Source organism: Haemorhous mexicanus, chromosome 3 (genome assembly GCF_027477595.1).
Source record: "Haemorhous mexicanus isolate bHaeMex1 chromosome 3, bHaeMex1.pri, whole genome shotgun sequence".
NCBI classification, from domain to species: domain Eukaryota; kingdom Metazoa; phylum Chordata; class Aves; order Passeriformes; family Fringillidae; genus Haemorhous; species Haemorhous mexicanus.
Window position 1 is genome coordinate 25,242,569 of NC_082343.1, and position 288,358 is coordinate 25,530,926.

The 288,358-nt window shown below is 40.0% G+C and overlaps 1 protein-coding gene and 2 long non-coding RNA genes across 7 annotated transcripts; all 3 read left to right on the top strand.

Moving 5' to 3' along the window:
- The first annotated feature begins 26,536 nt into the window (after positions 1 to 26,536).
- On the top strand, positions 26,537 to 34,316 carry LOC132325773 (uncharacterized). Its single transcript, XR_009486009.1, has 3 exons — positions 26,537 to 26,829; positions 29,290 to 29,443; positions 34,180 to 34,316. It is a non-coding gene; the product is annotated as an uncharacterized LOC132325773 (long non-coding RNA).
- Positions 34,317 to 87,313: 52,997 nt separating this feature from the next.
- On the top strand, positions 87,314 to 234,126 carry EML4 (EMAP like 4). 5 transcript variants are annotated; one of them, XM_059841149.1, is made up of 24 exons: positions 87,314 to 87,443; positions 166,214 to 166,396; positions 176,928 to 177,057; positions 181,436 to 181,609; positions 183,729 to 183,857; positions 186,933 to 186,958; positions 187,399 to 187,431; positions 198,204 to 198,327; positions 203,097 to 203,246; positions 204,632 to 204,701; positions 205,811 to 205,921; positions 208,302 to 208,397; positions 210,599 to 210,733; positions 210,955 to 211,090; positions 212,916 to 213,067; positions 214,566 to 214,691; positions 214,811 to 214,942; positions 215,551 to 215,618; positions 219,533 to 219,621; positions 220,803 to 220,900; positions 224,843 to 224,930; positions 226,209 to 226,307; positions 230,661 to 230,791; positions 231,259 to 234,126. In XM_059841149.1, exons 1-24 carry the CDS (start codon positions 87,329 to 87,331, stop codon positions 231,721 to 231,723), a joined length of 3,060 nt encoding a protein of 1,019 aa, XP_059697132.1. In that variant the 5' UTR covers positions 87,314 to 87,328; the 3' UTR covers positions 231,724 to 234,126. The 5 variants fall into 5 exon arrangements, with proteins under 5 accessions (XP_059697132.1, XP_059697133.1, XP_059697135.1 ...); XM_059841152.1 differs by lacking the exon at positions 87,314 to 87,443 and adding an exon at positions 87,721 to 88,054; XM_059841153.1 differs by lacking the exon at positions 87,314 to 87,443 and adding an exon at positions 121,491 to 121,663.
- A 33,393-nt stretch (positions 234,127 to 267,519) lies between these two features.
- LOC132324717 (uncharacterized) lies at positions 267,520 to 277,766 on the top strand. Its single transcript, XR_009485711.1, has 3 exons — positions 267,520 to 268,564; positions 270,637 to 270,831; positions 274,157 to 277,766. It is a non-coding gene; the product is annotated as an uncharacterized LOC132324717 (long non-coding RNA).
- The last annotated feature ends 10,592 nt before the right edge of the window (positions 277,767 to 288,358 follow it).

Here is a 288,358-nt window from a genome sequence, read left to right on the forward strand (position 1 = left end):
CAAAGCTCCGTGGTTATTTAATCCAGTGGCATTCTGAAATCATGCTGGCAAAGCAGGGCAGTTATGGATTAGTCACCACATGGTGATCAAATCCTTACTGAGCATGAAGGAACACACACCAGAACCACATTTTCTATTTGGGGTATTCTGTTTCTGAAATCCAACTGTGTCATGGTGCTCAGTCTCCTATCATCAGCACCTAATCTTTAAGAAGACTGAAATGGTCTGGACAGCTCTGAGCAGCAGAGTTGGGTTCACACCATGCTATGCAGCCGGCACCTGGGGACAAGGGCAGCCAGGGCGAGGGCAACTGCACCTCTGGGGCTGAAGTTCTTCAGCAAGCTGTAGGTCTTTGCTGCTGAAAAGAGACCATAATTTGGATCCTCTGGAAATTAGGACTCTTCAGGTATTGTAGCTGAGATATCATTCTGTGTTCACTTTGTAGTTAATAGAGAAAAAGATTTGCTTTATACTACTACTTCATGGGGGTATTAACCATGCCCTCAGAGTGCCTCTTCTTCTTTATTGTCTATAAAGTCTATGATTAGTTCATGTGCTGGCAAGAAAAACATTTTCTTTCAAAAATAGTATTTTTCTAAAATAATTTTTTTTAGAATAGACTGGAAAAATAAATAGGAAGTATTAATCTTGAAAAGAAACAGGAAGTAGTAAAGTTTAGTTATGAGTGAAGAATATGCCCTTTCTGAGTGATCTCTTGAGAATGCCCCATTGAGGAGGCTGGAGTGACCAGCTCAGATGTTGACACCTATAGTGAAGGTGTTCAATTCAGCTAGATTAGTCTGTTCCATTTTGGCTACATTCATCACTTTTCCTCATCAACTACCATCCTCACAGCTCCTCCTTCCAGTTTTTCTTTCCCCAGCTCAAAACTCATCCTCCTGCTTAGGAAGCCCAGATTACATATGCATCTTATACACCTGCTGTTGTTGTCAAAACCCCTTCCTCTCCTCCTCTGTCAGGTTTATATCTCTGGTGATCTCTGAACTTCACAAAAGCTCTCCAAGACTTCATCTCTTGTCAGTCTCTTACCCATGGAGTGCCATTTCATATAACACTTTGGACCAATTTGGACTGTTATTAGTGAGCATTTTCAGCTATTCAAAATCTTTCACACTCATTGGGACAATTCAATTCAATTCAATTTTTATTGTTTGTTATCAGCTTTTTAAGCTTTGAACCACAGTTCTACCCATACTGATGCTTTTGCAAGGCTGCCACCAAGAATTGCACCATTTAAGTTTTGGTGCCTATGGAAGGCTATTCAGATAGGGAAAAAATCTAGTTTCTAGGCTTATGACTAAAGGCAGTTTTGTTGTTAGCTGTGGTGCCTGGAGCTAGAAGAGATCTATTTGAGCCTTTGAGTTCTCCTAAATTGAATGTTCTATGCATAAATATACAATAGGACAGGAAAAAAATTAGCTCTAACAGGAAAAATAAAAGTAAAATAAATGAATTCTCCTTCTTGGAAATAAGAGGTTGGGACACCTTCAATTCGAATATCAAGCTGAAGAATTTTAGAGAGCTGAGACATTTTAGAAAGCTTGGATAAAACAATTACACTTACTTATTTGCCTTATTTGCATTTTAAAATTCTGGGGTATGCAGGAAGTGACAAAATACCACAAAAGTGCTTATGTCTTAATTCTTCTGGCTGACTGTGACTGGGGAAATACCAGAAATATCAAAGGACCTTTTTCACACATTTGCAAGTAAAAAAAGTAAAACGTAAAAGAAAACCCAAACAAAAAACCACAGCTCAACTTCTGCAATTAGTGCTGAGTTAATACCTGTGACCTAAGGTTTCTTAGAGTTGAGTAGACAATTTCCTGATATTAATAATAAATCATATCAGGATGAGAAACTGAAAATCTAAAATAAAAAGCTGTAAAACAGAAAGTCTGGGCTACTCTTCTTTTCCATCACTGTCTCTCTCTGTGACTTTGTGAAAGGATAAGTTCCCTCTTCTGTTGGCTTTCCCCTTGTGAAACAGAGAAAATAACATTCTCCCATTCCTCAGAGTGAGAATTATTGTGTGTAATGTGCATTTTTTTCATCAAATATAGGATATCTGCAAATATTTTGATGAGTCAAAAATAATTAATCTTGACACAGCCCTTGGGTCATCTTATTTGATTTGATGGCATTTTTTATGTAAGAAATACTTTTTTTCAACTTGAACAGTTTTAGTTACCTTATACATTTATGGCTTCTGTAGCTGCCCATCCCTGAATTTAATTATTGATGTTGTCTAAAATACAAAATTTTAACAATGTCTGATAAAAAGTATAAAACAAGGACTGATTTTAATCTAAATTATGTAATCTATGTATTTTTTAATACAAGAATCTCTTTGGTAGGACTCCTCAATGTATGAAATGTATGTTCAGAGAACCTGGAGTCCCTGAGCTGTAATATCCATGGTGTGAGATGTGGCAGCCTGAGCTTGTCACTCAGATGAACAACCACGAGGTGGAGATGTTACAAGCTCTTACTGGCAAATATGAAGCATAGTGCCTAATAGTGATTTTCTAGTTTTTCTAGTTTTCTGAGGAAATAGGATTGTATTTTAAATTAAAATTGTCTCCAGTTAACAATTACAGTGCAATAAAAGTAAAGGAAGTCTGTAATAGCAAAATAATTAAAAGCAAGGCCATTTGTATCTTGACCTTGAAATTAGCTCCTTATATTTTGTAAAATTTAATGAAACTAACTTGATTATTTCTCTCCATAAAGGAACATGATTTATATTCTTGAAATAAATTGTGTACTTGATAATTATATCTCTAGACTGCAATTCAGCTTTGCACAGTCATTCACATATCCCTTAAAGCCTTTGCACAGCCATGCAGAAACTCTGAATCTGTAGGAGGGAGAGTAGCAGAGAGAGTGAGTACAAGCTGGGGTGAGTTGTATTTTAGCTCTGATGTACACAACTGTAGAGGGAGTGCCACAGCTCTTGCCATATCCTCACCAGAGGAACTTTACTTCAAAGAAGTAAAAGACAAATTTCACAATTGATGACATTTGCAAGGATAAGGAAGAGAAATAAATAATCCTGGGTTTTTATATTCTGTATCCAGTAGTCAGAATGCTGTGCAGGCAAGGAAAATGTGCATTCAGCTCCTTTCCTGAAATCTTAAAAGTAGAAGTTTGACTACAGCATCCTGACCATCTGACTCTTAGGAAATATCCTTTTAAAATGGAATCTACGGATTCCAAGTCCTGCTTTGAATAAAAAAGGCAAGACCGTCTAATTATTCTACTGCAAAAGGTGTAACCTTCCACTGACCTACATGATTTTTAATTGCTCTTGTGCATCTATATCCCAACTTTTATATGATTCAGAGACTCATTTTCAAAACCACTGATCTTTCATTGCCCACATTTTTGGCAAGACAAATACCAGAAGAGGGTTTTAAGATTGCTCTAATGCACTAGAGCTTACAGAAATTACCAATTTCTTTCCCCTTTTGGTCCATTTTCTAAATCCCTGTTTTTTGCATAGGCTATGGAGATATGACCTGCAGGATTTGCCAAAATGCAACTGTTGCCAACAATCTCAAGGTTTGTGAATGCAATAAATGCTTTCTGTAGAGGTGGAACATAATTTGACTTGGAAAAAGTACAACCTATCATCCTGAACAGTTTTTACATCACTATCTTGAGACAATTAAGTCATTCAAGGTATTTTGAGACATGAGAAATATCTTTGGGGAGCAGTAGTGGTGTTATCTACATCTGTTAAATTTATAACTTCAGAATCATTTAAACTTAGGCATAAGTCATCTGTTCTTTTCCTGGAGATACAATCTGATATGGAAGCAACTATAAAGTTCAATAATCATAACAGCTTTATGTCTCCATAAAATATGTTACAATGCTATATAACTGTTGGCTGAAAGCTATGTATATGTTACATATTCATTTAAATTTATGTGTAGCTGTAACTTCTGGAACCAACTTCTATTGAGCACATCCTTCAAACCAGCAAAAATTACCCCTGTGGAGTTCTCATATTACAGAAATATTATAGCTATGTTATGGGAAGTAAAAAAAGGGGATTAAGAGAAATTTGCTCCTGTGTTTCACATATACTATTTGTGTACCTCCAAGTCCTGTAGTAATTATGTTCTTCAGAATTAGGAAAACATGGATGTGTAGTTTATACTTTATGTATATCATTATCTATATGGAGAGTTATTTCCCTGATTCATTTTTTAAAACATCTTTATCGTTCCTAGGATGTAAGACTCTTATATTGCAAATATGTTGTACAGCTTGCTGTTATCCTGGCAGAAGTAGAATGTTACTATTGCTAGTATTAAATCTTAGAAATCCCCCACACTCACTGATGTCTGGTTTAAAATGCTGGAGTCTTACTAGTCTTTATGATTACATTGGTCTGGCTTTAAAAACTGGATAATGAAGATAGAAGTACTGCATAATACCAAAACCAGACTCTAAACTATTAGCTTCAGGTGAAACATGCTCCCTTGCAAAATCCAGAAGGTGACTGTTGCAGCTGGCACTCCACATAAATTCTGCATCAAGCCCCAGAATGACGTACTTAAGGCTGATCCAGACAAGTAAAGGGTGGAAATAAGAAGAGCCTTACTGTGGGAGGAAGAAGCATATTTGGTTTATTTTCTTTGTTTTTTCAGTTGGTCTCCATACCCAGAGCATTTGCAAACACAAAGGCCCTAGTGGTGTCAATTTTTTCTTATTATCAGTACATAAACCCACAATTACACATTCATTATGAGTCACTACACACTTCTGCATGAACAAATGTAGTTAGACATTGTTCTCTGAAAAGGGAAAAATGCACCCACAGCTATTTCTAGCCCACTTAAGGAGGCCCACTGAATAAATGTCTATGTGTGTTTAGATCAGCAAAGAGCCATACAAGGCAGCAAATCCTTAAAGTCAACAGAAGTGTGAGCTGGTAGCTACTGTAATTGAGAGCAGTGAGTCATGTTAACTGAGAAATGGTGAAATATGGCCTGTTTTATTATTATTATGAGGGGCTATAGCTAGATTCAACTGAAGAATATAGGACTCATGGGAAGGCTCATAAACACTGACATAATCAAGTATTGGTTTTAATACAAATTCATAAATTTTTATAGGTATCAAGTTGTAAGGCAGATAATATATGACCAAAATCTGAATAAAATATATAGAAAAAAAGCATTCCAGAAGGACTGCAAATATAACATGATACAGTGCAACGCCACTGAGGACTGCAGCTTTCTTGGGACCAGAGCTGTGAGGAAAGGGGCACACAAAGCATTCCAAGCACTGCCTTTGAGGGGCTGGCCTACCCCTGAAGGCCTTCTGTCTTCAGAAAAAGCTTCCTTGAAATGGTTAACTAAAGCTAGCAAAGAAACATGAGCCATAAACATACTGAGTGTATTTTTCACAAGATTTCTTCTTTCCCCTACAAAGAAATAAGGATTATTAGGTTGGAATAGATTTGCTGAAGGAAGAGGTGGAGCCTTGCTCCAGTGAGCTGGAAGGCTGGGCTTTGTCCAGAGCAGCAGTTTTGTGTGCATCTATTAGCTGGGTTTCCCCAGTCACCAGCAAAGCAACACACAGTGTGCATGGAACACCGCTGTAAAAGATGGCAGCAGAAGGAGCACAGATCATCTCACTCTCAGCTTTAGGATTGGCTTCCTAGTTCCACAGTCAACACATGCAATGAGTGGGCTGGAGAAAGATTCAAACAGTGGCAGCCTGCACTGGAGGAAAAAATAGCCTGAATGACCCCTGTAGCAGCCAGTTTTACATTGCAGATTATATAAAGGAAGCATCTAGGAGTACAGATGGCTGCAGCTTCTTCCTGGCTCTCACACAGAAGAACGCAAGGCAGGGGCCCCTTTCCTTCTCTGCTCCATGGCTGCTCTGCTTGCCTTGAAACCCCTCCTCAGTGCTGCAGTGTGCTGGCCCTGAGCCACTCACTGCCTCCCCACAGGCAACTACAACTGCAGTTGCAGGATGGAGAGTGTCTTGCCAATTCTGAAATATTATATTCTGATTTTATGCAACCTCTCCATGTAAAACAAAAATGCTTGCAATCAGCAAGCAGAATGGCTAATAAAATGAAAATAAGTGAAGGGAGTCTAAAGAGACAGAAATTCTAACCTTGTTGAGATCAATGGCAGAATTCCCACTTTTTTCAGTGAGCCAAAATTTCACCCTAGATATTCATAACCCATTTAAGATACGTTTTAGATAGTTTGGTAAATTCTACAGCACTTCATGCCATGTGTATAACTTCGAGATTTTTATTCAACTGATTATGTTTGAGCCCTTTTACTTTGGTTACGTATCAATTCCCGTCTAAAAATTATTAGTGCATGGCACAAATTACAGCTTTACCTAAGAAGTACTATTTTCTTGATGCTTGGAAGAGGTAACATAGGTTTTCAGTTGGTTGCAAAGGATCTAAGAAGTTGATATCCCAGAGTCATCATTACACTGCCAAGGGCTTCTGTCTGGTCTCATGGAGACAACTGCCCTTTGCCTGTCCCAGAGTAACCACTACTGTCCCCCTGCAGCGCGTCCCTGACATGCCGAGATCCCGCTAGTTACATGGCAGCTCCACTGCAGTCTTCAGCCTTTGCTGGTTCCTTCTGAAGGCACTGTAAAGACCCATTAAAGCCCAGAAGTGATGCTGCAAGTTCCCTCTGACAGAAAATGTTTCTATTTTGATCAATGTCAAGGATAGACCTGACACAGTGACCTGTCTGTGCACAAACCTTGTCATGCCCCATGACAATTTGGTGTATCTGCTGTTTTGAGCTCTGCTGGTGCTCAAGAACATCAAAAGCTAAGTTTCAGGACAGAAGAGAGAAAGAGACAGGGATTTCTGGAAGTTATCTGCACCTACCCAAATCCCACAGTATATTAAGTAAAAAGGAACCCAACTTTTACAGAAAACTATACTTCCCAGCCTCAGAAAGCTTGGCTGGAAACAGCATCTAGGAGAAAAACTGAGTCAAGTTACCTGATCCATTTTGCAATCCATCATGTGCCATGGTGCTTGTCTTCGGTACAAAATTATCCTTCATCTCAGACTGGGAATGGTTAGCAACCTTTGTTCAAACTGAGCAGGAGCAAATAATTCAAACACAAGTTTGTGTTCTTTTAATAACTGGGTCTGTTTGATGAATTTGTCTACTTTGGACAGTTTTTGATCATTTTTCACTTCAAACTCTCTCTGAAACAACCTTATATGTTATACTCTTAAGGAGAGACAACCTTATAATTTATACCAGTTAAATATATATTACATACCTTTTAGCTAACATAAGCCTTTTGTTTTCCCTCAGAACACTACAGCAAGCCATATTATGAGTCAATAAAATCTGCTGCCTTTTCCCCTTGTTCAGCTGCATACACTTGGGGCCTGGGGCAGTGCCAAAAAAAATCAACACATACCAATGGAGGTCATAAAGAAAAAAGTCTTGACATCTTCTCCTGCCACTCATTTTAGCATAGTTAGACTGGCTGGACACATAATTTACTTTTTCAGATAATGTGCTAGTTGATTACTGTTGCTTACCTCTTAGCAGATATTTTGGTCAAATTTCTGAATTCTCTGAGCTGATGCTTCTATTGTATGAGTACTTGTTGGGCTACAAAATATAATAAAAAAGGGCTTTTTTTTTTCCCTTTCTTAATTTGTCTGGAAGTGAGAATTAGGTGCTCTAAAGCTCATTCTTGAGGGAAAATTGAGGGGGGAAAAGACAGCAAACAGTAGAAAATTTTAACCCTGCGGGGATTTCTTATTGAAAGTCCACAAGAAATAGCATCGTTTAATTTAGGACTAAAGGAAAATCTCCCACACAAAACATATGTTCCTTGCCTAAACCACAGCATTTATTAAATGTTGCCAACCACAGTTCATAGTGTATGTGCTTACTCTTATGGAACACCACTTCGTCACACAAGACTGTGCTTTTGTAAGCAGACTGTCAACACAAAAAGAATATTCACTTCTGAATTTCATTTTCCAGGCTGTTCATACTACAACTACTCTGTTAATTAACCAACTCTGTTCATGCTGGAGATGGTAGCAAACCTTGTATGTTCAACAGAAGCTGTTCAAAGGCTTAGCCAAGGATGAAAAGTGGTCAAGAGAACTGGATCTGATCTGGGACTGATTCCTGCATTTCAACACTTCACAAGAAAACACTGAAATTTCAGTGTTTGGCCAAAGCAACTCATTTAACATCCCCTGAAGTCAAACTCAAAAGCCCATATACCCTAATTCGTATCTGCATCTCTAATTAGCAAAAAAAGCCCATTGAAAACTAAGTCTAAATAACACTCTGAAAATGCAGGCACTAAAGTACATCTTCTAAATGCTCCTCTGATTCATGGCTACGATAAGAAACCATAAGACAACCACAGGAAACATGACAATACCTCTAAATAAATATGATAAAAACTCTAAAATAATATAATTTACAATTTTACAGTTTGGGGAAGTAACGCACAACCATTTAAAGAGTTATATAGCATCAAATCTAGAAAACCCTCTTCTCCCAGCAGTGGCCTAACAGTACACTATATTTATAATGTCTGGTTTATAGATCTGATTCTGCAACAGAGCTACTGCACAGCTGCCCACATCACAGAGTGGTTACAAATGACCTTGCTAAGCACAGCTCCCCTGTCAACTTGCCAGCACTTGCTGGATTTTTCTCTGGGCCCAGACCCATCCTGTCACTGTGAGACTCCTCCCATTTACTTTAACTATGTTGGAACACATCCATGCTCACGAAAAGTTCAAGCAGAAGCAGGCCTTAAGTTTGCAATACATTTCATTAATATTTCCTTTAAAAAACAAACCCGCATGAAAATGCAGAAAAATTTGTTTTGACATGGTCTGAATGTCAATAGAATAACTTCATTGCTTCCTTTTGAAAATTTGGCTTGGTGAGATTTTTAGGCTGTGCTTACACAAACAGTCCAGGTAGAGGGGAGTGAGCATTTTGTTATACTATTTTCCTGGGTTTACTTTTCGTCCCACTTTCCTTTTATTAATATTCCCAGTTGTACCCACTACTCTGAAGCAGTTAAAAGTGAGTGCATCCCTCTGCTTCTTTTGGAAGTGAACTCAAGCCCTTGAAGCACAAACCAGCACAGACACCAGAAGCCCAGAGCACACAAAAAACGCCGTTTCCTGATTGAATCATGGAATCACAGAAACACAGAATTTCTAGGTTGGAAGAGGGATAGTTGCTCACTTTGACAATTGTTGAGGTTATTTTGGACACTTTTTATTTTCTCTTTGCATTTTGTATCACTTGTACAGAAGAACATATGAGGAGCCACAGATGTGGTGCAGCTCTTTTCCAGCCAAGCAACAGGGACCACTCAAAGGGATGCCTTCACCCTACCAGACATAAGGGGTGACATCCCCAAGGAGATAAACACAGGTCCCACTGCAGCCTCTATGAGATTGAAAACCTGTTCCAAGAAGGCTCTTCCATAATTAAAGTTTGCAAAAACAATACCATTGAGAGAGGGGGTCAATAACTCTTTTGTCCAGAAGAGTTGAGTGTAAAACAAAACAGGTTTTTAGCAGCTAAAGCAACTGCTGCTGGTGTGTATAAACACATGAAGGGCATCACACTGATCTGCAAGACCATCTTGAATTAATTTGTACATCAGGGCATTCATTGCTCATAGCACTGTGATTACTTTGGAGGGGGCAACACACTATTCAGCTCACACACACATATCTTGGAGCATTCATTGACTGCTCCTCAGATGATTAAACTCCCTCAAGGATATTGCTGCTTCCACAAAAGACATCTGCTAGGAGGGCAATGGGAGGTGTGAAGCCGGCCAGGGTTCTTCTCTGCCAAGAGCACCAGATGCCAAAATCATCTTGGGTTGTCTGAATAAACCTGGACCCTAATGATTGCACAAGATAATTTTCTCTAAATAAATCATGATTTTCCCATTAACTTGTCAATGTACGCTTTTGAATAAAAAGTCTCCACATGCGTTTGCTGTTCTAAATTTGCTGCACTTCATTAAAAATGTTGAGGAAGCATAGTCCTCTTTTTCCTCTCCCAGTTTCCTCTCCAGTTGCTGTCAATCCTTACAGATTCTAGGCAGCTGGCTCCTATCCATACAAGTACCAAGTACAGCTAAGCTAACTGAAGCATTGCCTTCAAATGAGAGAACAGAGGAAATAGTAGAAAAACCTATTTAGACTTTTCTGTGTTTCAAAGAGCTTTGGCTTAGTTTGAAAGAGATGTAAATTCTGGGTTTATTTTAAAAGTAACAATGTTTTAATCTGTTTTTCTTCCAAGCATGTGGCCAAACAAATACCATTAGTCCTATCAGGATCCCCATGGCTGCTCCACGAACTGAGGCATATTTGGTACACTCCTTCAGGAGTGGGATCTCATGACTTTTATACCCCAAGATCTTCCTACAACTTTACTGCTATAGGTAGCAAAGTGAAAGTTAACCTGATCCAAGGATGGGTTTTGTGCAGTGTCCTTCTGAAAGCTGCCATTGCTGAAGGAAGCCGAGGACAGTCCTGGGGAAGAGAGGATCACTATGGGCTCGAGTCAGCATCTCCAGACCTGCACTGACCCACTATTCCCTCATTTCCCCTCTGCCTCCAAGTGCTCAGGAGTGCTCCTGCTTCCCATTCTTGCTCTCAGCCTGGTGTGCTGTTTCCTGATGTGTTTCTGCAACTGCAGCATTTTGGGGTTGCTGCAAAAGTCCAGAGGGGCTTAAAGCCTGATATCAGTAAAACTTTGCTGCCTGTTTGATGGGCAGCTTGCCACATATCTTCAAAACATTTCCATCTGTCAGATATCCAAATGTCATTGGTTCTAGGAAAGTTTTGGTGTGTCTGTCCTCAGGCAGGCATGTGAAAAGTGTCTAATCAATGTTAGCCTGCTTCCTTGCTGGTCTAGCAGCAGCCAGAAAAGACTCTGCAGAAATTACTCATCGGATGATCCTGTGCAACTTGAAGCAAATCTGGGCATTGTCTTTTGCTATGTGGAAAAACTGGAACATTCAACCTAATTAATCATTCAGTAAAAAAAAGTTCTAGTGTCTTCTGGTAGAGAGCAAAGAATTCATACTGAATAAAATTTAGATGTTTCTAAGAAGAATGAAAGCACAGTTTCAAACAGGACAGGAAAGGTTTGGACAGGATGAGACCAGCTTGATATTTTTTTACTCACCCTAGCAAATAATTCAGTGAAAACCACTGAGAGAACTCTTTAGATGTACCTGCATCTTTTATTCCACTGTAATCAATTGCCACATCAGGAAACAGATTTTCTTGGTCCAGAATATCATTGTGATAGAAAATAAGCTCTGTTTTTCACTACTAATCAGTATAGGATTTTTAGGGCCAGGTTTCAGTTATTCATTCTCCCTGAACAGTACCATTTTGGTTAACCTTTTCACCCAATTTATCTTTTTTCCTGTGTTCTTGAATTCTCCTGTGTTGTAGAATAAGAGTTATCGACCAGATTTGAAGACTGGTTGTTTATAGGATTGGGTTAATTGTGGAAGAACAAATTCTTTAGTTAAAATGCCAACACTTGACGAAGGCTTTGAAGATACATGAGCTGCTGCTATTCCTCTGGAGCAGTATGGACCTGTCCCTTCCCAGTCATTTTCTTGCTGTTTTCAGTAAGGGTGCAACTTGGGCATTGCTTGGCACACCTTATGGCAGCCGACTCCTGAGGAAGAGGATTGTTATGGCATGTACCTGCAAGGATATGCTTGCTGGATCCTGGTGGACACAGGTTTGGACATCTGCAGGTTGGAAAATGCCTTGGTCTTCAGCAAGTTGCTCTGATGTTACCTGGAACTGCAAAAGGAGAGATCCTGCCTTGCTCTCTTCTGTTAGAAAACGTTCATACGCAAGCAGAGATGGGAATTTGACTGTAACATTCAGAAGTCCTTAAGAGTGGTTGATCCTTCATTTTCTCATCTAGTGCAATAATTATTCTTGAACATATAGACCAGTCCTACTGCAAATGTTAACTCTTAAAAAATTACCATCTTACTTCAGCAAATTCTTTGTATAGACAGCTTATTGTAATAATACTGGTGCTATTCTTTTAAATTGACTGTGGCCACACACCCTGAACATAACATTGTGGTGCTGTTTTCATAAGCTCTCTTTTTCACAGCCAAAAACATTAGCCCTGGCCTGCACTCATAGATACGTAGGGCAGAGTGAAGGAAAACCCTGCCAGGAATCTGCCCATATTAGCTCCAAATTTATTTTTATGCCTTGTAAAGCTAAGGATCATTTGAAGACTATCTCCAAACTCTCAAGAGAGAGGAAAGTGCCTGGTGGCCTGTAAATATAGCCTCAGTAAAATGATAGGAATTTTTTTAATACACTTTGTAAACACATGTACATTGTGCTCAGTTTGCATACATGCAACTCCACACTCTGTTTTTTTTTTTTGAACTGTGGTATTGTTTTATACTGGAATAAATCTAAGCAAAATTTTCTATGTGGGCTAAAGGTTCTCACAGAATCTGCTTTAAACCACACAATACAATTCCAGCATTTCTGGCAAAATGATAGGAGCCTTATTGGCTGCAACACTGTGAGAATAGGAAAAAATTAATTCAGCACCATCCTGATGATAGCAAGGATAAAGCTTTATAACCTTAACTGTAAGAGCCACTGGATAAAGTGTAACTGGCTGTAACCTCAGCCAGAAGAATGTCACATTACTACAGCCAGAAAATAAAGATCATTTTGTTCCCAGCTCTTCTGCGTGTCACAACATTATTAAAGACACATTGCTTACTTTGAAAGCACAGGATCCTTAAAAACTGAGAAAAAGTCAAGTCTTTCACAGCAGGGTATTTACCACTCACATCAGAATTGTTTCTGCCTTCCAGTGGAAAGCTCAGGGGCAGAGATGTCCTTGCCAGGCAATCACAAAACAATTGCTTCAGGGACTAAATACTTTCATTAAAAGCATTTCTTGTCCTACAGCAATCTTGTTGCTCAAAAACACCATGTACTGCCAACATAATTGGAACTAACATAAAAGGCACCTCTGTGTCTCAGGAGAGTTTTTTGGACAAAATTCTGCACGTGTCCTGTGCCCAGTTTGGTCAATGAAGAATGGAAAAGCCTCATGGCTTGAAAATCTCAATGCTGAAGACCCTTTCTCTGGACAAACTGCTTTTTCCAGTAGATTTTCACTACCCTGCCCTTCTACTGTCATGGCAGTTCCTATATCAGGAGCAGTAATGTCACCAGGAACAAGCTGTCCTGGATAACACCTGGAGGGATTTATTTCCTTCCCACTCTCTGCAGGGTTATATCACATTAACTGTATGAGAAAACTAAGCTTCTTTAAAAACCTGCACCAACTGCATACAGAATGGCCTTCCTCAGCTGCTTCATGTTTCTCCTGTAGGAATCCATATTGCTATAGATGGAAGTCTCCAAATTCTGCATCTGCCATTTTGCTATAAGTAGGATACACTGATACCCTCAGTTAAAACAATTTCCTCTAATCTTAATTAGAGGAATTAGAGCCTGGATTTGTGAGTGCCAACATTCCTACTTCATTCATGTCCTCTTATTAGTTCATGTCATTGTATTTTGCTTGGCCTTTAAGAAGCTCTAAAGAGCAGATTCAAAGTTTACTCTTTTAACCTTGTACACCTTCTTCCTCTCTCTGAACTGCCCAAACGGAGATCTGGAAAGTGAATTGGTTTTTCTATGCATTTAAAAACAAAGCACACATAGGAAACCATTTCTGGGGAATTAGTAATAGACAAAAAGTATCTGAAAGAATGCATGGGAACCTCTCCTGTCTTAAATTTTTCCACTTGCCAGGTGTCCTGACCTACATATCACTTGGTGGAATAAAGCTTGATCCTGCATACTACATAACAAATCACTTGCAGATATAATTTATTTCATGCAGTGCTTCAACATCCACCTGGACATTCCTCCCAGGAATATATCTGAGTACTGTTCACTTCAAGTCCACAGCAGGTTCTCACCCTTTTATCTTTGTCTTTCATCACTTTGTCTTCTCTTAAAAAAACTTAATGAATATTGTGAAGGATTTTCCAAATGTGTGTTTTCATTTCTCTCTCCCTTCCTCCAGAAGTTATGCCTTTTGTCTTCAGAGAAGATTCAAATTGAAAGAAATGGGAGGAAAAAATTCTGCCAACACCTTCAGAAGGGGGATTGGCCTCACTGAAATGGCATGAGGATAAAGCAGAGCAGAACAGAGCAATGCTGTACAGAAGTCAAGGCTTCCTTGCTCTTCTGCTTTTTGCCATCATGGTCAGCACCTACACTGGGAGCACTGCAGCTCCAGGAAGAGAAATGGGGCATTTGCAGGGAGAGTTTCAACACCCCACAGTGGTCCCTGCCTTATAGCTTGTTTCCTTATTTGTTCAAATCTCTGCAAAAGCAGATGACTGCAAATAGGCATCAAACCAACTTCACCAGCGCTCACCCATCACCACCAGGTCACTGCTTATCTTTGTCTCTTGTCTTGAATTTGGCTGCTTGCTGCTGCCACTGCTCCACCTGGTTGAGTCTGTATTGCTGAAACCTCCTTAATGTCTGTTTGATTTCATATCTCTCACACTATCAAAAACTGTTGCCTTGCTTATTTTATCTCCAGGTTTGAATTAGCCGATGCACAATTTGCTGTTCAGTAACTTCCGCAAGTGTCCTGTAGCAGAATGCATGTAGCTGGAACAAAATTGGAGGACAAAAAGATCAAAAATCTTTCATGGCTGCAATTTCACCTTTTGCTAAAACTTGGGTGGTGAGCTGTGAAATGGGGCTTTTCTTCCTAAGAAGAGAGTCCAGATGCAGATAGCCTAGAAAGGAACTACTTTCAATGAATTCAGGCTAATTGAGGGAAAGTGGAACATAATTTTCCTTAGCTGATGAACAGCTAAGGACAAAACCAGAGAAGAATTAATTTAAAGAGCATTTTTAAAATAACTTTATCATAAAGAGAAAATACCATGAAAAATCTGGAATTTGCTGGTTTTCACAGATAGGCCACATACCTATGAAACACATAAATTTCTGTTTTGGTCATCATTATGAAACTGTCAGGCTTTTCAGATGGGTTCATTCACCTGTAGAATCATTTCCAGGTCATTACAGGGTAAGGTGTGGGTGCTCTACAATGTGTTCTAAGAAACACATGACAATTCCTTTGGCTTCGTTTGCAAGACAAAAAAGGGTGCAAAAATCTTTGTGCACTGAAGTTAAAATCCAGAAAGCTACAGATTTCTTCATGCACAAAGAACCATTATGTGCTTTTACTCAAAACTACTTATTTCAGATAAAATGGAAGCATGTGAGAAAGAACAAAGCTCAGAGGCCCCAAGAGAGTTCGTTTCACACATTTCTTTTGGAACAGGCTGTCTCAGCTCTTTGCACAGCACACCAAACAAGCAGACTCCATGTTTCATCAAAAGGCTCAAGGCAGACAAAGCGAAAGATGAACAATGATGAACAAAGACCCACTGTGTAGGGTACATCTTACATACTAAAGGAGATAAGAGACATTGCCCCAAAGAGGTCACAGTCACAAAAGATGTATAGGTACAGAAGTCTCCTTGTAGCATAAGGTATCGGATGTTTTTCCAACAAAAATAAGATTTTTTTTCTCAAAAAACATCCTGTCTACCCAGATGTGGTGTTAAAAAAAAAAAAAAGAAAAAAGAAAAAAGGAATCCAGATCTTATGGAAGAAAATTCTGTACAGTGTTCATCAGGCAAAAAAAAACAACCTCCATTACAGCAGAGTTTTGGTATCTGTACATCATATCTGGCCCGTTCTCCTCCTCATTCCTTATGTTGATTCTGCAGTAATGCCCTTATTCTGTCATTTTGTGTGATATGTTTTTCTTTTTACAGCTTTGAACAATATGTTCTCATCCAAAATGTTCTTATGGCTGTACTGAATAGGCTATGAAATATCTAAGTATTCTCTTTTCAGATCAAGTGTTTGCATACTTGATTTACCAATCATGATAGATAAATAGATAGATAGATAGATAGATAGATAGATAGATAGATAGATAGATAGATAGGTGTAGAAACATGATCTTTAATAGATATCACTAAAAAAGCAATTTTAAAACACTAACTTCAAAGCAGAGAAATGAAAAGCTACGGCTTGGAGAGCAATATATTTTAATCTGTGTTTTTCATTATTATTTTATTCTCTTATGGTCTGGGACTGTAGGGACATATTTCAAGGGACTCCTCAATACAGAAGCACTAATTCAAAATGTCACCATAGAAGAATACTGCAAAAGTCAAAGACATTTTATTCTCTGAATTAGAATTCAAAGGAAATACCTTATATTTGTAGATTGCAGAAGCATTGGCTAAGGCTTGAGATCTCTCAGGTAAAACAGCTTGCTTGAAAAAAAGTAATTGGCATGAATCCAGACTTTATAAAAATATCCATCCAGAGTGTTATGCAAGAATTCCACATGAATTTACCTTCAGATAATGGAAAATTTTCTAAAAAGTCCAAGGTACCTGAAAATCAGTTCTATGTACAACATGGACTCAGAAGTTCCAAAGTGGCCTATATTTCCATGGAGTTTTACATCCTGGAAGAGTCCAGAAAAATTTTAGAAATTATGAGACATTCTTGACTCTGTGTCCCAAGAGTACACGGAGTACACAATAACACATTGCCAGGGCATTGTCCTGGCAATGTTATTGAGCATTTCATTTAGTCTGTCTTAAGGAACCCCAGTGAAGCCTGCCCATTTGTATGGTGACACACATAGGAAAACTCCTCAAGACAATGCAAAAATATCTCATCTTGTTGAATAACTAGGAAGAATACAATACTCATAATACAGCAGCCCATATGAAAATTTGAATATCACAATAAATAAACTAATGCTGCAATGCAATTTCTTCATTAAATTAAATTAAATTAAATTAAAATGAATTTTTCTAAATGGATAAAACCTGGAGGTGTTGGTACTCCAATTGCTGAGTGTGTAGGCTGGAAGCCTGATTTGATACTGTTGAGGTGGCTTTTAGGTCCCTCTCCGCCTTTTTAAAGCCTCGGTAGAGTAGTTTATTCAAGTCAGCTAAAAACCAACACCAAAAGAAGCTGCCAATCCGTACAAACAGTTCAAGCTGTGGTACACCCAGCTGCAAATGCTGGGTGCAGAGATTCCATGTTGGACCATTAACTAAGAAGTTTCATTAAGACAGAAAAAAATATTAACTTTGATTTTATGAAAATGTTTCTTGGAGAAGTTGTTTTGAGTGTAGTTTTGAGGTGACTGGACCATGGAAGTTACTTTGAATGACAGCAGTACTACACCCACCAATATCATGATTCAAAAGCAGTCAACAATTGCATTGGTCACAAGACACTTCACTCTGGAAATAAACCAAATCACCACCTGAACCTTATTCAGTTTTAAAATGTAGAACATCAGTTAGAAATTTCTGCACAACAGCAGATGTGATCAACCTTAGATGACTTCTGTTGACTGCAGAACCTGATGGAAAGCCTGTTCTGTGCTCTCAAACAGGAATACTTGAAAAAAAGGTCAAATCATGTTCTCAGCTGGAGGTTTGGTTTTCCAATTTAAGAATTTTCAGGAGCAGTATTCCCAAGGCTAGTGCCAGCCATTCTGAATCACAGCCTCAAGCCTAAGGCTCTGGCTACAAAATGCCTTGGAAACTTCTTCTCTTCAACATGGAGTAGACACAGTGCTGTGAAGGCCAGACCACCTTCCCCTTCATAACCCCCTTTTCTGTCTCTTTCAAACTCTGTTCATTAGAGACTTCATGTGTTTAACCATCTGATGAATCATAGCTTTTATCCAGTATCAGATCCAGACCTTACTGGGATCCTGCCTGCAACTAATGACTAAAAGGGTATTTTGTAAAACTGAAGAGGGCCTCATGTGGCAGAGTCACAGAGTCTGGAGCAATAGCAGGTACTGAGCACAGGGGCTATCTTTCACTCTATAAAAGGTTCTGGCTCATGCATATGTACACCAGTACTACAGATACTATTTTGTTTCTTCTCCTTTTTTTTTTTTTTTTTTTGGGAAACTCCTTTCACTTTACAGCCATGCAAGCTGCAACAAAGCTCTGCTCACATAACAATCCAGCTGCATCCCACTATGACAGTAATCCAAAAATCTAAGACCTCAAAACTTCAAGAGTCCTTGCCAGATTTTCCCTCACCCTTCCTGGGTTAGCACTGCAGCCAGTTAAAACCACATTGAAATTACCTTTTAAACATGCCTTTAGGCAAAGAGCTAAAGCAAAGGTTTGGCAAAGCTCATCCTGTTCTTAATGCTCTAATGCCATATTATTACTACTCACTGAAAAGCTTAATGCATTAAAACTCAGCCCTCATGCCAAAATACACTGACGCTATTTAAGAGTTTGCCTATAATTTGAACTGATTGTGTATTTATTGTTGGAGCAGTCTCAGACCATAAAGCGTCCTGGTTTCCTCAGAAGCACTTACCCCTCTCAAGATCTGATAGTCTCTTCCTACACAATTGTTATTCACAGCAGACTTCAGGGAATTCTTTATTTAATAGAGAATATTTATATTTCTTCTGCCTTCTATCACTAAAATTTTAAATCTAGGGTTCAGAGATTTTCTGCTAAAAAAGTAACAACAATCTGCTGCAGCAAAAGATCTCAGATTCTCCTGTATCAATACACTTCACCCTGGCATACCCTGAGGAGCAAAAGTGCATGAACAACTGCTTTTTGGATGTGTCTATACATGCACTGGGAAAAGATGTTCCCCTTTCCTTGTGGAAGCTGTTAGAACCAGTGTGAGCTACAACAAATACGTTCTAGGGATACTTCTGTAATTCCTGATGCCATTTTAAATTTGAAGGGTAGATACTGAGAAACTGGGAAACTGTCAATGGCTAGCCATTCTTTCAAAAAGAAACTCACAACCCATGCATCTGAAATAGGAAGGTGCATACCCAAGATAAGAACATACAACAAAAGTCTTGGTATCTGTGTGAATAATTTTTTTTACCCTATCACTTAAATTCCTCCTTGCCCTCATTTTGGTACATTTTCACTTCTTTTACTTCTTTTTACTTCTGAGGCAAATTCACAATAGGTAGCAGAGTGCATTTACAGAAAGATGCACTTCTTGCAGCAATTGTAATACATTAAATGCCAAAACATACCAGCTATACCCTCAAATTCCACTTGGCTAATTTGTCCAGTGACAGTAGCTCCTGCCAATCCATTCAGCTGACCCAGCTTCTCACAAAAGTGTTCCTCTCTTCTTCCTTAGTTTTCCCTTTTACTTTCTGATACCCCTGCATATTCTCCATAACACCCAAGAATTACTAACTACTGGATGTCTTTTCCCCATCTGCTTCCAGGAAATGCTTCCTTTTACTAAATTATGAGCTCATCTACTTGAAATATCCAAAAGTAATCTGACTTGAAATGACATGGAAACACACCAGTGCCTTTATCATGGCGATGAAGATAACTCTGCTATGGTACAGATAGAGCTGCTCAATACTGGATCTTCTCTGCCTGCTCGGAAGAGCCCCCTTTGGCAGTGTGTTGAGGGAGAGAAGCATGGGCTGGACTGCAGCCAGCGAGAGCAGAGCAGGTCTCAAGTGCCCCCAGTGAGTTCCTGCAGAGGTAACTGGCAGCAGGAAGAAGTGTGCTCTGTTACACTACAGCTCTCCAGCTGGCCTCCGTGCAGGAAGGCCAAAACAAGCATTTGACCCTCTGTGTATTTAACAGGATCTGTGCCAGGAAAAGAAGAAAAAGAGCCCACACACAGTCTGCAAATTTATCAAGTATCTTTCCAGAAGTTAGAAACAGTGAATCTTTCTTGGGTGACAACTGTGCCTATGTTGTAAATCATCTCTTCCACAACTGAAGATGGTACAGAATTCACATTTCTTTTTATTTTTCCTTTCAGGCTTTTAGCTCTGTACCCTGCAAATAGCCAGATCCCAAGCTGCTGCAGAGTCACCAAGTCAGGCCTTACTAACTGAGATGATTTTTCCATAATATTTTCTATCAAGCATCTTGTCCCTTATGCAAAAGTGAGACTTTAAAAGAGTTAAACACTGAAGTCATTAATTTCTCTGGATATCCCACTGATGTCAAAGTAAAATACATCTGCAGGCTAAATGGGAGGTACTTATGTATTTGAAGAGGATAGTGCTACTGAGGATATGGGAGGCACGAAAAGAAACAAGACAGAAACCAAAACATACTGAATCATCCTGGTCAATTAAAGACTACAGCACTGTCACCCAAACAGAGGGCAGCAGGAATCCATGAAACTCTCAGCTTTCACCACATCCAAACAGGGGTATTTCACAATGAAGGCTTCTGTGGGGATCTGCAGTGAATCTGGAGCCACCCACATATCAAGTATTTTGTTTGTTTTAAACTGACATGCTACTTTCCTGGACTGATAAATGAACAGGAGATGGAAGTGAAAGGGAATAAATAAATCTCACATGTAGAAATAAATACATTTTCATCTTCATAACATCAGGAAAAGAGTTCTTGCAAAAGGCAGCTGTGTGTCATTTTATCATCTGAAGCTCATGGAGATGACTTTCATTGGAAAAATAAATTTGTCACAGAGTCTCTTTCTTGATTCTTGGCCCTGTACCAGCTAATACAAATTCACTTATGATATCAATGCTCAAAAGTCAGAGGCCAAGAGCTACAAGAACAGCAAAGAGATAGTATTTCTTTAACATCTGAAGTAAAGAACTACACATTTTCTTAAATGGCTTTTATCAAACAGAACTGTGAAGAGGGACTTGTGTCCCTCTTTGCATCCAGACACCCCACTCTGTTGAATGCCTCTAGTATTGTATAGCTTTGTAATCTGTAGGCTGGGAGTCTCAGCACCTCCACTGCCTGGAAGAGATTTTTACTAACTCCTTAGTAAGGCAGCTTTGAGTGGCCGTGCAAAGTTGTCATCCAAAGAACAACAGCACTCTGTGGATGAATCCTTACATTTTTCTCTGGATCTTACAGCAGAAGCTGCTGCTGCCTGGCCTGGATAAGGCAGCCTTGGGAAATTTTTTTCTGTGACCTCAAAAAATTTGGTATGTTCTTTAAAAGAGAAAGAAAACTACATTGAACAAGTCTGTTAATACATCTTCTTTTAAATAGGCAAGAAAGAAAAGACCTAGACCATTTTCATGAGACTGTGATGATAACCTTATCACACAATTTTTACTAGCCCATTCTCTGCATTCAATGTGATTAATAAATCCATCCCTTAGTGATTACCAATTCAGATCCTATTTTTTAATTTTCTTTTTCCTTTGACAGATTTTTCATGAAAAACAAGTCATACCAGCCTTTCCCTGAGGAGATTTTCATTCCTATTTCTTTACCTCCAGACTCCAGTGTTTTGAGTTTCAGTGAATCATAAGAAAAGGAAGAATGGGATCTGCCATCTGGAAATGATTATGAAAACCTATTGTACTGCATAAATATGCTTCTTTTTTCCTTGCTAATTCTAACACAAAGCAGTGATACTGAAACAGATGCCAGACTAAACAGTGGAGAAAACAATGCAAACATGAACTTTGCCACTAGCAACTTCACTATTCAGCTTGGTTGCAAAGGAAAGCACAAGCTGGAGTGCATGAATATTCTGAGGTGGGTGAAATGGTCTGTTAGGGAAAGTAAAAAAGAAGTTTAGGTAGGGTATTTTTGGGTTTTTTTTTTTTTTTTTGTTAATGTCAGCAAAATATGATATCATTAGAGAACTAGCTGGACTTAAGCTGCTGAAGTGTGAAATCACAGCAGAAAGGTTTAGTTTCTCAAAAAGCTCTAGGAAAACGTGCATCTCTAGCACAGAGGAAGTCAGAAGGAAATCAACTACAAAGAATGTCTGCTCTATTTCCTCTGAGACAAAGGTATTTCTATCTTCAGAAAAGGCAAAACAATCACAGCTTGCCTTGGGCCCCAGCTCTCTCAGCCAGCTCTTTTTTGGATTTTGTAATATATTTGTTGTTGTTGTTGGGATTTGAGTGATCTGGCATTATGATCAGTCTCTTTTTAAAAGGATTTATTTTTTGGCCAAAAAATCACTGATTCTACATTTAGCTGGGAATACAGCATTGGATTGCTTGACCTTATTGAATAATTATTTTGTGTCCTACAAATTCAAGTAACATTTTGCATATATTGTTTGGCTCATTTATTCTTGATTCAATCAAAACCAAGTCACCAAGATTATCAACAGCCTTCTAAGGCTTATGACACAGCAGTCCAAAGCACAGACCAGAGCTCACTGTGTTCAGTACAAAGAGGTACCCACCTGGAAGACTTTATAGTCATTGCATGCAAGTGGGCGTGCATGGAGAGGGTGGGGAGAGAAAAGCTAAAGATCTGTTCTGGGTACAATCAGCTCATCAGTTAGGCAGGTAAAAGCACAAGGCTTTTAGGTACTCCTTCCATTTGACATCTAATGTTTGTTCATACTAATAACCTTCACCTTGCTGTTTCTCTTACAGGTGCAAAGGTGATCTTACTGGTACAGAGGTGTAGGCACAGCTGGCAGACAGAAGGCTGGATTCACTTCTAATTTTCCCTTCATCCTTTTTTCCTCAGCCTCCCTCTCCATTTCCAGACTCCTGCCACTGTCCTTACTCTTCTCAGCCCTGTAACCCCATGGGACCTGATGATGCCCTAAAAGTGTGAGCCCTAGTAAAATAAGGTTACCATTATTTATTAACTGTGTCTGTGCTTCTAGCTGTGGCACACCTCATTTGTTATGATGGCAATACTTCCATCACAACACCTTTGTCACTTTAGTGACAAAACAGGGCAAATAGAGGAATACCAAGCAACAGGCTCCTATCCTGTCCCATATCCAATCCCCAGTGGAGGATGCACTGTAAGCAGCAAACACAAGACCCTCTCCTACCCATGTGTGTGCGTCTGCTGCACAGGAGCCCTCTAGAATCTCTTCTGCCCCTGCCCCATGGAAGAGCCCTTATACACAAGATCTTTAGATTTTGTGCATGCTTTCCACATAATCAGAAGCTGGACTTGCAATTCTATTAGTTACATTTACTTTTATGGAGAGATTGAGGAGATATTAATGACTGGTAGGCACAGAATACTGCAAGTCAGCTGACATAAGAGCAATCTACAGATTATATATTAGGGTATAGCCTATCAGGATATTCAAATATTGATGTTAATCACATACACATTACAAATACCAGGTGGCTGCTGACCTTGTAAATCAGAAAAATTATGCCTCATCTTATTTATCACTCCAAATCACTAGGATGTGATGTTATTCAATTCACTGAAACGTCAGAATGAGAGAACTCTCTGAAACAGTACAAAAAGTAGCAGTTATGAAAGCATTAAAAGGCTATGAAAGTACAACTTTCCTGTCTTGCTCCACTGCCTTTTATCAGTGCAGAAGGGAGCATTTAAAGTTTGGAAATTCATGTGAACAGAGATAACTCTGGTAAGCAGACAAAACAGCTCAGGAAATTGGTTAGCTGGGAGTGGCCACACATTGAAATTGCACAAGCTGTATCCCAGAGTGTCTTTGTTAGCCATGGCCAAATGTGGCCTCAAGTCACTGGCCCAAACTGCCTGGAGGTCTGAGTGTTTGGCAGGGCGCAGTTCATGGTCAAGCTGGTCCCCATGTGGTGTTTGAATTTTCCTGCCTGAGAAAACACAGTTGATTTGCCTGAGGCCAAGCTGAAACACGAGCCAATAACAGGAAGTGAGGATGGTGGGAGAGCCGGGACTCAGGCCACGAACCAACATGCAATTAGGCACAAATAGCATCCTGTCAGAAAGCTCTGCTGAAGCCAACAAGTCAGCTCCGGCTGGAACCACCAGCCAGTTGGGTGTTATCAGGCAGTTATCTGGGCAGGTATTTAACGGGAATCACATTATCATCTAATTTCTATGCCACAGAAGGGAGGGGGTTGATTGCCCTTCTTTTACAAATCTTCAGATATGACTAAGACCCAGAAAATGAGCAGATCCTTGAACATCTCACCCTTAACATACAGACCCAAACCAGCAGGAACAGCTTGGAGACAAATCACTTCATCTAGTCCATCAAATACACCCATGTGCTGCTTTCATTGATCTGACCACAGAGGGGAGTTCAAGTGGGAATTTTCAACAGCAGAGTGCTCAAAATATATGTTTTAAAATTGTACTCATCCTCTTAGGATTTTCAGCAAAGTCCTGCAACAGGTCAACTGCCCAAACTTTTGCAGAAATGCCTTTCTATTCCTGATGGCTTGTTGTTATCAATTCTGCTATTGGCATCCAGGTGCCTGAACCTCTGTCTGGTTAATGTCTTGGAGCTAGGAAATTTCTGGAGCTCCTGCCTCAAAGGAATGAGCAAACTTTCAAACAAGAGCAAGCTAAGTAGAGGACCTTGAATAAGAAGGATGAATGGGGTTGAACAGACATCTCAGGCTCAGCCAAGTGCCACAGCTGAATGGGAAAGACGTTGATGAGGAGAAAGAACAACATAAACTGGACAATATGTGAAACAAGAGGAACACATGTAGGTGAGTAAGGAGGGCAAAACAGAAAGCACAACATACAGAAGGAAAATAAATCTGGACAAGAGGTGGTCAATATATGCCCAGAACACCACTGGCAAGACAGAACCTAATCCCAAAAAGAGCAGGGAAAATCTGCAGGAAAAGGTTGTTCAGCAGGAGTAGGGTAAAACAAGCAAATTAAAACTTTAAGGCTTATAAAACAAATTATGGTCTTGTACTCCTATGAACTGTAAGACAAACCTTGTACCTGAATGCTTCTGGCACTTGAACACCATCCCACAAAACCAAACAGAGTAGCTCCCCTAGATCGGACAGCAATGGAAATCTCCTGACTCTGAGACCACAGATTGTTGGTTCTGTTTAGTCCTAAAAAGCCCTTGCTGAGCATTATCAAACATCTGCATTGAGCTATTTCAGGCACTGAAGTGTAGTCCAAAGTCTCTGGTCCCTTAGGAACAACTCTTTGTCTGTAAGCCTCTCAATCAGACACCTGCAGGGCTCTCTGACGTAGCAGTCCAAGCCTAGGCAGGAAGCCTTTATCCTACATATTGGCTTTTAAATGTGCAAGATTTATAATTCAAGGCCAAAACTACTAGCCCAGTTGTAGCTAATTCTACTACAAAGTGCAGCATCTGGTAAACAAATTCCAGCTTTTTAATGGTATTTGATAATGCTAGTGGCACCACGCATTCCTCTCTGTATACTCACTGCTTAGCAGAGTCATTTCAAAAGCATGTTGATAAATTGGAGAGGCTGCAAATGTTATTTGAGTGCTGGAGAAAGCACAATACAGTGGGACTTGGCAAATTCAATCTGTGCATGTTATCAAAAAAGTGGAGGACGAGTTGACCGTCACATAAAAACTTTCAGAAAAGACAAAAACAGGGATTCAAGGGCTCTTCACTTTAAGGACAGAATGACTGAGATCTGTGTGCAGCCACAGGAGCCAGACAAAAAGTCAAATCATATTATTGCAGGAGCCCATTTTAATTGTGACAGTGATAAACTACTGTGGTGAAACTTCAAAGGATGTGGTGAGTTCCCAAACTCTTGCTACTTGTCATATCAAAGGTAGGTGCTTTTCTGGGGAAGATGATTTCAGTAAGCAAATTAGAAACGCAGTGCAGATCTGAGCCAAACTCTGCAGCCTTTGCTTAGCAAAAAATGAGGCAAGATTGTCTGATGGTGCCTTTTGGCCTCAAAAATCCATGTGCAGATTTATGAACCCCTTTGCTCAGTTCTCTGCACGGACAGGAGGAGAACTCCAGCGCTGCTGCCAAGAACCTCAGCCCCGAAACCCCACGGCTCTCACTCTGCGCCCGGGGCAGTGTCGGCCACCTGCCTGCAGCCCTTCCCACGGACACGGCTCGGTGAGGGCACACGGCTCCGGGGGGACACACGGCTCCGTGAGGACACACGGTTCCGTGGGGACACACGGCTCCGGGGGGACACACGGCTCCGTGGGGACACACGGCTCCGTGGGGACACACGGCTCTGCAGGGACATGTGGCTCTGTGGGAGCACACGGCTCCTTGAGGACACACGGCTCCGTGGGGTCACACGGCTCTGCAGGGACATGTGGTTCCGTGGGGACACACGGCTCCTTGAGGACACACGGCTCCGTGAGGGCACACGGCTCCGTGGGGACTCACGGCTCTGTGAGGAGACACGGCTGCCCAGAAGATCTCCAGCCGCTATCCTCGCCCCCGAGGTGGCTCACCGGGTGAAATATGTGGCACATACACACGTAAACGCCCCCAAGCTGACCTCCAATACTCGGGACTCAACACCCGCGGGGAGGCGGCGGCGAGCGCAGGTCTCCGGCCCGGTCCGGCTCCGTCGGAGGCGGCTTCGCCCCTCAGGGCAGCGGCCGCCAGGGGGCAGCGCCGCGCCGCCAGCGCAGGGCCCGCGCCGCCTGAGGGCCGGGGCAGCGGAGGCGCCGAAAGCCGGGACTTTTCACCCAAAACAGAAGCAGCGCGGGGCAGCAGAGCGCTGCTAGGTGGCTCCGGTCACACCCCAGCCGTGGCATTCGGAAGGGATGCCACGGAGCTCAGGGAGCATTTGCCGTTGCCTTGTCCTTGCCCCGGAGGCGAGGGAAGTCTCGCCCCAGGGGAGCAGCTGTGACGCACGCCCGGATTTATGTTCGCAGGGAATATCCGTGGGGAAACGCAAGCTGTAAATGTCTAATTCTTCGGCTTAGTAACTGGTATGTTTTCAGAATTTACTATCCTTGTAAACTTGGAGGATTTAGAGCTTTCGTAAAACAACTGTGCGGTGAGCCAGACCTGCTGTCTGTGTCACGCCGAATTCATGTGCTAAGCGTCATTTCTGATCCCAAAAATGCCAAAGTGCCTGCAGAACTTGCTACACGACAGCGGTTTTGCTCCATTCACTCCGAACCCAGAAAATGTGCAATTTTACCATAACCTGAAACTTGGCCTTTATGTTTAGCTCACGCTGATAATTGCGGCAGAAATACAGTGGCAATGGAAGTTTGCAGCAGAAATATCCATCAACTTCCAAAGTACTCAGCAGATTTCCAAAATTTGTACTTGATACATGGCAACACTTTAAGACACAGTGGTGGGACACAGTAGGGGTGGAAACATCCTAGTTGCTCAGGAGATGAAGTTTGGCCTCTCTTTCTTTCCCCCCCATGCTGTGACTTTTATGTTTATTAAGAACAAACTATCAGGAAATTAATTTTAAATTTAAAATTACTATGCACTCAATGCCTATTACACAAAAGCCCAGTCATTAGGACTTCTCACTGTTCCCAGTTAGCCAAAGAGATCTGTCTTTGCCATTGCTGCTTTTCCTAAGCAGTCCATATCCACACCTTCCTCCCTAAATCCTGCCTGGCTCTTCTTCCTTCATTGATAAAAAGCAGCAGGAGAATTGACTCAAATCTTTTATCTTCAGATTCCTTATTTTTTTCAGATACATCTTTTTCACAAAATTCGGACCCAGATCTTGAGGGGATAAGGAACAAGAAGAGTTTTTTGCTTCTCACTTCATTTTTTTGTATTATATCACTAAAGTTTATTATCTTTTCTTGCAAGTTTATAATTGCCAAAATAGTTCCTTTTAATGAATAGATGAATAGTTTCTGATAGGTGACAAGTTGCATTCCCTGTCCTTGAAAGGGAAATGACAACAAATAATTACTTTTAGAAGATAAATCAACAGGAAAGAGCTATACTTCATGCGTAATTTTTCTTTTCTTTTTTTTTTTTTATTGGTTATTGTTTCCTGTGACTACAGTTTATCTGGAATGAAGGGCTACATGCAATCTTTTCTAAATGAGAGTCTTCATTAGCTTTTCTTGTATTGTTTGTAGATCTAATGTCACAAATGAGCAAATCAAAAATCTCACTCATTTGAAACAATCTGAAGGTTCCTTCAGCCATTGCTGCTACGTACTCACTGCCCCTTTGATACTGAAACAGTTAAAAATGTCTGCAATTTCTTGACTGGGCCAAATTGCTCCCTGGTGCAATTCCACAGAGTATATCAGGGATGGATTTAGCACCATTTCGTCAGCATTATAAAAGCTGTATTCAGTCATTAGCTGGCTGATAAATTATTCAGGAGATTTTCTTCCATGTGGCTCATTAAGGATAAAGAAAATCCTTTTGCAATCAGTCACTGTCTCGTCTTTATTTTCGGTACAAGTTTAAGCACACGCACCACATTAGCAAGTGATTAATGTCGCTGGCAGGCAGTGGCCAATGGACCACTGCTCCTTGTGTCCATGAGGAGGTGCAGCTGCAGTCCGTCCCACATCCCACTCCTAACGCAAGCAGCTTGGGGCTGGCAGTGGCAGCCTGGTGTGCTTTCCTGCTCCCAGGAAAGTTCCATCCCCCATCAGCCGTGGGATGGATAGCCCCACGGTGCCCAGCTGCAAGTGCCTCTGGCTGCTCGCTCCTCGCTGGCGTGCTCCGCAGAGCTGCCAAAGCGCTGACTAATGCTCTCTTGATGGGGAGCTCTGGTGAGCACACAGGTCTGCAGCAGCAAAACCTCACATGCCAGAAGAGATAACTTTCTGTTACTACCGACAGAGGCCAAGGCTAAAGCTGTGCAGTGAAAACAAAAGTGAAGCTTTCTTTCCTATTACAGAATTTGGGAGGTGGACACTGAGCACAGCACACACAGTTTGGTTAATGGTGAGGAGTATGTGTGTCATTGCCACAGACAGCTGGATTTGAGCTCAGGTGCCAAAGCCCTACAGTGCTGATTCTCCTGCTTCCCAAACCCTACAAATACCCATATTCTCTCAGCATCAGCTTCTGCCTGCCGTGTCCAACACAAGCACACATGACCTGAGCCCACAGCTCTTCGAAACATCCAAATGCTTTGCAGCTTTCACAGCTGCTGGATGATTATGCCCATTTCCTTGCTATTCATGTTCTAATAATAGTCAGTGTACAGGGAGAAAAGTAGAGGCTGTTTTCTCCATTCCTCCCTCTCCAACCATCAGTTCTTGAATGACTGCTACAACCAGCTAAACAGTGGGAAATCTCAGCTAAAAATCTCTCTCCCACCAGCTCTTTAAGAGCAGGACATCAAACTTCAGTCTTGCCTCTCCTTGTCATCAACTCTGTGGTGAACCAGTGCTGGATTCTTTGCTGAATAGTTTTCATTTGTTTGTTTTCTTTGTTTGTAGAAGTTTTTAAGACACATACCAGAAAATGGGGAGGGATTGAGGTCTCCCAGCTGAATGTCCTGGATATGGAGCTATGTGCTCATTGACCTTCAAAGCAAATCGTTAATTGTACTGAGGAACTACCATCAGGCACTGCCATGAGTATCTGAGATAGGTAAGCAGCCAAGAGGGAGTGAATTTTTCATAATAGCCCAAGAACAATGCAATTAAGGTGGTTAAAGGCATTTTTCAATTTAATATTTAAAATAAAACCCTGACAAACAGAACTACACTTAACTGTATAGACAGAGTTTTATTTGGATCATTTAAAGCAGGCCTGCCACATAAATTAATGTTGAATTTGTGAAATAGAATAATACAATTTATCTTTTTCTGAGTTCTCTTGCTTCATGGTGTCTAAAAAGGAATGGAAAGTTTTCCATCTGCCTAACAGGGATGTCGAGAAACTGATCTGCAGAAAATGGAAAAAAATTAAAACTATTTCTGAGTTCAGAAGTGCAGCAACTTGTAGGTGAAACATGCACATCCACCTGATATTTCAGAATTGTTATACAATGTGGGGAGGAATTACAGAAGTTTCTAGCAGGCATAGAGGGAACTATGAACTGTACTAAAATTGTCTCCATAGAATGTCACTAGTTTTATCCCCATTTGAGTTGTGTAATTCTTTTCATATATTCACACCACAACATGAATAGCTGGCCCGTTCTCTCTTCTTGGGAAAGAACAAGCAAACCCAAGAGTCAGGATGTCTGTCATACCAGTTTGGGCTCATTGCACCAGGGCCCAAAAGATAATGCCCAGCTCTGCAGCACAGTACTCACGGCTCTGTCATGAGAGTGGAATTGATTCACATTAGGAGATAGAGTTGCACACTCATAAAGCCAATAACTGTGCCAAAGCTTTGATGCATTATATAAAAACTCCGTATCAGTTTTCATTCCCCTTCACTTCTGCCTCACTTTAAAAATTCCCCACTCAGATCTGTTATTTCCAATCCAATCCAACACAAATTCTTTGCAATATAAGCACAGAGCTCCGTCCTCTCGAAAACCAGATGAAATTTAAATTAGCTTCATCTATTTGCTTATTTAAAGCAGCATGACAGCAGGGATAGCTGAGCTCCACCTTGATGGTATAATAAACTTGAACTCAGTGTTATGTGCAAGGGGATTGATTTATGCTGTTGACAGATTCTAGGCTTCAACAATGAGTGTGTTAGAGGGGATGTAAATGCAAATGGCCACATGGTTTCCTGAAGACATGAGGGCTCCTCATGGTCTTATACTAATCACTTCCACATTTAGCTCTTATTTTTCTGTCTATAAGCTCCCTGTTTTTCCCAGAAAGGTTATGACCATCCACACAATGCATTTATTCACCAAATCAAAGATTTTGGAATAATGGGCATTAATTCAAAAAAACCAAACACACAAACTGAACCCCCCTCCCCCCAAAAAAGAAAAAAAAAAAAATTCTCTTTCAGAAGTATACCTTGAAGGTACCTTCTAATATGTGTTAGACCACGACCCTGACTAAATGAAAACTGACATAGGGTAAAAATCAGTATAAGAAATGTCAACCTGCATTTCCTACGTTGATACAGACAAATTTATACTCTTTTTTTTCACCTCTAAAAACTTCAATCAGAAACACACATCTGTGATGACAACCTCAATTTTTGCCAAAAGGTAGTGTTGGTTTTCCCTGGTTTTAGCAGCCTTTGTCACTCTCCCATTCTTGAGAATCATGGAACAGTCTTCAGTGCCTCCTCTCAGACTGACTTTCAGTGTGTGTCTTGCAATAGACAAAAAATTCCCAAGATGTTGTTACCGTTCCCTAGAATTTCTGCCTTCCTCAAATTAAAATGTAAACTTTGAGCTATAGAAAACCTGCTAAAAGTAGGAAAAGGAGAAATCTTGACATCTTAGCACTCTAACTGCCCATTGAAAAATGACTCAGCTCTTATCAAGATAATGCAGCTTTGGCCATGCTGCAAGCGTGGTAGGAAACACTCTTCACCTCGAGCTCCTGAGCAGAGCCTCCACAGCCCTGTCCCAGAGCACTGCCCACCACAGCACCCAGCTCCTTTCCAAAGCCCGTCTGCTGCCTGCAGGCATTGGCCTGCTTCACCTTTTGAGGAAGGAAATGACCTTGCCTTGGAGGGAGCACAGTCGCAGCCAAAACCACAGCTGCAGTTCTGCAGAGGAACCACCGAGACCTCAGCTGATGTTGCCTTTTTTTCTTCCTGATTCTTGCACTGCAGGAAACAGAATACACAAATTCAGAGGAATATATTGACTGGCAAGAAGTAATTGAATTTTCAAGCCTCTGACACAGTTCCCAATGACCTAAAGAAAATTATAAAGACAAAGTGCTTGACCTTGTATGAAACCAGTATATTGCTTTGTGAGGGAAAAGAAGTAATGGAAGGACAGAGCTGTCTATCCAACTCCAGCCTGGCAGGCAGCAAGTACACACACCTGGTAGCTGATACCAGCCAGCAAGAAGTGCCCACAATTTCCAGCATAAAGTTATTTCCTTGGTTGTTTGTATACTATCAACCAAATAGTTCAACCCAAGCTCTTCCCCTGTATTCTGAAGGTAGCAAATGCAAGTGAAAGATTCTCAGTTTCTCTGTGGAATCAATGGTCAAATCAGTCTTACAAACTCGTGGTTTGTCCAGGCTCTGCTCAGTAGCCTTTTGTCAAAACATAAACATCCTGGGCTCTGTTTGCCCTTGATCTTGAAACTGTTGGTCTTATTTTCATTTTTAAAGACATTTACTGCCAGAATTCCAGAAAATGGAGCCTTAGGCTAAAACCAAAAAGGTCACAATGTTCACAATACCCTTGATAACACTGAGAGCACTGCATATCTTGCAATGGCCTCGCAGTCTCTGCTGGGCTATCGTGTAAAGACTTACAGAAGAAGAAGATCTGGTTTAGCAACACCCAGACTACAAAAAGCCAATCTTTCAGAGCAAAACAGGAAGCCAGATCTCTGTGCCAGCTACCTGACTCATGGCAATGGAACCATTGGTAAAGTGCTGTTCAACACCCAGCCGGTGAAGGCCTTCTCACAAAAAAAAAAACAAAACAAAAAAATAAATAAAAAAAAAAACCAAAAAACCCCCAAGACCTGAAAGGGGACTGCTACGTTTTTTATTCTTTTTGCATTATATCTTGTTTTTATTTTTGGGGACAGATTTATTTTAAAAGACATTTATATGCTATGGGGAAATCTATTAAATCATTACTCTGCACTTCCTTATTCTTACATTTAACCTTTCACAAACTTGAAATCTCATGGTGTTCTCAAAGCAGGCTTCATCTCTGTTTTGGAGAAAAGGAAAGAAAGCAGGTCACTGCAGTCAAGGCCAGGAGTTGATGTCAGAGTCATGATTATGACTATGGACCTCAGTCTGTCATTCAACTGTAGTCAGGGATTGTCTGTGGTGGACAGGGGTCTGTTATGGCAGGGCAGCATTTTGAGCTTCAGCCTGAGGTTGCAGGGAAGGTGCAGTTCTCTACACAATTTGCAGAAGGGTTTTAGCAAACCAACAGTTAAAGTAAAGTCAAAGTTATAGCCAAAACAGAGAGGAAAACTGCCCTTTCATTACTCTCAGCTGTTTCTAAAAAAAATCCCATCAACCTGGTGCTGGTGTATAACACGAGTTTAATCACCTTAATAATGCCCAAAGAATTCATATCTTGGCCAGGTTTAGAATTTAAGGGACTGTTGTTTGTGCAAACTCTGCTGTCAAAAATTGGAAAACATCCCACAGACCAAAACCTCAGACACTGTGTTCATTTGCCCAGAGCACAGTCTTGGATACTCTTTGTGTGACCCACCTTTCTGAAGCAGCATATGCATCATTCTTCCTGGAAAGCAGAGCAGAGTCACAGAGGGCTCAGAGCTGACAGTATCAGATGAGCAAGAAGTCAGCATCTGAACAATTGAATCCCATTCACTGTACTGGGGTAATTAGGTTGAAATAGCCAGTGGTGCTGCAGTCTTACTGGGAGTTCTTTATAACAGACAAGAGAAATGAATAAAATAGTTTACTCTAGATTTATTTTAGCTCTAGCACTGCCTATTGCAACAACCTGATCAACACTCAAAATGGCCTTCAGCTACTGTCAGTACTGCAGAGTATCTCAAAGTAGTGAATGCTTTGTATGGAGACATTTTTCTTAGTCTAATGACTCTTTGGCTAGAAAAAAAAGATAAACCTACATTCCTAGCATAGTGCATTCACCTTAAATCACAATCCTCTGAACTCTCTCTGAATTTTAGTATAATGGTGAAAAAGGCTGTAAAGCACCTCTTGCTATTTCAACTTCTCACTATCCTTGCTGTAAATCTCCACACAGACAGCCTGGATACCAGCACACTGACTACTGTGTTTTAAAAAACATCATATAGGCTCATGGAAGAAGTTGCATGTGCTCTTGAAGAAAGAAATTAGTTGAATGCCCATGCCTACAGGATAATCACTTTCTAAAGTTTTTAGTTTTGTTTATAGCAGTATCACTCAGCTTCATCAGTTAATTACCTGCTTGGTATTGCTGTAATTTATTAAATGTTCTTTTGTGTTTTGATCACAGTGTAGAAACACAAAACAGGTACTCTGGGAGAGACCAAGATTCCTGTCCTTAACTGTAGGTGGCATTCTTCATCTGTTCTTCTAAGTTATTGCTGAAGGAATTTCAATATTGCTAGACAAATGAGTTATTTTCATGTTCCCTTGATTAATGTTATCACTCTTCTCCTATGTTTAATTAAATAGTACTTTTAATTGGAAGGAATGGAGGTTCATAAAATCTGGAGTTGCATAACTATGTTACTTGGAAGGATTAAAACAACTTTCTGCTGTTCTTGCCCTAGAAACTGAGGAAATGACATGTCTTTGAGTGATCTGGACTGTTTCCAGATAAATTCTTCCACCGTGTGCTATGAAGAAGAAAATGCTGTAAGGCCTAAAGGCCTAGAGACCATTTTCAATTACCTTGCAGCAACAGTGAGTAAATCCAACCACATTTTGAATTTTGAATGCTATCTCTAGAGAAATCTCAAATAATTTCCTCTAGTAGGTGGATTTTGGCTTGCCCAAAATTTCTCATGCATACTTGGTTATCTGAGACAACTCTGCACTCTTCTAACAGCTTTAGAAAGGTTACAAGGAGGAGGAAAAAAAAAAAAAAAAGAGAATTTTATTTTTCTTAAATTTAGTAAAAAATGTAGTGAGCTTAAAAAAGAGAACTAGTCATGTTTAGCTAGAACTAGACTGAACTACAAGGAAACAAATTATCTATGAGTATCCCATGCAGCTCTGAGTACATTTTGCTCTCTAAGCTTTTCCAGCCCTGATCCTTCTTCTGATGTAATTGCATCAGTGGTATCAGATTATGTACATCCTTCATGATGCAGGCAAACATCCACAGAGGAGTAGACTTAAGGACACAGGGTTCATATGCTCTAGTGACCTGGGAGAGGAGACAGCTTCTAATCCTGAGAATAAATCTTCCAAAGAGAAATGCAATTCAATTAAATTATTCATTTCCCTTCTCAGCTTAATCAAAGATTAAGCTACAAGAAATATGTACTTGTGCCAGATAACTGAAAACAGATGGCTGAAATTTGTTTAGCTCACCAGAGAAATTGGTAGGTCAAAGACATCAAGTCCCTTATATAGTAGGCTTTCTTTTATATAAAAGAGCTTAGTTTAGGGGTGACTTATTTGACATTTACATTTTTATTTCTGTTGTGACAGCAAGGTGCAGTCAAAATTGTTAAATGATCTGTTATCTGCCTGGATGAGGGGATTACAGGAAACATTTCACAGGGATGTATTAATTTTTTCACCTTTTTTTTTTTTTCTGTGTGAATAGTGTTACCAAAATATTAATTTCAGCCTTCTTAATGACTGAGTCAAACCCAAGTATTTCGATCTTGTTGAAAGGGAAACATTCAGATGAACCTAAGTAAAATATTCTGGAAAGTTTATTTTTTTTGATGGCAGTTTGGGGCCCAATTCAAATAAAATAGAACAAAACACTGAATTCAGCTACAGAGCTAATATTAGTTTTGATCAGTTCTAAATTTTATCACTTTCTGTTTCTAGAAAGAAAGTGCTGCAGCAGTCATCAACAAACTTGAAGGAATATGAATTCTTTGGCTCTTATGAAAGTTCAGCTGGATGATAGTGCTGTTAAATTTCTTTTGTAGAAAAATTAATGATTGAAAGATAAAAATTACTTAGCAAATCCCTCTGCAGGAGCTCTGGCTGGATTTTACTTTATTTTGTATGGATTTTCTTAACACAGTGAAGGGAGACTAAGTAAACTGTACTCAATCTCTTTCCTCTGTCTCCCATTTCTACAGCTTGGGTCATTGTGCCTTCACTGATAAGGAACAACAAAGAAACTGGGATGAGTCTTGTCTCTCCCATTTATAGAGTTGCTGGGTTCAGCCTTTAGCTTATAGGAGCAGAAATACAGATCAGTCACCATAAGAAAACTGGGAAAATCCTTTATTATTCCTGAACACAACACTTAGATACTCATTTTACATCATAACTAGAAAGGTAACACTGGTTTTTTTTATGGTTTATTATTATTAGACATGCACAGAATGCTGTATTAGAATTGAGGAAAAAGGCAGTACTTTACTGGTTTTTGTGTTGGTTTGTCTGTTAAGTCATTTTATAAAAACTTAAGATATCTGCCCATCGGGAACCAGCCTCAGTGGATGTCACACAAAGAACTGCATCCCCAGGCACCAGGTGAAGGCTGGACTACAGCCTGTGGGAAGTACTATGGGAGTGCAGTGTATGTGTAATGATAAAGAAGGCAGATTTAGATTTGCTGCTGATGGTCACAAAATGGCAAAATATTTCACAGAGTTCACTAATATCAATAGGATTTTAGAATATTTAGCTCTGATTGGTGGATAGAAAATGCATTACTAAAGCTGGTTCTGTGAATCCATCTGTGAATCCTGGTGAATCCATTACAGTGCCAAATCCTGACCATGTTCAAAGCTCCAAACCGCAACATGGTCCCTAAAGAAGTCAAATAAAGAATAGAATTGTGCAGCCCAATCTGTCTAAGCTCATGGATGATTCAAATCTCATTCTTTCTTGCCTGAGTTTTATGAAGGGTCATCAGAACAAATTCTCCAGTTAGGGGCTTTTCTTTTTCAAATTGGACCAATGTAAATGAGGTCTTTAGCAACATGGCTGATAAAGATGAACAGCCATATTCTGTGAGGAAACACACCACAGTTATATATAGTCATCCTCCCTGTATGTTCTCAGATCTGGAAAATATGCTTCACAGTGACAGTTAAACTAGAGTACTGTGAGCTGAAGCATGCAACAGGTTTCTAGGTATCATTTCAGGCAGATAAAAACCCCCAGGGTTTTTTTTTTTTTTGTAAAAATGAACGATTTTGGTACTAGCTCAGTCTTGCAGCTCAAGTCTGTTTCAGATACCTGTGGCTTTGTACAGCTCTTTAGAGTAAAGCAGCATGTCAATGACTCCCTCAGCAGCACACCACCATGCAGAGACATCATATTTATAATATGCATTCATAAAGTCACATTCTAGAGTGCAATGCTTTTATCACTTCAGTGAGTCTACACCTGATGTGGTGCTCCAGATGAAGTCATCTACATTACAATTCTACAGCAAATCTGAGGATAGCAGCATTGCAGCTACCTTGGCTGCCTGGGATCATAAGCATAAGTATCTTTAATTAATAAGCAACTTTGCAGCTATTTGGAGTCTACTTTAAAACAGTGCCAGTGTCTTTCCCCTGAACTGTTACAAGGGCAAACATGAACAAGTCCAAGGCAAAATCCATCCTTACTGGGTACAGTTAAATCCCACCTCAGTCATACCCCTTGGCTGTGGTGATAGATTCCCCAGGCTGCTCACATGGTTGTAATATCTCTCCATTTTGCACTCAGTGGAATGGAGAAGAGGTGGTCATGTACCCTCTGCAACAGCCTGGGAACTGAGCCAACACATCAGGGCAGCACAGAACCTAGTGCTCTGTGCCATGACATGTGATCCTTACAGGTGACTGCGGGAATTAGTTCACAAATCCCTTTTTTAAGTCTAGTAAATGTATTTGGCTAAAGTAAAAATCACCATATAATCTGGAGACAAACATTCAGAGGAGTAATAGTCACCACATTGTGGACTTAATAATGTAAAGATTCAGGTGACCCACCTGGATCATATCTTTGCAAATCTTGCAGTGATTTTTCAACATCAAATCCATTCAGTGTTTTGAAACAGTGCCTTGGGAAAGGAAGTTAATGATTCTTCTTGTATCATGTGAACTCTGTGTAGGCATATTTTCTAATACCATTAGAACAGATAGTGCACTTTCCCACTCCCCTAGAAACTGAGTTAATGCAGAATGACTAATGTATCTGTTTGGACTGTCAAAATACTCATTGTAAACTTGATGCATAATTTAGCCTAAGTACATCACAGCAAAGGATACAGTCCAAGGAATACAGTTTCTTTTCCCTTGATTAATAAAGGCTGAAATCAGACTTAAGAGCATACTGTGCTCCCTCAAGGTCAAGAAAAAGATGCAATACTTAGAAATATTTAATTCTGAGGCATTAATCAGTACTTTAGCTCACCCCACATTGCTCAATAATTTGCTTTAAAAACTTCCATGTGGCTTCATCTATCCTTCCCCTCTCTCTGCCCAAAGTTTGTTTCCCTGTCAGGGTGGACAGTGCAGACCCCAGGACTGCCCAAGCAGTCTTTGTGCCACAGGCAGTGGTAGTTGGACAGAGCTCTTGGAACAAATCATTCACTTCAGTCTTCTATAAAGTGTCTGCTTCATGGGAAATATTGTGCAGACCTCTGACAGAGACTAGAGCAAACCCCCAAATTTATTTGCCTTTTATGTATGATTTCTTGAGTTTGGAATTTGCCACCAGATAATGCAAGCTGGCTTTTTAAGGTTGATATAGAACATAGGGAAAGGTCAGGTTTTGCAGGAACTACAAGGTCAGGTTCTTGAGGAGCTATGTGCAGCATCAGCAAACGTTTTCCTTACAGCTTTCTTCCCAGCAATTTATTTCCAAAATAAACTGCAGTGATTGTGCCAGTACTAAAACAATCATTCCCTTGACTCACCAGTGCTAATAAACTTTCTGAAACACAAAGAACAGGGGATGTTCAGACAACAGCAGGTCTTCTTCTGTCATAACACTGGTGATTAACAGTAAAGAGAAAGAAAATATTTGTGAAGAAAGATTACCAAACCAATGAGCATCACTTGGGACTAACCCAGCTGATGTGGGAGAAGAAACTGGATCAAGAAACAGTCCCCATGAATGGCTCATGGGGACACAGTGCTGTACTCAACAGCCCTGGTGAGAAGGTGAAAGCCCACTTGGCACCTCTGAAAACTTACCTCTGTGAAGCAGCTCACTGGTGAACAGCACACCTGCAGAATTCAGAATTTTATACCTTCCTAATGCTGTTTTGGGTTTTTAGCCATTTTACAGAAAGAAAGTGATAACATGGTTCAGCAAGGTCTCCTGTATGTTCGTTTTCCATAGCATCTTATATAAAATTTATTAGTAAGTCTGAAGAACTTGTCTATAAATAATTTAAAATTGTTTGTTCAAATGACAACACACTGAAAGTATATTTTCTCTCCTGTGGGGGAAAAAAAGTCTTTGAGTGGCTTCTATAATATGCAGCACTGAATGTCTTGATTAATGAAACCCCAAGGGACATAGAATAGAGCCCATATCACAGGAAAAATTGGAAGGCCCAGAAGCCTATTATTTTGTAATAATTACTATGAAATTACAAGCATTCATTGCAGCATGGTCATTAGCAGCATTTCTATTTTATCATCACTGAAATACTCTAATATATGCTGGTGAGCTCAGAAATGTGAGCTTGATACAGAAGGTAAACTATTTTTAAAGGGTGGAAAGTGCTCATAGATCTATCTCAGAGCCAGTCTGAACACATCAGGCTAACATTGCTGTTTAGAAAGGAAGAAGCTTGGACCCCAATGAGAAACATGAATGTCAGCTTCAGGTTTGTCAACACGGCATCATAAAATCAAGTATTTTAAGTACTCCAAGTAGCCTGTGTATTTCAGGGCCTTCTGTTCATCAATAAAAGGATAAAAAAGTTAAAAATGGAGGAATTGTTTTCATTGCATTTATGAATTTGAAATGCCAACTGACAACAGCTGCAGTATCTTTTTACTGCTCCTTCAGGATTTATCAATCAGCTTAAAAAGAAATGATAACCACAGTTTTGTGGTTAGAATAACAAATAGCTGTAAATAAGAAATACTAAGAAAAAGAAATGTGCATAAGACCCCATTAATTTCACATTGTAACACTTCACTCTTATTTCCAATATCCCTCTATTCAATTCCATAATTATTTAATCATATACAATTAAATAAAAAATAAACTTGCAGCTAGTCATTATGTGAACAAAAGATATAACTTATTTGGTTATATTATTTGGAAAAAATTCTAAGGATTGACAACAGCAAAATACTATGATCAAGGTAAGAAGAGCAAACTAAAATGCTCCTCAAAAGTAAATGAAGCTTTAGTGAAAGTATGCAGTGGATAAGAATATGGGAAAGAAAAGTTCAGGAAAAATGCAGTAAAGAGATATGGATAAAACAAATGGGAAAGAAAAAATAAACAAGGAAAATGCTGTTTAAGAAAAACAGAGCTTGAAATATCATATTCCCTCTTCATTGAAAACAAATCTAGTGTCTATTTCTTTTATATGCAGAAGGGTAAACACTGGCTGAAACACGCTGGCTTCCAAAAGCATTGCCAACATAAATACTGCCAGGAAACACAATCTGTCCCTTGCATTTGCCCTGCAGTTAATTCTGTTGTTCTGACTTCCACAGGCACAAAACTCTGTGCAGGTTGTTGGTTAATGCTACACCTGAACAACAGGCATTAACCCATATGCTGCTGGGGCAGGCTCGGGGTGTGTGCAGGGCTGCTCAGCAAAGAGAGGGGTACGTGAGCTGTCAGGTCTCTGTGGTGCCCTGTGGGGCAGCAGCCACAAACCCACAGGCTCCCTCTTGTCTGCTCGTTAAGCTGTGCAAACAGGATATCTTTCAAACTTGGCATTTCACCTCAGAAATGCAGAAACCTACAACTGCATCATATTTCACACCAGTGTCCCCACAGCTAAGGAGAGTCTCATAGTTGCACACTCAAGAACTGGAAACTTCTCTCAAATATTCATTAGCAGCCTTGTTTCTCCAGAATCCATCCATCCACACATGGCTAAAACAAATTATCTGTGATCAAGCTTCCCTACTGATAAGTGTGTGATAAAATACTAGAGTGTGAGAACCACTGAAAAATTTGAGGATTTTAAACAGATCTTTCTCAGGTCAGTTAGAAGTTGACAGGGTTGCCAGATGTGATAGACTACATGGAAAACCTGCCCACTGGGGCACAGCTGCCAGCATCTACTGAGGGTTGGACATAGAATTATTAAGGTTGGGAAAGATCTTTAAGACAACATCAAGTCTGACCCTTAACCCAGCACTAAACCATGACCCTAGGTGCAACATGTCATTTTAAATAAGCCCAGGGATGGTTACTCATCTTCTCCCCTGAGTAGCCTTTCCCAATGCCTCACTACTCTTTTGGTGAAGAATTTTTTCCCAATATCCAATCTAAACTTGCTATAGTTCAACTTGAGAGTGTTTCCTCTTGTCCTGTTTCTTGTCACTTGGGAGTAGAAACCATGTCAACTTTTCTGAAGGCTTTTCTGGCTCTGTCGATATCCTTTTGCTTGGTGACTTCAGTTCCTTGCTAAGGGAGCAGGCAGGGTGGTGAGCAAGCACTTCTCATGGTTCAGAGATTCTCCATAGGGTCCACAACATATGCCTGGCATCCTACATACCTGTTCTTCCTGGGGCTGGAATTATTTGTTGCTGACATCAGTTTAATTGCCCTCACCTTGATATATGAGTGAGATCATGGCTTTGTAGCCAAAGAAGATCCAGACTGAGATCAGGTCCTCAAGCACACCTTCCTGAGGCTGGGGTGTGCTCAGTGCCAACAGTCTGTCCAGCAGCACCCATGAACCAGTCCATGCTTACCAGTACTATTGGGACAAAATTAGGCAAATACAAGGTTGTTTTAAGTTTAAACTATTACTGAGCCTGGATAAAAGACACATTCCTTTTCCTTTTTTGAAGAATTGCTATGGGTCCCTTATACCCTTAAGGCAATCGGTTGTTTGGGGAGGAAAATATGAAATTATTTATATCATGTTTCCACTCATTAAAAGAAAACTTTACATGTCATGGCTTTGCCTTGAATATTCTTTCTTTGATATAGGAAACAAAGGTAACATCATACTTGAAATCTTTTCATGGATGAATGTAATATATACCGAATCTGTGTCAGGAGCAAACATTCCTATCCTTCTTTCTTGTTTCACCAATTAATTTCTCATGAAATGACAACATTTGCCTTATTAAAATATCGGTGCTTGTGGAACAAGTAAAAGTGTGAGTGACTTTTACAACTGAAAGTGTGAGCTAAAAATAAACAAATCTTGACTTGGTTGCTGTCTCCTATATATTTGAAAAGGTAATGTATGAAGGTAGTCACTGAACCAAAAATATGCAATGATCCATGGAGCACTCAAAACTCTTTCTCCCATAGTCTAGAATCTGGAAATTAGTCCAAACTAGGAAACACATAGATACAGCACGTAGACAGGTAGTAAGCAGAGTTCTGTAATGACCTGTTAAGGTTCACATACTGCTCAGTATTTTCTTACTCAGGAAGAGCAAGAAAATACTGAGCAGTATGTGAACCTTAACAGGTCATTACAACTCTTGAAATGAGGTAGCAATTTTCTGTTGACAATTGTGAATGCACTTGCAACACAGATTTCCCTGAATCCAGGTCTTGACTCCACAAGACTGATTTCTTATGTCACCAGTAAGTAAAGTCATTATTTGATGTTAAATGTATAAAGGCAAAATGCAAAAAATGCAGTTAAGTAGCATAAACGTACCAGTAAAAAAAGAAAAACCTATCTTGAGAGAGGACTGGCCAGCCTGTTACCAAGCAAAAATATTGACAATGTTTCCCAGAGTGGGAGAATCACTTTGTTTTTTTCCCATATCCTAGCCTGAGAATGAAAAAAAGACAAAAAGGATGACATTTTTTAAAACTATCCTATGCTAATGTTTTGAACATACCAAACTTCTGAATATTCAGAATTGAAATTGCATTAAAAATTAAATTAAAATACATGCATGCATTGCAAACATATATGTTTTAAGTGTAAAAAAAGAGTGCAAAATTGATGCATGACACACTGTGCAACCTCTTGGCAATTTTAAAAGGGAAATCAAGACGTTCAATGTTTTTCTATTTGTTCCAACATGAACAAGATTTCAAGAAATTTTGTTCTGTTTACTTATTTAATATTGTTTTATTTTATAACCTTTGTTTTCTTTCACTACATTCACATGTAATTTGTTCATAGGTAAGCATTCTACATTTATTTCATTTTTTTTTACAGCCAGGCAAGATCATCAAAAAAATAAGATTAGTGGAAAAGAAATACAGGCTGTTTTAAGTCAGAAATTTAAGAAAGTTAGAGTAATTGTTCCCAGGTAGCAAATTCCAGATCTTTCTGCCTGCCCTCTGTGCTAGTTGCTGCTTTTTTCTCCTTTCCAAGCAGTCTGAACTTACAACAGTGAAAATGCAGAGTAAATACTACTGAGTGCTTGACAAAAAAAAAACAACCCAAGCTGTGTCTCAAATGGAAAGCTTAAAAAGATATTTTTTAATGGCAAAGATTTTACAAAAAAAAGTTAGATCTTATAAGCCAATGATTCAGTAGTATTTTTGCGATCAGGAAATCCTTTCTCTACAATGGATACTTTGTCATGCCAAAAGACAGATCTAAAATTGCATTGTGACTCATTCATAAGGCATTCAAACATTTTTATTTTCTTCAAATGTCTGGAGTTTGAATCATCCAAATCTCCATTAAAAAAAAAAAAAAAAAAAAGGCAGCAAGCAAGCACTCTCTCCTTTCAGATGGGATGTTTTGAGGAGAGGTTATGCCTTTCTCCAGCCACTGTGGCCACATGTGGCACCCAAAGTGTGCTAACAGCACTCAGTTACTGGTGTTTGCAGTATCCTGGGGGCTCAGGGGCTGCTCACCAACTTGTCTCTACAGATTTTAACCTCTAATAGAGCTTTTCAAAGAACAAAAGTACTTTGGCTGGGGTAAGGTATGTGTACATCATTATGACTTTGTACAAGCTATGTACTGTTGAAATTAATCTGTTTAGACAAGTTCCTCATCTGATTCACAGCTTAAGTAACATACCCTGAAAAGGTTTTCATGAGGTTTTATTAATTTCCTGTTTTGGTTCTATTCAAGTATTGCTGATGTAAAATTTTTTAGATTAACACAGGAACAGCAAAGATCTTAATCACTAACATTTATGAAACTCCACAAATTGCCTTCAAAAGAGATTTTATTCTCTGGTATGCTATGTATTCATGAAGCACAAACAGTGAGTTCAAAGGGGGCTGAAAGAGTAAGTGCACAGATATTTTAAGTCAATGTTCACTTGTGAAATCTTAGCAGTAATCTGTGAGAACTTTGTTTTTATTCCTGAGAAAACCTACCATGGTTGTTTTGTTCCTCCTTTTGTTCCTCTGCTACTCTGTTCACTGCTGAGCACCTTTCACTTGCACAAAATAGAAAATGGAGCCATACATGGAGAAAGTTCATTTTGGTATCTTCTACTTTTTTCTTCTACTTGGGAGTGGTCAGGTTTTGATAATAAATTTAAGAATTACCAGATACAATAATTTAAACTTTATATGACAAGTACTACACAGTGTAAAGGATCAAAAACCTTGCTTTTTTAATCAAGTGCAAACAATACCATGCCATTTGTTGACCAAGAACAAGTGCATCACATCACATGAAACAACTTCTCAGCTCACACAGTTAAACCAAATCAGTATTGAAATGGTTGGTAGAGTGACTAATGGCCAGGGTTAACCCATGATCACAGATTCAGGATCAATATTCTGTTAATACAACAGATACACTCCAGTATCAGGAATTTAGGAAATGTTAACAAACACCTGAATATTTCTAAACACATTTCTAGCACAGTTGTAGCTACTGCTGTTTCCATCCCAAGGTCCCACCACCAGATGTGAATCTTTATGCTTCTTAGACCATCCACCTCTCCCAAAACTTATTATAACTACTAGTAATAAAGAACAGTGAAATATCTAGGTTTTTGCTTACCAGCCAAGCAAATTAACAAAGTTCGTACAATTTATGGACTTAGCTGCACTGAAATGAAACAAAACACCTCCAATTTAAGACACTGATCTTACAGATTCCTACAAGCCCCTATAGGATTGCCTAACTTTATCCACAAGATGCAGTTCTATTTTGGCATGGACACACAGAGAACAATGAGAATAAAGCAAACTTATGCATGTTTGCTAGATGGTACTCCATGGCTTAAAAGTTGGTATATGAAAGGTATTCAACATTTAACATGTTGATTACCTTGTTTTTATTTTAATGACAATTCCATTTTTAGTCTTTTCATTGCAACAGAGATGCTACAGACAAGCAGCAGCTGCTTGCTACAAGCCTTAAAAAGTATTTTAAAATATCTAGAATTACACCATGAGGTTTTTTTTTTATTTTTCAAAAATAGCATGAATATTTGATTAGTCAGTTTGCAAATTTTAATTAATATACACACAAAGTTCCCTCATTCATAATGAGGGAATCTAAGAAAAACCCAGCTGCTTGCACAGCTTGGGAGCTGGTATTTTCAAACTCTTCAGAGGCACAAAAAGGCATACCTGAGATTTCAAGCCTTGGCTTTACAAGATTTCCAAGCCCTCAACCTTAGAAAGCCTTATGAATAGAAAGTACAGGCTCTCCACACCCTCAATACCTGCTACTGGCTCTTGCAAAGCAGACACTTGAATGCTGTGAAGATTGGCATGCACAATTGTTGGTTAATCAAAGAGAAATGCCATGGCCCCTATACCATGCACCTGTCTGCATTTCCACAAATGTATCTGTCTGCAGCACAGTTTTGGAGGTGTTAAATATCTAATTCCATATTTTGCAATCTAAAATTAGAAGGTTTTTTCCCCAATTTGTCTCAATTCTAATGGGCCTTAAAAAAAAATTAATTTCTACAGAGCAGTTCTACTGTATTCACCATCACCTAGAACACTACAGAAAAACATTGCACCTTTTTCTACATCAGGCTATTTGTCCAGCAGAATTACCTTTTCAGGTTTAGAGATACATGTGCAATATACTCTTTCCAGCCTTAGTTCACCTCTGTTTGGAGCTGGAACAAATCTATATAAGAATTGCCAACTGGAAAAGTACTGGTGGGGCAACAGATTTGCCGAGGGCTGGATTACACCATGCAACCATAAAAACCCCAGGAGAATGTTTCAGCCACTCTTTCTGGAATAATTTGTCCTTGCTTACTGTAGCAAGTCAAATTAAATATAGAGCTAGTTCAGTGGCAGCCTTTACTGACTGTGACCAGCAGCAGCAAGTGACATTTAAAGGTAGATCATTGTAGGTAGATCTTTTAATGTAGATGATTGTGGGCAAAATCCTAATCTTAGTCTCTCTCTCTCTAGAGTGCCATTGACTCCAGTGGACAGGGGTTGAAAGATGCTTAGATATGAACTGTCTTTTTTGGGGAAAATAATTACATTTCAGAATACTTAATGGCAACATAAGTTGACACTTTCGACAGGCAGCATTTTAACTTTCAAAGGAAAGTTACAGCCAGTGAAAATCACTTCTGCTTGCCACTAATTTGCAGAAAAACTGGCCATTTCCACAGTGTTGTGTATTCAGCTGCCGTTAGATTAAGTGGATGTTTTCCTTGTGAGGCTTTTGCAGTCCATACTGTTATGAAAACTTGTGCAGTATTGGATTGAAGCTTGACTCATTGAATTGAACTGTAAAACACAAACTTCCCTGGAACGGAATATCCATGTGTATACCAATCCATCTTAGAAAGCTTATGAATGGTTGCCACAGCACAATAAAATTGCTTTGGACAAAAACCAATTAACTTCCAAACACTCCAGCTGAAACTAACCATGAGGTCTACACAATAGTAGAGCCAACAAACAGAACCTACTGGGAAAGAGCTTAGGCTATCACAGCAAGCCATGCCATACAAGCCTCGTGGATCCATGAAAAAGAATCACAATGTGATTAATTCCCCTCTGCAGTCTACCAGTCTCCAGGTACCACATTGTCTGTGCCTGTTGGTTGCTAGCACAGGCTGGGACAGAAATCCAGATTATCTCAGCTGTAACAACACAAAAAGAATAATCCCACTTGAGGAAGGAAAGCAACAGTCTCTGCTATCTCTGCTAATCCTCCCCTGGCTCTGCCAGCTTAGTCAAGAAAAGTTCAGTCCTAGAATATTATGCAACGCAGAGGAATAATTTTGCATTGAAAGCAAAATATGGGATGAATATACCCACAAATAGCTCAAGACTAACAAAGAGCCCAGGAGCATTACCGCTAAAATGCTCCTCCAAAGGGGGACACGTGGCATTCTGCTGTTCTGAAATGAGTTATACAAGCTTCCCTTGGTATTGATCAGGAAGCTAAGTAAGAAAATCACCCTTTGTGCTGTAGGAAATATTTAGTACAGCACATTTACTTTTACTGTTCTGCTCCTAACAAGAGTGATCTCGCTCCTGGAAGAAGGCACTATCAGTTTCTTTGGCCAAAAGACAGATGGCAGGAATTTCCTTCAAGTACTGCAGATGGCACAGTGACCCCCGTGGACCTACCAATCCTCCCAGTTAAAGGGTTACCCAAAATAGGATTCTCTAGGGATCATGGGGTGAGTGTCTTTCCAGATGCATTACAAAGCAGGCCTTCTGATCTCTGATACCAGCATATGAAACTGGCAAGAGGAGTCTTGGTCTAGAGAAAGTAAGAAGAAAAGCAGAGAACAATTAAAAATTACGAGCAATTACTCATAAATCTGTATTTAGTCATTTATGGAATGAGAGGATCATGGAAAAGTTACCTTTTGCTGTACTCTGGTGATGCTTTTTGCCCAGACTCTTATGTTAGAAGACCTGTCTTCCATTCAGAAGACCTGCCTTCCATTTCAGAAGTAGACATGGCATGAAGAGCGGCTCTGGCCCTTACCATTCCCCACGACCTCTGCCTGTGTAATTCAGTGGTGTTAGAAAGATCCAGAGGCTGATGATGTCTTTGTACCCACGCACACACAACAGCCAGGCGTGTTTTCTTTTAAGGAAAGCAAAAAATACCCAGGTGAACATGCTCAAGCCAGGATAGAGAAAGTAAAACATGTCAAGCCTCAATTATTTTCCAGTTGACCATTGCTTGCTCCTGGGAACTTTGGGTCATCCCATACCAACAAAGTTTCAAATGGAGTCATCTCATTTTCAGATGGAGGGCAACAGGTTAACAAGGCACATATGAAGAGCAGCTATGGCAATTCTTCAGTAACAGCCTTACTTAGAAAAAAACCCCATGTTTTTACACTCATTTTTTCTTTGCACTTCATTGTGTGTGCTAAAAACATGTATACTGTGGGCATCGGTAATTGCAAAGCAAACATGTCCTGCAATCTTATTCTACAGCTCTGTTTCCTCCATGAATCTCAAAGCACTGTAGGAAAGGAAGGGACATATTGCTATTCCTATTTAAAGTGGATGGTTCCTATTTCACAGATGTAGTTACCACACCACAGGTTCCCCTCAGAGAGCAGAAATGCTTCCTCAGTGCAGCTCTAAGCATAAAGAGAATCATCCCAGTGATGCATTTGGACCAAGACACACAAGAGAGATGAATACCCCAAAGAAATGCCTCAATGGCTTGAGGCATTGTATTTCAAAGTCTATAGCTCTCGAGGACACATGAAAAGATCTTTCTCACAGACACACAAGTGCAAACACCTGTATGTTCTTTGGGCTTTATTGTATATAATGACTTTTTATTCCATTCTGTTTAACCAGCACATCTTCCCTACAACTGGAAATTCTTAGAAAACAGCAGGAAAGTGGGGTTGGGAGGGAAGCGGGGGAAAAAGAGAATGTTTGCATGCTGCTTTAAATATTTTCCAGATTTGTGCTTTCAAGGTGGAGGAAGAAAGAGGAGGGGCCTGTTTTTCTAAAAAACATGTGAATTCAAAAGTCAAAATCTTTATATTTTAAATGCCAAAATTCAGTGGCATTAAGTCAAAGCAGATGTTTTATTTCAGTTTTGTATTTTTTAAATGAACATAAGTTTGGATATTGTCACGTCATAACAAGAATTTCTGTTTAAAAAGGGCTATAAATAACTTAATTTTCCTTTTTCTGAAGTTTTTTTGGAGGGGGTGTCCCAAGGGAGGTCTTAGCAGGAAGAAAACAAAGGGCATTCTGATCTCCTCTACTTCCCAAACTGACTTTAATCTGCAATGAAAACAGCTCATCTCATAATTTTTATTATGCTCTGCTCGGAAAAAAAATGACCAAAGAAGGTGTTAGAATATTCCCTCTTAGCTGTTAGAATATTCCCTCTTGTAAAATAGATGATGATATAATATATTATGGGCAATGCAGACAGTATCTTTTATCACTTATAAATTATAGAGAAAGTATAGGATATAGTATAAAGTAGGATATAAATCTGAAGAAGAGGAGAATACTTTTTTTATTTTGCAAAGCAAAAATGTGTATTTCTGACAAATTTATAGTCTGAGTTGATTTTATTTTTATTATTTTTCCTGATAGAGTTGTCATAATGTTTAACAAAGTTTTTATGTTCAATGCTTGACATTTTACATCTTAGTTGCAATTTTTTTGATAGATGGTATTATACTCACTTGAAAGAACATTATAGCAGACCATGCAACCATACATATGCAAAGGCCCATGCCTCTGTATTTTCATTTTTAATCAATTTAATACAGCATGCTGTAACACAAAGGGTGGAAAAGAATTATAAAGGCACATTTTCTTAACTATGTGCTGTATTGAAAATGATGCTTTGTGAATTATATAGTTGCCATATTTGCATGGCAATGCAAAATCCTTTTTAAATTTTGAAACTAAGCACCTGGCTCCTGGAATCCAATTCCTTTGAAAGGATTCCTGCACCACCACAGTGATATTTATGCAAATATGCCCTCTGAGATGAGCCTGAAAGACTGGGGAGCAGTTAAAGGGATTTTTTTGTACAATGGATAAGAATAATCTGAGAGGAAGAAAAATGCAGTTTCAAAATGCAGAGCTAATGGTGTGGATCCTGTGCAGAGAGAGGGAGCAGGGAGGGAGAGAAGGAAATGTGTCTCAGGATTCAAGCTAAAAAATACTAGAATTGCTTTGTGAAAGGCAGAAATAGCTCTTGTGTCTATTTTTGTCTTTTCCAAAGTAAGTCTAAATAGCACAGTAGAGTCTGGGGTCAGATTTTTAAAAACACAAATGATGTAGATAAGACAATTTGGGTCAATTCTGTTATCCAACTCCCTATGAGAATCATGAGGCGAGCAACCCATTTTAACTTTAAAAATCAACCCTCACCTCCATGTGCAGAATAATATGAGAGAGTAGCATTTTCTCATTAACATGCTCTTCCATAACCCTTCAAGTCATGATTGTGTCCAAGAGCCATTAGGCAGAGAGCAGAGTGCAGTAAGGGCACCACAGTACAGCAGGACATCACTTCACTATTAAATCTGCACCCTCAGCTGTCCCTTTTATTATACAGTGCAAGAAAATACCTCCATTATGTCGGGTTCCTGCATAGCGGGGCTGAGCCTGTGATTTCACAGCAAGAAGAAAGCCTGCAGTTTTCTGAAAGAGTGACTTTTGCTCCCTGTGTCTGGACCTCAGTCCCATGCTGTCTGCAGGGCTGGGGCAACCTCATGAATTACCAAGAATCAAATTTCAGCTTCTGGTGGGGTTCATTTACCCATGACAGCATTTCCTGGGGGTGATGAGGTGGCTCTGGAAGTGGCTGAGTTGCAAAACCCAACTCCTCCAAGGAGCCAGCACTGACTCTTTGGTCCCAGATAAGCCAGGATGTGTCACCCACAGCAGGAAGGGAGACACAGGATATGTGGCTCCTGACTCCAGGTCAGCTCCAACCCAGGCTGTCAGTGTGGAGATCCACTACAGAACAATGTTATGTTTACAATTAAATGTTTTAGCATCACTGCTCCTGTGGTGACTCTTGATTCAGCTTGCTGCTTATGAGGCAAATAAATCCCATTTTACATTGGCAGCATGCATTAATGTGGGCAAGGTGGCTTTTGGTCTGAGACAAAGCAAAGCACTTCTGTGCTTGGAAAAAGGTCAAAGCACAGCAGCAGCTCTGGCCCAAAAACCTCTCTCTTGTTTCTATTGGGATATATTCTGTTTTCATGCAATTTTCAGAGTAATCAAAACCAAATGATTCCAAGCAGCAGCTAAATGAAGTTAAGGAAGAGGTTAACATAAACGACATGGAAAGATACATTCTTGAAAGAGTTTTCAGTGTAAGCAGATGACAGGGGTGAGCCAGACGAAGGAGAGCACATACCTCATTCAGCAGGGAGCTGGGGGGAGGGGTACAGCTTTCTGAAGCAGAACTGGAATGTCACTCATTTCCCTAACCCCATGTGTCACAGTCCCCTATGGCACTCTTCACTGGCTCAGGAGTGAGTCTTCAATTCACATTTCAGTTTGCCATTTTTCAACTTAGCTTTTATTGTTTGGGTCAAACTTCCTCCTCCTTAAGTGTGTGTTAAGATAGGTATTTCTGATTCATTAAACACAGTGTGTTCATATGTGCACTGTGTGCTTCAGGACTGAAGCCTTATTTCAGTGTTTACTAATATTTACAGAACACTATTTACACGTCTTGACAATCACAAAATTGTTGTTACTCAGAATGTTCCCTTTTCCCTCAGAGTTATCATTCTGAGTTCTTTTGTTTCTTTCTCCCTGGCTTGTTTGCATTCCCTTTACTTTCCAAACCCATCCTATTTCCTCTCAGGTGATTTACAAAGAAAGTCAGTGACCTTCCACTGTTCAGCTGTTGTATAAACTGTCTTGACAGAATTGTGGGCCTTAAGAAGGGGGTAGGTGGAGGAGTCTGGCTCCTAGGCCGAGGGTGCAGCTTCCCCAGAAATTCGGTTTGGGCCCTACATTGTTTGCAGAGCTAAATGACATCCGTACCCACCATTAGCTGCCCAAAAATTAAGCTGGCTGTACCACTACATTCTTATCAATCCCTTTGTTTTGATATCAGCTCTATTTTACTGTAACAGGGTGATTGAAACATTTCTTTTATCATTTCATCGTTACTCAGAGCTGAACAAGTGCGGCCAATGACTAATGGCACATTCGTTGTGGGTGATGGATACCTGGTGATCTGCATGGCTGCTCTGATTTCCCAACGTTTACATTTCCCACTACATTCAGAAAACATTGTGCAGAATGGGACCTTTGTAATACAGATAAAAAAACCCCTTCTCTGAGGTTTCTAAGCGTGTTTGCTTGCAGTGTGTTTGCAAGTAATCATGGCGATTATTCCTGTGCTTGTTCTGAGCTGTGTCTTGGCATCTGCATGCAGACATTGCATATATATATATATATATATATATATATATATATATATATATATATATATATATATACACACATATATATATACGTATGTACAGATCAGATTTATCAGATTTAAAGCTGCTCAGGACTGGACTAACTGTTGCTTCCTGGAGTTAACTTATCAAGGAAATTTATTGGCACAAATAGTCATTAATTAAAACAAGTCAGAAGTGGCTCTAATAGAAATCTATATTAAATTGGTGTAAAGCAAAATCTCAGTAGAAGCCCAGTTCCCTGAGGTACAGACATCTGATCAAGGAATGTGCTGGAACACTTGCATCAAGTAAACATAAACTCAGCTTCACATGTTTGTATGACATTAAATAATTGCAGAGAATTGATATTTTGTAGCACCACTCCCCATCCTAAAATTCCTTATGCTCCTGCTACAACACTTTCCCTAGCGGGCTTTCCATCAGCCAACAGAAGAAAACCTCTCCCCCAAAACATCCCACAAGGACAAGGGATGCTTCTGTGTCTGTTGCTGGGGTTGTCCAGAGAGGAGCTGATGGATTGTAGCCCCAACTAAGAAGCTTCTCCCCATCCTGCTGGGTGAGCAGACTCAGACACTGTCTACTCCACATCTGGCTGTCTGCTCCAGCTGTTGGCACTGAGTCTGCATGGATATTTGCAGTCTGTTGAGGGTGTGATGAACATGTCAATATGATGGTCACACATGTCAGTTTTCATTTCAAGTAGCATTGCCAATGTATGTTTTTATTTAAAGTAAGGCTATTTTGAAACTCCCTTTCATTCTTCTGTGATGTCTCACAGATTATTGAAACTCATTTTGAGAAGGCTGAAGTGGCCTTGAGAGCTTAACCTCTATTATTCACAGGCTGCTCAGGGAATTTGCCACTCTTCCCCATGCTGAATGCAACAATAGGCAGATAGAATGGCTTTCAATGTTAAGCTTTGCACATGCAAAAAAAAAACCCAAACAAATTCCAGCAATGTTCACCTTTTGCAATGTTTATATGTAAGTGCAGAACATACTTTCTCACAACAAGGAAGGGAAAAATGTACAAATGAGGACACCCAGGAAAGTGAATTCCTATTTTTCTTTAAAATTGATTGGTTAAGCTAAATTAAAATCTCACATAGATGCTTTTTCTCTTCCAAAGGGATTAAGTAGTGGCAGCTACAAAGGTGTGTTTAACAGTATTCACTGAACTGTTCACAGTTTAATTAATTTTAATTAATAAATTTCAGAATTCACTCTTTAATTAAATTCAAGCTCACTTTTTAAATACATGATCTGTTGACAAGCCCTAAATGAATATCCCTCCTAACACTTTTTTTTTTTTTTTTTGATAACTTGAAAATGGGAAAAATAATTCTAGAACACTGGTGTTGCTTAAGGGGAAGGAACATTACAAGGCACTAGTACAAGACAGTGCTTGGCTTTGCTTCAAATTACAAGTCTTTCTATGACTTTTCCTTTAATTTTACAATTCCTGCCTCAGGTTTTTAAGTAAGGAAGAATTCAAGATGTAGTTAAATGATGAGAATGTCTTGGTTTGGTGAGGAATCATTCAGTTTCGGTATATCTGTAATGACTTGAAACTTATCAAAAACAAGACCAAGCACATTCCCTTAGAGAAATGGAGCCTGCTCTTCCCAAGGTTCCATCTCAGGTACCAAGAATGGGCAGAAAGTATTACATTCATTTTTGCACAAAGAAATGCCAGTACTTTTGGTTCAGTGAGCTGAAAACTCAGTGAGATCCAAGGTCTGTTGGACAACTGAATGACTACAGCTTCTAGGAAAAAAGATAAACTGAGTAACTAATGACTAGTTCATTTATGGTACAGTATGGTATTTATGTTTATGGTTTGTACCCCCAACCTGTGGTATTTGCAGGATGCACAAACACATTTGTGCATAGCAATCTTCTAAATTTGTTAAAAGGCAGATGTTGAATTGAAATCTTCACTTTCTTGAATTGCTATTTATTGTCTAAGAAACTTTGGGCAGCTAAAACATGATTCCACAAGGGGTTATTAGACATTATCTTGACCCAGTGCAGCACTTCAGCACCAAGCTTAAGAGCTCTGCTGCACATTTAAGCCAGAGGGCTCTCCAGCACCTTGGTTATGACATCCCATGTGAAATCTGCTGGGTGAGGAACAGTAAAGTAAAGAGATTCCAGTCCTCTAAGAGTTAAAAGCACAGCTGCAGCATTCCAGTAACAACATCCTGGAAACATCAGCTCCCATAAGAACACATTGACCACAAAAGTCTGTCAAACTTAAACACAGCAAATTGATTACTGCTACTTTTTTAAAAAACCCTGTCTAGTGACAACACATTTATGATGCAGATTTGTAGCTGCAGTTATGGCAAGTATCAAGTGAATTTCCTCTCTGCAAGGAAAGAAGGATAGCAGCAGACAATGTCCTCCAAAGGTCTTGGTCAGCCTTTTCTTTCAAGTCAGAAGGAGGGAAGGTGGGCATCAGCAGCCATCACCTTCCACAGTTATCCCAACTTTGGTTCACAATCACCCCTAACACCATCCAGCCAGTTTTCCAGCTGATTTACCAACCTAGCAGCACTGTAATTGTGTCACATTCAACACCCAAGCATGAGCTAAGACACTGAATGAAGTGGAATGGTCCATTCAGCCAAACTTTACTAGATACCTGATCCAGGCTAATAACGAAACATAAATGGGTAGATCAGAGCCCAATTTACTTTTAAGCATCAGGCCACCAACCCCAACATCTCAGACAATGCTGTAGCACTTGTAGACTAATGAGAAACCCTTTTTATACTCCAGGACTATTAATTGGGTTGGTTGTCCTCAGCAGGAGGTGACTTGTGTGCCAGTGCAGAGATGTGCAGGACAGAACTTGACCTGCCTCAGTAGGAATCTGTGAGATGGGAAACTGCCTCTTTCTGGGTGGTGCTGGTTTCAGCATCTCACCCTACTGATTCTTCCATGGCACCTTCACAAAAAATCTGATTTATCCAGATTCTGTCTAGCTTTAAGTACTTCAAAAACTCATTCATAGGCCAAGACCAGCCTGAGAAAAACTGTGTGTGATCTGAAGAATACATGTATTTTTCCTACTTTTGAAATAGCTTATCTCAATGCTTATCTCTTATTTTTAATGATTACAGCATGGAAAAGCCACGATGTTAACAGAGCACAGAAGCATTTAGAGAGCAGAATTATGCAGCAGTTGAGACAAGGTCTGTAAGCAGAAGAAATAAATTGTATTAGTCTCGCTGCTCCTACAGGAAGAAACAAATAAACTCTGGCCTTGTGTGCACTGAACATCTTCTAAACATCTTTTGTTTATCTTTCCTTCTCTACAAACCATGCCCTTCTTATATCTTATGTAATAGAGGTAGAATAAACAAACAATAGGCAAAAATGAGAGGAAGAAGTTGGTTCCCTCAAAAACAAAACATACATATGTTTTATATATACATATATTTATATGTTTATGTATACATATAGTTATAGATACACAGATACAGATATAGATGATAGATATAGATATACCATTTTTCAAGTGTTAAGATGTTAAGTAAGAGCCTGGATTCAAGCACCGTCTGTTTACTCTACCTTAGGTCTTAACATCTGAAATATGGCCCAGTCCATATTTTTGACTTATCACTTTGATTTTTGTGAAAACAAAGTAGCCCAAAAGCTGCTTGCTAGCCCTTTTATTTGTGCCAGGCATGGAGAAAATACATCCTTTTCTGCTAGTTCTATTTTTCCCCAACACATCTTATACTACCCTTTAAATCTTGGTAAAGATCTATGCTTCAAAGCATTATAACTGCAGAAAATCAGAATTGCAATCACAAAAGTGAAATATTTAGATTCTTGATTTGGAGCAATCTATAAGCAAGAATGATTTCTCAATTTCTGTTTCTGGAATACATGCAAGTGGAGATGTAAAAGGAAAGAAACAATTTCAAGATTCCAAAACTCACTGGTGATGGAATCTCACATAATTTCTTTCAACTTTGGCCAAACCTTTGCTTCTGCTAATACTAAGGAAATTTATAGGATGCAGGAAAACAATAGCAAGGAAATCCTTGCCTTGCAATTGTTTCTCTAAAACCCAGTTCAGACACAACCTATGGTGGGTTGAAGAAGGCACAAGAGCTGCCCTTTCAAGAGTAAGGCACTAAATTCAAATACAATGATCACTGAATTGTAATTTACAGCTTGATCTGAAACTTTCCACAAGCAAAACCACAGAGGGTGAATCAGAGTTTCCGCCAAGGTACCAGCATTGCCACCCTGTTCTGGCAGGGAAATGTCTAAACCTGGCAGGGGGCCAGAGCCTCACCCCTTGCTGGCACTGGGGACACTGACATGGCAAAGGTGCCCACCAGCATGGCTGGTGACCCAGATCCTGATCTCTCTGCTCACAGGTTGTCAGGCTTTGGGACACCACTGAATGAAAGATGGGGCCATGAGAAATGCCTCCAGACTTTCTGGAGATAAGATTGAGGGCTGACTCAGGGGGAAACAGGCGCCTACTTATTCTTGCAGCACCTGGGATTTTCCCTGAAAACTCCTATTCAAAAATTCACGTGGAGCTCCACCAATTTACAGGTGAGGAATCAAGAAAGACAAGTGTCATCACACAGAGCGAGAAACGAGACCTGCTTACTGGGCTTTCTGTCTTAGATTTACACTTCAGTTTTTACTCAATTAAGCTACTGAAGATGTCAAAGAAAATTTTGCTTGTGAATCATCTGGTGCTGCTCTGAAGTACTCTGCAAACCAAACTGCAATTTTTCACTGAAATAATCTTAGTCTTAGGGGGTTATGGGGTCATCCTGCTAATGGCCATTGCCACAAATAGAGCCTCTGTGATATGTATCCTTTCACCTCAGTAGACTTCTTCCCCAGATTTGTAATTGTCTAGAGTCAGCTTCCTTCCATACGTACTATAAAAGCTTTACATCACTAAATAGCCATTCGTGAAAAAAACTGAAAGTGTTCTAAAAACTTTTTACTAATGATGTTGTTCTTTTACATCTTTGTCTGCAGAGGCAAGTTACTAGATCTCTTTTTTGGTGCCTGATTCTGCTCTTGTTTACATTAGTGTTAATTTTTTAACAGCCTTATTTACTTTGTTTATCTGTATTAGTATTTTATTGCTCACAGCAGAAATTGGAAACCTTTTTTTGACAGCTGGTGAGCCAAGTTGTACTTTGTTACATGACTATGCACCCAAAACCAAACCCTTGCACTAATTCGTTGCATTTTGCAGATTCTCTTTCAGAATTCTCTTTCTCAATTTTCAGTAGTGATTCCAAAGTCTTATTTCCCTTTGCATGAGATAACAAATCTCATTTTGATCAGCTTGAAAGAGCCTTTCCTTGAGGAGATAAAGTGTCAGAGCCCTGTACACGTTTGCAAGCTAATAAACACAACACTACTGCACTGCAACACTACGCTTGATGCTTCTGAAGCTGACTGAAAGAGCTGCGTGTGGCCCCAAATATTTTCTGGATACTTTTGAGGCTGTTTCATTACAAATTCAAATTTTGTATTGTGGAGGATTGACACAAATTGATATCTGGGTAAAAGGTTTTGCATGTTTTGTCTGGCCTGGCTTTTTGACAAGGTACCGATTATTTTTTCCACAAACAGACAGAAACACTCAGAGTAGAACTCTGTGCAAGCCCCTGCTGTGAAGAAGGTGAGTGCTCTGGATTTAGATTTAATCACATTCTGGTCCATGCTCACTCATGTAGCAATTTGTCTTTTTGCATTAGGAGTAAAATATACAGCTTGTCAGTTTAAAGCATGCATTTTCCCTTCTGCCTCTGTTACTCTTTCACTGGCAGGCTGAGAAGTCCATATTCTGAAATGAATTCTAAGAGTTGGGGTATGTTTTCTTTTGGCAGATGAGATTTCAAAGCTTTTCTCCTAAACATGTGAGATCTGAGGTTAGCTAAGCCTCATTCTCTCGAAAATGGGGCTACAAAGGGGGCATAAGAAAAACAGAAATAGTCTTCCAGAAGAAAGGGGTCATGTACCCAGAGAGGGCATGGTATCTATTGAAAAGAGTTTTCATCCTATCACATATTCTGAGCCTATCCTTAGTTGCAAAAATGATTGGCAATGAGATGGGTTTTGTTGTCAGAAGCAAAATGTCTTTCACCTTCCTGTTACTTTGAGGTATTTCTGACTGTATTCTGCCAAACCCAAGAGAAGTCAAGTGGTCAGAAAGATGCTGCTGATGTAGGGCTTGGCAGTGCCAAGATCCTTGGTATTCACAGCAAGTTTGATGGCTACCCCTCTTATGGAAGGGATGAGAGGACCAAATGACAGGATCGGATGGGGAAAACATTCCAGCTTGTCTTTCCCCAACTTCTGATGTGCTCCATCCTCAGCCTACTCACTGACGCTTCATTAGGTACCAAAAGGTGGAAAGTTTGTGAAGCTGAGTTTGGAGAAACATCACAGACACACAAGAGATGAGGTGGAGAAGACCACCCTCTGAGTAATTAATTGACTCAGTCTCCTGATAACACCCAGCAACTCCATTACGCAATGCAATCTCTCACCCTGTAATTCTTCACTCCTGTTCTTTTGAGCTGTGTCCCATCAGTGCTATGTGCTCCTACTCCAGCAATTTGGAATTGCCTTCCCCCACAGCCTATTGAACAGCTCCAGCCTGTTGAGCAACTTAGAAAAACTAACATCACTTCTAGCTGCACTGAAAGCTGTTAAATTAATTTTTCAAACATCTGCCAGAGCATGGGGTTATTTCCCATTTTTGTCAGCATTCAGCCTTCTGGTCATATTCTCAGCTGCTCAGTCTTCATCCTTCTCCCCTCAAGCCTGCTTTTCATTTCCTGCCACTCACATCCAGTCTCTCCAGCCCCATTTCTGAGAAGGAAAAAGAGAAAATAAAACTATCAGACTATCCTTTCACAAATTTACAAAGAGTAAACTTATCTACCAATGTCAGGCACCAAAACTACCCACATCTAAGACATGCTTTTTCTCGCACACTCAGCAGCAATGTATAATATCTCAGAAAAATTCAGAAAGAAAGGAGTTTTTTGCAAAATCTGCATTTCCAGCTGTATACTCATGCTTTCCTTTTTAACCCGGCATGGAAATTACTAAATAAAATTATTTTTATATATTTTTATTAAAACAAAATATAAAGATCTCTAAGTTTACCTATATCAAGTAACATGAGTCTTCTTTGATCTACAACCACATCCATGCTTAAACAGACAAAAAAAGGAGAAAATTTCCTAACAGCCACTGGAAATGAAAAAAAGGATTGCCTATTAAACAGCAGCAGCATTGATGAAAACCAGTGACCTGATGTTCCCCTGGCTGCACTTGACCAAACATACTTGCTTAGGGCTGAAGTACAGCCTGCTCGGCATGGGGCAGCTTTTACAGAGCAAATGGCAATGGAAAAGGTAGCAAGGCATTAGTCAGTGCTGAGTTTCCCTCACAAACCCATGGGCCCAAGTCAACTACTACTAAAAGCAAGAGAGAAGTCTCCTGTGGCAACAAGGTGATCTTAGTAACAGACAACCAAATAATGCCGCAATAGTCATTGCAAGAGTGTTTCTCAATAGCAGATGGGTATCACTGTGGCTATGAGGAAGGCAAGGCTTTTACTGGAAAACAAATAATTTTGCTAGGCTACTTGGTGTCCTTGGAAGAAGTGAACAAGCTTTGAGGAACACTCTTCTTCAAGGCACAGTCTGAAGCCACTTTCAGCCCTTCTTATCCCAGCCACTCCTCACTCCTCAGGCTCCCAGCTGGGCTATTGCCACACCTGTGTCCCCAGCCTTTGGGCTGCTGGAGCTGTGGCCTTGCTGTAGCAGTGAGCAACCTGGAGGATGGAGCAGGAGGGGAGAACCCATGGACACGAGAGAGGGGCAATGCTGGAATGACAAGGGGGTTCCCTTGCTCAGGAGCCAACAGCAAAGCCAGGTCTTGTGGCTCTCCCCTGCTGTTACCTTCAGGACTTTCTCTAGGGCTCCTGCAGGACAGCTGTGCACAGTAGTCCAGCACAGTGGGGAGTTTCCTGTGTGCCTCCTTCAAAGCAGAGGCAGGGAGAGCTCCACCCTCTTCCTGGCTCCCAGGGAAACCCACACCTGACACTGGCCTAGCCCTAAGGGGCTGTCCCCTCCTCAGCACGCCCTAACTTTCACCAGGTTCAACTCCTCCAGGGCTCTGCAGGCAGCACTTCAAGTCCCTGTCACACATATGAAGTGGGGAATTTTTCTGTATGGCTGCAGGGGAATCCCGCATCGCAGGAAGGCCAGGTGGGCTGTGCTGGCTTGATCAGGGCCAGAATGCCAGAACTGTGGTGAAGAAAAGTGCTTCCTTAAGAATAAAACTCCCTCCCTTTACAGCAGTAAAGGAAGAGTTCCTGTCACTGCGGCAATGCACACGCCTGGTTTTCCAGGAGAGGAGAGGAGTGGAGGACGTATTTGAGGATGGCTGTGGGTGAGACAGCCCAAGGCAGGTGCCACAGTGCCAGAAGGACAAAGCCTCACTCCCAGCCTGGCTCCCAGGGAGGGGCACAGCTTCCAGGGAACAGCCCTGCTGCTTTCCCAGTGTGCTGGGGAGGAGGCCGTTCTGGTGAGATTTCACACCACTGTCTGTAGGAGATTTTCTCACTGGGGAGCTGGCAGCTGTTTCCAGCAGCCCATGCACTGCTCTGCCTATGCCTTTGCCCTTACCTTCTCTTAAATACCTCCTTGGCTGAAATGCCAGGCTTGAGCTGCCTGTACCTCCCAAAGCCTTTTCCTGCGTGCTGAATCTGTGAAGTGAAGCCTGTTCGAGCTTGCACACATCCCTGTGCTTCCCATCCTGAGGTCTGACCTTACAGATAAGTTACATAATGCATAATGAAATCAGAAACTCATGCAGCTTGTCATTTTCCCAAGATCCCAGTTCTCGGCACACAGCAAAGTTATGGCTTTCTGTTTTATCAAACATAGTTCTAGCCCATATGGAAGTAGAATTATTGAAAAAGAAGTGCTGTCAATCCAGAAAATAAAGGGCAACCAAAACCAGAATCCATGGGTATTATTGTAATAAATACACAGTGTCAGATGGTCTCAAGATTTCTAAAGGCTTGGGGTTGTCAATAAAAAAAAAAACAACCTGCCTCTCATTCCTTGAGTCTGGAGAGAGATGTATCTGCACTGCCAAAGCACAGCAAATAGAGATTTCATTCTCATCCTGTTATCATCCATCATCACTCTGCCAGGCACAGACACACGCAATTTCAAGCAGTCTGGGCCACATCCTTATTTAGAAAATAGTCTCAGCTTCTTTGTACTTTTGCTTGGTGCCTGTTCATGCCATGCAGCACATTAACATAACAGCTGACAGAATTAATCAGCAGTAATAAAAGCATTTGCATGACTTGACCTGTATAATCTATTTGAGGACATCTCTCTTTTGCCTGTTCTTTCACTCACCCTCTGTTTATGTCTAGTTCACTTATTCCTACCCATCATCTGCAGATCAATTTAAACATGCTGCAGCACTTGGGTGATTACTGAGCTGCACAGCAGAAGTTACTTTTGGCAGTGGCTACACAAAGCAGGTCAAAGATAGCTGCAAAGCTGGTTTTAGGCAGCCTCTTTTTGTTTTTCTTTCTCTTAATGAAGACCTGTATTGGAAAAATGTCACCAAAAAATGTCCTCCCCTCCCCCCAAAAATCCAATTAAGTTAAAAAAAATAAATTAAGAGGTGAAGCAAAAAAAAAAAAAAACCAAAAAAAAACTCCACCCAAACTTCAAAAGAAAACAAACAATAAAAAAACTAAAGAAGGGAAGGAAAAACTACTTCTTGGAAATGAGCACAAGATTTATTATGCATGATGGGAGCTATCTCTCTTGTATCCTGGTATGTTATTGTTGTTAATGAAGTATATTTAATACAATCAAAGAACACAAAAGGGAAATGTTCTGACTAGGGCAATGAAATTTTTTACAGATCTGTGGGCCTTCCTTACAAGAAGAAATGAAAATGCCTGACTTTATTATATTTGCAATGAAGTAAATGATAAGGACACAAGTAATTCTGTAAAGGACCATTCAGGAAGAAGTAAGGCAACAATTACTCTTTCAGCTATAATGCAGGTAGAAAGATGGCTTTCTGACTGGATTGGTTGGACTGAGGCTAGTCAAGCAACAGTAAATTGCTTCTTATGAAGCTACACATATGCATATTTTACCCTGGGAATACTGGTTCATGTTACTTGCTGAGGGCTTACCCCCAGAGAGTTGTATTGGTGGGATCCTCTGAGGGGAGGTACTGCATGGCATCTCAGCTGGCAAGATCCTCCAGCACTGCTCTGCTCTTCCTGCTCCCCTGGGTGCAGGTGACATCCAGGATATGCCAGGAGAATCTGATATTGTGAATGACATGAAAAAGGATTCCTTTCTGCCCCTACCTTCTCATGCACATGGTGTGACTGTCTAACCTTTCTCAGGAAAGTTAAAGTACAGGCAGATACAATTCCCTGTGCTACTTTTAATCTTGGAAGCATGCAAGTAAGGCATGGCCCAGGAGATCTAGGCTGCTGCCAGGGTAATGCTGCATATTTGGGGGTGTTCCTTGATTAGTCAATTACATAACTGCTCCCCTGAAACAGCCTAATGATTATAAAATACATTCTTCACCTGAGTCAGAAATGTATTTGCTTTCCTTCTCTCTACGTTGTTGTGTTGATAGACCACACTAGCAAAATTTTTGCCTATAAAAGTATTGCAGATGAAGATGAATAAATTAAACCCTACTTTATTGAATACACATCCTGTTTGTTTTGCCTGAATACTGTCCATTTCCAGATGCCAGTTTTTCCAACTGTGTTTTATTGATAAATTTGCCTAGTACATCTCCTATTTTATACTTGGTGTCATGCCTGTGGAGCTGCTCAGATAGAGTTGTCTGGGGCAGTGCAGAGTTGCTGTTTTCTGGCTCTAGGAGATAATTAAGCTTCTAAAGAAGGTTCTAGGAACAAGCTCAGTCCTTTGAAAAGTGCACATCTTAACACTAAAAAAAAATAAATTTCACTGCTAGTGTGTTGCAAAGAGCAAATCTCTAAAGAGAATTTCTTGGGATTTTTCTTTTCTGAGTGCAAACAAAAGGAAGGATTTTTGGTACAGAGAAACAAATTTGGAATGGACCGGAAATCATAGGGTTTACTTTTGATTTTTCCTGTGTTCCATCTCCTGACAGTCCTTAATGGCGACTCTCCTGTGAAACTAAAGCTATTGATCCTAATTAGATTTGTTAGAAATATCAACTTTTTGGATAGGCCCTCTGGTGTCTCATTTAATGGTTGAACCAAACCATTCACCAATTGAAGAGTTTCTGCAGGTATTTTAATTCACTTTTCATTTCCCACGTTCCTTCTAGAGGCAGTCACACAGTGGCCAGTAACAATGCTTTTGGCCTGTCATATTTTCTTTCCTGCCTCCAGTTCTGTTGGTTCTTCTGAGGCTGCTGAGCCACTTCCAGGTCCACTGAAAGCTCCAGCTATCTGAGACTAACAGAGAAACTGAAGGGGTCCAGAACAAACATATTTAGGAAGCATCACTTGCTTCAGTTCAATGTGAAAAGTGCTGGGAGCCTCAACAATTTGCATCTAGTACATAGAAGAGGATAAGCCTATTTTTCATAGGGTAGGAGGCAGAAAAGAGCCATCAAGCCATGATCATGAAAGGGAAAAGAAGCCTCCAGTAACATCAGTAGCACAGACTATGTAGAAAGAAGCCTTGACATTTTAAAAACAACAAGTGCAAGAAAAAAGGAAGTTTATTATAAAACTACGCATAAGAAATTCATCTCACAACACATTGTAAAGCCTTGAAAAGAGGAGCAAAAAAAAAAAATTAGGGCCAGCAGAGATAAGAACAGTGAGATCTTTAAGAGACTAACAGTAAAAGGACTAAGTTGCATGTGGTGGAACAAATGGTCATATCAGTGCATATGTTGAAACAAATGGGTCAGCTTTGAGAAGATGGCCAAGTTTTTGACACTAATGAACAAGGGAGCAAGTCTCATATTAGTGGGAAAGTTTGGACAATTTCTGTTCGAGAATTTTACAAGAACTGGCTGAGAATTTTTCTGAACTCCCTCCTTGAGTTACTTTTGGTTCTGGTTTTTTGTTTTTCTTCAGCAGCTGCTGAAATGTAGGGGAAAACCTGGGAAGAAAGATAAAAATCTTTTGGGATTGTGCCGATATTTAAATCAGGTAGGTAAGGTGAAAGTTATTACACGGGCGCTTGTCTCTGAATCTTAAAAAGAACACATCCATATATCTCTCACCAGGCTTAAGAGAGTGTATCTGTATTGCACAGTGCAGCTCTTGGCTGAGATAATATCTTAGTTTCAGAAACAATGTAGCTGTATCAGTGCAGCCTCTGCCCTATTTTAATTAGCTCGGGCATACCACTGTGCTGATGCAGATGAACTGTTCCCAGTTCTGGAGCTGGTTCAGTTGGAGTTATGTCAGGTATTGTAGCATATTTTGGTATTGCACCATAAAGACAGAAAGGATAGAATCCATATGTCTGGCCATGCAGTTTAGTGCTCAGGGAAGGAGTCATAGTTGCACCAGTGAAGAAAACTTTCAGTTAGAACAACAGGCAACAACACAATATAAGTTTCACTATCCTTCCAGCAGGGCAATTTGTAATTGTCCTCAGCAATCGTGCGCTTGCAGTGTTACAAACAATGATACATGAGCATTCATGTGAAATATGGTTCAGATGTTGCCACTATATCATGTACTACTTTGCACATGATTTCTTAGTGTAGATGAAGTCAACAAGGCAGTGCCAGCTGGAATGATTTATGCACGCAGAACAAAAAGGGAAAAGAAAAAGTTGAGACAAAACTCTTGATTAGAAAGGCAAAGAAAAGTAAGGGATACATAAGAAATCACCACATAATTTGGTATATGGTTTGTTGAAGAATAGAGGATGGGACCTCTCCTCTGTGTATAATTTTGTTTTTTCTTTTCTGAGCCTTTGCTGGGTCTCTTGGAGTCTTATCGTGTTTCTTCCACAGTAACTGCCATGGAAGCTATTATCCTAATTGCACAGATAATTTGTGCAACCCACAGGCTAGTACTTGGACTTGGCTTTCCACACTGCCAACTTTTCTTTTTTCCCCAACAGATTTTCTTCCTTGTTTAGTGCCACACTGCTCATCTTTCTCTTTTCCTCCCTGCTGTGAAAGTATGTTTCTTTCCTGCTCTCTCTAAAGCTCCTCTTGCCTGAGAAGATCTGAGGTCCTGCAGAACCATCCACAGGCTGCTCATAAAGGGGAAAACAGCATCTACAGGTTCTGCTGCCTGCCTGGGGCAGTTCCCTCCCAAGTTACCCCAGCAAAGCCCTACTAGCTGAGCATTGCTGGTTATTCCCGTAGGAGTGGATATATGGCTTCTACCCCTCAAAGCCAGCACTTCCTGCTCCAGTGTATCCTTGTGAAGCTCACTGTGCTGTGGCTCAGGCTTTGGCATCACTGGGGCAGCTCTGTCTGTGTTGTCTGTGAGCTGACACAGGGGAAGCCCCTGGCTCTGCATGTGCATGGTCCCTCCATTTCGAAGGGTTCCAGTGCCCTGACTTGAATGTATTTAATTGCTTTTGTCACTAAAATGACAAGCAGATAAAATTCATGGGAGCACAGACTAGAGGTAAGCCCACCTGGGCACAACAACTGATCTTCCCTCCAAAACAGAACAGAGATTACAGACTCACATCATCCTCTCAACATCCAAGAACTTTCACCCCTATTTACAAAACATACCTGAATGTGCACATAAAATCTTAATAACAAAGCAGAGGGAAGAAAGAATGAGAAAGAAAAAATATTGTCTGTATCTATGGCTCCTGCAATGAGAGGGGAAGAAGGAGTAAAGTAGTAAAGGAAGCTCAAGACTATTTCATGGTGGCAGCAGGGCTTTCTTTCCCAAGCTAACACCCAATCTGCTTTACCACGAGATTAAGGAAGAAAGAAATACAATCTGCATGATTAGTTCCAGAATTTGCAGAGAGATGCTTAGCTGTGCTCTCATAGAAATGCTTTTGTGTCTTTGTGCATGCTTTTTAAAGTCTTTGGCAACCTCCCATCCCTACAATATATTGACTGCACACATACGTGTCGTATTAGAAACTTATATTTTCCTTTACCTTCCCTCATCACATCAGCAGTATCAACTTCTGGAATTAATTTGATGTCCTCCTTCTCCATTCCTATTGTAATAAACCAATCCTTCTCAGCTATTTTCATAATGTTTTGGGTGTATTATTTATAACTCTTACAATTTGAAAGTTTTGTGTTTTATTGGTTCTTTTTTTGTTGTTGGTTGGGGTTTTTTTTTGGATGGGTTTTTTTGTTTTTTTTTTAATTCTGGTTTCTAGAGTCCTGTAGGTTTCAATTGAAAATTAATTTGCCCTCAGGATTACAGAGAAAAGTGGAAGCAAAATTGAAAACTTCCAACAATCCAAAGCAAATGGAAAGAATTGCACAGCTGGTATTTTTCTATCTTGTGATTTTTAGATCTGCCTAATGTTTTTTGGACTTTTGAATGCATAGGGCTGGTGCCTGAGCTTCAGTCCCTGTTGAACTGAGGGGACATGCTCTTCACATGCTGAAATTCTGGCACTTCCTAGGGAAGGAACTTTTTCACCAGAGGTAGCTCTGCCTGTATTTGAGGATGCTGCCCATGTAAAGAAAGGAACAAATGCTGGGCAACAGAAGATCCAGCTAAAGGAAGAGAGGTGTTCTCTTTTCCCCCAGTAATTGTTGGATTTTGTTCATCAGTTTTCTGCCTGTGGTTTTTTGCTCTCTCAACCATTACCTCCCTGCCTTTGCACTGCAAAAGGCTTACACAGAGCAGACATTATTACATAGGAATAGTCCATTTCTGCAATTTAGATTTTAACCTCACTGGATCAAAAAAGAACTTACTCTTGATTTAAATCTTTATAAAGAAGGAACGAATTGGTTTTATGACAGCCTATGTTTTTCCTGAGTTTTGTTTTTTTGACAGGTAAGGTTCTGTTACAGCTCTGTAGGCAGAGCCCAGGGTCTGTCAGCACAAGCTGCTGGTTTATCTGTCCTGTGGACACCTCAGCACTGCCAAGTCTCAGCTCTAAGCCAGTTCCCAATACACACACTGTACTAAGCAGCCCAGTACATATGCACAGTTGAAGTAAAATAAGTCTTTTAATGCATTCTCTGCACGTATCTCTGTTTCATACAGCTCTGGTAGAAGTTATTCCAAAAATGAAGGTGCTAAAAATATCAAGACTTCAGAACTGAAATAGCAACCACATACTACAGCTTTTTTTCCCACGAGGTATATGTCCTTCTTATCAAGAAATGTTTGTTAGACTCTATATGCACCCACATTACAAACTAAACAGTATCAGACTTCTTTTTATAATATTTTTTAACAGCATTTACAGAGACATTTGTCTAAAAATCATTGGAAGACATGGCACAACACTACCCCAGTTCTCACATTTAGAACCAAAAAGACTCTTTCTTTCTCTCTCTCTCTTCTTTAATAAATTAAATACACAATATGCCCCTTTTGGAAAGTGCACACCACACTTCCAACATTTAGTCATAATGAAAACCAGAAGGCCATAGTCTGGCTGCTCTGGAGCGTGTGTGCACTGCAGAGAGGAGCAATAAGGTCCATTTCCTCTGTTTATGTGTCTCTTGCGAGTGAAATGATGTCTCTGCAAAATTGTGGGGTTGAGAGGCTGCAGGGTCCATGTCCTGAGATTCAGCCCTGCAAACCTGGGACTGTGCAGGGTCTCTGCTCATGCTTCAGTTCTGAGGGACATCAGGGATGGGGGAAAGAAAAAATGGGAAAAAAACCACCCATTTTTGTATGAGCAAAATCAGATTCTAAAAGCTCTGGGTTGGAGAAGTAGGAAGTGTGTCTCTCATCTCACATATATGTGTGTGTGTCATGATTCTCAGGAGCACATTTTGGCACCAGAGCCAAGTGCTACAGAGGCAATGGGCATGATGGAAGCAGTGCTGGCAGAGAGCTGGGACAGCCCCAACACAGCTGAGCAGTGAGCGGGCTGCCAGAGACATTCAGGAGGGCCCTGGCACTGTAGGGACTCGGGCAGAGGGGAGTCACAGCACCATGGGCTCCTCACCAGCCTCCCAACTCCCCAGGTGCCTGGCCACCCCTGATGCAGCAGCACTTCCACAGGCAGCTACAGGAATGTGCCTGCAGTACAACTCACCCATGAAACAACAAGGAAGTGACCGTTATGGCCCACAGAAAATTGGAAAGGAATATAGCACACTCTTAGCTAATATACCTAAAAGTCTGCTGAGGGCATTGGAGACAGCCAAATACTTTTCTCCCTCTGTAAATACATATGATTTCCCTCTGTCTGTGCACGACACTGCTGGAGAAGAACAGCCACACGCTGTACCAAGATGTACTTTCCAAACAGTAATCAAATTTGCCTCGTTTATATTCACATGCTTTTTTGGATCTTCTGTCTGAAAAAATCCATCTAAAAAATTTCTTTTCGAAACTGCTCATCTTGAAAGAAGAATGTTGCAGAAATTCATAAAGGGACAATGTAACTGAATAGTTGCTGAGTATAAGGGGTAGGCTGAGACAAAAGTGTCTCAGGCAGGGATTGCTGGGCCAGGAGCCAGGTGCCAGGCTGGCATTGCTAAAGTGATACCAAGAGCTGGTGCTCGGGTGTCTCTCTTTCACTGTGCAGAAATCCACCTCCTGCACCTGTAGCAAACTGACAGCATGACTGTGTGGAAGAGTGGCTGAGCCAGAAATAAACTCTGCTGCCTCTCAGGGAGACCAAGAGCTCTTTTAGACTACAAATAACAGTGTTAAAGAACATGACTGACAAGGGAAGAATCTCATGGTGAAAGAAGGATTTGTTGCCTCCTCTGTGTAACAAATGGAAAGCTGTAAGAAGGAGAGAGCACTAAATTACATCTCCAATGTGCTTGGAGACGTGGAAAGTCAAAGGTAATGTGCAGTTGACAAGCAATGCACAGGAAAAAGAAAACACTCTGTTGTGCTAAACACATTACACAGCTCTCCAAGGGCTTGCAGGAGAGAACACTGAAAACTCCAAAGGATGCCAGCATGAAGTGAGCAGAGCTGAAGTTTATTTTTTAGGAAATTCCTCAAATTCAGACATTAGTCTTTGCGAAATAATGAAGGGACAATTAAAAGACCACTAAAAGAAAGGAATAATTCCAAGAATTTTATCCATTTCATCAGCAAACACAAATTAATGGTGTGACTGGTTCATCCAGATCTAAACTCCAGATCCCATTGTTTAAATAATAACTGTGGTTACTCTGCTTGCATAGAAATAGTTCTTGCAAAGTATTTTCTTCATAGATAAATAGAACAATCCATACATTCACAGTCTATAAGGGTAATGAGAATTACATTGGAAGTGCAAATAAACACATAGCTTTGGTTTGGCACTATGTGCTGCTGAAATACACTCAGGTTTGTGTGCACCAGAGGTGGATCCAGATTCCGGTAATTTTTAATGCTACTTGAAGCTAACTGGCGAGGCAGATCTGATGGTGTTGTTGCCATCTATTTGCCAGTTGAGAGTAAGCACAAGGGATCTGTTGTTCAGCCCACTTCCTGCAGTGGTTTAGGAATAAAGCTCAGGTTGCTGTCAGAGTGGCTGTTGCAGGGAATCCATTGACATGATTAAGGCATTACAATGGCAAAAGAGTAAAAGAGATTTTATCTCCCCAGCTTTTTCTGCCAGGTAACATTTTTTTTTGCCAGGTAACATTTTGTGTATGCCAGATAACATTATCTGTTTCTCTCTTTATAACTTCTTAATCACAGATAGACCTGTCTTAATGTGAGAATAAGGATAACATCTATATTTAGGAGGATTTGGAAGTCATTATATTTAAAAAGGAAACTTTGGGAATGGGAGCTTTAGGAAAATGTTAAATAGTTAAGGTATGGCCAAGCAAACAGTTGTTATTACATCTAGGCAGAAGACTGTGAAAAATGTTTATGGAGATTTCATACTTGTAGTCTGGCTACAAAGGGAGGATATGAACAGTAATGGAGAATGTGAATTGATAGAGCACCAATTATCCAGCACTAACTCTCTGCCCAGACACCCCTAATGCATAATGGATATGACATACCTTATTCCACTTTTTAAAGTAAAAGTGGTAATTTTCCTATGAATACATAAATCCAAGACTTTGTCCTCCATAACTGAGTGATGGGGGGAGGGAAGAGGCAATTTACAGAGAAATGCCTGTTTCTAAACTGCTATAACACCCTTGCCCTAGATGTAAGCACGTGCCCCAGCAGGTGCTGAGGAGGGTTCAGCATGATGCAGTGAAGAGAAAGGACTAAGCTGATTGTGAATGTAGGTAATGTGAACTGGTGGGAACACAGAGCTCTAGGATGTGAAATGGGGTAATTTTTCCAGAGAGTAGTAAAACTTCAAAATTCCTTAATTCAATGCAGAATTCACCCAGCAATAGTTTTCAATGATCATACATGTCTTCTACATGCAAATCCTGCTCTAATTCAACCCTATTCCAAATAAAAAATTATCCCACTAAAACCAAACTCTATGTGGTTTAGAAATACATTTCATAGTTCTTGGTGAGGAATAAATTCCTCTTTTGAAAGAAGATTGAAAAACCTGACTTGACAGCCAACACAGAAAGAAGAGCATTCTTCCTCCCAAGATAACACCCAAAGGACTGCAGGGATTTCTGTGAATATTAATATAAACAAACAGATACTGGAAATTTATGCCTGGTATTTATTTGTGAGTTCAGGAAGGAAGGAAGGAAGGAAGGAAGGAAGGAAGGGAGGGAGGAAGGATAAGAAAATTTAAAGTTCTATGGTTTGATTTTCCTATACTATTTACCCTATCAACTACAGGTGGAACTGTATTGATAAATAGAAGCTTGGAAGTTTGAAGAGAGTGAATAAATGTGTTCTACCAAGACATTTATTCAAACAATGAAAGAGCATAGGCTGAGTCACAGTGGTTTTTCAGTAGAGGTAAACATCTAGAGAAATAAATTCAACTAACACAGATTAGGAGGTGGGTGTTAAAATCTTCCTCTGTTATATTCTTCTCATGTTCACAGAACTCTGCCTGAAATGTGAAACTCCAACTGTATTTACTAAGACTGAGATTCAGATTATCTTGACAACTGATGGCCATCGCAGCATTCTCTTGGCAGGCTGAGAAAAAGAAAAAAAAAAAAAGTCTTTTAGAAAATAATAGGGAAATATTAGTCATTTCATACAAAATTATATAATTATATAAATTTAAATAAATTCCATTTCTTTGCAATCATTGGCATTAGCACTTACATAAAATTGAAGTTTTGTTATTAACATCAAAGAAATAAGGATTTCATCCTTAATTATATTTTTCACAGGCAATTTAGGGCCTAGTGCAGAACCTTCTGAAGGTAACAACAAAAGACTGTGTTTGATGTCAGTGGATTTAGTGGGAGTAGGTGGTAATTCAACAATGCATAAAGGAGCTACAGAAAATGTACAAGGATATTTTCCAAATCTTCTAGAATGTCTGTTTCAAATTCTGAATGGTATACTGGTTATTGAGACATATATCAATAAGTGTGAGTGAAAGTAGTGTTTTAAAGTTTGAGCCTTCTGCTTATGGAGTGAGTGAAGTTTTTCCTTCCACTTTTGTTGGAATCAGTCCTAGTCCTTTATGAAGCAGCAAAGCAGAGAAAATAATGAAGTATTTGGTAAAACTGTAATGCTAAGACAAGATTTTTCATGAAAATTGCTCATGTGTACTAGACACAGTCCTTGCTTCTTTTTTTTTTTAGTTTATTGCAGAACATGCTTACCTCAAACAATTGCTAATTAACAATATTAAGCCGCATTTCATTAAATTCTCACCTGATAGTTTTAATTGGTTCAAGAAAGGCTGGAAAAACACATTCATGGGTGGAGGGTGTGGTACCAGATTTGGTGTCCTTGCTTTTCTTCCTCTTACTATGCAAATTTATCCTTTCCAAAAGGTGATGAAGAGCCACATGTATTTATTCCAAATAAGATCCAGACTCCATCAAGGGCTGCACTCCTGCAGGCAGCCAGTAGTCCTTTCTCACACCAGATGTCCCTGACTTCCCTGGGAGTCCCTCAGGCAAGGCCATGGATGGTGTCCATATCAATCACAGATAATTCTTCCTCATAAGGCAATGTTGGTGGGGTGCAACTGATAAATAACAGGTGGTCAGAGCAAAGGAATGTAGGCACATAACAAAGGCTCTATAGGGTTAAAACACTGGGATTTTGCCTGCAGCTGTCCACAATAAATATGCATAAGTTCATTTTTTGCTTAGTTATGGATTCATCCACCTGTTTTCCTAGGAGTGCCAGACATTTTGAACTCTAATTATTACCAGGTCCTATCCAAAGTCCATTTCAGCTAGCACAAAAGAAGTTGTCAGTGATCTCAGGGTGCAGGGACCAAGCCATATGGAACATTTTCACTACCATATTTATATTACAGATTCTCATTTTTGACCTTATATTTGGTCTTTCTGCAGAAGACTTGAAAATTCTGTGCTGTTCTAATTTCCAGGTAGTTTTTGAAAACAAACCTGTGCTCCTGTTAAATTATTCCAACAGATATTGCTGCAGGACCACAAAGTCAGTGGAGGGTTCAGAGCTGTGGCACCAGTGAGCAGAGATGGATGTTGCTCTGCTGATGGCTCCCAGCTGAATTCAGCCTCCAGACCTCCCCAAGCCAACTTTAAGGCTCTCTCCAGAGCTGATTCAGCTGCAGCACAACATTGCCCATAAAGCAGATGAAGTGTTGCTGCCACAGAAGTGAGCACACTTCCTTCTCCAGACTACCTTTCTGCTCCCCAGTAACACTCCTGATGCTTCTTGCTTCCTACCTGTTCTCTTTCACTATGATCTTACCAGTTGATGTCTGACAATTTTGTCTCTATTGCCTTGGTTCCCAGAGAAGGCCATAGGGTATGCTGCAGGCATAGTTCATCAGTAAATTCACAGGTTTCTATTTCACAGCTCTCAGTAATATAACCTTATCAGGAAAATACCTGTAATCTGTGAATACTCCAGAAAATATTGCATCATGACTTAACAAGCAAAACCCACCCAACCATAAAACAGCAACACCAAAGGAGTACCTAGAGAATTCCATGGACAGAACTGATCAGCTCTGTAGATAATCAGAGGTACAAGCTATCAAGCATTACCAGTCTCCAGTTAGTTTTGGGGTCCATTTTATAAATCTAGAATTGCATCACACATTATTTAATAATACATGTAATTATGTAAGCCTTTATATTGTGCAACCTGGCCTTCTCTATTCTCCATTTTCCTTCTTAGTGAAACAATCAGTGAAGCAATTTCTTGAGCATGGCTATTCTGAATCATTATGCTTTACTTTATAACAAAACCTCTAGTTAATCAACATCAGGCAAATCTATTTTTATGACTGTTTATTACATTGAAGATGTTGGCTAGTCCTGAAACTGAGGCAGTAGAAATGTGGTTTGCATGTTCACTGACACCTCTCTGCACAATTCTGCTGTGAGTCACTTGGGATGGAGATGTTTGTCAGCCAGGTTTTGGGAGGTTCATGGACATGAGTAAGTGACGCTGTCCCAAGAGCCTAGTGCACACAAAACAAAGCAAAATCAGTCTTCCAGTCTTGGCAAGTAAATAGAGGAAGAGCTGGCCTAGACTTTGTTCTTAATTACATATTTAGTTGCTATTTAATTTTCTTCATTTCTACTTTATACTTACATTAGCAGACTAAGCTATAATATCATGCATAATTTTCCTTTCTTCAATATTTTAATTTCCATTAGCTGTTAGTTAGACTTACTTATGTGGCCCATAGTAACAGTCAATGGCTTGGAAATGAAAAAAGAAAACAAACCTCCAAACCAATTAGGAAGATTATTTCCACCAAATGATTTGCTTTTTAAAGGCTGGAACACAAAATTTGAAATATCTGCTCTTAAAAATACACTGGTGAGCCAAGATGTATTTCCTTGCTGCTGACCACTTCATGCAGCACAGTCAAGATTGTTTGAAGAAGAAGAGATGGAATCCCCCCACTGGATCTGGATGTGGAATAGGGCTGCTTGCTGGGGGAGCCCCAGGAGAGAGCAAGGAAAGATCAGCTCTTGGTCCAGGTTGATGTTCACTTAACTGATCCCAGCTCTCTCTTTCTAAGTGCTCTGCAACCAAATCTTAGATCAGATCTATTCTCTTGACAAAGGTATTTTTTAAAATTAGAAAGTGTATTAATTTCAGCATGAAAACACTGTGCAGCAGCTTTAGCTTCTGAAAGTTGCTGCAATTCTGTGGATGTCTAATTATTTACTCATTTATTTTTAAGACATCAGCATTTTAGAAACACTGTATACCCATGTTAGAGATTTTTGTTGGAATATATTTTGTTAAAAGACCATGTATGTAATAGAATATTAAATATTAAAACACAAAGCTCAATGCATTGTATATGTATCATATAATTATTCCTGCTATAAACTATTAATTCTGTGAAATTGATTACTAAATTATAAGTATTTTCCAAAGTCCTGAAAATAAGACATCTGATAACAAGAGAATCTCACGTAAGAGTTAAAACAATTTCCATATCCCCAGGTGTAAAGAAAGCTCAAAAACTTAAGCTGAATGCAAACTGAACAGACCAAAAGGGAATAAAACCACACATATTTGTGAAAGACTTCTGCAAGCTGATTTCTTTCTGTGAGTAGAAGCCTGGTAATAGCTGATGAGACACATGATTAAAAATAATAACTGCTAGCAAGAAAAACTGGAACAAACCTTTGCACAAGTATGGAAGCTTTTACTGAACCCTGGGCCCAAATGCCTTTTAACTTTTTCTGGTATGGCTGAGAAATGTTAAGAGCCATATTTTCCTTTAAAAATAATACTCAAAAATAAAAATATAATAGAACTTCAGAATGGAATCTCCTGGGAGTTGAATAATGCTTTTCATTGGAGTTTGCTGCAGCAAGTCAGACTGTACTTGCTACTGCTGAGAATTAAAAAGGAAATTCGCAAAAACCAGGCAGAGATGCTTAACTGGATGAACTGGATTTCAGCTCATATATGATGCAAAAAGACTGCCAAGACAAGATGAAGAGAGACTTAAGACTTTGCTTTGTATTTTCCTTGGATATACAAATACAGGCCCACAAGATTAAAGCTACATTTTTAATAAAGTCCTATAGCTATAGTACATGATGCAAAATTGCACTCAACTTTAGGAGCCTGGCCCACATCATAAACTTTATGGATGAGAAGTTAGCAATTGATTTGGCTCTCTATTGAAGACAAAGTCTTATTTCTCAGAAGCATCAGCATAAGCTGTAAAGGGACTTGTAGTTTATGGGAAAAACATGCATTGAAGGAGGATACTGATTTTACCATAAGTGATCTGCTTCAGGAAGAAAGTTCTGCAAAGAATATCCCCTCAACTCAATAAAAATATGAAGCATTTCTTCCTATCAAGCCTGAATTTTTTTAGTTGGGATTACCCTATGCAATAAATATGGAAAGAATCACCCTTAAAAACCAACTGGTCTTAATAAGCATCACTAATAATTTATTTTAAAATCTAATACATATATGCAAAGAGAGCTTAACTTAGCAAACAAATTCTGAATTTTGTGGCAAATGATTTTCCTTGCAGATGAGTATCCAAAATAATTTCAGTGTAAATGGGTATCAATAAAAAAGACTTCAAGGGTACTAAGCAAGAATTCATCCTTGTTTTTCATATTATTTCAAAACTAATGATCTTAAGAACCTGGAATAGGATAAACTACATAGTACTAACACTAGAAAAACTAGTTTTGTTTTGTCTAGTTAATGGTAGCAATGTTGCTCCAAATGTGGATGCCAGTATTTTAATGATACATATCTTTGATATTATATCAAAGATATGTATAAATAAATTATATTTACATTATAAATTTTATAATTTAAGATTTCTTTTAACAGTATCTTCAAAGAGCTTTGAATAATTTGAATAAAATGGGGTAAATCTAGTTCAGCTGAAAATCTTGACAGTTTTAGTGCTATTCTGTTTGACATTTCTGTGTGTCCTGAGATATTATGAAAATATTTTAATATTCAGAATAATAAGAAGTAAATCATTAAGTATAATTTCTCTAACAGATGAATTCACTGTTCACTGGTGTTGATACTTCATTCTTTTGCATCTGGTGTAGTCATTTAGAGATGTGCATAGTCAGTGCAAAACATTACAAAATTAGAATCAGATTTTTCCAAATCCCTTTATGAAGGTGCTCAAAATGTAAGGCAGGAAACTGGAAAGCCACTTCCAGTGTCTTGTGGATGTCCTTTGGATACTGGGCTAGATTCTAATTTTATTCAACTAAATTTTTCAGAACTGATCCTTTTTATTGTAAATTCACATATATGGACCTGAACTCAAGAGTTCAGCCATGTACAGCATGGTTTCTTTGAACAAAATGTAACCAGTGGTAAACAGGGGCAGACTCTCAATTATTCTCCATGGGGGTTTTTTTAGGCATTTTCTGGAATTCTTACAAGAAGAGCCTGCTCTGTGTGCTTTGCTGGACAGAAGACGTACAAAAATATTTTCAAACTAAATGCAGCTGGTTCTAATCCTCTGATAATTTAATCTACATGCATCCCTAGCTTTAACATGAACCAAGCCATCTGTAAAATGTTAGTTACATTAGAAGACACAAATCTAGTTTTTGACCAGATCCAAGCCAATCAATAAGTCTTTCTTTCTTTGATCTTTGTGTTTTCTGGAATAATGGCAAGAAACCAAACCAAAGTCACTACAAAATCAATCCAAGCCTTAATACACTCTTAAAACTTCTAGGAACAATTTTTGATGAGGGGCTTCACTGCTGGTGGAGTTTCTCTCCTTGAGACATGCATTCCAGTTGTTATTCAAATTTTTCTGCTGAAATGAGAGGATAAACTGTACTTGCAATCATGTAGCAAGCAGTAGGAATCCTAAAAAGGTAATTTTCTTTTAAAAGATATATATGGCCCTCCTTGGCTTTTTTCAGATGAAATCCAGACCAATTTGTTTAAACAACCAGTAAAGGCAATACAGGAACTAAATGCAGGAAGAATGCTGAGAAAAAATAAAACACAGCCAATTCCAAGTAACTGAAAGAATTTTCTTCATATTGCGCATTCAGGTTACATTCAAAAGGCACATTCATGTGTTTATTCCATACTCTTACACTCCAGCTATAATGTGGTTCCAGTGACATTTACAGATAACTGTGTTTAAAAAGCCCGGGGTTGTTTTATTAAAACTTGAGAAATTACATTCTTTTTGTGAAAGTCCCTTTATGCATCACGTAGTTTTCCTCCATTTGTGAGACACATACTATTGAGCAGGATTTTCACTACCCCACATGTAAATAAGAGAGACATAGTGGAGTAGGAAAGAGCATAAAGCACTGCTGCTGGAGTAGGGCAGTATTTTGATTTTTCTTGGTGCAATTGCACATGCAAAGGAGGCATGAGCAGAATGAAACTGGTGAAGTATGAAACTGGTGTCTGCCCTCCAACTCCTCTCTGGACCTTGAGGAAAGACAGTAATACTCAAAATGCTCTCAAGTAATTATTTTTGGCTACATACAAAGATGATTCAAATGCAGCTCTTCTCTTTCTGCTGAAAACAACATATTTTCAGCAGAATTCCTCCTATGTACATAAACCCATAAGGCACAGAAGTCAAGAAAAAGATTACTAACTTGATTCCATGTCTGCTAAAGAGAGGCTGGTCTATCCCTCTACTTGTCAGGCATAATTAATAAGTTTTCCTCCACATTTTTTTTCCTCCCTGTTCCTGCTGTCCTGTATTTTTCTTGTCATCTTATTAGCTTTACAATACAGTTTTTGCAGTCCTCAAAATCAATCATTTTTTTTACTGACGTGGAACCAGCTGGAGTAATTTAATAGCTCTTCCAAACACCTGCCATCACAATCAAACCTCTGCTGCTTCATTTACCTGAAACCCTTATAGTCAATCTATGTAGTGCTATTTTCATTTGTAGTAGCTTAGGTCTACTACTGCCAGATGCTTTTTGTCTTTTCCACTTATCTAGTACTTTTATAGTCTCCTCTTAAACCAGAGAACTGGATGCTCATCCCCTTCTTCCATGCTGGTAAAAGATTTGGGCAGACTCCATTGTTTCATCCACTCTGCTGGTGTGGTGTGCCATGGAAATGGTTTTTCAGAGTTTTATGGTCAGTGCAGGTAACTGGTACTCCCTGCTCTGAAGGCTGCTGGAAGGCTGACATAGGTAGGGAGGGATGTGACAGAAACAACATTCAGTTCCTATCTCCTGGGCTTCAGAACATAACCTGAAGTATAAAATACAGTAGCAAGCATACTGAAATTAGAAAAATATAAGTCAATTCCACCATTCCTATGCTGCCACCTGTCCTCTTCCAGCAAGATTCTGGTTTGATAGACTTTGTAGAAAGAACACATAAAGTAGATTTTGATCTTCAAAAACTGTAACAGCTGGAGCTGCTCACAATGGCTTTCCACATGAAGAAAATGCTGGTGACATCTCTAAATCCTTAGATTTGGCAGAGGAAAATAGTATGTATAGCCAATATAATCTATTTGGTGCATCTTTTATTCAAAACCAAAATGTCATTCAGTGTCACACATACTTCAACCAAAGCATGCAGAGATACAGAATGAGACAGGAAACCTTTAAAAGGCTTACACAGAAACAGAGAGCATTGGAACTTTGAGATCACTGTGAAGCCATTAGAAATTTTACTGTTTCAATTTGAAACAAAGAACCTTCAGAGTACCACAGATGTGAAGTGGGACTAGAACAGGCAGTCAACCTGGCAGGGCCATCTGAGCCAAACAACCTCTTCTATCTCACAGTAGAAGGGAAGATTGCAGAAGGATTGGCAGAGTATAGAGGAAAAAAAACATTTAAAAGCATTTAGAAATGTCCTCTGAAGAAGACTGAGTTGCCTGTTCTGAAATGTGGTAAAGAAGTATGCAGAGGCCTGAAACACCATTCATAATGTTACAGGAATGGTTAACTTGAGACATTTTTTGCCAAATTTGACCTTGTACTGTCCCTGTTTTCCTCATCGATGAAGTCCAAAAGGAAACTTGCCCTTCATAGTTTAAAGTTTATTTCCTTAAAACGTGTTATACTGCTGAAAATACGGAGCTGCAGAACCCAATGCCCATGCTTGAACCACCTGTGGAAATCCTACCTCCACTGTTTGCCGTTCAAAGGATGAATTTATGAGCACCTGGACATTAAATGAAACTTTTGTCTTCAATGCTGTCTCACAACTTCAACAATATTTGGTTTTGAATGGCATTATTTTCCTCTTATGAGAAGCACTGCCTTTGCCTGTGACACCATTTATGCATCACATGATGCTGAGGAAGCAATTTTCTCATATCTTGCCTCCAGCCTAAAACATTCTCTGTATGCAGAGTAAACCCTGGGAGTTGTAGCCCGTTAAGGATTTTGTCAAAGCAGCACATTTTTGAAGGACAAATGTCCTAATTCACCAACATTATATTTTAAACAAAACAAAATACCAAGTTTTTGTGGGAACTCACCTTTGCCTCCAGTACCATTTCCCAAGCATTACAAACCACATAAAAGAACAAAGGATACTTCAGTGCCAGTCCAGAGAGACCTGAGCCAAGAAATACCTTTCCAGGAGGAAGATCACAGACATTGAGATCACATGCCTGAAAGAAGGTAGAATTTTTGACTTTCTTATGTTTTCAGGACCAATTTGACGAGATATTAGCCAAGAAATTATTCAAAGCCTACCCGCCCAAGCAAAGAGAGCAAACCCCAGATTTGGATGCACAGTCAGTGTTGCTGCCATCTGCTGTTTTCAAGTGGAATGGAAAATTTCAAATTACTTTCTTTCCCTACCACATTTTTTCAATTTTTAAATGCAGTCATAAAAGGAAAATTAGAGGGAAAGATTTCTTTTTAACAATTCTTGATTTCAAAATACTTGGACCAGAGAAATTTTCCTTTAATTTAGTTTTTCTGCCTATTTGGGGGCTGGGTTTGGGGGATTTTGTCCTTTTTTTTTTTTAACATGAATTCCCATTTGGGATAAAAGAAAAGGCTGCCCACTTCTACAGAAAAGCAAAGAAAGCAGATTAATAGGGGAAATAATGTATTCATTTGGGTATATTATATACTTTCTATGACTAAATTTTAATTGGATGACTTGCATAAATGGAACGTAAATTTGTCTACAGCACAGCATGGATTTGGTGCTTTAAAAGCCAAAGTTCAACTGCTGATTTCATTAATTAGGAACTATAATTAGTAAATGGAGGGTAGGTAAAGGAAATGAAAACAAATGTGCTTCATTAACTGTTCTTCAGGCACAGGTAAATATGAGCTCATTCACTGCAACTGTGCACTGCATGCCTGAGACAGCCTTACTGGGAATAAAGTAATAACCTTTGCCTACAGAATAGCTCACTCCCCTGGTTAGATTTGTGAGGGATCTATGACTAGGAATCACAGTGCAAGGCAGGTTTGAAGTTTCCTCTTTGAGCCTTTACAGTTGTGACCCACAGAAAGATCAATTATCACTGCCCCTATTCCACTATGAGCCTGAATGACCTTGGAGGTCTCCTCAAAGCAGGACATATTTAGATGAATGGTTTTGATGACCATTAGGAAACCAAGACTAGAATTATATTTTCTTGATTAATTGTGCTGATAATAATATTATCAATTCACAAAGACACAATCAGTTGCCTCATTAGACTTTGCAAGTGATACATGCTTTCTGTATGACCCATCTGAATGCTGTGTGTCCCTGAGCCTGGCAGAAGTTTCTTCCTACAGCTACATCTTCTCCTGGGGCAGTAAAGTAAATGTCTGATACTGCAGATAGGAAAATACCAACGACTAAAAGTTCAGTTGTACATTGTTGGTATGCAGAGAGCAGCCTTGCCCTCAATCCAAGTTATCTATAGGTAGCTATTATTGCAAAATTAATATTTTTTGAATGGCAATAGAGCTTCTTTCCAGTTTATTTCAGTTTAGCCCATGCTGACCTGTTTTTGGTCTTCACTCTCCAGCCTATGTCTTACACTCACACTCTTGTTGGTGCTCTCAGCCTGTAGAACAGAGGATGATCACTGTGCTGCTCACTGAATTAGGGTGCTACCAAAACCTTTCTAAAGGAAAGCACCACACACCTGCCCTGCTGGCTAATAACCAGGACATAGGATGGTTGTCATACCTTAAAAAGGTAGACATGGAAATGGGAAAGAATCCTAAGCTCCCAGAGGGGACAAGGCCAAACTTAAGAGCTAAACCTATTGCTGAGTATGGCATAGCTGAAAGACGATAAAAGATTCCTTAAACTGGGCAGAACAACAGGACAAAAGAGAAACAAAACCTCCTAAACCATGTCTGTTCATTTTTTATTATGGGGTGAGCTGCAGCCTGCCAGCCTGTTTTAAAATCAACACTTCACAGCAAGAAACTACACAGCAATGTATCACTTCTCTGCAGGCACTTCCTTCCCCTGACAAATGGTTCAGGCACAGTAATAGCTTAACCAGAACTGCACCGAGGGGCGACCAGCACTGAGGGAGGAGGATCTGTAAGAAATAAATCTGTATTTATTTACAGACACATACACAGGCACACAGCTTATTGTGCAGAGCAGCTTCTTATTGTGGAAAATGAGCTGCATAAAATGCAAAGCTACAGGAGATGTTTTAACACTCAGGGGAAAAAAATAAATTCCACATGTTACACTAATTTATTCTGTCCCCAAGGGGGATCTCCATAAACTTCTCAGTCAAAAAATCAGCTCCTCTTCCAGCAGTTTTAAGACTTACTAGTTAGCACTCCTTGTTAACATCACTAACCTGCTAGCCTTATATTTTCCTAATTTTTCTAAGAAAGGAGAATAGAAAAGGGATTGTTTGAGAGCTCATCATAGTGCTCGAGTACAAGCTGAGGCACATTTTTTCCTGAGGCAGAGAATAAACTGCACCCTAATGTAAATGGCTGATACAAAGCCAATACACCAATTTATGCCTCAGCTAAATCCTTAACTTAGCACTTATGTAAGACATTAGACTTTTATAGCCCTTGGACCAAGGTAGGAATTCATGAGGAGCTCACTAATTCGAGAAAACAACTTGAGTGTGCTTTTCAGTACGACAAACCAGGCCACTTATCCAATTAGGGAGAGATGAAGGAAGATAAATTCTATTTTGCCAGCTTTCTGAAATGTTTTTCAGATTTTCTCATTTAATACAATCTTGATACAAAGCTGCAGAATAACATTTTTAAGCTGCTCTCTAGTTAAAATGCTAAGCCTTTTCCCTCATGAGTAAAAAAAAGTACTGTGCATGCAGGGCTTTAACTATCTCTGCTCAAATTCTGCCAATTTTTCAATGCTTAGGAATCACACTGAATCTGCTCATTCCCCACCAGGGCTGGTAAATGAATTAGCACTAGAGCTCTGCTCTTTTTCTCTTACTCAGTAGTCACATTTGTAGGAGACTGTTATTTTTTAAACACATTAATGTAATGATGGGAAATTTAGCATAAGCTAACAGAGATTTGTAGGTTCTACACCTGAACCAAAATGCACTTTTAATGAGCACCCCAGGAAATGATGCTGTCCTTGCCAAAGTGTAATTAATGGCTTGGAACAGAAATATTGGGATAATCAAGACAAAGAAGCAACTTGTAAGATGGATTTTTCAGGACATGGATGCTTAGCACATCCTCAAAATAAAGCCATCTCTATTGAGTCTCCATTATGGAGACTCTCACAAATCATTACTATCTTTTAAAAATGTTTGGCTTTTTTGACTGACAGTAAATTGTATTCGTGCTATTAAATGAAGACATCTCCGAACATTTGGAAACAACTTTGCACATTGTGATGAAAATCTATTTGCAATAAAAAGAAAAACTAAATGTGCAGAAGTGAAACAAAGATCAGCTCTATATAGCTGCAAATTCAACCTCTATGAGATTTTATGTTATCAGCAAAGAAGTAGTAGCACTATAGAAATAAGACTATGATCCATTCTACTGCTACAAAAACAAAATCTACCTAAACAGAACTTAGCCACTGGAAAGCCTTTGACAAACTCTAATAGTTTTGTTGTGGAGGACAATTTCTGTCCTTTTTAAGGACAATGGGGGAAGACCAGGAGATGCTTAGGCATGTTTTAAAATCAGACCTCTAGGACTACTTCATAAAAATTGCAGGAAGCACATACACAGCAATATCAAAAAGACTTGTCTTCTTAAATGCATTCTACAGGAGCAGCTTGGTGTCTTTAACAGAATGAATGAGGACAGACACAGCAGTTAATTCATCCTCATTTTAAAAATCCTAGGTCATATTTTTGTAAAACACATAATTAGAAGCCTTAATGGCAGTTGTCTTGGTTCTCCTCAAGCTCCTGACAAGACTCTTCCAGCCCATTCAGCGTTACAGGTGCTGATTCATGCCTCCGGGTAATTTAGAGGGCCTGAACCTTAGGCTGCTTCTTGGGGGAGGCAAAATCCCAACCCAGAAAGAAAATCTCCAGAGATTCTGTGATGGAGGTAAGAAAAGTAACCTCTATAAATCAGGAAGAAGTAATTTAATTTTCCTCTAGGTCAGACATCAAATCTTTTCCCTTTCATCAGTGACCCCTGGGTACTTGAGACTCACTTGGGAGAATTAACAATATCTCGTGCCTTATGGCAAACCAACAAAGCTGATCTTCAAAACAAGGCATCCTAAAGAACCCTCCTATCTGGAAAGGACACCATCTCAAAAGAGCATGGGGAGAAATCCTACACTGATTACACCACCAGCTGTGGGGCACAGCTGGTTACAAATAGCATGACCTCTTCTCCTTTTCCTAGGTCTGCAGGTAGAGCAGGAGAGAGGCTCTGGGAGCTGGATCAGACTTCAGGCTTTCTGACTGCTTGTTGCCATCTGGGCTTTTGCTACTCACCCCGAAGAGGTGCACCAGAAAAACTGCAGGAGGGAAAAGATAAGTCCTGTGGGAAGTACATTTCTCTTTCTAAACACTAAGATGAAATGGCTCAGGTTCAGACTCTCAACTTCATGTACAAGAATACCAGCAATTTCATTTTCAGTTGTTAATAATTTTTATGTTTCCTCAGTGGAAAAATGCTTAAATGCAATTTACATTCAAGCCACCAAAAGGTTATGAACGATTCCCAGGCTGAAGGCTGCCAAACTATGTCGATTCAAAAAACCACCAAGACAAACATAGGTATTCTTGCAAGAAGTACTGTTCACAAACCTGCAGTCCAAGGAAAATGTGCCGCAGAAATGAAACAATGGGGGAAAAAGCAGCCTATTTCCTTCAAGGGCTGTGTAAATATCTCTGGAATGTGTGTAGCCTCTGCTGTGTATTTCAGGGTGACCTCCTTCTGGGGTTTGCATTTTCCATAACTTTCCTCTGGTCTGGTAAGAGAGAGACTCGCTGTGTACGTCCAGGTCCCCAGCTAGGGTCTGTCAGCCTTGCTTGTTGCAGTCAGCAACACCAAACTGATTTAGTGCAGCTGAGGCACTGGCTCATTGCTCACCAGCTATTCTGAGAAGCAGAGCTCAGGCTTTGCCTGTCCCAGAATTGGTCCAGCTGCCTCCTGAACCAGCAGGAGTCAAAGGAGTTGGGCTGCAATGCAGGGGGAGGGAGAGCGGCCAAAAAGAATTTAGATCTCCCAAACTGTGAACCTGTCAAACTGATGTAAAAGTCCTGCCCTGTGGTGTCACATTTATATTTCTCAATTTGCTATCTATATGTGCAATAAAACACTGGATGTTTAGCTGATTTGAAAGTTAAGATGGGATACTCCAAGTTTACTCCAATCTTGAATAGCGTTATCTTTCCTTAGCATCAAAACATAAACTAGAGGGAGACAATAACAAGCTTGTTAAAACTTTGTAACAACTCTCTGGGTCATGTTTTTGAATCACTATCAACAAAGAAACAGAAGTTAAACCCCTTAAAGCACTATACAATTCCTCCCTCCTCCAAGTCAAACATTAGTACTATACTAGAGGTAAGAAATCACCTTTTCTTTAGGGTTGGAATCTGGAACAGTCATACTGTTAATCAGTTTACAGCTATGTTAAATAATTTGTCAATACCTGTCGGAAACAGACACAAATAAGATTTTTTTTTCTGTAATTGTAAATTCTTGCACCCATCAGCCAACTAAAATTGTTAAAGATTACATACACATGGCCATATATGTATTTACTACAGATTATTTTTCTGAAGTTCTGCTTGTGTATTATCGATACTGCAATTACATCTGTTGTGTACACCACAAAGACAATCAATAAATAAATGCTTCAGTCAAAACCCCACCTAAATTTACATAGCATATAGAACTTGGCTTAGACTGAAGAATTTAACATAAGAATTTAAAAGCTGGAGTTTGCCATATTTTGTTAAGCTCTGTATAGTGTTTGCTCTTCAGAAATTCCTATACCAAGTCACATAGAAGTAAACTTCTTTCCAAATGTCTCAGTTTTGTTCAGTTCCTTAACTCTGCAGCTTTACTCTTAAAATACTGGAACCAAATCTTGGGCTTTCAACAGTACCATACTCATGTTCAATATAAGATTATGCTCAACTGGTTTTCTTTGCAGCTCCTTAACCTTTTTGTATACTTCCATGCAAGCTCTGCACAACCCAGCTAATCAAAGGTATTCCTTCATGCTCCTAACCAATTTCAGTAGCGATTAAACATCTAGACAAGGATCTGTGATGCCATCTTCACTTCTGAACCTCAGTTTCCAGTCTACAAAATAGAGACAACACTTAGAAACATAAGAATGTTTGCAATTCCTCACGTATGGATGTATCTGAAGGATGAAGACCTGACGAAGGCAGCTGGGTTTGCTTTTTGTTTGGTTGGGTTTTTTGTTTAACAAAACAGCACATCTGCTGCACACAAGTCCCACCTGAAGAATTTGCATAAGGCTCTGTCTCTGGGAAAGGGACTTTTTTTTCTGAAGAGAACTGTGCACAGGTTCTGAATTCCCGGGGCACTTTTCCTTTCCTAGCTTGAGGAGATTTCTCTACGTGTTCTCCCAATGCTCTGAGCATCCTGGAAACCTGCCCCGAGGCAAACAATAAATGGAGGGGTGGGGAGATAGGACTGGAGCTGTAGTGCCTGGCTCTCCTTGCCTTTGTTTGTAAAATGAAGCATTTTAAAGGGAATTTGACTGGACTATGCTGATGTAGGGCCCGTTTCTCATAGCTAGAAGACCATGAAAATAGCCTACATAGAGCCATTCTACAACACATTCAGAGTGCAGGTAAGGAACTCTAACACCTGGTAGTAATAAAGACCAGACTTTGGCGGCTAATGGTGGTTCATTAATAGCAGATCGAACACCGGGCATCTCTTTTGACAAGACTACAGGATGTGTGATGATGGATTATTAATGTAGTTGGCTGGCAGCTGCACTCAAATTCATTGCTATGGCAGCTGCTCACTAAAATTTGCTGGAAAATCCAGCAGAGATTATGTTTTGATGAAAAATTTCAAGGCGCTTTTCTCTAATGTGAGCAAGCACAAACCCCCTGGGTTTATTGAATATTGCAGATCAGCAAGATAGCGATGCTCTTGCCTAAGTGGATGGAAGGTGCTGGGAAATGTGGGCTGCTCCCAGCCGGTCTGTGCTGCTCTCCAGCTCCGAGTTCTCCCCAGTCCTGTCTAACAACATCCACAGCCTGTCATTAGAGAGCCCAGCTGTAAATGCCAGGGCCGTGCTCGGGAGGCAATTACCCACGCCTCTGTGTAACTGCGGCACTCGCCTAGAGTGCATTACAGGGAAATACCTACAGCAAAACAGGATGTTGCGATGGGTACGGAGCTTTTCCTGACCAAGGAGAAAGTGCGTCGTGTAACTTGATGATGTTGCTTAACATACGAAATCGCCTTGGTTGGGCGATTAGATAGTATGCAGCATGGCTGACTTGACTTTCTGGTCTTACTTTCTCTTTTCCCCCGACATCAAGCACATGGCTGGAAGTTACAGGAGTCGCCGCCCGGCTGACTGGGAGCGGCGGGAGTGACTGCTTATGCAGACCTTGCTATAAGCAAGGCGAGGGTAAAGAAATGACAGTTCCTCTGGCTTAACATCAGTGAGGAAAAACTCCCCCCCAACTAGTATGAACGAACGTTTTGAGATTCGCCTTACAAGATTTATTTTGACTGCTGGCGTGGTTACATTAAGTCGCCTAATTAACCCATCCACAGCCCATCCAATAGCACAAGCTTTTAAAGGTAAGGCGAAGTGCTGCTCCCGGCTAACCCACACTGGAGAAGCTGCGCTGGCCCCGGCGCTGTCGCTCCCCGGCCGCAGCCCAGCCCGTCCCGTCCGCTCCGCGCAGCCCCGCACCCGCAGCGCTCGGGGCAGCTCTCGCGGGAGCCGCGGCCCGAGGCGCCGGGCGCTGCCCGCCCGCCGGCGGGGGCTGCGGGGCCGGCCCTCCCGGAGGGGAAGCGGCGGCTGCCAGGGCGGGCGGAGTCGGAAGCACGACAGCACGGGGCGCTGGGGCGGCGCTGGTGGCGGGGGCGGGAGCAGCTCGGCACTCGCTGCCGTGCTGGGGTCGCGGCGCAGGGACGGAGCCGGGCAGCGGCGGCGCCGCAGCAGCACCAGAAGCAGCAGCGGCAGGAGGAGGAGGAGCCGCCGGAGCCGCCTGCCGCCGCTGAGCGCGGGGAGCCGCCGGAGCCGCTGCCCCGGGCGGCTTGCGAGCGCCGGGCTGCGGCGCCGCCGCTGCCTGCCGCCGCTCCGCGGGTGAATGAACCTGTCCCGGCCGACCGCGACGGCGGCTTCGCCTCGGGGTCCGGCACCAGCCTCCCTCCGTGCAAGATGGACGGTTTCGCCGGGAGTTTGGGTGAGTCGCGGCGGGACGGGACGGGACGAGGTGTGGGCAGCCCGAGTGCGGCGGGGCCCGGGGCGCGCACCTGCGGCCGGCGGGGATGCCGAAGCCGCGGGCTGGGACTGCCCGGGGCCGGCCGGGCCGGTGCGTGCGAACACCGCCCGCGGCGGGAGGGGAGGGGATGCCAGCGCGAAATCTGGTCAGCTTCAAACCATCTGTTGCGAGAGCTCCGGCTGCACTTGCCTTCTTTGTTCTTCCCTCGCCGTGGGTCTGTGCTTCCCCAGAACTAGTTGCTTGGCTTTGGGCTGATGGTTTGGCTTAGGTTGTTTGAGGTTTTTAAAAATGTTATTTTATTTTTTAGCTCTACCTTTTGCTTCGGGGTGGGAGGGACGCCGTCGGTCCGGGCGCAGCGGGCCCGGTGTCGCGCCGGGAGCCGCGGGCAGCTCTGCCCTGTCCCGGCTCAGAGCGGCTCCAAGGGGAGCGCAGCGCCCCTGGAAACTTGGGGGCGCTGGCGGCATCTGCGGTAATGTTAACGGGGCAGTCGGCGCCTTCCCGGTGTCCGAGCATCCGTCCGTGCGCCCGAGGAACCCTCCTGGCTGCCTGGGCGGCAGGTTCCTCTGCCGAATCCGTGGCGTGATCGAAAATATTTACTGCTCGCTCGTGTAAATGTTGTCAGAAAACTGATGCTCTGCGCTGCCTTCAGTTTTATGAAGGCTGCGGCAAATTCCCACTAGTTTCTTGAAGCAAAAAGCCTAGTTTTTGACTTTTTTGGGGATAGATTGCACGTGCTCATGCCAGGCGTTGCTGATTACAAGTGTGAATTGAACATGCGTTCAGATGTAAGAGTTGTAAACCGTGTAAATTTCCATTTCTGCAAATTATAAGACCATTGGCTTTGCAGTGCTGCCTACCTGCTGCTCTCATCGTATTCACTGCCGCTGCATCTATTGCAGGCGTTTCCTAATCAAACTCACTCTATCTCTTGCGGATTAATAAATCTGTGCCTCTTAAAAATAAAGTTCATTTATTTTTACGTCACTCCCGTAAAATCTGTAGTAACACTGAATAGTTCTCAATTTTCTGGAAAAATTGACTCATTCAAATACTTCTGAGTGTGATCCTAACCTTTCAGGTTTTTGAAATGTCAACTCCAGCATTTTGGGCACCTCTCCAAACCAAACTGGTGCGCCATAATTAACAGTATGCTTTGGTAGTTTGGCTCTCTGCCAGGCACACTGTCCTTGCTCAAGTAACTGCCATGGCCATTTCAGATCTGGTGATCAGGAAGCGACACATGGAGGAATTGTACGGGTTCTGTTCCCAGTTTTCCGAGGGAAGATTGTGCCTGTGGGTGACATATGCAAATGTGCCATGGTTAATATTTATGAACCTCTTAACCCAGCAGAAGAACTGATCACCATATCAAAGCGCACCGATATTGCTTTTAACTCGTGCAGTATTGGTCCCCAGAGAGGTCGATATTTAGAAATAACTGGCTTTTGTTGGAAGTAGGAAAAACTCAATTACTGTGAAATAATAAAGCTTTGCTTTCTTGCGTTAGCTTCTCAGTGAGCAGCGGCGTGGGACTGTCGGGTGGCCCAGCACCTTGTGCTGGAGCCATGATGGGCTCATTGGGGCATCCCCTGTGTCTTATTAAGGAGGGGCTCCATCTGGACCTTTAATTTGTTTCACTGTTTGTTCAGGAAGGCGCTGTGATTTTATGTGAATTTAATGAGGATTAAGCTCAGCTCAGCCTTTTAAAATGGGTATTATGATATTCACTGCTAGTTGGCCTTTGATTTTGCTTTTGTGGCAAGCACTGGTGCGCAGAGGTTTTCTGGACTTGGGCTAAGGGGAGGGCATTCCCAGAATCTTTTGCTTTGAAGTACGAAACTTTACATGACTTTTTTGTTTCTAGGTTTGAATCATGCTGCTTAGTCCTCTTCTGTATTTATAATCACTTGTTGGCTGTTCTAGCTGCTAATGAGCACATAGAGTTCACAAAGATGTGTGAATTGTTCTGAGACCCTTTTTTTTAAACACCTCTAATTAAAATCTAATGGCTTGAATTTAATTAGCTGTCCGCTAAATGTCTTTTAGGAAGGCCATAAATTAATGTAATTTAGAATGAAATGTAAAAATTAATTAAAATTATTGTTGGCAAAACTGTGCTGTCTATGTATGTGCATGCTCAACCAGTCAAGCAAGCTTATTAGAGAGCAAGTTGTCCTTTTAATGCCTCTTGTCATTATCTGGAAGGCAAAATGTTATTACAGATTGTGCCCTCTAGCACAGGCAGAAATACCTCCTTGCATGTCTCTTGCAGTTGAAAATACTTTACGCAGCTGTTTTCTTTTGGCTTCCACATTGAAATTTTTATGAGAATAAACAGATGAAAGAAATAATTTTATATGTAATTTAGAAAATTGTTTCGGTTATTGGCTTAGTAAGTGCTTATGTAGCACTCTACTGAAGAGTATACAATTACTGTATACAGTAAAAAAAATAAATTTATATGTTATGAGTTAACTTGAACAGCTGAAATAGGTATTGATTATTTTGATAAAGCACTCAGTTATTTCCCATTTGCTGTGACTTCAGTACCATTAGAATATCGCAGTGCTTATTGAATCCCGTGCATTATCTCAAGTAGGACAGTTGTATCTCACACTTGGCATTACCGATGTGATGGTTGTCAGAGGTCTCAATGGATTCTGGCCATCTGCTTTTCAGATGCATCCCTCGAAGTCAAAGAATGTGCTTCTGAATGGGAACAAGAAGTCTGTGAACTTGGGCTGGGCGCCTGGGCTCTTGCCTTGTGCTCTGGCTGAGACAGGAGCACAGCATGGGTGTCTGGCTCTGATGCTGCCAAGTTCCCCTGCCTCTCCGGGTCCTCATCAAAACAGATCTGCATCAGGGCAGAGCAAGCACTGCTGATTCTGCCAAAGGAGTCAAGCAGAGAGTTCTAGCAAAGGGAAAAAAAAAAAGCCCATGTGGGAAATAGTATAGCTATGGCTGTCAACAAGTGTTGTCCTGCTTCATCCCTGGCTCCTGTTTGTTCTGCACTGCTGCCCTGAGTCTCTTCCACTCTCCCGCTGGGGCCTGCGAGCCCCCCGGGTGAGCTGGTTCAGACATGCCCATCAGAGGGCTGCAGGACTGCAGAAGACTGACAGTTTTGCCAATAACAATTTTGGTTTTTAGGTATCATCAGGGATTATATTACTTGACTGCCTTGCTGCTTGGCCCTGCTGTTTTGGTGGGTTTCTGCCTGAATTGGCTTGTTAGGGAGTGGGAGAAGCATGGCAGATGTGGGAGGGGAGCAGTGGGAGCATGTGGGACCAGGTGGCGCTGTGAGGAGCTGTCAGCTCCGAGAGTGACTTTGCTGGGTCGTGCCTAAGGTGGGAGATCTGCTCGATTTAGACTCAGGAAGAGCCAGCTGTGACAGGCTGCCTGGGGCTGGTGAGCAGTGAGTGCTCTTTGCTGGACAGTTTTCCATTGCTTTTAGCAGCTGCATTGTTTTCCCTTCTGAGAAAGCTTCTGCTCATTGGACTTTGTAACAATAACTCGTGGTAAACAAAGATATGGAAACGTTAATCAGATAATATTAAATAAATCACGACACCCTTTTCCAAGTTTGTCACCAGTGTGTGATGACAATGTGGAAGAGAGCATTTCAAAAGGACTCGCTCCATTATTGAGGTCTGTGGCACAATAGTAACCCGTAAAAAAATGGAGAAGTCTCAGCTTCTGATTTCAAGCCATGTTTTTTTGCAGCTGTGCAGGATGCCCTGAAGGTTAGGAGTCTTTCAGAAGGATTCTTTATGGTTGAAAATATTTTCACAGAGAAATTAAAATAACTCTTATCTCGAAGTCTCAGGCAAGCGGAATAATTTAGGAATTTTTTTTAAAGATTCTTTGAGCCTGTGCGTTTGGTTTTCAGAGAACTAGAAAGTAAAGGAGAGCTGAAATTACTAAGTGGAGACCAATTCTTTGCTCTGCTGTTGTTACTGCAGGAAGAACTAGAAACATAATTAAAAAGATTCTTTTTTTTATTATTTTGTGCAGTATCTATATTTTGTTCTGTCGCTGTGTGTGTATTGCTACTAACTGCAGTTTATATGCTAACCACTTACTGGGGGGTGACATGGAGGTAAGTTCCTATCATTTTACCCCATTTCTTTTCCTGGGCATCGTGCAGAAGCTGTCTGTGTCAGGTAGGTTCTGAGGCAGTGTTATGAGTATGTGCTGCTCCTCAGCCCTGCAGGAGCCAGCAGTGTCTGTTGAACCTGTGGCTTTGCCAACACCCACTAAGGCTTCTCCAAACCCCCCGGTCTGTGGGGGCAGAGCTGTTCCAGGGCTCAGGCGGAGAGGATCTTGTGGTCGCTGGTGCTGCGAGCCTGGAAAGCGTGTGTGCCTGATGATTCATCTCTGGCTGGGCTCACTACCGAGAAAAATGAGTGTGTGGGCTATTTGTCATTTATTTGGGCTAGAATATTAAGTTTTATCGTTGCCCGTCTAGACTGCAGAAGTGGCCGTGGTGCTGCAAAGCAATTGCTCATAGCAACAGCAAGCTCAGCCTAATTCACAGGGCTCTGCTTGTGGGATTGCTGTGTGCTATTGTCACTGTGCTGGTCTTCATAAAAATAAAAACTTTGGCAGCACATCGTTCTCCCCTGCCTGAGAGGGATGGCCTTGGCTGGTGCCAGGGAAGATTAAACTCCAGCAGCAAGGAGGGAACAGGCTGTTTGCTTTAGAAACTTGGTGGTGGCGGCTCACCTTTTGCTAGAGTTCCTTAGTTCGAGTGCAGTGAGGAGGAACCCTTTGCTCTCTAGCCAGCTGAAAAGCAAAGGATTGTGTGTTTAAAAACAATTCTGTTTTGCACAGAGTAATTGGCAATATTTGCTCTTGTTGTGAGTAATATCTCAAACACAGGAGCCTGTTAGAACTCCTTCTGTTAGAATTTCTTTCTCCTTTAGAAAGGCTTTTAATGCTTGGGATGCTTAGAATAATTTCTGGCCTTACAGTGTGTTTTTCATATTCTGTAACTGAATACTTTTGATAATGCAGTAGTGTTATCTGACAGGATTGTCTCTTGCCTAAAGAACCTACTCTGAAGGGATTTTTTTTCCTTCTATGCTTTATATCATGAAGTATGTAAGAGGGGAAAATTGGTCAAGAACAGTGTTCTTAGAAGTTCTTTGAAGCAACATTTTGTGTTGTAAACGTTATTATTATGATGATGGATTGTGTTGTTAGTAAGTACAGGGCGATCTGCATGTCTCTCCTTGCTCTTCAGAGCTGCTTCCCTTGTTGGTGTGGTTTGTATCAATTACTGAGGTTTATTTTTCCTGTCTCTCTTTAGGTCCTTGCTAAACCTAATCCTTAATGAATGCGATTGTAAGGCCAAGAATGTTGTTCCTGTTTTACCCACACATAATGTAATGGGAAGGGTGGTAGAGGAGAATTAATTTTATAGCACGTGGCATGTATGATGACAGTGCAAGTCTCTGCTCTTGCTGGTGTCGAGCATTTCTAGTAGGGACATTCTTCTGTTTAGAAGGTGAAAATCACCTGATAAAGAGCTTTTCATAAGCTTTACTAACTTCCTTTTCAAGAAATGTTTCTGCAGTTACCTATGAGCTCAGGTGGAGCCACTGCTTATCTCACTTTTCCTCCTCAAGTGAGCACCAGGAGTTTAAAGAGGAATTACTTGCCTCTTTATCTTCATCTGCTTGTTTAAATTGATGCTGAATTACAGTTTCCCGGACTTTTCTTAAATTGAATGCTGAAGGATGGATAATTGGACAGCACATGGTGATGTGCAATTTTTTTTTTTTTTTTTTTTTTGAGAGCTTGAGTGCTCTTTAGGAAGTGCACATATGGATATTAAGCTTGCAAAAGCTTGTGTCCATGGAGGAACTTGGAGTCTGAACTGATCATTCACTCAATGAAAGTGGGTGGTGGTGCTGATGAAAGGATGGGACATGGAGAGCAGCACCATTACCATTAAAAACCTGAGTTTATTGCTTAATCTTGGAACATACAAAAGGTTTTTTTTCTTCTCATTTTGGCTTTTTCTTTTCTTCCTCCTTCCTGCTTCCTTTCTTATTTTTGTTTGGCTTTTTTTGCTCCATGGTGCAAGTATTCATGTTACAAACCATCAGTGAGTGCTACAATATTCTTAAGCTTTCTGCCCAGGGTTGAATGAACCAGGGTTTTTTAATCAGTTTTTTTGATTGTTTAGCCTCTCTGTGGTTTGCCTCTTTTGCTTACCCTCGATAGTTTCAGCCTAACTTGTTTACTGAATATAGCTGTGTCTTGTTGTTCTTTAACTGCTGGTTTCTTGATCCCTTTCCTGACTTTATTGGCTGCACTGCTCTGCTTTGCATGACCGTGCTGTCCATGGGGAAGGACAGCCTCCTCTCACCAAGTGTTTGCAGAACCACCTTCTTTCTTTGGTGGTGGTGTTCACTGCCTTCCTGCCCCTCTAGTGATGTGGAATGCATGCTCCTGTAGCTTCTTAAGCAAGATATTTTTGAGTGCAAATCTGTCTTATTGTAGAAGCAGGCTTACTTTTTGTATTTAATGCCTCTTCTTTCTGGAGATGCTTGTACTTGTGAGTGACTCTTATGCATGATAGAAATGCAGTGTGAGGGGCAAGAGCAGGAACAACAGCTGTGCGCTGTAAGTGGATGTGATGTATTTTGTACAATTACATGGAATTTTCTATGAATTAAATTGAAGAAAAATAAATACTCACTGTTGTCTGCCATCTGGTTCTCCTGTTTTGCTGAAGCTCCACTCATAGCTGTAAATGCAGAGTTCCAGCCTGGAGTTGGTTCCCAGTTTCTCTGGCCAGTTTTGAGCTTAAAAAGTATGGCGGGGGGAGGCTGAAACCAGACTGGTTTGTGTTTGATTGTATTTTGGATTTGTGTAAACAGTCTTAAGGCATCAAGCTAAATTGGCAGGCTTTCATAATCCTCTGGGAAAACTGGGAGTTTGAAACCCATCGGATAAATGAAAAAAAAATGGTTCTAAGCCCCAGATTTGGCTCCCTAAAGGGATGCTGTAAATTAGTTAGATCTAGAAATGTGGTTTAGTTAAAGTAAATGAAAAAGTGTTTTCATGAGAACCTTATAATTTTAATTCTCAACTCAGAATAATTTCTTTATTCTGAGTTGAGACACAAAAGTGAGAAAATGGTTGTTGACAAGAAATTTATATTTGCTGTCCAAACACAGAGGTAATGATTTCACCACTCTTTTATGTTTTTTAATGAAATCATGACGTAAGGGTAGTAGAAATTGTTTTAAAATGCTTAAATTAGTCATTGGCTGAGGTAAGCAAGCCTGCACATTCATAACTAATTAAACAGTGCCAAATATACATAAGACGAATGGTAGGGCTGTTATTTTCCTTACAGTTTACTATGTGTTCATTTTCTTCTCTATTGAGAACAAAAGAAAAATGTTGCTTTTGCATCAAGGTTCTAAAGAGCTTTGTAGAAAAGAACAGCAGTAGGATGGGCTTGAGTTTGTTTCCATCCCCCTTTTTCTTGGTCACAAGCAGACCATGCCATTTCTTGCTCTGTGTGCATTATATGAATATTTCCTTCATTAGAACTCAAGATTTGCATTGCAACTGGTTTGGGAGTTGTTTGGATGCAATTTGACTAAATGGAATTTCAGAAGAGCATTTCTAAAAGCGTACTTTTCAGTATTTCCAAAGAGAGGTGTGGAAAGGAGGGACCTCCAGAGGTAAGAACCATAAATTAAACTCTTTCAGCTGCAAGATTCAGAGACATGGCAATACTCATGTCTGCGTAGTATCACTTAGCTTCTTTAAACAAGAGCTCTAACAAGGAGGTAATTACAACTTTGTTTAACTATGAAATTCTGCATTGAACTGCTATCCCCTCCTCTCCCAGAGTGTGTTGTGCAAATGCCATCAGAGAGACCTGGCAGGCAGTCAGTGGTTTGTGTGGCTGTGGTGCTTGCTTTCTGAATTCTAAACATGTCCATTAAAACCATGAGGCAAGAGGGACAATAACAGGCAGTACAAACTCTGGTTTTGGTTTTTTTTTTAATAATTTGAATTTTCTTTTAATATTCTTTCACAGGTTAAGCATGAAGCAAGACTGAACGCATCTTCATGTCTATTTTCTAAGCATTTTTAATGATGGCATTTTTCCATGAAAATTATATGACACATTGAAGAAAGATGTCATGTTGGCAGCGCTGTTCTCCAAATCTGGATTTTTTTTTTTCTGTATTTTTCTATAATCTGTGACTGTAGTATTTTCTGAGAGATGCTTGGAGGGTTGAAGTCTTGGTTATAAACTAAGAGTTGGGTGATTTGAGATATTTTCAAAGGAGCTATAAAAATAGAAACTGACTCTCTTCCCTTCAAGCATAGAGAAATCTGTGTCTTAGGTATAGTTGTAGAAAACAGTTCAGATTCTTGTAAAACAGTTTTTTTTCCCCTGAACATTTTATGGGGCTTATTAGTGGTTCATTAGAAATGGTATTCCAGCATGGTACTATTCCTCTGCTGTTTGCTAGAATAACTAATTGGAATTGTTGGTAGAAACTCTTAAATAGGAAGAAACAAATGCTGGTCCCCAAGTGCTGTAGAGCTTTTGGTGGTGCATTTCCAAAGTCTATCCAGCATATTAGGCAGTAATGGTGTTACAAACTGATATACATTTTAAGGAATCAGTTGGAAAATTGTTGCAATGTGGAGATAATTTCTGTGTGAGGTTAACATCACGCCTCAGGCTTTTGCCTGCTAGCTGATTTAGGTGCAAAGAAAACAGATAGAAGCTGGCAATCTTCAAATTTGTAAACTCTGAAGTTTAGGACCACCCCAGTCAAGAACTGAAAAACAATCCCACTTTATTAATGATGTGGACAAATATGGACTCAAAGTTATTGTTTAGTCACAGAATGGTTTGGCTTGGAAGGGACCCTAAAGGTCATCTAGTTCCAACCCCCCTGCTGTTTGCAGGAACACCTTCCATTCAACCAGGTTGCTCCAAGCCTCATCTAAAGACAAATTTAATTCTGAAATAGACTTCCATTTTTCATTTTCAGATGCCAGACCTTTGGATGTTAATAGTTATTAGTTATTTAAACTCTGGAGGGATTCACGCTGTTGGATGTTGGTGGTTGGAGGTTGGTGGATGTTACCAATCTATGATCTTAGTGTACTGCAGAATGGTTTATTATGGATTAAATATCACCATGTGCATTAGGAAATACTTGCTTGGAGGAATCTTATATTGCTTTCTCATTGGGGTATTTTGTCAGTGAGCTGGTGTGGTATTGTGTGGGACCCTAATCTGGCATCCTACTTACTGAACTGGAGATAGGAGACCAGTTTTTCTTTATATCAAGTCATATGAGTTTTGAACAGCTATTTTGTCATTTTGATCATTCATTTTGTGTGTGTGACTCTGCTACAGGAATGTTTGAATGTGTGTATAGTATTCTGCTTGTAGAGAAATATGAGGTTGGGAGGGCATTTTATTTGACTTTTAGTAGTCAAATGTTGAAGTCATCCTCCACCTCAGAAACAAAGACTGTGAGCTGTTTCATACTGGATTAAGGTATTTGAAGCATTGTTAGAGTGGAGATTTTATCTCGTTTCCCTCTCTGCATATCAGTTCAGTTATTGCCTAGCTGAATAATACAGGTTTTTGTGTAGAGATTCTTGCTAACATGCTTTTAATTATCTGCATTAACCTAATTATTATTTGCAGTAGAAATTTCAATTTCCTGCTCTTATAGCTACAGCAGCTTTACTAGCAAAAGGGCTCTAACTTGGCTGCTGTTTTTTTGTGAATGAATGGCAGTGTTACTGTTTGTTTTCTGTAGATCACAAAGGGATATTTTTTCCCAAAGCTGTAGATAAAATGACAGGGAGTTTCAGGAAAAAAGTGAAAGAGAATTAACAAGAAAGTGTTTGCAGCCTAAACTGTATTTGTCAATTCATGCAGATTTGTGTTTGATAAGATCACTTACGTCTGCCTTTCAGCCTTTAATTGAAGTTAATTTATCAGATAAAATTTTAATAGTCCTTATTTTAGTTTCCTGAGCTAATTGGGGAATTTCCAGACTCTGGCATCTGCATATGTATATACATAGTAACACACCCACTGACATCCCAGTACCCTCTCCCCCACTTTCATTTTAAGGATTCAGTCTGGCCATCCTTCTAGTGGAGGAACTTTTCCCAATATGAAATCCAAACCTGTCCTGCAATTTTGTGTGCTGTGTCACTTGTTTCCTGGGAGACTGACCCCCACCTTGTATATAACTTATCTCTTATGTAATGTAGCCCTATCAGGACTTACTTTTTGTATGTGTGACTAATGCACATTTGGTTTCCTGTCAGCATTATTGGATCTTGATTATCTTAAGCATTGCAGTGTGTATTTTGGTTTTGAAAAACTTTAGGCTAACTTTGAAGTAGCTTTTTTTTTTTTTTTTTTTTTTTGCTCATTGCTGTGTTGCTTTTTACTGAGTCTTTTGCATGCAGCATAACACTCAAAATACCTTCAAAGTTAAACTAATTAGCAGGGAAATCTTTACTAGAAAAAAAGTGACTTGCCTCGGATGAACAAGAAGCTGCATTTTGGCAAACAGCTCTTCTGTACTATCATGCAATCTTTGGGTATGTATTTTTAGAAGAAGAGTGGGTAGGGTTAATGTCATCTAAGAGTTGCCTGTTGTCTCTGAACCCCAGTTTTCTTCATCAGCTTAACTCCTCTGGGATGTTACCAACCCTTGTGTTGCAGTACTGGCTTAACAGCCTTGGGTACTGGCTCCTGCCTTTGATCTGCATCTTTCTTTGTTGAGAAATAGGGGTGCAGAAACAGCCATTTCATAGTGATTAGTGATTTTCATCTGCCTCATCAGCTTTAATGTGTGTGCTAACACCCCCTTCTCTGTCATGAGCAGTTCATGTTGTGTCCTACATTCTCCTAGAAGGTCCCTGGTGGCCTTGAGCCAGCCACGTGCTGCCCATGGGCACTGTCACACTGGGGAGCAGAGCCAGATCCCCGCTGGGATTTGGGGCAAGACCCTTGAGATGGAAACCATCTCTGCTTCTCTTTGCTGGTTCCCCTGTAGATGTGGTCCTGAGTGATGTGTAGGGAAGCTGGTGGTGTGACAGCACAGATTTCATGTGGTTCTACAAAACAGGGGTAATGCTAATAATTGTATATCACATGTAGTTTTGACTTTCTGTGAACAAGCAGTTTTGTAGCATGGAAGAGAAAGGAAAATGCCTGCCCCTGGAAGGAAGGCCTCTACTCGGAGACTGCAGGAGAACTGGTGAACCCCCCAGTGACTCCCTGGGGGGTTTCGTGGGGATGCTGACAAGCTCAGCTACTGGAGGGATGCTCTGCAGAGCAACTTGTGTTTCTTCCTGTTGTGTTAGACTGCTGTGACATGCCTTCCTCACTATGAGTACCTAGATTGTCTAACACTGTAACTTTGTAGAACCCCCCATCCTCTCTCCAGTACCTCTGTGGATGCCTTGTTGTGATTGATTGGGGTTTTTTTTAAACTTTTATTCCATGTGGAATATTATTTTGTGTTTTTCACCGAAAAACTATTTAACACGGAAATGCCATTTAACTTCAAGGTTTTGATGGAAAACTCTTGAGGTTGTGTATGACATGTTCACCATGCTTGCCATGGGCTACTTCTATGTCATGTCACCTGTGCTCTCAGATGCTGACCTCTAGTGATTCAGCATTATAGAAGCAATTTCTGCCTCTTGGAAAGAGGTGTTAGGATAGGTTTTAGTCACTTAGTTCTTGTGCTATGTGAACCATTGGTATTGTCGCAATGGAAAACTCACTCACCTTAATGCTGTGTTAACTTGATGTCTTTCTGGGCCACTTCCAGGGATCCTGGAGCAGGAGGGTACTGCTGCTTGTTGGACTATACTGGCTGTTCAGTCCAACAAGATTCTGCTCTTTGGTTCTCTTCTAACAGGAACCATCCCTCTTATTTAGTAAGATAATGGGTGCCATATGGTTTTCTTCAATACCCTCTTCTCCTAATTTTTCATGTGTGCTTATGTACTAAAAGCTTTGGGGGGCCATCTTCCATGCTAGTGGAACACTGAAAGTAGGTAACTTTCTGCATTTAGAAACTTGTTAGAGCTACACTTGTTAGAGCCATCTTCCATGCTAGTGGAACACTGAAAGTAGGTAACTTTCTGCATTTAGAAACTTGTTAGAGCTACACTTTTTCAACATATCAAAGATAATCATAATATATAATCATATATTAGTTTTTTAGACTCTGAGGTACATTCCACTTATTTGTTAATCATTATTGGTTTGGTTGTTTTGTTTGACGTAACCCATTTTTCCAAGGACTTTTATTGCAGCAATTACACTTGTCCAAGGTGAAACTCAGAAGGAAGTGCCACATCAGATCACTGGAGAGTCTCTGCTGCTTTTACAGCTAATTTTTGTGTTTTGTGGTGCTAAAGTTAATGATTTCTTGCTGTGTACACTGTTTCATGTGCATAGTGTATGTTGTATCTGCTTTATTACTGAGATATTTTTTTGAACCCACATGTGTCAATGTAATTCATAGGAAACTTATCTTTGGTTTTGTAATTGAACACACGGAGTTGTATTTAGGTGCTTTCTAGTGCTGCCTCTTTTACTGATCTAGCAAGTGACTCGTGGCAGTCATAGAGTGTAGTTTTAATTACCAAGAGGTGCTGCAGCTCTTCTGTTACATATTGTGATCTTTTTTTTTCACCATGTGTGGTTCTGCTCTCATTTTGCATTTCACTTTTCTACTCCCTTTCGAGTAAGCTGCATGTTGAGCAGTTAATCTACTTTCTACCCCCCATAAAACCCCCTCAATTTTAATTTTCAGGCAGTAATTTGTAGTCCTTTAATAGGTCAGTGTTCCTGTTTGTACAAAAACATTTCTGAAGGTGTCAGCAAGAGCAAACTAGATGGAGTCAAGCTCTGGTGGTGTTCTCACTGCATTCCCTTCTTGGGAGATGGACAATGCACTGCTGCCTGTAGGAGTGTGCTTTGCTCTGTGTGTGTAAGATCATTAGCATGGTACCTTGCTGTGCTGGGGGAAGAGCTGGACCCATCCCATGGCTCAAACCACGTGGTGATGGAGCTGTGTTGGGGGACTGCAGGAGGCTGGTGAGAGACAGCTGTGGCAGTGGAGAACAGCAGCCTCCTGTGTGTGACTCTTTCTGTCTTGGAAAGCAAAGAATTTTGTACTTACTTTGTTTTAGCCTGCTTTTATAACATCTCTTCAGGTGAATGCTGAGTACTGGCTGTATTTGATGGCAGTAGGGTGAGGAAAACAAAAGGTGAGCAGTTGAAGCCCAAATGATTTCTTGTGTGAAATGTTCAGGATTAGCTGTGTGCCCATCAACATGATAATGAGTGTGTTTCTGCAGAAAAGCAGCCAATTCTGGATCTGAGTTTCCAGGCTAGATGGTTTATTTCATGATAATGGCTTTCTCACATCCAGGGTGACAGCAGTTCTTGTAGTCATGTTGGAGAAACCCTTGAGTCTTGCTGAGGAGCTTTGGGATGCTGAGTGTTGTAGGCTCAGCTTTGCTGTCCCCAGGGAGCCCGGGGCAGGGGGCTGCAGCAGTGCCACGCCTGCCTGTGACTTTGGTGGGTCACTCTTGGTGGCTGTGTGGGAGGTTACTGGCAGGATCTATTTGTCACTGTGTCTCTGGAGGATGGAGGATGTGGGTGAGTGAGTGGGCAGATAGTGGTCTGAGAACTTGGTTTGGAACCTGTAAAGATACCACTGGGTAAAGAAAGGAAAGAAGGTACCTGGGGGTGTGTGCTGCCCAGTATGGCCAGCCTGTGGTCTGGTTCCCCTTGCACAGACCCAGCTGAGTGGGTTGAGCTCCCATTGTGGAGCTCCTGGTGCCAGCATGGGGGGTAGAGGTGGTTCACTGCACACCCCAGAGGTGAAAATGTCTCCTTGAAGTGTAGCTGCAGGACAGATGCTGAGGGAAGAAAAACAGCTTGGTGTGCTGGTGGAGCAGTGGGGGAGACAGCTGGATGCTGTTGGACATCCCAGTACTCTCCAAATCCCAGCCACTTTCTTCTCCCTCTGCTGCTTTCCCTCCACTTCTTCCGGTCCCTCTCCTGCCATTCTCAAAAAAGGGGTGTGAAAAGACAGGATTTTCCTTTTCAGAGTCTTCTGGGAAAGCCTGATGTTACACATCCACCTATATCATTGTGTCTTCTCAAAAATCAAATATAAACTAACATAGTATTGTTTTCTTAACCAAACCAACCCCAAACTTCATCTTATTATCCCATTTATTTATTATTGTTTGTCCTGCTGTCCTTATATAGGCAGTTATGCATATCTTCCAGATGAGAAAATGTGTTTTAATTTCATTTTACTGTTGCTGTATGCTAAATTAAAAAATAAGCCAACCTAATTCCCTTAGAACAAATATTTTATGGAAAATGTATTTTCCCTTAGAATGTAGATTTTATGAAATATCTGAAATTAAGGAGTCAATAATTTTAACCTAATACTTCATTTATAAGACTTGATTTTGAGCTTCATAATCTAAAACTAGTGTGTTGTAGAGCAGGTAATCATAGGAAAGGCAAATAAGTATCAGATTACAAAACTTTTTTACATTAAAAATATGACCATATGTGCCTCTGAATAATTCCAGATGGAAGGCTGCTGGTTTATAATTTGCTTTATATTACATTTCTTCAGAATTCTTTGCCTCTTTTTTTTTTTTCTTTCATTATTGTTGTAAATCCAGAGATATATTACAAGCAGAAAAAAGTAAAGAGTGCAAAATAATAGTTTAGGCCAGCAGACTTTTAGGTTGGACAGGATGAAAAATTTCTTCACAGGAGGGGTTGTAAAGCATTGGAATAGGCTGCCCAGGGGAGTGGTGGAGTCACCTTCCCTGGAAGTGTTCAAAAAACAGTGTGGCACTGGAGGACATGGTTTAGTGGTGGACATGGATTGATGGTCACACTGGATGAGCTTAAAGGTCATTTCCAAACCTAAGGGTTCTATTTCACGTGCTAGGTGTGTCAATCCCATTCCCAATGTTTTGGTTACATACTTGAGCTAAGAGGGGTGTCAGGGTTGGATTGGTCATACAGACTTTTTCATACGTTATATTGTAGTCCCCAAGTGATCCCATTTTAGAGTACAATTCTTTTTTAATGTGTGTTTTAAGCAGCATATTCAGATGCTTATTGAGAGAGTTCCCAAAGTGAACGTGAAACCTTTCAAATAAAAAGGGAGAAACTTGAGAAAGTTACAAACCTCTGAAAACATGCAAAAAATATTAAAATAAAAATGGTTTTGCAACCTTGGCTCTCTTTGTTGACAGTAGTGCAGCATGGAATTCCTTTTGAAAGAAACATACTCTTGAAGCTTTTCAGCTTATTCTGTTTCATGAGACCTCTTTTAACAGCCTTGTGTTACAAAAAGAACCTTAGAAATAGGCACAGGCTTCATTCATTTTGTCAAAGGCAGTGTTTTTTTATCTCAGTAATTGCAGCTGCACTTTGATGGTCAGGTGAGAAAAATGTAATTTCAGGTTTTAGTTAATGGAGCTGTAATTGTTGCCATGTGGGAGGTCACCTGGGGCTCCCTTTGGGAGTGGGTTGTAGTAATCCTCTTACCCTCCTGCCCTGGGCAACTTGATCATTCTTGATCTCCACGTGGAATGTTTGAATTACAATTCTGGTCCTTATTAGTACTTGCTTGCTTACTTTTCATGATAGAGCACTATCAAGTTCATTCAGGATGATCATTTCAATTCTTACTATTTGTGTCTGTCTGTAGCATTTTCCTTGCATCCTTTTATTTACTAATTTCTCATACAATTGTAACAGTATTTCATAAGTCTCTGTTGCAGGAAATAATAATGATACCCATGTCAATAGATTCTTTGTGTTTAATTTCACTCCAAACATCACATGGGGTCCATGTGCAAGATATTAATAACACAGATGATGAACTTGGCATAAAAAGTGCCTGTTCCAAGTTGCTTTTTCATCTATATCCTCCTTGTTTTTATTTATTTCCCCACAATCAAATTTCAGGGCTTTAAGAAACGCTGTGTGCTGTATTTACTTAATGGCAGAGGAAAGTATGGGCTTTAGTTTTGGCCATGGCAATCACAAAGAATATCTGGAATATCTGAATAATCAGAACAATCAGACTATCTGGAAAACTTATTTCCATGTCTGGAAACTTTATCCTTCTTTTATTACTTCTTGGGGCTAAATATTGATTAAATTACTGATTATTCAGGAGTCATGTGAAATACAAAATACTTCAGAGCCTTGTGGTTTTAAGCCTTTAGAAGCTTGCCCCAATGCCTTTGGCTGGGCCATGTAATTAAAGAGGTGTTCTTCATGTGCTTTGCTGAGGTATTAACTGCTTGTGCCTGCAAAATGGGGGTTTTCTTTTTGTCATGCAGGCAAAGTGAGTTCTGTGGTATGTGCTTTTTACAACAAGTGCAAATGTGTATTTAAAAAAAAAAACAGATCAGTTTCAATGATGTTACAAGTATGTGCAGCTTAAGAGAAATCATCTCAATTTCTCAAAAAGCATCATCTTTGTTGCAAAGTGCAGTTTGAGTAAAATAGTTTCAGAACCTCCTGTACAGTTCTATTTCTGAAATACTGCTAGGAAAGAGGCCAGGATTAGAAGGGGAGCAGAATTTAGCAGTATGGAGGACTGGGGTTGCTAATGGTAAGCTTTTTCTCATGCTTCTGACTGTACCATTTTCATGGTCTTTAAGAGAGGGATATTGTGATATTTCTTCTAGGCTCAATTATTTCTGTGGTTTAGACTTCTTTTGCTTCAAATTCTATACTTGTAAAGGATTTTATCACTTTTCTATGAAACCTTTGCCCTGGTCCTTTAGCATTTTAGATGAAAACTGTCCTTTGCAACTAGAAATTCCCATTAACTGGCTAATTTCTCACACAAAGTTTAAATGTATTTACAAACCTTTGTGTATAAAGAGGAGGTTGTTTCCTTGCAGTTGCTTTGAGAAAACAGGGGAGTGAAGGAGCTTGTGCAATATCATATCAGGCTTGTTTGCTCAGTTGATGTTACAACAAACCCCTCAGAATTGCTGCTTTGTAAATGACACCCTACCTACTGTTAATTATTTTTAATTCTAAAATTAATTCTGTTTGGTGAACATTTAACCTGGAAGACTTGCCTTGACATGTAAGGCCCATTAGCTTGCATGGTGTGGTGTTCTTTGCATGCGTTTTTTTTTATTTTTAAAGGGCTGATGTAGCAGCAATAAGGAACCATCTGGCATTTCCTAAAATGTGTGGTGATTCCTCTGCATTAGGGTTTCAGGAAGACACTGTCACCACACCCTCCAGCAGCTCCTTCTTCTTTGGGGACTCCTTTTCCTGGTATTTCCTGTGGTGCCTGGGAGATTCAGCCTTTTGGAATTTGACTTGTTTTACCAGGTGACCAGTGAAAAACCATTGCAAGGTGGCAAACCGGCCCACCTGTGCCTTTGTAAGGGATGGAAGGCTGGGCTGGGGGGTGTGTGAAAGATTGGAGTTAATTATGACAGAAACTGTATTTTGGAGTAGAAATGTGTAGCTCACTCAGTTTCATCAGCACCAATATTCTGTGTGGAGCACAAGGAAGATGGTGTGGGGTGGGTGAATAATCAGCTTAAAACATGGCTGAATTGGTTATTCAGTCTTCCAGCAGGAGTTGCCTTTGAGTGGAAATCAGGAATGAAGAGCAGAGGCCCACCTGGAAGTGATTTGCTGCAAGTATGAAGATGTAACATTTGAAAAAGGAGAGGGATGCTGTAAATGGGAGGTGTGCCTGCCTCCCCCAGCATGTCCTTTGACACAAGCTAGTGGTGTTTCCTCTGGTGAAAGGTGGGCTGGCACAGGACAGGAGACAGCATTGTATCTTGAAAGGAACATTGAAATATTTAATTAGAAGCAAATGTGTGGGGGAGAGGATGCCTTAGGAGCACAGGTGATTGCAATAACCAAAATGTGTTGAAAGAGAAGGTGATGCATTGCATAAAAATCTAGAGGATTGATGAGTGTTAAAGCTCAGTGATGCAGTTGGTTTCTTCATAGAGAAAGAAGTTTCTCACCATTACTGAAGAAAACATGCTATGGCTTTTGGCATGGATATCTTTATAAATGGCTACTTTTTGGTCACTTTCCTCTTTCAGTAAGGGTATGTTAGAAGATTTTAGTGTGAGTGAAGAAGAAAACGGTTGGTGTATGTTCTTGGTTCTGCAAAACATTGATGCTCCCTAGTAAAACCACTAACTAAGGATTGTAACTGTTTAAAATTCCCTGTACGGGTCTTCTCTGGTTAAAATGCTTACATATAAATGTTTCAGGTTTATGTCTCTGTGTCTGGATAGATAATGGCTTCTCCACATATTTTTGGTGGTTTGATCTGCTTACTTTAATTGTCTAAAAAAACAAATCTGAAGTGACATGGAGATGGTTATGGGTTGAGAAAGTTCAACTGTACAATTGTTTTCTTGTTATTTTTAGTAGACATGTCTAAACTTCTTATTTATATAACCTTCCTAATTAATTTAATGAACTCTAGTACTGATATTAGATGCAACTGCATACTTTGTTCAAATGTCTGAGTGGTTATTCAGTTTTTCTCTATTTTATAAATGAATTATATTACAGATATATCTATTTAAATCCTATATTTCTGATGCTACACTATCTTGAGACATGGAGTCTCATTTGCTTGGGCTGCATTTTTGTAAGTGACACTTGACAAGCCAGCAGACAGGAATTTAGAAACTGATAAGTGTTGGCATCTTTAGTTACTGATCACATTCTGCCACACATGCCCTCACAATGGCTTTTTGGGTTTTTGTTTCCTCCCCTTGCATCTGTTCCTGCAGGGCTTATTCTTTGCTCGTTGGCTGATTTGCAGACACATGTTACTGGAGTTATTTTTGTGTTGTATTTCTTTGCAATCAGGGAGCTAACAAAAACTGCTGCAGTGAATGTGTGTTTGCATGTAGCTTAAGCTATTCATGTTGGTTGCTTTGCTTTGCAACAGTAATGCATGCTCAGACCATTCATTTGCAGCCTGGCAAGAATGGTGAGGAGTTCAGCATTTAGCATCTTTGCCATGTTTTTGGTACATTCAAACATGTGTGCATGTACTCTTTTCATCAGAAGTCTCCAGAGGACTTAATGTTTGGGCCAGCAAAGCAGGGAATCTTCTACTGAAATAATTCCCCCCTTCTTTACCACTCTCTTTAGGATTTTTTTTCCTTTTCCTTCTTTTCACATATGTGAATGTATAAATTGCACTCAGTTCAATAACTGCTTGTACAGCTCATGCAGAAACTCTTACAATACAGGCTGTTTGCCAAATGTCAGAGATGCATTCTTAGTAACAGTGGAGTGTCTGCAGGATGTCTCAACCTCTGTTTTTTATTATACATTAGTGCATAAATTCTCCAGTATCTTAACTTCTGAAGTTATTTTCACTCTAGTCCATTCACCTCAGTCTTCATGATTTGCATGTGGGCTTGTTTGAAAATGCCTGCAACTTTAACCAACATGGAGTGAGTGATTTTTTTTTTAGATGTGTAGGGCTGGATGAGCCTGTTTTATTTTGTCTCCTTTCATTCTTCCCCACAGGCCATCAGAGAAAATTAAATTCTTCAAGATATTAATTTTCCAAATGAAAGTAGAGTTTTCAGTGAGTAGATGAGAAATGTTTTTGTGACTACAGGAAGCAGGAGGATCAGTGTGTGTGTAAGAGACAGCTTATTGTTGGCTTTTGTCTTGTTGTTGGGTTCTACTGGCAGCTTCACTTTTCATCAGTATAGGTTCCTCTTGTTCCACCTAAATTATGGCCAGGTTCCAGCCTTCTCAGTAAATTTCAGTTAGACTTCTAAGGCTAACTTGAACTTTAGACAGACAGTATCTTTATTATATTTATTAGCAAAAAAGTATTTTTTTTCTTCTGTGTGCTATGTGTGTAGAGTAGACTGGTTTCACATTCTTCAGAGAGGGGGCAAATTCTGTCAACTTCTGGCTTAAATGATCAGATATTAAAACAAGTAATCCCTTGCCATGTTCTTGACAGACTCTCTGTTGGGAGGACTGTCCATCAGCATAAATCAAAGTTATCACATCAGACTCTAGTGAAGTTTTTTCAACATGCACAACCAAAGCACAGCAGGCCAGATCCCCTCTCCTTGATGGAGTTCTGTTGATCAACATCAGCTGAATTTCTGACCCAACATGTGCAGTGGTCTCAATTCCCAAACACAGCCCTCCGGGCTCTGCCAGACGCCAGTGCCACATTTATATTGGAGGAGGGTTTGTTGTATCAGCTGTGTTGCAGAAAATCTGTTTTCCCCAGGCTGTTTGTTACAGACTGTTCATTGTGACTTTGGCTGGCTATCAGATGCTTCTATTTAAACAAACGAATTTCTTCTCCTAGTTTTCCTCAAGATGTCCTGCAGTGAAGTACCTCTGACTGAGACAAAATGAGTGATACATATGTGTGCAATAAGTGACATCAGGATTTGTTCAAACACATCAGTAAAGCAGTCATTGAATTGTGACTTCAGAATAGGTCCTAGTGGCAGTGAAACAGCAACCAGAATCTCTAAAAATTCCCAGGTGTTTTTTCCCAGGTGTTTTTTCCCCTTCACACCAGATGAGTGCCCACAGCATGTGTACTCCCTGTGTAATTGCTCACAGGTGAGCCACAGAAAGGTATCTGCCATATTTAAGGTAGAAGTCTTTGCGTACAGATATGTCAAAGCAACTGTGTGTTTGCATTTCTGGATTTTTTTCCCTTTTTTTCCCTTTTTCCCATGAGTTTTGACACAGCATTTTGGAGCATCTGCTGACAAGAGCATGTCTAAAGAGCATAGAGTAGTATCTTCTATTCTTGTGTTTTGGCTGGCAGTGTGTTTTGGCTTGCTGGTGTATTACTTTTGTAATCCTATACCATGCATGCTGTCCTAGAATAGATCATAGAATCACTGAAAAATGTAGGCTGGAACCGCTGGAGGTCATCTGGTCCAACACCCTCCAGCTCCAGCAGTGATGGCTTCAAAAACAGATAGTGTTACTCAGGGTCTTGCTCCAGTTGAGTTTTGAATATCTAGAAGAAAAAAAAAGTTAGAACTGTGGGTACAAAGACAAAAAAATAGGTTGAGGGTTTTTAAAAGCTGGCTGAGTTGGAGTTTTCCTTGTTGCCCCTTCCTTTTGCACATCTGAAGAGAGTTTGATTCACTTTTTTTCTGTAGTTGGCGCTCCTCAAGGTAGTGAAGAATTGAGTTGGCTCCTGCTTTGACTTTTCTCACAGCCTCTGGTCATGCATGATGTGCTGCAGCCTCCTTACCACTGACTCTCTCCAGCTGGCCCATCTCCTCTGTACTGGAAGATACCAAACTGGACATGTGTCCAGCTGCCACCCAGATGGGAATAATAATTTCTGCCAATGTGTTGCTTGCAACTGTGCTCAGACAGCCCAGTGTGTGGGCAGCCTTGGCTGCTGCAAGGGTCCCTTGCTGACCCCTCCCAGTTCCCTTCACCTGGGTCTTCAGATTCTTAGTGCTGGTCATCCCAGCCTGAATGGCTGTGAGGGATTTTCCTGCCCTGCTGCAAGACTGTGTTTGTCTTTGCTGAATGTTGTGAGATTTCTGTCAAACCAGTTTTCTAGTTTGTCCTGATGCTGGGGAGCAGCAGCCCTACACCGCACCACTTCAGTCCTCCCATGGTTGATGTCATGGATTCACAGAGTTGTTCAGGTTGGAAAAGACCTCAGAGATCAAGTCCAGTCATTGATCCAGCACTGCCAGTTCCACCACTAGACCATGTCCCTTAGTGCCACATCAGTGTGGCATTTAAATATCTCCAGGGGTGATGACTCAACCCAGAAGTAATTTATATATTGTGTTCTGAATTGTTCCCTTAAACTGCATTAGGAGTGGGGTATTGATTACTCTTAAAGAGGATGAGGGTGTTTCCATCCCATTGGCCAGATGAAGCAGTGTTGGCCTGGCTACTGACCCATGAGGGGCCACCTTTGGCATCAGCCACCAGTAGGAACATTAGACCTGAAGCCCAATGACCCAGCCAGTTTTTCATCCCATGCCTAAAAATAATCACATATGTTCTTCTCTCACCCAGTCATTACATTTGAGCCATGCAGATTTAATAAACAGGTTAGTTATTAATTGTTGAATAAACAATGAAAATTGCTAATACTGTAGACTTCTAAACTGCATCATTGCTTTTAAGAAGGAATTGGGAATTGTTTGTGGAAAGACAACAGTCCAGCAGAGGGATCTTGTTGTTTGGTTTTTTAACCAGTGTAGATTTGTGAAAGTGTCACATTCAAAGTGATTTGAGCTGAAAAGAAACTAAAGGGAGAATTGCCATTAGTTTGAGTTAAATATTTTGGCACTAATTTATGTTGTTTAAGCTTTATTTCACTGGCTGTGTGTGGAGGCCATTTATAGGTAGAACAGCTGAGTTAAAGAGGATTTATGGAGAATGTATGGCAGTAAAAGTGCAAAGTATCACGACGGTTCAGCATATTGCAACTATTTTAAGATCATTTATGCTTTAAAGTTACTGAAATTTAAAAACTGTTAAATGTATAGCTTTTTTCTTTTTTTCTTTTTTTATTTTCTTTACACTTTGTGAGACTCTTTTCTGGATGTGACAGCAAAGAATTTTTTATTATTTAGAATTCATTCTGTAAATTGTTCCTCTTCTGAAAAGGACCTTGTGTTTGGCTTGGATAAGCCCAAGGTCTATAAGCAGAACCATCCTCTGAGCCTTGAGATGCAACTTTGGGTAGGGTTTGGTGGAGACAGGGGCAAGGGTCCTGTTTTATAGGGCAGTGAGACAACTTGAGTGTTTGGAAGTCACAGCTGAACGCCACGGAGTGATGAACTCTCTAGGGAGAAAATGGGAATGGGAGCAAGGGATGCCTGTGACCTTTGTGGAGAATTTTCCCACTGTGTCATTGTGAGGAATGGAATTGCAAATAGGGGAGATTGCTGTGTGGGCAGAGTTAGGGCTTCCAGTTTTGCACAGCAAATTAAGGCAGGAATAATTCAGTCAAGCACTCCTGTCATAAAGGGGATATGATAGTCCTGTGTTGTGGTGATTCCACAGGTTTTTATACCTCTTTTGCTGCTCTTCCTCCCCAGAACCTCCCTCTCCATCCCCTTCCTGTTGTCAAGCTCACCCAGCACCCACCACAATCTGCTGCATTGACAGACCTGTTCAAACAGGTGTATTGTATTTAAAATATATGTCCATAGCTCTGCATTAGTGCATTAATTTTGCTCATCTCACTCCATTATTACTTACATGTTCTTTCCATTTCTTGTTGGTTTTGGACTTGAGAAGGTTTGCACAACCAAAGGTGTGTTTGCTTGCCTTTTAATTAAGCCAAGCAGCTTTGATTGTCAAAAAATACACAAGTCTGTTGACTTTGCTAGTGGACAGGTGTTTGGTAGATGACTTAAATTCCACAAAATCTATGGAAAGGAAAGTATCTTCTGAGAGGCACCTTAATGAATGAACATACATTTTCAGTATGCCATAAGTGACTTGTATCAGTACATGCAGTGGTTAGAACATCAACTGCAAAAGAATGTGGTGGTGGCAGAGATTAGAGGTAGCATGTTGGAAATGAGCAAAAAAAATTGTTCTTGAAAATTTGCATGTGCCTGTTTTTGTCCTAAGTGTTGACACAGTGTTTTTGAAGGTTATATAAAAAAGAGCCTTTAAAAAAATTGTGTAAGCAAAATAAAAACCTAAGAATTATTGGAATGAATGTGGAAAAAATTTATACAGCTGTACATGATACTAGAGACATTGACTTGTTAAATGTAAAGGAATAAATACAAATGGAGGTGCATTGCCCTTTTATCCTTAAACACTTGAGTTTGCTGGAAGCACAGAAAATAATGATCAGTTGCTCAAGGCACTGGATGTATAGATTGATGCCAGCAGGAGTGCTTACAATAAAGAGAATACCTTCAGTTTTGAGTAGATTCATACCTATGTTCACCATACCTTGAGGAATAGTCACTCTTCTGAAAATAATCTGCTGTCAAATACAGGGAAGAACTTGCAATCTAGTTTAACCTAAAGGAAGATGTTTATCATCTTTTATTGTTGACAGTGGCGAGTGGGTGGGGCTTTTTTCTGGGTGTTTGCTTTGCTTTGTTTTGTTTATTCTTTGTTTTGTTTATTTTTGACTTTTGGTGCTTTTTGGGAGGGCTTTCTTTTCCCCTCTGTCTACATGTTTCCTGAAACTCAGCTCACAGTAGTTGAATATGGAATTGAGCAGCAAGCTGTACCTGCTGGAAGGAGCTGCAAGTTCACCTTAAACTGCTGCTTCAGTGAGAGAGGACTGTGGTGTTGGGGAAAATTGGGGCAGGGTTTTGGGAGGGAAAAGCTCACGTGCAGTTGGGAATTTCCCCTTCTGGTGCTGCAGGGAAGAATCATGTGTTCTGTTTTCACTGTATACAGTCACTGGAGATCTTGGTCTTTGTAGTGACCTAATCAAGATCATGTCTTAGATCAGTCTTAGAATTTCTGATACAAGTCAGTAACTTCAGTTTCGAGAAAAACACTAACTTTTAGCCAATTCTGATGTTCATCTCTGCCCCTGGGTACAATCTTAGATTTGCAGTTATAAAAGTGTTTCTTGGTCTGTCAGTCTGATTGAAATTCAGCCATCAAATTAATTTTGGAGAATATAATTTCTTTTCTGATAATTACTAGTGATGTAGTCATTACTGAATTACTGGTGATGTAGTCATTACTGTGCAGCTGCATCACTTTGAGGATCACTTGTATTGAACTTTTGGTTAATATTCCTTTTGTGCTGTTAGAAATAAGCACAAAAAGCTTGTGATAAAAATCTGATCCTGGTCTGTGAGTTTGTTTGATGGAGTTAATGGAGTTGAGTAGAGACAAAGCAATTCAGCTTCAGTCCCCAAGATTCAAACAAATTATATTGCAGTCACTTTCACCACAAAGCAAAGGAGAAATTCAGAAGTTCCCACTCCTTTCTTCAGTGTTTTTTCCCCTTGCAGATTTAAAGTGCTGATTGAAGTTTGAGCTGCTCTGTGTGTGACTACCTGTAAACAAAGTTCAGACTGCAAGTAATATTTTGTAGCATCAGAAATGAAGAGCTGGAAATCTCCTTCTCTGATATGCTGGCGTTTTCTCCTCCATCATCTCTTGCTCTACTCCATCCCTCTGCTCTTCTGGCTTGGCTGCTGCATTTTTTTTATTTCCCCAGGTACAGGCAGATACTTTTAACAAGCAGCTGGCAGGGACTAGCAGCTTTTTCCTCTTTGTTGGCAGGATTTGGTGAGGTCATGCGAGCACTTGCTCCAGGAGCTGGGAAATTGTGTTGCAGTCTGTTCCAGTTAGGTTTTTGTGAGTAATTGCAGGCTTCCCTTATCTCCTATTGTCTTAAGGGTTTCTGTTGTTAATTGGTTCAGTTTCATGAAACTGTGACAGCTGTGATAAGCCTTACCATTTTTACTTCCAGTTAAATGTTCATAAAATGTGAATTTCACTGTATGTGGCTCGAAAGTCAGATGAGAGCCTCTGAGTGTATTTGTTTAATTGTCTGTAGCCAAGTACAATTAGCATGTACTGTACAGGCAGTGTAATTATCCTGTCTAGAAAGCATGCAGAATTCTTCCTTACTAGAAGATTGTTTTATTATTACCTTGGTGTAGCATGGGGCAGCAGTTGGATCCCCGTGCTAAAAAGAAGAAAGGAAGATGTGCATTTTGTGTATTGCATCAGCTTTCAGCAAGCTTAAAATAATGCATTGTGCAAGAACATGTCCTTCAGCTGATTCCCTAAAGACTATTGACAAGTTTGACTTCTGTGAGCCACACACATCTCCTGCCATGTATGGACCCAGAAATAACATCATTCAGCTTAAAAAAATAACTCATCAATTTTTATGCATTGGTCTAAATGCAGGAGGAGTTTGGATTGTTTGCGTGGAAGAGGTAGCATTAGCTTTAACTAAAATATAGTACTCTGAATTTGATTGATTTGGCATGAGTGCTGGTCTAATTAAGTGCTTTCTGGAAAGGTTGTTTATGTGTCCATCTACCATAAACCCATTCTTGGGTTTCTTTGTTTCCCAAGGAAGGGAATTGGAGAATGAATGTGTCATGTGAAACGTCTTTTTTTTTTTGTTTGTTTGTTTGTTTGAATGGATGTGTTGATGCCTTTTTTTGTTTATTTGGATTTTTTTTTGCAAGTGAAATTATATATAGTTGTTTTGGAAAGTGAAAACTTTGTTCATTGATTACTTGGGAAATTATGTATTCTTATTGCCTGTTTACTGGGCAGGACAAAGAAAAGGAGTTTGCTGGGGAAGAGATCATTGTGACACTGCAGTTTGCTGTTTAGGGAAAAGAGACTTTGTAAAAAAGGTGTTATTTTCCCAAATTGAATGGGTAATTGCCCTTGCTGATGTTTGAATCAATGCTGACATACAGCTTCTAATATTTTTTTATATTGGCAGTGGAGCAGAATGAGCCCATTTCATGGAAAGACTCACTGAGATACTTTTCATTTTAACTTACTGTAAGAGGACTAATCTAAAATCACAAGTCTCTAATTCTGTATACTGGAGACAATCTCTTGGTTGCAACTCTTGGAGAATCAGCAATAAATGCATCCCAAATACCAATTATGCATCACTGCCTGTACTTGCTCATAAGTTGACTAAACTGTAGTAATGTATGTAGTATCTTGTACAGCAGAGGTGTATTTCTAGCACAGGGGTGCTTAGAAATAATGATGCATTTTTCTTTCCTCTTTTACTGTAGAATAATATTTTTGTTCTCTGCTTTGAGTTTTGTGTGTTGCCTCCATATAGTTAATACTTAAAGAGAGAGCATGCAAGGTTGTTCCAGTAGGCTAAGTACCTATTGACCTAAATGTTTAAAGCTTATTTTGGAGATAGGAGATGAAAGTGTAACTTCCATAAATGAACTGTCAGTGTTTGAGACTTCTGTTTATTTTCTGCTCTGTTTCTCACTCTGGGGTTGTTTTTTTAAGGTGCAAATTAAAAGAAATGGCATCATTAAGAAGAAAAAGCAATGAAAATGTAATTCATATCTGTTAAGATAGTCACAAGATTGCTTGGGCTGTTTCTGTGGATGTGTTTCCTTTGAGGTGTTCATCCCCAAGGCTGGTGTGGAGCATCACTGCTCATTCCAGTGCTTCTCTCATTTCTTCTAAAACAGGTGGCAACTGGCTCTAAACCACATCTGTGAAGTCCCAGTGTCCTTTTGTCTGTCCAGTACTTAGTGCTGTTATCTTCATCTGGCATTTCTTGGGATGACAGAAGTGGATTTAGAAATGTGTACAAATATCTGAACTCTGACTTGAGTGACCCAGCTGTTGGAAATACACTGCAAACACGAGTTGCAGAGTAGGATTTCTTTTAAAAGCATCAGTTGATAGCAGTGGTAGGTAGTGGACTGTGGAATATGTGTGCTTGAATAAACAGGATTACATTTAACTTGGAAGAAAAAAAGCAGCAGAATGAAATGCTTTGGAGTATGATTCTGTTTTACCCAGGTGGTTTATTCTGCCTTGGAATCAGGGAATGGGTAGACATGAAACATGTAGTCTTCACCCTGTAAAATGTTAAAAAGAAACTAATTCTGAATAAAGTTGTTTTTTTTTTTTTTTTTTTTGGTGTGTGGTGTTTTTCCATTTGTTTGTTTTGAGGTTCTTGTTTGATGTGTGTACCATTTCAAAACTTGCATAGTGAGCTGACATTTCTGTCTGAGCGTTTGTAAAAGTCTGGAACATCTACTGAAGTGAATTGAGACAACGAATTGAGGGGATTTGATGGGAATTGTTTTCCTTATTTGAATCAAAATTTCAACTTTGAGTGTAGTCCACAGAATGGATTCAAAATTACAAAATAGGTTTTTGTCTCTAAATAATTGAAGGTGTCCAGGTGCACAGGAGATGACCATTATTACTCTGTTAAACTGTATTAAGACCAAAGCCATATATAAATGTCCAGAGTAGAAATGATACTGCATCTCATTGGCTTTTGATATTCTCATGAATGTTACTAGTCTGTAGTTAATCAAATGTTGATTCCTATTTATTTCTTTTTTTTTGTTGTTAGATTTTTTATATCAAATTATATTACAAGGGGCTTAATCACAACCCTTTTGCTCTTTGCCTCATTTTTTTAGTGTATAGTGCAGGGTCTTTTAAAAGTAAATAACTTTAATCTACAAAATGAATGTTCCCAGCCTTAACTAGTTACTGAAACATAGACTGTCAGAGGTACAGTAGAGCTGCATATCTTTGAGTTTGGGGTTTTCTGCTTTTGTTGGGGTTTGTTTTGTTTGTTTTTATTTATGGATATGCCATTTTCTCATACTTAATTCTGGTTAGCCATAGAATTGTAGAGCTCTTAATTTGGTATAACACTTTCCCTTTTTTGTGTTCTGCTCCTCGGTTTCTAAGCACACTGAATGTGAAGGAGCAGTATATTTTGCCAGTAGAAGAACTGTTTTATACAATCCTGCATTAAAAGATATTCAGGGAATTTCAGCAGTATGTACTTATCTGGAAAGATGAGCTAAACTGCACAACCTGCTTTAACAGGTTCCTGCAGTTGTGAATGCCTGCCTTTCATATGCAGTAATACAGAGGCAGCTGATTGGGGTTGGCCAAGTTCTGCTACATCAATTGTAATTACCTAAACTTAGACATGCCAGCTGGGATGAGAAAGAAATTAAGTAGGTCTTCCTCTTCTATCTTCTGTCCCTTATTTAAAGTAAAAGCAGATTACCTCTGAGTCGAAAATGTTTTTAAAATCTTTGTGAGAGGAAACTGAGCCATGATGCTTGTATTTTTTACATGTGAGAGGTTTTTCTAGATATTTTCCCAAGTATAAGCTGAAAGTGATCATCCTGAGCTGATAACTCTGCCCTGTCCAAACAAGCCCAGTGAATTTGTGGAGGAAGGAGCCTAATTCCTATCTGCCTACCTCTTCAGACAGGAGTGTGCCATCAGCAGACTGGGGAAGCAAAGAACCTTCAATAATTAAATTTAGGTCATAAAAGTTTAAGTAACATCCGGTCTCAGAAAGGATACATATGTCTGGAGGGGGTACAAAAAAAGAAGACAAAAGGGAAGCAGGAAGAGAGAGAAGTACACCAAGGTTGAGTCAACAGAGGCCCTTCAGAAAAGGGGAATTCAACCCAAAGGAAACCAATAGAGAAAGCCATAAAATACATCAGGCAAATATATGGGAAGGAAATCAGAAGGGTGAGAAGTCTATGAAGCAGATGGTCTACTTTGTAATGTCACTTTACAAAAAGAGGAAGTGAAAGAGTTCCTTCTCCAATAGATAGTTAAAGGAAAAAAAATATGTGGGACTGTGGAGATAAGTACTCTAATTTTGTGGAGGTGTCTTGTTTTTTTTGTTTGGTGGTGTGGTGGTTTTTCTGTCAGTGAGAGGGAATCACTGTCACACTTCAGGATGTTAACTAAAGTGATGTTCCAGCTGGTGCATTGAAACACAGTGAACTGTTGTGACCAGTTGGATATGCCAACGGATTCTGGAGAAGTCAGGCATGACGAGGTTGTTCTGTTCTGAACGTGCATTTTGCTGTCAGAGTGAGCATGGTGGAAGGACAAAAAGGATAAGAAAAATTAGTTAATTGGCTAAAACTAGACAAGTTTGAGACAACACAGACTAACCTGATGAGGCAGTACGACTGAGCAAGAAGGAGACAAAGAGGACAGCATGTTGGGCTAGGAGGATTTACTTTACTAGAGGCTTAATTACTGTCTTAGCTTATTCAGCAAGGGGGCAGGACAAACACAAGTTTACAGATAAGAGGACCTTCATGTAGATTCTAAATCTAGAATGGTGCAGCCAAATTTTAAGTACATGGAAGAAATTAGAATGCTTTATCTTAGTGCTTGTCTCCAAGGTATCAAAAAAAAAGGGGTGGGGGAAACATATGAGACAATGGAAAGGTAGAAAATCTCCTGTGAACAATGAACACTTAGTGAAGCTAAATCCAAGGAAAAGGAAATACTCCCACCCACTCTTTTTTCCTTATCCTTGTTCTCACAGAATCTGTGTTTATATTGAATAACACATCTCTTTCAGAGGCCACTGAAGCTGAGAACTCTTCAGAGAATTCAAATGATTTTGGCATTTCTATGAGTAGCAAGTAGGGGGTGTTACAGTAAACTACAGTTTGTTTTTAGCAAAGTGTAGAATTATCATGGTTTTGGGCATTGGCCAATTTCAGAGGTGTGGGTTTTAGTTTTTGTGGTTCTTCCCTCTTGCCCCCTTCCAGTATAAAGTATGTCTGAATGTGTTATCAACATAAATGGAGAAGCAAATGCTTTCCCCTTTTCTGATACTTGCTGTAGGATAGATTCACCAGTACTCTCACCAGATTGAAATTTTTTCTGAAGTACAGCCCTACCACATGGACAGCTTCTGACTTCAGTGTCTGTCAGGGGTGATGGAATGAGCATTCATTTACTTCTTTTTAAAGAAAGAAACAAAAACAACCAACCTTCCCCTCTGCAACAAACAGACAAACAAAACCCCCAAATCAACTGCTTTGGTTTTTGTCTTGTTTGACTTGTGCTTGGGAAAGTCATTAGGAACTGTTTGTCTTGTGAACATATGAATATTTCTCTCCAGTGTTTAAGAAACTGCTACGAGGCTGTAGCATCAATGGAGATGATGTGGGCTGTTATCTCTGTGAATATAAACAGAATTAAAAAGGAATTGCTCTGGCTGGAAACTGAACTCTCCTAGTAGTTCAAGTGCTTCCATACACTGGTGGCTGTTGGAGCCACAATGCCTTCATCTGCCCAATTCCACCTGCTTTGCAGCCACTGTTGTCACCAGGGAAGAGACTTTTGAGGAGCTGGGATCTGCTCTGTAGCACGAGAATTTCCATCTCAAATGTGCAAATAAAAATCTGAGGGCTGAGCACAGTCTGGTGTAAGAGAGTCAGTCCTGAAGCTGTCAAATACAGCTGTTGATTGACTTTTTTTTTTTTTTTAAGAGAAATACAAGTCAGTTGAAATCAGGTTGGCATGTTGGATCTCCTTGTCACTCCTTGAGATTTCCATCTGATCTGGTGTGGAGGGTGACTGGTGGTCATGTCTCCCTCCTGTGGCACAGGGAGCTCCATAATTCATGCTTATGAAATAATCCTTTCTTCAAAGTTTTTGATGGTCAGGTTAAATCCTATTGGTAAGCATCAAATGCAATGAAATACTTTTTCAGAGGGGCTTTAAACTTTATAATGCACTTAACAAGTATTCTTCTCTCATTCACTGCGTGTTACCAAGCACATCTGCAAAGCACTTTACATGCCTGTTGCATTTATAGTGGATTAGTTGTGTTTTTTTATCTAGAGGGGTATGTGTAAATCCTTGATGTGTGAATTGCTTCTGCAGATGTGTTCAAGTAGAAGCCCCACACTTCAAAGTCTGAATGTTATGGATGTGAAGTACTTGGGGCAAGAGGAGGCCCCCTGCCAAAGTGTTATCTCAATAGATGGTTCTGAGGCTTGCAAAAGGAAGGTGCTTTAGCTTGGACTTTCCTGCTTGGGGGAAGAAAGCTGTCTTTTATTACTGTTTGTGCTGAATTATGGGAGTTAATCATTGTTCATGTGTGTGTGTGTGCATTGAGAGAGAATGTGGTCACCAAAGGCAGTAAATCCAACAGATCAAGTTTTCTTCTGCTTGGTGCACTCAGTGCAGTATTCAATAATAATTTTCCCAAGTTAGGTGCTTTGAAAGCATTTTAAAATACAGTAATCACAGGTGAACAGTGTTTTACAAAAAATGCTCTTGCAACGTTTGGGTAATTGGTGTATAGTTAATATAGAGGTAATATAGTTAATATTTATGTTATTCTAGTTAATATAGGTGTAATTGCATTTCAGAATGTACAACCATACATCAGCACAGTAAAGCTGATGTATGGTTGTACATTCTGAAATACAATTACATGTATCAAAGCATTAGACGTGACAACTCCTGCATTGGTCAAAGGCAAAATACCCCCAGGAGTCACATAATTTTCTTCATTTTCACTTAGTCTTGGGTTGACAGTTTTCAGTTTGTCATAAGTGAAGAATGCAGAGGCAGGTGAGTTAAAAGGAGATGTTATTTTTGACCATTACATGGTAAAGCCCATAGTAATAGTTTCCACACACCTGGTGACCTTCAGTGTGAGAACATGCTGTTGTCTGTCTAGTCCAGTGTCTTTTATCTAACTTCAGGCATCAGCAGCCTCTTTCAAAAAGGGTGTAAAACCAGCTCTCTCTGTAAAACCAGAGAGCTGCCAGACAAATATGGGATGATCTTCCTCCTCACTCTCAATGAATTTGTTTTAGCATCCTAGAGAATGGTGCTTTGTATCTCTTTTAAAGCTTGTGTTTATTTTCTTTATATTTGCGTGCCATGTCTGGTTTTAAAAACAACTTTTTTTTTCTTTGTGTTTTGTTTTTTTTTTTATTTTATGCCTATTTTTTATTTTATGCCAATGGTAATCTAAATGCATTTATTGCCCTCCTGAAAAGAATAAGTGACATTTTTGGGACTGGTTGAAACCTTTGACATTACATTTTTTTTAAAGTACATGTTTTTATTAACATAAATGCAACAATACTTGTAATCAAAGTTCTGTTGTGTTTTTAAGAATATTGATATAGGTTATATAGCTTATACATTAACAAAAGCAAAACATCTTCTTTTGCAGTAGAGTTCTGAAGTAAACTACGTCCCTGTTTAATATTTTTCTCTTCTTAAAATGGTTTTGAAGGCAACATTTTCTTCTACCCAAGTCGTTAAAGCAAGACATATAATTTTATTTTGCCAATGTAATGAAAACTAATTTTGATTGTAATGAATGTTAAAAATTAGGTGCAATAGAGAAGAATATGAACCTATGAAATATTAATTGCTTTTTTTTAAGGGTATTTTTTTCATGTTTATTTGTGGTCAGTTGGAAGGAAGTAAGCACTTTGTTTCCAGCTAAGTGTGGAAGGCTTTAAATATATGTAGTGCTTGGTGCTAACTTTTTTAAAGCATTACTTATGACTGACACATCCTGGTGTAGTTTGCTCTTCCCGCTAGTGACCTTGAAAGCATGTCTGTGCAATAATTGCTTATTGCTGGAACAAAAGATAGTTCTGTCTTTGATTTGTTTGAATTCAGGAAGCTGTGTTTGCCAAAGTAAAATCTTGGTGACGCAACTATGTAAGGCTTCAGCAGCCACACCTCTGCTAAGCAGTTTCAAGTTTTTAGTTCTAACCTTTGTTCATAGCCATATTCCTTTTCCAGCAAAATGTCTGAGGTGGTTTGCTTTCTTCCTTTTGCACGGGAGCTGTGCTAAAGAAATGGCAAATTAGAAGGAAAAGCAGCAGCAAATACTGTTGAGGTTTCCAGCCCTTCTGTGCTAAGGCCCTTCTGGATGGTAGCAGAATAAATGGATTCTCTTCCTGATCATTGTGGTAAGGTTGATGCACAATATTCTCGAGTGTTGGATGATATAGATGGTTTGGGGTTTGGAGAATAGGTTTTATAATGAGCTGGCTATGCTTGATGTCTGAGAAGCAATGCAGAGCACCATCACTGAGCTCCGGTTGCCTTCCATTGAGAAGGGCTAGTGGATTAAATAGGTACTTCTCCACTGCTGTAATGCAGTTTTCAGTCTGGCTCTGAGGTATTGCATTAACATTTGTCTTTGATATTGGTGTTTAATGCAAGAATACATTTCTAATGAGCCAAGCTGCTGAAAGTGCTCCCTCTAGGACTGTGTGAATGTAGTTTTCACTGCTTTATGATGAGGATTTGCCTTTGTGTAATTATGGATTTGTAAGAACCCCTTCAAAATTAATAGGTTTTGGACAGCAATTACAGTTTGGAAGTGTATATTGCTGTCAGTGTGCCGAGCTGGTCCCTGTGCTGCGCGGGCTGCGTGTCCTGACCTCTGCTCAGGACCGAGTCTCTGGCGAGTGCCACCTCTCACCATTATCAAACTGCAAGCGAGCATTTAATTACAAATTAGCTGTTTTAACTGCTTTGGGGGAACAAAACCCCACAGTGTTTTGAAATTAAATCCTGAAGGATCACCATTTCTGAAGCAGATCCGTCTGTTTCTGCCTGGAGCCATCCATATTTATGCGGGTGCATACACACGTGGCTTTTAATTATCAAACACCAAAGTTTCCCATTGAAATTTCTGAAATTTGACCCTTGGATGCAAATTCTAATTTTTTTCAAGCTCCAAAGTGCTTTAAGCATCATGTTTGAATGTTTTCTGAGTGCAGAGGGCTGAAATCAAGAGTCATGGTCTTGGAGAGTATTCAGAGCTTTGTTAATGCTGCTCTCCAGTCAGATGCAATGCCAGGGGTCAAATCTTTGTTTACAGCAGAAGTAAATGAAGCAGTCATTTTACAAATGAGTTGTGAAGAAATGATAGTAGTGGCGTGTGGAGCCTCTGCAGTCCGTTTGTTGCTGCATTTAGCCATGCCTCATCTTTGTCCTGCCTGACTTACTGCCGAATTATGGGACAACTCCCAGAGACCCTCACTGAAAGCAGTTTGTAATCTTCTACCATGCTGAGTACAATACCACATTCATCATCACAACCCACTGTTTATGAGTTAAAATGGGCATGCAAAACCTGTCATTTACAAAAATAGACTTATTTTCCTCCCTTCTAACTTGCTAGTTAATACTGTTGTGTTTCTTGCTCTTCTGTGCCTGCTTTCTGACAGGGCTTCCAGAGCTAATCAGCACCACTCCTTTCCTAAGTCTCTTGGAGGTGCTGGTGAAGGATTCAGGTGTATTCTGTACCTTGAGAGACTAAACTGTATTTAGTGTGGTTTTTAATTAGGGAAAAAATACATTTTCTCATTGAATGTATTTTCAGCCATTGATATATGCAGACTTGCCTGATGCAATACAAATAAACATCATCTGTGTTCAATGTGGTCTGACTAGCAGACTAAGTATCTTCAGAGAGAATAGCTTCAGCATACTTGAAGTGAAGTTATGATAGACATGAGATCCAGATGCTCAAGAACAGTTTCTCCTTTAATGGTTGTTATGGTTTGGAATGGGAGGAAATTTAGGGAAGTGATATTAAAAAAATAAATACGTTAGTAATTAACCAACACAAAACCCCACCATACTCATTAACACATTAATTAAAAAAATCACAAAATTAAAAAATCTAAAATTAACAAACCAAAACCACTACAATGATAGATAAAAGAAAACTGTGTGTGCCTCGGAAGAAGTTGGGGAATGTAAATTCCATAGAGAATTGGCATAGTAGTTCAAGTGTTTGACATGTATTGAAAATTTCCTAAAACAATTTTTTGTCTTGATGCTGTAATATGCAGGCTTCAAGTTGAAATGAATTTTAAAAAGCTTGCTGGAGAAGGTAAGAGGTATACAACAGCTGTTATAGATGAAAAAAGTCTTTCAGCTTCCAGGATTGACTAACTGTTGCTTTCCCCTTGGGCTACAAAGCAAGCGGTGAATGCTAAAGTAATGTGAAAATGGGATCGTAAAAGACTTGGAAAAAACATGAAATAATCTAATTTAAGAATGTTTTAATTGAGGCTTGGTCTTTTGGCTGCATTTAGATATAAATGATACACATTCATTTGGTGTGTGATAACCTCTGAGAAAGCGCTGGGACGTGCAGTGAGATTTCTGTGCTTTGTTAGGAAATATGTAAAATTAGGTGTGTTGATAATTGAGTATTTAAAGTTATTCTATGCAGAGATGAACCTTTTACTTGAAGACAGATTTACGTGATATTCACAGCTCATAAATCATTCTTGCATTGCCTCCCTGCTAGACTATTGGCAGTAGAAGGCATTTCTCAAAATATGCCTGTTTTCAATTAGCTCTAGGAAAATTCTCTAGTTACAGAAAGAACATCCATCCCTATTACCTGCTCCAGGAATTAACACCCAAATACCTTTGCATGAAGATTACCAAAGCTTAGTGTGTGTAAGCAATGATTAGGGCTGATTTTTAAATAGGGGAGGATAGGAAGGTTTAACCCAACTGCCTTTGAAATGTTTCTAATCCCAAGGTTTGGAGTTGTGATGGGCTGTGGAACAGCTCCTCAGAAATGGAGAAGTGCAGCCCAAAGCATGTTGGGGGTGGAAGGCAGGAGGATGTGAGAGAGCCAGCGTGATGTGGCTGGAGCTGGCTGGTTCAGGGGGTGATGGACAGGCAGGATGCTGCCTCGTTCGCCCAAGCTGCTCTGCTCTCCTGGGCAATTGTGCTGTTTGTTGTTTTTCCTCTTCAGCAGCAGTTTTCTGTACACTCTGTGTACAACCTTCCCTGTTTTATCTCTGGGCTGAGGCAATTGAGAGCGAGTTTCTTAGTTCTCTTTTATTATGTCTTCTCTGAACAGCCCTCAGACACCCTTGCCTTTTGTTTGCAATTTGCCCACTTCATTGTGCCTTGGTTAAAAAAGGTGCTTGTGTCCATGCAATTACAGATCCCTGCAAAACACAGCTTGTTCTGTGCTCGCAGGGTATTCCTTGCATGGCGAGTTCCACCTCTCCTACATCGACTTTGTTCTCTTAACTGAAGAAAAGGCAAAGGGACTCTGCCAACTTTCACAGAAAGCTTGTTTTCTTCCAAGGAGCATTGAAATAGTTCTACTCTGTGACTTTTCCTATTGAAAACCAGATTTGTGTGAACTGGCATACTTGGAATTGAACAATGTGCCATTAATGTGGTCGATCCAAAATCCCTTTTTGAAGGCAAAATGGTGATCTTGATTTGTGTGACGTTGCCAAAGTAAATGTCACTTGGAGTCATTGGCTAGCATTTAGCTGGAACAATATACCTGGCTTTTAAATAAAGCTTTTTTTTCACTGCCTGATCATGGGTGAGGAGCTAATTTTATTCTGTTTTGCTGCTAGTGAGTGGATTTCTAAGGTACTGAGTTAATTAGAACAACTCTTCTCTGTTTTCCCAGGGAAAGAAGCGTGTACTTCAGCACGTACGTTTCGATGTGTAAAATGACCAAGAGACAATGCTTCTAGGAGCATCTTGTCAGCTCCTCTGCTGGGGAGGGCAGGTTTCTTGAGAGCAAATGTGTGTGTGTGTATACATTTGGAGAATCTGTGTGAACATATGTCAGCTGCTTCTACAAAGTGAGCATTTCCAGAAATTGTTACGAATGTCTAGATTAAAATGATGCTGGCGTGCATTTGGGCTGTTGGGGCAATGTTAGCCATCTAATAATTTAAGTAGTCACCTCCTTTTCACTGTGGTCCGAAGAAGTGGGTCGTTTTACAATGTGTGTACAAGGAGAAAAATGTACTCTGTGGCATTGAGACTGTGACACATTGTTCTGCTACTTGTTGTGATGCACTGGGGCTTGGTGCTCAGGCACACAAAGGACAATGCCAAGGAAATGCTTTGTATATAGTCTATATTGGGAGTTCTTGACATTTTTGTGAATAGCATGTAAGTCTGTGTTTATGGCACTTGAAAAGCACTTTAGAGATCCTCACAGTTTGTGGCTGTGTCAGTACAAACCTGGGTTTTCATTAAAGACTTGGTGGACAGTTCTGAAGTGGCTGGAGTTTATCACATCCAGAAGTGCTCAACAGGAAGATCTCTTCTGATCAATGTATGTGTTCAGGGATCTTTGTCTGCAGGCATTCCATGTGTCAAGATGCAAAATGTTCTTTAGTAAAATTAAAAAGAAAGGGACTGTGGGTTGAATTCAGTATCTTATATTTCAGCTGGAAGGTGAGAATGGGAGAGAGGGAGGATAGCCTTGGCCATGCTAAGCTGACCTGTGTGATGGGTCAAGGGGTAGCAAGCACCATTTTGTCCCCACTTTAAAAAAATCTTCTATTTAATATATCTGTGGTCTCAGACTTTTGAGGTCTGAAGGAAACTAATGCCCAGTTTTTAGGAATTCATGTAGTAGATGCCTATCTCTTTACTATAGGGTTTCTGGAAAATGTAATATCTCCTTTACTTGCATAATAAATCTTTAAAAATTTGGGAAGAGTTAATTTATTACTTAGCTATAGGTTCTGTGCTTTAATAAAAATAATGTGCCTCCCTTTAACAAATGCTTTTATGTTCTTGACTGTTGTAACCTTTCATTTGAAAATCTTCCAAAAAAAAAAAAAAAACTTCCAAAAACCCACAAGGTGAGGCAGGACTAGGAAAAGAGCATTTTAAAGTGACACCTTACTTTGTTCTTTATAATAGTACTTACAAAATATAAATATATATAATACACATATAAAATGTGCATGTTTGTTATATATATATATAGGTACATGTAAATGTATATATTTATTTAAAAGGATAAATATTTATATACATTACTTTTTCTGCCAGCTTACTTCAGTAACAATTTTTGTGTTGGTGTTAAACCATTTTTGTAAAATTTGAAGAGAAGAAACATTAGGGTTGCCTCTAGCTTGGAGGAGGCCATGGTAGGGAGCAGAGGTGCTCTGTCTCTGCAATGCACAGGGAACAAGGAAACATCACCATCAAACACAAGGTGCCATTTGTTTCACCAGGTTGTTGTAGTGCCAGCGGTCAAATCTGCTTCAATTTTAATAATAGTGTTTGAATTGAGGCTAAAAAATAAGAGGTCCTGCTCCTTTTGGAGTTTTACCCTTGATTTCTAGGGAGGAGAATGGGGGAACTCCTAGAATAATTATGTCTTAAAATATATAAATCTGGAAGCATTTTTCTGAGGAATTGCTGTGTTATCACCACAGCCCTAAATGGAAGTTGCTTAGAATGAGTGTTAAACTGAAATGCCACGCAAGATCATGGAAGATAGGCAAAGCTAGCATAATGCTTTGGGTTGCTCTTCAGACACTGATGCTGCTCTTGGAAAAGCTCCTTTTTCTATGCCTTCCAGGGAATGATTTTTGAATTTAAACATCCTGTCTCTTCAGGTTGTTTGGTTAGCACTTGCACAAGCTTGAGGAGGAGAGAATTGATGCTTTGTGCATGAGGAAGCACTCTGTTTAATCTAGGCAAAGACTAGTATGTGCCAAATACAGAAAAGCAAGAAAACTGCTCTCAATTATTGAGAGATTATGTGTTTAAGAAAGGGGAAGGTGAATAAAAGGAAAGAAAAATATCTTGTTTGGATTTTTTTTCCAGTCCTGACTGATCGAATACCTGTTTAATAAGTAATTTGTGAAAAGGAAATAATCCTAATGGGCTCTTGGGTCATTGGTTTATGGGCCTGGCTCCAGGAAACCTTGGAGAGAATAATTTAGTTAAAAGGATGACACTAGTGAAACTGAGAGGGAGATGCTCAGCAGCCTCACTAACAGGGTGTTGACTCTTGTCAATCCTGTCTCTCCCAAGTCCACGGAGTGGGGACTTCTGGTGTTACTTGGCTTTCCTTGGTGGCACATGAGAGCTCTGGCTGAGCTTTCTCCTTGTGGAGAAAGCTGGCTGTGTTTGCCAGGAGCCAAGGACCTGTGCATCCCCCAGGGCTCAGGCTGGAGGGCACAGGGTCCTCGCTGAGGTTTCTGGATTTGACGTGGTGCTTTTTGAGACTCAATTTCCTTAATTCTGCCAAATCAGTCAGTTAAAGGGTGCTCCATTATGTTGGTGGAAGAAATGGTGGGAATGCTGGCTTAGATTCAGCTTTAGATGTCACCATACTTGAACAGTGGTGGTGATAAACCCCATATTTAGCCCCTTGCATCTAAAGAAAATGATTTAGATATCGGTTTTCTGTGAAAGCTTTTGGAGTATCAAGTGAATTTTTCTTCTCTTCCTACTGCTATGTGAAACCAATAGCTTTGTTCAGGATGAGTCTTTTTAGAGGGGCAAGGGGGCTGGGGTTTGTGGAATTGTCACATTTGCCTACATGCAAAATTAACTTATTGTAGTATATTTTCAAAGCTGGTTTATAGCAGATAGAACATACTGACTTGCTGTCCAAAATAACCACATCTTCCTTTGAAGAAAAAAAAGAAAAAGGTGAAGGACAGAGTTCTTGTTAGCAGATCAAACTGCTTTCTTATAAGGCAGGGAATGATGGTTAGAGAAAAATACTACTCTGAAGAGTTTTGATTAGGTTGTATATTGTCCTTGTTTATGCTTTTCCTAATAAAAAACCAGGGAAGTAGCACCACTGCTCTGCAAGTAAAGTTCTGGGAAACATTTCTAGTGCTTCTATTAAAGGGCAATGAAAAAAGAAAAACTAATTCCTGCAGTCAGAAAGTCTTGGGTTTAAGCTGTGTGTCCTACACAGCTGCTTTTCTTTGTGTGATTGCTTACTTTATGAGGTTTTGAAGAGTAGAAATGTGACATAGAGGCAGATGACCTGCAAACAGCAACACTTGAGCATAAACTGAATTATAAGAGGATATTAACTCTAGCATTGTACTTTCATGTTCTTATATGCACATGCTGTCTTTTCTTACATACCAGTCTTGCCAGAGCTTTTCTGTGAGCTTTAGACTGTCATTCATACATAAGAAAGAATAAGAAAATTTTTAAAAAAAGGTGAAGAAAGCTTAATATCACTTCTGCCCTTTCTGTTTGTTTTTTGTTTTTTTTTTTTTCTTTGTGGTGTGGGTTTTTTTTTTAATTTAATTGGTTGTGGACTTGCCATGTAGCAGGGATAAAAGCCATAATCAGTTGTTTAAATCAAGAGCCCTTTCCTATGTAGCTCATCTTGCTGCTATAGATTTGGGAGTAGGCTGCTGCTTTTTCAAGGGGGTGTGCTTGCCAGGTAGAGAAGGCAACTTTTTTCCAAGGTAATTATTCCAAAACCTTATAGGATATGGCAATCTGAACTTGTGTTTAAAATAAAAGGCAAGAAAGGCTGCAGGAAGGGGGGTGGGGCAAAGATGACTGGTTTGCCAGAATAGTGTCCTGCTTTCAAGTAAAAGGAGAGACTTGAGGTATGACACATGCAAAGTCACGTGTAAATTTGCTGAAAACAAATTATTTTGGGCATGCATATGATTGCTGTTAAAGCATCAGAGATATCCTACTTAGGTTTTAATGCCTGCTTTACCCAGAATATTAAAGCAAGTAACAGCATATATTCATATCCTACCAATTTAGTGATTAAAAATAAATTTTAAATGGTACTGCATTCTGTATTAAACCCAGTGCAGGTGTCCTGTGTGCTGGATGCCTTGCAAACTTGGGAAGAGAACAAAAGGTATCGTGAAGCATTTCTAATCAAAGAAATACAAAAGATGTGTACATTTTGTTGGTGTTCCAGGAGAGTTAAACAAACCAAAGGATGTTGTCTGTAAAATGGAATTGAAGTTTGCTTTTCAGCATTTGAGTTTGTGTCTGTGAGCTCTTAGATTGTGTGAGCCTGTTTTTCAGTGGAGTAAGCCAGAGAGAATTTCAGTTTAATTTTGAAAATGTATTTAAGTTTGAAAGGCAAACCTAAATAAACATTTCTGCTTTTTTTCTTTTAGCACTGAGATTTTTTAGCAGCGGTGAACTTCTTGTCAAAATGCTTAGTGCATACCTTGTAATGGAAATTGTGGGAGAATGTGAATAGAACAGAAATAGACCCAGCGTTTATCTGATAGTTCAACACAAAGTAAATATTGAGATTTGTTTCTTCTCTTGTAATGGACTATTAAAGTACAGCTGACTTGGGAATGGAGGGCTGAAGGGGACAATTTCCCCAAACAGCTGTGTGAAAAAGAAAAGTTTAAATCTAGATTGGCCTGTTGCTCCCATTCCCCATGTGTTCTAACACATCTAAAGCCTTTATAAAATGACAGAGTGTGAATAAAGCATAGTGTGCTCCAGGGAGGCAGCAGAAAAGTTCAGAGACATTCTTTCTACATCTCTGTTATAGCAGGAAATGTACTAAATGTAAATGCCTGGCTGAGTGGAGGAACACACCATACCTGAGCTACAAAAGTCCCACCCAGGAAAAAAATCACTCGGGCAGTATTGAATAGATAAATGAGGTGCTGTGCAGAGCCTGCTGAAGTTTGTTGTCAAGTTTGTTGAAGTACAGCTTGCCAGTCCAGATGGAGTAATACCTCAAGCTTTGGGGGAGTGGGAGTCCTTCCACCAGCCTGTGCTTTCCCCCTCACTCCCTTCCTTTTCCTGAGATCCATCCTGCCTTACATAAACATACCTGCAGAGCTCTGTTGCTTTCAGCTCTTAATTGCTAAGATAGAGGATGCCAGGTGCTTTAGCTTCCCTTATAAAACAGATTTTTTTTCCTCTGCTTGGTTTTCTGAGTTTTCTCTGCACCTGTTTCAGGTAAATTGGTTTTGGCAAAGGCAGGTGGTTTGGTTTTGTTTTGCTTTTGATTTGGTAGCCACAACTATATGTATAGAACTACAAATAGTGGTTTGCCAACACCTTATATAATTGCTCATTCTGGTTTTCTGTTGAAAATAGGCGCTTATTGTGTGTGTGTAGAGTACTGCAAAGCATCAGTCCCAAACAGCAGTTGATGGCTCCCTTCTCCCCCTCATCTCCTGTTGTTGGATCATAGCAGAAGTTATTATTCAGAGTTGCCTTTCACTTCATATGTTTAAGTTTCGTTGCACTAGTGTTGCTCCAGCTAGCCCAAAGGACTGTCCAGTTCCTGAGAGATGCTTTTGGGAACAGCTAATTCTCCAGACTTTGGTCTCCCAGAAGTCATTATTGTATACCTGCTTTTTTTGAATGGTTGCTTCTGCAAATTACACATAGCCCTGATGTCACCAAACCTAAGGAACACACATTTTCTCTTTGTTTGGATATCTTATGTCTCTGTTGCCTGTCTTTAAACCGGTGCTTCATTCATCTTTAAAATGTTATGTGTCTATACCTCAAATACTACTGTTTATCACATCAGTTCTTGCTTTAATTCTGGATTAAATTCACTGCTGTAAGCTCTTTGGTTCCTTTTTTTGAGGAATAAATTACTCAGGTAAAATGAAGTTTGCCTTGTCTTCATTTCACTGCTCAATTGCATTTCTCTGGTTTCTTTTGTTCAGATCTTATCAGGGTCATGCTTTTGCACTTGTAGCACCAAGGTTGATCTTCCTTCTCTCCCAAATGATTTCCTTTCCCCCTCCCTCTTGTGGTGATTTTTGGCATATTTGTTGCTGTTGTGAGTGCCAGTTATTTCAGTGTTGTGGAATGGAGATTATCCAGATCCCCTTATTTCTTTTTTTTTTTTTTTTTTTTGTCTCCACACTGTACGTGGCAATAACCATTACCCTCTCCTCATTTTCAGTGTGTTATTTTGTTGTCTTTATAGAAATGGAAGGCAAAACATTTTCTTTGATTGTTCCAGGTTGGTTTTTCCCTAAATGATCTCTTACACCTCAGTGTGTAGTAGGTGTCTTTCTCCCCCTCCTTTGAAGCTGCAGTGCATGGCAGCAGTGATGCCCCAGGGTTTCTTCTGCATAGTTCAGCTCAAGCAGGCTCCCAGTTGGTTCTACTCTTCTGTTGGCACCCTGTAACCTCTAAATGTTTTTCTTTCTTAAGCTTTTGTTTAGTTATGGAAAGAAAAACGTTTCCTACTTATTTTTAGCATCAAAAGTCAGGTTTTTATTCATCCAGGTAGTCTGGGCTCCTCAACAGATTTGTTTCTTAGCTTGGAAAAGAAACTGAATGCTGTTTGACTGTGTCTCTGGGAAGTGGTCAGGAATGGTGAGGATTGGGTTGTGATTGCTTGAGCTTCTGGTCATCTCTCCTGTCCAGCAGCAGGAGATAACTGGGACAGCGTCCCTGCTTGACCTGTGGCTGATCATGGCCACTGACCCAAGGAGTCCTTCAGCTCTTGTGTCCACACCACTGCTCTTAATCATGTTTGTTTTGGTTTTTCAAAAAATAAAATATGTCAGTTTCTCAGGAACTCACCCTTCCCTTTACATTTTATGAGAGAGAAATCTATGGACCACAGGTGTAAATCTCTGTAGGATCCCAGCTGCTCTCCAAAGTGATAATTGTCAGAAGTCTGTTATGTTTCAGTATTTCTCTTCCTTTCTTTCTTTTCCCTCAACCACAACTCTACCTAGCAATTTTGGCCTTTGTGTGTGAGTATTGGCCACCTCTCAAAGGTTATGTTTCTCTTACCCTACTTCTTGTGTTTCATAGTGTGGCAAAGACTTGGTTTTTTGTGAGGCTAATGCTTTTCCTTTTGAGTCTCTGAATTGTCAGCTGTGGTAGGACACTCTGGTGCTAACATGTGGAAAACAATGCATCATGCAAGAGAAATGTGTGGCCAAATTATTTGTGTGTGTGTGTTTATGAAAAACAACCTTTTCTGCAGGAGACTGCTACTTTAGGACTGAAGGCTGCGTGGGAGAGCTGAAATTGCTGGAAACATGTTTATAGGGGAAATTCTGGCAGGTTTTTAACTGCCATACGAGGAGTGTGGCTGTCTAAAAACAAGAAGTTGTGTGATTGTTTTTCCAGATGTGATCCCTTTACCTTTAATTGCAATTTTAGCATATGAGAAGGTTTAGGAATGGAAATACTGATATAAAGTGTCTGATGACACCAGTTATTGGCTCAGGTTGTGTTCTACTTCCATGTGCACAGTAGTGCATCTGCTTGAAGATGCTTGTGCTGTATAGGCAAGTGTTCATGGCTCCTCCCTGTGAAAGTGAGATGGAGATGGTAATGGTGATGTGAAACTCTGTAAGCTGTGCATGGTTCCTCCCTCTAAAGGAGTGATGATAGCTGTTAGTGGTGATGTGAAACTGTGTAAGCTTTGAATGGTTAAATGTTGATTGTATGTCTGGATCTGCTACGAATATGGTTGTACTGTTGAGATTGCTCCTTTCATTTAATTACCCAGACCCTCTTCTGTGCTTGCTGGTTTTTTGTGACTTTGTTCTCTGTGTTTGCTTTCTTTTTCCCCTTTCCTCTTGCTTTTTTTCCTCCTTTTCCCTTTTCCTTACCCCTCTAAATTCTGTTTATTTGATTGGGTTTTGTTTATTTGTTTGTTTAGATTTACTTAAGTTCCAGAAGGGGAAGACGTCATCAGGTCTGCTGGTTATGAGTCTGTAAGCAAGGGTGTGCAGAGGGTGGGGCATTTTTGGTTTTGGTTGGTTGTTTTTTGTTTTTGTTTGGTTGTTTGGTTGGTTTTTTTATCCTGGTGAGTTAATGGTGAGGAGAAATGGGCAGAGGGAAAGCATTAGCAAGTAGTGATGCCTGGCAGGGGTTGATTACATTTGAAATAACTGGTTGTGATTTATGTTGTTTAGTTTTCAGTGAGAAGGAAGAGGAAGTAGGACACATCCTGTCTAACAACTTCTTTTAATGCTCCAAAATTTATCTTTGCAGCATGTGCAGTAAGACTGTTCAGATTATTTTCTATGTGAAAAATGTTCAGTACTGTCAACTGTTGAGACTTCTGCCTAATGTTGTCTGTAGACTTTAGAATGCAAGTAGCCCCAGGTATATTGTTGCTGCTGCTTCCTTAACAGGTGAGCATGTTTTTAATGTTCATCTCCCCCTGCCAGAGAAAGGATCTCAAAAGTTTTGAACCCCAAACCAAATAATTCATAAATATAATTTTGTTGTCTCCCTTGACACAGTAATTCCTTTCCTTTGTGGCCACAGGTGTGGCCCATGTTGTAACTCAGTTGAATTTTGCAGTAATCACCTCCTTTCTTGGGGCTGCTTTGTCCTTTATGACCCTCAGTGAGCTGCTCTGAGGGGTTGGTCAGTGCCTGGCTCTGTGGGTCATGGGTGCAGGTTTGCATACAGACAAATCAATCTTCAAGGCCACTTTTTGGTCCTCTGTGCAGGTGGGATTTTGTTTGCTCATATCACTAAGGAGCCTGCTTAACCCCACAAGCAGGTTGTGTATAAGATGAATGCATGTTGAGATCTAGGGAGTTTTGTAATCAGGTCCTGTTTTGTCAAGAAAGGGAGCCTTTAGCCTGTGTTTGGAGAAGTGCAGATCTTGTTGAGTTCTGTTATTTGCCATTTGACAAAAGAAGGCTTACTTGCCAGATCTGTCAACTCTGTTTTTAGATTAGGGAAGAGAGAGAAAAACAAGAATTAAGGATTTGAAATAAATGTTTTAATCTTTGCTGTTGCAGGAGTAGGTTTCAATTTTGTCAAGGTCCTTTTTGGAGAGTGAAATGAAGTGTGAATTTTCAATCTTTTTTTTAAGTCTTTTTGATGTGCAGGTGGGACTGGAACTGTGTGTTGTGAAAAATCCTGGACTAAGATTATTTGTTTCTAGGCAGAAATACTAGGAGAAATTTACTAGATTAATAAGTAAATAAATGTTCTTTCATGTAAGCACCTCTTTTAGCATAGTAAGAGCCTCAAAACAGTTCCTGTCATCCACAGTTCATGGTTTAAATAGTCAAGAAAAGCAAAAACAGGATAAAGGGAAATATTTAAAGGAAATAAAGGTATTGTGTTGGCCATCTGTTCTCCCCTGTTTGCTAACATCCCCTTAATTTTATTTCCTGCCTGATCCTTAATGTCAAACATGCCAGTATGACACCTCCTCTATTCCCAAGCCTGTGGAATTGGAACCTTTGTGCATGTTGTCAAAGGGGAGTAAACAGTTTTATTGTCATTATTTAAAGGCAATCCCTGGAGGAATTTGGAAATAGGCCCTTTGTGCAAGGAATTTGTGGCTTTTCCTTCCACGGTTCCCCCAGGAGGTTGTCCTTGATTTGGAGACACCATGGGGCTGGTGTGTCATTCATGTCTGGCATGGAGCTGGAAGCAGCTCTTGTCTTGTTTTGGCAGGAAGATCAGTGCAGCCAAGGGTGCCTTGGGGGAGCCATGGTCAGTGTGAGCTTTGGGAGATGAAATACTGGCTGAAGGAAGGAAATCCATCCCATCACCAGGAGGGTTTGCAGGGTGATCTATATTCATGTGGCTTGTGTCTTGGTTTTCACTTTGTGTGTCTGGAATCCTGTTGTGGATCTTTGATTTGTTCAGCATGGCTAATAAATTGCTACCTTGCTGGATTTTCCAGTGGATTGGAAAATGGACTCTTACTTTGGAAAAAAACCCCTGAGTTTGTTTTCATTGACATGCTTCAGTTTTCATAATCTACAAAGGAGTTACAAAAATATAATGGGCACAGAATTTCAGCTTACATCTAGAAGAATCAATAGAAGCAAAAAGTACACAGTCTTGTCTGGCTTAAACTGGAACTTTAGGAATTTTGCATTGGTAATTCAGACGTGTGGATTTGCTGTCATTGTGCAGCCCCTCCTAAATGTGCTGGGAATAATCCAGCAATGTCAGCAATGCTTAGAGCAAGTTATGTGGTTATTTTTTTTATCAACCTAAAATTGTGTTAATCTTTGTGAAGGTTAGAAAGGCAAACTCATAATTCTTTTTTATCACTTATGTGTTTTGAAGTGACTTTGGTACCCCACAAGCCCATGTGTATCACTGCAGGTTATTTTTCAGAATGGCACATGCTTCAGTCCTGTCTGATACAGCCACTTGCAATTCAGACAGGTTAAACAGAAAAGAGTTTTAAAGGCTTTCTGCTTAATGCTTCAGTGCAGTAAAATCCTGGCTTTGTTTGTAGAAGATAGGATCAGCATGCATTGGAACAATTGATATGGCCCATAAAAATAAGAGGCTTTGGTTCATTTTTGTCATGAATTTTCAAGTAAGCCAAAGTGAAGTGAGCATTACCAAGAGATGCATATTCAGGGATTGAACCTCCTGGTAGAGGGAGCTTTGTACAGCTCCACATGTGTTTGTGGGGTTTTTTTGGTTTGGGGTGTTTTTGTTTTTTTTAACATCAGCTCTACTGCTAAAGGACAAGATTTCATGGGAATGTTTTAACAGTTTGGTTTTCTTTAAGGCCATGTTTGATGAAGCTGTGAAGTATATGGAAGAGAATTTGTGTGTTTGTTTAGCAAAACTGGAAATTCAGCAGCCCTCAAAGTTGCAAAAGGAAAAAGCGTGAAAATCAGACGTATGTGTAGGGGAAGTGATCCTGTATTAACGGACACATGGTCAAAAACATTGGCCTTTTCCCAGAAAGTTGGGTTCTGATGTTGGCTTCAGCACACATTTTAAACAAAGATAGTTAATTTAACCTGACATTGTCTGGCTGTCCTGTTCAAACTGCGTCTCTGTGAACAGACCCTGCTGCCTTGTGGCTTTGCTCAGCAAACAACCTATGGGAGGCTTCACTTTCCTCCAGCTACACCAAATATTCAATATACTTTTGCAGTTGTAGAATAAACTCCCACCACCACCTCTCAATAGGAGACTGACATTCCTCCCCTACTCCTGTTTTAACAAGAGATCATTTCAAAAGCAAATTGTGTACTGTACTCTAAAACAGATTTTTTGCCTGTAATTCAATTAAGTCAGCATACTACTGGTTTTGTCATCTCTATGAATTTATTAAACTTTTTTTCCATAGAAAAACAGTATGGGAAATCAAAGTACTTGAATAATTTGCAAAAGCATGTTTTTAAACTGATGGAGTAATAACATTAATTGCCATTCTTTTTACAAAAGTGGTTCTGATAGTCACTGAGAACATGATGCCTTATATGAAGCAGTGGAAGCATAATTTAATATTTAATGTAGCCCAAGTTGTCCAAATGCTATTAGGGTGTATTTTTTATAAGATGTTCTTTTTCTAAAGACTTTTGTATCTATGAGGATAACTTGCTAAAATTTGCCATGTTATGTTGGGTTGTATTAGAGCATAATACATAGAGTGTACTAGTCTGGAGGTGAGTCCTGGTTCCCTTTTCAGTCAGCTGGAGCCTCTCCCAGGTTTTTAGCCTGTCCCTCACCTTGCCTATGAGAGGGTCTGTGTTCAGAGCACAGCCACCAGCCAGGCTTCTCCCTGCTAAATTGTGCAGTGGGATCTGAAACTTTCTTACCAAATCAAATCTTCCAGCAGTGAATCCAGTTTAAACTGCTAATTTGCTAATGATCTAAACCAAACTCCTGTCTCAGAGATATGTGCCAAGTATGAGCTATTTCCACACTTAATCCTTTTAGTGGAGAGTGGTACCTTGCAAGCAGTTATCTGCAAGTGTTCTCTGGCCTGTTTTCAGGAATGGTTGGTTCCATTCCCACAGCCACTGCCTGACTCCATCCTGTCTGCAGGAGAGTGGACCTGTGCTGGAAAGCCAGTCTGCTGTCCCCACCTGCATCAAGGTGCTGCACACCACATATATGTGCATGGGGTGCAGAGAGCACAAGGTATTGCTTTGAGTTGTGTTCTTGTAGGCTGGAGGGCTTCATGGAAATAAACAGCTGTTTAACATTTAAACATTATTGTGACTATAGATTAATGCTGTTTTTATTTTTAAAAAAGTAATTTCTTTAAGTAGACTAAATTCTCATCATATGTTGATGCTTACATGTGATGTCCTTGCTGGGTGGTCTCAGATGTAGCATAATTGCAGATCACTTTGTGTGGCTCTTCAGGTGGGTGATTAAGGTTGGATTACAAACTCAGCTTACTGTTTGCTGGCACATTCCTTCCAGTGTTCCTTTCTATCCTGCCTAAGAATAACAATTGGTTTATAAATGAGAAAAGGAAGGAGACAGTGCAAAGAAGCCATGTTCTCTCATGTCCTTTTTAATGCCATAGATCTGATTTCATCAGTGAAAACAGTAAGATGCTTCCTCCAAATTATTGGTTAATTTAATTCTCCTCCTTCCACTTCTCCCCATGGCCCTCCAATGCACATATCCTCTATGGGCTGTGAGGATGCTGCAAGAACGAACCTGATTTCATCTGATTGCAGGTATGCTTGAAAACCTGTAATCTGCCTTAATGGAAGGTAGTGCTGACCTCTTGATAGCAATGAAGCAGATAAAATCAGCTGCCTGATTACCCATCAAATGAGTTACTCATTAAATCAAGTCATTCTCCTGTGGTGAGATAAAACGAGTGATTTGAATTCTGTCAAGAGCTCAGCAAAGAAAAACACTGAGGTATAAATCTTCTGTTAAGAAAAATCTTGAAAGATATGAAGTACAGTCATTTGCAGTCCTTAACTGCTCTCTTGACTTTGTTTCAGAGGAGCTGGGAGGAGCTTCCTCCTTGTGAGCCCCCTTGCAGGGTGACAGACCTTCAACAAGGTGGTTTTGAGGGTTAGTTCTGCAATACAAATGTGCCTATGTAAATTTGTTACATGTCTGAACTATGCAAGTGTAGGAAAGTTGCACAAGTGACTTGCTGCAATTCATTAATTCCTGGTTGCTGTAGGGGGTGGCAGAATATTGAGCCATTTGACAGAATAGTGAAAAACATTCTCCCCGTTTGATGGGGAAGAATGTTTTTTAGATCTGTTACATTGCCAGTGGGATGCATCCTCAAATGATGCCTAAAGAAACATGCAACATTTAGTGAAAGCTTCACAAACGGGGACTGGAGTTGTCTTGGTATTCAAGGCAATCTTCTCCTTGCTATCTAATACCATTTCTTTTGTCCTGATGTCCTTCAATATCATTTGACAGGGCATGCTTTCCTGTAGAAGCCTTCATTTATGCTGGAAAACCCCTCAAAAACAATCAACTCAACAAACCAAAACATATTCATGCTGTAGATAGAGGCCATGGAGAAATAGAATAAAACATCCGGCATTGCAGGTTTGTTACTTTCAAGCTGATTTTCCTGTGGGCTGTGTTAAGATACTAAGTCATTAGCAGCTCTAGCAGCTAGTTGAAGGAAATAGCGGAGTCTTCCTGTTTATAGAGGTAGCAGGCAAAAATATTGCTACTAAATAAAACCTACACTGAAGTTGTAGCATTGTCTGGTGCTCAGTGTCCTATAAGCTTCTGTGGTGATTACAGCCCTATAGATAAATAAATCACTGTTGCTGTTTATCTTCTTATCTTGTTTTGATTGAAACCTCTTGAACATTCTATAAATTCTTTTGGCCTGAGGATAGGAAAAAAAGAGGAATGTATGTTTTTTGGGAACTTGTATTTTGGATTGAATAATTCAATGGTCAGATGTAACCTCTGGTTCATATGATTTAAAAAAAATATTTCTGTTAAATAATTTGGATCATTTTAGTAAGGTTTGGACATCTTTTATGTGTCAAGACTGTCTTGAGGTCAGGTGTTACTTTAAAAATTTGGAATACTAGAGAACATCATAGATGCTCATTACATAGTTGTATAGATGCATCATTACATTGATTACATCAATGTAATGATACTTTATTATGTCTATAAATTAAAATCTATGTAACCATGTGCATTTAAGAGTTCTGTAATTCTCCTTTTGGTTTTGTGGAGTGCTTTAAACATGGTGCAAGCTGATATGAAAGTATTTGTAGTCCATTTTGTAGCTTATATTTATTTCAAGTGGAAGTTGTATGTTCAGAACTTAGTGTTAAAAAAGAAACACATGCAATCTCTGAAAATTGAATTAAAGAAACTATGTGTAACGGTGTATGTCAGGTTTCTGCCTAAAAATCTTGTACTTATTAGTGTCCTCTGAGGAAAGGCTAGGTGATTTGGGATTGTTCAGCATGGAAATGAGAAGTTTTTGGGGTGACATAGTTGTAATCTTCCAGTAACCAAAGGGAGCCTACAGGAGCAAGGGAGAGGGACTTTTTTCAAGAGCCAGTAGTGACAGAACAAGGGGAAATGGATTCAAATTGAGAGTAGGTATAGATTCAATATTAGAAGAAATATTTTGCTGTGGCAGTGGTGAGGCACTTGCACAGGTTGCCCAGAGAAGCTGTGGATGTCCCATCCCTGGAGGTGTCCCAGGCCGGGTTGGATGGAGCTGTGAGGAACCTGGTCTAGTGGAAGGTGTCCCTGCCCATGGCAGGGGGTGGAACTAAATGAACTTTGAAGTCGCTTCCAACCCAGACCATTCTGTGATTCATTGTGTAATCCTGCATGTTAGCAGCTAGTTAGGTGAATACTGTGACCTTCATGCTGTTGCATATTTAAAAAAAAATACAGATGCTTCTGTAGTCTGTACTTTTAAAACAAAAAAAGGTCAGGGCATGAAAATAGGGGGTTTTTTTTATTATTTTAGTTTACTTTGTATGCAAATATATGGAGTTTATTCCTTATCCTGGGATGCTGGGAGCTTAGTGCACTCAATACCATTGTGTCTTTTGCTAGCAAAGAAGTTGCTTTTAGCTGTAGCCCTATCACCCCATGTATTCTCTTCACTTAGCTCATGAACTTTATCCTTCTCAAGGAACAGATGGGTAAACTCTTCATTTGAGGCTCAATTAAATGCCTTTTAAACTTGTGATTTCAGTGTGTTCTAGAGTGTTTTCTTGTTTTCCAGCTCTTATTACTTGGTGATAACTAGGCAGATCTGGAGTACAGGAGTTTGGTTGTGGTGAAGTAAGGACATAGTGAGTTTGATCATATGTTGCCATAACCATCCCCAGCTCTTGGGGCTGGTGGTTCCACAGTGTGTGGAAATGCCTCTTAGGTAATAGGATACTGTCAAACTCCTGCTGCTTCTGACCTTTAGTCAGTCTCTGAATTTTTGGTAAGCTGCATTCTTGAAACATGCAGCTGCATTTCTTAAAGCTGTCAAGGACCTTCTCCTTTTTTTTTGTTGTGTGATGTTTTTCCCCTGTAGAATGATCTGTCCTTGTCTTGACACAGCTGTTTAGTCTGTCACTTCCCTTAGCCCTCTACTGCACATCACAGTTCCCTCTCTATTTTTTTCCCTCTTTGAAATTAGCCTATTTGCTCCTTGCTTTGACCTTTAGCTGTCATAACAAGATTGGTGATCCAGAGGAAGAAATTATTTTTTCTGACCTACTGAATGTTTATTTTCTGGCAATACTGACACACTTCTGTAGTCAAGAGTTGACCTTGGTCTCAACTCCTGTGAAAGAGCTACCAGTTAAAATGGTGGGGTGCCATTACTCTTGTCTCTTACTGTCCTTTGGTTACTTTCCAGAGAGAGAGAGGCTGGCAAAGGTGTCACTTGTGCCAGGTTTTTTTGGAATACTGCTGTTCCTACAGGAAGGATGCCCGTATGTTAATGTCCGTAGCGTTACTCAAGGCTTTCAAGTAAGCATGGCTTCTGGTCTGGCAGATTTTATATTTAACTTAGTTGAAAGGACTCTTTTGACTTCTTTGTGTGGATCACAGAATGTGATTCCTTCTAAAGACAATTTTTTATCAAGCAATTTGTGGAAATGGTATGGCTTGTTCTTCACATTTTACATTCACCAAGTTTTAGGATACTGAGGACACTGCTGAAAAGCAAGAGAATAAACAGGAATTTCTACACTTGCCTTTTTGAAAAAACACAAATGTGTTTCTTGTGTGTTTTTCCAGCAGCATAGGTTGTAAACTCTGCCTGGGGGTTTCACAATAGTTCAATCCTACATTTGTAAATAAAACATGATGTGTATTAGTGTGACCCATTTTCCTTAGGAGTACAAAAATCTTGTTGTCAACTAAATTTAAAGGAATGACATGGATATAAAGCTCTTTCTACAGATTCCCTTTAAACCACTTTGCTTGGTAGTCTGTGCCATCAGAAGGGTAATTAATTTATGGACTGTACAGCTGCTATATATAATATGTCAAAACTGTGTGACTGTAAATGATCTTTTGATAAGGTCAGACTCTGAAATGGAAAAATAGCTTAAGGTCTGACACCTACATCACAATTGCATGTACTAGGTAACATTTCAATAACAGATGCTGTGTTTCTGCTGCGTGATCACAAATGGAGATGATCACCCCACGCCTCGGGTGGAAGATTTGGGTTATGCTGGCTGTGCAGAAGTCTGAAAGCCAAAAGCTGTTCCTCTTGGTGTAGATGAATCCAGACTGGCACCTGTGAGGTTTGTCCCTCATCTACATGGCTTGCCATATGTCTGAGCCACCCGTTGGCAGGGGATGCATTGGCAGTGCAGTCGCATGTCACCCAGTCCACAGCTGAGCTGGTCGCCCACAGTGCAAGCCCTCTGTGCATCCACAGGTCCTGTGCTGGGCATCCTTAATCAGAGCTAGTTTTGTGGGAAGGACTGTGCTTTTTGCTGGGAGGTTTTTCATAAAGGCTTTTCTACCTCCTCGGCACTTCAGAGTGGATAGTAAGCAAGAAACTTACTGGTCTGTCATAAATAGTGTGCTCTTTCAAATTCTCTTGGTTTTTTAACTCCTAGTTTATTTTTTACTACTTTTAAAAGCAGTAAAAATAGTCACCATTGCAGCAAGTTAATGGAAACAGCCAGCATCTGGAGATGTTTTGACATGCAAGAATGACATTTAATCATTTTCTGAAAGGATACACAACTCTTAAGCAGTGTCATATGTCTAGAAGTAGATATTTTATTTTGTAAGTGTTTTATTGGAAAACACTTTGTAGATGGTTTCTGCACTGTTGTTTCCCCAGTTCTGCATGACAGAAGTAATATTTATCTTCCTGTTGGCACAAGCTAAGTAATTAAACAGCAGTCATTTCACCATAGCTCATCCATAACCATAGCTTTGATATAACTAAGACCACCAGTTAGTTGTCATTATTAATCAAACTTTTTCTGATCAATTTTAGAGAATGGAAATGAGTCATATTGAAAAACCTTGTACAATTTACCTGTACTTTTAAAAATACCACTTAGGCAAATCTTGTGCGTTTGAAGCTCAGCTCTTGACCAGAGATGAAACTGTGATTATCTCCACAAAGATACAGACTGTATCTAGCAAGGATGCCACTCTTCATACTCTGTTTCCTCATGGACAGGGTTGCATGTTTTCATGGGACACTACCTAGGTTATGTGGTCTGAACCATCTGGAACACGAATTTTCAGGAGAAAAACCTTTTTGTGGCTGTGTTTTAGATTTAGCACTTTTTCATCTTGTCTACTGGATAGGCAGGAAGGCAGCTGCAAGCAGTTTTCTGTGCAGGTGCTCCAGGCAGGCAGCGGAAGGCATGCTACAGCTGTGGTTTGGTGTTGTGCTTAGGGAAATACCAGCCTTACACATTGCCACCCTTCCTACCCTCCACATCAGCCTGCTGCCACCTCCGTCCTGTTGGTACAGCTGCTGCAGCAGCAAACCCCCTGACAAAAATAGTCATTCTGTGGTTATTCTTAAAATACACATTTGCATTTGGAGGGCTCTGTATTGTTTGCAGGTTTTCTTTTTCAAATTAAGCAATGTGGTTTTGGACAACAAATATAAAATAAATTTTCCTATTTAGATTACTTTCCTAGGCTGGTTGACCTAGTCTTAGTAAGGTTTAGTGTAAAGCCTGGGTATGGTTTAGTTGTGGAGGACAGCCTCAGGACAGTTTTTCAGATCCAATGTACACCTCTTGTTTCTTGTGTTTTCTGCCTGCTCATTTGAGAAAAATGCCATAGGACGATGGAGCTCCGAAGGAGCTCCGTTTAGTCTAGGAGGGGGTGATAAGGGAAGGGCCTCAGGCACTACTGTGTGCTCTCTGCTGCATCCTGCCCTCGCAGAGCGTGCCTGGGGACTTCACTCTCTTCTGTATCAGTTCTTATTTTGCTCAGGTTTCTGGCAATGAAATGTGATTTACAAATGTAGCTGTTTCACAGTCTCCTTAAGTCATCCATGGGCAGAGCTGCTGTTGACAGACACTATTCCCACCACTCTTTCCAGAGGGTGCTGCCACCTCCCTGCTGCTGCAGCATGGCTCATTGTGCCATACACCATAAGACTGGCCTGGTGAGTTACCCTGTTTTGATGTTGATGAGTTAAGTTCATGCTCTTCAGTCTCCTGGTGTGCTTCCTTGTGCAGCCCCACGAGCTGTGTTGGCAGGAACAGGATGAGCATGGGAAGGATGCAGGAGAAGGGCAGGGATGCTTATTTTAGCAGTAATGCTGTTGTATGCCAGCTCTAAGTGACCTTAATCCTAGTCAAAGGTCCTGCTTTTCATCACTCTTTGAATTAATGCTTCAGAGAATGGAACCGTATTAGGGTTTATTACAGTGCCTGGAGTGAAGAGGAGCGAGCAGAGGCTGCCACATCCCACAGGTGTTAGTGGGAGCACTGGATCCTGCTAGATCATCCTTGTCCTTTTTAGCTCAGTAACCAGCCTCTGAACGCCTCACTGCTGGAAACAGGCTTGATGCAATGAGCATCCTTAACCAAAGTGTGTCTTGTAAGACTGTTTAGTTACTTTGTCTCACCTGATGAGATGGTTTTGGTCTGTTGTGCTTGATGAGTTTAAAAACAAACTGAAAGAAACTTTTTCCTCCTAAAGACAAAGCAATAAAATTGGGAATTGGGTGGTTATTAAAGAAATTACTTTTATTCTCTCTTTTCTGTGGGGTAAAGCTAATGAAGGCATCTGCTGACGGGTGATACTGTTTGGCAGTGAGGTTAATTGCCAACTGAAACATTGATGCAGTTTCTTTTCAGAAAGAAGAAAGAAAAATAATTGAAGGATCATTTGCTAGTGGAAACATGATTGATTTCATATATATGAGGAAAGAAAATTAACTAGTGCTGCCCTCTTGCAGTTCAACAGCAAGACAGGCATTAAACTAGTGTCACTACAGTTACCACTTTGTGATGTTTAGGTGCAATTACTGGTTTTATGAATAAAAGGTAGATAGGGAGAGTTTCCAGTAATCCTCTGGACGTAATATATCACTGTGATTGCCTCATGCAGCAGCTCTTTGATCTGAAATCTCCTAAATCTGAGGGAAATTAAAAAACCCTATTTCTGTGAAAACCAATTTCCAAAATTCAAATGGTAGGTGCTTTCTTAGGAGCAGTATCACTTGCCAAGGAAGCTCAATAGATAATTTTCCTTTCTCTTTTTCTTTTTTTCTTTAAGTACTAAGGATATCCTGGGTACAAGTGTCTGTCTGCAGCTGGGGACATGGTGACTTTGGTGGGGGCACCTCTGGTTTCCTCAGTTAGCTCTGGGTGACTAGAAGGTAATTTTTTGGGTATGGACTCATGGGGACCTGCTTTGTTCTCCTCTTCACATGAAGTGGTGACTCTGAAGGTTTCATGCCTTCCTATGGCTGTCTTCAAAAGCTGGAGAAGCCATTTCCTCCCTCCTCTGAAGAGAAGGCACATTTGAGTGTTTTTTGATTGCTGAAAATCTGAAGTATGTCTAAAATTTGTGCAGTCAAACTGGTGCTGCTGCAGTCTTTGAGACATTCACTGTTCTGAACAACACCAGATGTGTGGTGTTCCTAAATATGTATATGTTGGGGATAAACAAATAATGAACTAATCTGTACTTGTACAGTGTGCAGAGCTCCATTTGTGGTCTTTAACAGTCTTTATTTTGTTAGATTGAAGAGTGTGTGTTAGTTTTTTTCATGGTGTAGCAATGCTAATAATCTGAGAGTTTTTTCCTGAGCAAAGACTTTACATTGTGTATGTGTTTTATTTTTGTATGTGCCATATTTTTAGTATTTTTTTACATTACTTATGCCTGTCTAAAATACTTAAAAAGAGCAGTTCCTCATCACCCATCATTGGTGTTAAGTAACAGCAGGGAAGACAGACGTGAGATGGTATTAAGGCTTGAAAAGTGTAGAGATAGCTGTTGAAGATAGGTGGGTTAGGAGGACAGGTATGATGGAAGGGCCAGAGATAGAAGAGTGGCAAGTCCTAATGAGGAGGTAAGGTTATCATGAGAGATTTAAAGGCAACTTGAGGAATTTTGATCAAGTCTTCAGCTGTGCAGGGAACAGGAGATGGGTGGGTTGAGAGTCCTTCTGCCATTTTCAGGGTGAGCTGTATACACTGGGCCTTCTGAAAACTTGTTTCAAAAGTAAGAGTTCTGAGGATCATTCCAACAGTGCTCTGACATTTGCTTTGGTTCCTTCTGCCTCATCCTGTATGCTTTTGATGGAGCAGACACTAAGCTCTGTTTAAGATATCCAGAAATAGCAGTGTTTTGTACTCATTTTACAGAAAGATACCCTAACTTTTTTGATATGATGTGCTTACTTACTTCAAAATTGATATATTCTAAAAGAAATGTATTGGTGTGAACTACAGTGGATGTTTTTTGCCAGTGGCATGTAATGCGTCATTGTTCAGGGCACTAATGGCCACTTAAGATTGCAATCAAGCCTCTTTCTGCTCTTGGCACTGATCTAACCAGTACAATGTCTGTTTGGCCTCATGGGGCATTCTGCCTGTCATTTCTTCCAAGGCTTCATAGTTGTATTGGGAAGCATGTTGAGTTTGAAATGATACCAAAGTTTGTGTGTTACGTTTTTCTGTCTGCCCAACCCACCCAAGATAAGACTCAGTGTTTCATCTTGCAGTTAGGATTGTTTAATGACTTGATGCAACATAGGGGTTGGGACAAGTTGGGAACATGGGTTCTTGGTCAATCCCAGTGCCACAGCTGTGTGTCAAGGCTGATGGCTTCATTAGGGTCCTTAATTGTGTGCCCTTGCATTTTAGGCTTTATCATCTTCCACCAGGCAGTTTCCTAGTCCTTTCCCCTTGTATTAATCACAGTAGTTGTCTGGCTGACTTCACGCTGCAGAGCTGTGTTCAGCTGACTGCCATCTCTTTTTTTAGATCACTGCAGAGGTCGATTCCTCCAGTCGATCAGGAGCTGCTGGAAAAGACATACACTGCTGTAGTTATGTAGCTTATTAATCCTGGAGAAAACACAAAACGAATTGTGTGCTGTCTTAATTATATGTGTTCTTATGAACCTATTAACCTTATCATCAACCATTTCTGATGGTGGAAAAAAGTGCTGCCCCTCCTTGTTGTTTGAATGGAGACACAGACTTCCCCCCCCCCCCCCTTTTTTTAACTATCCTACTGTTGTCTGGAAATCTAAACTTTAATCCAGAGTTATTTAATATGCTTGCAAATCTCGAAAATAATAAACTATTTCAAGTATGATAGAAGAGTCAAAATACATGCAGTACAATATTCACAAATAGTTTTGTTTTGACATTTATCTTGCTGTAGTTGTTCTGCCAATTGGCTTCAGGCACAGCTACCAAAAGAATGAACACATGTTGCATTCATTAGTTCTCATCTGGCTGTGCTTCGTCTTGCAAGACAGACAAAATCATGATCACATTAAATAGATTGTAATGCATTTGTAATACGAGTTCCCTTCTGCTGAACAGAATGATAGCTTTGCAAAGCTGCTGCTTTTAAGCCATGATATTTTGCTTAGTTTTCATATAATGGATATGAGTATATTGCCAGTGATGTCATTGCTTTTTCGTCTCGAAACGATGTCATGTTAAAAACATTCCAATAAAATAGTGAGCGAACTGCTGCCCCCTTCTTTCCCCACCGTGTGAACTCCCCGTGTCACTGCTTCTGTCACTCCTCGTGTCGCGCTGTGGCTGACGATAGACGGATTGTGTGCTGTTTCTGACAGACAGACACGCTTTGATACAATAATGGTTTATCTGCATCTGCCGAGGGAGGGTTTTGTCGTTAGTCAGGGCTGCTGGTTCTTTATGCCCCGAGCGCGGACGGACGGATGCTGTGGGCTGTTTGACGGTCCGTGCGGCGCTGTGCCCCCCGGCCGTGAGCACCGTGCGGCGCGGTGGTACCGGCGCGGGGGTGTCGGTTCCGATTGCTGCGGTTCCCGGTGGGGAGGGGGCAGGTGCCCGTGTGCGGGCAGCTGCCCCTTTCCCGTTCGGGAGCAGCTCGGCGGGCTCCGCTTCCCCGCCGAGCAGGCCCCGGGGGGCCGCGGCCCCCGGCCGGTGCCGCAGCGAGCGCGTGGCCGCCGCCTGCGGGCGGCCCCTCCCCGGGCCCGGCCCGGCCCGCCCCCGCCTCCCGCGCTCGCTCCGGGACAGGGGCACGGGCGGCGGGACCGGCAGGGCTCCGTGGCCCGGGACCGTGTGCTGGGCTCCCGCCGGCCGTGCCGGGGCGCGGGAGCTCTCGCTGAGGCGCGGCGGGGCCGGCTCGGCGGCGCTGGCGGCCGGGGGGATGGAGGAAGGCTTGGCCTGCCTGGCCGCAGCCTGCGACCCCTCGGCGCTCGCCACCTTCTGCACGGGTAAAGTACCGCGCCGGGAGGGCTCGCTCGGGGTGATCCCCGGCGCTCTCCGCTCCGCGTTTCCCATCCCTGCAGGGGAGAAAGGGGAAGCCTGTCAGCCCCGGGGTAGGCTCTGCCCGGCGAGGTGTGAGAGCGGCACCGCGCCTCCCGGCAGCCCGCAAGGTGTGCCTGCCCCGGCGCTGAGGGGCGCGCGGCCCTGCGGCATCCGCACCGCCAGAAAATCGACAAAAGAAGGACAAGTAAATAAAATCGGGAAGTGTGCGGGTAGCGGAGGAGGCGACAGGGCGATAACGATGAAGCTAATACTGGCTGGACAGGAGGCGCGGAGCAGCGCGGGTGCCTTCGGCCCGGGGCTGGGACAGGGAAGAGTTTGGTGCGAGGGACCTTCCGCAGCCCTCGTGGAAGGGCGGTCTGGCGTGTCCAGCCTTGCCTTTGGAGCGCTCCGTTTGCCGCCCTCCGAGCGAAGAGCCGGAGGAAGCCCCGGCGGGACTCGCGGGGCCTCAGGCAGGCGGCAGTAAAGGCTCGCTCAGCCTGGCGAGAGCAGAGCTGCGCCTGCTGCAGCTCTCTCTGCCTGAGGAACCTGTACTTGCCCTTCAGAACTAAGGGCTTTTCCCTCTTCTCGCTTTGTTTTTACCAGTGTCGTAGTTAAAATGAAATATTTCCGTTCATATTTCCTTTCTTTGCACAGCTGCTCTCAAAGCAGCCTCTCTTGAGTGCGAATTAGGTAACTAATTGTAGCGTTCTGACTGTAGCTACCAAAACTTCATGGTCTTAAAAAGACCAACCAAATAACCCTAACCAAGAATTCCTATCAGAGATAAAGCGTGTTCCTCTTGTGCACGGCGTGGAAGTGTTTTACTGCGAATGGAACAGACAGCAGCGAGCGCCCGTTCTTTGTTTGCTGATTCATGCCGTGCGATTTGGGTACAAACGCAGCATCTTGCACGTGAAACTTACAGCCCAAAATACGATGGTGCACAGAAAAGTTTTCTTAAAAATAAAAACAGACAAGTGCTTAAGGCGTAGATTTCTATGGGCATTAAGTGGAAGAAAGGAATGCCCTTGCTATAGTGTACTTTGTTAAAGTGAGCGATGTGCACTGTGCTTCATCTGCTTCAGAATTCAAAGCATTTGGTTTAGAATTCAAGATGTTGCAACCCTCAAGGAAGACGGGAGGGTAAATTGGAAATGTTAGCATTTTAAGTACTTAGTGAGTTTTTTTTTTTTTCGCAGGCTTGCAAGGATTTTTACTGTGGAGAAGAAAAGCTAATGTTTAGCTGTTTGTCTTCAGAACAAAATTCAAAAGAACAACATATTTTATGTCTGTAGCTTGGGGCTTTGTTACCAATATGTAGAGGTTTGTGTGACCAACATTTCCACTGACTTTAATGGCTTTTAACAGGGGTTTCTGTGGCTGTCTGTACAAAATGTAACAGTGTCTCAAACTTCAGCTTGAGGCGTATCTTGAAGTTTCAAAGTGAGTGGGACATCATGGACTTACTTTTGAGATTTGTGTAGAAATCCAACAAAACAAGATGCAAGAAATGCATTCTTTTCTGAATGCAAATGTTCTATTTTAATTTTGTTCTGTGTCTGAGGAAGTTATTTTTTTTAAATCTTGATTAAAAACTAAGTATTTTGCTGGATAAGAGTTGTCATTTGTAATTAAAAGAAAATGTGGCTTTGGATATTCTTAGCAGGGTAGTATGTTTTGTTGATTTAAAACTTGATTCCTACTTGTATGGTTAAACCTAATATGCCTTTATATCAGGTTTTCCAATGACTGCATTTTGGGTTGTGTGTAAAGTTAGAGTGATAAGAAACTGGTATGATGGAGAATCAACAAGTCCTTTGTTCCTGTGAAATGTCTAACTTCAGCCTTGAGGGCTTTTTGCAAATTTGCACTGGTAACAAGTATGGAAATGCCTGAGATTAAGTTATAGAAAGTATCTTTTTTTTCTTCTTTTTGTTGGGCTGGACATGCTCATTCTTGCTTTATTTAATGGAGCTTAAGGCTTTATACTGACAGTAGGGTATTTCAGGTGAGGGTTTTGCATATAATTTTTTTTAATGAGTATCCTATAGTGATATGCTTTTCCATAGAAGCCTTACTACCTTTAATTGTGAAATTTATTTTTTTTTTTGTGCACAGGTGTCATTGTCCATACCTCTCATTGCCCGTTTCTTGCCAAAGCTAAAAATTAATTCCTATTTCAGCAGTAAAGAACTAGCATTTCCTTATACTATATAGTGTACAAGTGCTGATAGGCAGCTTAATAAAATCTTTTAAAAAGCTTGTCTGGTGTCAGTAGGAAAGTTTTGGTTGTTTTTTTTTTTCTAATTAGCCTTTTATAATTAAAGCTAAGGCAAAGACATGTCCCTTAGGAAGAGGATAGCTATCAGATTGAATATGGGCTTGAATTTATTTCAGACAATACAGATCAGGATAGAAATTTTCAGTTTGACCAAGGGGAATATTTACCTGCAAACAAATCTTCAGTTGGCATGCTTCTAGATTAAATATTCGCCTCCAGTGGCACTTGACATTGAAATTGCTATTTATATATGGGGAAAAAATCCAAACAAACTCCAACATCCTAGTATTTTTAAGCTTGCTTGCTTTCAGACTCTTGATTTGTAAGCATTTGTCTTTACTGTTAAGACTAGTAGAGAGTATGCTCAGGGTTTTTTCACAGTGGGATTGGCCAGTTCCTGGAAACATTGATGGCAAAGGTGGGGTTCTGTCTGTGGCCCTGCAGGATTTCTCTGGGGGTGACACTGAGTCTGCCTTGGGCTCGGTGCCTCTGGCAGGGGGCTGTCACTGTGCCAGGGAAGGCGCCTCGACTGGCAGTGGCTTTGCCACCTGCCTCGCTGGCAGGCAGTGACAGTGGCTGGCACATACTGCTGTTCCTGCTGCCTTGCTTCCCTGCACAGGTGCTGGTGCAAAAGTATTTAATTTGAATTAGTATCTGACGTAGGGGACTGTGCTGTAAGTATTTGGGTGTTACAAGAGCCTTTTTCTTTCTAGTGCATGCAGCACTGTGTGTACACAATATAGAATTTCAAATACTGTAGAACTCGGGAGGGGTTTTTATCTCACACTATTTAGAAGCCCAGTACGTTGCCTCAATAGAAGTCTCATTTCTTTAACTTCATAGTTACCTTTTTAAACTGTAGTATCATTTTTGGGTAACTTTTTTTCTGTTTTGCCAGTTAAGATCTCTAGCTGGCTCTGAGCAGTTCTAGGAACATGTATTAGTCATCAGAAGGGGGTTGAGGGGATAATAGTGACTTGTGCAGGGTAATGGTTAGTGTTTTTTAGCAGTTGCAGAAAGTAATTGCAAGTTGAAGCAACTGCAAGCCACGCTTGGAAGTTGCTGAAGTATCGGAATTGGTGAAATGTCAGAGGTGGAGTTGACGCAGCAAACTTGTCATTAAAGGTCAGCTAGAAAGGTTCTGACTGCAGGCACTTTCTCAGCACCAAGTCTTTGCTCTCAAATTTTGAGTAATGCCCCGATTAAAGAAGTATCTTTATGAATCCTACATCGCACCCCTGCTTGGCACAGAGAAGTAAGTTCAGCAGGAAAGAGGTGGCATTGGAAACTTCCCTCTTGCAGCTGGCTTCTTCAATGTGCTCCTTCTGCACAGAGCCAGAGCAGCTTTGAGAGCAGAACTTGCAAAGAAATACAGGAAAAGTGCTGGACATGCAGCTCCTGCCCTGTGAGCAGGGAAGAAGGAATAACCAGACATGGCAGTCAGTCACAGCTCTTTATTGCGGGATGAGAAGATGCCCTTGTGCATCATGAAACCAGGATTTAGACATGTCTTCTTGCTTTGCTCTATTCTTCCAGCACCTTTTTTGTTCTTTGTATGCTCTAAAGATGCATCAATTTGTTGGGGTATGCCCTTGTTTGCCTGTGAAGCTCTTCAGAAGCATTTAAAACCATGGTAATGTCCACGGTCTAATTTTTGATACCTCTGAAATGCATCAAAGGGAGTGTTCACTTCCACGAGAACCTGGTTTGAGTTGACCCTTCAGGTTTTTGCATGATTTGACTTATTTGGTTAAAAAATGCCACAATGTCTTGAGCATTAAGATATTTTTTAATCTTTTCTTAGGTGATAGAGGTGAAAAAAATCAGAGCTGCAGGTGTCACCCTGAGTGGTTTGCACTGATGTTGTGCAGTTTCTGTGCTGGGGTTATGTTGTGTGTGTGGTGGCAGAGTGGCCCTCAGGGCTGTTGGGCAGAGGTTTGGCAGGAGCTGGCTAGTGAGCTGATCCAGGTGAAAACTAAATGGGGGTGGAAAAAGTTTTCTATCAGGTAGCCACCAAAAATTATGTCCTTCAGCAGATACTGGGGTAGAAAAAGCAGCCTGATCCTTCAAGGAAGATCATCCCTTTTAGCAGCAGCCCACGGTTTGACTGGCTTAAGAGCAAATGAAACCATGCCCAAGACAGTAGTACTGCAGGCTGAATCAATATTAAAGTTAGGACAATTTGTTGTTTTGACTTTTGATTTGATCTTAATGTGTGGAAACAAACTCAGTGTCTTCCAGTGTTTCTGCTTGCTTTCAGCTTCAGAGTCTTGAATGATTATTTATGAACAACATTGAACTGAAGAAAACATCTAATGACTTTCACTGAAGAAATCTTCTAATTGCCAATCTTCACAATATTCTATGCATTTTTGCAATCAAGGAAACCTTTAGGCATGTAGTGACATGAAAAACTGCTGAGAGGAAAAAACAAATTTGACAAACTTTTTTTCTTTGAAGGATGCAGTTCAAACTTTTAAAAGTATCGCTCTATACTATAAATAATTCGAACTGTTTTGTTAGAATTTTGCTCAGTAGAGGCAGCGCTGTGCTCCTGGTCCTGCTGTGGCAGGATCACTTGTCCTTCCACCTTTCTGGGAAGTGTTCCCCAGCTCCCCCAGATGTACATATTGCGTGTCACGGAGCGCTCTGGCATGAGAACTTTGTCCTGTGCAACTTGCAGGCTGCAAGAATGGTCACACCTAGTTAGAGTGTGGGCTTGCACGGGAGTTGCAGAGGGCTAAGTGAAGGCAGAGACTTGGAGCATGTTGACACAGTAGGTTAGTAAATGTGGATTAGTAGGTTAAACAAGCTGGCATTTAGTCTTGAGTAAGAGCAGTGTGCTTGTGTAGTTACAGAATGGAAGCTGAGGTGCTGTTAACTCTCTCTTGGGCTCACTCCCTGCTGATTTATTTGGCCATCCCCACGTTGCGGCCCAAAAAAACATATTTTGTTAAAATTACGGTCGTCAAATAAGATTATGAGAAAGTCTAGAAGATGCTGAAAAGTAATAAAATAATTTTGCTCCTGTTTGTGTATTCTGTTTTGGTGGGAGGAATATTTTTCATGCATGAAGGATCCTGTTATTTTGGTTGGCAGTATTATGTGGAAATAGTATCCTCCTGGATGGTTCTTTTTTATGTATAAATAGCTGAATTAGCATAGCTAATGCTTACTAAGTGTATGTGGAATTAATCAGTCCTAAAACATAAGCATTAGTGGAATAAACTAGATAATTCAGTGGTTTAAGATAATAGCTGCTTTCAGAGTAACTATTATCTTTTTGGCTTTAGATTGTTCCCTGCACAGTTATCAAACAAATAAAAACCTCCGGGGTTTAAAAAAGAGAATGAAACTGAATTGCAAACACTGGAGACCTACAATATGTAGCTTTTTCCAGAGTACTTTTCACTGTGAGTTGGAGTGTATTAGTAAAAAATCTGTAAACTTTATTTCTGTGGGTTCAGGCAGGCCTAACCTAGCATAGCTGTTCCTGATGTATTACAAAAAGCTGGAAGTGTTACCCAGTGATAACCAGAGAAGAGCTTTGGCCTGGATCTAAAAGGGACTGACAGCTGATGTGGCAGTGGTGGGTTGAATGGCAATTCAGAGGCTCTCTGGTTGTGTTGGTGCTCATGTACTTTTGGAGAAAAAAAACTGCTTTTTTGTTTTTTTTTTTTTAATTGTGTCCTTTAACAAATTAAAATCTTCACTTTCTGTGGTTGCTTTGATTGTTATCAGTTCTTGATTGATTAATGCCTTAATTTTGAGGAAGAAGGAAGGAAATGGGAAAAAATGCAACTTACTTGTAATTTGTGACACTGCTGTTACTTAGTCTCAACCACTTTCAAGTCTTGTTTTCCTGTCCAGTGTTTGTAGCACTTGCAATGTTTGTAATACTGGGCATATCCATGATCAGTCATTGTTGCTATTTGAAGGGCTATGTGTCTTTTCCTAAAAACTGTTACTTTGTAGCCAATAGTAGGAAAAAAAGAAACCTGAAGATTTTTTTATGCTTGAGAGACCCCATCTGTAGGAAGATCAGATAGGTAATTTGTTTATGATACAAAATGTCATGTATTTAAGCAATTTTGATAGATACATCCCTTTTGAGTGTTCAGAATTTGCCAAACGTTCCACACAGAAGTGTGCTTCCCTACAGGGTCCTTTGAGAAGAAAGGAAGAAGCATCCTTACGGAAAGGCATTTTTCCTGCTAAGCAAATTCCATGCACACATGCATGTGTGATTTATCAACAGTGACTGTGATAGTTCAATTTTGTGTAGGACTTCTGCATAAAATACCTTCAAGGTGAAATTTTAGAAGGTCTTAGCCTGCCTATGCCAACCAAAGTGTTCTCCTCAGTGATTGATTTTTCTCTGGGAAGCTGTAGCATTGTGTAACACTGTTAGCCAGTGTTTGTGCTTGCTTTGCTTCAGTTCTGAAATCTGCTTTGTGGTTTGGCCTAAATAAAGGTGAGACTTAATTCCTCCCTTTTCTGGAGAGTTTTCCATTTTAGGTGTAATAGTGCCAGGATTAGCAACTGAAATTATGTTTAAAGCAGGCTTCAGTTTTATGCATTAATTTCTGCAGAAGTGGCCTAACTGCAGCTTTATAAAGTAGATGTGCAGTGACACATAGAGATGTCTGCCATGCTGTTCAAGAGTTCTTTCCTGTCATGAACTAAATCTGTTTCATTTCACAATTACCTCATTTGTTTATAGGGCATTTGTGGGAACTTGTTGATAGTGTCCTTGCTAAGGAGAGTGCGGCAACACTTGGTGACAGGTCTGCAGTCTGAATTGTCTAAAAGACTATCTTTGCAAAATAACAAATGTTAATATTGATGTTTCTTCAGCTCTTGAGAAGCAGTGTGTTGCAGGACAGTCAGTCTCCTGTCAGGTGGCAGCAGCAGGAAAGGTGTGAGCAATGCTTTCCACCCACTTTGTTTACAGCTGTTACTTCACCAGGGCTGCTTAACTGCTAACACAACAAAACAAAAGACCTTAGCTAAAGAACAAGTCAGTTTAATTGTATTTATGCTCACTCCCCATTTTTGAGGGTGGCTGTTGACTTTCACCAGCATAGATACTTCTTATTGCTCTCTGGCTTGTGTTTTATGCACATAATGTGCAGATATTCCATTTATTTCTCACTAGTTCCTCCTCTCTAGTAACCAAATTGGTTAATGTGTGATGAGTAGTTGCAGATACCACCTTCCAGGCTGGCTGTGTGGGAACCATGTGCTTTGTCCTAGCTTAACTGTGTCTATAGTATGATTGGTCTTTATGGAGATGGGTTAGTTCTTTTCTATGCAAAAAAACCCCAACCAAACCAAACTGCTGTGGATTTGGTTCCAGCTGGAGCAAACATGAGCTGGTGTAGGGATTTTCCTCTAATACCAAAGCTGTAAGCAGTTGCAGAAGCTGTGGAAGCTTCTTGGTGGAGGTAAACAAATGCGGGATTTTGATTGCTGCAGTTGCAAGTGCTGTGTTGGATCAAGTTTGTGATTAGAGAGCTTTAGTCTCGCATTCCTAAGAAACAGTGGATTTTTAAAAATATCAAAACCAAGCCTTGTGTCTGTTCTTGCTTACAACACAGGGGAGAGGTAGAATGGCTGTGAGATGGTATCCTCTGCAGTAGGGAGGGTAACATTTGTATTGCAGAGCTGGGATGAGGGGTGCCTTCTGCAGGAGATGCTGCCCAGGGGGATGGATGAAGCATGACAGCCTTGCAAGCACAACCGGCTGCTCCTGCCCTGCTGCGGCAGAATGAGTACTCCCACCTGGAATACTGGAATGAATACTCCCACCAGAAGGCTTGTCTCTTAGAGGCTATTTTTTTTTTTTTTTTTCAAGGGAGGGAGCAGATTGTCATCCTTAGGTTTTGGATAAGAAGATACAAAGAGGGACAGTAGCTCTTCAAGGTCACTTTAGCTTGGAGTGAAGTTCACAGTTGGTGTTTTACTGAATGGGCTCTGGTACGGAGAGGTAATAAAGCAGTGGCCACATAGGGCTGTGAGTAAGTAGAAGGAATTCTTATACCTGAAATACCAGAAAACTAAGATAAGGCAGTGAGTTGGTGGGTCTGTTTCAAAACAGGTTTTCCCTTTATCTGCAATCACTGTGTCCTGTGACTTGGCACGATAAGAGCTGTTAAATAGCACTGTGTATGCCAGCGCTGTGCCTCCCCCTACTCTGGGGTAAGAACGTTTCTGCTGAGCACAAAAATGCTCAGATCCTGCTTTTTCCAGCAGTGCTGAAAGAGAAGGCTTTCCCTGCAGGGTAGATGAGTGTTTTGGGAGAAGGAGGTCCGTATTTCTTTGGGAAAGGAAATTATTACTACAGGCCAGGTTTCTATTTTTCTTGATGGAGTTTTGCATAGTGGCACTTACGATAGATTGGCTTGGAATAGCACAGAATGAGATCAAAGAAACGGTTTGTAGAGTGGTATTTTTGATGTTACAAATTAGATGTTTATGAGTCCTGGGGGAAAGAAATGCACAGCACAATGAAGCGGCCAGTACAAAATTTAAGAAATGTTCCAACACTTATTTACAGGGATAATGTCTAACTTGATTTCTAGATAACAGAAACTAGAGATTATTAATTTGTGTGCCAGGATTTGAGATGAGTAGAATTTTGTAAGTAAACATCGCATGGTACAAGATAAAATGTATCCATAAAAGAAGAGGCTATTTTGCTTTGCCTGATGTTATCTCACTTAATGATTTCAGTGCTTTTCTGTTTTGCTGCTGTAATGGTACTCTAGAATTGATGAGAATATAGCAATCTTAGAGTAGAAACTTCTTCCCTCTAGGGCAAAAACGTACTTGTTAAAAGCATACCACAAACAAAAACCCAGTTAAGTTAGTTGCCCAGATAAACAATAAATATTTAAGATATTGGAAGATTGCCATAAGTGTCAGATTGAAAGTATGTTGGTACTACTGAATTCAGATTCTTTGCAGCAGAGGAGACGGGCTGCCAGTAACGGGGAATGTTGGACTTCGCCTGTGTTGTTGCAATCTAAAGATTGAATGTTTCGCAAACTTGGATTTATTCATATGTTACTAGAAAAGTTTATGTTTTGGAAATAGAGCTTGGATAATCAGAGGTAAGCTGTATGAATTTGGGCTTAAATTTTGAAAAAAAATTTCTAAATATATTGACACTTCTTTGAGCATGAATTAGCACCATCACTGTGACAAGAGCAGTTAAAAAAAAAAGTGGTATAAGGTGGAGAGAGCAATGGAGAATCTGAGATTACTGTGAGTGCTCTTTTTTTCTCTCTTTTTCCCTCCTTCCTCTGCCCTCCTTTCCATTTACAAGCCTCCACACCAACTTGCTTGCCTGCCGCATAACCTCTGGTACCTGTCTGTGCAAATGAGTTTGCACAGTACTCCAGGAAAACCAGTGTTTCAGATGGTCCTGTGTTTCTCTGTGACCTCTGTGCATTCACTGGGCTTTGTGATGTTTTGGATAGCAGTACTTTTGTCTGAGCCTGACTGTGGTTATCATCATTCATTGTGTTGGGCCGATAGTGACAATTAATGCTGCCATCTTTTTGTGGATTGGTGCATTAAGGACATAAGGTTAAAGAAGAGCGTTCCAATTTAGAAGTCAGACTGAACTTAAAAGTCAGAATTAGGGTTGTCCTTCAAAACTATATTGAAATCATATAAGTAGTAAGATGCATGGAGGTCATAGTCTCTTCCAAGTTAGAACTCTGAAAAGGTTATTCTTCCTCTAATAGCAGTTGGTTGGTATTTTGAGTTAACTTTATTTTCTTTGTGTGTCTCTCTCTTATTTTTATGGGAAGGCTCTTAATCTTGCTTCTTGAGAAATTGCATGCATTTAAACACTGACCTTGCTACAGCACTTAGGGTAGCACTTAGGTTACAGCCCACAAGTGTTAATTAACCTTTAGGCAGTGTGGGATGATGAATTTAATTTCATTTAACAGATGAAGAGTGTCGTTAAAAAGAGATTAAGGTCAAAAGCATCTGCTAATTACCTAATTTTCTAATTAAGTAGTCGCCTAATTTGAAATTAGAAAAGCTTGTTTGTCAAAGTACAAGGAAGGACTGCCCTGTACATGTCAAAGCCTGATTGCTCCTGGTGGGAGCTGAGCACTTTTCCTCACTGAGGTCTGGTGTTTTGGGGTAGGCACAGCAAGCAGACTCCTCTGCAGTGAGGCTTTGGGGGAGTGCAGGAGAGATGCTTTCCTATTCTTGGTGTCCTGCTGTGGCCACCGCGGAGCCCCACGCGGGAGCTGGCTTTGTCTTTGTCCTGTAGAGCTAAAGCCGGTTGAGTTTCTCCATAGGGTGGCTTGGGTGCCATTTGCTTTTGGTGCAGGGAGCTGAGTGGTGGCTGAGCCCTTGGTGAAAAGGAAGACTTTTGAATGTGTTACTTCTTCAGCATATGAAAGGTTGTTTTCTTAGAAAATTTTAGCTAGATTAGTTTGGGCATTAGGGAGGATGGGGATTAACCTACAGCATTTCTTGCTCGCTTAATTTGTCACTTTTAAATTAGCATTTTAGAATGGAAGTGTTCTATCACTTCTTGCACAATATGAAATATTTCCAGTGAAGGAATACTAATCTATGTGTGCTAAAGTGTTAATGCATGTGTAACTTAGAGTAGAGCAGTTTATTGCTGCTGTCTCTGGTTTCTGTGTAAATTTCCAAGTCTCTGTGTTAGTAAAGATGCCCCCTGCCCCTCTCCTTACTGTGACATGAAAATGGGGTGGCACCAAATATTGATAAGAGCTTGGGGTGGCTGGGATAGCTGCTGAGCCATTTATATGGGGGATCCCAAGTGGGTGCCCATAGCCACTGTGGATTCTGTCTATGGGATGTAGAGGTCACTGATTTGTAGCAGAAGCAGTATTTTGGAAGGGGAGGGACTTGTCTTGCAGGTTCAAGGCCAAGCATTGAAGAGCAATATCAGGAGGCAGGCAATGTTAGGGGAAGAAAAGTACTTAAAAACCACAAGGCTTTTTAAGCAGTGGGTGGGGAAAACCCCGTAAGAGTAAGAATTGTCTACTCTTGAGATGCATCTCAGTGGAGGTGGAGCTGATAGGGAGTATGCAGCTGGGGAAGGATATGAGGCAGTGCCTGCATAATTATCTGCCTCTTCAAGTAATCAAATGGATACCTGTGTCAAATATGAGAAATGTCTGTAAATGTTCTGTTTTTGCAGTCTGCCTATCAAAGCTAGTATCAGCAAGTATTAAATATAAAATTTTTGTGCCCAGTAAGTTATACAGTTACTGGAAACTTAGGCAAGCAGAACACTCATGTTGATCAAATATGGTATGGGTGGGGCTGTGCCCTGTGAATCTCATGCTGATGTTTTTCTAGATTATCTGTATTAAAACTGAGTGTTTGCAGCAGCAGATACACAAGCTTATTACAAAAATATTTCTATTTTCTGTAATTTGTGGTTATTATTGGGTTATTTTTTGTCAGGATGTTTTTGTGTTATCTTTTTATCTTTCTCCTTCCTTGGTTTTTCATCTCAGGAAAATAAAAATATATGAAAGCCTATGTGCACAAATCTGTTTAGCATATACAAGTAGAGCTACTAATTGTTAGATATGAAGTGATAAATCGTCTTCTGTGTCAGAATAACTCTTTCAAATAAATTTGCTTGAAAACCTGGATCATGTTCTTTATAATGTAATGATGCAGGCTCACAGACATGAGCGTGCTTCAGACTGACCATAAAGCAGTCCACAATACCAAAGGCCAGTAGCAACTGTTGCCCTGCAGAACATTCATTGGCTTCAGCAAAATAATCTCATGGATCATCTACAGAAAAATAAAATACTGCTTGCTGTGGACTTGTGATCAAAATGGTTTGTGTAATGGCTAGTGTAATGGCTATATCTTTTTTTTTATTATGATTAACTATTTGTAGAGGATAAAATTAGATGGGTGTATGAAACATGAAGAAAATCTCATGAGCTGTGCAAGGAAGACAGTCTGGTTGATGTGATGGTCCTCGTGCAGCATCAATCCTGACCAAATGAGTGTGACAGTGTGTCCTTCCTGAAAACCTGAAGAAATGTCTTTGAAGGAGACAAATTTAAGGTTTAGCTAGTGTTGAAAATGTTAATATACTGCACTGTCTACAGTCAGTGACTTACCTGTAGCTATCTCAGAACATCTGCATTGTTACTCTAAAAAGAAAATAAAGAATTTACACTTGTGTCACCAGTAACGAGAGTGAGATCAAGAAGTGCATTGGTTTTAATTTGGTGCAAGAAAACTGGAAGCTTAGGGAAAAGAATGAAAAACTAGCAAAGGAAGCCAAAGATATGTAAGGTAGTTGAGAGAGTTAAAAGGCCAGAGTCTTGCGCTTGCAGGAAGGGAGAGCTGGGGAGAACTTCCCACTCCACTTCCATGCCATAAGCTCTAGGTTCTAGGATAATGCAGTATCATTTGGGTTGTGGGGGAGCTCTTTGAATCCTCTGTGTTCATGTTTTGTGCTCTAATTAGTATTCTTGGATTCTTTCCATGACTCACATCCTTTACAGAACTGAGATAATTTGTGCATGTGGTGGCATTTGGAGGAGATACTGTGAGCAAAAAGTATGGAGCCTTAATTCTACTTTTTTTGTTACTGTTGTTGTTGAAAATTCTGAATTACAGATACGGAACAAAATTCTTGATCGTTGCACCTTTTATAAGCTACTCTCAAGACAGATGATCTGCAGAAAACTGAAGAGAGTTTTCTTTCTCATAATGTATAGGAAAAATAAATTTGTCTGGTATCTCTCTGGAAATTTAAGCCTCATCCAGAGTCAAATTTTTCAGTGCTCTTTAGAAAAAAATTGGAAGTTATACAAATACATACTTTCCCTCACACATGAGCAGATTATGGTCCTCATGAGAAAAGGTTCCTTGGGGACAGTTATCTCCCGCAATTGTCAGCCAGATCTTTATACCAGTCTCAGTAATTTCTGTTCCTTTTCCCTAATAAAAGACTCTTACCACTCTGGGCAGAATACAGAAAATGCTGTGGGTGCCTGAATAGCCAGGGGTTTAAAATTACCTGTGGTTTATGTAGCTTTATTGGATAAAACACAGGATTTTCCACCCCGTGGTTTACATTTCCATGGGCTGGAGTTTGTAGGATTTGTTTTTCTTTAATGCTGCTTATGTCTAAAATGAATTCCTTACTTAGATTTAGTCAAAGCTGGGAGGAATTGACTCAGAGGGGTGATAATGGATGCTCTGGATTTGCTGAGGGGGCCCAGACTAGATGGTTCAGCAGTAAGATTTTTTTTTTTTTTTTTTTTCAAATGTAACCAGTTCAACATTCTCCTAGGCAGCAAATGATGAAGGGTGATGCTGTTCAAATGCTGGTACCCTCAGATGCCTGCTAGATGAAATGTGAGGAGTGATATGTGGTTTGGAAGGTTTGTTAAGTACCATCACTATGTCCTGGATACTGGTTTTGGACTCCTGGCCCAGGCTAAGGGGCAGTTTGAATTGCTGCCTTGTTGGATCTGCTAGGAGTGGTTTGATGCTTGTGGCTGTGAGGAGTCCCACACAGTGGAACCTGTCTGTTCAGTGCTGTTCATTGACCATGAGAAATGAACCCTCATTTTTAGACTCATACCGGTCTCTCATGAGTACTGAATACAAGCATCCCATGTATATCCCTTCTTACTCCAAAAGCAAGGGAAGAATTGATGCTTTCCTAGCTAAAATTAAAAAATCAAACTGATGAACTGTGACAAATAACAGCACATCTTATTTTGAAAGTTGTAGTACTGTATGGTTAGACCTAGCATGTTTTTGCTGTTATTTGAATGTCAGTACTCTTACCTTTAACCACTTTTTAAGACTGAAATACCTTGGATTCACATCTATGTGGATGTCTCCTCACTATTACCAGTGAGCACTGTAGATGGTGCTTTTTTTCCACACTGGATCCTGTTCCCAGTATGTCCCTTAAAGGCATAAGTCATGAACAGCTTAGGAAACATGACCAGCGCATCAGAAATGGTGGTTAGGTTATAATAAGAATAAACAGATAACTAAAAAGGTATTTTTAAAATGAATCAAATGAATGAATTAATAGTTGACTGCACTTACAAATTACTTGTTCTATTTGCCTAACTGGTTTCCCTTTTAAAATAAATTTCCCTCTGGTTTAGTAGAAGAAGAGCAGCTTATGGAAGGCCTGGATAGATGCATGTCTATGTCAGCACAAGGGAAAGGACAGATGTTCAGGAGTGGGAGAAGAGGAAGGGAGGAGATGGAATTTTGCTTCCCATTGACCGGCTTTGTTCTTACATTAGAGCTGTTTCCTCTCTGAAGTAGGAGGGCACGTCCTTGAAGGAAGGGTTGTTTTTTTTTTTAGCTTGAACTTCTTTTGAAGTAGTACTTTAGATTATAAAATATGTTTTCAATTAAAGAGAAATCTGGAAGATATTTTGAAAACTTCAGTGAAGAAAAGGTGTAACTGTGCAGATTTGTCAGAATGATTTCATGGATTCCAGCTTTGTTTGCTTTTAGGGCATCTTCTTTTAAGATAATCCCTGTTGAGTTACTTTTCAAGACACTGCCAAGAAGGGCATGTTGGAATTCAGATGAATATTTGCTGTAATGGGTGAGATATTTGGGTTGGGAATTATTAGTTTTAATTCTCTAATAGTTGCCAGGGTAATTATATGTTTGTCATCACTTGAAACAGACGCTGCTTCTGTAGAATGATAAAGAACAATGAAATGTCTTCCAAAGTGTGCTACTGTATTCTTTGATCAACCAAATTAGTCTTGATTTCCCAGTGATATCCTTGTCCTCCAGCTTCTTTCAGTGTCTCCTGTGTGTCCTGTGCCTTCTCTGCAATGCAAGGCAGCCACTGGTGGTTTGGAGCCTCCCGTTGTACAACAGGACACATTGCTTTGCCTGGTTTGGAATCAGCTGAGTGGCTTAACTTTCTTGGCCTGCTCCTCATGCCTCATTTCCATTTCTGACAAGCTGTTGGGTTGAAGTTGAGTTTGAGGGTCCTTCTGCCTGTCTGTGCTGTGCCAAGGCTTGAGCCTCCCCAGCGCAGCTCCCCGAGGAGCACATTGGTCAGCTCCTCTGCCATCTCGTCGGAGGTGTTGAGGAGGTCAGAGCATTGCAGCTCACCCTCACAGGGCTGTTGTTCTTCCAAGTTCTAGTAGTGACATAACTGTGCCTTTGGGAGCTGCAGCAGCCAGCTAAGGTGGCTGCCGCACCACAGTTTTGGGGTGCTGGGGTTCAACAGCAGCAGTCTGGTCAATGTTAGTAGTTCATGGGAAATACAGATATCCAGGGACGTGCAGAGCATTTGCTTCTGTGCTCATCAGAGAGACCAGTCAGCAGTGGAGCCTTTCCTGGTTTGGTAATTACTCTTGTTTGGACTCTACACAGGGAGCACAGTAATATTTGGCTTCTAAAATGATGATTTGACATAGCTACTTATTCCTTTTGCAAGTGTTTTATAGTGATCTGCTGTATGTTTATGCAGCCTGGGAATGTATCCATAATTTATCCATTATAGTGGATAATATCTATTAATTAAAGACTTTGGCCAACAAAAAAATCAAAAAAACTAAGTTGGGAGGAGTTTTCCCCCTTTTTTCCCCCCCTCCTCTTTTTTTTAGGAAATGTCAAGCTGCTTTTTTCTGTTTGGACTGCTAGTCAGTGTAAGAGAAGTTAAAAAGTTTATAATATTTTGCAAATAATTGTTCTCTGGAGTGTTCATTCTGTCTGGTCCACTGCAGCTAATCCTTGCAGGGTAGTAGAAATATGAATTATATGATATTTTAAGTCCATGTGCTTTCCTGAAGTAAAAGCTTTTCTTCATGGATTAATGTTCATTTGCCTTGGTTCCTTTTTGTATGCCATATTGGTGTGTATGCATGTAGGAACTTTTCCCAGCTCCTTAAAACAGATGGGGATTTATGTTTTGAACTTGAAGGTTTTAATAAAAGAATCTTACACAGCCCTTCTCAACCTGGGGTAGGTGTCACAGATCTGGGTTTGTAAAGTCCTACTGAGAGAGCATTGAATGTGCTGGGCTGTGGATTTCTGCATATAGGGAGGTACAGTTATGGATGAGGGGATTAAAGGTCTTTTTGTTGAGTCCTAATCTGTTGACTCTGGGTCTCAATTTGATTATGTACCTTATTAATTAATTAATAAATTCCCCTGCAGTTCTTTTCATCAGCCAGAATGAATATAGTACTAACCATGATGTGTACACTTCTGCTTTTGCATTAACCAAATAGTGAACTAAAACAATATGCGAAACTGTCATTTAGGGGTTTATTTAGGATTATTATTTTAACCTTAAATGTTCCTTTATCAATAATAATTTTGGATATATTTCATTACTAAAAGGTTTTTAGGGTTTTTTACTAATTATTGTAGGAATTCTGTTTGTATCGTGAAAGTATTAATTATGATTCTTTATTTTGGTTGATTCAATTGTTGGTCATTCAGTAGTGACTATCATGTTTTAACTGAGTGGAAGTTAGCGTTAAACTCCTTAATCTCTTCCATAATGAATTCATTGGAGGAATTTGGCTCAGTATTTCTTTTGTTTACATGTATTTTGAATGTGCCCTTATGCAAGTATTTCAAAGATTAAGGCTTTTTTTTAGGGAAAATCAAGGTATTAGGATTGTGGCTTATATTAAGCTTTTGCTCCTTAATGTCTTACTAAGATTAGTGAAAACTAAAGTTTAGAGTGTGAATCAAAGTTTACTGTGCAAATCACAGTAATAGTACTAGCTGTTTACATTTAAATTTGCTGTAATTATTTTGTAGAATATGAACTTAAGTGAACTATAGAATACAGGTGATTTTTTGTAAAGCTATATTAGAAGTTCGTTACTGAGTTTTTAGGAAGCCTCTAACAGGATGGGTAAGGAATTCAGTACCTTGTGATTGAGTAACATATTCTTTCAGGTTTTTTTTTTAAGTGATTGGCCTATGATTTATTAGAACAGCCAAATACAGAAATCTGTTATGTGTTATTTTGGCTTGGCAGAAATAATGCAAAGAACTGTCAAAGGCAAAGAGTAAGCAGAAGCTGTAATTTCCTTTTTACCACTGAAGAATAGATTTGGCTGGGTTAGGCCTTCAATGCTAATCTATCTCTGTGTGGCCAAACAGATTTTTGGAACGTTTTTTACTGCATTTATTTTCTCTTCGCTTCAGGCCAAGTGTTATAAGGTTGTATGTTTTTTGGCACATCCAGGGTGGTGATGTTAAAAAAGTTAAAGAGAAGGAATTGAAGTTAAGAAGTCTGATCTAGACCATTTAAATTGAGATTGCTGCTTGATGCAATTAGGTCATTGTTAACAGTACTTGGATGTTCAACTGTGGAATTTTTTTTTAACTTTGAAACTTGCTTTAATATTAAGAGTCATAGTTAAAATTCTTCAACAGTTCCACAACAGTGTTGTTGCAGAATTTTACCACAGTTTTTTACCTTTTTGGTTAATTTAGTTGGTTGTTTAAATAAGGTTAATTTCAGTCTTCCTTCTGCTTGTGAGCATGTTTTCACAGGAAGCACATTCTCTCTTGTGGTTTTGATAGGTCCACACTCTTTAAGCCTTCTGTCTTAGTAATGATTTCTGTCTTGAAGCATTAATTTGATGTTTGCCGTAATATCTGTTCCTTATTTGCCTGAACATGTTTGTTAGAATGTCTTCAGTATTTCAGAATGATGGGACAGATGTACTGTGCTGTACATGCCTCTTTCTGTGGCTCTTAATTCAGAACAAAGCATTTCAGTGCCTCTTTCTGCTCTGCTTTTCCCCTGTACAGATGACAGCATCTCAGCTGCCAGCACCTCCGATGTCCAGGACCGTCTTTCAGCCCTGGAGCTGAGAGTGCAGCAACAAGAGGATGAAATCACCGTGCTAAAAGCAGCCTTGGCTGATGTGCTCAGGCGTCTTGCTATCTCTGAAGACCATGTAGCTTCTGTGAGAAAATCAGCACCAAGTAAAGGTAAGGCCAAATTTGGTAAACTCTTCCTAGAGTCAGGCTGTGTTATCATGTCAGAATGTTCTCCACTGGTCACTTGTTTTTTCCCTTTTCTGTCTCATTTGGGAAGGCAGATCTATTTTGAGCTGGAGGGGTTAGGTTTATAATAGTGGCTTAAATATATACAGCCAAGAGATATCTGAAATATGCTTGGTAACAATTTTATGGTCTTGATACCCCTGAAAATTTTCCTTTCTTCTTGCTGAAAGGTTCCTGTTTTAATTTCAGTGGTGGAACATTAACCTGCCACTGGAGGTTCTGGGGCTTATGGACAGTTTTGAGTCTCAGCTTTGACTTTGCCTGGAGATAACTCATGAAAGTGCATATTAGAGACCACATTTTCTCTTGCTCCTAAATTATAACCAAAACAAAAGCCAAAATACATTGCCACCAAATAAGAAGGCTTTCTGAATGTAGTTATTTTTTGTTCCAGTATAGAGAACTCACCACCAGTAGATCTCATGTCAGAAATGACCATGTAGCAGTAATAGCTCGTTTCGTTAGTCACTAGTAACTTTTATACTGTAGCAGTGATATATGTAGGATTGTTTAAAAATAAAAGAAACTAGATACTTTTTGCACTAATTTTTATATGCTTCACCCCCATCCCCCATGGACATTTCATTTTGTATTCTGGAGAAGTATTTGAATTGAGTTTTGAACTTACTCCAACTTAAAGTTGTGTATTTGAAGAGAATTATGGCTGTGTATGTTTCTGGTGTATATCAGGTCTCTGATTATATAAAAGATTAAGTCATATTTCAAATAAATCACAGTTTTAATTCGCCATAATTGCATGTAACCACATCATGCCATGCAGCATAGAGATCTCTGGGATCAATCCCTCTGTGAGTATTGCAGTGCCCTAATTGCACCTTTGCCAGTATAGCACTGAAGTGATACAATGTAGCCTGTGCTTGTTTGGGTGACCACTTCATATAGGCTGAAAGTTTGAATTATTTTAGATGTGACAGAGGGATCAAATTCCTTAATTAAGTGTTTTTGCAGTCTCTCTGCCAGATGGAAGGAAGTCATGATGCTTAATTGGCTTGGGTTCTGAATCCTGCCATTCTCTCTTGCTTGCTAAATGGTAGACTGCTGTCATCTCTGCTTATAAATGCAGCTTTTATCTACCCGGTTTACATGTCCGGTCTCATCAAGATTGAAGCTTCTTTTTCCAACTCTTTTTAAATATAGCTTTAGTGGATATTTTTACAAAATCACTCTGCTGTCTGCTGTCCATTATGAGAAAGAAAAATGTCCAAGTGAAAAACTGTGTGCACCATAGTGCCTCATTCTTCCTGTTTAAATGCAGAGGAGCTGGGATGTGCTCAAACATGGCTAAAAACCTTTGGCTTGGAGCTAACACCCAGCAAACTTTGTGTACAGGCAGGGCAGTTTTCCTGTGTTCTGCAAAATGCCTTGGGGCTATCTCCTTTCTGGGGGTCTTGGGACCGTACTCAGTTCTCTAGGTCCTTTTGTTTGGTGAGAAATAAACTCATTATTTGGGGGAGGCAGAGCAGAGGGAGGGTGGAATGTCTTCCATTTGGTCATATTATATCTCTACAAATGAATGGCAGCAGCAGGGAACTGTGAAGAAAGATATGGGAACAGGGACAGATATATCCATGTATGATCTAATTCACTGAACTTAAATGAATTATGACTAATTGGCACTGTACTTAATTGGTGATGGATGTGTTCCCGTTGTGTTCGGTTACACAATACCACCAGACAACACATTAACTTCACTGTTAATCATGAAATCAGCTGTATATAGAATTCACAGAAGAAAATGCTTACATACAGAGACTGGAATTTTAAGAGACTAAATTTAGACTTGAAGCATAAACTTGGGATTAAAACAAGTTCATACATCGCTTTTTGCAACAGCCTAGGTTCTACTTTTGATGTCTGTATTTTAATTTTTTTCAATGGCCAAAAAACTCTTTAAATGTTTTAACAGAGATAAATGCGTAATTTCTTTGAATAAGTAGTATTAGGGGATGGTCTGAATTGCCATTAAAAAATAATACTAAAGAAGTAATTGTCAGGTTTTCTTTAAAGTATTATGCATGCATATAACCAACTTACTAGTCAAGTCATGATTGCTGCAAAGGTAACTGCATTCCTCCAAAACTCATTTTGGTGTTTGTGATCCTGTCAAGAATCTGGATTTTTGCATTACAATAATTGCACTTTCATGTAAAATATTATAAGTAAATTGTCTTTAAAAATAAATGCTGAGGCTTTCAATCACAGAAGTATTTTTCTCTGCAGCAGCCCTTAAATACATACTGACATAAATAATGAGTAAAGAGAATAGATGTGTGTATGTCCTTCTGCATACACGGGGAGAGATGTGTTTAATCTGATGTATGGCAACACAGTGAGATAAATACTTTTAAAACAGACTGAACTCAACAAGAATAATTGTACCAGAAAACGCCATCCTGAGTCTTTCCATCAAATAAAGGAAGTTTAATACAAGGTAATTACTAACATAGTTTGAAGGGTGGCTCTTCTACTTATTGCTGAAATTAGTTTTTTAAAACTTCTCCATTTTTTTTCTTGTTGCCACCTTAGCAGTGTCTATGAAGATACATTTTTTACAGGCTGAAAATAGGTGTTGTGAGCAGACAGTGAATCACACTGAAAGGGACAAATCCATCCTGATCATTTTTCACTGATTTTTCTTGTTCTGAAGTTGATGGCTTGACTTAGTGAAAAAAGTGGTCTCCTCATCCTTTGTCTAGTTTGTCTGCATGACACATCTGGTGATCTAATTCTGTTCCTAATTTCCTTTATTTTAGATTGACAGATTGAAACAGTAGCTGAAGATAAAGTTTTTTGCATTATCCTTTAAATATTTGCTTTTCTTTTTTCTCCTACATTTTGTCACATGCTTATTTTGAGCTTCGTCCAGTCTCCAGTGAAAAAAATTAATGGTTTTTTTCATAGATTTTTTATTTCTAACTCAAGGGTTCTCAGTCAGGAAGCTGCTACCTAGGATCTTATGTGTAAAGCTCTGTCCAAGAAGCAAAAGGCTCTTCATCCAGGGATTTGTGGACTGTAGAAGATAAGATAAAGGGCAAGATTTTTTAGGCACCTTAGTGTCTCCTAGTAAAGGATGTAGTGGAGAGACTGTGTAAGGAAAATACCTCTAGTAGGGATTGCAGCAGGATTAGCACTTGTTTGTATTTCACGGTGAAAAGCAGGCTGGGACTATTTGCACATAAATTCCCAATGCCAAGTTATTCTAAATTGAGCAAATCTTTTCAATATAAAAAGATTGTGATAGTGCTTCTCCATCTCTGCATGCAGCTCAGAATATCTACACAAAGGAGAAATTACCAGGTCCAAAGATAGTGTTGAGGGGTTAGAAATGAGAAAAGGCTTGGTAAGGGATCCTCTCCCCAGCAGCTATGGGGCTTGTTAGGGTCATAGTGTGGGGGTGAGTTTATGGGTTTCATTTCTTTTCTTTCTCTCTTTCTTTTCTTTTTAAATAGATGGCTTGGTAAGAAGAATTTCTTTCGTGGGAAATTATTTGCATTTGGCAGCTCTGCACTCTTGTTGCCACATGCCTCTGCTCTTGATGCATGATTGATACTGTTTGCATTCACAAAAAGTTCCAAAAACAAAGATTACCTGGACACTGAAGAAAAGGAAAGCATAAAGCAGTCTGGTACTTGTGGCTGCCAGCAAGATAGATTGGCTCACAGCTGGTGCCTGGTAAACCCATTAAAATCTTCCAGGGTGTCAAAATGTGTGTAACAGGAGAATTCATCCCTCAGGCTCTGGGTGTGCAGACAAGTTTGTGGCACACTATGGCACTAGTGAAATATCTCAGACTAATCATTTCACTGGAGTATGAGCTTGTGCCTGAAAAAGTATATCTGACGTCTGCCTGCAGAGAAACAAAGAGTTCATGTCCTTTTTCTGGACTCAGAAATAATGAGGAGGCTTGACAAAGGTTAAACCTTTGGAGGAATATTTCCTATTGCTTGGACAGGAATTGATATTAAATAACTCATATGCAAATTCAACTCACAAAGTGGAATTGGAATAGTGAATGGCAGTTTGCAGAGAGGGTTTTCCATGACAGTGAAGAGTGGCAAAATGAGAGGCATTTTATGTTACTTAAAGCAGTGATCTTGGAGACCTGGAAAATCAGGTATGTACTAGGAATGAGGTTGGTAGGGGTTTTTTTACATATTTTTTTCTTTCCTTTGTGCAGTGGGCTTTTATAAGAGGAGCCCATTGAGTTTTCCTTCTTTTCCTGCTCCCTTCTCTTGTATGAAATAGTATATGTATCTCATTGCACTCATGTAAGCAGAGTACTTCTTCAGATGTAATTTTTTCCTTATCTCAACGGTGGTTTCATTTCAGTAACATTAAGTAATTTGGTTTTATATTAACAAAAATTGACTTTTCAGGTGTTCAGCAAGCTTCATTAACAAAAGCATAAGACAGATTTGAGTTTTGTTTTTTTTAGTCTTTACACTATTCAATAAACAGAGTTACTCTAATAGCTCATTACGTGTTTATGTTGTCTAATCAGTAAATGTTAAAGAAACAGAAAATAGAGGTATACATAGGAAAATGGTAGTAGTATGGATATAGCTTCTTATCCACAATATTAAAACTAGCCTGGCAAGCTTGTATGTGGGTCATTTTACTCATGGGGATAGTCCTGTTGAAGTCTGCAGGCTGCATGCTCACATAACAAATAATGATACTCTCGAGGTCTTAATGCATTTCCCAGGGATTGGTTTTAGTGCCATCTGTTCTTTCTGCATTTCTTACAATTTTTTCCTGTCTTCTGCTCTGACCTACTGAATATTTTATTTTCTTCTGTTACACTTACCTTTCTGATGTTCTTTGTATATTTTTCTTTATTTAAAAAATTTGGATCTAGAGGGCTATAATGAACTAAGGGTCACTAACCAGCTAAACCAAGTTTAGGATGGAGAAGTAAAGAACAAAGTTCAGAGGGGTCTTTTTGAGTTCTGTAACCTAATAATCTTGTTCATTGTAGAGGAATATTTTCGATTGTGATGATAAGTATCCTTATTCTTTTTCCATATGCTTACAGTTTTGGGTATGTTTTATGCACCTGTGTACTTCTTTTAGAGCAGTGTGAGCAAATTTCCTTGAGTGGTACTCTGATGTTCTCCATGATGCTTCTCAAACTAAGAATTGTAATGTTGGAAGAGTTCAGTCTTGTCACCTAATTTTTGAAATGAAAACTCCTTATTTATAACACTTGAGTGGCTTTTTCATCATTTGTTTGCCAGAGTCATCAAATAGTTTCAAATTACCATAGTTAAAATTTATTTCCTCGTCTTAGAATTAGCTAATTTGGTAATTGGTTGAGCATGTAGATGGTGCCTCTGGGAAAGTACAGCAAAATAAGATAGAAGGGAGAAGGAAAAGGGCTGTGTGATTTGAATAAGCAATTGGCCAAACAAGTCTTTCAGTTTCCTGCAGCATGTTTTAAAATGCCTGCCCAAAGATCAGAGACGTGGCTTCTCTAATACCTGAAAAATTAGTTTTATATCCCTATGAGGATCATTTAAAGTTGGAAATATATGGGTTAAGTCACCATTTATAAAAATCTAAAAATAAATATTTAATTACTCTCAACATCTCAGTTAGTTTATCTACCTACTAGGAGAGATGCCCTTGGAGCTCAAGTTGTTTATGCATTAGCTATGCACTCTCAAACTGTAGCTTATTAACATGCCTCTATTTGGATAGTTCTTTTCCTTTTATTAGGAAATTACAAGTAATATATGTTTTGTAGCTGTCTGTTGAAATTTGTAAAGTTGGGCTTCCATTAAAAGAAAAATAAAAAGAATGTTTATTTTTTCACCTTGTTGTAATTACTGTAATAAAGTTTTTTGAGACTTAGTTGTCTTAAAATTTGATTATTAAACGAGAAGGAGCAAGCCCATAGTTAGAGAACTGAACTATTGATCCTGATTTGTTCTGTTCATTATTTGAAATCTAATGTCTCACTCTGACCTGTCTTCATGTGATAAAAGAGGAGGACACTTTTTCAACCTAAAAAGTTTTAATCAAAATTTGACTCTTAGTATTTAAGTGAAGTAGTTGAATAAAACAGAATGCTGAAGAAAATATTTCCCTACCCTTCAGAATGCAGTACTCTCTTTGAAAAGAGTTTTGGGGCTCCCAGGCTGTTTCTTTGCTAGCATCTTCCATGGGCTGAGGAACTTGACATCTTTTGAAAGCAGAGCCATAACTAGAATTAGCTGCTTTTATGCAATTCATTGTAACACCTTGAACCAAGTCTAAGATTTGTCATAATTTCTATTGATTTTGATGTTGTTATATTAGGAAGGAAGTGCAGATAAAATCTTATGTTCTGCTATACTTACAGCTATTTCTGTCTGTTTTTCCACAGCTCACTCTGTGGGCTCTCTGGAGATTTACACATACTGTACACTTGTTTAGTAAGAGTACTAAATTGGTTTTCTGTCCTTCCAGGCAGAAAACTCCATGGCATGTAATATATTTATAATCTAGAAGTCTTTGTCACATTTTGCTGAAAGTAGTTTAAGATTGTTGAAGGATTTGATATTGTATGCCTCAATGAGGAAAAAAAAAAAAAGAAAAATCTTCCTTCAAAAATCAATTTTTTTTTTTTTTTGGTTAAGGTGTCATTTCTTGAGCTTTTTCTTTTAAGTCTACTTAAATTAAATGGCCAGAGAAGTAACTTAAATGTAGCTGCAGGTACTTATTCTAAATTGAAATTACCTGAAGAAGAGAAACTAGTGTTTGGGTTCTCCTTGTAAGACAGGCAGTTTCACTGTCAGAATATTAGCAAATACAAAGATGTTGAGGAAATTGCTTCAGCAAATCTAACAGAATCAACTACATTTTAATGTAAAATATTCTAAGTTTTGGATTTGGGAAGAAGAGTGAGTTACTAATTGATTCTCAGCTCCAGCACCTTGTAAGTATGTTTGGAGGAAAAAGCTATCATGTTATCACAGGACACACATTTTCAAACTTACCACTCTCAGCTTGGCTTCATTTTTTCCCCAGATAGGTAATCAAGGCTGATAAAGAATGGGAAATAGATTTTTGGTTTATTGTGGTCTGTTTTTTCTAATCCTACTTATCTTTCATTCACACATTTGTAAACTTGACAAATGTTAATAAAATGTTTCTTTTGAACTCTACAGATACTATTCTATGAAAATTATCAGAACAGAGATGAATCTGTCCCATGAAAGACATTTTTACCACTTTGATCTCTGACAATTTGGCTTTAATCCTGGTCACCATACACTGCCTTTCATTCTACTTTCAGTTTACATCTGGCTTTTGTTCCAAACTAGCAGATAAAGCTAAGTGCTATTCAGTCTGAAAAATTTCAGACTGCTTACGCTAGCAGGTGGTGAATGACATGATACTGGCAGAGGTGTGCAGCCCAGTGCTGGGAGAGCTCAGTTGCTTCAGTGTATTGATCTGGAATTTGTGTTCTCCTGCCACTTCATTATTTCCAGGTCTCTGAAGCAAAAGCTCTTGATACTGTGAAGGATTATCTCTGCAGTGGAGAAGGCTATAGTGTTGTTAATTTTTGTCATCTTTTGACTGCAGAGATGCCCTGGTAAAAGTCATTAAGAGAGATGTGTGGTTTGGACTAGTGGGTCAGCTTCCTTGCACTTCTGACACAGCTGGGAAGATCCCCCTTGTGTGTCTGTCAGTAGCCAGGTTTCACTGCCTGGGATGTGCACAGGACTTAAAACTCTCCTTTTCTTTTCATGATTTAAAATATAAATGCATTTTCTTTACTTATAATTGCAGATGATTAATTGAATTTTTTTCTTCCCTTTAAAAATAGGTATTCTAAAGTCACTTTTTGATTTTCTAATTAACATGCAGTATATAGAGAATTTGGAAGGGGTGTTGTTTCTTAGGGGTGTTTAGAGTGGGGTTTCGGGATTTCTGTTTGTTGAGGGGATTTTTGCTGCTTTTTTAGCTATTTTACATTTTATTGCACATTGAGTGGGGCACACTGACCAAGATTTTGTTGTGGAGTATAAGAAAACCTGATATATTTCGGACTCTTGAAAAAAATTGTCACTGCAGTTTTTAATTTGGGTTATGTTTAATTGTTAGTCATTTTACAAAAAATGTTTTTTACTTCAACTCAAAAATCTCGATCTCAAATGTGATTTTGCATGTCTTGTGTTGACATTTAGAAGTACTTTGCCAATCTACCATCAATACCCACCTTATTGGAAAACAATCCCAAAGCTGCTGTCTGGATCCCTTTTTTTATCGTTATTGTGTTCATCATTGCATGGAGCAGTGCATATTCCTGTCATGAGTACATACTGATGTAGTGTTTTATTTGTAATCAGTTTTGTCCCTGGACATAAGCAGGAACTAACACTTTCCATGTCTAGTAGGGGGAATTATTCTAGATGTAGCCAGTAAAAAAAAAAAACAGTGTGCTCCTTGCACTCTGAGAGTGTGTTCCCTGTCTTAGTAAGTTCCTGTGCCCTGTCTGTAGCACTGCTGTCCTTTACACATCCCACTGAGTGCCTTACCCACCGTGCTGGGAGTTACTGCTGATTCTCCTGATTCACGTTTCTGGAAAGCCATGCTGGAGCTGGCTGGAGAGACATTAATCTGTTACAATGGGCAGACAGAGATGTTAAGGTCATATAAAGTTCAAGAGTGAATCATAGGCCTTGATATTATGCATCTCCACAAAGAAGATGACTTACTTTGTCACTGAAAATAAAAGAAGCTAATTTATAGGCTTCTACAGTAAATGTGCTTTCTAAGCTCATGCGCTTTTGTTCTTGAGTCTGAATTACACGGGGTAAAAATATCTCTTGAGCTTCAGAGGTTTTATGCAGTATAATAAATTCTAAAACAAATTTTGTATTTGTTTCAGAATGTTTATGTTGCAAATAAAGCAGTCTGTAAAAAGTACCACTTGGAAGGAATCATACCAAATTGACTTATACAGAATTTAGGAAGAGCAGTGGTCTTTGAAGTGTTTTTGGATTTTAAGTATGTCTTTACTTTCTTCAGACTTTTAATTCTCATTTCTGTCTGGGATATTCCACGTGCTCCTTTTGGCTTTCCTGATCTGAATTTCAGATGTGATCACATGCTGCTTGGTGCATTTGAAGCACTGTTTGGTTTGTGTTGGCCAGCCCATTTCTGCATTCGTCCAAATAGTTCTGACATCTAATATTCCCTTGATGGCTATCTCTTGTCTATAATGTGGTAGTTTAAAATAAGAATCAATTTGCCTCTCAACCTGCTTGAAAGAGCTGTGCTGTGACACATGGCTGGTAGTGTTCAAATGAGGCATCTGTGTGAGTTTGTCCTCTGTGCACAGAACTGTTGATTCTCCCCAACTGCTGTTTTACTCTTTGCTTTTATCTTCAATGTGTGGCCTCATGCCTTATCTATCTCACACTATTTGAAGCCTGCCACGAACACAGACCTGTTATTTTTCTGTCAGTCGTGTCCTCTGTGTTTATTGCTGAAGTCAGAGTGACAGCCCTATGAGATGCAATAGAAGTTTGCTGTCTGTGAAATGGGCATGTGACACAGAGGGCCTCAAAAGTGACCACTGATTTTTGGAGGCTTAATGTGAGATTAGCCCAGGAATCTTTCTCAGGGCATGTTATACTTTAGAAGGGAAAAGTACAAGTCTAGCACTTTAAAGGAGGAAGGGGCAAAATTCTGCTCCAAGTAATACCTTGGAAATAAAGCAGGCACACAAAAAGAGAGACACAGTTAGTGGGAAAGGTTGAAACATCAGGTTTGAGTAAAATGCCTTGAATTTCACTGGCATTCTGTGGAAGAGTCCGGTCTGGGAGCTAATTGCCAGGCTAGTGTTCAGCTCTGAAAATAGAAGAGCCTTTGATCCCCCTTGTCTTCCTTGCAATCCCCTCCCACATTCACTGCATAGTTTTAAACTTCTGCAATGAGTGAAGTGGGCATCTGACAGACAACAGCCTTCTTCGCATATACGCTCTTCATTTGTCCCTGGGGGAGTCTGTAATGCTCACTGGATGTGGCAGATGTTCTACAGAGTGGGCAGTATCAGCAACTTAATAGCTGTACCATTGGGCATGTACTGAAAGGTATTTTAAGATGGAAGGGGCAGCTGAAATGAAACTGAAAATCTTGATTTTTTTTTTTTCCGACTCTTTAGAATCACAACCCTAAATAACTTAATAATTCTGTCATGACATCGTAGCAGAGAGGAACTGACCTCTATCACCTCTCTTCTTGCCTGCCTTAGTGTCCCAGGTTTCCTGGTTCTGGGTGCTTAGGTTAAGGTTTCATGAATATATGTCACTGGATGTTTGTCCTGAATGCTCAGGCTGCTGCTGTGTGATACCAGGTCCACAACTGAGAGCTTTTTGTTGTTCATGTGGATCTTTGGATGTAGCTATAAAACCTTTCATTCTGTAATATTGCTTTTTTCTAGGTCAGCCAAGCCTCCGAGAAGCTATCTCGATGTCATGTATAACTAACGGGAGTACAGGAAACAGGAAAACAAGCCACAGTTCATCTGTGTCTGTTGCCAGAAAAGAAACACTTTCATCTGCTGCTAAAAGGTATCCAAATTGTTATTGAAATTCAGATTTTTATATATTAAAAAAAATCTCAAAACTAAACAGACCAAGAGTTTGATTTTTGGCTCTGCACAACACTCAGCAGAGCTGCCTGAAGTCCAGTAAGGCGCAAATAAACTTTGTGAGATTTACCATGTTGTTGGGCTGTGTACAGAAGAGTTCTAAAAAGAATTCAAAAATGGAGAGTATTTCTGTGGTGTGTAGTGTCCAAAATGAATTCTCACTAAGGGAATAAGAAAATGTATTTCCAGTACAAATGGAAAATTTTTCCTTCTGGTATTCATATGCGCTTTTTTTGTTGTTTTTTTGTCCCCCCTCCTTCCTTCCCTCAAGGAAATTAAAGGGCAAAACTGACTTCATTGTCTGGAGTGTAAACAGTAGGCAATAGCAAAATAACTATGGGACAATAGTAAATTGTGTAAGATAAAGGTTTACATTTTTGGGTAGAAAATCTAACCCAAAATATGGCTACTTAGGCCCTATAAAAAATATTTGTATCAGATGTCAAATGTGAAGAAATTACATTGCTTGAGTAATTTGGAAGTTAAATGAGCTGGGAAGAAAACAGTAGTGGTTTTCCTCCATGTAATACTTTCAGCTTCATACAGTAAATGAAATTTTTGCTTAACTGTTTTTCTGTGAGTCTGTTAGTGATTGCATGGCTTCTTCAGCAGTAGGTTTTGTACCCATTCTTGTTTGTTGTGAAGAACGAGCTGCCAGATATAGCCACGGGGCAGAGAATACTCTAATGTGTAACTGTGGTAAGTTATGTGAACAAATTCTTGGCCTCTGTAGAGTACTCTGGTAGCTCCAGTAGCTGGTTTATCTTCTAGTGTGGATGTAAATATTGTGCTGTACAGCAAGACAGGGAAATGATATACTTCAGGGAATAAAAATGCTGCAAGCAAATATCAACTGTATGAGAACAAGTCAGAAGAAGCTTTAGTGCCCTTAGGAATTTGGAAAGCGAGGGTAGTGCCCCACTCTTTGCTCTTCTCCACTGTGTAGCATTGCATAACTTTCTTTTTATTGAATTCTTACATTTACTTTTCAACAATAAATCAGACAGGGATCAGTGTATGTCTCTATCTGCTGGTGCAACAGGCACAGGGACAAAAGACATTGCTGCAGGAAGGTATTTCTTAGTTAGCACTTTTCCATTAATCTTAGCCCTGTGGCTCTTGGCACTTTGATGAGAGCCAGTCCGGTTCCTGTGGTGTTCAGCTTGCATTTGTGCTGAATCACCTGCTTGATTCATTGGCTGCTCAACACTTGACTACATAAGAAGAGCAGAGTGGAGTGGCCGGCATCCCTTTCATCTGAGTTAAGGTCTTTAAAAGGAGACCAAGGTAGGCCAAAAAAGAAAACCTTCATTTGCAGAGGGCAGCTCTCCCTGGGCCCCTGAATAACGATCTAGGGGAGGTGTTGGTGGTTCCAGTGCAGCTGAAGATATGACTCCCTTCATCAAGACATGTTTTAGAAAGGCTTAGGAACGTTCTGTTTCCAGGAGCTCCTTTCACTGTCATGTCTTTATAACTTAAATTTGTTTGGGGTTTGGAAGAAACAAATTTGCCCTTTTGTAAAATTACCAGCTCAAGAAGGGGGAAAGGAAAGGCAAGTAAATGTCAATAGTAGTCCCATCTGCTTACAAAGGCAAAGTAACCATGTTTATTTCTAACACTTGTGTTGAAAAGGAGGGAGGCCAAAGGAGGCTGGAATATTTCACCCCACCTTTTCCAGGCCTTTCTTCAGGATGTAGCTTGAACTAGTGCCGCAGGTGGACAAGGTCATCTGTTGATAGAGAATTGACCTTTAGGTTCTATAAAGACCCCATAGCCTGCCTAGGACTTTTCATGTTCTTAGAGTGTGCAGCCATACATCTAGCCAAAATATCAGAAGGCCTACTTGTGTCCAAACTTTAACTGGTGTTGAAGTTTAGTGTGTGAATTTCTTTTATGAATGAGCAGTTTCATTTCCTGGACTGTTTAATCTTGTCCTATGAACCTGAACATTGAGACCATGGATTGAGACTTGCCTCAGTAGCTCCACAGCAGCAAGATGTCTCATTTCAGCAATGGCATGCTAAAATATCTGAAATCACTAAAAACAGAGCCCAGGAATGTTCTCTGAACAGCAGGTAGGTGATGTCCCATTAACAGAGATGGAGTCATGGATGTTTTGAGAAAATTTCAACCCTGTAGGTTGGACTGGAAACAGGTTTATACTTTGTACAAACAAAAACCAACCAAACAATGACTGTCAGGACCTGCTTGGATCATTTTCCTTAAGACTAAACATGCTTCTGAAAACAGCATCTGATAACAATAGTCTTGATGTTTCAGAGTGACCACCATCCACAGTAGATGCCAGTATGTTGTGGTCCAAAGGATGAAACACTGTACTAAATCAAATTAGAGAAGCTGAAAAACCAGGACAGATAGTAATAGCTCTCAGCTACTCACTTGTAGAATGAAGAAATCCCTCATCAAATTGGGTTTTGGAAAGAATTTTTGGATGCATTAAATGACTGCTTCCCAGAACAACTAGTCTTTAGAAACCCACAGGAAAAGATGCTGGTTTTGATTTGATTTCAGCAGTTACACAAGACCTACTAGAAGAGGTATTACTGGGAGAGCCACTCGGTACTAGCCAGTCATAATACAATTAAGCTGAAGATTTTAGCAGAAGTGAGCAAACCAAATAAATTCAGAGCAAAGATATTCAGTACTCAGACTGCCACATTTCTACATTATTTCCTTCCAAATGAAAATGCCAGTCACAAAAGAAGCCTTCTTGCAACCTGGTGGTAGATAAAAGCACTTGGAATACAGTTGTATCTTGTGCTACAATCCAGAGTGAAACCAGAGTGGTCCAGTGATTCTCACGGCCCAACAAAAAAGTTAAGGAGTGAACCTCATGGCAAAGAAGTGAAATGGATAATGCACAGTGACAAGCTCAGTGAAGACATTCCCATGCCAAATCTGTGGTTTCTAGGAGGCAGATCTGATGAGTTTGTGTAGGAACACAGAAAATATGAGACTGAACTGATAAAAATAGATGATATGCTGCTCTCAGCAGGTGGCATTCACCTGAGCCTGCTGGAGGAGTGCAGAGGTGAATTGCAGAATTGCTGATGTGTCACTGTTCAATAGGACATTAATAAAAGGGGTGTGTACCTGTCATAGTAGGAATAGAGAGGACTTCTGTTTTCTTCAGGGAAAAGAGATTCAGAGAATTTATTTCACTATACTGCATTTCTAGCAACAGAATGCAGAAAGATTAGGTGTAGTGTGCTTTGCATCTAGCAATACAAGCTACGGATTCTGATTAAAAATAATAATAAATTTCTATGCTACCAGTTAATTAAGGATTTTGGCTATAAATTATTAATCAAAACCCCACAGTTCTCCAAGCTTTGTTCTCTGTGATCACATATATACACTCAAGGAATATGAAAGCTCTTTGTTTTGTTTTGATCTGGATTTTTTTGAAAAGAAAATGTCACTCTGATGGATTATATTGACATTTTAAACTAGATAGTATGTTTTGCAGTAGAAATCCTGAGTGATCCTTACAGATTTGTCTGGGTTTCATATTCATGTTTTGACCTGTTTTTCAATACATTTCTTCTCTGAAAGCAGTTGAAAAAGTTGAACTCTTGTAAGCCTTGTGAGCTTTGTCTCAGTGGTAGATGATACAATTTAACTGAAATAACAAAAGAAACAAAACAAAAAAAAAATTCATAAGAATGATGTGTTAAAATTGGGTGCCCGTTTTTTATTAATTTATTTTGAATGATCCTTTACTGTTTCCTTTGTGTTTTGGGAAAAGGTAAATGGAAATACAAATAATTATGGTAATGTAAGAGTTCAGGGTGGGGGGGAAATTGTTGTGAGGGAAAAAATTTGGATTCTCATGTTCAGAAAGATACTCTTTCTTTTTTACTTTGCAGGTTACTTTGACCCTAAGAGAAAAATCTTTCTATTACATTTTGTATCTTGCTTTATTTATTCACTGAGAAATCTATCTTGTAAGATTTAATTTTTTTACCTCAAAAAAGAAATAGGCCATGCACTTGAGAGTACTCTTCTCTTTCAGGTCACAGTGTTGTTTGTGTGATTCAGTATATTATAAAGTATGTGACTCCTTTTTATTGTTGGAACTAGTGGATAAACCTTATTTCAGCAAAATGCTAACACAAAGAGATTGAGTAAATAATCAAGGTTTTCTTTTGGTGGTTGTTTATAGTAAGTTGTTAAATGCCACTCCCATCTTTTCACAGAGGACATTTTCTCCCACCTTGCTAATTTATTTGCTTGTTCTCTTTTTTTCCCTCCCTATGTTACACTTTCTTTTACAGCGGTACAGAAAAAAAGAAGGAAAAACCTCCAGGACAAAAAGAAAAAAAAGAGGACTCTCATTCTAATGATCAAAGTGCACAAACTCAAGCATCACCTTCTCCCCAGCCCTCCTCACAGACTCTCCAAACACACAGGCAAACTCCAGAAAGCAAGAGTTCTGCTCCAGCTAAAAGGTTTTCACAGTACAGAAGTAGAAATTACTGTAATGATACTGAATTCATATTTGACAACAAGTCATGTGAAAGAGTTCTAACCTCATGATCAAGCTTAAGTTTGATACTTTTTCTGCTAGAGGAGATGCATTCATTATGCATTGCAGCAGAACAAATACATAAAAATGAATGTTTTTCTTTGAATCTATTTTTAAGATTACAGAGGTTTTTTTATTTTCAGATTGAAATCCTTATTTTAATAGTAGATTACCTCTAATCAGCCATGATTGTAAAATATTTAATAATCACTCTGACTTGATTCTTCTCAAATACACTTCATAGATTTTGTCTGACGTAGCTGAATTATGGAGTGTATTTTCCACATGGCCATTATTATGTCTCATATCAGTATTTTTTAAATACTAGTATCATTGCAACCCTTTGTTCAGAAATTTTTACTCTCAAATGATTCTGTAAAGTGACTGCAGTTCTCTTTTTGTTGGTGTATTTTTTAATGCATGGCCCTTCCCTTTTAAACTCCTGCTAGGTTGCAGGATGGCTTACTTTCATTCTTTACATGAGTGAAGTTCTGGTTTTATACCCAGGTCATAGAACTACTTGACTTGAGTAAATGCAGAATTTTATTTAGGATTGCCTCTTAAGTTCCCACTAATTTTTTGTGGGAATTAGGCACAGGGGGAAAAAAAAAGGTACATCTTAGAGATACTAGATCGCATTTTGAAGTCAAGAAAGTGCCTTTTAAGATTTGGATTGTAGCTTATGAGTTTTAAAGCTATGCAGATCACCTGGCATAGTTTATTTTTGTTTTGGTTTGGTTTTTTTATTCATTGTCACCTTACTGTTTTGGAAGGTGTACATTTTTTTTAATACTCTCTGGCACTTAGAGACTGAAACAAAATGTAAATTAAATTTATTACTCTGGAATTTACCCGTTTGGTTCACAAGATTGTTGTCTTGCATCGCTTGAATTCACAGCTCTTATAAATATTTAAACTTCCACTTGACTGGTGCATGTTGTAACACTCCATAAAGGCTCTGTCTCTATGTCTTGCACAAACCTGTGAGTTGTCTGAAGCTGAACTTGCAGCCTGTTGTTCTCTTGCCTGGTATCTCCCTGTAAAGATGTCTGAAGTCTTGCTTACTAATCTTTTGCAGTGTGGGGAAAAAATAATTGCCTTTTTCAGTCTCCTAAGGGTTTAACTTGATTTGATTAACTTGTTTGTCACAGGACCTTTGAGCCTCTTGAGGTGCTGTAGAAGGAGCTTGCCATTTCTAAGGTTGCATTTCAGGACTTAACTCCTGCAAAAAGCATTTCTGACAGGATGAAGTGTGATACTATTAGCAGGACATATGCAAACTCTAAATCAGCTGGGTGAAGGATAATTTGGGCTAGGTAACTTTTTGAGCATGTATTCTGTGATTTAGGCACAAGTGAAAATATTGAACTAGTGACTGCAAAATTTGCAAGTTCCCATTAGTGTAAATTGGCTGCAATAAGATTGCTGAAACATTACATCCAAATTCATGGTTTTAATTGTCTGTAGTATCAGGCCAAAACTAGCTTGTCTTACTCATCCAAGAGGTTTGCAGACATCTGTTTCAAAAAGGTTAAAGCCATAATGTGATTTAATATGTGCTAACTGCAAAGGTTTTGTATGAAACTTTAATCTGATAGAACTGTTCTGCCTCAAAAATCAATGTGCTAAAGCTGGTGAACAGTTAACCAGGGAATACAATTACATTGTTATCTACTTAATTGATTTTTTAAATGTAGTTTATTCTTTAAGGCTTATATACTTAGCCTCATTTTTTCCACTACTCTAATTTGTTAGTGATGTAGTAATGAAGTATAGAGTGATTTTGTTCAAGTCTTTATGTAAGAGCATTTGGAAATGGAAAAGAATAGATAAAACATGTGGCAATTGTCTTGCTCAATTGTTTTCATTCATCCAGTTAGAACTTTTTGACTAATCTTTTTTCCCTGTTTCATGCTGCAGCTTGAAGGAAGATCTAGCTCTGCTTTTGTCTCCTGCTGCTTGGTCTGTCCATTTGCATAAGAGTTCCAGTTATTGTTACACTATTATCTTGCAATTGTAAAACTTTTTTTTGTTTCTTCTAGCATAAAGAAATCCTTGACCATTGAAAAAGCTCACAGTGCTTGGGAGAGTTCAGATGACAGTCGTAACAAGCTGATGAGAGTAGCATCAACGTCTAAGTTAATATCAAAAGTGGCAAAGAATGCAGACAAGTATGTATTGGTTTGGTACATAAAAGCAAGAGAACTTGAGAGTCAAAATATTATGAAATCCTACAGTTCTAGTGAACTTACTGGTGTAGTGCTAGGACCTTTTGCATCTTTGTTTTTACTATGAGTACTTACATATCTTGCCAGTTTGGTGCTCCAGGTGCCCATGGAATTTTAAGATTATTATAAATTAATTCTTGTGTAAGTATGTTTTAATATTGCCGATTTGGATTAGCAGAACTATGACATTTTATGGCTTAATGCCAGTCATGTGGAATTTCCAGCTTTTTTTTTTTTTTTCCCCTAATTAAAGCTGATTTGAAAATGGAAGTGTATTTCCTTGGCATCAGTTTCTGGATTTCACATAGGACATGTTTCCAAAGTAGACTGTCATAGTAGGAATATACTTTTATGATTTCAATAGGTCTCTCAATTTAACTGTTTAGCAGGTTCCTGGTTGCACATTCTAGATGACAGGCAGTGATCTTTTTTCAGTGTCTCCTTCAGTAGGTGATGTGCTGTAGCCAACCATTCCTCTCATGCCCTTCCTCAGCAGCAGGTTTTCTTGGTTTGTGGTCTCCAGTCAGTGCCTCTGGGGGTGAACAGCACAGAGTAGTTACTCCTGCTCCTGTCAGCACTGGGGCAAGAGTTTGCTTTTTGCTGTAGTCTCACACTGTTGACCCCTATTGTGACCCACTCTTGTCCTCAGTACTCTTTGCCATTTGCGTTTACCACTTTGTATTCACACACTTAATTTCTCTTTTTGACTTTGTTGAAATTTTGCTGAAATTGTTGTGTTGATTTTTTTGACTGATCCTTCTCCTATTTGCCAATATCCCCCCAGTGTGCTGGCAGATTCTTCCAGCTGGGTGTTGTCTGCAGATTCCTAGATCTGCTCATTAATCTTCATGCTAATAGCCCTTAACTGATCCAAGCCAGAACTACCTGAAAACCCATCCCATTCTGAAATAAAGCACTTCAGACCTTTCTGGGTAATTGCCAGTTTTTTATGGTTATGTCTGTAGTGCTCTCCTTAGCTTGCATCTAGGACTGTCAAACACCTAGTCTAGAGTGGTGCAAGTGCATTCCTTCTTCCCTGGGAATGGGAAGACCAAAACAAACTAATCTTGGGTGTGGATAGCGGCACATTTATTAAAAGCTTTATGCTTAGCCTGAAGAGTTCTGCAGAGCAGTGGAGTGCTGTGTGTGAAGGGATTATGTGTTACATATTTTGCAATATTTCCTTTCCTTTTATAATTGGTTTTCACTGCTGGAATTTAAAAGCCCTTTGGCAAGTTAGATTATAGCATGGCACTGCTGGATAATATTTTGGAATGACAAAAGCCTCTGCCTTGATTTTTTTTGCTGGGCTTTTTGCTAAGCTGCTGAAATACATTTTACAGTGTAATACACATTTCAAATTTGCTAAAACTAAAAAATAAATTTTGCTTTTATCGATTCTTTATATATTGGCTCACACATGGTCAAAATAGAGGTATTTTATTTCATTTTTCTGTGATTCTGCTTATTTCTGAGAGATCTCAAATGTTGCCCTTTTACAGTCTCTAATGTAGAATAAAAGTCAGGTATCTAACAAAAGCATGGAGAAGAAAATATTAGTTTTAATTATTGTTAGAGAAAGCTGTGTGTTCATAACTTGAATCTGTTCTATCTTAACTATATTTGGCAAAAAAAAAGCCTCAAACATGAATTGTAGACCATTACCTGCTTGAAGTGTGGGTGTTGTATTGTTGTGTCCCTTGTTCTTAAGCTGAAATTAGTAACAGAGGCACTGTTTGCATACAAGGACACACATTAATAATTATTTCTTACTCACATCGTGTGCCACATCTTCATAAGAACTTGGTTGGTATTGAGCAAAGATGTATTTTTATATTTAATTTATTGTTCTCAATTACAAACGTTGGCCTCATCTGCTTGAAGCTACAGAAGTCTTGTGCAAGGGAACAGAATTCAGCCCCTGATGTGGGCCCCAGGACAGAAATGTTTTACATATGCTTTGCACTATCAGCCCAGGATATGAACTTTGTTTATGCAGCTCAGTCTGTAAGGCAGCACAGGGCTGTAAATCAGTCTGATAAGGCCCTAGGAAGGAAGAGGGTTCCCATGCAGCCCATCATTCAGTTGTTTTCAGGCAAGACTGGGAATCCACTTTAAATTTTTCATTTGGCAGTGTGGCAAAGGGTGATTCCACCAACAGCCAGATTTTACTTTCCTCATGCATATGCTTGACCCTTTGTCACTGTTACAAAAATTTGACCTCCATCCAGCTTAAAATACTGGATGCCACTCATACCTTTCTGCTGAATTTCAAATGAATTCAAGAGGGTGTTTCATGCAATGCATTCTCCTATCAAGGAATGTTACTCTATTAAGAAGTAGGTCTGATGCTGGAAATTAGTATTTCTTCCCTCTTCACAAAATAAAAAAAAATTACTGAGTTTTTTTATGAGTAACTCATTTCTGGCCCTGGTAAGGAGAGAAGTCTCAACTACGCTCCGTTGAAGACTTTATGTTGCACATCCAGTAATGCTGCAGAGATCTGGTTTAAGTGAAACTGCAACTTGCTTACATTTAATCCATGTGTCCAATAGAGTTAATTCCTAGAAAAAATTGTGCTGTTGTGTGCTGACAGCTTATTTTGACAGGTGTTAAATGCTTTGCATGCAGGCCTGAGGATGTTTGGCAGCTTAAAACATTTTGTTATTACAAGTTCTCAGTCTCAAAATGGAGTTTTCTGTGCAGAAGGAACATGCCCTCTATAATTTATTTTTAAACGCTTTTTTTATGTTGTAATTTTCAGAGTAATTCTTAGAAACCTTTCCCATAGGGCCAAAGACTAAGTTATTTGAAAGGTACAGTGAGCTTCATAGAATAATATATGAATAAAAATGCACTACAATGATCAAGATTAGCTGTTGAGCATTGTATGCTGCAGTTACAATGTACACAGAATCTGATGAGATTGCCAAATGCAGAAATGGGTAAAATGTGATGGTATTGCCTTGATAAGCAGTTTGCATATTATTAATGATAATATTTTGAATTTTTCCACAGGCACAAAGATGTCATTGTCAGCCAAGGTAAATAAAAACATTTTTCAATACTGGATGAAGTTGAAAATATTTGCTTTTGACTGAATAGTATTTCCTGTAGATGAATACAATGGGACATATGCTTGTGAAGCAGGGGTTTAGAGGCAAAATGGCATTTATCAAGTCCAAGAATTCATTTGGCAAAAAATTACTCCAGACACATATATGAATCTTATGGAGAAATACCTCATCAGATTGGATCTTTAGTAAGTACAGAGGTTTTTGGTAGGTGGGTGGTGGGAGGATTTGATTTATTTTTGTGAACAAACCATTCTCTTAAAAATTATTTTCTCTATGTATATATGCATAGAGAGAGATTATAAAAATAAAAATCTAAAATTTGACCTATGTGCCAGTCTTCATCCAGGCAGGTGTGAGTGAGACTTTAGAAATAGTTTTAAGATATTTTATTTCTGTCCCATAACTAGCAAAAATGTCAACTCGTGAAAAAAACAGCCAAGGTAAGAATTAAGCTATGCCCTTTGGTCGCTTTCTTCTAATTTAGCACTCTCACAAATCTTTTATTTGGCTTTTCACCATCAAAGACCATCAGGCTCTTAATCATTCTCTTAATATTTCAACTCTCTTCTCATGGAAATTTATATGCATATGCTCATTGCAATCTGTATGGGCCCTATTTGGGAGTAGTTAAAATAAATTATTGCACACATAATTTCATTGGAGAGGAATATGTGTTCAAATAGAAGTCTTGCATTGTTGCCTAAGATAGCAGAGTATTAAGAACTGCCAACTAAAAGATTTGTTTTATCTCAGCTTTCTGTCTTGCCAATATTCCAACATATAAATGCTGATTAGACAAGAACAGAGACTGAAGGTTTTAATAGTCTCCTGAAATGAAAAATGAGTTTCTTCTGAAGTGTATGTCTTTGCACCAATGAATCTTGCATTCTGTGGCTACCTGCTGCTGCTGGCTTGTTCAGTCAGGAAAAGGAGCCATCTATCTGAACGTCGTGGGATGTGACAACAAAAGAAGTCCACTTCTGGTGTTGCAAAACTACTCTGCTTTGAATGTCTTGCAAACTGTACTGAAGCATGCAGTTTCAAAACTAAAGCATGTAACCCAAGTGCATGCTGTACACAACAGATCTATGTACAGGGGTTTTGTCTTGTGCTTTTTTGCTGCTAATTAAAAAATCTGTAGTCTTCAGATTCTGTGCTGTCAGCAAGTTTACATTATTCACACTTTGATTGGTTTTGGTCTCCTTCAAAAAAGAAAAATAAGCCCTCTGATTTTTTGAAAGTTAATATACGAATTGCTGGAATGAAAGCAAAAAGCAACTTGAATCCAATTGCTTTATCTTCTAGTTCACAGAGAAATTACAGGTATAAAAATATTCTGAATTGATGCTTACCAAAAATGTTTGCAGACACAGAATGTGTGAAAGGAAATGAATAAGTATCAAGAACAAAGAAGAAATGTTTCATTAGGACATGATGCTTAACACCTGCCGTGGAAGAGTACATATGTGTAGCACTGGCTAGTGTAAAAGGAAGGCTAATCAGTAGTGGCCAGACCGACTGCAATTTAGCTTTGCAAGTTTTTGAATAAAACCATTATATTAAAAATGCCTTTCCTAGTAAAAAAACAGCTTTTCACAAAACCAAGTTATGTGTAGCTAAAATACCTTCAGCAGTAATAACTTTCTTACAACGTGCTTTTACAACTCTGCTTGTTCTGCCCAAAATGGACCATACTGAGCTTCTCTCATTCTAGTAGCTGCAATTTTAGTGCCCATAGTGTGCTCCCTATCTTCTGTGTTCCTGTGCAGAGGATGTGATGCATGGGCCCCTTCCAAGTGTGTCATATCATAGTCTGTCCTGAGCCTAACTGCAATCAAAGAGAAGCATGATGCACATAACCGGACCCCACCCATATGGGAGGTGGAGGGAAAGTCTTGTCATAGAAAATGCATTTGCTCCATTTTAAATACATGGAGTGACAAAACATGGTTCTGTCTCTAACATGGATGCAGATACATTTAGAGGATTCAAAGTTGTTTTGGTTTTTTGTTGTTTTTTAAAAATATGGGCAATTGTATGTATTTTTGACAGATTTTAGAGTGTGTCTCTGTGTGTGAGATTGTTAGCATTTATATCGTGTTTGTTGCCACAGAAAAAAGCCTGTGTAGGTTTCTGTTGCAGCAGGTTTACCCATCCTTCCCAATGTAAACTTAGCAGTACTTGGTCACTTCTCCATCAGGGCAGATGACTTTAGCCTGTTTTGTACTTGACAGTTGTCACATAAGTAAAACAATGTCCAGTTGGCACCTTGACCCAGCTGGTCAGGAAGCTGAAGAGTTGCACAGACAGTTAGCATCATGTTTCTGGGGTAATCCTGTGGACTTGGACAGTGTTGTCTTGGATAGGATGGGGTGAAGAGTTGCCCTTGCTCATGGTGTTTGTACAGAAACTTCCTGTTCTGCAAGCCAAGGGCACAAAAAATTACAGCTGCTTTAATGCTCCTTTGTGGCTTGCCAGCCTTTGCCTCTAGGGGTGAGCAGTCTCTAGCACAGTGTTAATTAAGTTACAGCAGCTGCCCTGAGCTGCTCACTTCACTGAGCTGTGTGTAAAACACTGTGTATGCTCCCAGCACTCATCTCCCACAAGGATTGCGTCCATGTGCTTCCTAGACCTAGAAATTCTTTGAAGGTGACTCTTGGGAAAACTACTGCTGTGCAAACTGCCAAGCTTCAAAGCAAATCTACAGTAAAAATGCATCAGTGTCTTTATACACACATAAAATAAGTTTGGAATCACTGTGAAATTGCAGATTTTCATAGCAGAAGGTGCTTGCATAGGATAATGGGATGGAAGATGACAATTTTGTGTTGCTTTGAACATCTTGGAATCACTTTGTTTTCTTTTTTTGATTTAGCTAATAAAAAACCAGCTTTGAAAATGTTGGTATGGTATAGTGCCACAAAATACAGCTGAGCACATTTTTGCATGCTTAGCTCTCAGAATGTAATTTTTCTAGCAGCAGAAAATACCGCAATTATATCTGTCTTCTGATACTCTGTAGATTCATTGTGGTTTCTGTTGGTGTTGGTATTAGCTATTAAAGGGATAGACTTGGGGAGCAAGTGAGAGTTGTAGCTGAGCTTCAGCAGTGAAAGCCACTAGCTGTGGTGTCAGAATTGGCTTTGGTTTGGTGTGGAGTCCCCCAGAGAGTGCTGCATGTAAATGTCAGCAAGACCTGGGCAATTCTCTTTTCCTGCCAGGAGCAGCAGCAGCATGGGGAGCCACAGCCTGCAGCTGCCTTGTGGGTAGCCACTAGGTTTTTTTCAGTTTATCTCCATGCCAAAGCCACAAGTGTTGCAGTGTCATCTCGTACCTTCTCAGTAGCCAGGTGTGTTCCCTTGGTGCCTTTATCTCTCCCACTTGGGTTATATTGCATATACTTCAAATAAGGTTAGTCCTGAGCTTTATGCTTCTGGTTGTGTGCTGCAGCAGAGGTCATAGGGTCAGTTTGTTTGTTTGTCCTTGTAAATCACCAGCCTTTTTACAGTAAAATCCAGTACTAAAATTCTGTGAAAATCCAATAAAGCTACAGCCTTAAAAAGACCCTAACTAAAGTTACTCTTTTAAATTCTTTACCAGCAGGTGTTTATAATTCCCTATTAAAGCCATCTTGCTTCTCACTTCAGCAGAAACATTTTTTAAAGTATTAATCATAAGACATTCATATTTTTATACGCAGAAGTTAAAGACCTAGCTTATTTTGAGATAAAAGGTAATTTATTTCCCTGAGATTGTGTGTTTGAGTTTGCATCTCCATGTATGAATCACTTGTTCACTTATTATAAAGTAATAAGAGACACTTAAACTTTTTGGATGGCAATAAAAACCATATGTGAAAGAATTAATGAAAAACATGCACTGCATTCCTAAGTTTTTGGTGTGGTTTTTTTTTTTTTAATTGTGCTTTTTTGGTTTCCAGTACTTCTGTTAGTTTAACTGTGTTATAGTTTTAGCCTCATGGACAGAGCAAGTGTGGAGCACACAATGGAAAAATGTACTCTGCTGACAATGTGTGCAGTCTGCAGAGAGTGCAGAATTCAGTGGCTACCTCAGACTGCTTTCTCATCAGACAGTGATTTTGAATCAGATGGTTATTGAAGGTTCTCCTGTACCTGAGAGCAAATGGAGACCCCCATCTGTCATTATTGGGCTTCTTGCTCTTGTTCAGGTACAGTGCATATTATTTAAAACAATCAGTACTATCATAAAACCAAATTGTGTACTTGGGAGTGTTTATCCCTGATTCTTGGTGAAGTCAAGGTTCTATAATTTAAGCAGGAGGCATTTAGATAGAGTCTTATTGAGCTTGTTTGGGTCCAGTATTCCTTGTTCAGTCTTTGGTTTTGGTTGTTTTTTTTTTTTTTTAATAAAAAGCTAGAGTTTAATATTCAATTGTTTCAGTGCTAATGGTAACTGTTGTTAATACCTAGATTCATAATGTCACCCAATAAATGAAAAAGCAAAGTTCACTTATCAGATTATGTAAAATTAAGAACCAAAGATCTGTTAAGAAATTTCAAGGCAAAGCTGTAAAATCATTCCAGATCAGGGCAAGTCTCTCGTCTCATCTGTTGTATTTGACTGTTTGGCTGGCATTGCACCAGGGCTCTGTAACAACAGTGCATGTCTGTCTGTCAGGTTCAGCAGGCATTGGCACATACTAGCTTGGGGTGAGAGATGGCAGACCTGCAGGCACATGGGAATTGCACTGTAAGGTTGAATGTAACGGGCTTGGTGGCTGAATTTGGTTATTTGTCTCTGTGCTGTTAGCACTGGTTTAAATTAGAAACAGGCTTCTGAGCTCTTGTCCCTCAGGTTAGTGGTCCTGCAGAGTTTTTGGACACAGGCCTGAAAGCAGAAGGCTTGTGGGAAAGAAGCTATTTCTAGTTTAAAAAGCATAGCTTCACTGGTCAAGCAACTAGAAGGTGAAGACAGATTAATAAATGTACCCTGGATGTGGTAGTTTATTGTATATTATTAGAGTGTTCTGCATGGCTAAGCTAGCTGGAGTCTTTTGGGGTTTTCATTTGCCTGTAAATCACTTTAGGGTGCTGCTACACATAAATAGAACTGAGCTGGGGTTTTAATGCACCGGCTCGGCTCATGTTCAACTTTCAAACTAGAGGGGGTGGGACCTACTGAAAAATAGTCAGTAATAATTTGCAAAATTACTTTAATAATTCCTTTAGTTCTAAATTTGTGTGTGTATGTGTATACAATCTACTGTATGCTCATTAGAATCCCATTATGTACACTCTTGCTAGCTGAAGAGCAGTTAATTACAGCACAGACTTGGGGGGCTAGCTCAGTGTCTTGTCTAATGAGGAATAGTGTAATATAAAATACATTCTCTAATGTTATGTCCAGTCTTGTTGAAGAAATCATTAATTGAGGGTGAAGGTTTCTCACATGCCTCTACAAAACTACTTGATTTTTTTTTTTTTTGCAGCATGTTTTTTGAAAAACATGGGAGGATTTTGTAGTCTCACTGTCTTCAAATTTCTGAAGTATCTGAATAGTAGCTTTCATGTCTTCTGTATTGCTTTTCGCCCTAGATACTTCTGAGTTAATCTACAAAGACTTCTTTGATCTTTTTTTTTCCTCTTTTCCTATTATTTTTATTTTTTTCCTTTGCAAGCCTTTCATATTCCCCTAAGAATATGATCCAGGGAAAGTAATAAATTTCTTAAGTGCCATTGCATGAGTCTTTCTGTGCTGGCTTCATGGAAGCACTAATTTCAGCCTTTCAGATGGCTTGAATTGCAATATCTTTGCTCTCTGTTATCACTTGCACAGTTTTTCATTGGCCTTACCTTCCAGTTTGCTTTCCCTGACTTGCTGGGTTTTAAACTTTACTTCCAAAGGTGAACTAATAGAAATTGTTGGGAGTTGAATTCTAGTGTTACTGAGCTGCTTTTTCTTATTTCTTCAACTTTTTTTTTTTATAAGGCCTGATTAAAAGCTTATTCATGCTCACTGTTATTCTGCAAGTTTTATTTTCCCCTAGTTTTAGTCAGTCCTGGATTGCCATGCCTTGTCAACAGGTTCCTTGTATGCAAGGTATCTGTGCTGGCTTACAGTCAGAGACAATGCACTCATTTCCTTGCAGGTCAGCCAGGTTTTTGGAACTCTCTCTCACTAGAAACACCTTGTTTCACCAACATATTTATTCCTTTCTTCTCTGTCAGGCTGTAAACTTCCAAAGAACTTGTTGTAGATACTTTGGTTGCCAACATTTACCCTCCAGCCTGCTGGGACCTATTTGGCTTAGTGTTTACACTAATGAACTTAACACAGGGAAGCAGAAGCACTGAGATTTCATTAATGGCTGGGAGGCCAGACTGATAGAGTTGGAAGCTGAGATTTTAATACAGTAAGACCTAGATGTTCCTGAGGCTGAAGTAGTATTAAAAAAATAAATAAATTATTCATGCAGGAGTTGCTAGTAGTGTTCTAGCTATAAACAGCTGCTTGCCAGAATTAAATGGTAGGGGAAAGGGCTGTAACATGCCACTTAATTGTACAAAGATTGAACCACTTACTTATTTTGATAACACAAATGCAGTCCCAGGATGTATCAAAAGTAATTCTAATGGAGATAGAGGCCTTGTGGAAAGTGTTAATGCATCAAAACTCTGGTAGGTTCTCCTCTGTAGTACTGCATACACCCATAACCATAAAGGGTTAATGTTCTTGTGCTGTGGAGTCAGACTAAACCCTTATTATACAAAAAATAGTGTTAAATAGCTGGATGTTTTTATTTTTTTCAAAATATGAAGGCTTGGAGGATTGCTCTTTTCATGCTCACCCAGTTCGCTTTCTGACAGCAGATGGGCACACCTGGACTGAAATGAGCAGCCACGCTGTTACACACACACAGAAAGAAAACAACCTGGCCTCGTGCTATTGTCACCTGGAAATTGAGAAGTTTCCAACTAGCAGGAGGAGGGTTTTGGATGCTGTTTGGAAATCAGCAGTGTGTTTGTGTCTCTCAGTGACAGCCAAAGCTCTGCTCTCTGAAGCAGGTGCTGCAGTACTCTGCAGAGTAAAAAACATCAATGAAGCAGAGAGAGGGCACTGGGGGGGCATGCTGGGTATCTGCCAGGCTGGACTAGGCTGAGCTGAGCCAAGCCATGATGTTCCTCCAGCTCATTACATTAATTTGCATTAATTTTCAAAGCCACATGCTTGAGCAGTGTTCAAGACTACCTTTAGATGTGCCCTCACCATGTCCTGGCTTCTCTTTTGGTGTCTCCTTCTGAGCAGTGTTTTGTGTCACTTCAGCTGGCTGGGGCCACATTTTAGTCAAATTAAGTGTTTCTGCATCTTTGGTGCCGAGTTAATGATTTCCCCAAACCTCTGGGGAACCCACGGAGGGCCAAGACCTGCTTGGAGTTTGCTTAGGTCCAGCACACCCAGAGGGCTGCTATGCCTGAGCCAGTCCTGGAGCATAAATTGGGAGTGCTGATCCTGTGTTCCCTGGCACTTGTGTAAAGAGATTGTTGAGGCTCCAGAGGTGAAATACCGTGGAGCCAAGCAGAGTTTGGCAAGGGCTGTGAATCTGAGCTCAAAGCTGCACAAAAAGCAGCTACAGCTGTTCCCAGTGAAGAGCTGGCCCCTGGAGCCAGGGCGCTGCAGCTGCTTGGTGCTACCTTTTGTAGGAATTCTGGGCTTGAGCTACTCCTTTTTTTGTGCTGTGGGCAATCCATGGCACCTGGGTGTGCTACCTGCAGAGCCTCAGCTGTGCTTTTCAGTTGGTTTGATCCATATTTGAAGGGATCTATAGGATGTCTGCAGTTGCAGATTAATTAACTTAGCAAGTGTCAAGGGTTCTTCATGAAATGCCCTCCTGGTCCTTTCCACATGCATCCCCCAGCACTCCCTTCCCCAGATGCTTCTGCTCAGTGGATAGTGGGATCTGAACATCTCTTTATATGGAACAAAATATTTTTACTTTCCTACCTAATGTTTTCAGGCTGGTAGATACCAAAATTGCCAAGGATTTTTTGTTTGTTGGGGTTTAGCGAGTTTTTTAACCACTCTCTTCAGAAGTTCTGACTTTTTCTTTCTTGTCATCCCTTACATACATATCTATCATAACATGACAGGCTCTTTTTTCCCAAAAGAAGGAAACTAGAAAAAGTCTAGACATGCTGTTTTGTATTGGAAAATAGTGAGGTTGCAGGAATTGATCATTCACTTGAGCAAGTATAGTATGAAAGAGTTAAATCACTGATTTTCTTAACTTGCAAATAGAAGAATTTGGCCTCAGGCAATTGATTGCTGTTTGAGAATGGTGTTGGTAGCTGTCATCCTCTCTAGTATTTCAAACGATTTTTGCATTAATATTATATCTGCCCTACAGGTTGTTCTAACAAAAGGAAATTTACAGTCTTAGACAAAAAAAAAAAATCTTTCAATGGGCTGTCTCTTTTTCTAATCCTTCTGCTTCTTTAGGGACAGGCTTAATCAAGTTTTACCCTAGCCTGTGTCCTTCTAACAAGTGTTTTAAATATGTATCTTCAAAGGTAATCTTGAATAAACACAGCTAGTTGAAAAGGTAAAAAAAATGTTCTTTCTTTAATGGGAAACTACAGAGAGCTAATTTGTATCTGAATACCCTGTAGATACTCTTTTCCCTAGGCTCCAGTAGAGCCTCTTCTGCCAGAGGCTTGACTGAATTCCTCTTGCACTTTTCATGCCTCTCATCTGCAGAGTCCAACAGGTGCAACTGCCTCCATCCATAAGAATTTCAATTGCAGGTTGTCTCCACTGTTCTAAGCAACAATGAGAAATTTGATCCTAAATTTGTGGTGTCGTTTTGCAGTGATCTTGTGGAACCAGAAGTGTCAAGCTCAGTGTTAAATTAAGAATTTATGGATTAACAATGAGCGGTCTTTTGTAAATACCCTCAGGCTCTAATTTATAAGACTGTCAGTGCCAGATTTTAATAGAAAGGTCATTGTTAATACATTACTCTTGGGTTTGGCCAGTGTTGTTTATCTCTGAATATACATACTATAAAAAATATATTGGTAGATAAATGAGACGTGGTACTAGTTTGGAGTAATTATCTAAGCATTTATGTCAAACTAGTGACAGCTCCAATCTTTACCTTTCTTAGCAATGCAATTAAGCAATGCACAGGTGGTAAAATAACTGTTGTGTCTAATTTAGGTACCAGGGAGTGATTTTCTTTGTTCCTTTTTACTTTATCTGAGACAGGTTTTCTACTGTTCTCAGTGGAGACTCATGGGGTTCTTGTTTAAAACACCCATGTTTTTTCTTGGAAAGAAGCGAGACAACTGTTTTTCATCTTTTTAATATTTGCTCCTTTTGTACTGGACTTCTATGGTTCAACTTTCATTGTACTAATATGCTAAATAAGAAAAAACCTTTATGTGTTAGTTTTAAATTTTTTGATTATTATGATTATTGACCTGGTTTCTTTTGCCTTTTTAGATCTCCAAGTTTGACTTGAGCTGTTAGTTAAGCTATGATTCTGTGGAAATAAGTCTGAGTTTCTCATAATTTCAATTTCAGATGTTTTAGGGAATGCCAGACAGAGATTGCACAATCATGCAGTCTGAGCATTAATCTTATGCTTAATTGGGGAAATATTTCCAAGCATTCCTTGAGGATTGTAGGGAAGTCTGTTTCATGTTTCTTAAAGAAGTATTAAAGTAATTGTTTAAAAAAAAATCTTAATGTTTGTTGCATCAAATGTGATTCGAAATTTCTTAATACCATATTGCTAATTTACTGCTGTTCTTCTACTCAACTCCACTTCTAGTCCACTTCTACTCAACTATTCAAATTTTGGTTTGAACTCTGAGTTGCCTGTGTCTGCTATTATTTTCAAACCCCCACTCATAAAAAAAGTGTCAGTGTTCCAAATTCACAGCAGAATATTTTACTACTTTGGTTAATATTTATGCTATAAATGGTTATTAACTACTAATGAAGTTGAAGAGCAATAAAAACGTTACTACTTCATTGATGCAAGGTTAGTGGAATATTTGGCTCTTTATCATCAGTGCTTTTTGAAATGGGACTGGAATTTTCCCTGGTGGTAGGGAAGCTCACATTCCTTGAAAAGGAACTCCTAAAGGCTTACAAAGTGCTCAGATTCCCACAGAGATTATATACACATGTCATGTCACAGCTGTGAGCAGTATTAGCTGGAGTCATTCTGAGCTGTTGCTTTTTTCCTTTTAGTCTTCAGGATACAAAGCTTAATAACACAGGTTGCTGTTTTAGTTTGTGATGGTATATAATTCTTGATTATATTCATCTGCAAAGCTCTTGACACTCTCCTGTGGTGTCCTTGTGCCTTAGTTTGGCCACTAGGATTTGGAAAGGTGGGTGGCTGGGTGGGGGAAAGAACCAGTTGGAGAGTTGGCCTGGGAGGGTTGTGGTTAATGGGTCCTACTGTACCTGGTGGCCAGTAGGTGACACAGGGAGTGGGCAGGATTCTGGTCTGGCCCAGCCCTGCTCATTGTCTCTAGCAATGGCCTGAGGTGGGTGACACAGGGCACTCTCAGGTTCGCAGTGACAGCAGGCTGGGGGCCCAGTGGCTGTGCTGGGGAGATGGGCTTGTGGGAGCTTCATTTATTAAGCAGAGACAAATTCCAAGTCCTGCACCTATGGAGAAGAGTCTCTGGCAGGAACACAGTGTGGGGACAGAGGGGCTGCAGGAAGCAAGCTCTATGGGAAAGGCCCCCGAGGTGGTGTCAGGTGCCAGGAGAGGCTGTGCCATCTCCATGCTAGGAGTTTTTAAAATCTGCATTAGGCAAAAGCCTGAGAAACCTAGTTTGGCTTCATGGCCAGGCAGAGGTTGAACTTAGACATCACATCAGGTCCTTTTCAACCTGAAATACTTCATCCTTGAATGCTGTAACTAATTATTTATTCAGTTTCAAATTTGAATTTTGAATTTTGCCTTTATAACTTAACTTGCATGTCTAAAATGCTACATGCTCAGCCTGTTCTATCAAAAATTCAACTAACGCTTGTTCTGTGTGCATTTAATGTTCCATTAAAAAAAATATATATAATCTGGGCCTTTACCAAGCTCACATCTCAAAAATGATTGTTATATAACCAGTGTGATTTGCATCTCTGTGCTTATTACTGCTTATTCTTTTGTGTAAACTTGCCACATGATTAATGTGCCTTTTTGTTTCAACAGAGGGAGAATATATCAAGATGTTCATGCGAGGCCGACCAATCACAATGTTCATTCCTTCTGATGTAGAAAACTATGATGATATTAGGACAGAGCTGCCTCCTGAAAAGTTAAAACTGGAGTGGGTGTATCCTTAATATCAATAACTACTCCCTGTTCCCTTTTTGTCTTGTCTTGCATTTGTCCCTTTTACAATCCAGTCTTGTCTCTTCTCTGTTAAGAAGTAAAAAGTAAAAGGTGAGGGAAAATGTTCAAATTAACATAACAATGGAAATGGTTTATAACTCCTTTGTACTACAGCTTTGAATGGCAGGCTACATAGGTATGGAAATGCTGTACTTTTTCTTTGTTTGTTTTTCTGTTGACACTAATTCTAATTTATTAACTGGCTTGTATTTAGTGCAAAAGAAAGCATCTTTGGAAAGTTACACAATTTGAAAAATGTCCTCCTCTACCTCCCACTACATCAATGTAGGCTTTGCTTCAGAAATACTTGGTTTTCAGCTATGGAAGATGTTGAGTTTTTGTCCTTTTGTATGGAGTGAGGATTGGAGAAATAGCCACCCTTTGCACTGCTTCTGTATTTCAGCTCCAAAGTGAATAAGTTAATTTCTTGGAACCTAGTTTGTATTAAATGCACTAAATTTGTCATTTGAGCAACTGAGTAGTGTGTGGCTGATGAAAATTCTCCAAATTTACTAGATCAGACCCTAAGTTCATTTTTAGAGATGTCCTTTTGGACATGTTTGGGTCTTCCTGTCTCTCCCCCATCTCTGCAGATTTTTCCAGTAAGCTGTTATTGTGTAAGTAAGTTTCTTAGTACTTTAGTAAAATAACATGTCTAGGCAGCACTTGAGTTGTTGTAATAATCTGAAGTTTGATGCTCTGATGTTGCTGTAAGCAGGAAGATTTTTTTAGCAATGTTGATGATACGCTGTCACATGTCAGGAAGAAAGTTTCGGATTAAAGTCTGACTGGAAGGAAAACAGAGCTTTTACACATGCTTTGTAAAACTGTGGTACCAAATTTTCCAACCATCACAGCTCTTGGTTGCTGATGCTGGTACTCATGACTGTGGAGTGAATTGGGTCAGTCAGTGATCTGGCTGAAATGTACTCTCTTTTTGTGAAGCTAATTTTCAAGCAGGACCAATACATTAGTTTGATTTGCCTCACAAAAATCTAAGGACTGGAACTGGCGTACTGGAGGACATCAGCTGGACTTTCCTAGCATCAGTGAGCAGTTTGGCCTGATGAAAACTGATCATGAAATCACACCCTCAGTTAAGTAGGTGCAAATCCCAGTGTGGACACATTTAATGTCCAAGAACCTTAAGTTCAGGTTAAACCAGCTGGCTGCTGAGGTCTAATGAAAGTGAAATAAATCTAGTTGAAAGAGACTGTCCATATGTTTTGGAATCTGTTAAGGGAAATGTCATCCCAAATCAGACCGGTATATTTATGAGTGCAGGGTATCTTTTAGATGGGAAGGTGAAGAAAATGAGGAAAAGGCAGTAAAATTTATGAGGACTAAATACTGGTCTCTATGAATTTGAACTTGAAAAAATGCAGCAGCAGCAGACCTTCTCCTTTATGCTTAGGTTTAGCAAGGGGAACAAATCTGCAAGGTAGCTGTATCTTGCAAATATGGTGGCAAACTGAACCCTGTACACCTTGTTAAAAAGGCATGGGGACAATGATTTATTGAGTATTTTACTAATGTCAGTATTTTACTGATGTCACCTGAAAGCTCAACTGATTGTTGAATAATAGTTCCATTCATAGATTTTGTTTTGAATTCTTTTAATTCTCCTGCCTTCTGGATGATTTTTATAATTAGGTTTTCCTTTGTTATTACTCTTTTGGAAAATGCTGGTCAACCAAGACTAACTGCAAGGAAACACCAGGCAGATTATTGGGGTGGTTTTTTTTGGTTTATTGGTTGGTTTGGGAGGTGGGTCTCCTTTTTAGATGTTTCCATTAGGTTTATACAGCTCCTGATACCCTGTACTGTAGCTTCAACTAGGGAAATATAGCTTTTGTCTGCCTTGCAGATTATTGTCTTTTGAAGAAATGCCTAAGCTGCTTGGCAAGGTAAAGCAGCTCATGGGGGAGTCTGAGCTTTTGACTGTGTCTGGTTCCTGAGTGATATCATTGAAGTTGAATAATTTAGTTTGAGTATCCCTTCTTTGTAGTGCAGTCTTTGCTACTGCACTTCAGAACTAGTTAAAGCATATCTGACATTCCCAGAAATAGCAAAATTGCCTTCTTTAGTAGCTTCAGAGGTCACAGTCAGTGCAGCTTTTGACAGTGACTCTGTAGATTCTTTCTCCCAGTGTATAGGAGCTCAATTTCAGGAGGGTATTTCAGACTCAGTTTTATGAGATTATTTTTAGCAGTAGTGCTCTTCTTTCTAAGAATAATTGAAGACAGTTGTAAATATACTGCTGAAATCTGGTGTACGGTAGATCACTTTTCATTGAGGGCAGTAGCTATTTTTAGCCAGTTCAAACAAACAAACAAACAAAAAACCCCCAAAACGTAAAGTTTTTAAACATATCAAGTGTTGTGACAAAACAGTCATTGTAATTGGTGAGAAATAATCACAATATCAAGGCAGCTATCTCTCAATTTCTCTGATTTAATCATCCGTTTCACTGAAATATTATCGCTGAAATTTAGTAGAAATCAAGCATCAAAGTTGTGTCACCCCTTTTTCTGAAGAGATACAGTCAATTATTGCATTAATTTTGTTGCATTAATTGTGTTGCACTGTATATGCTGCTTAGTTCTGCATGTGTGGAGCAGGAAAGAAATACTGTGGAGCAACAACCTCTCTTTTTTTCACTCAAAATAGTCTGGAATGGAGAATGAAGAAAGCAAAAAAAATTGTCCTACAAAACAGGTGGTTCCTTTAGGTGTTTGTAAAAAAATGTGCTTCTAGAAAATGCAGACACTCTTTGGTACTTTATTTTGTAGGAGGGGTAAAAGAAAGGAATGTACTGAGAAAATGTAATTTTTTTTTTTTCCTTGCAGTTTCATGAATGTCAGAACTCAGTGGTGGGTGCCAAAGTATTTAGCTCTAGCTTGGCTAAGCCTGGAAGACTTATGCTTTGGAAAGACATGTTTGTGTAAATCATTAATACTTTTCTAGGATGAATGTTCAAAGACGTCAATCTTACTGAATCCTTATCAATACATTCCCCATTGTGTACAGCAGATGAGCAAAATCTGCCTCTCTCCTCTGAGAAGGTATTTAAAGTAGCATTCTTAATGCTTCAGGATAGAAAAAATATTTTCATTGGTTTGTAGCCCATTGCTTTTGAAAGTTCAGTTTAGTTTTTTATTTTTCCCAAAAGGCCATTCTGGAGGTTTCTTTTAGTTCCCTCAGAGTTTAAAAGAAGAGGAAAATGGAGTGGAGAAGTAAATAGTAATGGAGGAGAAGCAGAGGCGTCCTTTTTCTCTGCCCTCAGCATTGTGTTGTACCAGCATTGCTCCGGATATCATTTGCTTAGCAAGCCAGTGAATAATCTCTGCCTTTGTGTTCTTCCCTGCTAAAGGGAAGGCAGCAAGATATGAATCTGTTTTGTTTTCCACACTCCAAAGGGATTTAATTGACAACTGAATGCAGTGTCCCTCTTTGAACTATTGTTTTGCTACAGCATGGGTTTAGTTTTTCAAGTATTCCTCTGGTCTGGTGGCACTGCAGAAGAGGAAGGGCAGTGGGGTGTTTTTGGGGGTGCAGTGCTATTTTTGATAGAAAGGTGGCCCTTTTTATATAGAATAGAGATTAGGAGATACCAGTTTAGATATTCCCAGACATGAACTACTGCACCTGCCTTCATTTATGAGAAAGGGCCATCTTCATCATCTTCATCCATCCAGCTTTCTCCACATGGGCCTTTCACTTCCTTTTATTTACCTTAATAACCAGGACCTGAAGCTGGAATCCTTTAGCTAAAGTTGGATAATGTGTTTCCCATCTTTTTCTTGCTGTTGCAGGTGTATTAATTGGCAATGAAGTGGAAAGCTCTCCAAAGTGCACGACATTACAGGAAAATAATATTTTTGGGGCTACATAGTTAGATGTTAAAGTCTGAGTTGTGATGTTAATTGTTCCTGGTGACCCAGGGAACTGAAATATAGGCAGGCAGCCACATTAATAGTCTAGAGGAGGAGAACTGCACCTGTTCCAAAGAAATAATGAGTTGTAATAACGTTTGATCAGTGCCAACCAGGGCTCGTTCACAGTGTGTAAAGCTTCTGAATGTCATTAGGAACTGTATGCATGTTCCTACAGAAAACATGCCTTTTATATATTTTGGGTAGATTTGGATAGAATATATTTTACTGTGTAAATTCCTTTTAAGTTTGGTTTGTTTAAAAAATACTCTTAAAACAGTGTAAAGAAATATTTTCTGAACTTGGCAGCTGCTGTGCAGAAGCTTGCCTTTTTCTGTAGGGCATTAGGAATTGTTTTAACAGGCCAAATGAAAGCAACAATCTGCTGCCCAGCCTACCAGTACACAGCTCTGCTGCTGTAAAAAAAATGTTAAATTAGAACAGTGAGTCCTGCTGTTACCTAATGAAATTTCACATGAAAATTTTTACAATGCTACTTTTGCTTTACTTCTACCATATTTTATTTTTAACGTCAGTGATTATAATTTCTTGAGGGATTTGGGTTCCTGAAGTACAGTTGTATGGGAGTTTTTTTGTTTTCTTTTTAAACTGTATTAGTGAAATTGTGCTGTGCTTCCAGAGGAAAAACCTTACAGAACATTCGCTGATGTGAGAGTTCCCCAAGAATCATTTAAGGGAAAAAAAACCCCAAGAAGTTGGTTGGGGTTTTTCTGGTATTCAGTGATTATGAAATCCTTAACTAAAAAAAATATAGATATGGGTATCGTGGAAGAGACTGTCGAGCCAATGTTTACCTCCTTCCTACCGGAGAGATTGTGTATTTCATAGCCTCAGTGGTGGTACTGTTTAACTACGAGGAGAGAACCCAGCGGCACTACTTGGGTCACACAGACTGTGTTAAATGGTTAGTACACAACATTTGCATGTAAGTGTGTGGGTAATAATGCAGAAATATTTCTTTTCCTCTCCTGCTATATGTATGAGCTAATTAATGTCACCGTGGTTGTAGTTATTTCCTGTTTAATCAGTCCCAGTAGATTTCACAGTAGTAAACACAGCACAAACAAATGGTGTTAGAGCAGTCCATGCTGTCTGGTTTAAATGTAAAACAGGGGGATATGTATACATTCTCAGAGTGCCGGGTTGAAAAAAGCTCTTTGCATAAATTATTCCAAATAGTTGCCCCAGAAATTAAAAATTGTTGTTAGCCTGATTCTAAATCAGTTGTTTAAAGGCAGTATGGCAAAATTGCAGTCTTAAAGGAGAACTAGAAAACCGTGTCGAAAAATGAGCAGTCATATTCTCATTTTGTAAAAGATGCATGATCCAAGTATAAAGAGAATCAGGAAAATCAGAAAGACGTTTGCAAAAAAAAGGAAAATTGAAGCCGTCGTCGTTGTGTCAGGCAGTAAGAGAATTTGCTAGGTCAGTCTGAAGAGTAGTGCACAAAATGTAATGGTGAACATAAATTCTCTACTGTGCAGTACCTGCCTGGAGAAAATTTGGCATCTAAAGCTCTTTTCTCTTGTCTGTGTAATTGCTTCCTCTGGGAGGAATGCTGCCAGTCTGTGTTCTTAACTTTCATTCAGAAAATTGAACTGAATTGTAAATTTTTTGGTGTCTGTCATTATGACCTCTTCAGGTTTGCCCTGGCCCCCTTTATTTTTTCAGTGGCTTTCTTCACCGTTGGAGTTTTACAGAAAAAGCAATTGAGAATATAGATCAAAAAATCCCAAGGACTGAGAGGATGTATTTTCTAAAATATGTTTTTTCACATGAGCTTCAAAGCAAAATGTGATAAGCAAGGGCATATTTTTGCTTCCACTAGTAGTGCACCACACTGCATTAGTACAATTACATCAGTAACTCATTTCAAGTGGTGGTAATCCCTGACTCCTGGGTGCACAGGCAAGCCCTCAGCCAGCTTTTCTGTCTTTTCCCCTGGGTTCATGATGTCTCTAGGTTTAGGCATAAAATACACCATAGTGTTTATAAATAAGGCACATAACTATGTGTAGGAGGTTCACTACAGACCATGTAGATTGTGGTCTCCCAGTGTAGTGCAAACCTGAGATGTGTCAGGGCACATATGGAGCAGCAAGCAGTCAATGCAGTGTGGAATGAAATATCTGATGAGAAACGTTCAAGTTGTCTCCTTAGAAGTGGGATTTAGGATCATAAGTGTCTTCATGGGCTTTTGTTGAGAAACAAATTAAAAAATATACAAAACACCTCTCAGTTTTGAAGACGTATGACAGCAAAAGCAAGTCATATTTCTGTCTGTCTTAGTCTTGCAGTTCATCCAGACAAAATTAGAATTGCAACAGGACAGTTAGCTGGAGTGGATAAAGATGGAAGGGTAAGTAATAGAGCTGTTGAGCAGTAGTATCTTGTTTTGAAAATCAGGAAAAAGTGGTTTGGGGTTTTCTAATCATCACCTTCTGTCTGCAGTTTATATTAAGCAATGCATTTGCTGAGATATTTTGAGTTTCTCAGGTAACAGCCTCTATCTCTAGCAAAAGACAGTGACAATGAAACACTCAACCATACATTAAAAAGAGCAGAAGATCATAAAGTCCCATATCTGCAAGCAAACGTGGAGCTTGTAATTGATTTATAAGGCCACATAATTTCTGTTTTATTACTTTCAATATGTGTTCTCCCAAGGGAGAACAAATCCTCAGTTCTGTGGGTCAGTATAATCTTAAGGCTTCATGGAAGAGGAAAACCAACTTTGAGAATTCATGGAAAGTATGCCAAACTTTCCTATAAACTTGCTCATTTGAGAGCAAGTATGTTTAAATGCTGCTCTCCACCTCTTAGCATAATTCTGTCAGAATTTGAATAATTGGATTATTTTCATGGAGTTATAGACAGAGGAGGGGAAAAAAAGACAGATGCTATAAAGTGTAGAAGCCTGTTAAATATAACTCCTTTTCAGATGTTCAACTTAGTGAATGCTGTTAGTTTGTGATTGTTTCTAAGCTTGTGTGGGATACTGGTTGTATGAAATATAAACACGACCATTTTCATTGAGCGGTTGGTGGCGGTTAAAAGGCTCAGTGCACCAGGGTTTGTTTCTTTTCTTTATTTCCTAATTTTTATATATAAGCCCAGATTGTTTATTATTTTCAGTTGTTGCATAATATCATTAGTCTGGGGTCTCAAATGCAAGATGTCTCTTCCATTATTTGTTCACTTCTTTGAATTGGTTAAAGTATTTCCACAACTACCAAATGCCACTTAGCTGCCTCGACGGCACCACTGCCACGTTGGTAGCCCAGACATAAGGAACAACATTGCCTTGACTGTCCCCTTTAGACTTTGAGGGTAGTGCCCAGCAGCATGACAGCCCAGGTCACCCTGCCTTTCCTCTGCAGTTTGTAGTGCAGGCAGCATCCTGTGGTAGGTGCCAGCCCGCAGTGCTTTCCCTGCTGTGACCTGTGTGTGCCGTTGCTTTCCACGCAGCCCCTGCAGCCCCATGTTAGAGTGTGGGACTCGGTGAGCCTGGCGACGCTGCAGGTGATCGGCCTCGGCACCTTTGAGCGCGGCGTGGGCTGCTTGGATTTTTCCAAAGCGGTAAGATGGGCTCGGGCTGTTCCACTGCAGGTCCTGTGGAAGTGGGAAGAAAATCTCTGAAGATTCTCCGTGTGGTTGTCTAGCTGATCTGTTTTGGTATTAAAATCGTGTCACTAAAGTTTCTGTATACTTTATGAAAGCAGCTGACAGCTGGGAAAACAGGAAATGGCACATGTCAAACCAAACAGCGCAATAAATAAATAGCAGGCAAAAAAAAGCCTTAAGTAGAAATTGAAGTCCACGCTGGGTTTGGTGGTTTGGTTTTGTTTGTGAGGAGCTTAGTTCTTTTTATTTTGATGTTAAAAGCAAATTTGTTTGTGAGGTTTGTGAAGACAAAATTTAGTGAGTTCTGATAGGAGGGTTAACTTTTTTGCTTTCACAGCTGGAGTAGGTTTTTGTCCACCAACAGGAAATGTAAAAAAAAAAAAAAAACCCTTACATTATCTTGTACTGTTTTTTCCTGAGGAATAGCTTGTTCACTTTTTGCCTCTTCTTTTACACAGAAAATAAATAGAGGTCTTTATTACTGGACCCATAGAATTTATCAGGAAAAATTAGTAGCACATGGAGATGGACTGCTTGGCATTCAGAAAGTTCTCATTTCAAATTTGGAAATGAGTTGGGTTTGTTTTTTGGGTGTTTTTTTTTTTGTTTGTTTTTTTTTTTTTTTTAATATGGGCGTAGTTTAATCTGTAAGCTGCTACTGCATTTTTGCCAAAAGACTGAGACATATCAGACCTCCTGAAAACCCAGACTGGATTCTTGCTTTCCATCAAGGGGAATTAATATAAGTAAAAAACGGAAAATGCAGAAAAACAATGTCTGCACTATTTTGCTAATATAGGCAAAGATTTATAGGATAGCTGAGGTGGGAAGGGTTGTCTGGAGATCACCTCATGCACTATCCTGCTTACAGCAGGTTCTGTCAGAGCAGGCTGCTCAGGCTGTGGTCCAGCTGGCTTCTGGGAATCTCCAAGAATGGAAACTCAGCAGTGTCTCTGGGTGACCTGTTGAAAAGAAATTCCTGCACTCTCTCACTGCAGTTTCACTTAGTGATTAGGAGAAAGAAAGCAACTGAAAGAAATTTGCTATGTTAGATATAGTACATTTTGTGTTTCAGCAAATAACATGAAAGGAGTGCTGGCATTCCTGTCACTCCAACAAACCATACTAACCAATTTACATATTTGGATAGAGGTCTTTTTCAGCGTGAATAAGAGTGCATTCCATCATTTTTAAAGCAAGAACAAAAAACCCAGGGAATTTTTTGGGGACTGGATTTTAGTTTTTATTGATTCTGTTTTGCACTTGAAACTGAATTAGATTTCTTATTAGAGTCTCACATGATTGCTCACTAGACTGAAACAGTTTGTGTGCAATATCTACAACTGTGTGTTTACCACAGGATTTATTAAACCCCCCAAGAGCAGTATACAGCACCAGTGCTGTCTTCAGGGTTCCTTCCCACCTAATAATTCACATGTATATTTGCATATTACTACTCAGAATAGTGCTTGGGAATAATAGCTTTAGCCACTTCTATTTTCATAATTTGTTAGAGAATGATGTGCAAGAATCAACTTTATGATAATTAAAGTTTCGTCCAAATCTTACTACAAATTCCTTGAAAAAGCTGGTTTCTGCACGTATGCATCGCTAGGACTAAGTATGGTTTTAAGGTGTTTTTTTTTCTCTGTTCCTTTAATTACATGTAGCCATATATTTACCATTTTGTTGTAAAGTTGTTCAAAATAAGTGGTTTCAGTTATTTAATACTGAAGATGCTGCTCTACCTCCTCTGTAAGCACTGATTTGTTCAGAAAGTGTTACCTTGGCTGCAGTTTTACCAACTACGTGATGAAACTGCTGCTGCTTTATGACCCATAAAGAAAAAACTGTGCTTACAGAATCTGATAATATAGTTGTGTGTATGTGATGGTGACAGTTAGGAAAAAAAAAACACAAGTGGAGCTGTGTGCCTGTCCTCTAAGACCTGAGGAAAAGCAAAATATTTATAAGAATAGCAAAAGAAATCTCTTTGCTGTCAGCATGAAATTTCAAACAAGAAAAAAAAAAAAGCAAACAAAAAACCCAGCATAAAAACAAACAAAACCAGAGTAACGACTTGGTTAAATACCTTTAAAGCTTTCCTAGAATGTTATTTGAAGCATGATCATTTTTTATGAGATTGTACAAAAATTTTTATCTGTCTTTAAGAAAAAAACAAAGGAAAATTTCCTATATATATTGAGGTTGTAATTACTGTATAAAGGCTTGGTTAATTTAGTGGATTTTTTAAAATACCTCTGCCCTGCCCTGTTTCTAAAATGGGTATTGAAGGTACTTTGTCAGTACTACTTTTTTTTTCTTTTTCCTTTAGGATTCTGGTACTCATTTGTGTGTAATTGATGACTCTAACGAGCATATGCTTACTGTGTGGGATTGGCAGAGGAAATCAAAAATAGCAGAGATAAAGGTAATTTTTGCACACGAACATTCTGAAATACAAGTATTTTTATTCCCATAAATACAAGTTTGTGAGACATGCTTTTGATCTTACTTGGAAACTGCAACTGTGTAATTCTGCTGGCTTGCTTAAGGGTTCCACAGAAATGTATTCTTAACTTGTTTATTGGAAGCGGTTGGAATATTGAAGGGTTTGGAATTGCATTTTACTCATCCTTAAAAGCCAATGCAAATAAAGGAAATGTCTAATGGTTTCTTAATTAAGAAAAAAAATCCTGGGAACTTAAAGAAACTAAACTGATGATTCAGTCTGTAGTTGTTTGAAAAAATAAACTACGTACAAACATTCCATATTTCAATTTTGTCTGAATCAAATTCCGATTATTGATTCTCCCTATGTGTCTCTTCTCATTTGACATCCCAAGTACTTTTGTGGATTGCAGAGGTCTGCTTTTCTGTTTCTTTTTGAAACTTTCCAAATTTCAGAGCAATGAGATGTTTTCAGAGGTGTTGCACTCAGTGCTCATGTAAAGTTCATTTCCCTGGGAATACCCAATCCTTTGTGTTTCCAGTATCAAGCAAGCAAATATTTCATGCATGTGGAACTGAGTATTTGTCTATTTTTAGAAATCATGCTCCACGAGCATATATGTCTATATCATTACAAACTTGCCATTTCAGGTAACAAAATCACGTTGATTTGACCTGTTTTCTCTAGATTATGCTGACCAATACTAACTGTATTCTACAAGTTTTAATTTATTTCTATAACAGTATTTTCATTTCCTTTTTGATATTTATGTGAAACTATTTGGCATATGCCTTGTATTTCCTGTTCACTGACATTATGTTTTGACTGTTTTTTCACTCAGGGGAGTTCCTTGGTGTTTCAGAATTGGCTAAAAATTATTTGGCAGGGCCAGCTTGCCCTACAGAACTTATTCACATCTTGGACTTGGTCTTACAGTATCTTAAGCAGCTTCCAGAGAAGATGGTGTGAGCAAAGTTGCATCCCTTGAGCTGGGATGCAAAACAAAAGCTGTTTCTTAGCTGAACTCCATCAAGGTTTTCAGTCCTTAAATTCCAAATTTTTTTTTTGACATAGCAGATTTGGTCATGTGAAAACTCTGTGGGGAACAGAATTCAATAAATATGGCTATAAACAACAATAACAACAAAAAATATTGTTTTTTAAAGTAAGCCAAAAGTTGTGAAGTAGGAAAAGTTGCTCTCAAAGATGTGGTTTAACAGCACCCGTATGTGTATAGGTCACAGAACAGCTAAGGTTGGAGGGCACTGGTGGAGATCATCTGTCCAAGCCTCAAGCCAAAGCAGGCTCACCTAGAGCAGGTTGCACAGGATCATGGCCAGGCAGGTGTTCAGTACCTCCAGAGAAGGAGACTCCACAACCTCTCTGGGCAGCCTGTTTTGAAATCCTGTAGAAAAAAATGCATTTACTCTCTTGTTTTATAGTCACTGCCTGCAGGAGATTGGAACTGTCTTCAAAGACAGTTTGGTTGAATATATATTAGAACTAAGTGAATGACCAGTCAGTTTGTTATGTTTATAGAAACTTTTGGTAAAATATGAAATACTTTAAGATGTTGGTAATTCAGTAAAAGTACATGCAGCCAGTAAAAATACAAAGGTGGGAGTTGGTGTTTCAAAGTTTTGAGTTACGCAGACTTCTCTTTTTCTTCTTTGTGAGGAGGAAAGGAAAGCAAAGAACCCGAAAGAATCTTTACAGAATTTCAAAAAGAGAATGATGGATATAATCCTACAATATTATTGTTGTCTTACTTGTCTCTGTCACAGCTTTTTTTGTCCAGAATAGCAAATCATCTTTGTAAAAACCAAGCAGAGTTTGCAATCCAAAAAAGTGTCTTTTATACATTATTCATTTTCCTTGGCAGAAGTCTTAGCTATTCAAGAGAGCTGAAGCTTTTTGTGATTTAAAAGGGAATGTAAAACCCTAATGTGTATACCGAAGTTTAATAAAGATCTCTTATGTAAGTGAAAAATCAATATATATAAAATTATATGTGCAGTCATTCAGACAGCTGACTTAGCACAGAACACTTAAAAAAGACTTTCAAGCATATGATGAGCTATCTAGTTTTACATATCTCTGTTCTGAAACTTGGGGATTTACATGTCTTTCTAGTAGTTAATGTCCTATCTGAATAAATACTATTTCTGTTATTATTTCAGACTACAAATGAAGTTGTTCTTGCTGTGGAATTCCATCCCACTGATGCAAATACCATAATAACATGTGGCAAATCTCATATATTTTTCTGGACCTGGAGTGGCAATTCATTATCAAGGAAGCAAGGGATATTTGGGGTAATAATATCTTGATACCAGGACAGTTTTAAATCAGTGGAAATCACATTTTTTGTACATTTGCTTTGTTGTTACCGTGTACTGTCTGATAGAGAGGTAAACATACAAAAAAGGGCTAAATTCTGCTTGTGTGTATGCAGGGTGTAAGAGTGTGGGTGCATTATTCTAATTAAGTAACAAGTATGAGGAATTATCCCTTTCTCTTGCTTATTTTGTTTCAGAAATATGAGAAACCCAAATTTGTTCAGTGTTTGGCTTTCTTGGGAAATGGTGATGTGCTCACTGGAGACTCAGGTGGGATAATCCTTATATGGGGCAAAACTACTGTAGAAGCTACTCCAGGAAAAGGAGCTAAAGGTAGGACATGTTTGGGGTTCATCACAGATTTTTACATAGTCTGCAGAAGACAAGCATGAAGGGTGGCATTATGAGAGGAATAGAGAAATAGGCCTGACTCAGAGCAAACACTTCCTATCAGTAACAGGTGGTACTAAAGTCCTACAAGTCCTATGAATTTGCTGACTTAAGAGCAGTATGGAATTTCTCTATAATTAATGAGACTGTGCATGAAATGAATGAAAACTACCTTATCTAAATGTTTTGCATTTTTAAAAAATGTGGTTAATCAGCTTTCCTTTGATCTGGTGATTTGAAAAAGGCTGTAGGATCAGTTTAGGGATTCTGCAGGCTGTCTTTGCCTCTTAAGGCTTATGTTGCACCATGCTTAGTCTCAGAGGAATTCCATTAAGTGGCGGAGCTGACATTAATAGGAATTGAAGTACAATTATGTGAAGTACAATTACAATGCTTAGTTGTAGCAGTTACATGATTAACAATTTCTGGTTTAGCAGACCCTCAAGTCTTGATATACTTTAAAAAAAGTAACTTTGAAATTTGAAATTGAACTAACTCTTTAGAGCAAAGCTTTTTTAAAAAAGAAAGGAAAATGATTTGTTACCCAACATATGCAGACCTGGCACAGTTGAGCCCTCATAAATTCAATGATAATTCATTTTACTTGGCAGCTTTTTCAAACACTCTGGTTTAAATTGGTATGCCAGGAAAACATTCATGTAAAAAGTACATTTTTAACAGTAAGTCTGATTTTAGGTAAATCTTTTCCTCATCTTTCAAGTTAACTGCTATGGAGAAGTAATTCAAAATATTATCTGATTACTTAATTATCTATTACTTAATTTTTAATTTCTTGTGCAAAAATAACCTTTTTTCAGGATAACTCTAAGCGTTATCAAATAGAATATTTATTTATGTTGGCTTAGCTAACGGTGAGGTTTTTAATTGGTTTATCACATTAACAGGACTTGATCTCATACTTTGTTTCACAGTGTGAGAGCACACTGATTTGAGCTGACTTGAGCCATAGGCAGAGTCAGCAGAGTTCAGCTCATAGCTGGGTGCTGTTCCACTTTTTGTCTGTGATTGCTATTTGAAAACATGCAGCACCAGAATCTTGTTTCATTTAGGTTTTTTTAATTACTTTCCAGCATCCGTTCTTTTGATGTGAAGACCCAATGAGAATGCAGAAGGCTTCTTTTGCTACCCTTGTTGTTTCATTTTCTCATCTCCTTTCATTCTTCCAAGTATTTTCCTTTGGGTAGACTGCTGTCTTGATAGATGCCAAATGCTGGTTGTACTATTTTTATGTGTGGTAGCACATATCCAGCTTTAGATATTAGGTTCATGCATCCTGGAAACTTTGCTATAAATAATTAGCCTCTTATTCCCAAAAGACTATAGACAACAAGTCTTCTAGTTTCTTTTAATAAAGTAGCTTTACTTCTTGTCTAATAATGACTTGCTAAATATTTTTTCACTCTAAAAGACAGTTTCTCTTGCATCTGGAAAAACTGTGTTCCTTTGGAAAGCAGAGAAATGAAAGCATTCTACCAGTTGTTGGTTTTGGTTTTGCCTTCACATTTTGTAGGACAGTCAATCTAAAAAAGTTTTTCTTCAGAAGGGCGGGCCCTTTGTTTTATCTTTTTATCCTGTAAGAAAACACTACCACCTTGTGTTTGCAATACTAAGAGCCTGACAGTCCAAATGTAATTATTATTATTATTATACACTTCCTTTATTCTTCTGCCTAAAGGCAGAGCTTCTCGTAAACCACAGGTAAATAAATGAGTAGTGTTCTTTCTTATTTTTTTTTTTGTGCTTATAGGAGTATATCAGATAAGCAAACAAATCAAAGCTCATGATGGCAGTGTGTTCACACTCTGTCAAATGAGGAATGGAATGCTGCTAACTGGAGGTGGGAAAGACCGAAAGATCATCCTGTGGGATCATGATTTGAATCCTGAAAGGGAAATTGAGGTAAGAAAGCAAGAGTGACAAGGAAATTACCTTGAAGAAGGTATTGGCTAGCAAGACTCTTAGTAGGGGAAGTTAGGATGCAACCTTCTGGTTGCTGTTTTTTAAGTGGATTACAATGTTTTATTATAAAAGTGTTTAAATTTTAGCCTGTAAATGAGCCTATATGAGACTTCAGTTCTCCTGTGTTTAAATTGAACAGAAATGTTAAGGGTTTTCTTTCTTCAAAACCCTTCCTTAGTTGTTTGGGGTTTTTTTAATTCATCCTGTTTGAGAGGATGTTTGAGAATATTCTTTAGTATTGTTTTTAAAAGTTTGCCTCTCTGGAGAAAGACAATGTCACCAGCATTTGAGGGTTTTAGTAGAATGTTTGACATAAGGTAAACAAGGGCTATAATACATATTGGAGTTTGGTAATAATTAATGATTAGTAAGCTATGATGAGGAACTTCTTTTAAATTTAGCCTTAACCCAGTGTTCAGTGAATGTGTCTGTTCTTTGTGATTTAGCAGTATGGCAGTGCTAGGTCAGTGAGGATGAATTGGAAAAGGTGATTTATTTTGGACTTTGAAAACTTGGGTTTTCCTTTATCTTGAAATAAAGTGTTCCACTTAAACAGTTCTTTAAACCCTGGTTTACTCCACTTACCTATTGTCCATTTGTAGTAACAATTTTTTCTTAATACTTGTGTAAGTTCAATCTAGGATTTGTTACTGCCTTGAGTCTAATCTGACATTTAGAAAACATGGCAGTGAAGGTAACCACTGACTATCATGTACAATTCCTAGCCTTAAGTAACACACTCTATTCATATTCAACAGTGTCTGTCTTCCTTTTGTTAATAATATTATGTTAAAGCTAATTTTTACATTACCAGAATCATGACAGATTGATTTTTCTATCTTCTGTTATCACTTAATGTTAGTGTATTTTCTCAAATTAAGTAATTTAGAAAACAAACAATTGCACACTGTAAAAAAATCAGTGCCTTAGAATCCAAGCTTGCAATAAACCGTCATTAAAATTCAGAATCATTGCTAACCTAAGGCATATGAACATTTACTTCAGGCTCATCAGGAAACATTAAGAAAATCAGGAAGCATTTACTGTGTGCTTTTCCAAGATTTTTCTTGGTTTTCAAAACCTGTTTTGGAAAGTAAATAGTAACTGTGTATTATTCCTTCCCTTACAAGATGAGTTGTAACGCTGTGGCGTGCATTTGTTTAGTGAATTTGACATTTAAAAGCTATTTAATTTAATTTGTAATTTTTTTCTACTGAAGTTATTAAAATGTTATAACTGTGATTGTCTTGGAATAAGATCTTGTATGCCTGCAGTGAACAAATAGATGAGGGAGATTTCAGGTCAAGCCCTGATGGAGGTTATAATAATTGGATTGTTCCTTTTTACTGGGAGAACTCCAGTTCTGATAGTGTCACTGTGCTCTGTTTGTGGCCTTTCAAGATGCCTGATGTGATTTGTCAGGTGTTTCTTTTCCCAGGTTCCTGACCAGTATGGAACGATCAGAGCAGTAGCAGAAGGAAAAGCTGATCAGTTTTTAGTGGGTACTTCACGAAACTTTGTCTTGAGGGGAACATTTAACGATGGTTTCGTGGTAGAGGTACAGGTGAGCATAACTTGTTTTTTTGAAGTATAATCCAAACATGTAAAGGTTTTCTCTGCTGGTGTGTTATGTTAAGAATCTTAATTTTTTTAATTGTTAAATCACATGTGGTTTCTTTCTAGGGACATACAGATGAACTTTGGGGACTGGCATCTCATCCTTTCAAAGACTTATTTTTAACATGTGCCCAAGATAGGCAAGTTTGTATGTGGAACTCTGTGGACCACACACTGGAATGGACCAGGCTGCTAGATGTATGTCAACCCTTTAATTTAAATATAAAGCTTGAAAATTAGAAAAAGCATTTAATCTTTGAAACACTCTTGTCCCACCTGATTGCAAACAAAAATCCTGCAGTTATGCTTTTAAAAACAGCTATCTGAATCTTTGATAAATTTGGCAAGATTCAGACATTGTGTAAGATGTAATCTGGTTACCATTGCTTGATGTCATTTTGACAAGCCAACTTGAATAAGTCTTAGTCCTTTATTCTTGTTGCAGTTTATTTCTTTTTCCCTGTTATTCAAACAATCTGAAGAGGGTATCACACAGTTGTGAAGGTTTGGCTTTAGATGTCCTTTCCTTTCTGTCATTCATTTTGTAGTTTGGCTAGTTCTCTGCTAATATCCAAGCAAAATTAGTTTTTACACAGAAATGTCAGCCTCTTACTCACAAGGTGTTCTTGCAGTGCATGTCACTGATACTCTGAGAGAAGAGCTAGCTGTCTGAGGGCTAGCATGCTGCTGATTGCTTTTTCTGGTGTCAGCTCAGCTCAGACTTCTAGGATAGCTTTGGTCTAAGGAGGGATGTTGGGCCCCAGGGCTGCGGGTGGGGCAGTAACCTGTCTGTGCTCCCCGTGCAGGAACCCGGGCACTGTGCGGATTTCCATCCCAGCGGAGCAGTGGTCGCCATAGGAACCCACTCGGGCAGGTAAACGCCTTCCAGCTGAGCTGTGATGACAAAAAGTGCAAAGGAGACACTTTCTATAGTGCACCTTATAATTGGAGTTCATTTACTTTTTATTCTTTTTGCTTGAGGTTATGGAGCCTAAAAAGCATGGCAGAAGGGGACGGAGCATCTTATGAGTGTTAGACCAAGGCAGAAGAATTGTTTGGTTGTTGTTAGGCTGGTTTGGTCTTTTTAACATGAAATGTTAAATGAAAGCCCAGATCTTTATTTATTATTTTTTTAAACTAGTTTTTTGCAGGGATTTCTGTGAGCACTCTTTATTGTCTGTTCCAATTATCATGTATTTTGATGTTATGTGCATGTTACATTTCTTTTTAAGACAGGTACAGTACAGATCTTTGTCCCTCCCAAATCAAACATACTTGTAACCTTTTAAACTGAGGTGGATAGGCAAGTGAACAGACTGGTATTTTGATTTTTCTGTAAGACAGAGTTCAGCATGGCACACTGCTGAAGTGATACTGAACTGTTCCTATTCTTCCTGAAGTCATCGTGCCTTTGCAAGCTGTCAAAGCACAAACTGAGTCTTTTTGACTTGGGCTTTTTACAGTGGGAGAAAAAAGTTACTTTATTTCATAGTCAAACTCTGGCTTGGCATCGTTTCCCAGGAAGGGAGTACCAATGTACCGATTAAAAGAACAAACAGATTGTTCATAGCATTAGAAAGGTGAGAGGAGCACATATTAAATATATTAGCCTTTTTGTTCTGTGTTTTAGTTATACCTCATGGTTGATAACGTGATGATAAAATAATGCCTGGTGCATGTAAGAAAATTGTGACTATTTTTGTGTGTTTAATTTGCCAGCTGGAATTTTTTTTTTTACCTAACCTCATGCCTAAAAATCATTTGAAGTTTGGTTTTTAGAAACTGCTGGGCATGTGCAACACCCTTAAAATTTCCTGGAAAAATGAAATGCTAAATATTTTTAGGGAGTTTCCTTCAAGATGAAGATGCAGTCTGCACTAAATTCATTAGTTACAATATCAGGCTACAAAACCAAGTTTACCTTCTAGTAAAAACCTTGCTGAGCTCTTATATATTTGATTACAATGCTGAACCTTTCCATTCTAAAATTATAAACCTTAAATTGAACTAATGCTTCTGTCTTCATTAAACACAGCAGAATATACAGGCCTAAGAGTATCTTAAATGGGTAAAAGGGAAGCAATGTCAGGCTGTGTTTCTTCAGAGTTTTTAGATGTTTTTGAACATATATTAAAGCACAAGCACAGTCATGGCATGTTGCATGGCCAAAGCATTCAGTCTGTTGCTTGCTTTTCGTTGACTTTTTTTTTTTTTCCCCTCTCCTGGAGTGTTATGCTTTAAGTTTGGCAAATTCAGTTTAAATTCTTATTTTTAATTTACTTGAAGCAATGAGTTTATACTGCGTTCAGGAAGTTTATGATGATGCCTTAGATTTTTTTTTTTACCTTCAGTAAAAAGAGTTTTCAAGCAGTTATATTTTCACCATTATATTTTAGTTTGTTCTGAAATTGTACATATAGTTCAATGATGAGTTTGAGATATACAAATGAAACTTAGTTGAAATGAGACCTGGTAAGTGTATAAGTGGATGAGAAATAAATGGAGTTGATTCAAGATAAACAAAACAGTTTTAAAATTACTGCCTATGCAGCAGCATCATGCAGGGCTTTCTGTGCCAGAAAATCTGGTCCAAGGGAGTTATTTCCCAAGGAATGAGGGCTGTATCATATATCTCGATTAACATAAGAAAAAATAATCTCAAACCCATAACAAATATTTTAATAATTTGATTAATAGCCTAAAAGTCTTAAAGCAAATATTAAACGAGACTAATCTGTTTAGAACTCAGTAATCCCAAACCTTTTGTCTGTCTGTTCTAGTGCTGCTCAGCTTTCAGCACAGAGGTAAGACAGGGACAAGGAATGGAGCACTAAGAAAGCTGAGTTTGTTGGTTAAAGTTGAGACATCAAAAGGAAACTGAATTTTGTCCCTTTTTTCCCCATTCTTGTATATTTTTTTTACTGTGGTGTGTCTTTTATCAGGCCAAACATCATGCTTTTGGTGGGTTTTTCACATATCATTTTCCATGATAAATATTCCAGTATCATTTCCCCTTTTGGGCTCTCTTCACAGGGTCTACTGGGGGTTTTGTTACCACTTCCTTACATTACCTGCTGTGGACCTGATCATCAGTTGTTTGCCAGTACTGATTCTTTCTGTGGATCCTGCTGCTTTCTGAAAAAGCACAGCTGGAAAACTAAAAAAGTTTTTTTTGAGACACTTTTCAGATCCTTTTGCCATGCTTTCATTGGTACTATTTGCAGGCAATTTGATCTTTCTGTGACTAATCATGTAGAATATCTTGAGTACTAAGCATATGAGTAATCAAAGGCACTGTGGAAAAAAAAGACTAACAAGATTCTAACAAAAATGTTAGTATTGGTAAGAAAACTGAAGGCTGAAGGGCAAGGTTAGTGTAAGGCAGAGCCACAAGGAAATAAATCAGGCAGTAGAGGCAAATCAGGTAAACATTACCTGTTTTCCACTGATTCTGTCTGTCTTGCACACAGGTTATTCAGCAGTCCCTGCCATGTGGGGTTGGTGGTTTTCTATGTGTATTTTGTTGAATTTCTTTCATGTGGCTGTCTAACTACAAGCTGGCTTAAGCCAGTGTGACCAGGCTGATTTCCAGGCGCCTAGCTGCTGGACCCTGGATGAGCACGAGCTGGAATCTTATCCCCATTCATAGAAAGCAATGTGTGACATTGTAAAATGAACCCCAGGAACACCTTTGCTGTGGAATAAATGCTCCCAGGTTTAGCAATGTTCCACTGAGTTCACTGCATGACAGAGGGTGGCATTCCCTTGCTCATTTCCACAGTGTTTGAACTTGCCATTTGCCATTAGGGATAGAAACCTGCCTGTGGCATATGTTCATGGCTGTGAGAGCAGAAGTTTGGAGCAAAGAAATTAAATTCTGAGTACAGCTCCAACATATTAAGCCATATTGACACCTTCTGTTTTCATGATCTGTGGGTATGAATACATATTTTTTTAAATGGTCATTGTCTCTGTGTTTCATTGCTCAGTGTATTTAGGAGTTGGGTGGGCATCAGACCCATTGCAAAATGCTCAGTTTCTGCCCACCTTGCACATGGTGCTGTCAGTGGCCATTTTGGTCTGTGTGCCAGTGAGTTTTTGTAAGCATCTCACATGTGCCTCATAAATAATAAACTGCAGGTTAAAAGTTATTGTTAAAGAATGAAAAATGCAATTAATTACCTTAGCTATAAATCATCCAAGCAAGAGATATAAAATAAAGTGCTAGTTTATGAACCATCGAATTCCAGTGAATGGTTGGTTATTCCTTCTTTCTTAAAAAAAATTATTCATAGAATTGAAAAGGATTGAGAGAAAAATACCAAGCTAGAATAGAATGTGTGTTTACAATGAGTACAGTAATGTTTTCCACTTAGATCTAGTACTTCTATTTTTTTTAAACTTTGCTTTATATAAAAATGGAAAGATCAGTTTTTATCTCAAAACTTATCTCCAAAATAGGGAAGTAGAATGAAATTCAGCTTAAGGCCTAATGATGATAAAATGCAGTCATATTTTCTGTTTATTGTCCAGTAGACATTTTGGTGATTATTACAGTGTTCAGGAAAGGGGGAAAAAATTGAATGGTATTCAAAATCTTTCATATATTGTTCACTGAAACTTGTCTAGCTTAGTGAACCAGAAAAGTGTTTCATTAAAAACAGATGTTCTCTATGCTGCCCTAGAGGGGCTAGCATAAGATGATGAAGGCAGGCAGCAGTTATGGCTCTTTTACTTATTTTTTTTGTTTAGTGGAAGTGATACTTACTGGAATTCTCCTCTCTCTAGGTGGTTTGTTTTGGATGCAGAAACGAGGGATCTGGTTTCGATACACACTGATGGCAATGAACAGCTTTCAGTGATGCGCTACTCAGTAGGTAGGCAGACTTGTGCAGTCAGAATAATTCTGATAAACCAGATGGATGTTCTGTTGAATAATGTTAAACTAGTCCCCAGGCATTAGAAAAGGCACAGCTTTGAAAAAATTGTTTCAAATGCTTAATGTGTATCTGAGGATTTGCTTACGGATTTGTTTATGTGTACTAAATCCTGGAATTTTGTAACTGCAAACATCACCATCACCTTTCTCAGCCTTTTCTTCATGTTGGACTCTGCTGTCATAATAAATGCTAGCTTAGGTCCCCCAAAAGAAGTTCTCAAATAGTTGAGAGGTTAACAGAAGAGTCTGTAAAGAGCTTAACATTTCAGTGATACTTTAATATCCTTTTTAGTTAGTTTTCAAGTTCATTAATGCAGACCCATAAAACTAAACTCATGTCTGTCTGGAAGTCAGAGCTGTTTGTGAAGTGTTTGTTCTGGGATTACGTGGAGTCCAAACCAGTGTTGAGTCTCCTCTTCAGACATAATATGACAAATAGTCAGAGGCTGACTCCTCTCTGTTAAAACAGGATGGAAGAACATGCTTGTAAGTCTTTTTCTTGTTTGCTTTTGGCTCACATGCAATGTCAGCGAGCAAAATGTTCCTCTGATGCTGCCACATGTGCCAAGCACCGCAATTTATTTTAAATCACTGATGTTCATTGACACTTGAAAGGTGTTTGATTGTGATTTGTGGCAGCTCTTGTCCACATATATTTTTTTTAAAGGGAGCCAAGATAAAATAGAATAGAAAAAGGCTTATAATTTTTGAAAATTCCACATCTTTGTATGTTTAGTGTTGATTTATTTGCAGTCCTCACCTCCAAAGTTAAGCTATCCGTAGACTAAATACTCTTCTGCATTTTTATGGTGCATAAAAACTCATGTCTGCCTGCTGTCAACAGCTTTCAGAAATCCAGTGCAGTCTGAGGGTTTATATCCTGTCCATTGAACACTTATTCTAAAAAAAAGCAGAAGTGGAAGAACTTGTCCAAAAAACATAGCCACAAAGTAAACAGATACAGCTGAGAAGAAACATAGTGTAAACTGTTATGAATCCTTCAGTACAATTCATAAGGAGTAGTTTAACTGAGATTATTGTCTTAGCAATAAACCTGAAATAATTAAAGTTCACAAAACAAGCGTTCTATTTGTTTATATCAAATATTCTGTGTTGCAGATGGCACCTTGCTTGCAGTTGGATCCCACGACAACTTTATTTACCTCTATGTAGTAACAGAAAATGGAAGAAAGTATAGCAGATATGGAAAATGCACTGTAAGTTTTGGAGCATGAATGATCATTTACATGATTATTACATCTTGTACATGCATTTTGATGTTATACATCCATTTAGATGTTAAGCAGTGAAACTCTTTCCAGATTCATGTTTTCCTCTTTTGATTATATGTTTTATAGGATTTTTTCCAGTCTCTCATGGCTACTGCATCTCTTAGTGTGCAGTGATCACTTTTGTATCAGATATGACTAGTTTATTAGATTATTGCCTTCTTTCTCTGAAATGGGAAATTATCAGTAAGATGGAGAAATGCCTTGTACCTATATCCTGAAACTTGTTCAAGGAAAATATTACATTGTTTGGGGATATTTTCCTCCTATTGGTAAAGTACTTCTTGAACCAACATAATATTAGGGTGGTGTAATTCCATTAGCGTGTGTAGTCTTGGGGACTGCAAATATACGGTATTTTCAGTTGTAATTGTTACTACAAAATTTGAACTTGAGGGATCTGGCCCAGAGTAAATAGATCTAAATGTAGCATGGGTAGTGGAGTCTATTATTGTTACATTGGATGAGGTTGTCCCAGTGCTAAAAAGACAGACTATTTTTCTGTAAGTGTTTAGTTATTTAACATTCTGGCCTTAAGTTCAGCTATCTTTCAAGGTTAGTGAAAATATTTACATTAAGAAGAAGTGAAACTTAATGAGATTTGCAAATTATGTCATAAGAATAGTTTCACCTTTGAAATGCGACACACACTAGAGCACTGGGGTCAGATCAGCCTGTGTGCAGCTCTTGTGGGGGTACAGGGCTGCCAGGCAGGCAGCAGCACTGGGTTTGCCCCATCCCTGCAGAGCCCACAGGGAGCTCAGACAGGGCCCCAGTGAAGCTGGTGGGGGTGGCAGTGAATGTCTGCACCTTTGTACAGCATCTCACCTCAACACCTTTTTTTTAACCATAGAGTATAAAATCACTCAGAGACAGCTAATCCTAACATACGTAATATTTTGTGTTCTCTGTATTTCAAGGCCTTTGTCAGCTCTTTGAAGATATTTGAGATCATTTATTTCTATGCATTATGTATGTGGAGAGAGCATATTGCAATTTAATCCAACATCTGGATGTCCCTCTATCCAGCTGCCTTGGCAGGAAAGAGATTTGTAAAAATTGGTGTGGGAGAACTGAGCATTGTTACACCCAGGCAGAAGTGTCAAAGCAGGTTTCTGTTATGCTTTTCCTTTCGGTGTGAGTGACTGCATGTAGAATACAGAATCAGCAGCACGGTTCGTGTCGGGGCCGAGCTCCCTGACCCTCCCAGCCGGTGCAGGAGGCAGCGATGTGGAGCTGCCGCAGCTCACTGCGAGGCTGCAGATCCAATTTCACTTGCCCTGCACCTCCCCTGTGCTCCCTGCCAGCGCCCTGGCGGGCCCATACCAGCTTGATGCTAAGCAGGGAGACACCCAGGCATGCTCGGACCCGGAGCACTCTCCTGGCACTGCATCCTTCTGGCATTCTGTCATTCGGTAGCCTCACGGGTGACCTCCAAATAGTATGACTCAGTCCTCCTGGTAGTTGACTTCTGGTTGTTTCTTCCAGCTTGAATACATTATTTGAATTCTTTCAGAAGGATTTTATCTACTGAACCAGCATTAGCTGGTTCATAAGGGCTGTATGCCTGCTGTTAGTTTTAAATCCCCTCTCAGTCACAGCCAGGTATTCTGCTGCTGTTAGAGGGGCAAGTCTCTAGACCTGTGGGCCTGTTTCCACACCAAGGGATAATGTTGGCTTTGATCAGAAGTTCAGAGGAGCCAAAGCAACCATTTTGACTAGTGCAGCTGTTTTTTGAGGGCTCCAGCTATGCAGTCAGCAGTGTGAAGGTGTGGGCTGGGGCTGAACTTCCAGCGTGTCAGCAGTTCCCAGGTGGCTGCTGCTGTCTCCATTTGCCTTGCATCAGAGACACCTTAGCAAAACAGGAATAACTGCTGGGCATTTACGCAGAGGGCTGTGGGGTGACAGTCACAGAGTGGCTTCAGACAGCCACTCTGAAGTATTTGGTACACTGAAGTGATTAGTGTGCCTGTCCTAGAGGCTGTGGGCATTTTGAACCTTGCACCACTGAAGTCTGAAACAGATAAACACTGCCTACGGAGAAAGGAGTTTCCATTTAGTCAGATAGTTTTCATAGCTGGTAGTAATATGAGTCATTCATTGTATATAAAGGTACAGAAAAGGAGAGAGTAAAATGTTGCCTTATTGGTGGCCAGCTACAAAAGAAAGATTTTAATAAGAAAACGGGATCCTCCTATTGCAAATATGATAACAATGTTGTTCTCCAGTTCATCATTTGGTGATCACTTGTCTGGAGGGATTTTGCAGCCTGGAGCCCCCTGGCCAATTGCTTTGTTCCCTCCCTCCACCACCCCCAGGAATTTTAACAGCTGCCAAATGTCTGTCAGGATTTAGTAAATGACTGACCAACTCTTTTCCATGTTGGAGTTCGATTGCAAATTGGAAGACTTGGAATATAAGGGAGGGAGAAAAAAATCCTAGCCAATTGTGCACTTTTTTTTTAGTACCAGGTTTGCATGTCAGTATCATATGTCTCACCCATGACTGCAAAGCAGTTATGTCAATACACAGTTCCTCTGCTTGAGGCAGAGACTACTGCATAAGTAAACAAATCATAAAGGCCAACTTTTCTCCTAAATGGTTTTGCAGTCTCTCACAGAGGACCTGGGAACAGGGAGATGGGACACGGGTGTATTTCTACATGTAATTCTGGAAGCAATCAGGATCTCTTAGACTCCTCTGTTGAAGAAACTGGCGTGGTGGGTGGTACAGCAGCCAGTGCGGAGCTTCTGCATGACCCTGGCGTGGCTGCTGCAGGCTGTGCCAAGAGACCTTCTGGGGGGCTTAGGGACATCTTGTTCATTATGCCCACTGAGGGAGGGACATAGATTGACATCTGTCAGTTTGTTTCCTAGAAGAATGACTATGAAAGGGAGAAAATAGATGGTCTTACAAGGGGAAAAGGAGCAGTAAGAAGAGTGGAAGAGGAAGAGTGACATGGATGTCACTTCTGTTAATTTGCTGCCCATGATTCCTACCTTGTATAAATCTGTGGCTTCTCTAGAGCCTTTCATAGCTTTATTATTACTGTTATTATTACTCTGAGCTCCCTCAAAAGAAGTTTGTGCACAGAAAAAATACTCTGTCCAGCTGTCTTCTTCCTCAAAACCAAAGCCAGGTCCTTAACCCTCAGTGTGCTCTTAATAGTGATAACTAAGCAACTAGACCAAAGGGTTTTGATTCTTAATAAAGATGACCCAGTGCCTGTAAGGCAGACACCTTTCAAAGCTGGTGCTACCATGGTGCAGTGCAAAAGTCACAACAGAGCCTTTCAAGAAACTTAGAAGTATATTCTTGTAACTCCTGTCCATGATCTTGTACTTCTGCATGGTGGTTGTTAACCAAGGTATCCTAAATTTTTGGCATGAGCAGGGGTTATTTGCATGAGTGTGTATTTAATGGAAGTTATTTTAAATGGATAGAGAAATAAAGAAATCCTATCTGTCACTTTTTTGTTAGGATCTAAAACTGATCCTGTGCAAGTTGCTTGCTTTTCACCATTAGGAGCAATCTGTATGTTCCTAATTCCAGTATAAATTGGGGTTCATCCATATCTCGGCATCATGCCTTCTAGGAGTAAATCATTCTGGAGTCCAAGAGGGCCAGGCTTTACAGGGGAGAGCTGGAGAGGCAGGATGCCCAGCCTGTGTTTGTTTAGCTGTTAGGGAGTGTGGCAATGGGACTAAGGGCCTTTAAAGGCACACAAGTGAATTGCAGCCAACCTCAGGCACATGGGAAGGTGATTTTATTTTTTTTCTCTGTTAGCTCTCCCATCTGTGGGTGCAACTTCTGCTTCACTTTCAATTAAAATCAAGTGTTTCACACTGGTGTTACTGCATTCTTCCTCAGGGACATTCCAGCTATATTACACACCTTGACTGGTCCCCGGACAACAAGTATATAATGTCAAACTCAGGAGACTATGAAATACTATACTGTAAGTATGAAATTAAATACACTGGAAACAGAAATATGTATTAGCTGTCAGAATATTCAGAAAAGTGTGTTTGATCAGGACTGTACAAAATGCTTACTGACAAAGGGACTGATTTGAACTTGTGTAACCTGATATCTTGATGTTATTCAGGGCTATGTGTTACCTAATGGCAATGCCAAATATAGCTTACTTCTTTACAAGGTCATAAATCAGTTTAACAGTGTAGAATTTACAGAACAAGTGGCTCTACGACTTGATGTTGGCCAAAAGTTCTGTAGATTGAAAATAATATATACAGTTGTCTAATTAGTGTCAACAATACCAGTTATTTTGGGGGAATAAAATCAGTGGGCCGGTGCCACAGTTGTCTCCTGGGGTTTCTTGTTTGAAACATTATCTTGGCTGGTGGTGGTGAAAACTAAGAAAAGCAGTAAGGCTACTTTAATGAGTTAGTGGTGATAATGTTTTTGTGTTTGTCTTTTTTTAATATGTGAAAACATGAATGTAGCGCATAGTGGTTATGCCAGAAGTTCAGTATCAGTAGTACATATTAGTCTGTTTTAAAATGGGGGTTTTTTATTCCTCTTTTCCTATGGCTTTAACTTGGATCCGAAAGGATTGTTGGTTTTTTCCCTTTACAGGCAAGAATTGCCAACAGTTTAAATGTCTGTTGCCTTAACATATTGTTTCTGCCTGTCACAAGTTACAAATTTCAAATCTACATAGTGCAGTCTATCAAAAGGAAGTGTTGGTGCTTATAATTTCATGTATAGGGAAGAAAAGAACCGTGACCCATTATTACTGGCTTGGTGTATTGCAAGACAGTCTTTCCTTTTCTAGTTAAAAGTTGTCACGCAGTCTAAAGGGACTTCTCTGCTTCTCTGGCAGTAGTTGCTCACTGTTTTAAAAACACAGCTTCCTGAATGATTTACTGAGTTCTAGCACATCAGTGGAGCTAGTAGGAAGAAGAAATTATTATATTACAGACTACATTAAAGCATTTTGTAGAGTTAGTAGCAGGATACTCGAGTTGCAGGGAAGTGGTTTTGAGGTTATGCTATCAGAAGAGGGAAATGAGAAGTAAATGTGACTCATAAAAACTGAGTAAAGCTTCAAGTATCTGGAATTTTATAAAGGTGCTGGTCTGTTTTTGCCTCTACAATTTAATTCCAGATTGGATTTAAGGTGCATTTATTTACTGCATTAGCATCTCTTCAAAGAGCACCTATGGAAATAAAATTTTGCATTGCATAACTCATCATTCACTTGTTTTTACAGGGGACATTCCAAGTGGCTGTAAGCTAATCAGGAATCGTTCTGACTGTAAGGATATAGATTGGACAACGTACACTTGTGTGCTAGGCTTCCAAGTGTTTGGTAAGCACTGTTTAACTTGCCTTTAACCTCCTAACACTGTGCTTTCCTGGTTTTGTTTGCTTCAGTTTCTCTTTGAAAGTACACTGTTAATGATTATTGAGGGATGGTGCTGAGATCACAGACCAAAGTGACTGACCACAGTATTTGTCTGTGCTAAAGTCCACCAAGTGTTCTATAGACAATGCACAACTGATTTCTATTTAGTTCTTGAAGTTGGGGGGTTGACTCTCCCACTGTCATTTTAGGCTACCAATTATGGAGGCCCTGAAGCAACAGGCTTATATTTCAAAATGCTCACATGGCACATATGTATTCTCCTTTGTTTACCTTGTTTTGGGACGGGAACAACAGTGTTACAAGTGTAGGTTATAGTTCCTAAATTAAAGTTATGACAGCACTTTGATACCTGTAGTCAAAAGTGAGTAATATACTTTGTTTATAAAGAATAAAAATGCTTTAAAGCATAAACAGATTTCTATCTACTAGTTTATTTTTAAAATATACAAAAACAATTTTAAAAAGCTCTTAACAGTACCATTTAACAGATCTGCTTTTAACAGTACCATTTTAGACTGTGGCAAAACAGTTCAAGTTGCTTTTTCTGTAGGCAGCTCTGTTGGCCATAAATGAGGAATGCCTCTGTGAGGGGCATAAAAGTAAGGTTCAGCCTCCCAGTGAAGTTATGTGACCAGGGTGCTGAACACCTCTCTTCCACCACTGAGATCAGGCACCTGCTTCTGTTCTGGTGGAAATACCAAAAGCAAATAAATCAGCAAATTCTTTAGAGGTGGGGATTAGATCTACAAATCTTCTCTTCACAGCTACTAGGAAGTCAACTTTGAATACCAGTTTACATGCAGGATAGAAGAAAATCAGTGAAGTGTGAGTCCTTTCTGTAGCTTCTGACACCTCTCGTGTGTATTTAAGGGCTGTCCTGTGCTTAACAAGCAGGTAACCTCAAAGGATTGAGGTTGGTGTGAGGGCTAACACTGACACTCTTGTGTGGCATATTGGTTGGGTGAAGGATATTTGGTGGTTAATAACCAGGCACGATTTACTTTTTGGATACCAAAGATCTGAGACAGAATAGGAAAAATAAAGGGGTCAGAGGAGGAAGTTGACTAATTGATAGACTGCATAAATATTTCTGATTTTTTTGTAGATTGGTGTGTAGCAGAAAGAAAAAGGAGCATGCTCTTTCTGGAGCTAAATATTGTCGCTTATTTTAAGTTGGATGAAAATATTGGCTTCCATTAGGCTGAGCACTGTGAACCAGACTGTGTATTTGCAGGTGTTTTTATTGTCTGTCTGGGTGAAGTAGAAGCATCTCCTGATGCTCTGATCATGTAAGCCCAGGCTAGCAAGGAATTGGACCACAGCTGTCATTTCCGCTTGCTTTGCAACTGTGACTGCCATAATAGTGCAGCACAAAAGCCTTTTTTAAAACAGTATCAGAAGATTCAGGAGAGGCCACAGAAAGTGAAAAGCAAAACTCTGATGCTAATATTTTTCCAGGAACAAGGGAAACACTTTGTAAGGACTGCATTTTCCTTATGGAATTGGCTTGGAGCTGAAGCATTTTACATTTTTTTGCAGAGTACTTAAATCTGCCAGAAACATGGAGGTAGCAGACTATGTTACTACTCAACTTGTACCACTACGTTTGGTAGAGCAGACAGAATTAGGGCAGCAGCTCTCTGAATCCCAGGGCTTTCCCAGAAGTATCCTTTACTCCTGACCTAAGGAGGTGAGATGTGGGAGTGCAGACAGAGTTTGATTTCACATCTAGACCACTGGCTTTGTCTTTTTGACAGCTGTTAGATAGAAGCTGTTATTAGTGGCTGGGGCCAGGCTGGGCATGAGCAGCTCCCATAACCACTGTTTTGAGAAACCATTTTACTTACTGCTTTTGGAAGTGGGTAAGTCTCCTGATCCTGTCTGCTATTTCTTTTGGATTAATTCAAACTTCAACCACTCTGAATTAAGTTTAATTAGTTTCAACTACTCTCAAAATCTTAAGTGTGCCAGAGGACCTGGGCATGAAATAGATGAAGCAGATAATGTGATGGTATTCCAGAGTACAACAGAATATATTTAAACTTCCTAGCCGAGACTCATCCTGCCCTAATTTTATGCTGTCTGCTAGTCTGACACCCTTCGCAGAGTCTTAAAGTTATGGTTTGACCTCAAGCAAAGGCAAGTGTTTTCCCATTAAATCAGACAGTGCAGCTAAGCCAACCTATCAGATATTTGCTAATCTGGCTTTGACCCAAGGGTCAGCTGGCTCAGGGATCCAAGCAAGCTAGGGGCTGCTCACTGATGCTCAGGAGAGAGGGTTAAGTTTGTGGGATCTGGACTTTAGGGTATGTGTTTTACAGTTCAGCCATGTGGGTAGTGTGCCATAGGATCAGGCATTGCAGTGTTTTCAGCAGGAGGAGGAGGATGGAAGTGTGTGGTGTGGATGAGAAGAGCATCACTCCTTTTGGCAGTGCTGTTGCTGTTGGCTCAGCAGTGTCATCACTCTGCACCCCGAACGCTTGAAGTCACTCTGGGGTTTGCTGCACATTTCCCACAGTTTTGCCTGAATAGATTCTTTTGAGAGGCTTAGTACTGTCTAGCAGAATTTCTTAAAAATGAAGTGCTGCTGTTGGGCCTTATAATAATGTCCTATCACTTTGGGGGTTTTGTTATTTTTACAGTTATTAAGAATTTTTGCAGTTATCTTAAGAATTCAAGATTCAGTCATATTAATGTATTGGATTTTTTCATGCTTGCCTGATGCATTGAAAGCAAATCCTGCTGTCTTATGACAAAGCAGCCTTACCTTTGGAGCTGCTAAAGGACTTGGCAAACATAAAAGATGTTTAATAAAAGCTTCAATCTTGACTATTAGTCCTTTTAATCTTAAATGAAAAAGAAGAGGAAATTAAAAAGAAGAGGAAATTGCATAGTTCTTTGTCAAAGCTTGCCTAAGGTGATAGCTGAAACTTCAGGCATTTATTACTCCCACATGATAACAGTATTTCATACATAGAATGAATGAGGAAAGGTAAAATTCATTCATATTGAACTACTTGAAAATTCTTAAATAGTAGATTTTTTTTCACTTTTATTTCATTGATGTGAGAAAACGAAAATGTTTTTGAATACTTTCCTTAGCCCTTCATGTCATTATTTACTAAATTACCTACAATGTACCTTATTGGCATTGTAACAAGTTTAACAAGCTTCCTTTGTTATTCTTCAGAGAAAATAAAGTTCTTACTCCACCCATTGAAGAATGGGGAAAAAACAGCTTTAAAGTTAAACACTCTTTGCCATCGTGCTGTATAAAACACTAGACAGCACTTTTTTTTTTTTTTTTAATTGAAGTCAGCAACTGTAAGGGAGGAAGAAGATATTTTCATATCTGATAATCAATAGCTCTCTTGGTCAGAGGGCTATTGATTATCAGATATGAACAGAGTTTTTTGGGGTGGGGGGTGAAATTTGAGGGGGGAAAATTCCAGCTAACTCCTAGACCTAATCAGAAACCCAAATCTGATTTTAAAGACATGGTCTCATATTTTATAATCCCTTTCTTACCTTTTGTTCAGTTTTTCATGCTGATGTGAATGGTCTGTTTTATTATGGGAATCTCTAGTGCCCTTGTTTTGTTAAAATAATTTTGTTTGGAGTCTCCCCCATCCCAAATTTGATCAGTTTTTCATCTAGGAAATGTTGTTATTCTTTTGTCTAGACATATCTGTGTCATTCTTTTGATTTGAAACCATATTGAATTGTACTTAAACACTTGACAGCACTTAAATCTATGCAACTTGCACAGGCTGGGTGTCTGTGCAGAGTATCATCAATCAGTTGTCTTCTTTGAATTACACAAACACTAACATTTAAAGTACAAGAAGTCAAACATATGAAACCAGAGAAGAAACCAGTAGGACCACAATGTACAGTACCTGGGTTTGCCTTGTGCTTAAGCATCACTCTTGCTTTTAAAATGTCTGTGCATGAATGACAGTATTAAGAGTTACCAGTTTAGTAGCAAATTTAATTTAAAGATAAGGTTTAAACAAGACTGAGGTTTTGAACAGGAAACAAATATTCTGCCCAAGATGTTATCCTGGCTGAAACTGAGGGTTTGAGAGAACAGGTTGAGGGGAGCAGCATTAGACTAGCAAAATATTACTGACATTTAATGCAGTGCACATTCCATTTTCCAGCTGAATTTCTCTCTTACCATTTGTTCATCTTGCCTTTCCTCACAGCCTTATAGATTTTATTTTTGTTCATGAATTGTCTGTTGATTTGTTTCCAAAACCACCACTGCTGAATAGCTGCTGTGCTCTTTCCTAGGAGTTTGGCCCGAAGGATCGGATGGGACAGACATAAATGCCCTTGTCAGATCCCATAACCGAAAAGTGATAGCAGTGGCTGATGACTTTTGTAAGGTCCATCTCTTTCAGTATCCCTGTTCCAAGCCAAAGGTAAGTCTAGACCAGTCTAGTCCACGTGCTTGTTTACATTGCCTGAATTTTTCCTTGCTTCCAGCATAGCTGTTTTGGAGCCTGGCAGGCAAATGCTTCTTTTATATCCAAAAACCCCCATTAACTTTACATATAAAATAGAAAGTGTAAAACAGTATAAATATAAAACATTATACCTAAAGGAGAAGTGTCAATAGTTATCATTAAATTCTGGAGACAGGGCTCGATGCTTTGTGTTTGCTGGCTTTAGTGTTAGGTCCATTACTTTTTCTATAAAGATCTAAATCTGTTCCAAGTTGCAAAAAGAGGAAGTATTGTGGGAAATCTCATATAAATATAATTCCCTACTCTTTTGTGAGCTAAGATCTCTCTTGAAGGGCTAAGCAAAACTATTAGTGGTTTTAAATTTCCATATCGTGTGCTCTTCCTATCAACCTGTGATTTATCTTTCTGCTTGTTTTCAATAGGCCCCAAGTCACAAATACAGTGCTCACAGCAGTCACGTGACAAACGTCAGCTTCACCCATAGCGACGGTCACTTGATTTCAACTGGAGGGAAAGACATGAGTATTATTCAGTGGAAACTGGTGGAGAAGGTGACTCTGCCACCAAATGACATTGTCCTGGATATCGGTGCCACCAAAGTGCCCATCCCTGCCAGTGAAAACGCTGTGCAGCCTCCTGCACATCTGCCCCAGCCTTTTAACGAAATGCACCAAACTGAAAGCGTAACTGGCAGCTCTCCGGCTTCCTTGGAGAGCAACTTGGAGCAGTGTGCGGAGCAGAGCGAGGAGCAGAGCGAGGAGCACAGCGAGGGCAGCAGCCTGGACCCCGCCGAGCCCAGCTACGAGGAGCCCTCCAACGAGCTGAGCGAGGAGCACAGCGAGTCCACGGTCACGGAGGAGCAGCAGGATAACTCACCAGTGTCTTAGTGCTCCCGGCTCAGGCGGTTCTTGTTTTCCCGTGGTGTGCGTGCTTTCATTACAAGGGTGAGGGTTCAAATAGGGAAGAGTAGCTGAGATTCATGACCACTCCAGATTTTGAGTTTCAGTGAGATTTTTAGTCTGAGCTTCAGTTCAATGTGTGGAACCATCCCAAGGGCCTGGCTTGATGGTCTGTAGCAAGATCTGGTCGCAGTTAGTAGTGAACATTATTATAGATCCATTTCAGTTCTGAAATTGCTGTCAGGAAGTGGCATGAAATACATACTGGAAAAATGGTTAGCTCTGAGAATTAGCTGAAGTAGACCACCTTAACTATGTGGAAGTGCTTTCTAGAAGAACTGAGCTGATGGGAAGCGCTGAGCTGTTCCAGCTGGCAAGCACTGTGCTGCTTTTTCCAGGTGCAAAGACAAACAGAATGAAAAAAACAACCAAAAAGCTCTTTGTAGGGCTGTTTTCCTTTGTTTTTCCTCGAGAAAAATAGAGGAAAAATAACGTAACAATGCCACATGTATGGCAATGCCTTCTTGATCTAACACATATGCAATTTTCTAACACTACTAATTCCCTGTGGAGTCTGGATGTGTTCAAAGTTGGTCTGCCCTGGGTGCTGCTAGTTCTAAGGCAAATCCTGTCGAGGAACGGTGTCGACTGTTCCATTTTCACAGACTCTTAACTAGCAGACTAACCAATTACTGGCATGTTTCACTTTTCATGACCTGAAAGTTGACTTAAACTCTAGAACATAATTGTCTCTTCAAAGAATTGCTTGCCTAGAGAGTTGGAAACTTGAGAGAATCTTTTACAGTGACTTTGATGTGAATAGCAGAAGAAGCATGACAAGAACACAGAAGTCAGATGGGCTCCAGAGTTAAACTTTAAGCCTTCAATCAGAACTTGCTCCATCCCTAGTATGAAAAATATAAATACAGTTAACTTAAATTATTAAATTGGTGCTTAGAATTAGTAAGTTGATACATTTTTCTTCTGAATTTTTAGAGGTAATTCTTAAAAATCATTAAACTGCAATCTCTACTTTCTGTTTTCTCCCCTGGCTCCTTTAGCAGTTGTGATATAAGCATACAGTAATTTAGATTATGATGATGATGATGTGATCTTTTTTTTGTTTTTATTTTGTTTTCCCTAGACTTGCTGATCTATTGTTTTTGTGATTTTATTTCCACCCCACCCCTCCCCAGGTTGCTCTAAGCCATGCAGCTCTCATGTGGCTATACCTGGCCAGTTACGGGATATCTTGGCATTTGTTATGCATTTGGAAAGTACTTTTTTTTACAAAGTTTGTCAGATAGCTACATTTTTTTTTCTTAAGTGCATACATTTCCTACTTTAAAAAAGATATAGTTTTACTGGCAGATATCCATTTCCTATGTACTTGTTTATATTTTGATTACATAGAATTTTCTTTTTTAACTTGCTGCATTGTGCTGGTATTTTAGTTCTTAGTTAGAATATCATGTTTAGAAACTTTGGATGAGTTCATAAGTCTTAATTGTGCAAACGTTTACGTGATTGTGCCATTCCAAAGTGCATCAAAACTGTCATTCCCTTACTAGTATCTTCTCAGGAGAAATGCTACAGATCAGGTATTTAGTCATCATTTGGAAAGATAAAAACAAATGGACTCCCAAAGGACATTTAGAACATTTATATATAAAATATATAAATATATATATACACACATATATATATATAGAAAAAATATCCTCTTGTTTACAACCGTTCCAGAGAACCTCAAAGTAGTTCCCTTCAGATGGAGGGAGATATGGATTCCAAGCAACCCATCTGTTTAAACTGTGCTCTGTACATAGAGTTTTACTGGAGAGCTCTAGTATGCCTGACTTGCAAATCTGCCAAATAGCAGCAGTGGAAGATAAAGTTCATCAGCTCATCAAAGTTCTTGGTTACAAATGAGGAATATGCTGTAGGTTTAGAAAATAATCTTAGGAAAGGAGAAGGGATAGTAGAGCTAACGAGGCACAGAGAGCTCTCTGTCGTTTTTATGAACTCCACATAAGCAACACATTTCTCTTTGGAACATCTGTCACCTGGGGTTGCCATGTAAGTGAGAGTTAGAGTTGTGATATTCTTGTGTAGCTCAGAAGACTCTACTAATATGCAAAAAGCCTTACAGCTTTCAATTGCTGGCAACTACTGTTTAACAAATAATTAAATCTGTGATAATGGATGGAAATGGGATTATGTAACTGTAGATGTTTTAGAAAAATAATTGTGAATGAATTATGATTAAGAGTGTTTCATGTGAAGATGTTTGAGCCATTTCTATCTATCATGCATTCCTGTCTTGAGGCAGAAAACTTTGAAGATTAAAAAAAATAAAATAATCAAAATAAAATATTGCAGTGTCTTTCTCCATGTCTGTTCTGATTCCTTCTGTACATAAAGTGGATGCTGTCATCACAGTTGCAGTGTCTGGGTCTGTGACTTCGAAAGAACTTTCTCAATGTGTGCTTTTTTGATAACCTCCCAGGCTGTCTCAAAATAAGTTGACTCAGCATCATGTACACTATTGTCAGATCTAAATATTGCTCTTGTTTATGTGTCATAAGTTCTATGACATTTCCCTTTTTCATGAACAGGTGGCATTATCCTTCTGTAGCTAATTGATGAATGGCAGAGTGTTACAAACAGGTTTTTGTCCTGCTGCAAAGTGCAGTCTTCCTTCCAGGATTCTGCCCAGAAGGTTTCTTTGGAAGTCAGGAGAGAAGTACAAACTTATTTTGGCTATAATGTATTAAGTACCCCAATGTTTCCCCATTCCTCATAGTCTCTGTCCAGCTGCAGGTGCAGAAGGTCACAATATGGTGAACATATTCCTTGGGTGAGATTCCGTCTTTTCAAAGGCTTTGAATCATTCCATTTCTTGCATCTGGTTTCTGCCCTTCACAAAAGGGGAGGGTGAGGTACAGAAGGAAGAAATCTGCGAGATAGACAAATACCTCATGTTTATCTTCACTTAAAGGAAAAGCAAACAAACACCACCATTGCCACCCTTAGTAGGACTGGAAATCTTGACTCATCTTTTCCACCAAATTGTCAAGAGAATGCCGACACCAGGAGAATGTTCTGCCGTGAGCAACAAGCAGATGTCCCAAGGTCATGCTGTGCTGTTCCCAGCACACCTGCAGCTGTGCAGTGCGTGCTTTTCTATGCTCTGCTCCCTTTCTCTCCAGCTCAAGGCTTTTGCTACCTCCTCTCCTGGGATTCTCAGTAAGGCAGGAGTCTTCCTGAACAGCAGGTAAGCTGGTCTCCAAGTCCTCCTTAGTGATGCAGGTGGGACAGGGCTTCCAAGTGCCCGCTCTCCTCACCTGGGACAACAGCAGCTGCTGTCAGTTCAGGAAGATGCAGTGATGGTATTTGTGCTGTGGAGATGAAGTTCAGGGTGGAAGCACCCCTGAAGGCATAAAACTATAACTACATGATGGAAAATTTAAAGTCTGTATTAAAATGTCTGTATGGTTTCATAGCAGAACACTGGAAAGTTAAGGAGTGCCGTGTTTATGGATTCTTGCAGTCTGCATCCATATGGGTGAATCAGATAAAGTGATACTGGGTTTTGTGAGTGTGACCACATATTCATATGGGTTTTGTTTTTTCCCATGGAAGTTTCAGGGTGGGTGAGGAACAGGCTGGGGATGTGGATGGGTAGTGATGATGAGTTTCTTTGGTTTGATCTTGCTGGAATTCTCATATATATACTTTTTGTTGTTGTTATATAAACGAGTACTCATTTTTGCATATGATGCATCTCAAGGTCTAACTTCTTACTTTTTTTTAGTCATCCCTAGAAAGCAATGGTTCTGTCTATGAAAATGAACAAAAATTTTATTTTGATTGTTATATTGATTAGTCTGCACTGAACAATATGCTGCATTTTCTGCTTTGTGCTTCACTGCATAAGATGTGAATGTTTCCTTCAGTGCAGTATTTCAGTTGAATCAGGATGAAGTAAGTAGAATGTTCTTGAGAAATTTAGGCTTGGCCAAACCAGCCAACCAAAAAATTCTCACTTCCACAGCCTCATGCTAATAAAATGTGGGCTCCTGGCAGTGGAAGGGTTACTGTTACATGAGGTGTATTTTACTTGAGTGATATTTGTGCTGCATGTTTGCTTTCCTCCTGAGCAAGTCCAAGCCCATTGCCTAATCTTTATTTCTGACAGATGTTTTATGTACTAATACTTTAATCAACTGAGAATGAAAAACTGCTTACAGTAGGATTATACCCTTTAGAACCCTGGCCAGTGTACACATTTTAATGTATTTAACATGCATGGGGTAGCTTTGTGTGCAGATACACGTATGCAAGCATCAAATGGATAATGGATCTGGGTGCTCTAGGCCTTTTTTTTTTTTCCTGGCTTGAAAGGGAATTGTGGATGACTTCACAGTTAATTAAGAAGGTTTAGGAGCACAAGCCTTCCCAACAGGACGGTAAGGCATGAGAATTGGGAGAGGAGGGGCAGTGGTTTAACTGGTTTTACCAGAACTGTTTCCTACTCTGGTTCCCCACCACACACCCCAAATTTCTTCTAGTTTTTGTCTGTGTGCTAACATCTATAAAAACTTTTCACTTCTGTTGGATGTACTGGATGGTTAAAAGGTGGGTTTGAGAAAGGAAGTTTATGGAGATTTTCACTGGGTTTTACTTTAAACAAATGATTCTAAAAAACAGCTGTTTTCCAAAAAGTTTTTCTAGGGAACCAAAATCTACAAACAGTGCCTTTAGGTTCCTGTCTCTAGGACATGCTTTTGTCTGGTGAGCCCTGTGCTCCAGAGAGCTCTTGGTCTGCTCTGTTCCCTTTGTAAATGGTCCAGCAGAGCCATGTTTCTGTTGTGCCTGGCTTGTGTTGCTAGTTGACCTTGCTCTGAATCCTCTGTCACACAACACAAGGCTCCTCACCCTGCCTGTGTCACTGCCCTCCCAGGCTGCAAGCAAGAGGAGACATTTGCTTTTAGGGTTGTTTTAGAGTTATTTCAGTTTCCTTTAAATGCTCTCTTACCAATCCACTTAGCATCTGTGTGTGTCCCCTTTTTATCCCCCTCCACAGCTCAGAGATCAGTCCTTGCACTGGCAATAATTTTTTTCCTTTTTAAGTCTGTTCACAGCCTGCTATGCACCTCTAGCTGCATACAGGAAAATCACAGAAGAGGAAAGTCATAAGCTGTGTGCATCAGACAACAGATACAGCTTCAAATGCTATTTAGGATGTAAGTTTAAAAATCCCTTGAATTTTGTACTCTGACAGTGAGTGCCTCTGTTGTTGGGGGGACACTGACAATGGAACTGGGAACTTCAAAAACTATGTGTTTCCTAAGTAAAAGGATCTTGGAACAAACCTCACTGTTGTTGCTACACCCGAGAGGCCAGGGGACTCACCTCATAGCTCAGGAAAACAAGCCAAAAGCCCCCAGAAACAAACAAAATTATAACCAAACATTTTGGCTTCAGCAGAGCAGGCAAAAAGTTTTCCATCTGACAGCAAAAGCAGAGGGGGCAAGCAGAGCTGTGATGTGTGTGCACAGAGCAGCCTGCTCACTGTATGCCAAAGCTGCTCTTGCTACATTTCCTCTGGTCCAGAGTGGGTATGGGCAGCACCCCTTTGAGTGGGCACTCTCTTTTCTCTTCTGCTATGGACTCTACCCTAGGCAGGATTTCTGTGGAAAACCTTGTTTTCAGCATTGTGCTGATTGGAATTTTTTCTTGAAGAGCCAGACAACACAGAATTGAGAGCAGAGGGAGAGGCAACATCTTGTCCAGACACAGGTGTCCTCCAGTGCTAATGCTAAACAGAGATTTTTCGAGACTGTTTAATGTGAAATGGCTGTTGTATAGACAGGGCTTCTGAAAGGATCCCATTTACCCTAGGTTTGGCAAAGGGAAAATGAAATGTCAATTGAGCGTGCAAAGCTGGGTTTCTTATGTCAAAAGTTGTAATGCATTTTTAGATTGATTCACAATTCAGGAGAGCTGCAGTTCCATGGGTTTTCTGCCAGCTGGGAAGGAAACAGATGTGGAGCATTTTAAACTTTCAAAAAAGCATACCTATGAGGGATTTTTCAAGACAGATGTCCATTCCACCCTTTGCCAGGGCCATATGGATCTGCTTATGTTAGATTTTGTGGGGGTGTTCATATAAATTCTGCTTATGTTGGAGTATTTTGTATTAGATTCAATAAAACTCCAGGGAAAAAGACAAAACCAAAAACACACAAACTGCTTGAATAGCTGTCTTCCAAATTGCTCTCTCAGTGGCCTTCCTAGAGTTGTACCTCTGAAACACCTTTCTCTGAGTAGACCTCTTGCTCTGATAGATTTTCTTTCAATTATACATAATATTTCAGAACGTTTTTTTCTCTCTTAAGAATAGGAAAACCTTCCAGGTTATTTCCAGCAATTAAATCAGAGTCATTCTCCCTAACAGCTTCAGCTTGCCTAGGACTCGTGTCTTCAGAAGCTTTTGACTAAGGCTTCAGCTGTCCAGGTGATGTTTCTGTGTGCTGATGCTGCACTTGGAGGCTCCAAGGGCTGCCTGTGTCCATGGGCTGCTGTGCATCCTTATGGAGGCTCCAAGGGCTGCCTGTGTCCATGGGCTGCTGTGCATCCTTATGGAGGCTCCAAGGGCTGCCTGTGTCCATGGGCTGCTGTGTGGGAGTGGCAGGAGGTGGGTGTGCAGACTCTTCCACCCACCACTCCATGGAATGCTGACAAGGTCATGTGTTTTGGTGAGCCTTGCCATCATCATTGCCAACCCAGGTGGTGTTCCTGCAGCAGTTTCACTTCCTTGGATGGCTTTCTCCTGGAGTATTTGCAGTTTAGCCACAGCATGCAGGCTGTTGCAATCCATAAATTTCTCAGAAGGGGAAAGGAGAGGATTTGGTATGCAGCCTTCTCATTTACTGCTTTGATTTTTTTTTTTCCTTCATTCTTCCACAGATTTAAATCTGTTTGACTGGAAATGAGTGAAGAACACTTTGACACACAGACTGAAGCAGGTTTGACTGGAAAGTTTATTCTTAAGTTCCCCCATCACTTTGGAGCCTGACCAACATCAGAGATTTTAATGTCACAGATAGCGTGATAGAAATTCTGGCTTAGCTGTGCTGTAAGAAAAGATCAAGGGGAACTATGGCCTGTGTCCCATTTTTGGGTCCTGAATTATTGCCAATTATAATATCTCCTGCTGCAAGCACTGTCTCCCCAGAATCACCCTGTGGGAACTGAGCATAACTCTGCAGCAAGGAGCAGAAAGAGGGTTTGTGCACAGGGGGAAGGGCTGCAGATGGGGAGAGCTGCCATAAATGGCTTAGCTGACAGTCCAGCTTTTTGCTGAATTGAAAACTTGTCTCTCTGGACATCATGGGAATTGGCTTATGAGTTTCAGGCTGGATGCATCTGCATTTGTGTGTGCAAAGAGCTTGGCCTGGGGGTGCTGTGCTCTGTGCACATGGTCCTGCTGCACATCTGATGTGCCACGTTGCTGTAAAATATGTAAAATTGAATGGAATGTCCGTGGAACAGAGGGAATGAGTATCATGTGTGCAAAGTAATAAGCAAGGTTTTGATCAGCCCAACATGCGACCCTTTTGTCACCCTTATCCTGATTTGTTTGTTTTGCCTTCTTCCTCCATATTTTCAAAGGCCCTTCATGAAGTTTGTTCTCAGTAGTTCTCAAGGAGTTTCTGCTCTCAGCGATTTCCAGGGCAGAGCCCCATTTAAACAGCAGTTTAACACGCCATTGTTCTGTCCTGTGATCTGGAATCAGTCAGCAGCAGGTGATGGAGCAGGGGATGAAACGTTGCAGGAGTGAGACTCCACAGTTACTGGGTGTGGTTGGGAGAACAAGCCCATCACAACAGCGGTGCCAACCAAAAGCCCAGTGCAGCACAGGCACACCCTTTCTGCTGCAGGTATTTAGGTGGGATAATTAGACTTGTTCCCCTTAAGTACTTCCTTGGCTGAGTAATGTTGATGATTGCTTCTCTTTGATTCACATGCGCTGCCCATACATATACATACATATATATAAATGAATGGAATTGCTGTTCTTGCCCCCTGACCTGTCGTGCTGCATGGGAACTTGCAGCTTTTTGTGGACATTCCTTTGAAAAAAGAGCCTCCCCTTCTTATCATGAATCTGGAAATTTCACACCAGGCAAACTCTAATCTAGCATTAAAAAATGGCCACAGGCACAAACCTCAGTTTGAAGTGAAAAGGTGACTCTGAGGGCTGATTACAGGAAGGAAAGAGAAGAAACAAAGGAAGAGGGGAATGCACCACTGGTTTTCTTAATCATAACAGACCAGTGGTTTCCAAACACTGGCATAGGGAGTGGGGTTGGTTCGACAGTGAATATGTTCTAGGAAATAATTTTATGTTTCTTGAGTAATTTGAAAATTGAAAGGAGGGAGAAAGCTGTAAAAGGGGAGGGATTTGCATGGGTGGACCATCCTGCTCCTCTTGGCAAAGGAGTGTGCTCAGCAGTACAGTGCATTGCAGGCTAGATGGTGGGTTTGTGGTTCTCATTCTCTAAATTGCAAGAATCTGACCTTTCAAAAGGGTCTTTTCTTGAAGAGTAGAGACAATGGGAAGAATTCAGGGCAATGGTTTTTCAAAACCTGTTACAAGGCTGACTTTCCTAAAGGATTGTCCTTACATCTATCCATGAATATATTATTTCAAAAAGAAGCTTGTGGGGTCAGTCTGTGGATACAAGCCCTCTGTTCCTCAGAAATTATACCCTCACCCTTCCCTGCACCCTGTGGGAGGCTTGGATTTCATTATTTTCCTTTTTTATCCGAGGTTTCAAATATCTTCCCTCCCTCATGTACTCTGTGGCTCTGCAATAGCACTTCCCTTAACATACAGAAATTAATAGTGGTTAATTTGACCACTGCCCTTAAAGGAAACGCATATTCAAGCTCTTCAACTTGTTCACCCAGGGTTCCCCTGAACATCCCATCTGTGATACAGGCTATGCAGGTTACCTTCACCCATGAGATCCTGGACATTCTGTGCTGTAGCACTGGTCAGTCCTGCCTTTCCAGCTGTGCTCCAGTGTCCCTCATTCATCCCTGACCACCAGCTTGGTACAAACTGGAGCTGGGCTGATGACTGCCTCTGCTGCTGTCTTACAGAAGGTGAAATCTCCCTGGGTGGAAAGATGCTCCCAGCTCCCAGCTTGGACCTAGGAAGCACCTGTACCCACTGATGACAGGAGGAGATGCAATAAGACAATTTTGTACCTCTTGCTGGAGCTAATGGATAGCTTGGAAAGCGTTACAGCTTTGCAGAGATTTATACAAAGGCATTTCAGAAATGTTTTAAATTAGATTTTTCCCATCCTTGGAGAAATATTTGGATTAATTTACATTGCCTTTGTTACACCTCTGATTACCTAAGTTGGCTCTGTGGGCTTGTACTAACACTGAAACCAAGCAGTGCTGCACAGCTACATTTTAACTTGGAAACACTTTCCAAGTTATATTGTGTCTTCTGCATGTATTTTTTGTATTTTTTTATTTCTCATTCACTTGCAGAACATCTGGTATTTTGCCTTGCTGCAGGTAGAAACTGATTATATAATCTCTCTGCCAAAACGTTGACTCCATGGTGAATGGTATCGGTTATCAGGATCTCTACTTTGGGCAGTGGCCAAAAAGGTGTTTCTTTCTCTTTTTCGCCAGAGTAAACAGTGAGTGTGTGAAAATAGGATTTTGCCTTTCAAGAACATTTAGAGATGGAGTTTTGGCAATGCTGGTTTTTGGTGGTGGTGGTGGCTTGGGTTTTTGCTATTGGATTTATTCTAAATTAACAAGTTGTATTTTGATGCAGCTGGTCTCTCAGGTTTAAGCTGCTCATTTTCTGGGAAGGAATGCCATGGGTTTCCTGCTAGCACTGGCAATGTCTTGTTGCCACATTGGCTTCTGGGCAAGCACTTCTCTCCAGCTCAATCTCTGCATTGCAACAAGCTTTGCCCAGAAACTGCAAAGAACAAGAGAAATTTCCAAAAATACCTCCAGCAATGCATTAAATCCTAGAACTATGGAATCATTTAGTTTGGAGAAGACCTCTAAGATTATTGAGTCCAACCATTAACCCAGCACTGCAAGTCCTCCACTAAACCATGTCTCTGAGTGCCTCCTCTAGATGTCTTTAAATACCTCCAGGGATGGTGACTCCACCACCTCTCTGGGCAGCCTGTTCCAATGCCTGACAGTTCTTTCAATGAAGGAATTTTTCCTCATATCCAATCTAAACCTTCCCTGGCACAGCCTTCTCCTCTTGTCCTGATACTGGTTGCCTGGGAGAAGAGTCCAAACCTCACCTCACTACAACCTCCTTTAGGGCAATTGAGAGTGATTTTAGAGACTGATAAGGTGCTCACTGAGCTTTCTTTCCTCCAGAATAAACAGCTCCAGTTGCTGTTCCTTGCAGGCAATGCAAACCCATTGCACTGGTGAGATGCAGCTGTGGGATCCTCAGGTTGTGCTTCTCCCTGCCAAAGCTGGCTTCTGTGTGTGCACTGTGAGCCCTGGCACAGTGAGCAGCTGCTCCCAGCCACCACCAGGGAGCCTGAACTCTGCCTTGGAACCTCAATTCAGCTGCTCAGACTGATCCTCCACCATGCGGGATGAAATGTTTGTGTTGCTTTGGAATTTTCCTTCATGCAACATCCTTCTGCTGCACACTCTCCTCCATTCAGGTTTTCCACTGAAGGAGGAAGGCTGGGCCTTATAAATGCAGTGAGATGTGCACGTGGCTGTGTGTGGCTGTCCAGCCAGGCTGGTGCTGCTGGCTGTGCAGGGGTGTCCCAGGAGGGAGGACCATGCTGGGACCAGGCTGCAGGGCACAGGAGAGGGTGTGTATGGGCTCTGCTGGCTGACATCCCATGTCCTATCAAATGCAAAATCCAGACACAGACCTTCCACAGGGCAAGCTGCAGATACCTGCTGAACATAGGTTGTTTTCTTATAATGTACTGCACCTATGAAATTTTTAGCTAAGGCTAAAGGAGGGAGGCTTGTATCCGTTCCTTTGCTGAACTCTTCTGGTGGGCAGAAAAGCTATTTTAACAGGCAACTCTCACTCTGCTTCTCCTCAGCTGGGAAAGACAGACTTGTTAGTGAATTAACTGTTTTATTTTCTGTAGGGACTGTGGTTATGTGAGGTGGTAATGACTGAGTACTAAAAGACTTCTTGTCAGAGAGAACAGCCCTGAAAAATTGCAATTTTATGGAAAAAAGGTTTATGGAGGGGTCTGTCTGCATGGACATATGAAATCAGACCTGCCATCCTAAAACTGCTGTCAGGATGAGCGAGGAATCCTGCAGAGAGCAGAGCCAGGACCATCCTAGCCCTGTTTGGCAGCTGCCATCTGGGCTGGAGGGGCTTTTCCTTGCCCTGCCCTTGGAGGTGATCCTCCTGTGACAATGGATTTTAGTGAGAGCCATGTGGCTCACCCTGAGCTCTGCCACACTGCAGACAGCGTTGGAACATTTAGACACCAGGGATATGATTCAGATGCCTGTGCTAGATAAGCAAAAATAAAATAAGAAGCAAAAGGAAACCCTCTGGAAGGAGGGGAGGGCCTGCACGCATGTTGAATTGGACAAAAATCAGGCATTTTAAAACCTTGCTGAGAAAAACAAGTCTAAGCCTTCAGCTAAAATGCTCTACAGCCATTCCCTCCCCTCCAGCTGATATAACAAATGGAACCAGTTTCCACCCCCATCCCTCTTTTATCTGTTTCCTTTCAGTAAAGTCTGAAGAAAGTATTTCCGCTCCCTCACCCTCCTTCAAGCAGGAGGCTCCTGATATCCCCTTGATCCGTGGGAAGTGGGATGAAAACTGAAATGGGATGGTTTGTTCCATTACAGATGTGCACAGCTCCTTCAGCCCCAAGGCCCAGGCTGCCAGAAGGTGACAGCTCTGTATGTGCCTGCAGCTGCCTCAAGAAAAGGTCTGAAATACATATATGTTGTGGGAGAGGAGCATCAGAGGTTTAAGCACACATTTATGAAAATATGAGAGCTTAAGAAGAATTGGGTCACATCTGACTGCTACCATCTGGCCCACTTCACTCCAAGATTACCCAGGAATGTATTTCACATGTGCCTTTGGAACAAGATTGGGAGCTGCCAAAAAGAAAATATTTTACAGCTGAGGGCTGCGTTTCTCTGGGAGCAGCTCAAACGCAACATCCCAAGGAGGAGGATTCCACCGGCGGGTAGCAGGCAGGGAATTTGGGCCCAGCCCCTTTGTTTTGTCTGGGCAGTTTGGTAATGTGGGACTCCTTGATGTCTGCTGGATTGGTTTTAAAAGGTCCTTGGTTAGAACAGAAGCTCCCTAATGGAGAGTGGTTTCTTAAACCAGAGCCCTGGGCGGGCAGCTGAGCTTGTGCTAAACCCGAGCTCAAAGAAGGTGTCTGACCTGGTGCAAGGGGCACCTCAGGAGAGCCCATGGGGGTGCTGTGCTGGGGGGAGGCAGCTTGCATGGAGATGGGAAAATGCCAGAGTGCTGCTCCCCATGGGCAGCTTCCCTCAGTGGGGAAAAAGGGCTTTGCCCATGTGTGCTTCCCTGTGTGCAGCACGAGGGCATCTCACTTCTGTACAACAGGTGTGCTGCCTTGCCAGAATATATATATATATATATATATATAGGTAAATGCTATCTGATGTCTTTTGAAACATATAAAACTAGGTTTTGTGGTGATCTTTGCACACTTGGGAAATGCACACATTCCTCTGTTTCACACCAGCATGTAGGACAGAATCTTACACGGTGAAAGAGCATGCGGCACCTGTTGCACTTGGGCTGATGTGGGTTCATTCTCAGGAAAACAGGGAATTGGGAACAGCAGCACTTCACTTTGCCTCTGTCTGGGAAAGGGAGCTTTTTGAGTATTACTCTAAGGAGGATGGAGTTAATCCTCTCTCTGCCTCAAGCAAGGTTTGCAGGACCAGAGAGCTGAACCAGCTGTGGAGGTTTCATTTCTGGCAGCGTGCTGGAGATTATGGACTTGCCTTTTATATATATATATATATATATATATATTTAATCATTACAATCATTAGCCATAGTTCATTTTTTGTCTTAATTATTGTTTTAGGTTTTGAGTGAGGGGACTTCTGATTTTTAAGATGTAAAAGGTAGGGCACTTCCATTTATCCATGGGGCAGGAGCTCTGTCACACAGACTGCAGTATGAAAGAGTGTGCAAGTGCTCAACAGTGTTGCTGGCTGGAGCCTCCTCTCCTGAGCTGTGTGTGGAGGGAAAGGGCCCAGTGGGACCAGCTTCAAGCATCAAAACTGTGCTTATGAGCAAGTCTTCCCAAGGCCACTGGCCTCAAGGCATCCCCAGACCCTGCCAATGTTCTGCTGGACTTGCACCAAGTTCTTCACGGGTTAAAAATGGACATTGCCTCAGCACAGTGGCACTTCTCTCATCTTTTGAGGCTTTTGGGTCAGAGCAGATGGCTTCTGGTTGTCACACGAGGAAAGTAGCTCCCTTTGCTCCTACAGTAATTGCACAGCAGACAAAGGGTTCAAATTGCTACACTGTTGTCTTTCATTCCTCTCAAACTCAACTGGTTTGAACAAAAAAAAAAAAAAAAACCAAAACCCCAAAAAAAACCCACCAGAAAAACCCCACGAAATCATGTTCTGCAAGGGTGTATTTTTCATATTTAGAAATATTTACCAAGCTGCCATGAAGTATTGTTTGTCCTGTAAAACAAAAGAATTTGTTAACTTTTATGCCACAGTCCATACTTGTAAATTATGATGGGCTCCCAAGGCCAATGCTGACAGTGGTGTTTTCTGACTTTGCTGGAGTCAGAAAGCACTGAACAGGATGAGGCAAGAACTGGAATGGTAATTCAGAATAATTCATTGAATTATTTCTTGCTCCATTCTGCCCATTTCTATTAGCCTAAATATAGGCTGTGGTTTTGGTAATAAATGTCAGTTAATCTCAACTTTTTCTCAAACACACCCAAGGAAGAAGACAGAACTGAGCAGCAAATAGACTTTACCTCAGACTGTGTTTTCCTGGGAATATCTGTGCTCCACCCCAATCTGTCTGAGCCAGTTGTTCATTACCACATGTAGCACTCACCAGAGAAGGGACTGAAATTTCTGTACTCTGGCTATCGTTTTCTGGGAAATCTCATTTTACAAAACACCTGTTGTTGGGTGTGTTAGGAAATTTAAAAAAAAAACCAAAAAACCAACAAAACCCATGTAATTTTTCCTTTGTTGGTTTCAGAGAAGAAAATCTACAGCATGGGAACATCATCCTAGCCAGGGAAATGCTTTCTCTATCTTAACAGTAGGAAATGCTTAATCTCTGTTGGAGCTATCAGGGAATTTCTTCCTGCTCCCACACTCTGCCAGCCTAATACATCCCTTTGGAACACCAGTAAATGCATTTAAGGAGTGAAAACCTTTGTCTCCCTCATCTCTGTTCATGTCCTTTACCATTTTGAGAGCCCACAGGCAGGGTTTTCACCTCATATCTCTTCAGGGAGTTGTGGGACATTGAAATATTTTGCTGTGGTAAGTAAATGCCTTTCATCTGTAATACAGAAAATATTCCTGGCTTGTGTGATGTGCTTACTTCAGCTGGGGGGTTCAGATTGTCTCTTGGTGGGACAAAAAGTAAATCAATGGAGGGCACATGTAACTCACCTAGAACTGCAGAGAGTTGCTGGTGGCAGAGTCTTGTCAACTTTACAAAGAACATAATTAGTACAGACTCTTTTATAATTCATTATGATCTTATAGAGGGTTTCTTACACTGCCAGTACAACTGGAGAATGAATTTCCAGCCGATATTTTCTTATAGATAAGAACATGCCTTTTGAAATCAAACCTGCTTAGCACTAGGTGGCACTCTGCTATAATCTAAATTAGTTTGCTTTACTTTTGGAGTTTGGTAAACATTTTAACAATCACAACAACAAAAAGAGATTAAATTCATCAGCAAGTTGCCAGGATAGGCACCCACGTTGTGAAAGGAGGGGAACTGTAACTGGATTGTAAAGCCTCTCTAATGTCTGCTGGATGAGAGGGCAGGGTGAGAATGAGATCCATGCACTTCTCCTAACAATGCCAGTCACTGCACTTGCTATTGAGACACCAGTGTGGTGTTTGGTGGGGTTAATAATATGGTGCCCTCTGGGGAAGTGGGATGGAGGTGCATAATTCACAGCCTTGTCAGCAGAGAATGGAGTGGGGATTGTGGAACACCTCCTAAAAGAGCAGCTGCTCTGCCCCACTTGTTCTTGGTACATTTTGTATCATGGAGGCCAGGAGAGTGAAAGCTGCACCATTCCCAGTTTTCATTGGTCTGCATTGGTAAGGTTTTTAAAATTTATTTTAGTGGACTGAATTAATGGGGTGTGTGAAGATTTAATAGACAGGTGGTTTCTGGGTCAAATATTGCCTGAGTGGGTGTAGGACCAACTCTTTATCCAAGGGGAGGATAGGGTGCTGGAGCTGGGTCCTGATGGGGGCATGTTTGCAGAGTGAATCCCTAGGGGAGGAAATGGAATTGGGGGTGTAGGGCAGGAAACAAGTTTCTAGCAGTGAACAATAACCCAGAAACCTTGGAGTTGCACTGCAGTTCATCCAAGCTGTATACTGGATGAATATGTATATTTGTATGTGTGAGTATTGAATTTGTATATGGCATGAATCTGTATACATATGTATATTTATATGATGATTTCTCCTCATCCAGAAGAAATTGATAGTCCTAGAAACACTCAGGTTGTCAATGCTGTTAAGAAAAATATATGACTTGGGAAATGACTGTCAACCACTGACATGTCAGTGCTGTTTCTGGGCTCTTCTGAGGAAGGGTGATCCATGGCATGGGACACAAACCCAGCCCTGGGGTTCCTGCTCTGGCACTGGAAGTCTGACAATCCAGCCTTCCTATGGGACCAGGAGTGCAAAGGATGGATTCAGTCAAAGGCTCACCTGCTACAGCATCCTTCAGCCTCCAGCTGGCAGAGCTGGGGCCCAGACCCTGCAGCTGGTGCATGATGAGAATTCAGCATCTCTGCTGCTGAGCAAAGAGAGAGAGAGCTGTGGGTAAAGCTGAGGTGTGGGGGGGATTCTGTGTGCTCAGCAGAGCTTAAAGCATGTCTGAGGCTGCTGCAGGCACCCTTGGGAGCCAGAGGCTGAGGATGTGCCAGCAGGGAGGCAGCTGAAGGCATTTTCTGGGAAAGCTGGCCTGAACTCACTGTTATCCTAGAAAATGAGACTGGTAGGAGAGGAGAAGGGCACAGGTTTTTCTGGACTAATTTAGGTATTAGACATCTTTACCTGGTATCCTGGGAACCCTGGGCTGTCCTTCTTCCTTGGCATGTGGGGACTCACTGCTTGTCAGGAGAGAGCTCCAGGGCACCTGCGGGGCTTCCACCTCCTGCAGGAGTTCAGGATAGCAAGAGAAGGGAGAGAGCCTGGCCCAGCTCCATGTTTTGGGCATTTACTTGGGAGAGAGGAGTGGGTGCCTCCAAATGCCAGGCTTTGTCAAAACACCAGGTGTGTTTCACATGAAGTGTGTGTGCCTCTCTGTGTGTGTCTGTGTGCTTCTTGCTGGCAAACCCTGACTTTTTAATGCTAGTCTGTGACCTTTGGGGTTTGAGTTCTGTCCCCAATATTAAAGGCTCCCTCCCAAAATACCTTTTCTTGTTCTCTGTGTAGACCAGTTCTTATCACCCCTAGTGACTGATGCCATTTTCCTTGGCTCTCTGGGCTTTTCATCTGTTTAACAGATTTCTTCTGTCGGACAAAAACAATCCAGTAAACTGTCGATTTACTGGATTGTTTTCTTTTCCTCTGAATTTTAGCCCAGCCCTTGTTTTGTCCTGTAAGGCAGCTCTGATATTTTGGAATGCCTTTATTATTTGTTCCCCTTCAAATGTTTGCAAATAATTAACTTATGTTTTTTGTTCCACCGCACATCTTTTGTTGTTTTAATGGCAAAAAGGGACAAAATTTTCAGTTTTCTTCTTTTCTAAGGAATAAGAAAGATCAAGACTTCTGTGTTTCTATCTGGAGGGATGTGTGCAAAGCAAGATACAGCCAAATGAGAGCAAATGGCTATCCATACACACTTGTGTACAGGCTGAGGGTTTTTCTCTAGTCTTTTCTGGGAGCTATTGCTTCCCTCCCTGTGAAGATTGCATGACAAAATTTTCCATATAAAATCCAATTCTTCTGAGGTGCTTCATGATGAAATGTGCCCTATTGAACTGTTTTTGTGCAGGAATACAACTGCAGTTGGTGGTTTCAAATCAGTCCAACATGTGGTGGAGCACTGGTAAAACACTAGGCAGCCTGTCTTCCAGTGTATATTTCTGCTGGCAGAGACCCTGGATCTCCTTGGCCAAGCATTCAGTGCTGGGATAAAATCTAGATTCCCAGCAAATTCTCAATTAAGTGCAAGATGTTTCTTGAGCACAGAGCCAGAGATCAAACTGAAATAAGGCTCACTGTGAGAAATATTTTGAAAACTGTTTGAATAACCTAGTGTATACAAATATTTTAGGTCAACTATCATATTCTCTCAAGACTTGTAGGCGTTTCTGTATGGGTGCCAGCAGCACTGCATCTCTAAAGAATGGAACCAATGCTGAATTCTTACTTCCACTACTGTCTCAGTGAATCCACCCACGGCTTGATAATGTCAGAGCAATGTGATGGAAAGTTTTAATTATTGTTTGGCCCTCGTGTTGTTTTAGTGGTATTTTTGCGTCAGCTTTGTGAGGAAGAGGGGAGGAGGGTAGTAACCAGGGATAGGAAAGTAATCCCTCCGGCTCTTTGAAGGAAAACTCACCTTGTCTCAGTTTGAAAAGTCGTGCTGGGATGCTGCTTTGCATTTTTTCACCTTTAAAACTTTGGCCTTAAACTAGAGGAGAAAGAAGCCTAGACAATTTCTTCTCCTTCACTTCTGAATCTGAATCGTGCACACCCACTCTGTGCCTTCCTAAAGCCACAGGCAGGTTTGGATAATCTGTTGGTGGCAGCAGATCTGACTGAGTGTGTCCTGTAGCAAGAGAGGAGCCCAGCCCTGCAGCCTGTCCCTGTGAGAGCTGCCAGCCTGGTTCCCCTGGTGGCGCAGACAGAGCTTGAGCCGGTGCCTCGCTCCCTCCCAGAAACCACTGTGCAGGCTGCTGCGCAGCTATGCTCAAGTGTTTTGGCAGAATCCTGTTCAACACTGGAAGGAATGCTTTTAATAGCCTGCATTTCTCCTGGAGGCCTGCATTAGGGATGTAGTTGCCTCCCACACATGCACAAGTCTGATTGGAAAGTGGGATATGGCACGGAGGTGCGTGGTGGCTAGGGGATGTCAGCAAGACAGATTTAAAGTACTGCTGGAGGAATGACAGAAGAAGTATGCAGACCTTTCAAGATCAGAGGCCAGATTCAGATTTCTCATGTATGAAAGCAGCAGTGACTTTGCTGAAGGCAATGGTGTTGCTGTTCTCTAATGCATGTGAAGAGATTGTGCATTATTCATTATCTGAACCAAAGCACATCCGTGCTTTTATGTCACTTTGGTATTTGGTACATGGAGCTGTGAACCTCCTAAGGAGGCACTTGCCAGCTGCTGTTAGTTTTTATGCAGGAGAGTTCATCTTATCCAGAATTCTTGCAGCAGCTGATGACAAATGCACGGCTGCTCTGCAGCCTGTGGTGCTGGAAAAGGGAGGAAGCTTCCATACACCTCCAGTCAGGATTTTGGGCTGGTTGAAAAGATACCTGGTCACCTTCAGAGTTATTTGCAGTTAAAAAGAACTCTCTGCTTAGCATGTACAAAGCCTCAGATGTTTGCAAATACTGTAATGGGGCTGTGTTGACATGTGGGATGGATGGAAGGGTTGACAGCCACAAGTATTCACAGCTTAAAGATTATTCTCTTCTCTCCCTGCTGCCTCCCTTCCCCAGTTAAACTACAGTGACAAGAATATATTTTTGTATTAAATATTTTGGCTTTTTCTTATTTTTTTAATTTTTTCTGGCTCACAAAATGAAATTATGCTCTTGGATTGCACGATAATGGCTTCTAGGACTCAGAACTTTTAAAGGACAAGCCAAATGTAACAGAGATATGAAAGAGAGCATATCTCCAAAAGCTGCTGATTCCTAAAGAGGCTTGAGGAAAATACCAACAAAGATAACACCAGTATTCAGAGGCTATTGATAGGACTTCAAGAACAGATAAAAATAAAGGGTGTCCTTATTTTTATATTTTAAAAATCTTATTGTGTAGAAGTTAAAGCATGTGCAAAATGAGCAGAGAGTCAGTTACGTCAATTTGGGCAATTTGAGAAATAACAGTTTCCTGGAATACAGTGATAGAGCATAAACACCTGGAAAAGGGAATGTGTAAACTGTGATCCTGCACATCAGAATTTTACTGAGCAGAGGAAGGCATGTTCAACCTGGTGTGTAAGTAGTGCATCACTTCATGATACCTCTATTTCTCTGAAGGATTAGAGAAAGCATCAGTCTGCTTGAGTTAGGTGATGTGGAGCCAAGCATACTCTGCAAATGGGAACTTTTAGAGCAACTTAGTATTTTGTGGCACTTAAATATTTTTCCAACACCTCCATAAAGGATTAAGGAATCATACTCTGGTCGATGCTGTGGATGTGACTTCTCCTTTTGATATACAATTTCTCTATCAGTTGCTGTGAGGAATGTGTGCTGTGGTTGTCTCAGCAAACCTGAGTGGTTTCAGACTGCTGACAAGCCTTTGAGTTGTCTGTGTATGCTGACAGTTTTTTGGCAAAACAGTTGTTGAGCATAAGGAGGTGTGTGAACCTGTGGGTAGGTGGTTTCATCCTCAGGAGCCTTGGTAGGGAATTCTGCAGCACACCCATGCCTTTGACAGCAACTTGATGAGGACATGAGTTAGAAAGGATTTCCTGGGATGAAGCTGTACCCCTACAGAGGCTGGCAGCAGCAGCCTTGGGGATGGCTGTGGCAGCAGCAGATATGGATGGGTGCAAAGAAGGTTTATTCTGAGAGAGGTGTATTTGTAGCTGGGACATTGCACATGAAAAAGTCAAAGAAGGTGAATTAGGAATAAAAAGATGTCTGTGATTAATCAGCACAAGGTAGAATACTTCTTTTCACCTCTCACCTGATTCCTTTTCAGATTGATTTGGATCAGCTAATTATTCCTTTAATGCTGATGTTAACAAGAAATGCTCTGCATAGAGAGATCTGTATGGCAAAACAGTGCTGGGAAATCTGATGCCTGCAGCAAATGAGATGTCCTCTGTCCTCAGCAAACGCTGAGGGGAAATTTATTTTTGAATAGATCTAATCTGATCCTGTTGACTTGCAGCCCACTAGCACAATGTGTGCACTCCTGGAGTGCATCACCCTGTTGAATTTTACACATTAGGAATGAATTGTGCCCTCTGGGTCAGGAGCATAATCCTGACGAAAATCTCTTGGTTAATCCCACTCATTTCATTTTTGGTTTGCATCCCAGAAATATCTCCAGTGAGCAAAAGGGCATTCCAGATCACACAATTTATCCTCTCTCCCTCTTTTGGGAGAACGGTGCCTCCTCATGTCTGCTCCTATGTCAGTCTGTCCTGCAGGAGGCTTTGGGAAGCATGGCCAAGCACCTCTGCTGTCTGCAGCTTGATTGTACAGAGTGAGGGATTTCTCCAAGTAGGATTCCATCATGGGCAATCCTAAGCAGGACCTTCTGGGTCCTGGCTGCTCAGTTTTAAGTATCAAATCAGCACAAAGGGAATCAGAAAGGAGGATCAGAACAAATCTGCTTGTTGTTTGCTGTTTACTGCTCAAACATTCCTCTCAAAGCCCGGAGGCTGCAGAGGGAAGGCTCTAGTTAGTCCCTATATTTTAATGCTGAAAACTTCCATGCAGGATCTTTAAAATCTGCTTTTTTCATATCATTAAAAAAACTGTGTGTTCACTTCATCACAGCATGGTTCCCTGTGTTAGAAGTCCTAAAACTGCCTTCCCTATTGTCTGAATTTCCATTTTCAGCTTACATTTTTTCTATTCCTGTGGGAGGCTCCCCACTTTCATTTCCATGCTGTGTTGAAACTGGGAATCCCATTAGCATTGTTCATATGACCTACAGAATGTGAGTAAATGTTTCATAGCTGTGTATCTCCTTGGCTGCTCTCCAGGGCCTGTAATTAACTCCACATATATTCCTCTATCTATCATGGGCCTTTGGATCTGACCTAATAGAAACAGTGAAAGCTGGAATAGAAAGCAAAGCTTTATGGAAAAAATCAAAGAAAGTGCTTTGCTTGCTGATAAGTCTTTAAGTGTTTACTGTGCATGCTCTCTTTTTAACAAGATTTCCCTCCTAGGAAGGCACTGCAAGTATAAAGCAGCCCTGTGAAAGGATCATGTGACTTTCAATGTGCAAGAGATGCTCGGGCATCCCTTAATTTTTTAAGCATGATGTGAACACGTCACCTGTGAGTGGGTTGAATGAGTCTTTACGTGGGTAACAAAACTTTTTTCATTTAATAAGTCACTTAACCATCTTGTCATCCTGGCTAGAACAGTTTTCAAAAGTAGCTGCTTTTTAAGTAATATACTTGTCTTTCTTCCTTTTGTTTTCTATCATATATGCTTCTGAAAAATATTAATTGACTCTGTATTTAATTATCTTACAAATTACATCAGGTTTTTGACAGGACTGTGATAATTCTAGATATGGTGAGGAAAAAAAATGATAGCATTCATAAAAGTAAAATACAGATACAACATGCATTCTTTGCTGGGATTTCATTTAATTCTCAGCCTCTACTGAGGTTCAGCTCTTTGCTATGTAAATCTGGAGCAATACCCCTAGAACAAGTGCACCAGCAGAGCTGGAAGCTGAACTTGGCCTTTGTTTTTTTAAGTACAATATTAGAATTTCAGATCTTTAATCCATTTGATTTTCTGTTAGCTCTATGTATCTTCCATATCTAATTATGTATATTTACACCTGATTAGCATATCTGTTCAGAAACAAAGGCTCTCTTATGATTTTTAGGCTCAGGCTGTTAAGATGCTTAAGACACTGATTGTGGAGAAATGTTAGTGGCCCATCCACCCTTGGTATTATATTCCAGTTGATGGCTTTTATGTATGTCATTCACCTGAACAGATGTTTTCCCTCTCGCTTTAACTGTTCCCCAAAAATATCTGAAAGGAGTTTGAAAATACAATTAATATGCATGTCTATCCAATTAATTTAAATACATTAGCATTAAAATGGATCCTGGATTTATTTTGACACTTTCTGCAGCAGCCAAAAATAATCTTGATGCAGGAGTGAATTTTGTCAGATGCCTCAGTAAACAGCAGAGACTTTTGTTCAAAAGAGGAATCTTTATTAGGAGATGGTAATGCAGTCCTAGAGCTCTGCTTTTTGTGACCAGTGTGAACCCTGGATTTTGGTCTGCTGTGAAAATGACAGAGGAGAGCACTACCTTGAAACAGGGTGACAGGCAGCTGAATCTACTGAGGTTTTGGGAGAGGAGCAATGCAGATCAAATGTTGCTTTACAGTACAGACTACTTTAAAATCCTGCACTGAGCACTAGTTAGTCCAGCAATTCCTAGGCTAGAGAGAGGTATTTCTAACATGCTGGAAATATCTATTGCAGGGTGTTGGAGGCTCAGGTAAGAATTGTCTGTCCAAGCTTAAAGGATTTCATATCCTTTAAGGGGTGTCAGATTACTGAGCAGAATGAGGAAAGGGGATGGTATTAAGGCTTTTGAGGAGGATGTGCTGTCTTTAAGGGGCACTTTCTCCTGGTAGGTTTAGTTAGGTGCAGATATTATTTGCTAGCTTCCCTAGCTTTTGCTTTCCTTTGTTGCAAGGAGTGAATTAGTAAAAAAAAAAAAAAAAAACTATCTTCTATAAGGTGCCTTTCAGCAGCTGATCCTTCTATCCACAGTAAGACTGTCAGCTCTTTTAGAGACCATGGACCAACTGAGTGCTGGTTTGGAAGTTTGTAAGTTTGCAGGGGCAGGTTTGGAGAGCACCTCCTGTGAGCTATGCCAGCTCCAGTCCTTTCCAGCCCAAGCTACACAAATATATTTTAAGGATTGGCTGTAATCCCATAATTAAATAGCTAACTGTGTTGGACTTTGCTGACTACAGCTGTATTTGAGATGAAACATAAGTTTCCCCCTGGTTTTTAGGATTGACAAAGTTGGAAATGTCATGTCGGGGTGGAAACCAAGTAAAAGACAGATATAAGGACTTGAGTCAAGGACATTTCCAACTCAGTCACAAGATGACAAAGGAGTCTGACCACTAATATATTGTCTACTCATAATGTGAAAAAAATTAGGAAAGACTGAAGGGGCTGAAAATAGAATTAGCTATATTTGCTTTCTCCAAATTGCTTTCTGAGGCTGAAGATTCACCCTCCAGGCCATGGTATTCCAGTCTGAGAAGAAGTCTGGCAAAGCCAGGTTTATGGTGTGCCTGTGGCTCCTGGAGATGCCAGCATCCCAGAGAAGCAGCTGCTCCCAGCAATGCAGCAGGTCAGCTGGGAGCTTTGCCACCAAGGAAGGGGGGACTCCAAGTTCAATGCTGGGAATCCTGTCTCTCTCCCTCTATTGGATTTGCTCTTGGGCGTTGTCTCGGTTTGGAAAGACAGGTGTCTGCTAAGGAAAGCAGGAGCCTCCTCTGAAATGGAGAATGTAAACTCTCCCCACTTCTCTGACTTGCTATAGATTTTAAATCAAGGACAAAAAATATGGGAGCAGGAAGTACCAGTTCTTTAATAGGGAAGAAAATAAAAGGATAAAATAAACAATGCAGTACACTAGAACAACACTGACAGAACTCAACCTGACACCCTGTTGGTCAGGGTGTTGGTAGCAGTCCAGCTGGAAATGTGGCTGCAGTCTTCCTGAAGTGTCAGCTGTGGTTCTACTGGAGCAGGGATCCTGTAGAAAAAGGGTGTATTCTTCCTCTGAAGATCCAGTGGAAGAAGAGGCAGCTGCTGTTCCTCTGGGAAATCCAGTGGAGAAGAAGCTGTGCTGGTACTCTAGAATCTCCAGATTATATCCAGTTAGGAATGCTTGGCTCTTCCTTCTGGGCAGAGCATCTCACAATGGGATGTTATAGTTCTTACCAATCTGTAGTGCCACTGTTATCAGCAGATGTCCCCTCCCGAGGGAGGAGTGATTGTGGAAGAGATAAGGAAAACTTCCCACTTGACACAAGACAGCTGCCATACAGATGGTAATAGAATACATCTTGCCTGGCAATCTGGAACAGGCATAAAACACTAAACCATGAAACAAGTTGGATTGGAAGTTCCCTCATTGTATGTTCTAATGATGAACGTAAAAATAGCAAATAATAACAGGACATTTTTAAAGAAGGCACAAAAATATGATCGTTTTCCTTTTCCTCCCCCAGAATATCAAATGTTAATCTTGTTCCTCCCACAGGCTAATGATACCAGATGCTTCAAACAACAGGTAAAAGCTAGAGATGAGCCAGAATATTAAAGAAAATGTACTCTGAGATAGTCATAAACTTTTACTAAGTAAAATTGAGTTAGCTGTGTTTTCTCTTTTGATCTAAAGCCTGAGCTTAGTTAAAATGGATAACATGGCACTTGTACCTCACTGCAACAAAGTCCACGTAAACATATCAAGTGCTCGTAATTTTTTAATGAAATGATGAAGTGAAAAGTTAATTTTGCTGCCTTAATAAGGTTTTTGTTCAGCATCCCAGTGAAAAATATTATTTATATTTTGGTGTGAGCATAACTTTTGAAGGTAGTTTATTACACTCCTATAAGCAGCAAATCATTGGTAGGTTTTTGAGAGTCTGCAAAAACAAACATATAGATGAGAATGAGTCATGATGTACTTGCTGGTTTACTTTCTTTTCTGGATGATTTAATGCTGATTTTTTAATGTGACTTGGCAGTTTATTGCTTTAAGTGATAAAACCCTTTGAGCTGAGTAGGTGTGAGGGCAGCTGTGGGCTGAGCACGTGGGATGTCAGTGCTGCTGCTTCCCCCACCCAGGGAGGTGTCCTGGTCAGGGTATGATGTGGCGGTGTCCTCATTCTGGCAAGGAATCTATATTAATATAATTGACTATGAACTTACTGCAGGGATCTTGCAAAAAACAGACACTGCATGATGGAGGCAGACATCAAAATTACCTTTTTTCAATCTGGCACAACCTTTCTCTTCTGAGGCTAAAACATTGCTTGAGAAAGGCAGCCCTTTTTTTGTAGTTTAATAAATGTCTATGAGATGCCTGTGTTCTGTTTGTAAATGTAAAAATAATAAAAAATCCCAAATATTTTTTCCCGTCATGAAAACATTTGCAAATTAATATTTGAACAGCTCATTTGAGAACTGACATTTGGCCATGATTACAGCTTTCATTGGGAAGGACTTTAGAGAGTTTCAGTGGAAATTGGTTCTGATTTGGCCAACTTTCTGAGCCTTTGAAAAATACAAAATGGATAATGCCCAGTACGTTTTTTTCCACTAGGCTTGTATAGATGTATTCATCATGCATTCCAGTGTGGACAACTAGCAGTGTTATGAAATAGGAAATGAAAATCCACAGAAACCCACAGCTCTGGGTTTCTGGTAAATCATCTGTTCCATGAGATGTGTACTAGGGATTGCTGTGGTGAGGCACCTGGGAGGTGTTGGTGGACAGATCTTCCTGAGCTCGGGAGACGTGCAGGGTCACAGGGAAGAGAAGGTTTTGTGGTGGAGTTTAAGGGGGCAGCATGATGTTTTAGAGGTTCCACTGTCTGTAGTAAATATTGGGCATGCAGTACTTAAAACCTGCCAAACTGGGTGCAGTGACCTTAACTTTGAATGTTTTTAATACATGTGCTTGACTGTACCTTTTTATGAAGAAACAAGAAGTGGTAGCATGTGATTGCTACAGCCACTCTCTTTTTCTACTCTGTGCTCAGTTGTGCTGTGCTTCATGTCCCAGTGCAAATGCCCTTTTGGCAACCTGTGCCTGTGTTTCTCCACCTGTATTATTAGAATTATTCCCTAATATTCAATTTTCTACCTCTCTGACAAGTTTTTGTTCTTACAGAGAGAAAAGCACTTATACCTCTTCTCATAACAGCCTTCTAAATGGCAACTAATGACAAATGTCATTATTGCCTCTGTCTTGACTTTTATCAGCTGGTCATGCTGCTCTTCTCATTTCTCATATTTTACCACAATTCTTTGCTTTCTGCAATCAGGTCAGATGATCAGGTCAGTAGGAAAAACCTGTTCAAAGAAATTTGGCAAGTAACAGCCCTGTGATACACTCACAAACTAAGCATTAAGGCCAGAATGAATCCACAGACCTATTTTTTCCCATTTTTTTCTTCAGGTTGTAGAAAATGGCCAGAGCAAGGTAGGTGGCAGACACACCCTCTGTCTCCTTCTCAAGCACAGCAGTGGCTGGTGAAGAATTCAAGAGTGTAGCAGTAAGCTTGGACCTGTGGCTCTTGCTGGAGCAGCAAACCATGGACTCCCATCTGTGTAACCCTGTGTCTGTGCCTCCTTATGGAAAACACAGGTGAGTTCCAGGAGTGGAAATCAAAGCTGGACATGCTGCCATGTGTAACCTCAGCAGCTGGCAGGCAGGTGCTTTTCTGCAAGGAGGGCCATAGCCTCTAGAAGTTTATTGAAATAATCTGCTGGCACTCCCTGGCACCTGACACAAATCCTGGGGCTGCAGGGAGGAACTGGAGACTAAAGGAGAGGGAAATTGTTTACCAGCTTTACATCTAGTGTGATGTTTCTTGAGTGGTTGCAAGGCCAAAAGTTGATGGGAAGCAGGAGGAAATCTCTTCTTCCCCTCCTCAGGTGGGAGGAGATCGTGAAGAAGAACCCATGCTAAAGATGACCTCCCAGTGGGCTGTGGTCTTTATTGGGGACAGCATTAATGTTCCCTGGGAGTCAACATTTCAACTTTTTCAATAAATACCTCTCCCCTCTTTATGAGGAGATGGAACTTCACAAAATCTATTTTTATTTAAGACCTTCCAGTAAATTATGAATATAAAAGTTTTTATGCATATTTTTAAGCGCATCAAGAGAAAAATGTTCTCTAAAATATTTGGCAGACTTTCCTCACTTCTTTCCACAAAGAAATTCTATTCTTCTCCATTAAACATCCCCAAAGACTTTAGCTGCTCTCACACAACAGTATAGAGCTTTTCACAAGTCAAGGGATAATTTGTTTTTTGAACTAATGAATGTAATTTCATTGAGTTTAATATTTTAGCCAGGATTTATTGCAGTGAAGTCTCTAATTTACGTTCAGCTCAGGTGAATAGCGCCTTGCATTTGTCCTCATAATAATGATTGATTGGAGGTCTCACTACAAAGCAGTGGTGTGATGGTCCCCATTTTATTTTGAATAGGAGCAATGACAAAAAGCACTGCTGTGTGTGACACTTTCTTGTCATTTTTTTCTGCTTTCTCAGCTGAGGCAAACTGAATTGCAAGGTGTCATTCTCTTTATTTCTGAGGTTGTCTTTTGAGGTTGTCTTGCCCAGTTTGAGGGAAGTGCATCAAATCTGGGACATCCCCAACCAAAACTTGCATTTCTGGTGCCTGCTAGTTACCTGTGCTCTTTGGCTTTTAAATATTTCATTTTCTTGGGCCTAAACCTCACTGCTAGGTAGAGCACTAACCTTACCAAATATTCTTATTTTTGTTAGTTTGAATAACTCATTGCTCCCCTCTGCCATAAAAATTATCAAGGAAATAAAAGATATCTGAAGTGTATCATTGTCTTTATACCTGTAACATGACAGCAATATGCTTATCTAACTAACTTTGCAGAAGAAGAACTGAGTATGTTCTGCAGCTATATTTTCTGTCTTTCTCTAGAGATACAGATTTTGGGGTTTTAAGTATTATTTATTATATTTTAAGTATTATTTAAGTATTATTTATGTCAGCTGTAGGAGTTAGAGTAACTACAACTGGGATATTTGGTGTTTGAAGGATGAATAAATAACAATAGACTGACAAAAGCTGCTTTGTTTGTCTGTGTAAATAAGTAGAAGTACTCAATTCTGAAGAGACAGCAGACACCACAGACACAGAAAAGGATCAAAAATTGTCCCACTGATGAACACAAAGACATTGAACAGTGCTCAGGTGCTACAGCATGCACACCAAATACTGATTAAACTTAACATAACTGTGCAGAGCATAAAAGTTAAAACCCAGTGTCTCTTCTGGACCTGAAACAATCCCAAAGTAACCACGGCTTCTGCTGGGATCTAAAGCTTTCTGCTGGGGTATTCCAAGAGCATAAGGTGCCTTTAGGCCAAACTGAATCTGAAAATCAAAACTCTTGAGGCCCTTGTTGCTCTTTTGCAATTTATCTTAGATTAAAGCCCTGTTATATAATCAAGGATTAAAGGCATTAAACCATCCTAAAGAAACATAAGGATGTAATTTTATCCAAGTTACCAGATGATAGATCTGAGAGCATTTTTTGATTGTTTAATTAGAACATATTCTTTCTTTGGTTTCGACTGACCAACCAAGTTATTTGCAAAGAAATTATTGAAATTTGAGGGATTCTCTTCCTCCTGTGGAGATTTGGCCTTAGAGAACATGTCACAGGCTGACCACCTTTCTGATCTACTTAAGCTTCAATCAGGCTTAAGTGTAGGCACTTACTAAACTGCAGTGACATGCATGCCTCATTGATCACATGAGAATTGCAGCTGGGGCTTAGCCTAGCCAGTTATAATCCCAGTGATTGAATTTAAACAGCAGACTTAGGTAGTTACTTGTTCTGTATCAGTAAGCTGCCAGTAATTTGCATAATTCCAAACTCCCTTAGAGTTAAAAATGATACTTTGAAATACTTAAATTTAATATTTAGTGTATACCATTAAAATTAAACTCTACATTCAAGTTGTATTTAACAATTATTAGCACTGGTATTAAAAGAAAAAAAATAGTACTCTATACATTCACAAAATGGACCTAATTTTTATTTTTTTTTAATAGCCTACAAAATATACCCTGTTAGACTGAATACAGAATTCATTTGTCTGGAGAGATTTTGTGCCATGAAGTAAGGTTGTTTGAAGTCCAGATTTGGCAGAAAGTGTCTGAATAAGAGCTGAAACAGCCACTCATGGTTTGAGAGAGGGGCACGCAGGACACGCTGGGCCAGAGAAGACCTCCTCTTGCTTTCCATAGTGGGAATGAAACCATTCCAAGTCATGAACCAAGCTGTCAGAAACAGTGTGTGCTGTAAGGAGGTGAGTGGCACTGACAGGGAGCACAAATATCTGGTGGCACTCAGGAAAATGTGGAAAAGGGGATTCAAATATTACATCCAGGGTCAAAAGCTGTGCTCAGCCTCCCGCAGGTCTATGCCTGCAAAACACAGCCCATGTGTTTTACATCCTAATTTCTGGTCCTATTCAAAGCTGGAAGAGTTCCTAGAGCAATTTAGGCAGCTCATGGAGTTCTAAATTTTAGAGGCTCCCCATGTTTGTCATTGGCCTTCATTTTCACCATTGGGCTCATTTGTCTCTGGGTTTTGTAAGAACAGGGTGCAGCCAGCCCCCCTGGGGTCACCAGCCTTGGACAAGGACCACCAGGGCACGCTGGAGCCTTTCTCTGAGCTGGCAACTCCTGTTTTCCAGTGGCATTCAAAAATGGAATAAAAATTAGACTATTTCTGAAGTGTGTTTTAAGTGATTGCAGGCAGGCAATTTCTCCCTTGTTCTCCCAGTAATTGCATTTTATTATTTTGAGGCTGTATTTTCCAGGCTTCTCAATAAAAGGGAATATTTACTTACTTTAATGCTCTCAAAGCCAATTTGGATGGCAACCACCTTGCTTGTTGATTGCTACACCCACAGAGAGAGGAGGTGCTGTCCCTGATGTGTGGAGCTGAGGCTCCAAAGTGTCAACATAAAATTTGCTATTCTCAATAAACACTGAGATGTGCTCTTGTGCAGACAGAATTGCAAAATCTTGATTTCCACGTGTTTTCCCAGTTTTGCTCCAGGAGTTCTCTTAAACCAGCTGACTCCCAGAGATACGGGACTTGTTTCACCAGGAGCTCCGAAGGAATGTAATTATTTTTCTGCAGGTGCTCTGCAAACACTGGTGAAGTCACAGGTCAAAAAGACCTAATTTATAAAGAATTAGCTGTTTCTGCTTGCCTTCTCAGCATATGACTCAAAGTACTTTGACTGGACAAATCAAATTTTCTGCAGATAAAGTATTGAACTGGTAGCAAATAGAAATTAATTTTGCTCGTTCCTGGCCACAAATCACATGAGACTTGTAAAGACAGCTTCTGGCAAAGGATGAGAAAGATTTTTTTATTATTATGGATTTTCTGAAAGACATTTTATGGGGGGGAGAGGGGAAAACCACCAACAAACCACCCCCACTATGCTGTTCCATTTGGGTGTATTACATTGCTAACTGGACTCTGTTCTGCTGGTAAAACCCATTTCCAACCCTGCAGCGTGACCATACCAGTGCTTTCCTTTTCCTCTTCTCCTGCCTCCACAAAGATCCACGCTTTCCCAACTCCCTTCCCTTTCCTCTCCAGTTTTTCTTTTAGCCATCATACACTGGTGCTTCTTGACCTACTCTTCTCTTGGACAGCCTGATCTTTTCTTGTGCCTTCTCTGATGTGTGGCTCTGGCTCAACTTGCTCTTCATTCACTGCTGTTCTTAGTGAGCCACCCTCTCCTTTTACTTGCCAGCTGTAGAATAAATGGTTTTTTATTCAAAAGGCATGTATTATATAAATGCTTATGCATAATTTTTGCTGTTGAATAATCCTGGTATTCCATATTTTTCTCTAGTTTTCCATCTGGTCCTTGAAGTCATGCTGCTGTAGTCCTTTGCTGTTTATGCCTTACAAAGTTGACCCTGCAAGTTGAATTAATCTTGTCTAATCTAAGCAGAAAGCATTATTTTCAGGAGTAAGTATTCTGATTTAGAATCCTGGGGTAAATATTCAGTGTGGGAATATTTTCTAAATTTTTTGTCAACAGCCCTGGCAATAATCCCATAGGATAAGAGGTTACTCTGCCATCAGCTCAGCTGTCATCCTTTGCTCTCAAGCTTCTTGGTAAAATGCTGTTTCACCATGAAACATGCTAAACAAATATCTAAATTAACTTAATTTACTCAGTCAAATGACTTTGAATTCATTGTGATCCTTTGAGAGACACTTATGGTTATTAAAAAACCCAAAACCCAGCTTGCATTTGTTAAGTGTTTGATTCTCTGAATATCAAGTGCAAGAGAGTGGATGGCATTAGTCCCATGCTCCAACAAAGAAAGGGAGAGGAAAACACAGAGACTGATGTCATTGTTCAACCTGTGCTTGAAGTAATGTCACATTTGTGGTCAAGAGATAAGGAGTGACTTGTCTGAGGTACCCTCAGGGAGATGGTAAGTAAACTACTGGAACAAATGGAAGGAGGATTATGAGACTTGGAGGGAATAAAATTAAGACTGATAACATATGGAGTCTTGCAGCTATTTCTCCCATTTCCTAAAGATTAGTTTTTGCTGGTAATATTTTTTAGAGTGATTTAATAATGAACAGAAGGTTGTGGCTTAAAATGCTGGCAAAGGGCAGATTTTAGCAAATGGCTGCAACATGGTGATCACAAGAGCTGAGTATTGTAAAGGCAAACTTTTACTACAGAAATTTTCCTGAAAATTTCTGTAGTAAAGGGTCCAAATATATTGTGTTTCATGTGTTTTGTCTTCTTTGTGCACGTGGGAGCAATGGAGGGTAGGTGATCTTTGCTTCCAGTGGCAGACACTCCTGGCATCCCTGGCACATTTTGGCAGCCTTTGAATTGATAGAAGTGATCAAATCAGTCAGAAGAGTGAAGAGTTTAAAGTGTCAGGGATGGAAAGAGGTGTTGAAAGATCTTGTTAATGGCTTGCTTGAACATTTTCATGTACAGTATGGACTGAACCCTCTCCTCCCATAATTTAAACTCCCACTATCTGCAGAATGGAGCTTCTGTCCCAATATCAGCTGAATGAAAGGGCAGGAAAATTAAAGGCTGATGTACTCAACTTCATGCTTTTCCTGGATTGACAACGCCAGAATCTGCCACTTTAAGAAATTTATTGTAATACTATTCCTCTGTTTTGTAAAGCATGCTTATATAAAGCCCCACTCACAGCAGTTAATCAAATGCCTTTGTGGACAGATAAATAAAGAAGAAGCAACAGGAATATTTTAAAAGCAGTCATTAGCATATACCTCACATCAAATAAAAAAGTACTGCAATTAATCATAAGGACATAATTTTCCTTAACCCCATTTCAGATTGCTGTTTCAAGTGCAATTTATGCCACACACCCACCCAAGTCTATTTTAATCAAACATTTTGTGCTGATGCGTGAATTAAAGTCATATAAGAACAGAGAGCTGAGATATGTGATAGAACAAATAAAAGGCTGTTATGCTCCTCATTCCAGAACCTCCAAGTACCAGGTAAAAGAAGAAAAGAAAAAAAAAAGAAGGCACCTTTTAATCAAATAAAAAGACTTATGGATGTTCCAAATCAGTCTGACAAAAGGTCAAAGAGACATAATGTCTTTTCCATTAATCATTTGGAGTCACAAGAGCATCTACAAAACAGCGGAGAATTTTCACGAATCTCATGTGGACAGAAAGTGTTCTGATCACTGCTCATCTCTTGTGAACATTGTAGATAGGGAAGAAGTAATTTCATTCAAAAATAAATAGATATTTTTAACTGACAGGCTCTTCTTGTAGTGGCAGGACAGGGTCATTTGTGTCACTTATGAATGGCATGGATCTGTTGATGTTGTTGGTGCAGATCCACTGTGTGCTGCCTGCATTTGGCTGCCTGTCTTCCCCTTGAACTGGTTTTGATTGCAAAGGGGAAATTATCCAGATGGGCCATAGTAAAGTTGCAGAGGGAGTGTCTTGGCATCAAAAATTCAGCAAGCATTGCTGTGAGCTGTTTCATCATGTCACTTTCCCTCTGACTGTTTCCCTCTCGGTGAAATACCACCTGTGTGTACCTGCTGAAACCCCAAACTGTGCATCCACTGAACTTCTGTTAATGACCAAATATTAGTGTAAATTATTCTTGCTTTTGCCAAGAGTCTAACAAGCCTCTCTGTCTAAATCAGCAGGAACCATTTATTAGTTCAGCCCATGACATTTCCCCCCACAATGCAACATACAGGGAAATTGTTGCCAATATCAGTGGTTTTGACCCTGCTATATGGAGTTGTAGCTCACTGCCCACACTCCCCTCTTTTTCCTTTTGGAAAATATTTGTAACACTCCTCTACGATGTTCTTTTCTGGTCTACTTCATTCCATCTCAGATATATGACTAAAATAGCTGCTTTTAATATACTGATAAATATATTCAAACTTAGTTTAAAGTAAGTAGGCTCAAGTCAAAGTGTTACAAGAACCAATGCAGAAATGTTCAAAATACTTGTTCTAGTGAAAGCATCAAGGTAAACAATCTTCTGAATGAAAGACAAGGGAAAAAAGTGAGTTTTCCACTTGAACAGAATTTATGTTTAAAACTCTGTGCTTCTGAATGAATAATGGATCTGTTTCAGGTTTCCTTCAATTACTCAAATCCTAGAGTAGATGTGTCCTGCAAAGGTCCATCTAATGCAGCAGTCTTTGATGCAAATGGCAGCTAATACTTAAGGAAAGGTATAGGAACAAGTGAGGCAGAGAGATATAAGCATACCAAGCCTCCAGCCTTGAGAATCTGGCTGGTAGCTTCCTGAAATTATAGCAAACAAGGATTTCATGTTAGTGCCCAGTAGATGTACCAAAACTGGAAGTTTGCAGAATTTGGCTCAGGTTTTTTTAATGAGAAACAGCATTTTCAGTATTACCAAAAGAAACCAGCAAAGGGTTGGCATATCTAGTCCAAGAAATTCTGATGTTCAGATGCAGTCAGGATTTGCCTTTATAATGGTAGGAAAAGGCACTGGAGCCCCTGTAAGATTATTGTCAATTATTAACAATATGGACTGAATCTACTTTGAAACCAAATTGTATGTAAATCAGAAACCTGAGACTGTGATCCTAATTTACTAAATGCAGAATATCTTCTGCTGGTATATCTGATTTAGAGTGTGGAAAATGTTGTTTGATTAGTCTCTTGCTGCTTCTGCATCCACTTTTTCCCTTTTGTTTATTAGAAGCATTCTGAAGAGGAAGGAATTACCACAGTGCAGCTGTTATTTGCTCAGTCTGGAGAGAGATGGTGACAGTGAATGATTCTACTTTTCAAGCTCTGGGATGAAGTGTGGATATTTGAACTGTCATGTCCACTCATAAAGTATCCAGTTGAACTGGACTCAGAGCTTCCAGTGGCACTTGGACTGCTGTGATGGGATGCTGCCCCTATCAACCAGTGGCTGGGTGTGGGGAGAGAGCTGATGAGCTGATCTGGCCTGAGCTCCCTGCACTGTGCAGTTCACTGCAGGCACTGAGCTGGAATTTCATTGGGCTCCAGTGATTCAGGAAATTCAATTTTTCCTGGAAGCTCACTACACTAACCAGGCTTGGTCAGGGAGCAGGTGGCTGCCACTTAATCCTGGCAGGTTATATCATGCTACTGGCTTGGAGAAAATACTGTGTAATTACCAAAAAAAAAGATTGATCCCTCAGCTGGGTTTAGAGAAATCCACGCTTCCTTGAAACTTGTGTACACAGAGGCAGGTTCATCTGTATTGTGTTGCTAAAATCCCTCTGGCAAAGCTTCTGCCTGTAAACCCTGCTAATCAAGTCTTGCCTACTTCAAAAGATTTATTCTAGTTCCTAAATCTTCTCCTCTGGTGAGCAGTTTCCATGATGTATGGCCCTGCCATGGGGTGTGAGAGCACAGCTCACCAGGGAGAGCTGGAGAGGGGGGATCTGCTCTCCTTACTGTGCCACAGGAAGCCAGACCGTGTTTGCAAAGAGGTTTGGGGCAGTGAAATGAGTGATGGAATAGGCAAAATGACACTGGAATCAATAGCCTTTGGCCAGCAATTTGGTGCCTCAAAGGACGAGGAAAACCTGGAAAAAGAAAATTGGTAAGAGAAACTGGATGGCCGCCAGAAAATTTTACTTGGAAACTCTGACTTGTAAAGAGAACAAAATAAATAGAGAGATCCAAAACAGTGCTGCTGGAAGCTCTGCTATCTCTTTTTTTCTAAAGTTTTTTTTTTTTCAAAATGTTAGAACTCTTTTCAGGGCTACAGATTTGTGCTCCCTCCTCAAACCTGTCCTAGAAGACTTGACCCCAATACGTGTGCACACATGCGCACACACACACGGAATTCCCACTCCCTAAAGTGAGAATTCAAACAAAACTCTTATTTTCCTTGCATCCCTGACAGCCATCCTATCTTTGTGTTTCTTACAGAATTTTCTCTCTCAGATGTTTTGGTTTAACCTGTGGCAAGTTGGAGTTGCAGATGTTTTTTGTTATGTTTTTGCAAAACTCCTTTGGCTCCCCTTATGTTGCAGATGTTAGAACAGAAATGAAAACTTGCAGCAGATATAGTGAGGCATCTTGATTAGCAGAACATTTTTCCATAAGCAGGCTTATATCTTACAACATTTGAAACCCATCTAATTACCCCAGAACAGGAGAATGAGTTCAGGATGTTGGGAGGATCTGGAAGGCTGTTGTTTTACACTAAATGGCTTTAATCATCCTGATAACAGAGCTGTGCTTTGTGCAGAGTAAGTCCTGTTTCCCTTTTTTCCCCCCTCCATCAACGTGTTCCATATCAGCTTTCTCTCTGAGCTCAAGCCACAGAGGATGTGGACAGTCATGTTATATCCCATTTGCTCTTCTGCTGTTTAAACAGGAAAGATTAGGGTAATGTCATGTTACCCTTTAAAAATACATTGCTCTAACAAGTGTGCTTTAAAGACATTTACCTTTTCAAAAAGAGGTTACAGGAGCATCAAATCAATGCAAAGAGCAGTTAGAATTGTACATAGCCTACAGTTTTTGTCTTTAAATCAAAGAATGCCTTCATACTGTATTTTACCTTGCATTTTCACACAGCTGGATGCTTCGGAACAGATCATCTCCCATTGTCTCAGATGTGGATTTGGCAAGGAGCTTCTGTGCTGATCTGAATTCTGGGAAGTCTGAACTCTGCATGGTTTACTTCTGTCAGGAGGAAGAAGTTCACAGATAACCTTAATTGTGATAAACAATTTTCCATAGCTATAGAAAGTCAGTTGGACACACACCGAATACTTTTTGCTTACTTAAGAGCAATGACTCACAAAAGTCACTCACAAAAATGATGTGAATTTCATAACCTTTCATTTCACTGGAATCTTGTCACCAGCCCACATTTATGCAAAACCTAAAATGCTTTCTGAGCCCAGTTATGCCTTACAGTGGAAAAGCACATCTGCCCTGGGCTTTAAACCCCTTTGTGGTGATTATCTCATGCCCCACAGTGGGTGAGGGGCTGGGGACCCCAGGGTGTCTGCAGGGAGCTGAGCCTCTGCTTTGGCTCAGGTCCTGCTGCTCAGCATGTGCTGAGTTCTAGGGAGGCTGAAAGTAAGAATTCTTGCACAAAAAGCTCTCATTCTAGGTGGTGGATAAACTACAACTTCATCCGTGTGCTTCCTTCATAAGGAATGCTCCTGTGGCACCATTTTCTCTCGTTGCTTACTTGCAGTTTTCATTATCCCAGCTGCAAGGTTTTGGAAGACACACAGGTAAGTCTGAAGGCAAATACCCACAGACAGTCAGAAGGCACAGCCTAACAGATTGCTTTGCCTTCACAATCTACTACAGTAAATAAGTGTCCATGCTGGAGTTGATTAATTGCTTCCTTTTCAGTGCATCACTGCAAGCACAATTAGCCATTGATGATTTTTTTTTTTTCAGGCAAGTTCCAGGTCATTTTACATCTCACAACTTTTCCTGATGGAAAAGGGGGGTTTGCCACCCGTATGAAGCACTTCCCTTGGTAAAGAGCAAACAGGCTGTGGGAGATGGAGGGTGTCAGGAGGATCCAGGAGCAGCCAGGCTGCAGCTGGGGACACCTTTCTGGTGCAGACCCCAAGGACTTGCTGCTGGGCAGGCAGGCAGAGAGAGAATGGTCTGCTCTCTCTGCCCTTGTTTGAGCTTTGCAGAGCTGTTTAACAAAAAATGTAGAGAAAAGGTCCTAACAGTGAATGTCTGGTTAACATTTCAACTTTCAGGTGCTCTCTTTCTCTGTAGATCAAGGTTGAAATGTATAAACAGACCTGTCTGGAGAGTACTCAGCTGTTCCCCAGGACCTCAGCATGTTTTTTCCCAGTTGTCTCCATAGAAGCAAAACAGACAAGAAATTTGATGGGGCAGAAATCCAGCTGGTTGGCCAGCCATAGCTGATACCAAATGGCCTCCATATTTTATTTCCTAATGATGTGTATATGACAAAAAGCTGCTCTCTGCAGGTGCCTAATTTATTGAGATTTTTTCAGCCATTGTTTCAAGTGGTGTGATAGTTACATCTTGGGATGTTACAGATGGAATTTCCCTTTTAGCCACCACGAGTGTACCTATGGCCTGAATCTCTCTTGAGGAAGGGTGATTTTAGTGTGCTTGTAAAAGATGCTCAAAAGCCACAGCTGTTTGCCTCCAGCAAATAAGTCACAACTATCAGGAAACGATGCCCAGTGTGAACAAATGCTAAATAATCCCTGAATAGTGAATAGTCAATAGTCAATAGTGAATAGTTAATTCACTATTGAGTGAAGCTCAGTAGAACTGGATGGGACCTGATAAGGTGCCTTGACTGACACCTTGAAACTGCCTTCTTGAAGTGGATTCTAGCTTAGGTTATGAGTTACAACACCTTCCAAGGTTTTGGTAGTAACTACACAAAGTCTTCAGAAATTAGCAATGCAGAGGTCCAGTAGTAAAGTAGTTTACTCTTAGGCTTTTTACAGTTTGTAACTCTTGTTATTTTGATTTTTCCCAAGTATTTAAGCAGGTCTCTGGGCCCCAAAGCCCAAGGACATGGAGACAAGGAAACTGCAATTGGTTGTGCTCCACAGTACAGCCTGAGCAGGGGAGCTGGGGCTGTTTCTGAGCCTCTCAGGCAGGAACATGCTTGGTACTGCTGGGATTTTGTGCTATAAAGATGCTTCAACTACAGCACCTTTCATGCATCCTATATACATGGAAGGAAAAATAGTGGAATGAAAAAAAAAGGGGGAGAATTTCCTCTTGAGATAAATGTCTCTGCCCAGCCTCCCACCCACATTGCAGCCACAGGCAGCTACAGCCAGCCCTGTCTATAGCAGCCTCCAAAATGTGTGTCCAAACACAGCTGTGAATAATGTTTTAAGATATGCACAGGAAGACCAGCTATGAAAAGTTCTGGGATGCCTCAGTAAATCCAGAAGGGATGGTTTCAGCACTGTGGAAAATTAAAATTTCCCAATATTTTAATATTTATATAATGCAATGACAAAAAATCTCACTCAGACTAGGCAATCTTAATGGAAATATTTAGTCTTCTATCATGTGGGAAACAGAATGCAGTTCTTAAAGTCTCTTCTGCAAATTCAGAGTCAAAGGGTAATGATTCTCCACATGGGCTAAAATTGATATATTATACACAGTTGCTGAGGGTAATGATTAGGAATTAGAAGATCTTGAAAGGTTCCTGAACTCCAACATTTTACTCTGTCAGTGATATTGCTTTAACAGAGATAATTTAATAAGTAAAACAATACTGTCCCTAAAGTGGACATTCTTCATTTTTTCCTCTGCTTTGGGCTTTCTCTTGCTTTAGACACATCAGCCTAAATTCATCCTGGCCACAAATTCAGTGGAGTGGCAGGAGCAGAGTGAGGGATGTACACACGTGCCAGTCTGCAGCCATAGCACGTTGTGAAACTCTTGGGAGTGAGCAGAACTGTCTGGACTGAGGATCTCTGGTGGTTTTCTGCAATCTCATCCTGTTTAAACTGAAGGCAGACAGTGATGGGTAAGAAACCTCCTGTTTTGGATGATCATGCTTTTTGGATGTTTGTTGCAAAAAAAAACCACAAAAAACCCACCCCACAACTATTAGGTAGAATTAGATATTCTGAAATTTTGTGTTAAATTAATTTTATTTCAGAATAGCAACAGGCATATGGTAACTTATGTGTTAAATATAAAGATGGGAAGACATCCTGCAAGACCTTAATAAACTGGAAAAGGTGCTCCTTCCTACATGTAATTCTTATCTCTCTCCTGCTGCCTAGAAGCTGTCTTTGCTGCTCTTAGCTTAGGTGAGCTAGAACACAAGCTTAGGCTTGTTTTCCCCACCTGGGAGCACAGCAGCCCAATTTTTGTCATAAATCCTCCCTGTATCTAGCAGCAATGCTTCTCTCCAAAACACCTGTACCACTGGCCTCTGGGGACAAGAAATGACTAAATGACACAGAAAATCAGCCCTTTACCTGAGCTGGCAGGGAAACAGGTGCTCCATGGCAGCTCGAAGGAGCCATGGGGGAGGATTGTGTGCTAATGGGTTTGGGGATGTCAGATCTCCACGGGGTGACTGTGACAGGTGAGAGGAGATAACTCAGCAGCCCTGCCTTGCAGTGAGCCCTGGCTGTTCTCACCCTGCTGAGTCACACAGAAATACTCATTACCCAGCACTGCTCAGGGACTGTCATAAACAAGCCATGGGCTGGAGGTTTTTCTTCCTTCCCTCCACCTAGGAGACTGTATTTGGAGTATAATGAAAGTTTTGCATTACATTTTTTTTCTTAGAGTAACAGGTCAAGAAATAGGATTTTAGTATGAATTTGTCTGTTCATCTAGCACCTAGCAGATGGAAATATCAATATAACTTGATGGAAAATCCATATGTCATTACACAGAAGAGTTTTTTGCCTAAGGTTTGATTTGGTCACTGAAAATATTTTAAGCCAGGCTTTGTTTTCTGTTGCTTCATTTAGTTGTCTTTCCAGAACAAGGATGTGTCAATACAATGCAGGACATGATTTTCTCTCTCACAGAAAAATGACATGAAAAAAATGTTGTAAGGAACTGCCTAAAACCTGCTTTTTATTGATGGTTAATACCATGGATGAGCATGTGGATATGATGGTTAATACCATGGATGAGCATGTGGATATGCTGATGATCATTCAAACAGAAAAAGGAGCGTGTACCCTTGCCCACTGACATTTCAAGACATCTGGTGCATTTTGCTGCAGTGATAGAGACATCTGGGTCACATATCTCTTAGTGACTGAATTGTGGTTTTAAGTCCCTCATACTTGGAGGAGCAGTTTTTCCCAGATAAAGCAGGGAGATGTCACTCAGTGACACCCTGGCTCAGTGATGGACAGCATTGAGGACTGGCCTGTTGTGGTGCCTCTGTGGTGTCCATAGGGGATATTTCCAAATCTGTAAACCAGGAGCACCTAGGGGAAATACTTTAACTATATAGTGGCATTTCATGCATCAGAGACTGTGAGGTTTTTTACCTCTTTCACCCTCCCCTGAGTTCCTGAGAGATGAGTATTGGAAAGTAAAGAAAACTAAGATGAGAATGCTTGTGTTTAACTGTGTGGTGAATTCTCATTCCAAAATACTTCAATGCTTACTGGGAGATAGACAGAAAGTATTCCACCTGCTCTTGGGGAGAAGAGCAATATTCTTTGTACTGTGCCAAGGGCAAACTATGGTGTTTCCAAGGGGCTAAGATACAGTCCTAAGTGTTCACTAGAAAGGGGAAATTTTTCCCTCCACACCAACTGCAGAGTTCTCAGCCTCAAAATTTCCTTGAATCACACTGAAAATGAAAATCTAAAGCTTTTTATCCTAAAATTGAATCTTAATTTTTGGGGTGTGAGGAGAGTTAAGTTCTTGATTTTTCAAAAGGATCTCAGTTTGGCTCTCAGAATTTATTATTGCTCTTTCAGCTGCACACAATTATGTCTAGAAATGCATTTAATTTCTTTCACTGGTTGAAGGCTGAGTATGCATTTGTTGGCACAACCAAATAATTATCTATCCAAGTAATATAAAACAATTGTAAAGATATTTGCAGCTCCCTTCACTTTATTCACAATTACCATAAAACTAAGGGAATGTGAGGAATGAGGTCTGGATTCGTCTTTGAACAAAGCAGACTTCTAGAAAATAGACTTTAATTACATTCCTCCTCTTGTTGGAAAGGTTATACATCAGGGAAAGTCTTCTGAGTCTTTTTTGTGGCAGAAATGTAGCCACCACATAAAACCTGTAATAAGAATTGTCAAATATAACGATTTTATGATGTCTGTTCATCATCTGGGCAGTGAAGCTTTTCTTCATGAATGCATTGATCTGACAGACCAGGGCCAAGGAAGAAGCAGCACAAAAGCAGTACCACAGCTTCAAGGAAAAACACAGAGGTGAATATTTGAAAGTCAGAGGCACAAAATTTTCCAGTTGCTCTGCCATTGCCAGTGGTAGGAGGCTGAAGGTGTGAATTCAGCCAGGGGGATGGGGCAGGGCTGAGACCTCAGCTCCTACTGCCCAGAGAGACCAAGGAGAGGGGTCTGAAGCACAGGTTATCACACACCTTGGAGGGTGTGCAAATCACAACACATGCTTTAAAAGCAGTGAGATTACAACAGACTCCTGTTGATTATCTCTTTACATCATGCTGGATAAAATTGCAAGGATTTTGGAAAAGCACTCTCTCTCTCTCTCTCTCTCTCTCTCTCTCTCTCTCTCTCTCTCTCTCTCTCTCTCTCCAAGCTGAAATATAGCTTTAGCAGCTGTGTGAGTGGTCAAGAGACTCTCACCGTGTCAATAAATGATAGACAGCTTGCTTTTTTAAAATTATTTTTAAAGCAAGCTTTCCAGAGGCTTAGAAACACTTATTAAAACAGGCAGGACCTGAGTGCTGCATGCTCCCACTGACATCAGTGCAAACCTGCCAGAGTTACTCTCCAGTAGGATCAGATCCTTCGGGCTGCATCCCCAGTTGTTTACACAGGTGTAAATTAAGTGTGAATCCATTGTGGCCAGCACAGGCATTAATCATCATGTCAGCCTTGAGAGTTGCCTTCAACCTTGCACTGAGCTCCCTGAGGTCCCTTCCTCCCCAGGCTGGGGTAGATGTGCCAGACCAAGAGTGGTGTGGTCACGCCCACCTCCCATCCCAGTGCCCCTTCCCAGGCACTGTCTGGGAGCTGCTACCTCCAGCAGCAGTGGGGCTTTGGGAAGCTGCTCCATGGTTTGTTCTGACTGTGTGCCTGGGCTCAAAACCTGCCTGCCAAAGCTCTTTGCTAGTGCCTGATGCCTTTCTCTCTCCCCCACAGAATTCTTGTTTCAGATTTGGTAATACCAGCACTCGAGGATCCGTGGTTCAGCTCAGAGCACGAAGCAGCATCTCCTGGGGACAAGTTAATTCAGCAACAGCTCTGAGGCACTACTGGCCCTGGAAGGAAACAATGCATCAGCTCCCTGGAAAGAAACCTTAATGCCTGCTATGAGCCTAGATTTACATGGTAAAAGAGACTACTAGCTACTGCCATAAAGTATATGTAGGAAAATGTTATGGATCCACAGGAAGATGGTAGGGGTTATAAGAAGAATTTATTATTGTGGCAGTCTGGTTCTTTTCTTTTTCACTGAATTGTGAAACGGAGTTTCATGTTGAGATGGAGTCAGTTAGTTGAGCTTGTTCTTAACTATTTGTTACTGACTTTAGTAATACAGATTATTAAATATGGCTGCAAGGTTTTGTTGATCTTTTAATTTTCAACATACAGAACTGAAAGTTCATACTGAAAAGTTGACTCTCAGTGTTTGTAAACACACACACAAACACAAAGATAATTTATTTACACTTAACTGTGTCCTCAGAGAGTATCTGCATTCTGTGTGTGTGTTTTCTTTTTGTGCTGGGCTCTGCAAGGCCACCTAAAACAAAGTAAAAGAGATACCTTTATTTAAGAAACAGAGATTTAACTCTTCATAACTGATGACTCCATGGTTTTGGAATGCTCAAGATAAATGGTGCTTTATTATTATTATGTTTGGTGCTTTTAGGAAAGTAAACAAGGGCAAGGACCCAAGGCTTAGGCTTTGCCTGGAGCAGACCATGACTTGATCTCTGTGAGCTGGAGCAGTTTGCAGCTGTGCTGTGGGGAGGAGGAATGTCTGTGCCATGTAACCAGCCTGCAGGAACCCTCTCAGGATGCTGAGAGTGAGCCTGAGGCAGTGACACTGTCATCATCTGAAACCTCCCAGCAGGTCACAGCACAGGAATGGGCCGTGTCCAGGTTCATATAAATAACAATGAATAAACAAAGGTGTGCATTTTGACCCATGCTCTGCACAAATCTGATGTTTCCTAGTTTTACTCATGGAATGCATTATTTTGGAGAAATTTTGTTCAATACCAACAGAACTTTCTCAACTCAAAAGTTCTGGATTAAAGAAAGCATTTGGGAACACAAAATGAATCATGTCAGTGGCACTATGAATGTATGTTTTTTTCATTCATAATTTAAGGCTCTTCACACATTTTCTTTGGAAAGCTCATGTTTCTATTTTGAGGATTCAATCTGTATTTTAATGAATCAGAAAGTGTGAAAGCAGTATGAAAATAGGTTGTTAAGTTTTGGGGGGAACTTTAATTCAGAACAGTCTAGCAATAGAAAATTGCTTTCAAGAGGCTACATCTTTGCAAAATTTGAAGGGGAAAAAAGACTGGATTATAATCTACATAAACACTGATGTTCTAAGACTGCAGAGTGCCTACCTGTGTCCTCAGAAAAGTGACATGAAGTTTTAGTATTTTCTGCATCTATTTCACAATGAACATAAAAATATACACTTACAGATAAGAATGAACACTTTCATATAAGTAGTATAAATTTCTTAGTAAAAATGAGGAAAACAAAAGTAATCTGAGTGACCAAAAGCCTGCTAAAGGAAGTTAGAATGAAAGCCTGAGCTTGATTTTTTACTGCCCAGGCAGTGGCCCTGAGGCTGCCCTTGGGAGGCCTGACGTGCATCCAGGAAATGCAGCACTGCAAACGACTTTGATTTAGGAATTTGGGGTGATTTTTTACCCTCTGAACTTGGATTACTGGAGGGATCTCTTCTTTGTTTTACTTTTTCCATCACAGGTGTGCTAAAGGAGGATTTCCCAAATGGTTTTGCCCAAAATATGATGAGACTGAGAGATGAACATGGGCATTCACTTGGTCCAGAAATTACACAGACTAAAGTGCATCTGTAAGAGTAAAACCAATGTTCAAACAGGCTAAGCAAGAATCTGAGGTGTGGTTCATCCAAGGGAGCCACATAGAAGAAAACACAAATGCAATTCATAGATGAAACTACGATGAGAAGTGGTGGCAGCATTGCAGCATTAATGTTTTAATTTTTAATGCAAATGAAATTACAGATTTTCCTTCCCTTCTGGTTTTTGCAATAGCATTCTTTCATATAGAATACAGTGTTAAATACAAGGTTTGATCATTTGCTTGTTCAGTGACATCTGAACAATACTGGATTTATGAGAAGTCTGTGGTTTTAAATGAGGTCTGCCAAGTGTTACATTAAACAATCAGCTATGCCCAAGTCAAAGCCTGGGTTATAGGGAGATAGAACTCAATGACCATTACTGCCAACAAATCATCTGACCTGTTTCTGCCATCAGTATGCAGCTGAGATATCTGGTGGCAGATTTTAAGTCACAATGTCAACTTAAAACAAAAAATATGCCTAAATGTCCTGTGACTGACAATCAGGAAAGACCACAGCATCACCAGCAATTTTTCAAAGGTAGACAGAGCCTGTTTCATGCTAACCATTTAATAGGGGTTCATAGCTCTGAGGTATAACAGCACTTTGCCTGTTACCAAACTCTAAACAAAACAGGAGAAGTGTCCCTTTTAAAAAATCTTTGCTTAACCTAAAAGTTCTACCAATAACTATCCTCTTATGGTGGAAAAAGAATTATTAATATGTCTTGCTGGAAATCCTGGTGTGCTTTTTAAATGTTTGCTTTGAATTGCCAATATGCTTTTCTTTGGAGTCCTGCTTTTCTAGGTAGCAAAATGCAATATTAGTTCAATCAGCTCAAATGCAGAGCAGACCTGTGATGCTGGGTTTCCCAGCACAGTTAATATCAAGGAGCACTCTTGTGGTTTTAAATCTGAATTAAATTTGCAGAAATGAGGGGAAGACTGAGGCCTGATTTATGGGTACCTGTTATGCCTTGAGGAGGTAGCTCTTTGTTTTCCTCAGGACTGTGAGACTTCAGACCAACCTGTGTGTTGGTTTAGACCAACTCAAAACAGATGAATTCCACTGGACAACTCAGGGCAGCTTGGCAAAATAATGCCAGTGAGATCTTGGCTCCCTCTGGAAGATAGCAGGAATTTTGCCATTAACATCATCTGGGACAGATTTTTTCCTTTTGCTTCTCATCCCTGCTGGAGTCTGCTTAATCCCCTTTTGGGCCAGTGAGATGGAGCAGCATTGAAGAAGGTGTGGTGATGTAAAGCATCAGGAATAAGTTATAAAAAGTTGTGTCCAAAAGGCTGGATAAATAATACTTTATCCTATGTCCAACTGCAGAAGGAAGAAGCACTGATACATGTAGCTCTTCTTTCCAGCACAGACAGAAATACTTCCTACAAATACAAATACTTCCTAGATTCTTATAATCTCCAAGCAAAGTTTCTCAAAAATCCCTTTCTGTAATGGAAAGACTTAAAACTAGAGTAGAGTTGTAGAGTTTTTTTCTTTAAAAAAAAAAAGGAAAAAAGGTGTGGGGGGGAGGAACACAACTGCTTAACATAAGAAATCACCTGTTTATCATATAAATCAAATGAAAAATCTTCTATTTGCTAATTTGCATGAGCCAAGATTTACACATGGCAGAATAAAGTGAATTCAGAATACAGAAAATATTCCAGAATTGAATGTACTACAAATTGCTGTCCGACTAACTTGTCCTTCCTGGATTTATGTTGCAAAGGAGAGTTTCAGCAAACACAGTTTTGTAATAACTCATCCTTAATAAGGATGATATTTCAGTGAGTAGACCTGGCAAACCTGCTTCATTTGCCAATGTCTTTTCCAGGATCATGTTTAGTCCATATTTCCTACAACTCTGCTCTGTCACTCCTTATTTAGGACTGATTTTCAATTTCCCTCTTTTTTAAACTGAATTCTGCTATATCTGCCAGGGAAGCACATCTTAAAACTAAATCCAGGATTATTAGTAATGGGATATTTATAGAAGAGGTCATTTCCTGTCCCTTACAGGTCTATAAACAATAGCTAATGTAAAGATGGGTGTTTTGCTCTAATAAAAGAGCAACAAATCAGGAAGACAAAATGGTGTGTGGTAGGATAATGCATTCTGTATTGACTGCAAAGATCTATCTTCATCCTTAAAAGCCCAACAGTTTTGCTAAATTGCCAAAGTGAATGCTATACACCATCAAAATGTAAATTTTTTAAAATATGTTTTACGTGAGCATCTAATAATAGGTTGCATTTTCATTCCCTGGGAATGCTTAAATATTTGCAGCCTGCACTGGGCTTAGTCCACATGTCCCCTCCCACCACCAAGTGTGTCAGCTCACATCCAGATATTGGTTTTGAAGGCTGTAGTTGTCGAGTCTCACCTCGTGTCAGTGATGTTGTCTTCCACACTGCTGTTTTAGGGGTGAACATTGCTGATAATTTTTTCCTGATCATAGTGACATTTGGTGTGTGATCAGTGAAAATGTATGTCCCCAAGCACATGATGAACAATAAAGCCAATGCTCCTATATCATCTAGAGTCCTTATACAAACTAAAATTTATTTGCACAAATGAGCATCTCTGTCTCCCTCTGTCTCAGATTTCTTGATTCCAAAGGGTCACAATGTAATTCAGTGGAGGCTGAATTAGGTGCAAAGTGTTTCCCAACAGCATAGTACAGAAATTGGTCACCACTGACTTTCTGACTGGAATTCTGCCTGAGTAGATTCATATCTTATAGTCCAGACTGAAATAACCATTAGATTGTTTGTATTTTTGAGATGAAGCTCCACAAGCTTCACCTACATAGTTCCTGCAGCATGGACTGACAGGAGGAGTCATTGCAGACTGGTAGCTTGTGGCCTGTGCAGGGAGGACTGCAGTTCAGTTCCTTTTCCAATGAATGCCCAACAAAGCACCTAAACAGGTGCAGGGAGACAGGTTCCTGTTGAAGGAAAATTCTCTCACTTTTTAATGGTGCCCAAGGTCATGCTCTGTCAAAAGGCATATTTAAAGAGTCTGTTCAAGTTGAACTGTTTCCAAAGACACTAATAAATATGTCTTTGGTAAAGCTGTTACAGGTGTGGCTCAGCACAGGCATGCTGGGGCTGATGCCTGAGGTGGTAAATCAGGAGGGAGAAGAAGGAGATGACAAGGATGAAGGAACAGAAATGGAGAGGCAAGCAGATGCAGAAGCTGGCAATGAAGCTAGCCTATAAAAACAGACTACTCTGCTCCTCTTCCTTGCAGGGTCCAAGCCAGCAGATGTGCTTTGAGAATTCCCATCATATCAGGCTTCACAGAAGAGCCAGAGCAGTAACAAGTTCATAGTTCCCAGCAGGGTTTAAGATCAAGCTGGAAGCTGTGCTGCTCTGGCTTGTCAGCTTGTGGATGCCCAGAAGCAAATCCTTTCCTTTTCCTTTCTCTCCAGAGCTTTGCTCTTCAAGTGCCACAGGAAGAGGAAAATGGGGCTTGAGGAAAGAAATTTTACTCTTTGATTCTTGGCTCAGCAGTTAGCCTAATTATTATTGTGAATGTGGCAGGCAAGTTTTCTTTCTAATATGTCCCCTCACTTTTGAACTATCTATATAGATTCTGTACTGCTCTAAGATGCCAAAGTTCAGTTTTTAAATTAAAAAGCCCAAAATGCAGAAAGACCTTTCTGTGCTGTCAAGTATAACCTCATCTCCTAAGCATTTGAAAGCCTGAAGGGCTTGGAGAGAAAATGAAGGAGGGTATCTAACTTTCATGGAAACATGTATTTTTTTCCCTGATCTCTTTATTTATTTTGGTAAGAAGTATACAGAAAAAAAGGACAGCTATGTTGAAATAAATCATGTGGAACTGATTTCTGCAGGAGAGGCCATGAGATAGCTGGGGAAACTCAAGAAAAGTCCAGGTCCTGCTGCTGTGATGTGCTGATGTGCATGACAAGAAATGACATGGGCTGTGAGATGTACAGGATTGTGTTGTGCCATTACACTGGGCAGGTTAAACACCAGCTGGAAGACAAAGTCAAGGCTCATGCAGTGAATAACACAACAGAGAGGTGAGGTGCAGCTGTAAGATGGTGTCCTAGCACCACCAGGAAATGTGAGGGGTACACACTGCCTTCCCCCCCTTGTGGAAAAACCACTGGCAGCTTCTGGGTGAGGAGGCTGCTAATATTTAAATATTTATATTTTTTTTTTTGTGCTGTGGCCATAACCAGACAGAGAAATTCCAAGAGAATTGATGTTTGGTAGGTATAAGATGTATAGGCACGGATAGTGGGTACAGCAAAAATATGAGGACTGTGCTTTCAGCAAGCCAAGCACTGAATCTTTGGGAAGATTTCCTCCCAGACTTAAGATGCTGTTGTGAAAAATACACAGCAATTTAATCCATGACGCATGAGATTGAACTTTGAGAGTGAGATCTTCCAAAATAAATCATTACCAGCAAGGTCTGTGCAATCCTGGAACATTTAGCTCTTAAGTGCTGTCTTTTTTTTTCTCCATAGGGGTATAATTTGCATTTTGATTGAACTAGCCAAATATTTTGTCAAACAAAAGAATTTCTTAGTATAGATAATTATGCTTCTAGTCTAGATGACTTTTTTCTTGATAAAAAAATCCTGATTACCTTTTCTATTAATGAAAAGTTGATTAATGTAGTTGGGTGAATTATTAAAGAAGAGATAACTGAATTAATCATGCTTCATGTAATAGCAGATTACTGGGAGTTTATAGATTAGTATCAGAATTTCCCTTCCAGTTATAGGCTAATATAAATAGATTTAATTGAAAGGGACCATGTCCATTTTTTTCTGGCCTTACTCATGAATTACCACTGCTCTTGTAAATACTCCTGGCATATAACAGACACAGGATAAGGCTTTGAATCAAACTGAGCATTTTTCAGCTGCTCTGTGTTCTTCACTTCTTGCTTTTAACAGAGCCTAGAAATCTCTTCTGTTTGAAAATATAGAATTTAATTGTCACACACTAAAGAGAAGACTTGTATTTATTCAAGGCAGATTTGGAAATATTCAGTCCTTGTGGCTGATAAATCAGATTTGACCTGCTCTTTAGCTAGCCAGTTGCTTTGTTGATAACTGTCCTGTTGGTGTCTCCTGAGATCTGAGGCAGATCATGCAGCAGCTGGCTGATGCACATTCTCATGTTTGTACTTGGAGAAAAAAAGAAAGTCAATTCTGTTCTTCCTTTTCTTTTTAGACCTTGCTATCACACAACCTGCACAATATCCATGGCTGGGGCACGTGCAGAGGATGAGCGATGTGAGCAGGAGCCAGGTGACAATGTTTTTCCACTCTCTGGGAGTGTCTGGTTCTTCTTGTCTAAATCCATTGGACTCCTGCACAGTTCAGCCTGTGATAGACACAAAGTGCAATCTCACAGCCCTTGAAATGCAATGAGCTCCTCATGTACAGTGAAACAATTCCAGACATGTACATGTGACATGGGATGAGTCAGGCGCCAAAAATTTCTCTTTTGCCATAAAGGGTAAAAACATTCATTCTAAAAGGTAAAATACAATGAGCTATGTCTATATATGTTTATATATATTTTCATTCTGTCATACTTCTGTTCAGAATCTTTTAAGCACCTTCAGAAAAAGGTTGGGATTTTCTAAAGAATCTCCTCCTCTATTTAATAGGCTGCTAAAAAAAAACTATTTATTTTTTATGCATGTGAATGTAGCAGCATGTATGTAAATCCAGAGTTGTAATGGACCTTTAATATGACCCAGCTCAGCAGATGGTGACCAGCAGAAAGTTCTATCCAGCTTGTCTGGGACACATTGGTAGCTCCCATGTTCCTCATGAGCTTGTGGATAAGATAAGAGGGAAGATAAGGCCCCACCCACCAAGCAGAGACTGAGAGGTGACAATCCTGTACAGAGAGGACAGGAGCACAAAAAAGTGGGTGATGTTTAAAAGAAGTTTTGCAATGAGCAGTCCAGGAGGTAAACTCAGTTTTAAGTGCTGGTTTGGTTGAACAGGGCTATATCCCATCCAAGAGACTCCTTGGGGCCACTTTCTGTTTTCTGTCTCCCTGTCCCCTGAGAGCACCTCAGGGGTCATGAAATATCTCCCACCTGGGGGATAAAAGAGTTGAGCTGTTGGAGGCAGTGTGATGGTTTCCAGGGAGAAACCTGAGGATGGTCAGATTGGCTCAGGCCAGGAATTTGTCTGGTTTGAAACCTCTCCTGACATCAGAGCCAGCTTTGAGCATGTGAGGAAGATACAGCACATACAGCAGCAAATTGAAGGAGGGCAATGAATCCAGCAATCCTTGTGGTTGTAATGGACCCCATCAGAGCAGACAGTCTCTATTCAGTCCTTCATTACCATTTATTATACCCTTCATATTATATGAAATATGCATGGTATTTAATATAATCCATAATGTGATTTTATCATTATAACCTTTGATATTTTTCTTCTCAGTTTAATGTTAAATTCTCTTTGAACTTAGGAATTCTGGCACAATGAGGTTTATATTTTAGCTGTGTGCATGTTTTAATGAGGAAGAATGGGAGGTACCCCTTTTACTGGTTTTTAAACTTAGAAATTCTAATTTTTATAGTATTTCCATTAGATCTGAAATTGTGCCTGGTGTTATCCCTGCTTTAATCTCCATCTAATGGTTACAAATGCAAAGAGCAAATGCAGAGTAAACAAATGAAGGAACACACTCTATTTGTGACATCATCATTTAAAATATTACTGAGATAAGTGTTTATTTATCAAAGACCTTTTGGGAACCACATTTGAAAGGTTAAAAGAAAAAATCCCTATTTTTTTTTTCCAAAACCTTCTTTATATTTAGGTCCAGAGTAGTCTAGTACATTCTGTCTGTAGAAAATAACGGAGTTCACATTTCTAAACATGAATGGTTCTAAAAAGACCATGACACATTTTCATTTTTTTAAAAAATGTAGTTAATCTCAAGCTTAAAATTGCCTACAATCTGTTGAACAGCTTTCAAGACAGATATATAAGCATAAGGAAGAATGGTCTCTGGAGAGCTAATCTTGCAGCAAGTAAAGCTTTGGGTTTTCAGCCAAATAGGATTGGAGACCAGGTTTTCTATCAAGAGTGATTAAACTGTCTATATAAAGCTCAGATTAGGAATTAAAAAAAGCTGTATGTGAAAAGGTTTTAGTGGAAAACTAAAATCTCACAAATCTGCTCTTTCATTAAAAACAGTGCTACTCATTTCAATGGAAGAATCTCTCCCTCTCCTCTCCCTCTCCTCTCCTAAAAAATTTGAGCTAAAACCCTGTGGCCAGTCTAATATTGGGAAAGTTCTAAACGAGAGCTAAAAAGGTAAACTAATTAAATGATTATTCATCCCTATAGTCTTCCTCTGCTTTGTGAATAACAATTGGTGTGGACTTGCACTGTACAAAACAGTACTCCAGGCAGTACTTTCCTGCCTCTCTCTGAACTGTTAAAAGCTTTACTGAAAATGGGGGTGTTCTGGCTTTTACAGTTTCACCCTATTGCTAATAGGAAGATTGGCCAGTATTAAAAAAACCTAGGAAATTATCAGAAATATGATCATACCTCCAGGAATGGTATAAAATCTCCTCAATAAACTCAGCAAAACAAAGCCATTTCATTCTCCTTATATTATCACATATCAACCAAAACAGCTTTGTAGACTCCACTTATAAAAGAAATGTAATCAAAAAAGTTAGAAAGAAATATGTGGAGAAGATTAAGTAATATAGTGCATCCCATCCAGCTCCAATGTAGAACTATCTTTGTTTTCTACCCTTCATTTATGTATTTCTCAAGCCTGGTAAAATCAATCAGTATTTCTGTTCAGTATTCCTTCCCATGGCAATTATTATATTGCTTTTGCATTAAGCAAGGAATTTTTAAATGTGTAAATGCATTAGTGCAAGCTGGGGGCCAGAAGTGGCAATGCAAGTTATGATGTCAGGATGGGGAGGCTGACTTGGACTAATGGGAATCAGAGAGGGCCTCCCCAGTAAACAAAAGCCATAGGAGGAGGAGAGACTCTGGCTCAGTTTAGGATGGAGGCTGTCTGAGGGGCATATGGGGAGTGTAAGGATGGGGAATTGTCCAGGGTACTCCCTAGAAAGGTAAGCCCAGACCAAGAAATACAGCTGAACTGAAAGCTGTTATGGATTTTTAATGATGCTGGAGGAATCCACGTGTATGAAGTCAAAACATCTCCTCATTTGTAAGTCAAATGCTTACATGCCACAGACCTGTCCCATTATTCCTGAATGTTTCCAGTACACAGGCTGCTCACATTTCCTCTAATCCCATCACACAGCAATGCAAGGCTGCTTCTCCAAGTTTCAGAAAGATGGCAGATAAAGGAACAAGTCTGGCTGAGCTGAGCAGAGAGCAAACCCAAAATTTTCAGGTGCTGCTGCCCCACACATAACACAATAATATCTTCTCCAAGAGGGATTTTTGGTCTTTACAAGACCAACTTTTGGCTTACTTTATATTTAATATATTTTTTAATCAGAGCCCTCCAGATGCTACTGTGGGCTCCTCATTCAAAAATATCAACAACCATATGCTACAGAACCAAAGGCTTAATTGCAAAGCTGTATCTGGAATTCAACTGAGTCAGGGGAGAGGAAAGGGAATTTTATTAGCAATCAGGCAAAGAAACACAGGCATGATGAATAAGTAATGAAGAAATATGCTCAGCATTCTCTCTATTGATCAAGTTTTCAATGCATCCAGGTCCTACAAATAGGGGAATGAAATTGGTGTTTAATGTATGCATTCAGCCCTTATTTCTTCAAATACCAGCCAGGAATTCTTACAGGAAGGGTGCAATTAGGGAAGAAAATAAAAAATGAAAAAACCAACATATCACTACAGCTGGGTGATGCCTCAACACTGATTTTGGGAGGAACCAACATCTGTCCAAGAATGGAATTGCAGTGGACCAGGTGCCATCTGTGGATGGAAAAAACTGATGCATAAAGATGAAAACGTATGAGGCTGCTGTAAAAATTTGTGGTTATTTATAATGATCAAGTGGTTTTGATCAATGCAGTGAAAGTAGCAGGGTCTGTCCCCTGTTGCAGAGCATTGTTTGCCAGGGTCTGTGTTGTTGGTGCATTTCATACACTGCCACCTTAGAATTACCTGGTTTAAATCAAACTAAAGACCTGGTTTCTGAATTTGCAGCAGCTTTCCTCCTGCTATTCTAGTAATGTATTTGGGTAGTCATTGAGAGGAAAAGTTATATGTATCCAGACTTGTTTATTATTTTATACAGGCAAACATATTATACAAATAAAATAAAATTTTAGCACCCCAAAATCCCATAATCATCATACTATCCAACGACAATTAAAAATTTTTCCTAAAATTTGCCTTATTTCCACTAGAGGTCAGTCAATAGATGGTAAATTTTCATGTTGTAGAAATGGATATTTACAGCTTTACCCACATAACTTCTGCAAACCTGCTGAAAAAAAAATATTGTACATGAAAAAATTATGCAAGAATAATGTTTTTAAGTATATGACAAATTCACCACCCATGTGGGTATTTAAAAGATATGTAAATGTGGCCCTTAGGGACATGGTTTAATGGTGGACTTGGTAGTGCTGGGTTAACTCTTGGACTTGATGAAGTTAAATGTCTTTTCTGACTTGAATGACCCTATGATTCTTCAAGTGCTATCAAACAGAAAACGTGCATGAAGAGTTGCTTTTCCACAATTGCACAATCTGGACAGAAAGATTGGGTTATTGTGGAGTGTTTTGGAAATTACAGAAACTGATTGGAAATAGCTGTAAGCCTTTTACTAAGCTGAAAATGCAGTAAAAAAAAAAAATCTGTCTTAACATGAACCTTGAAAGTGTCAAATGGCTTTAGTGTGGCTGTCTGGTGTTAAAACTATTTGTCATTTCAAAAAAAGTTTGGCCCAGCTACATTTACCACTGTCCTTATTTGCTACCTCCAAAGGTGGGGTGCTCTCCATGCTGATTGTTGTAGAGACATGGCTGTTGAGTGGCTTTACCATGATTTTATTTATTTCCTTTTCTGCAAGCAGCATCTTTGCTCCTTGCAATTTTTTTCTGGATATTGAATTACCTTATTTTTAATATAATGGCACTATTTATTGATTTCTCTTGTCTCAGGACCTCAATAATGAGGTCCTTGCCCTCAGATGCTCTTTTTTTGGCTCTAGCATACAGGTAGTGGGTTTTCAATCTAGAAAGCAATTTAATTGCACAAACTCTTAGAAACTGTTAAGTGGGACATTATCTGTGCTGATTGCTATGTTCTGTTCTCAGTGAGTATTTACCTAATATTTGAATTTAAATGCTTCCATTATACTTGCAAAGATCTCTCATCTTCCACCAAGTGTCACCAATTATTATGATTTTAATCATGCTCAAATGCACCTTTTATTGGCCACACTTCTGCTGCAACTGCATCAGGGCTGAGAAAAGAAATTTCACCTCAGGTTTCAGCACAACACTGTTCATGTGTGCACCAAGAACATCAAAAAGTGAGCAGCAGTAATCAATATATTAAGGTATTACATATATATCTACATGCCTTCATCTCTTTGCTTGTGACTCAGATAGAGACATAAGCCCAACCTGGCATCACTCAGTTATAACACTAAAATATTTAACCATCCAGCTTCAGGAAAACTCAAGTGCTAAGATTATCATTCAGGAATCATTATCTGCCCACTGCTTCAAATCATGTGAGGCATGACTACAAAAAATTTTTACATTCTTACAGAACTTTAAAATAGTTTAATAAAGTAAAATTTGTATGCAGTCCCTGAGAGGTCCAAATTGCAGGTCACTGACTTCTTAACCAAGATTTGTGGAGTAGGAGTACCATTAGTACTGAAATTGTTCCACTGTAATTTGTCTTGACAGTTAAGTACAGGACAATAAAGCTCATTTCCTTGAAGCCCCTGGAGGAGCATTTTCAAAATTTCCTATTATTCCAAACACTACCTCTTTTATTGGGCCTCTCAGTACTAGGCTGAAATGTCATACACAGTTTTGAGCACAGGTCAGAGGATTTTTGAATTCAGCAACAGCATTTTCAAAACAAGTTATGTCTTTTGCCCTGTTAACTACACTTTTTCTGATACATGACATTTGAAAATTTATTTCTGGCTGTTTCAGCAAGGGAAGGATGATCTGGTAGTGCCCTTGAGTACCTTTACAATACATGTCTTTAAATGTTTCACTGCCAGGATGTTATAAAAGAAATGTGCTTTGAGACAAACTAGTTAAGTTGGGATCTGATATCTCAAAATGGTGGGGTTTATTTGTTCTTGGAGTTTCAGTCCTTAAAATTTCCTACTTCAGTCTGAATCAAGATGGCATCTTGATGGCATCTTGGTGAAAATGACAAAGTAAATACATCCATGTTCTTGTTCATTTACAGCACCTAAAGCTGTGGCAGTCATATTACTCTGTTCCTTTTTATGTGTCCTGCAGCAGAAGACGACGTTGGTGAACCTGGGAAATTGTGGCTTTGGCACATCCCTTTTGTGCTTTTGCTGTGACAGACAGCTTTCCCTGAGAGGGAGCATGAGGGGTGGTGGGAGGACAGCAGAGCTGCACAAAGTGATGAACACACACAGAGAGCTGGTAAAAGAAGCCCATTTTGCTTGCATGTCAGAAGAGGTGGGATGTGCCCCAGGGAAGCAGATTTTTGGATGAAAGTTGCTGAACTTTTCCTCTGATGCTCAGAAGTGAGCACTTTGCATAATGGCTACTCTGGGAAATTCACCCTGGGGCTCTTTAGACAGCTGCTGACTACAACAAATGGAGAGGGGTTTTTTTTAATTCCCTTGCCATGTGAAGCAAGTTTTTCACTAAATCAGACTTTTCTGAAGATGCCTGACACACTTTGCTCGTCTCTTGGATGGATTTCCTGAGGAGGAAGGGGTCATGACCTCCCTCACATCCCTGCTAGGTGCTCTCTCAGTGTCCTTGCAGTGGTGGGGAGTAGGAGCTGCCTTGGCACTGCTAAAGAGCCCAGTGCCACAGCTGAGGGGTGTTGGCTCATTATCCCAGTCCACATTCATACCTGGGACGTGCTCTCCTTCTCAAGGAGAATGCCTTAGGTTGTTCCCACCAGAGAGCACAGGCAAAGTGAGCTCCTGCAAAGACCTCATGTCTTTGTTCACTGGAAGCATCTCCTGACAGCTCATTCAGGCGCCTCTATGCTGGCACCAGTAGCCACCAGCAGCAG

Coding starts and splice junctions, on each gene's coding strand:
- EML4 (XM_059841149.1), top strand. CDS start 87,329: ATGAACGAACGTTTTGAGATTCGCCTTACAAGATTTATTTTGACTGCT. Junction 166,397..176,927: donor AAAATCAGCACCAAGTAAAG/GTAAGGCCAAAT, acceptor GCTTTTTTCTAG/GTCAGCCAAGCCTCCGAGAA. Junction 210,734..210,954: donor GGAAGCAAGGGATATTTGGG/GTAATAATATCT, acceptor ATTTTGTTTCAG/AAATATGAGAAACCCAAATT.